The sequence below is a fragment of the Ambystoma mexicanum genome, chromosome 11 (assembly GCF_040938575.1).
Source record: "Ambystoma mexicanum isolate Mex_15411 chromosome 11, UKY_AmexF1_1, whole genome shotgun sequence".
Taxonomy (NCBI): domain Eukaryota; kingdom Metazoa; phylum Chordata; class Amphibia; order Caudata; family Ambystomatidae; genus Ambystoma; species Ambystoma mexicanum.
Window position 1 is genome coordinate 181,142,430 of NC_090934.1, and position 288,358 is coordinate 181,430,787.

General features: G+C 48.8%; 1 protein-coding gene across 1 annotated transcript; it reads right to left on the reverse strand.

The window, feature by feature from the left end:
* Positions 1 to 28,189: 28,189 nt before the first annotated feature.
* AUNIP (aurora kinase A and ninein interacting protein) lies at positions 28,190 to 195,876 on the reverse strand. Its single transcript, XM_069622747.1, has 4 exons — positions 195,746 to 195,876; positions 145,053 to 145,174; positions 86,137 to 86,290; positions 28,190 to 31,821 (listed from the first exon to the last, which is right to left on the reverse strand). The coding sequence occupies exons 2-4, from the start codon at positions 145,143 to 145,145 to the stop codon at positions 30,650 to 30,652; spliced, it is 1,419 nt and encodes a 472-aa protein (XP_069478848.1). The 5' UTR covers positions 145,146 to 145,174; positions 195,746 to 195,876; the 3' UTR covers positions 28,190 to 30,649.
* Between the last annotated feature and the right edge of the window lie 92,482 nt (positions 195,877 to 288,358).

Here is a 288,358-nt window from a genome sequence, read left to right on the forward strand (position 1 = left end):
CCCCTAAAGCATTGTGTGCATGGCTGGGGCCTTGAACGTAACAGTGTGGCCACTAAAATTAGTCATAGCTGGCACCACTCCAGCGTCCCATTTCCCTGTTAGCTGCGCGGTCATTTAATTGCACTGCAGTGTGTGGTGACGTGATGTGCTTCATAGGTTTTCGATAACGCCAGCATGTTGTATCAAGAGGACAATGCTGCGGCCAAAGGGCCTGGAAAACATACTTTATGGCATCTGGTGGTGGAAAGAAGGGACGGAAAGGGTGGGGGAGTGAGAAGTGCTTCCTCTGACATACCATTAGAAGAAGACTGGTGTGCCAGCGGTATCCGACCATAGTACGCCAATTTGCGGTTACATCAACAGGCAACAATCGTGTGGTGATTGCAGGCAGCCTTCATTATGGCAAGACAGCTCTAGCAGCGGTTTTTTTCTGTGACGAGTGGTGGCATTCTGAATTGCACAAGGGGAGTGCATTCACATGACATGAACAATTAAACAAAGCGTTTATTATGGTGTGTTGTGTGTGGCAAGTCCGTAGCCCCTTCAGTGCATGGCTGGAGCCCTTGCACGGGAAAGTATGTCCACTGGTTGAAAAGGTATGTGCACTGGTTGCACATGTCACATTGTTGCGGTGTGTGGGGTTTGGCAGCATTGCACACATTGTTAGTTGCACGTGTGTGGTGATTGTTAGAACATCCTACAGTTGTCGGTGTATGGGTGCAGATCCTGCAGTGAGCAGTCCTGCAGTCTGTCCACTGGATGCAGTGTAACATGTGTGCTTGCACCCCTGCTTTATGGTCCAGCAGTTGGGTAGAAGTGCTGGTCCTTATGTTCCCTTTGTGAATTCTGGTGCATGGCTTCATGTTCCCCTGCATGGCTGTTATGTTGTGGTGGGTGTGGGCAAGGCCTAGACTGGTGGGTGCATGGCCTTTGCCAATACCAACCTGTCGCAGTCTAAGCATAGGTCTTCACCACAGCCACCACTACATAATGCTGCAATGCAGCTGCAACCCTGCATGTCTTCAAAGGTGGGGACCTTTACACAATGGTTGTGGAGCACATTGTAGACTTAGTGAAACAGGAGAAGTGAGCTGCTATGCATACACTAGCACATGGTGTAGGTCATTGCATGTGTTGCACATTAAGGAGACACGTGTGACCATTTGCGTTTGCTAGGGTTTTCCTTTATAAGAAACTTCAAATGTAGCATTTCGAGCATGGCTGGAGCCCTTGCACCGACAAGTAAGTCCACTGGTTGCAAGTAGGTTTGCCATTGTTGCTTTGCGTGTGGTGTGGCTGCATTGCATACATTGTTGGCTTCATGGGTGTGGTGATTGTTAGAACATCTAACAGTTGTCGGTGCATGGCTCAACTTAGCCAGTGTTGCTTTTAATTTGTCAAGGTCTGATTCAATGGTGACTAATGATTTAGATAATTCTTCAATTGTTAAAAGAATCAAGTCTAGTGAACATTTGTTTAGGATATATCTCCACCTCTTCAACCAGATACATGGCTTATTTGGAAGAAACTAACATCTTTAATGATGCAAGATGGACTGAATAACTCAAATGTATCTACAGATTGACGACATATTTGGTATTTGGAGGGGCTCACATGAAGAACTGGACGCATTTTTTCAACATCTGAATCAAATGGCACCAAGGATCAGACCAACATCGAAAACAAGCAAAGAAACAATAGAATTTTTGGATGTACAAATATATAAGAAAAGAGGGAAATTGGAGACAACCATATACACAAAAGAAACAGACAGAAACAGCATATTGCATGCCAGCAGCTTGCATCCTAAAAAAAACTGTAGAAAGCATACCATTCAGTCAATATCTAAGATATAGAAGAATCATATCGGAAGAATCTGAATACATTAAGAAATCATGAGATCTGAAAGAAAAGAGGCCATCAAGCAACAAATATAACAACCAGTGCAGAAAAGGTCAGTAAAATCAGCAGAGAAGACGCTCTGAAACATAAAAATAAGAACAAAGTGGACAATTTGGTATATGTTACTACTTTTTCACAACAGAGTTCCAAAATTAAAAAAAATAATTTAAAAAAAAACTGGACAACACTGACACTGGATCCTATGATAAAGACTCTTCCCCGAACCTCCACTTTTTGCCTACAGCAAAAGCAGATCGATCAAAGACCAGTTAATTAAAGCAGACTTCTTAGCAGCAAAGACAGAGGAAAACCATAAAGGGACGATTGCCTGTCATAATTGTAACAACTGCAACAACCTAATAAAAGGCAGTACCATCACTCATCCTCAAAGGATATAAGATAAATCTTCAACATACTACTACATGTGACTCTAAAAACATAATATACGGCATAAGATGCCCATGTGGGATATATTACGTCGGGATGACAATGAGAAAAGTAAAACAAGATGGGCTGACCATAATATAAGACCAGGAGCCCTGAAGTCACCAGTAACATTTCAAACAAGAGACACAACATTGCCCAGATGAGGTTCATCATCCTGGAACAAGTGAAAAGCCCCAAGACGAGGAGGCAATTTACATAAAATGTTGCTTCAGAGGGAAACATATTGGATTGAAAAACTGGACTCCATGCAACCCAATGGCATGAATGCAGAATGGGACAGTTGTTTTTTGTGAAAACTGAACGTAAGAAAGAAAGATTGAAGTATGAAGCTAAATTCACCAGATTTGAAGTTGATTGAACATGCAGTATCAGTATTTTACAAGAACTCTACTGCAAGTAAATCCATGCTAAAATGGCCCCCGAGCATAATTTACAGTAAGTCACCTCTTCTAATCCAACAGTGACTCAGTTACCATAACAACCGAATGAACTGGCGACGCCTCATTACAGCGAAATGCTTTGCGCACACAGAAAATCACGTAGAGGGAGTGAAGAGACCAGACGATCAAATAGGGAGTAGCTGTCAGCCTTCACACGGCGGCACCGCCACGTTGACGAGAAACGAACGCGGCGTTACCACCACGTTGACGAGAAAGGAACACCACGGGAATCCAACATCAGAGATGAGCACATGCATCGCATGCGCTCATAAAATGACTTGCCCGTAAACCGAAAGAATTAGGGTTTTGACACTGGGACTCAGCGCTATTACAAAGCGACTGATCCCGGTGCAAAACCCGCACCAAAATGTAAGAAAAAAAACAGTGAAAACAATCCATTCATTGTTTTCCAAACAGATACAACAAAAAGATCCCGCGTTGCACGCTCGTGATAAACAAATCTCCATGAGAGAACCGGCTAATTGAAAGTGTGGAAAGAGTTTGGAAGAACATTTGATCTACACCAGTGAAACTGAAGGTCAGAGTTATCTTTAATTTATAGCCTGAGGAACAGTCATAACATCGAATAATTTCGAGTAAAAAATGAAACTGATTGGTTCCTTTTCTATTTAAATTTCAGAAACTGTTTCCAGAATTTGGGTATTGTCCGCACCTGATTAAGGGCAAGAATTGCCCAAAACGCGTTGTGCACTAAACAGCTTAAAGGTAATTTAAGTGAAAGAAAGAAGTCTTACATTTGGACTATGACTGAATTCATTATTATATTAGATGCAAAAAAAGAAATGTTTATTTAGGTTATTGAAAATGTACCATGTACATAGAAAACTTAATGTTTAATGCATTATGAGAAACAGAAATTCAATTATTTTCTTTTTTGAAACACGTTTATGCTTTGTCTCAGAACATTAAATAATCGAAAAAATTACTTTTGAGATTGAATTCATAATTGAAAGGCTAAATCGAAATTTGCATAGTGTTATGCTCAATAGTGTGCACGGAGATATGGTCACTCATGTGTAAAGTGGCCCTGTTTATTTTGTCTGTTTAGATTAGATACTGTAGCCCAGAATCCGTCTCTGTAAGCACCTAAACCATATGTAAAAAGTTGACAAAAACTTACTAGAAATAGTACATTAACCAAAGGAAGATTTATCACCTATCAGGTGTGCTCCTCTACACCAATATTAAAACTCTGGGATTTAGCCAATTGGGTGTCGAGGGTGTGCCTCACTGGAAGGGCCTGTACTATTCCCCCCCACATCAGTCTGTGCAGTGAGGGCAGCAGGCAGTGATGGAGAAGCGCAGAGTCCTAATAGTGGCTGCTAATTTTGCATTTGAAGGAGTGGAGGCTATGGCACGGTCTATGAGGGCAGTTTCGGCTGAATGGTTGACCTTTGCAGATGTGTGGCCTTTGTCGGTACTGTTGATGTTGTCGTACTGCATTATGGAGCTCGAAATTTGGGGTACATGTCATGTGGATGTTTGCTCCGTCGCCTAAAGAAGTTGATGAGTGCTGTGGATTGTTCCCACTACCAAGGTGGTTTTCTCAAGCATACCACCAAGAGGAGCATGGGACCATGCCGGTGTAATTTGTCCCCAGCCAGAGGTCAGAAGGTGTTTCATTAGAAGGATGTGTCAATATATGTCCACTGCTGGGATGTTCTCCACAGACTAGGACATTAATAAACTAAATTTGCACTGGTTCCATGCAAATTGAATTTTTTTGACCAACATTGGCAATGCTCTTGTTTTACACTGTGCAAGAAGTGTTGGACAATCCTGTAACAATGTAAGGAGGCAAATAATACAGACACTCAGATAAAGAGCAAAAGCAAAAACAGTTGATTGTACACAAACTTTTGGAGGGACCAATACAGACCCAATCCCATTACCGGTTTCACACTTCTTCCCCCACACCCCCTTCCTAGTACGATAACACTGAGTATTCTGCCGTAGTTTCAGGATTAATAAATTTCCATATGCAGCCCTTTTCAGGATGGTAGCCATGGAAATGGGACTGCGCCGGTAAAGTGATTGCTCAATAAGGTTTGTGGTGTGTACGGCACACCTGTGGCAGACGGTCTTTGTACAGAGAAATGCAGAAGACTATGGTGGAAGTGTGCACGCTAAAGGGCAGGCATCCTGTTTGTATGCATGCACTTGTTTGAAGTTGCTAATATACTTATTGTTGCTTTTCTGCAATACTTTTTCATAAGTTCGTAGTAAGTGTAGTGTTAACGGATTATTTTTTGTAAAGTGTACAAGGTACATGGCAGGCACCCTGTTATGAATTCTATGTGTGTATAATATCGTATGTGATATTGTACAATATGCCATGTATACTGCGCATATTCACAAGTGTTTGAAGACACGCTGAGGCAAGGGAGGACGAACAGAGGGGAGACAGACAACGAATCTACTAGTGCAGGTATCACTCAGATCGTCCAAGTGCATGGGGAGGATAAAGTGCAGTACATGGGAAGAAGAAACAATGATAATAAGCAAATAAACAACCCAATGGTGGCCGAAGATCAGAAGGTGGCTAGGTAACCAGTGCACAATCAGTTTCAGCCAGGAAGTCAGCAGTGTATAGGAGAGAAATCAGACACAAAGAGAAAGGTTTTGAGGTGCTTCTAGAACCAGCAATAGTTTAAGATTCTGGTGGCAGGGAGGCTGTTGCAGAGGGAGCCCCAGCCAAAGAAAAAGCTAACACCGACTGGTTGCTTGCTGAAGCGATTGACCCTGAGGGAGTTAGAGGCGGATGAGGGAAGAGCTTGAGCACAGAGATATTTAGGAAGTGAGAGTTGCAGGTAGTGAGGGCCCAGGGCCCAGTGCATAATGTGGAGGGTTTTGATCTTCGCAGCTACTGGGAGCCAATGTAGACATTTCAGTCCCGGAGAGATCCGATCCCTGGCCTTCAGGCCAAGTGCAAGGCGTACAGTCGTCTTCTGGACGAGCTGCAGAGGAAAGAGTACAAGAATGCAGATTTACAATGAGGCTGTTGCAATAGTCTAGCCTAGAGCGATCCACAGCTGTGGAGACACAGCTTTTCGGATGTTCCTTTAGGTTTATAACATAGTCAGTGCGGTTTTTGGTGCCATATTTTCACGATTTATGGAGATGAGTTAGTGGGGAAACAAATTCGTAGTATTGTCGGAAGGAAAGAAGATACTTCCTGTTTCGATATTACAATGGGTGATATGGGTCATTGGAAGCATATACAATTGAAGTGCCACTTGATGCTAGTGGATGGGATAAAAACCAGTAACCTTTACATCATAACGCTCACTGGCAGATACCGTGTGCACAGGCACTTATAACGGAGTTGTAAACCTACTGCAGAAAAAGTTTTCATAACTCCACTTTGTCATTATGGGTGCTCATGTGGATGAAAGTTGATGCACCTCTCTTGCATTCGGTCACTGAATTTTCCACTGAACGTGCTTTCCAATGACACGACACTTGGAGGCTTAATGTGCAACGATACAAATGAAGTGTTGAACAGCAGTGACAGTGTTAGATGCTATTGTTGTGGATCCGTGCAAAACTGTTTCAGTACCCAATGTGGTAGTGATGGACCAAAAAAAATAGTGGAAAGGAAGAAGAACTGCTCCTGCTTTACTGGGGCGCAGCCTTCGCGGTACTTGGGGAAGCGCACGTGCCACATTCTGAGCTTCTCATCGTGCTGGCCAATAGAAATGGGACTGTGGGGATTGTCCAATCAGATGCTCAGGGGGTGCGTCACAGGAAAGGGCGGCAATATTTGTTTTCATTACTCTGCGTAGCGATGGTAGCAGGCAGAGATGGAGAGATGCCCTGTTTTGATAGTCGGTTATGCCTTTGTGGAAGATCTGTTCCAGTAGGCCATTGAAAAAGGCTATCATGGCAATTACGATTTGGAGGGAGTGGACGCTTTGTCGTGCTGTGGAGTGTGCAGTTTCGGCAGTGTGCTTGTACAATGCAAAGTGGCCACTTTCACAACTGTATATGGTGCACTATGGAGCGTTGATTTTGGGTTCCATTGCTTGTTCCTGTGTGTACAGTCAACTGAAGAAGTTGATGAAAGCAGTGAAGTGCATGTTTCCCACTGCCAAGGTACTTTTCTCATGTATACCACCAAGAATAGTATGGGACTATTCCAATGATTGCTACCAGCCAGAGGTCGGAAAGGGTCTCATCAACAGAAGCATGTGACTCGAGTGCTGCTGGGATGTTTTCCTGTGAGGATGACAACATTGATTCTCGATACATACACCTTTTCAAAGCAAATGGCATGCCTTTGTCGACCAGTGGCAATCACATTTTGTTTTACAACCTACAGGCTGCACTGAAGACCATATTGTAAGAATGTGAGCTGAACTACAAAGCACAAAATACTTCGAAACACCTTTCTTTGCATTTTTCATATGGAAGCACCTTTAAAAAAAAAAAAAGGCTCTTTTCAGAGCCACCACTACTAACGAAGTCCCCTACCTGGGTAGCAATGTATTCCCCTAACACAACGTCTGCGGACATTGTGATAGTTGCAGGTTTGCACGTGTCACACATGCCCCTTTATGGTCCATACCATTGCATTCGTTTTTTGGCAATTCCATTGCTCAACTCTGAAAGGAACTTTATTGAACCTTTTTCCTTTTTCAGTTGATTTCCATTTATTTTGGTCTTGTAACACGCCACGGAAGGCAAGGTCGGGAACGTAAGGGGCAGCACCTACAGAGATAACATAGGCGACGTGCAGAGGGAAATGTTGGGTGGCCCTCACTTAAATAGGCGCCAGTCATTGTCATGCTTCCTGACAGACACTTCCCAAGCACTTCCAAGTAACTTCCGTCTGTACAGTAGCGCGTCGCAGTACATGCAGAATACAATGCCCTTTGCCAGGTAGGTCTGTAACGCAGCATATGTCTGCAAGGATGTTTTAAAGCTCTGCTGCCCTACAGGAGTGTCGCTGTTGGGTGCAGCAGATGTGGAACATAGTGCTCATGAAATTATCCTACTGCATTGTTGGAAGGACAATACCCTGCCCACTTTTCCCTCGTGCTTAGATTTCAGTTCTTGTCACATGCAGTACGGACACTTCATTGTACGGCATGAGCCGTAGCACTAGCATTCACGGAGATGAACAAGTTACTCTTACCTGGTAAAGTTCTTTCGATGGGATGGTCAGATGACGTATTCCATATCTATGACAGTAATCACAGCTGTGCCGCTTCGGAAAATATTTCGGCGTCTGCGTCCTCCCTCGATGTCGTAGATACGCGGCCCGAGGGCCTCCGTCGAGCCGACGTCACCGGATGTTATAAGTAGGACCCCCGTAGCCTCAGGTGGAGTTTTTTCCTCAGAACGTGTGGCACCAATCTTCTGCCAGAATGACTACAGAAAGCCTTGCGGAAACGTAAACTGCAATCGCATAAGAAATTCTGTAGCGGGGCAGGTAGGCAGGGAGTGATACGGAATAAGTCCTCGGACCATCCCATTGAAAGAACGTTACCAGATAAGAGTAACTTGTTCTTCGAGGGGATTGGGTCCTCCGACGTATTCCATACCTATGACTCCCAAAGCCGTACCACCGTATGGAGGAGGGAAAATAATTTTAAATGTGGAATTTTAGAATGCCCAATGAAATTGCAGAGTAAAGGACCGTCTTGCCAAAGGCCAGATCCTGCCCATGGATAGAGTCTAGGGAATAGTGTCGTACAAAAGTATGGACCAAAGCCTAAGTGGCTGCTTCACAGATGTTACAAATAGGAACACCGCTCTGCAGGGCAGTAGAGGCAGCCATACCCCTAGTAGAATGGGCCCGTAGGCCTACCGGAGAGTCCTTACTCGCCAAGCGGTAACATTCAGAAATTGCCACGATAATCCATCTAGACAAAGTCTTTTTAGTAACAGCTTGTCCCAAACGCCTTCAAGTGTATCCTATAAAGAGCTGATCGTCCACTCTTCCCAGGACATGCGTGAAATGTAGAAACTTAAAGCTCTCCTAGGATCCAACCTATGGAGCCTCTCCTCTTCCTTACCAGGATGCGTAGGAGAATAAAATGCCGGAAGAATTACCTTCTGGCATAAATGAAATTCCGACACCACTTTCAGAAGAAAGGAAGGACGAACTAAGGACAACCCTGTCCTTATGAAACACAGTGAAGGGTGGCTTAACGGAAAGTGCCTGCAACTAACTCTGAGCGGAAATGACCGCAACTAAAAATACAGTTTTAAAAGTTAACAGTCTCAAAGGACAAGAATGTAAAGGCTCAAATGGAGCACCCATTAGAACAAGGTTCAAATCCCAACCAGGCACCTGGAAAGGTGACAGCAGAAACACATCCTAGTGAGCCCTTTGAGAAATTGAGAAAAGGAATCTTGAAATAAGAACACTCCTCAGACGAGCGCTTAAATATTGGCAGCGCCGCCAGGTAACCTTTAATGGTACCCACTTGCAGGCCCTTGTGGGCTAACGAAAGCAAAAAAGATAGAACCAAAGGAATGTCACATGAAAAAGGATCCACATTCTTAACCCTTCACCAGTCGCAGAACTTTCTCCAATGGCAACGGTACAGGGACTTGGTTGCAGGCCGTCTGGCCGAAAGCAACACCTCCATCACGTCTTCAGGGAGGTCCCAATCCTTATACCTCAAGGTTTCAGAAGCAGAGCGTGAAGGTTGAGGGATCAGACCTCTGGATGGAGAACCTGCCGTGAGAGCAGATCATCTCGGTAGGGAAGACGATGTGGAGGGCAGATGGACAAGTCTAGAAGGTCTGGGTACCACGTTCTCCGGACCCATGCCGGGGCAATCAGAATCATCCGAGAACCAAACCTCCGTAACCTCCGCAGCACTTGCGGGATGACGGGGACTGGAGGAAACGGGTACAGCAGTGGGAAGGACAACTCCACCACGAACGCATCTAAGGCCCCTTTTGGAGGAAATACCCACGAGCAAAACCTTTCGTACTTCCGGTTAACACTGGAGGACGAAGATCTCCATGAGAATCTGAGCCAGCTCCCAATCGCGAGAGATCACGCTCTGCCTGCTCAGAGCGTCCGCCGTCTCGTTTTCATCTCTGGCCAGATGAACTGCTGAGATCAAAACTTCCTGCTGGATGGCCCAGAACCAGAGCTGCATCGTCTCCCTGCACAGAGGAAGTGACCCTACCCCCCAAACCCCTTTTTGTTGATGTAGTGCATGGCCACTGTGTTGTCTGTCAGAATCAGGACATTCTTCCCTCGCACAGTCGGCAGAAAAGCCTTCAGGGCAAGCCTGACGGCTCTCAGCTCCAACAGATTGATATGGAGTCTGGACTCAGATGGAGACCAACGACTGCCGACTGTCAACTTGTTGGCATGAGCTCTCCATCCGGTGCGGGACGGGCCAGTCATGATCGCTACCTCCGGCCAGGGTAGCCAAAATGGAGCCCCTTTCATCAGATTGCCTTCGACGGCCCATCACAAGAGTTCCTGGGCGACCGAGGGCGGCACCTGAGCAGGGTCCGACATCCTGCAGGAGGATTGTGACCACTGCATCTTGAGAGCCCATTGCAGAGATCTCACCCGCAACCTGGCCTCTGGCACCAGAAGAATGCAGGATGCCATGAGGCCGAGCAACCTCAAGAACTCGAACGCTGGGAGACTCTGGGCATGCTGAAACTTGTGCACCATCTGCTGAATGTGATGAGCCCTCACCTGGGGAGGAAAACACTGCCCCAGGGACGTGTCAAGCACTGCTCCGATGTACTGGAGCTGCTGAGTTGGCGTTAAGTGGGACTTCTTTAAGTTGAGGGAGAAGCCCAGCTTGTGAAGGGAGTGGCAGGTGACGGACAGATGATCCAGGACTTGCTCCGGTAATGAATCCACTTTCCTGAGATATGCTGCTACCACCACCATGAGCTTGGTGAAGACCCTCGGGCGGAAGTCAATCCGAACGTCAGGACCCGAAACTGAAAGTGAGTCGCCAAGCGCGACCCTAAGGTACTTCTTGTGCTTGGGATGGATCGGCACATGAAAGTAAGCATCCTTAAGGTCGAGCGACACCAACCAGTCCTGGAGTTGAAGGGCCTGGAGGACTTGAGAGAGTAACCATCTTGAACTTGTCCTTCCTGAGGAGCTTCTTCAAACCGCGCAAGTCCATGATGGGTCTCAATCCTCCCAGTCTTTCTTCGAAATCAAAAAATAAGGGAAATACCATCCCTTGTTCCTCTCCGCTACAGGCACCAGTTCTATGCCGCCTTTCTCCAGCAGGGATTGTATTTCCTGCACAAGGAGCGGATCCAGACTCTTCAAAGAGATTCCCTGGTGGATGGTTGTGAGGCCTCTGCCGGAAAGGAAGACAGTAGCCATGGGCTATGATCTCCAGAACCCGCACATCAGAAGTAATGGCACGCCACTCTACAAGATGCTGCGCCAGCCTCCTCCCCAACCGGTGAACCATGGGACATGGCTTCATGACTGAGCTGAAACAGCTGCGGCAGTGCCTGAGGGCAAAGCGGCAACTGCCCGAGCGGCTTTGGCACCTAGAGTACCCCGTTTTCCACCTCTGGTACTCCTACGGTGGCCCCTTTGACTTGCAGCTCCTCTCGATTTACCAAAGGATGAATAATATCGAAAGGATCCTCCCCTCGGACGAAAAGGCAGAGGTTGGCGAACTGCAGCGCTCAACGACTTTGATGCATCTTTGGAGGTCTACAACCTCGCAAGGCTCTTGTCAGCCTTGCTGCCAAAAAGTTGTTCACCATCAAAGGGCATGTTGAGGAGCCGGGCTTGCACATCCAGAGCAAACCCTGACTTCCGCAACCATGCAAACCTGCATATTACAGTGCTCGACGCCATGGAACGGCGGACAGAATCTACCATGCCCAGACCCGACAGAACAGACTCTCACATGGCATCCTTGCCATCCTGCACAATAGCAAGAAAACCATCCCGTTCCTCCCCTTCGGGAATATGTTTAGCCAGTAACGAAACAGTTCCACAGAGTGAGCGTGAAACATGACAAGGCACACACAGAGTTGGCTGCCTGTAAAGCCATACCCCCTGAAGAAAACACTTTCTTCGCCCAGCCATCAAAACGCTTGTCCCTCTCAGGAGGGATGGTAGGGTGCAACACCTGCTTTGCTGGGGCTGTAGGCGTCTGCACCACCAAACTCTCCGGAGTGGGGTGCGTGGTCAAGTAGCAGGGGTCGCTACTGGCTGGGCGGTATTTTCACGGCAAAGACTTGCTCACTGCCGGGAGACTCTCCAGAGCAGTCCAAGCTGCTGCCACCCTTCTCTGCAAGGCCATATGGAATGGCAGTTCCGGGTCAGTTGGTGGACCTTGGTCGAGGATATCCGTCAGGTCATCCTGCAGAAAATACACTGGTGGCGCAGACCACCCCAAGTATTCTGTGACCCTAGACATAAGGCCCCGGTACGAGGACTCGGCCTGGGTGCCAGGCTCAGGCCTACAGAACTTCACCGCCGGAGAGGTGTCCAGACCACTGGTGTTGTGCAACAACTGTCGCAGGTCTTCAATCTCGCTATGACTAGACAAAATCTCATCAGGTACCTCCTCAGGAACCATACCTTCCTCAGACCCTTCCTCCACCTCAAATATAATCCAGAGGCTGGAACGAGGGCACAGAAAAAGAGACCGACATTTTTAGCCTTGGCCAGAGCCTTTCTAGTGGGTTCCACCGTGCCACGGGGTACCTCTGACAAAGCAGCCTCGAAAGGCGTCGATGGAATCAGCGTCGAGCGTGGCACCGACGGCTTCGACACAGTCCTCGAGGGCAGAGCCCTGACCGTGTCCTTCGACAGCCTGGGCGCCAAAGGCGTTGACGGCTTCCTCAGAGGCAGAGACTCCAGAGAGGACCTCAGAGCCGATGTCTTCTTCGAAGACCTCACAGGCTCAGACGGTCTCGAGGGCGTAGAGGACGGGACCTGGAACGGGCATGTCTAGAGCGACCATGCTTGTCCGACTGGGACCTTGAAGGTGCCCAGTGATCACGACGACCGCTCGAGCCCAAAGGCGTGCCAGTGGTGTCTCTAGCACAGTCACAGCCGGCGTCTTTCGACAGCGAAAACGGCCGGAACAAATCCCATTCCGCAGGAGTGGAGTGCTTGTTGGGACAAGCCACCTGCCGACGGGCGGAGTCCTCGGATGAGGAAGGCAACCGATGCCGGCGCTTCCGTGAGTGTCTCGAAGAGGCAGAGGAATGGCAGGACCTTTTCCTGGACCGAGACCCCCCGGATTTACGCCGATGATGCGGAGAGTCGTCCTTTGAATCGTCAGTCGAAAGCCCAGCGGATCTCGATTTCCAGGGCTTGGCCACCTTACCTACAGAACGCTTCTTACGCTCCTGCAAGGCCTTCGATGTAAGCGACTGGCAGTCTACACAGTCATCTGTGTCGTGGTCCTCACCGAGGCAACAGAGGCAGGCGTTGTGCGAATCAGTCAACGATATCTTGGACCCACATTCCCCACACTTCTTAAAACCTGGCCGCGTGGTGGAAGAAGACAGACATCATGGAAATCTTCACAACAAACAGGTTCGAAGAAGCAAAAGAACAGAACTCAGAAGAACCGAGGTGCGCCGAGATCTCCGAAGCGAACACGTTCGCGGAAAAAAATGGAACTGAGGCTACGGGCGTCCTACTTAGAACATCCGGTGATGTCGGCTCGACAGAGGCCCTCGAGGACAGCGTATTGACGTCAGACGCAGAAAGATTTTCTGAAGCAGCACAGCTGTGGGGATTACTGTCAGATATGGAATACTTTAGAGGACCCAATCCCCTCGAAGAATACATTCTGAAATACAAGAATGCTTACGAGAAGCGCAGCTTCTTTATGTGGAGCAGGAAGACAATTATTCAGCGAGACCCATGCGGCTACAGTACTTTTCTAACCACCACAGACATTCTTTGCGCTCCGAAGAATGTGCTGTTTGCTTACTTCTCTTTACATGCACTAGTATGCGAGTGACCAAGCCGCACCAGCTTTGCCATTGCAGACTTCCTCCAAACTGTCACACCGGCAGTTAAATATTTTCTCCAACTGCACGACCAAAAGGCAGACCCTTGACACTTTCGGCCACAGTCCTCAGTGCAGAGTGTGTGTGTTTCACGGGTCATGGAAAGACAAGCAGCACATCAATCAAATTAATGCAACATTTAAATACGCCCACTGGAGGTTGCTGTTCCTTGTTTTCCAGTGGGCCTCATCATACAGCCAGGCGTGCTGCAGAGATAAATTGGTAGGTTTGCACAGCAACCCACATAGTCACCAGGACTACTTTAAATGCTGTTGCCTAGCGTATGAATCCGTAGGGCTGAGGGCATGGGCGGTTTTACATGCACACAGAGGATGCCTTGCGCATGCGCATAGCTGTACAACGGATAGATGTGCGCTCCCACATCTAATTAAAAGTCCATTAGAAGATGTGGCCATGAGGCCAGTACTGGAGTGCGACAGATACCTCCATTGTGAGTGCATATATGCCGGCCAGGTGCAGTCTTCCTAGGAAACCTCCATATTGCTTATCTGCAGTCATCTCAGACACTACTGTGCGGCGCAGATTCACCATGCAATGGTAACATAAAAAGCAACACCACTCGCACACTCAAAGGGGTGTTGCTAGGTCTGGAAAAGATCAGGGAACTAAGCTAATGTTGAGACTGGCAGGACTTGGGGCTAGCTAGCATTTTGGTTGAAGCAACTGAGCTTCTATCCGGGGCTACAACCAAAAGATGTGGGGCTATAGCCCCTTAAGCCCCCCTCTAGCAACGCATCTGCACACTCACCAACACTTAACATGTAATTTCTAAGATACACTGACGCTATTAGGAAAGGGAAGGGGTAGCACAAATGATTCACAGAGGGGATAATGTGGGCTTTCCACAAGTTTGTCATGAGAGCAGACAAGGAATCAGTGACAAAACGTTAATGGGACGTTATGGTTCAGTTGCGGTACCAAAAACCCATGATCTTTACAGAAAACACTATGCTAAAGCAACATTCCGTTTACGGTGCCCTACTAAAAACCTATGACATTCACTAACAAAAATCATTGTTAAAGGGACGTTCTGGTTAAGTTGTGCTACTAAAAACCTATCCCCACAAACTATGCTAAAGCAAGGGTCTAGTTACAGTGCCCTACTAAAAACCTATTAAATTCAGTGAAAAAACGTTGCTAAAGGGACGTTATGCTTCAGTTGCCCTAAGAACAACTTTGCAAATTCAGTGAAAAAAAACTTGTGTTCCAGGGACGTTAGTTACTTTGCACTCACAACAACCTATGCATACTATGGTTACAAGTAAAACCAAAAAAAAAAAACAGAAATTTGCCAGTTATGGTAAGCTAAGCAATCATAACTTGCGTCACCACTCTACACTGATAAGCCGAACACCCGAACACCCATGACATCAAAGATGCCATCACAAATGTAATGGATGACATCACAGAATATTCGGTAAAATTTGCCGCTTGACCATCATTATTCACCTCCACATAGAAGGTTTTATGGCCAGCAGGGAACGGCACACACACACACACACACACACAGATTGGTTCAAACACTGACCAGCAAGCAGAGACCAAGGGCCCACCTTGGGGGTTTGATCGATTTTCATGCAATTTTGGTAAAAATATAGAAAACTGGTATACAAGGATTGTTTTGGTTTAAATACTCAAAATCATTTTTGTCCAATACACCGTCATGTAGACCCAAATTGGTGATCCTAAGGACATCTTGTGCTATACGTTTGGTCGGATCACCAAGTAGGTTGCGTTAATGCGGGTCATTACCAAGCGGACACTTCACTGTGTCATATTTGTCACAATCTAAAATTACAATTCAACTCCTTCGCCCGTACTTTTGGGGACATAGTGATCAAATTTTTTCAATTCTGATAATGCTTGCTTCTGGGTGTGTGGCAAAATGATCATTATAGCGAAAAATACTATACACTTTTTACAAATAATTTAGAAGCGGTTCGGGGGAAAATAGTAACACACTATTTCTGCTTGAAGAGACAAAAGGGATTAATTCCGAAGTTGATATATTTTTATTAATTTCAGATGGCATTACCGCTTGCTTACATTTATGCAAGGTCTTTTCTTTGACAGCATAGATTTTTACCTCAGAGATGGGTGGTCTAGTCTACCTTTCCAAAATGCATCCCAGTCCCACTCCTATTAACTCACCCTCTCATTACCTCGTTTCCCCCTTAACCACCCCTTTACCAAAATTATTCCCCCCCTCCTATTGTGTACCAGTTACTCAGCCCAATCACAAACAATACCCTGTCAGACCCAACTACTCAAACACTATTCCCCTTTTTGCCGTCCTCTAAATGACTCCCACCCCCAATTAAGGGTCTGGAATGCTCAATCCATTGGAGCAAAAAAACCTGCACCCGACTACTGCCTCTCCACGCTCCCCCAAACCCCTTGGACCTCTGGCAGAGACCAGCATCAAACCCAATGACTACTACACCTGTTGCTTTAAATATGACCCAACATCTTCTCCCTCTTCTAAACAAGGCAGGACTTTGTCCAAGGATCCACTAGGCTCACCTTTCTGCCCCCTCGCACCTTGCGACCTACCTCCCAGCCCTCTTACCATCATCCTGATTTAGCAGTCACCAAGCCGACTCAATTCCCCGATTTAGGCCATTCCCATTAATTTTTATGGGGACTTGCACAGACCCAAAGTCTAACCCACCAACCTACTGAAACTAGTTTTCCCTCCAGACCTCTCTCAAGCCTCATTACACAATCTTCCCTCATTCCAAAAGGAATGCTCTACTCCTTGCTTTCCTCTTCAGTTCTCCCCCCCCAAACCTAGCCCAAAGTAGGGTCCTCCCATTGTCTTTCCTCCATAGGCTTCTATTGAATTGGCCTTCTCCGATTTCAAACATGGTCTTCGCTCCCCCTTAAATCACCATGTTTCGTACCTTCACCCTTTGCTCTGAACCCTCCCTGAATCACCACCCAAATCCACCTTACGATGGACATGCTACATTACCTTGACAATTAGTGCAGCAACACCACCACCCATTTTCTCCTTGTAAACGAGAACACTGCTCTCCTTCACTACAGCCGGCAAATCTGCTTCCTATTACACCAACTTCTACTTGATCATCCCCATAAACTCTATTCAACTTGGCAAGGTATGCTGGGCACTCATTGACTTAATCATCTCTTCTTTCCTAGCAAGTAAAAACTGGCTAATCCGGCTCATAAATGCTAATATCCATGTCACCCCCGAGACACTGTGCCCCCCCCTCCCGCCATCGACCCTCCCATCTCCCTACCTTTCCCTCTGAGGTGTCAAACACACCAAGGACTGACAATTCCTGCGCCTCTGCTGACGCATTAGCAACAGATGGTCAAGGAGGTTTCATTTTTGTTTAACATGCTCCTACCTTTCCACACTTTGCTTCTTTCCTTCCAAAACGTCATTCAAGCTGACGTTTAAATCAATCGTTAAAATGGCTTCAGCGGGCCCCAGTAATCCTGCCACCTAAAAGCCTACCTCATTATGCTTAAACGCTGTAACAAAAAGGTCTTCAGCAGAATCTCAAACTACCTAATTAGTAATTACCTCAGACCATCTGCAATCTGGTTTCTGCAGTCACTCACACATCTCCAACTTCTACATGTGCACGCCATAAACTATCCTTATCTACTAGACCGCTCAGCTGACAGTGGTTCACTCCTCGCCAGGTTTGCCAAACTTGGAATCAAGGACACCCCTCTGAACTGGGTTGCCTCCTCTCTTCCAGGGACCTTCTCCATCACATGGAGCTCTGCCATGTCTGACCCAACTCTCACTGTAGGAGTCCCACAAGGCTCCACCCTTGGCAAGGCCTCAAAACGCATGAGCACAGAAACATGTACCATCTGAGTCCGGCAACAACTAATGCTTACATAAGCCTCACAAACCAGTCTCTTCCCAGACTTTGGTTGGAATGGTACACTGGGCTAAGATACAGGAAGGCATTGTCACTTCTGTATTTGGGGGGCATACTCAGTGTGGGGTGCCATAGCCTTTAAGGCCGTGTGGGCTGGGGCTCATTTAGAGGATATTCGTAGGTCACCAGATTGGTCTTGAGCCAGCGCTCAATACCATTTACTTTAAAACCATAATCAGCTGTGGGTTTATTACAGCCTTGAAAATGCATATTATGAACCTCTGTCTGAAGTTGCAAGAAAATTAATTTTGGAAGTAGCCGATATAGTTTCCAGCGTGAGGTGCGATTTGATATGTGTCCCTACATCCAGGTGCTATCCTCTGAACCCTGCAGCATGAGAGCAAGGGACAGTTGGAGCCTGATCTCCGTGAGGTTGGAGTCGATGTGGTGCGGTACGGCGTGGAGATAGCAGCAGATAGCTGAGCTGCTCCTTTTGTCCCTCCGAGTTGGGTGTTGCACCTAGTGGCGAAGTTGATCACCCATTTCTACGGCATACTGTCTTGGTCTGACCTTGACGGTACGTGGAGGGGGCTCACAAGAGCTTGGTGCTCGGAGTCTAGAGTGGGCTCTGATGGGGACTGGGTTAATAGTACAGTGCGACAAAGTGGTCTGTGGAACGGGGTGTTGATGGACCGTGGACTGCTATTCCACAACTTTGGTGGTGTTCCATTCACCTTGCCAAGGCCGGAAAGCGCACATGGTTTACATCAGTACAGAATTCAATAACATTGGGATCGGCGGCGGGGGAGGGGTTGGGGGGAGGGACAGAGTCTGGAGACAGTGATTGGGCGAGCCATCTGGTTCCCTTCATCCGCATTAGTACCTTTACCCTAGTACGCCAACCAAACTACTGCTTTCACCCTCTTGTTCTTGGCCTTGTGGAGAGTGCGCCTGACTAAAACATCTCGGACCCACATACATACATTTGGGAGGACCAGACCTTAGCTTACGTTATGAGAACGAGGGACAAACGCCAACGAAGCGCTCACAAATGAGATGGCTCCGACAACAGCACCTAAAAATATAAACGCCACCCCATTTCTATTGACGGCCGCATCAACTTCTCAAGGCAAAATAAATACCTTCTTCCCATTCAATCTTGACACCACTGAGGCTGTCCATAGGTAGAAGCACACCCTGTCCCCATCAGGGTGTGCTATCCTAGGATAACTGATGCACCACCTATGTAAAAAGGAAAGAGGGAGAAATCTATCCCTACTAACAGTACGCAGAGCATTTGGCATCTAGATATATCCTCTAGAAACCCACACTAATAGTAACCCATGAAAGGAACAGATCATCTTGTCACATCTTTCCTATGTGGCTGGTGAAGCCCTTGTTTATTAACCCACATAGCAATATGTTTACAAAGCTTAAGTAATGTGTACCAGTGAATATCTAAAACGCCCTGCTGTATGCATGGGAAGAGCAAAACCTACAATGCTCAGGCCGCCTGTTATCAGACAGGTGTCGATTTTTTTCAAAACACGTATCCTATTCACTTTGGTGGATATCATGACAAGAAACAGGTCAACCGGTTTCGATGACTGTAGCAGTTAATGTGATCTTCAGGACCAGTTTAGTTGAGCGTGGACATTAATCCCTTTGATCCATATCTCAGGACCAGGCAGCCATCTCGTGACTTGGGGAAAGGGTGAGGAAAGGATAAAGCCTGTTCAGCTATATCTTCCAAGGGGATAGGTTTAGTAGCTACCAAACATCAAATGTTAATGCAATCTGTTGCAGACAGCAATCATTGTAGGCACTTAAAAAGGCTCCATCCGGGGATGTTAAAGACCCCTCCATGAGAAACTCCCATTCACCATGTATCAGTGTCCAACTTTGTATGCACTTAAACCTGCTAAAACAATGTGTATAAAAAGTACATCTGTTCTACTGGTGAACGATGGAAAGTAGCGATAGTTCCATCCAGTCAGTACAGCTACAGATCTACTGCAATACCATATACTGTAGTTAGCCTCCAGAGCTCAATTTTTAAGATTATGATTGTATTATTATATTAGCACCTGCAGAAGAGCTGGGCCAGCCAGAGGCTGGGAGCGCAAGCTGAATCTGTAAGTAGCCGCCTGCATTTCATGCTGGCCCACTGCGCCTCTGCCCAGTCTTCACCCCATCCTTGGAGGCAGTACTTCGGGACGAGTCTCTACTTTAGTGCCACACCTCAACCCCCCACCTCCCCATTGCCCACTTTCCTTTGCACCTTCAGGTCCTGAAAATAGTAATTTCCAAATCAGACACACATGGAATTAATTTTCAACGGAATCATGAATTGCGCAATGCCTAGTTTATTTATATCGCGCCGAAGTCTGCAGGCATCAGGGCGCACAAGGAGATGAAAGAAACCATTAAGCATGAGACAGTTTAGGGAGAAAAGTAGCCTGCTAAGGTTTTAGTGATCTTAAAAACAGATCTATCAGCATCTCAGAGGGCGGTTCAGAGTGGCGATAAATGCCACTTTCATGGGTGCACGGGCTGGAATGCTACACTGGGGTCTACATGGCTCGGGTTTAGCAGCCCTGCCCTCCTGCGAAATATGTATTTAACACTATTTGAAAAACAATCAATATATCAGTGGCCGGCAAGGGCCATTTTAGCTGAACTTCATAATGACGCTGCCTGACGCAACACTATACCCAAAGCACTTTTAGTCTCAGGCTATAACTTTTCTTTAACATTTTTGCTTTCGATTAATGAAACTTCAGAACTTCATCCACAGCAAATGATGGTTGAAGTATACAATGCATATATATATATATGGGTCACTGCCCTGTGCAACACCGACTGCACCCAACGGCACAGAGCTATGCACTGGAGTTTTCAGAGCCTTTTTATCATGTACATTTGTGTGTCCATTGATGCAGTTACCCTTCCCATTTTACTGACTCATCTCACTGATGAGTAACTTCAGCTGTACACAAACATGCTGTGTTGTTGCTCATTTTAGGTCTCTGGCACAAATATACTAGGGTGACATTAAACATACGGGTGCAAAATCCATAATCCAATACGTTGGTTTGCTAAATAAGAACATTTTAATTATAAATCTCTGCCAATCAATTTTTGAAAACGAACTTATGCCTTGAAAAGGAGGCAGTGAATAAGCAAAAGGACCAACACAGCAAGGTGCAACGAACAGGAGACATGACAAACCAAAGGTCAAACGGTTCAGGTAGTGTCACACTGAAGCAAATATCGGAGCGACAGAGCCGGTAGTTATCAATGGACCAGAGGGAGCACCACAACTACCAAAGCAAGGACCATACAGAGAGTAAGTAACAAGTTACTTACCTGTAACTGTTGTTCTCCAGCATGGGTCTGGCATGGATTCACATGCTCATGAATATTCCCCGTCGTCAGGCTGGGAATCCTCGGTAAAGAAAAAACCAGTATCAGTTTCGTTTCTTATCTGTCTTTCGTAGTAATAACCAATCACTGGTCTCTGCGTCATACTGACCACAGCCAATGACTGCCCTCTACCTAAGCACCGCCTCTGGCAGCCATCTTCAGATTTGGAAGCACGTGAAGTGGCAGTATGACCAAGTGAAGAGCCGCAGAGGGGTAGGCGGGAGGGTTCGCATGTGAATCCATGCCAGACCCATGCTGGAGAACAACAGTTACAGGTAAGTAACTTGTTCCTTCTCCAGCATGGGGTCTGGCATGGATTCACATGCTCATGAATAAATAATACATAGCAGTACACACATGCACAACCACGGGAGGTGGCAAAGGCTCAACATTAAGCATTGCATCAAACTCAACATTAAGCATCTTACCTCCTCACCAGGATCACCTCAGGCGAACAGGTTGCGCAGCACTGCTTGGCCGACCCTGGACTCCCGATCGACGCAGTAGAACTTCGTGAAGGTGTGCGTCGACCTCCACGTAGCAGCCCTGCATATGTCCAGCAGGGGCACACCAGAAAGGAACGCCGTGGTAGCTGCGATCGCTCTGGTGGAATGGGCTCTCGGACGGCCTGGCAGCGGTTTGCCAACCGATGACAGTACATGATACAGCCGGAGAGCCATCTGGAAATGTAAGCCTTCGAGAGAGCCTTCCCCTGATTGACAGGTCCAAAGTTCACAAAGAGTTGTGACGTCTTCCGAAAACACTTCGTGCGGTCCACGTAGAACTTCAGCGCTCTAGCCACATCCAGCGAGTGCAAAGTCCTCTCAGCCGGCGACGAAGGCGACGGGAAGAACACAGGCAACACCAAGGGTTCATTGAGATGGAAGTCCGACGGTACCTTGGGCATGAAGGAGGGGTGCGTCCTGAGCACTACCCTCGTGTCGTGAAAAGTCAAGTACGGGGCCTTGCAGGAAAGGGCCTGGATCTCTCTCACCCATCGTGCGGAGGTGATGGCCACAAGAAACGCTGTTTTCCACGACAAACTTCAACGGGGCCGAGTGCAGAGGCTCGAACGGAGGTCCCATGAGCTTGGTCAGCACCACGTTGAGCTCCCACGCCGGGGCCGGAGCCTTCACCGGCGGGAACGATCTGAACAGTCCCTTCATGAACTCTTTCACCAGACGATGAGACCACAAGGACGTCCGTCCCGTGGTTCTGGTGTATCGGGAGATCGCAGCAAGATGAATCTTGATGGACGCGTGTGCCAGTCCAGCTTTGGCCAGCGTCAGCAGGTACGGCAGAACTTGGGGAGCCGTAATCCGTAGAGGGTTAATCTTCTGTGCGTGGCACCAGACAGAGAACCTCTTCCATTTGTGACCGTAGCATTTAAGAGTCGAGGACGCCCTGGCCTTTGCAAGAACCTCTCTGCAGTCGGCCGGTATATCGTATCCTCCAAACTCTAGCGCTGCAGGAGTCAGGCCTGCAAGTTCAGCGATTTCGGGTTGTGGTGGAGGATGGCGCCTCCTTCCCTGGAGAGCAGATCCGCGTCCACCGGCAGCTTGATTGGCGGGGACGCTGACAAGTCCAGAAGGTCTGGGAACCATATCTGCCTCGGCCACGCAGGTGCGCCGAGGATCATCCTGCACCGTGACCTCTTGAGCTGGTTGACAAGCCGGATTAGCAGTGGCAAAGGAGGGAACGCGTAGAGGAACAGGCCCTCCCAGGGGAACGAGAAAGCATCGCCCATGCTCCTCGCCTGGGGAAGCCTGCTGGCGAACAGGTCGATCTGGGGTGTGCCCCACCGTCGGAAGAGGCGATCCACTAGATCTTGCCGTAGTTCCCACTCGTGGCACGAGCGCAGCTCCCTGCTGAGTGAGTCGGCGATGGTGTTTTTTATCCCTGCCAGATGAAACGGCACCAGAAACATCCCCTGGGCGACTGCCCAATGCCACAGGTCCTGCGCCTCCTTGGACAGTGCTGGGGACCTGGTTCCGCCCTGTTTTCTGATGTAAAACATGGTGGTGGTGTTGTCGGTGAAGATCCTCACCACCTTGTCCTTGAGGGACGGAAGGAAGGACCTGAGGGCCCAAAACACTGCATGGAGCTCCAGGACGTTGATATGTAAGGATTTCTCCGTCGGGAGCCAAAGGCCCCTTGCGTGCAGATTTTCGGTGTGCGCTCCCCACCCTTCCAAGGAGGCATCCGTGGTCACTGTCTCCTGGTGGGCTGGGGTCTGGAAGTCCATGCCCGCCGTCAGATGCGCGCGGGTGCCCCACCACCGGATCGCTCGTCGGAAACTCTCGTCGAGTGTGATCCTTTCCTCGAAGTTGCCCGTCGTTTGGATCCAGCGCGCGTCCAGGAACTCCTGCAACGGGCGCATCCGGAACCTGCACATGGGAATGAGGTAGATGCAGGAAGACATCATTCCGAGGAGGGACTTGATGGACCTCACCTTGGCCGCGTCGGCCACCAACATCCGCTGCACCTTGCCCAGGATGGTCCTGGTCCTCTCCTCCGACGGGGAGGCCCGAAGGGACACTGTGTTGAGCCTCGCTCCCAGAAACAGAGTGTCTTGCGCGGGTACCAGGTGGGATTTGGCGTAGTTCACGGAGAATCCCAGGTCCGTGAGAAGTTGGACGGTCCTTGCCGTGTGGACCACAGCGAGCTCCCTTGTCTTGGCTCGGATGAGCCAGTCGTCCAGGTAGGGGTAGACGTGGATCCCTTTGCGGCGCAGCTGAGCCGCCACCGGTGCGAGGCACTTGGTGAACACCCTGGGTGCCGACCGTAGACCGAAGGGGAGGGCTTTGAACTGGTAATGCCGCCCTTGGACCACAAACCTGAGGAATTTTCGGTGCCCCTTCAAGATGGGAATATGGAAGTAGGCATCCTCCAAATCCAACGACGACAGGAAGTCTCCTTCCTCCAGCTGACCCAGGACGTGCTGGAGGGTGACCATCCGGAACTTTTGCGCCTTGATGAACTTGTTCAGACGTCGCAGGTCCAGGATGGGGCGCCATCCCCCCGTCTTCTTCCCAAGGAAGTATCTAGAGTAGACTCCGGAGCCCCGAAGCCTCTTTGGGACGAGTTCGATGGCGCCCTTCTTGAGCATCGCCTTCACCTCCCGGAGAAGTTGAGGGACGTGAAGTTCTTTCCTGGCCACGGGGGGGACGCGCGGACACTTTCTTTGAAACTCGAGCGCGTGGCCCCGGGCCAAGGCGTCCAGCACCCAACGGTCGGTGGAGATGGACTCCCACACGCTGACGAAGCTCGCCAGCCGGCCTCCCACCGGGGTGCTTCGGTGGGGGCCCGACCCCCCGGCCGGTTCAATCCTGCTTCGACGAGGCTTTAGCGCCTTGTCCTTGGCGACGGCGGGGTCCGCCAGGCTTGCCTCGTCCTCTGTAGGCCTCCTGAGATGACGAGCGGGCCGCTTGACGGTAGGAGGAGAAACCGCCGCCGGAACCTTTGGAGGCGCCCTTGCCTCCGCTGCTCCGAAAGGGCGTCCGTCGTAGTTGCAGAACTCCAAGGGCCCGGGCCGTCTCGATGTCCGCTTTAATGGCCTGAAGGGAATCGTCCACCGTTTTCCCAAACAGGTTGTTCCCATCGAAGGGCATGTCCAGGACTCTGGTCTGAACGTCTTGACGGAAGTCCGTAGCCTTGAGCCATCCACGCCGCCTAAGGCAAACGCCGTTGCCCAACTGGCGGAACCCAGTGTCGGCGATGTCCGTCGCAACGGTAATGGCGTGGTCCGAAGCCACCTCACCTTCCTGCAGGATCTCCAGGGCCTCTGCCCTCTTGTCGTCCGGCAAGAAGTCCAGCAGGGGAGCCAGTTTGTACCAGAGCTCCCTGTCGTATCGGGCCACAATAGCCAAGGCGTTGGCAGCTTTAATCGTCGTCGCTGCAGACGAGATGACTCTGCGTCCCATAGCGTCCAATTTCTTTCCCTCGCCGTCCGGTGGGGAAGTCGATGTGGAGGCCGCACCCCCCCCCCGCTTTTTTCCTGGCCGCCGCGGAGACGACGGAGTCCGGGGTAGGCTGCGCCCGGAGGCACAGGGGGGCCGTGTCCGGGACCCGGTACTTTTTCTCGTACCGGTCTCTTCTAGCTGGCGTCGTGGACGGGTTCTTGAGGAGGGTGAGGCCCTCATCCCAAATGTCGTCCAATAGAGGGACCGCGAGGACCGTCTTCCTCTTGGCCTCGCGCCGCTGATAAAGGAAACCTTCCTTCTTCTCCTCAGGGCAGAGTTGGAAAAGCTTGGATGCCCTGGCGATCATTGAGTGGAACCATCCAATCTCGTCGGGCGGAGAAGCCCTGGTGGGAGGCGACGACGGTACATCCTCGTCGTATACCTCGTCGTCCGTACCCGTCGCTGCCGTGTCAGTCCCCGTATCATCCCCTCGGGTGGACGGGGAGGAGGGCTGGAAGGGGCGCGACGGCTGAAAAGGAGGTGGAGGGAGGATCCTTCTTTTCTTGGTAGGGGGAACACCAGAAAGTCCCGGTTCTGGGTCCCCCGACGGGAGAGGTTCCGTCGGCAACGGTAGTCTCGTCCTTATCTCAGAGCATAAGGACTGTATAGCCAACAAAATGGCCGCCGAGTTGTCTCGCGGCGCTAGCAGAGGGGAATCCGACGGGCGATCAGGGGCCCCGTCGGTACGCTCGACGATGTTGTCGTCACCTGCGTCGGGATCCATCCCGACGGGCCGGTCTTCTTCCACGCCGAGGCCGTGGCTTAAGACCTCGACCAGCTCCTCCTGCGAGGTTGAGGCCGAATCTACGACGACGCCCTGCCCCCCCCCTTTTTCTTCCCCACGGGGGATTTCACGGGGGTCCTATCGATGGGCACAAAAGAGGACTCCCTCCGAGGTGGCAGGGAGACTCTGAGCCCCGAGGTCGCCACCACTGGTGTAGCCTCCACAGGCTGAGCCAGGGCCGCCGCGACAGTTTCGATAGAGGGCTTGGCCGGATGGATTAAGGCCTTCACCACCTTAGGTGCGCTCACCGCCTTATCCTGGAGGGGGGGGGGGGGGACACTGCCTCGCTCCCCCTCCGCCTTCGAGCTCGACCGGGCCTCTCCAGGAGCTTCGCCGGGTGCTCGGCCTTCCTCTTACCCGACCCAGAGCGTTGGCTCGTGGTTGAGGGTGCGCCCTGCCTGGCGCCCGTAGAGCCCGACCGTTCGGCGCTCCCGGTGCCAGCGGACTCGCGGTGCTTGGCCTTATGTTGGACCCCCGTCGCCGGGGCGTCCTCAAAGGTCTTAGAAGACCGCTCGGATTTCTTCCTCTTCTTCTCGCCGGACGGGCTCTTCCCTTCTAGCCAGTTGGCGAGACGTTGATGGCGGTCCTTCATGGTCCGCTCAGACATGTTGCCGCAAAACGCACAGTTCTTCTCCACGTGCGTCTTGTCCTCATGTAGGCAGTAAAGACAAAAAGAGTGGTCGTCCTCCTTGAAGACGTTCTGCAGCTGGCATCCAGGGCAGACCCTGAACAGCTTTCGGGCGTCGAGCTTCCCTTCTCCTGGGCCATGGCCGGCCCTGAGAAACTTCTGGAGTCCTCCAAAAGCGTAGCTCGACGAAATCTTCACCCTTGAGGGGCGCAGACGAATCCGAAACGGGTCCCCGTTGATCGGATGGAGAGTCGGTGGAGCTTGAGGCTCTTTTGACCGAAAAAACGAAGTTTTTGAGAAAAAACGTGAAAAAAATAGCACTAACGCTCGAGAGCAATAGCACGAGGATCCCAACACATGAACGTGCGGTAAAAATCTGAAGATGGCTGCCAGAGGCGGTGCTTAGGTAGAGGGCAGTCATTGGCTGTGGTCAGTATGACGCAGAGACCAGTGATTGGTTATTACTACGAAAGACAGATCAGAAACGAAACTGATACTGGTTTTTTCTTTACCGAGGATTCCCAGCCTGACGACGGGGAATATTCATGAGCATGTGAATCCATGCCAGACCCCATGCTGGAGAATGCGCTAAATTACAACCCAACAAGAACAGCAGACACGATCTGGCCAGAGGGAGCAATCGGCAAAGAAGCAACTTACCGGAGCCCCCAACAATCAGGAGAAACGTACCAGGTGATAGAGAGACAAAGACCCAGCAAAGCCAGTGGCAGAGGGGCTGAAAAAGAAGCTACTGCTTTTATTTTCATTCAATTTCGAAACCCATCGGCTTCTTTTGGCATAAAATCGGCTTCTCTTGAAGGGTACTTCTGCTTTTCCCCCCCATGCAGATCCTCCCAACACAGATTAATGCTCACATGCATGGGTAAATCCATAAAGGGAAATCTTCCAATGATTTCCATCACATTCGTCTATCTACTTCTTGGCTTCCTCGTTTTAAGCAGGCAAAAATAAAAACGTATAAAAGTAGTGATCCTTTGGTATGCAATGGCAGTATTGGTGAGATACTACAGACCCCCACCCACTCAATTGCAACTGAAGTGTTTCTTTTATGGTTAAAGTTCATAAACACTGGCTCGATTTAGACAGAGATCCATCTCTGGACTTGCGAATGTTCAATATGTAGAGCAGAATATAAAAATTAAACTGCATTAAATTGAGACACTGGATTAGGTTAATTCATGCTTAATTAGGACACGCCAATAATTTCATAAAGAAGGCACTTATCCGAGGGATTATTTAATTCTAACCAGCAGACGCTGGCAAACTTGCTTTGTATTTTTTAATCATCCAAAAAGATACTTAAGTGTTTTAGAATATCAAATGTAGGTGCCATTCAGAAGCCGCAAGCCGGAGAGGGGTGCTAATTCAAGATCGTGCTACACGGGATGGCTGCTGTTTACAATGAAACAATTGCACTTTAATTGTTCAAACCACTGCATTTTCCGGAAAGCAGGGAAATGTTTTGTGCACAGCTTTGACTGAATTAGCACGACATCTAGTGGATTCTGTGGCGTAATCTATTGGTTGGATGAGAAATAAACCAAAGTTGGGAAAGGATTGCGAGTGTTGAGAACTATTTAAGTATGCATTGCGATGCACAAATAGGATGCACCAGTGAAGGTAGTGCGCGGCTGGAACAGGCAGAGAGGAATAAAAATACTAAATTACAGAAATGTTTGGTACAGACTTTAATGCATGGCCCTGGAAGTCAGGCGCATCCCAAAGTAACAATCTCACACCCGTGTTTGTATCAGATTATTTTGACTATGATTAAACAGCGTTCAGAGGTTATGCAAGACATGTTGGTTTTGGGTGAGGTCATTCCACATTTGAAGCCATGTTTATTCCAATCAAGGTAGCCTAATAAAAGGAACTGTTAAATCCAGTCAACACACGTTAACAAAACTGGGCAAATTAACCTTTTGAGTAACACCACCAAATCCAAAACCCCCTACAAAAATAGGTTTTGTGCGAGGGTCTTCGCACATCTGTCCCTCGCCACAGGAAATGACGCACACTGCCCTAAAAGTAAAAGAGACAACCTTTTAGAATGCACATCCATGTCCTGAAGGCCTTCAACAGGTTAACACTATAAAGATTAAGATGATGGTGCTGGAGAGAAGCAAAATTAAGTACCTCAAGTCAATTAAGTACTTTGAAATGTTACTGCACTATCACACTATACCACGTTGTGGCCTTTGACCTTAAAGTTAGGCAGCCGGGAACTTTAGCAAACGACTAAAAGCAAAATTGCTGTATACCTTGGACCCCTTTATTAAACCATTGTGCTTACTATATAAGAGTTTTAGAGACGAATATCAACAACTGCATAGAAACATAGTCAGAAGGTAAAACTATTATTGGAAAGAAAATGGCAGTTATCTTGGAGGAACAATCACGGCTAAATTGCACTCGTACCAAAATACCAAAAGGAGCTTTCAGAATTGGTCGTATACTATTTCTTTCATGTCTAGTGTGAGTTTATGAACCAGTTCTGTGGAGTGAGCTAGTGCTTTTGATTTATTGTACTTTTTGTATAAATCGACAAAAGCAATTGAGCAATTTCCGGTCCCCACCCCATTTCATAGCGCAAACTTGAATATCTCTGCACACAGGCCATATAAAGACAACAACCAATTTCTGCAGCTTGCCAAAATGAACACTAATCCCCTCGTTATCTAGCCTTTTTTGTTGTTGATTTAAGCACAATATTCACTGAAGCTAATAGCTTCACCTGCTCAACTCATGCAGACCTCCATTACACTTCGGATGAATGGAATGACAGTGGCCATCAGAATACAAAATGCATCCAACTCTTTGAATACCTGCATCTGAAACAAAATATTACGATTGTGGCACACCAACTGAAATTTCATTATATGGAGAATGGACGGCAATGCCATTATGCCATTGAGACAGCAAAGTGTTCCCTTATTCATCAAAATAATACACAATCTAATGCATACAATATGGGGAATTTCTACCTTACGAGGTTTCATGAAGTTATGGTGGTCACACTTTGGCTCCACTGTTCGGTTTCTACCCTTAGTAAATCTTGGATCTGTTATCCCCAGGATTTTAGAAGGATTTCCAATATCTTTCAGGACATTGAAAAATGCAAAAATGCTTTATTTAGGGTACAGTTGTACAGAGATAATTTCACGCAGCTGCCTAAACAGTAAGTACATTATGCCTGGAAAGAGGCTGAAATAATGAAGAAAAAAAAAAACATTTTTGGAACAAAGCCATGGCTACCCTTAGACACTCATAGGTGCTCCAGATAGGACTGAAGTGTGCCCTCTATGTTTAAGTAAAAGTTATACCAATTTACAACGTTAGTAATTTGTGCAGGGTAATTAACTTTATTACAGAGGTCTTTCTTGAACCCCAAACTTGTATGCACCCACTTATTCATGCATGTTAAACTAAGCATTTTTAAAGATGCTAGTCAGCGTTTTATTTTGAGAGGCACTTTCCCTTCGTTTTATGGTAAAAGCAGACGGTACAGTGCTCATCAAGGGCTGTATTTATATAAAATCTAAAACCAAAGATTTTGAGTTTGTGCAATACTAATTGGAGGCTTAGGATATTAAAGATGACTCAATTTGCATGTCAAACAATTGAAGGTGCAGGATTAAATGTGTCCATTCCATGAACTGTATGACATTTGCAAGTTGAACGTAGGTTTATTTCTTGCAAAAGTAAATTAAAATTAATTCTTAATAGGGGTTTGCATAGGTTCTCAGGATCTCCCTTTAGAGTGAAAATGGTGTGTTGAGTGAAGTGTGTTGCAATGCCAAGCCGGCTTTAACCATTTTAAGTGTACGATGTAAAAAGAGACATCAAGCACTGCTCAAACCGAATAGTTCTTAAAAATCACATTTTAGCAAGTGAACATTTATTTTCCGTGGCACCAATCTGTCTCCACTTGCCCCTACTGGCTCTACCTCTCGGAACACAACAGGTAAAATGCTTTAGTCTTTTGGGATGCACCCCAACAGAATAAATAACTGCCCTTTCGTCGTCACCAACATGGACCACCAAGGAGTGGAGAAACTCAAAGTGCATCTTTCATCCATTCATTAATTCTCTACACAATAGTGATACCATGTTAAACACACCCACAAATATCATCAATGCTTAATTACAGTGTTGCCTTCCGAATCCTGTGTGAAGAGCATACCAGGAAGAGGCTCCACAACCGGAGAACAGTTTCCCGAATCGGAGTACAAAGTACTGCTAAAGATAGACCTGCAGCTAGACTCTCGGTGGTCCCGTTTTACTTCCTTTATTTCATTAGTTTTGTCACCCAACGGAGTTCTTTGTACACTGGTTTTCAAGTGGTCCTTCGGAAGCCTGCTGGAAAGGTGCCTTGGTGTACCCAAATGAATGTCTACCAGGCCTGGGCCAGTATCCTTTTTCACTGGAGATATGCGTGTACCTTTGTTGGGGCTACCGACCGCCAGTCCAGAGGCCAAGTGACCAAGATGCAAAGACTTTGCATCATGCAGCTTTTGCTTATCCTGAATGCACTTTACCAGACACATGCAATTTGCTTTAGTACTCGAGATTTCAGCAGGAACCAAATTCTGGGTATTTGACAAATAGTTTTCACATGGCTCACAATATTGCAGGGTTTTTCTTTCAGGAGCTTTGGCTAAACATTTATTAGTGCAGCCTTTAGTGGTTCGATTCTCTTTCGTGATGGTAGTTGCAGAAGCACCCCCATATTGCCAACACTCTGCTCGATTCTTCTGCAGAGGATGACATGCATTGTATTCTGTCCTATGAGCAAGAACCATGTTGCCCTCAGAATCCTGTGTGAAGTCTATTTGAGTCTCAGTTTTTCCCACTTGATCTGAAGGTGAAGTACATGCATGGAGACTTGCTCTAGGGGTCTCGTGCAAAGTAAAGCCACTGAAGTCTCTTGTAGTTGGCTGGTTAAGATTATAAAAAGGTAAGGATTGCATGGTCTTAAGGTGTCCACTGCACTGCAAATTACCCTTTGACTCTCCAAGTAGAGAAGAGTCCTCTGACGGCAAACACTCAGCCTTAATGGGAGCATCACTAGTTTGTGGGGTAACAGACTTGGTGCTGGATTCAGAAACAGCATTGAGAACATTAGGGCTGGCCTCAGTGAGTGGCTCACACAGCAGATTTTCTTGTGGTTTTAAGTCTGACCAGTCATCACCCTGCTGCAGAGCTGGACAAGGCTCTGTAGCCCTGCTCTTCTTGGTAGAGGTCAACGGGTTTGCAGTTTGCTTTCTTTTGTTGAAGGCAGTTTCCGGATTATCCAGCACTTGTACTGAAAAGGAAGAGAAAAACATAAGTTAAATAAGTTATGTTGTAAGACGTGGCGTAGCAGAATGGCTGAATCCTAACACAACTGAAAGATATTGTAAAATGCTGATGTCCAACGATCCCTCACGCCCCCTCCCCCATCAAACATACAAAAGCAGAGACAACCTCCCACAAGTACTTGCCTACTCCCAAAAGCTGTATAGTAAAGAACCCAGTGAAAAGGGGGAGTGGGTGGATTGTTAAGTATGTTTAAACTAATGGGGCCTTGTAAATTCGTAAAGATCCTACAAGATCTGCAGGGCGAGTTACTTAGTTCACATACTTTACCCAAGATAAAATGCACTTGCCCCATGGGGACAGGTGACAAAATATTTACCAGTGTTTTAAAAAAAAATGGTGCGTAGAAACATAAGCAAACTTTATATTTGGTGCAATGCTGCCACTCAAAGGTCAGCAATGCAAAATGTGCCATTTACTGAAAGGTTGTTTGCAGTAAATCTCACATAAAAGTTTCAAACACCCCCATACTCGGCAGCAAGGTAGAGTACAACGCAAATGGTACTTGCTCTTCATAAATCTCCTGGCCACTGCAAGTGGGCTAGTAGTTTTTGCGAGCCCTGCTAAGGCAATGGGTGTTCAGGAGCCAAGGTGGGTAATGTGGATAAAAGGCTAACCTTACTGTGAAGAGCAAAAACGAACAGAGCTGGTGCCCAGAAATTTCACAGAAGCCTATTATAAAGGCACAATCCCATTGGAACACACTGAATCAGGCCCCCAAGTGTTCTGTAAATCTTTAACTAAGCAAAATGAAGGCAAAGATGTTGAAAGAGTGGAAGTGAAACATACCAAATGTGTTCGAGAGTGCAGCTCTAAGTGATTAATGCTGGGACTGCACACGGTCATGTACTCTCCACCCTTTCTACTCAATGGGTACTGACCAATGAGCACATACAAAAAAGGAAAGATCAACGTCCCAGTTTGGAAGCAATAGTCATATTGGCAGAAATGTGGTGCAAGCCATCAAAAATGCTCCTACCTCGTGTATAGCAGGAGTATGTCAATAGATCACAATAGCCAACCATAAGGCTTAACATCATTCTGACAACAACAAATAAGAAACATAGGAAATGCAGCATTGATGGGTTAATTAAATAGATTGGCCCGTCTGACCAAAGCGTAAGACCAAAGATATTCGCTTAGGTACCATTTTCTTGGTGACTGCTGCCTAAACTGAACTACAGAAAGTTAGCTACAGTACAAACCTAGGAAACCTGCTATCATGTTCAGCAACTTCTAGTAGCCCAACTGTCCCATCACCCGAGCTCACCGAGAGGCAGTAAAGCAACCATTCAACAGGCCTAAAGGGGCCACAACCTATTTCGTGCTGTGCCATGATAAGCCATGAACATCATTACAGTAGAATAAAGATGCATTGGCTGCCTGCTTAACCAGGAGATAAAAAGACCAAAGCTTCTAGCCATTACCCCAAGCGAGACAACGAGCCAACATTACATTCTCTTTAGACCAAGCACCTTGTTTTTTTGTTTATTTGTATAGCGCTCTTGACCCAGGGGTATATGTGCGCTTTGAGCATCTGGTTACAGGCAACAGTAGGGAACAATAGTACAACAGTAATGTGGCATTTAAAGGTTGACAAGAAGGCAGTTAGTGCATAGATAATAATAGGCAAACACAATAAGAAGCATTTGAACATTGGGTATGCATACATACATGGTTGGTTATTTGTGGAGTAACCAGGTGATGACCTTAGTTCTGAAGGGTTGGAAGGTAGGTGTGGATTTGATATCCAGTGGAATGGTTCTAGTACTCTGGCCTCCAAAGTTGTGAGGCCAGAGCTGGGAAGCTGGATCCACCAGCTCTTTTGAGGGAGTATTTGGGCACCGTCAGTTGTAGTGTGTTAGACGATCTAGTGGTTCTAGTGTTCTGTCTTAATGTAAATTTGTTAGTGAGATAGGGCGGGGCTAGGTGGTTAAGAGCTTTGTATGTAAGGCATATGGTTTTTAAGTCTATTTTTTGTTGGCTGGAGAGGCATTTGCATGCAATTCTTGTAGCAGAGATATGTTCTCTTCTGGGAAGATTTAGGGCTGCACGGAGTGCGTTATTTTGTAAGACTTGCAACTTATTGATTACTGTTTTATTGGCACCTACATAGAGGCTATTACAGTAGTCCAGTTTGGATTGAATGAGTGCTCTGGCTAAAGTGAGGCAGTTGTTGGGGGAGATCAATGGTCTGCACGCCCTAATTAATTTACCAGTGTAGGCAGTGGCTGAGGCAGTCATATTGATTTGTTTGGCTAAGTTGGTATTCATGTCTAAATAGAAACCGAGGGTTTTTACACTTTTGGCGATGGGTATGGTGCTACCGTCAATGGTAAAGCTGGTGTAACCGGGACAGAGTTTACGGATGGTATTGGGTGAGCCGACAAGCAGCAGTTCGGTCTTATCATTCAGGCAGAGGCCATGTGTGGCCATCCATGCCTGAATGATGGAGAAGACTTCATTGATCCATTTGGCGTCCACGTTGTAATTACGGATAGCATTTCAAGACTGGGAGCGTTTTTTATCAGCTGCTGCATCATTCGTGGATCGTCAGCTGCTGCATCACTTGTGGATTTGCCCTGCTTTCACACGGAAGACGTCCTTTGTAACACCCAACCTGCCTGGTCCAAAGGAAAGCAACAGAGGACTGTGACGCCCTTGACCACGCCCCCCGCCAAGCCCGCTTTGCTTGGCCCTTATTAGCCCACGTCACAGCGCACCCGCGCGCGCACTCGGCAAGTACTATAAGTACTGTTTGCGGGTCGCGAGGTCCTGGTCCAAGGTATTATCTTTTCTGCTACTTTTTATTTATTTATATATCTTTTTTCTTCATCTCCTAACTGTGTGGCCAATTGCATGACTCCCTACACATTAACCACCAGAATGCCGCCCATGCTAGAGACTCGGACAAAATTGATGGAATTTGGGCGTGCAAGTGCTACGAAAAAAACTCTTCTCCAACCACGACTCACACGCCTATTACCATGTGTGGGACGTGCTACAACTCAACGCTCACACTCAGTTTCTGATAACATGCATTTATGTCCAACTGAGGGGTTCATGTCTGAGGTAGATGGTCAGCTTGGCCTCCAGCCTCCAATAACTCAATCTGATCTTATGGGGTCCAATGCCCGAGATCAACCCTCTAGCCCCAGTTCTTCTGACCCCATGCTTATAACTGCTACTGACATGCCACCTCGAGAAACCAGCTTATATGATGCCCCCACTGATAACACAATAATAGCAGCCTGTGTTGCAGGCGATTTACAAACTACTCCAGCTCACTTTCTGGGGGACTCTATGCCCCAACCTGTTCAGTGCTCAGCTCTGGCCCAACACAAACTGAGACAAGCTTACACTCATATGACTGATTGGGGAAATAGAGGAGGAGGATATTAATTTCATGAACCTCTCCAATCGGACTGAGGAGCGCTCTGAAGAAGTTTATGTGTGCTCAAATACCGGTGATTTAATTCAGCTAGAGCGAGATATTAATGACCATTTTGGTGCAAATGGTGAGACTCCATCTCCCGTGTTGCCTCACGATAACACGGCAGTGGTTGAACTGACGGTTTCGCCTGTTACACACCCGTCTCGTCCCCCTGAACCAATGGAGGAAGCTGATTCTTACATAGCACCCACCCCGAGGCAACCACGTTTTGATCAGGTTCCCCGAGTCCCTGATTTCTTTCTCAACCCCAATCTTAGAGAGAGATGCTCTTTTCCAGAGGCTCCGGCCCTAAACAACACGTTGTCAGCAATGAATACAGCCCTGTTAGCTGTTGCAAAACTGTACGAAGGTTTGGATGCAAAAGTTTCAAAACTGTCTTAAGCAGTTACTTTCCTTGTACTCAAAAATTATACCACAAATTAATCCATCAAGTCAGACACAAGAGCTCTTGAGCTCAAAAGTCACCTATGCAGTTTGTACACAGACACACGATAATAATTTGCCTTTACAAACTGAAGAGGCCCTAATCCAACCTAAATTACCTACGATGCCGATCACAGACCTATCTCCTATTATAATCGAAGATATTAATTCTCTTGACAGTACCACTAAGATAGCGGCAGGTTCTGCCATGATACCATCAACTGGTAATACGAATGCTCCCACGCCCGTGCTTACCTCTATACCAGAGCCAAATGTTTATGCGGACGTTCCTGCACCTGCCGTAAGCTTAAAGACAAACCAACTCACCTGTCCATTAAAGCAAAAGAATATGTTTGAGGTATTTGGCATAACCTCTACCAAACCCACTACATTACGGTCTATTAAAAGAAGGAAAGTTCAATTCGACAAGCCTAAGACTCCTGCCACAAAATCAACAGTGGGCAAAAAACGAAAAAATCAGGAGGATTTATCAATTAATCAGTCGACCGTCTCTATTTCTGATCTTAGCACCACGAACCCGGAGGGGACTCCCATAGTTGTGCCGGTTGTTCCGCATAAACCATTGGACGATCTGGTACAGATGGTCGAATGTAATAGTAAGCAGCAAGACCCTCAGCTAAAATGCCCTGATAGAATTCCCCTGGTCTCATCAATGGCTGCTGTAACAGCCCCAGTGGAGTCTGTGTCCCAATCGCCTGATCTCCAGAGTGTTCCTATGTTGAGGGAGATTCAGTTGCAAGTACAGAAATCCATTGATTTATACCTGAAGTCTCTGCCAAAAAAGTCCTCCCAGTTCATAACTCAGGAGTCCCGCGACGCCATGCCCCTCATATCGGTGGATGATCAGACTAAGATTCACCCCTTACAATCTGACAACAGACTAGCTCTGCAATCCTATGGCCAACCGGAACAGAGCCTAGATGCCCACAATGCCCTGCCAAGAGAAGATAGCTTCCCGAAAAACACAGAGGATCAAATCAGAGCCTCTGTCGAAGCATACTTGAAGCGTAATGCCGGTCTCAATTCTCAGATAAATGTACTACATCAGCCTCAAGCTTCTATTTTCACCCCCATCCCCATCTCTAATCAAACTACAGTCTCTCGGCAAGAGCTACGAGATGAGATCAAAGCCTCTATTGAAGCCTATATCCACCAATTAAATGAGATGAATCCATCTAAACTGACAGAAAAAGGGTTTCCTTCGCTCAAACCCCTTATACAGGGACCAAAGGAGATTGTTCCCATTGACCAAGATAGAAGAGCCCGTTCTCCAGGCAGGCCACCAATACTGTCGAGAGATCGACCTGCGCAGACCAAACCGAAACAAGGCCCATCTTATCGCCTTGTAATAAAATGTCGAGACGCCCCATTCAAATCCTATGAGCTGAATCGGTCAAGTATCCTCAACATCTGTGCAGAAATTCCGGCCCTCTCAGCTATTTCATCCCTGGATATTGAACAGATTGAGTTTATAAACCATGCGGACCTGTCTGTTGCCCGCTTATACATTCGATCTTTATTGATAGCGGAGACCTGGTGGCAGGCCAGAATGGCATTATTTGACCTGGGGTTCATTTATCACGAGAAACAATGCCTGGTCCTACAACATTACAGGGCCACATGTCACGTATATTCACATCATCCTCTAGTGGCTCTTCGCCACAAGAAGTGACGAACCGAACAAGACAAGCATAACTATGCCATGATACGAAGATTCTAACTTTGATCTCGTGGAATACACAAGGTCACAGCCATTTGAATTCTACACCAAGCAAGGACCTAAGTGACATTGTTGCCCTCCAGGAAACATGGCTTGTTCGGCCACCGATTTGGGACTCGCATACTATCCATTTTACCCCCGCAGAAAAAGGCTCCCACGGTAGACCTAAAGGAGGGCTTATATTAGCAGTAAAAAAGACCTGTGGACTAGAGGCAACCTTGTGCAAGGTTCCTTCCGGTTCATTCCAGGTAGTAAAGCTATCTAATACTCACCATAGAATAGCAATTGTTAATATCTATTGGTGTAGTAACACACTAGCCTCCGAAGAATTTTTTCAGCAACTTGTAGAAATTTTAGATGGATTGGCCATCGAAATTGCCTTAACACATTCTTATATTAGGCGATCTTAATCTACATGTTATCTCAGAAGGGCCCTTGCCCTTACCGGAAGATGAAATTAAATGGTCATCCATCATGGCTGAGCGCAACTTCTTGAGGCTAAATGGAAATGTGAGAGGCGACTGCCCCGCCCAGCCAACCTGGCAAAGAGGTGCCCAATACGCCATAATTGACTACATTTATATTAATGCTAAAAATTTTAACTCAGTCCAGAAACTGGAAGTTCTGAACACAAATCTAAGTGATCATCATAAACTTAAACTGTCATTACAGATTGGCTATGCACAAACAACCCAATGGTCTAACACATGTAATTGGGGCTGTCGTGAATAATGGGAGAAATAGATTGACTTGGGACAAAGAAAAACTGAGAATTCTCAATTACAACCTTGAGACCATGTATCAGAGTAATCTTGTAGTTAAAGATTATACAGCTGCCATGCAGATATTTACTCGAGTTATTCCAAGCCATGGGCAGAATAGACAGCGGCACACTCACGCCCATGATTTGGAAATACGTTATAGAAAATCTGATCTAAGACGAGAAATTCGATATTTGCGGAACTTACAAAAAATAAATATGGCTGAAGAAATAAGAACGGCCAAACGAAAGTATAAAAAATGGCTCAAAGCAAAAAGAGCCAAGTTGTACGAACTGGAGGGGAAAACAATGCTCAAACAATTCGTTACAAAATCCACAGCTGGTATTTGGGCCCTACTCAATCGTACATCTGACATTTCCCAACATGTAGCCCAAATAAACTCTATTTCCTCTGAGACATGGCAGTCGTACTTTCAGAAACTTTATCTCTCTCCCTTTCCTGACATGCAACTAAATCTTTGTTTGCCAATGGCATCAAAAGAACTCACGTTTGATATTGACGACATCAAATTATGCATCTTGAAATTGAGCTCGTCCCGGGCAGTAGGCCCAGATGGGCTGCATAACGCCATGTTAAAAAAGCACATTGACGAATGGGCAGATATCCTTAATCGTATTTTCAATCATGTGTTGAATTCTGGTGTCATTCCTGAGACCTGGAAAAAATCCATCATTCTCCCGATTTACAAAAAGGGTAATCACGAGAATCCCAAATCATATAGGCCAATAGCATTACTAGATTGTCCTGGCAAATTATTTGCCAGATTACTCTTGAAACAATTTACCATATGGCTAGAGAATAGCAATTTACGAGATCCATTCCAAACTGGTTTTTTGCAAGGGATAGGCACTGGCATAAATATCACCACTTTATCAAGTCCTATCCAACGAGCCTATCAAAAAAAACAGCCTTTGTATCTTGCCTTTATCGACTTTCAAATGGCATTTGATGCAGTGCCAAGAGAGCTCCTATACAAAAAATTGATTGATGTTAACTGTCCATGGTACATTCTGAAATGGATAATCCAACTATATACCAACACTACAATTCAAGTGAAACTTACCAATGATGGCCTATTAACTCCTCCAATGTCACAGCTAGAGGCCTGAAACAGGGCTGTTTACTAGCCTCAGCCCTGTTTAATTTCTTTGTCTCCGACATTCAGCAAAACTTTAGCAAAGTAATATCTGATTCTCCTAGAATCATGGGAGTTCAGATTCAATGGCTACTCTATGCTGATATGGTCCTAATGTCACACACTCCCAAAGGCTTACGTCAACTATTAGGTGCCCTTGACGTCTATACAAAAGCAAATGGTATAACAATTAACATTGCTAAGACAAATGTCGTCCAATTTGGCACTAAGAGGCAAAGCATATCTCAGCATTACTGGCCTCTTCAAAACAGCAAGATCATTGCTACTAATGTCTATGTGTATCTAGGTATGGTCATCTCCAATCTATGTGCCCCTGATCAGTATAACAAAAAAGGGCTTCATAAACTGCAAATGTGCATCTCACAAGCTAAAGTCATTAAAGCAAAATACTGTAAATTCTCTTTTACCGATCCTCAAGTACTATAAACAAAAGGTGGGTCCAGTCATTTTATATGGTGCCGAGACACGTTGCATCATGTCATACACCTACTGGGCCACCAGGGAGGGTCGGTTTTGGAGACAAATTTTACAGTTACCAACCTCACAATCATTGCCACTTGTAAGATATGAGTTGGGGCTAATCTCACTATATGCAATCTACAAGTGGAATTTATGTGCCTTATATCGCAAATGCCTCTTAAATCAAACCACAACAGGGATTACCAATATCATATCCATCTATCTACTAAGATCTATGGACACCTTTCCGAAAGCATGGCGGCAGAAAATCTAATCTATCCTAGGAAAAGCACAGATAGATCCAGCCTTATTACTAGAGAATCCAGATAAAGCGAGATCAAAAATCTGGGAGGCTGACTGGATTTATACACGCCTAGCCTGTGCCAACTATAAAAATTTTGAGGTTTTCCCATTCGAACTTAAATGTTACAATACAGTGGCTGACTACTTGGTGAGGTCTCCTAACTCAAGTCACCGTAATGGTTTCTTGAGATTCAGGCTAAATTTATGGTTGACCAACAATGTGTTGAATCGCAGGGACAGAGTCAACAGCTATTTGCCCTGTCGATTCTGTGAACAGCATCCAGAAACGCTTCAACATCTCTGCACTGAGTGTGATAGACTAGTATCAACCCGCTGTACTCATTTTAAACCCCTATTTCTGGCCCAAGAGATCCTGACCCCAAAACACTTATGGGGGCTATTACTCCACACCAACAGAAAGGCCGTAAGATATGCTGTGGTTAATTACCTGCATCAGCTCAAAATCCCAATGTATGCAAAGCCAAAACTTCAATGTGATGTTTAAGCATATTGTATAACAATCTTGATTTTTTTTCTTCCTTTTCTGTATATACTACACTTATGTAAAATGTTGTGAATTTGTATATATATGATTTGTCACTTGCTTTTAAAGTTGAAAGGTCACGACTGATCGCGACCAAATCAACTATAAAAAAAAAAAAAAAAATTTACCGGATAGAGTGAGGAGTATCTGGGGGTCATCTGCGTAGTTCGTATAGGTGACACCCAGATTGTCCAGCTTGTCAAATAGGGGCTTTGTAAATATATTGTACAAAGTAGGTGAGACACAGGATCCTTGTGGGACACCGCAGGTAATAGGGATAGGGTCAGCCGCTGCTAGGGGTGAGAAGACCCGCATGGTCCTATTGTCCAGGAAGGATTGGATCCATGTGACCGCAGAGTGGGAGAAGTGTGCTGCCGATGACAAATGGTTGCACAGGATTTTGTGGTCGACCAGGTCAAAGGCAGCGGAGAGGTCGACGAGAAGAAGCATGGCATCCTTACCTTTATCTTTGAGTTAGTCTATCTGGCATTTGAGATCAACAAGGGCCGTTTCTGTCCCGTGTTGTGGTCGAAAGCCAGATTGGCGAGTTCCTAGTAAATGATTTGTCTCGTGGTAATCCTGGATTTGTAAATATGCCACTCTATCAAGAATTTTTAGTAAGAATGGGACGGTGGTAATGGGTCTAAAATTCGTGGGTATGTCAGGGTCGAGAGTGTTAGTAGTGGTAGGACCCAGGATTGTTTCAGATTACTGGGGACCAAGTAATATGGAGTACCCCCATTCTGAGATTAGAGTTGCATGATCTGTAGAACGAGACCATTTGTATAGTGCTCGATTAAAGGTGGTAAGCCAATCTCTATTCATGCCACGAGGGTGACTCTACAGGGCGCGAAGAAAACTAGCATAGTAGAGTACTTTTTAAGCAGGTCGAATAGCATGTTCATGTTACTCGACCCTGTGGTTCATTTTCTCTTCTAAAATATTTGCATTTACTAAATTGCCTCGTCCACATCTACCATCTAGTGGGCAGCAATGTACTAATCCCCTAATCCTAGGAAATCAATCGGTGGCAATCTGTCATTCACATGTGTTAGTGAGGGGTGCGGGGGTTTACTCAAGAGTGCTCGGAGGTGGATGTGTACTGAGATACAAGGAGTCTGCCTGGGGTCAGCCTTCTGCTTTAAGACGAGATTGCAGAGAAGCAGTTACTCAGACATGCAAGTAGTTCACACAAAATAAATCATCCTTCTGGCCTAGAAATTGTTTGGTACAGTAAGAATCTTACATTACACTAGTCAATGTCCATACTGCAATTTTCTGGATAACATTTTTTTGGCTATATGCTCCAGGCCTGCAAAGGATTAATTAGATTTTGGTAATGTGTCTGGTTATTGCATGGATAGTCAAAAACTGACTTTATTTCTGTATATTTGGGGTTTATAGGCTTGAACCCCAGAGTGTGGCATTTGTTGTAGCCCCAGATCTGGTGTTGAGGAAGAGAAGGATCAATGGGTCAGTGGAGGGCAAAGGATTGCTGCACATAGCCGCCAGCAGAAGTCTAGATGGCACCTGGCAGACCAGAGTGAGGCAGAGAGTGACACTCAGCTCTCTATGCTCCAAGTTCAATGGCTTCAGCAGCAAGCACCAACATGACCACTACAGGTTCAGAGTGGAGGTATTGCTGTGCTTCCATTGAAAATACCGTGCTATAGCTGGGCCACTAACAAACCGGCTGAACTTTCCATATCTGCAAGGAACCTGCCAATCCGACTGCAGTCTCCATTTCTCATCTGCCCTCCCTGGCCCTCTACACTTCTCTGGCCTCTCACTTCATTACTAAAACTCAGGACATCCTGTCCCCGCTCTCCTCTACACCACACCGTTCTCACTCACCCGCTCTCAGGTTCCCCCTTCCCTCCAACTCTCCTCTCTCCCATATCACCTGATGAGGTTTCTATACAAGTCTGCAATATGAAAGTCTCATCCAAACAGGTGCTCCCAGGCTCCCCCAGAACCATCAAGGACACCATTATCTCCCTTGCTCCAGCCTCGGCTGATTTCTGCAATAATTTCTTTGCCACTGGATCCTTCCCTTCAGTCCTCATGCACTCCCTTGTGCCCCCTCTCCTCAAAAATCCTTCTATCAACCCTTCTTTTCCAGCCAACTACTGCCCTAACTCCATTACCCCCTTCCTGGGCAAACTCCTGGAGAAGTAGGCTAGCTCCCAGCTTATCCACAAGAATTAATCTGTTGGTTGTCGCCACGCCCACCAATCTGGCTTCAGAGCTGCCAGAGGCATGGTAACTGCACTCCTGAACACCTACGACGACTTGCTCTCAATCGCGATTCCAACTCTGTTCTCGTCCTCCTTGATATTTCATTTCCTCTGCCTTTGATACTGTCAACTATGCCACCCTTATAAAATCTGCTCCAATAACCTTGGCATCACAGACCGGGCTCGGACTGCCTGACCTCCTTCCTCTATGAATGACCTTCCCAGATTCAACTGGGACCTTTTAACTCCTCCATCTCACTATCCACCTGTGGTGCCCCCTGGGGCTCTAGTCTCTTGCCTTTTCAACATCTACCTTGCCCCTCTAGTCAGGCGATCTGCTAAATTAGTGCATAATAAAATCACATTAAAAAAATGGAGCACAAACCGGGCAAAACGCAACGCTATTTATTACAGCTGGGTGAGCACAAATCAAACAGAACAGTGGATTAGCACAGATCAAGAGGCTGACATCTGAATGGACTATGAACAGAAGTTTTATAACAAGAAATGCAATAGTCGGAGGTCAGGAGAAACACTTAGTTGGAAGATTTGTTTTTCTGTGCTTCCCAGGGATTTGATTGGTTTGCAATCTCATCCTCAATAGTTACATTAATTAGACAAACAGTTCAATAGTTTGCCATCACCTCACCTCACCATGTTGTTAAGGATTTCAATCAGGCTATACACTCTGCTCTCGGCCTAGTGTACAGTGCAATGGAAAAACTTATTTGATATATGGATTCAATTATTTGAAAATATGTACCACTCGTATCACACCCCTTACTTAAAAATACCCTGGGTCACGCTGGACCAGAAATCAGGCTGGTTTGTAAAAGGTATTATTTACTTATTTAAGACCATAATCACAATATATATTTTAATAGATACATCACCAATGGTGTGCCAGAACACTGAATAATATCTTTAATCAACTCGGAATAAGTAAGGAGCAAAACAAATGCAGCACAGAAAATACTTTTGAATTGGTTTGCACAGATGGCACTATGGTTAGAGGTTCCCCCTGCAACACCTCCACCCACCAATCAGCAAATTTAAATAAATGTGAGGAGATGCAGGTATTCAGAAATAGTACAGATCAGTGTCTCACTTCCCTCTCCCCTCCCCCTTACACAGAAAGAGAAAAACAAAGTGGGCTTTTCAACTGTCAGAATGACTTTTAAAGTGGCTGAGCAAGAACTCTAAATGTGTGGAAAAATGCATAAATTATAAATTCCTACGGGAGCCGCTTCGAACAGTTGCACACAATCACCAGCAATGATCTAGTACAAAGAAAACATTTGACATCTTAAAGTCTAGGTCAGAAACAAATGGAAGCAATTTCACACGAATAAAAATTTCTCAAAATAGGAATATGCTGCAATCTTTTCCGTGCGCGATATTCGCGATAACGGGATAACTGTTTTGGGTTCTATAGATGTTAGGTACAAGTAGGAGTTGAAATTTCGTTTCTATCACAAAACCTGAGGGAGTAAGAGGTTTTAGCAAAGGTCTTTTTTGCGAGATAGGCACGAGAATGGAAAGACGCTTCAGTTTTAAAATCAGAAAAATACTGACTATGGACTAGAGCATCCAAGCTAAGCCACCAGATTGATTTGAGACTCAGTCCTGGTTCCTTGCTGACCACCTTGGAGCGCTAGGCTGGTCACTTGAATGAAATTTATAGATCAAAGTTGACAAAATGACTAGGAAAAGGATGCTTTTAAAGATGGATAATAAGATTTCATTACAGATTTAAATATTACTGATTATATAAGTAAGGCTAGTTCAGAGGTTAGGAGGGGACAAGATAATGCACGGGAATCAACAGTTTCTAGCTTCCTGTTAATACTCACAAAACCAAATGGATTTAAGATTTTGGACCGTCAGGATTCTGTACCATTGAATCGGATCTATCAGGGACTGACAGCTGGGCACATCGGATTGGACAGGGTCAGCAAGGCGCTCTGGTCACAGCACGGGATCTGCCCTTCTTGGTTCTGAGGATATTTCAATTCAGCAGGCAAGCATCAACAGCACACCCGGCTGCGTTATGATGCTTCCCCTAGGCTTTTGGGGTTCTGTTCTAGAATTTGATGCCTAGTTGAGAGTGGATCAGCTATGCAATAGGCCTTTGCTTTGCCAAGTTTCTAGAGTCTGCAACAAGGCAGATTTAGATTTCAGCAGCAGGGCGCTCCGCCAGCAGTCAGGAGAGCGAGTGGATCGGTCAGTCCCTATGTGCTGTCAGCTGTCTATCCTTTAAAAATGACATCACAAAGGGGTGTATGGGCCGGCTTAGCCAAGTTCGCCCCTTTGAGCTGGGATAGGGTCAACACTTCATCTCTGCCTTGCATTTGGGGTGATTGGATCAAGGCCGGCTGTCACATTAGGATTTGCTTTACAGTCCTCAGAGATCTCCCTTTATCCACTTGTCTCAAAATCGGATTTTACACTGAACACACATTTCTACATTAGTCACTTTTATACAGATTACACACAAAGATGCCATATTTTATGTAGCATCTTTTTTATCAAAATCTCACAGCAGTAGGATCTGGTATCAACTTTCTACAGAATTTTGTCCTTTTCGCCATGAAAACAAATTCAGAATTTTAAGCAACTCTCCACAAATGTGTGTTTAACATGGGAATGAGTGTATAAGGTTTCACAATTCTAGCGGAAATACAGACCCCATAAACCCACATTTGCCATTCCTGTTCAGAATAAGCTAAGTTTTCAAAGTTAGTACTACAAATTAGGTTAATTAATCTGCCATTTTCAGATTGTGCACCCTTTTTGATAATCAGTTATACCCCTTCTAAAAATGTACATTACATATCCTGTTAACACCAAATGGTCAGTATTTGTCACTCCTTGAAGCATGTGGTGGCCCCCTCCTTTGGAATATGCTTCGGTCAGCCAGGAGTTTCCTGGGCTGCAGCAGTTTTACGGCCTATCACACCTTCAATATCCTTGGTTGGAGGATGTCCATTGTTCCTTAGCTTTCTATAGACAAATGTCTGGGCTACCCAGCAATTGACACCTCCCTGCGAGTTTCTGCTGAGAGGAAGCCCCTACTTTCAGGAGAGACACCTACTTTTCCAGTTCTGGCAGCCCCAGCCAGGCTAATTAACTTTTAAATCCAGCAAAACCAATTTTGTTACATCAAACATAAGTATATTATTTTCTTAGCCTTACATCTATGGGATAAACACACAACTAAGATCTGTATTCCTTTTGGCAACAATCCTTTTTCTGTTTGCTAATCCAGAAAACTTTTGAGTTTTAGCTCACTTTTAGAGTTTCATCAGTGGCCCCTCTGACAGCTGTCAGTCAGGCTGCCCAGGGTACTGCACCCAGGTTTTGACTGATGCTGCCAGTTTACAGACAATCCAGTTTTTTGATGAATGTTTTGCTCTTCATATTAGGACTTTTTATGTTTAAAATGCTTTATTAGATACATGAATTTTAGCACCAGGCAAGATTTTAAGTGTAAAAGTTGCGTTATAGGCATTTTGGAGTTTTTAGCAACAAAGCAAATGACATTTGTAAGCACATTTTAGGGTTTCACTTGCAGTGCTGCTTCTCTGTCTGCACTCCGTTTGCTGGTCATGGGACGCACTGGCACATTTCTGCAGGGTGTGCTTTATATTCCACCGCACATGCACCATGGGTTTGTTTATTTAGTAATGCGTGCCAAACCCTTAGGTAGCCGGGGGCAAACAGTACAAGAAGTCTTATAGCTTAGTTATAAAGCATAAAGGTGCATACAGGTGGGTACAACTGGTGCATAAGTACATATATTACAGAAGCGCAACATTGACATACATATTTGTAAATACGTACTCGCCTAAAGTATAGTATGACTCAGCGGGTGCAGGGGTCAGGTGCAAACCAAGGAATAGTAGGAGTAGGGTAAATTGGGTTAAGTGTCATTGGTGCGCAACCATTTGAGTACCTTCTGTCTAAATTTAGGGTAAGGTTGTTAAGTGGTAGCTTATTCCAGCATTGCGCAGCTTTAACAGGGAAGCTGGTTCCTCCCGCTGTCGATCGTTTAAACCTGGGAATCTCCAACATAGATGTATTAGCAGATCTCATAGGGCGGGTAGCTGTTTTCCTAGTATTTTTTTCTGCTAAGTAGGGAGGTGCTAGGTTGTTCAGGCATTTGGATATTAGAGAAGCTGTTTTAAGAAGGATCCTATCCGTTATTTTCAGCCAGTTAACTTTTTTGAATTTGATGATGTGCTCTCTATAGGGGACATCCAACGCTGCTCTCAGGGCGTTATTCCGCAATCTTTGAATTTTATCTGTGATACATTTGTTGGCTCCTGATTACAGGGCATTGCAATAATCTAATCTCGACATAAGAGCATTGGCTAGGGTGATACAACTGGCAGAGAGATAAGGTCTAGAAGCTCGGATTAGTTTGCAGGTATAAGTTGTAGAGGCAGCAAGGGAGTTGACTTGCTTTTTAAGTGTGAGAGGAGTCCAAGTAGAATCCTAATGTTTTAACCACAGACATCACCTTGATAGTATGGTTATCAATGTTGAAGGATGTGTAGTTTGGGCTTAGTTTTTTCATGTTTGCTTCAGAGCCTAGGATTAGCATCTCAGTTTTATCGTCTTTCAGGCAGAGGCCATGTGATGCCATCCATGCCTGAAAGAGTGTAGATTTTGTTCACCAAAGCTGAGTCAGCCTCCAAGTTGCCCGAAAGGGGTAATAAGGATCTGGGTGTCATCTGCATAGTTCGTGTAGGTGACACCCAGTCATTCCAACTTGTCAAACAAAGACTTGGTGAAGATGTTGTACATGGTTGGGGAGACACAGGATCCCTGTGGGACACCGCAGGTTATTTTGATAGGGTCAGCGGAGGCTGAGGTGGAGAAGACTTTCCTAGTGCGGTTAGCTAACAAGGATTGGATCCAAGCTATAGCCTCTCCAGTGACGTTGCGGCAGATGTAAGGTGGTTGCATAACACTGCATGATCTACCAGGTCGAAGGCTGCTGACTAATCCAGAAGGAGTAGCAAAGCTGTTTTTCCGTTGTCCTTTAGTTCTTCAATTTGTGTCTTAAGGTCTTGCAAAACTGTTTTTGTGCCATGGAGGGGACGGAAGCCGGATTGCCGGGAGCCTAATAGGTGGTGGACTTCCAGATAGTCCTGGATTTGTATGTAGGTAGCTCTATCCAGGATTTCAAGTAAGAATGGCAGGGTGGTGATAGGTCTGTAGTTAGTGGGGATGGTAGGGTCCAGGGTTTGTTTTTTGAGTAAGGGGAGGACCCAGGATTCTTTGAGGTTGGCAGGTACCATATTTGAAGGAGAGGTTTATGAGCTTAGATATAAAAAGGGGCTAGGTCCCTAGCTGCATCCTTTATTATTTGCGCTGGGCAAGTATCGCCCTTGCAGTTTGAGGGAGAGTATTTTTTGTGTCAATTACGGAAATGGCCTTGAAACTAAATGTGTAATTATCCTAGTCTCAAGGGGTTGAGTTGATTGTAGGTCGGAAGGTGGCAGTGTAGCCTTGTTAGAAATTTTACATTGGAGAGACGAGATTTTATTTGATAGAGCGTTTTGTATTTTAGTACACCATACCTTGTCCTTAGGGGCATTGTCTACCGGTTGGATTGGGGATTCCAGTTCACAGAGGATGGAGACGAGTTCTTTGGTATTGGAGTTAGCTTTGGCAATTCCATCATTTAAGGTATTCTTTTTGGTTTTGGTCATTTCTTTTTTGTACAGTTTGGCCAGTTCAGTTAGATTGTTTTTGTTGTTTTCAGTAGGGCAGTGACACCAAATAGATTTAAGTTTCCTTTTTTGTAATCTTAAAGCTTTAAATTGGGGCGTAAACCAGGCATTCAAGTTTGCTTCCTGTCTGGTTTTGCCCAGTTTGACAGGGGCGATCGCGTCCAGTGCCTTGGTCATAGCATTATTGAAGGTATTTACTAGTATGTCAGGGTTGGCGAGGTTTCCCAGTCCAGAAATGGCTGGGAAGAGGAGAGGTATATGTTTTTCAGCAGTAACATCCTTCTTACTTCTGGTAGGGAGCGGCGGTGCCATATTGTTAGTCTTGGGGTTGAGGAGATCTAGTGTGGCGGAGAAGGTGAAGTAATGATCTGTCCATGGTTGTGGGACAATATTGTGGATATCAATATTACAGTTTATTTCAGACACCCAATCAAGGGTTCTTCCTTTGATGCAAGTTGGAGAGGACTTTTTGCGTGAGACCATGATCACATAGCAGGGCTGTTATTGATTCAGCATGCTTGTTATCTGTGTCATTGAAGCCAAGATTAAAGTCTCCCAGCAATAATGTTTGGGAGTGGTCTTGTGTTGTTGGCTAGAAGACTGGTTAAGTCGTCTTCAAAGGTGCCTAGAGGCCCAGGTGGCCTGTAAATCAAATGGATTGTTCGTGTACGGTTATTGGAAAGAGGCAGTTTAGCGGTGAGCATTTCACAGGATGAGTAGGGTGCTGACGTGGCAAGTCTGAAAGGAAGGGTCGTTTTGAAGATGATGCCTAGGCCACCACCTCTGGCATTGGGCTGGTCTACTGTGAGCATGGTACCGCTAACATAAGAGTCGGTCCTGCAGCCTCATGTAACCAAGTCTCAGTTATGGCCAATAGATCCAGGTTATCATTGTTTAGGATGTCTGCAATTTCGGTAGCATGGGCTACCACTTATCTTGCGTTAATGAGGGACCCTATTAGCGTTTGAGTACTATTGGATTTAGTTGGTGGTGAAGGTTTGGGTGAGATGTATCCTGGATTGTATGATTCTTGGTAGGAGTTCGAGCACAAGAATTGGTAGTCTGCGTTGATAAGGGCAGAGAGATCTTGGGCTGGGTGGTAGTCCGTCTGTTGGCGTTGTTAGGGTAGTTTCTTTTAGGTTCGTAGATACAGGGCAATCTAGACCCAAGTCTCAAGTTTCTATCCTTAGGGGGGTTTGTTTTAGTAACAAAGGCCACGATGGGGAGGATAGCAAGGGTGAGTAGTAGGATCCGAGTTCATTTAGTGGAGCAGGCAGGGGGCATTTTCAGGTTATGACAGGAACGCACTATTGTACTAGCATCTAAGTATTATTATAGAGGGGGGCAGAGTATACTTTCGTGCTATACCTAGGAAATGCTATGTGCTAACAGATTCAGTTTTAGTACGGAGGCCAAAAACACTCATGACTAGAATGTGCTATAGGCTAACATCTGAATACAATTAGAGAATAGCTCTATCATGCTAAACCTGGGAAAAACAATGTGCTGACATCTAGATTCAATTTTAGTACAGGAGGCCAGTTGTGCATCCCTCTTGGTGTGCTGAAGCACACGGTTTTGGTATGTTTTTGGCGCGCACAAGTGTTTTACCACCATTGTTGCCGTTTCTTTCCCCATTACTGGCAGGGTGATGCTGCATAGCACCGTGCAGTGGGTCAATACATCTCACAATGTGGAAGCATTTTATTCACAACCCTCCCACCTCCCCCCCCGGAACATCTGGTTAATTAAACATTTGTGCTGACTGACAGAACTTTAATACACTGCCATTGGTCAGCACCATTGAGAACTGGACACCCTGCAGCTGGTGGGAAAGTCGGCAGTCACACAATACCCTTTAGATAATAGCCATTGCAGACTCTGGATACTTTGAGGGCTGGCCCCCTAGTTTGGGTCCTATGACCGTAATGTGTGGATTGGTCCTCCCAGGAACGCCACTTCGTTCAGTGCAGAGTTCTCACCGCTGCCTGCCGATTGGCATCGGCAGTCATGCGACCGGCACACTGGTACAGCGCCAGTCTCCCCGCTACCGTGCAGGGCAGCTTGTTCGGCTGACTGCCCTGCAAATACATCACCCAGTTCCGGCTGTCTTAATTCCTATAGGACTAGTGAATTGAGCCTACTCGCCCTTTGCACATCCCTGACATGGTCACATGTTTAAATTGAAAAGTTCCCAGATCCAGCCCGCTCCAAAAGATTTCCCACTATGCGTATTTGTGATTGTGCCATTTTTGTCTAGCCCCTCTTTTAGCTAATCTTAGAGCAATGTGCTGGACCAGGTTTACATCCAATCTATTGCTACCCCCTACCATTACCGAGAGAAGTACTTTATACAGCGGCTGTGGCTCTGTATCTGTTTTATTCCCCCATGTAGCCACATGCACCGTGCATCCTCTTTACTCCTGCAGTTGGTAGGTGCTTCCCCCACCTGGCGCTGAATTAGCACCTTTAACATCCCCCCAGCCCAATTGATCTCTGCCTTCTCTCCTAGCTTCTCCCTCCTCTTCCACTCATTCCTGACTGTCGGGCATGGTGCACTGCTAATGATCTCTGCCTTAATGCCAGTAAGACAGATCCTACTCCAGCTCCCACCTTCTCCTACATTCTGGCCACCCTCCTTGGACCCCCCCCCTGCCCTCATGCTCCTGTGAGGCAAAATTCCTTGGCGTCATCTATGACTCCTCACATCACAGACCTTGCCAAAAGAGGCCCACTTCCAGCTGCACCTCCGCAGAGGTATTCTCCCTTTCCTCAGCTTCCTCCAGAAACTCAATGTCTCCAGAGTTCTGTGCCTCTCTAGGCTGGACTACTGCAACAGCCTCTTCCTCAACCTACCCAACTCCTCCCTTCACCCCCCTTAAACTAACCCAGAATAGGACTGCGAGACAGCCTTGGCCTCAAGTGCAGGGACTGCATCTCTCCAGCCCTAAAATCTCTCCACTGGCTCCCTGTTGCAGAGAGGGTCAAGTTACAAACCCTCTGCTTCATCCACAAGGCTTTCTGGGATCTGGGACTGTGCCACATCCAACTCGCTCTCCCTAAATACCTCCTTGCTAGAGCCCTTTGTCTTCTAGCTCCAAACTCCCTGCAGTTCAAACACTTCTCCAAGCAGGGGGAACGGGGTAGATCCCTCTCCTACAAAGGCGCCTCAGTCTGGAATGGCATCCCAGCTCCTCAGACTTTAGCCGAATCTCCTTAAATTCCAGAAGCTTCTCAAGATCAAGACCATCCTTTTCTTTTCCTCCTTCCCGCTCCCCTACCATAAGGCTTCCCCTCTGCCTCTTGACAGGCAGACTGGTTCCTTCAGATTCTTACAGGGCACCAGGCCATCCCTGACTAGGCCATCCCTGTACTTTGTCTCCTCTGAACCCCCCCCCCCACCCCCCACAACCCCTTCTGGGCTCACCTCCCACTGCACTACCTTGGCTGGGCCTGCACCCCTGAGCCTTTCCATCCCCATTTATTTATTGTTCACTTGTTAGGCGCTTATACAGGAAGCAAATACTGTTTCCAAGTGCCCACAGTGCAGTAGGGAGGGGATAGAAAAAGTTATTAAAATGTAATTAAATACAAAGGAGAAGAGACAATGGGGAGGGGAAGACAGTGTTCAGAACGTGCAAGTGCAGGTGGAGAGGGGTATGGGATAGGTGCTGTGGTGCCAATGGAGCGCAGCAGGGGAAGTGCTATGAAGAAAGTTAAGTGCAACCTCCAGTGCTGGAGGGTGAGCCGAGGCAAGTGCAGGGGATAGACAGCAGCTGGGATGAGAGATGTGGGAAGTCAGAGCCCCAAGGATGCATAAGGGTCCTGCCCACCAGTCAAGCTACTGTGCGATTAGCAGTGGAGAGACGGACGGAAGGAAGAGATGGAGAGGAAGGTTGTGAGGCTTTTCTGGAACAAAAAGGAGGTCCCTGCTCAAGACGAGGAGGGAGGCCGTTCCAAAAAGGGCACCTGCTGAGAAAAGCGACTGACCACCTGCTCGCCATTTCAAAAACCGATTAACATGCAAGGAATTGGTGCCAGAGGAATGCAGGTGTCTAGAGGGGGGGGGGGGGGGGGGGGAGTATTTGGCCAAAAAGAGTTGCAAATAAAGTGATCCCCAGCCCCAGACAGCCTTGTGGATAATGCAGAGGGACTTTAATTTAATCTGTGCTGCAATTGGGATCCAGTGATGAGTTTGTAGAGTTGCAGAAATGCAGTCGCTGGGCTTGAGGCCAAGGATAAGTCTTGCTGCCCTATTCTGGATTAGCTGGAGGGGCCGCAGAGTGGACGAAGGTAGATTAAGGAGGCTATTGCAATAGTCAAGCCTAGAGAGAACCAGAGCCATCGTCTAAGGCTCCTGTCCCGAGCCGGGAGGAACGCAAGGATGGTTCCATTCCACTTACCTGTCTGAATCCGCCCCCCCACGGTGACACCTCTTAGTGTGTTACTCCCTCACCGTCACTCATTCATTTTCGGCTACAGCTCTGTTTAATCAGATGCTGTGTCCCCGCGCCTCACAGACACTTAGGACTTAATGTGTTGACGCCCGACTACGCACTAAATGTTTCCTGCCCTCGCTCTATGCTCTACTCTATTCTGTTTTTGCCATTTCCTTAATGGTCTAGGAGCGATTTATTGCATACTTGCTGCTGCAAACAACCTCACTTCCATTCACAGACACTGTCGGTCCAATAGCAGACCTTAACCTCCCCTTCCACAGTATTACCATTTACAGCTCAGACTATTACTGGATTACCAACCTGGTTAATGTATGTATAGGGTGCTTTGTGATCGGTGCATCTGTCTCCCTGCTTAAAGGTATAAGCTATAACAACCATACAGCCTCAGTCGCACATACGCTATACACATTCTGCCGCGCCACACCAAGCCTCCCAAACCACACCTTGCTGCCTGTACATTGCTGCGCTCGAGCAGCCTCTTACCATTGTGTTTGCGCCATTGATCAAAGCGTATACTGCTGTATAATAGCATATTACCCACCTTTTCCCATTTTTTGTGCAGTCTGCTTTTCATGGTTTCATTGCCATTGCATAGAATTTATTCCTCAGAACTTTGCTGCATGTTCACAGCTCACCCGGGTATTACTACCTTCACACACATCGCTTTCTCTGCCATAGCATCTGCTGTCCACTTGCCTCTCTGTGCAGCGTTATTTTATCGTTGATGCGTTACAAAAAGTGTACGTTCACTGCCTAGACTTGCGCAGTTTACTGGCACTGCCGAGCACTCTTTACTGTACCTCATATCTCTGCCATTGTCCAGTGTATACTGCCACGGTGCTCAAACCAAGGATCCTTCACCTCATGCCTACCTACGGTCCTAGACCAGCAGCGTGCACCCTTTCTAATCTACTTCCCCACTGTTATCACAAACAGGTAGTCTGGTAAACGCTACAATATCGATTTTTACCATAGTGACACTAGCTGGCCTTTATCAAACTGTTAGCCCTGTGAATGCTATGTAAATGTCGAATCTCGTAGCACTACCCTACACGGATTGATGGATTCGCCTCCTGCCTGCAACCTGCCTGCCAGCCAGCTCGGGCTCGCCCTTCCGGTACGGTGGAGCTCCCGCTTTCTATAATGCCCCATTACTGCTTATTATAACCACGATTGGTTTAACTATCAGGCCGCCCCACCTTGCCTGACATCACAAATCTACCTCCAATCTTCAGGATCCCAGCCTCTGGCTGCCCTCCATTGGGGGCTCCCATGGCCCTCCTGCGGGCTGTGACAATCACTATGACAACTCTCCTACCTCTATTCACTGCCATAGACTCCACCAGTTTCTTCCCTCCCCTTTTGTCTAGTCCACCTACGACAACCCTGAACCTTGGAGAAGACATGAGAAGTATATGCCATAGCTCGCCTACTCTTGGGATATCACTTCCAACTCATAACATACCTTGTCCCATTGGCTCAAGAAATGCCAGGCTCTAGTATTAGCACCTATAGGGCTGCCAGCACACACCACAACACTAGCCTTTACAACAAAAGCACCCCTCATTAAAATGTACACCATTCAATAAGGCCCACCACACATCCAACACCACATCGCCGACACAAAAGCACAATCACCCTCCTACATGCCACCCCCTGCCGAAATCCCTCACACAAAAGTAGCTCTTATCAACGCCAGGTCCTTGATCGCCCACGCGCTAGACATCAGGCCTCATATCCTCCAATCACATTCACTTCCTAGCAGTCACGGAAACGTGGTTACACCCAGCTGCTGGAGACTCCCTTACATTAGCATTACCGGATACCTATACAATCATCAGATCTGACAGAATTACCAGGACAGGTGGTGGAGTACCATTCATTGCCAAGAACCGGCTTTGCCTCAGAGTAGTCCACAGCGATACATTTGCATCGAGGATTACATTCCATTAAAATTCAACTGTCAGCTGCACACATACACACTCCTCATGCACCTTGTATACAGACCTCCAGGCCCCATCTCCTTTGAGGAAGATATCGCACACCTAACCCAGAACACCAAACAAGGCTCTAAAATCATGCTATTGGGTGACCTCAACCTAGGCTTACATGACACCCAAGATACCAATGCCATAGCCTTAGAGAATACTTTCACTGAGCTTCGCTTCTCAACGCATTTCCGAACCAACGCATAATAAAAAGGTAGAACACTAGATTGGTTAGTAGACTTAAACTGAAATACCAAGATAATTTCCAACTCTCCCTGCGCTTGGTTGGACCACCAGGTCATAACCTTCGATATCGAGGAAACCGTTCACCTTACTCTGAGCGTCTCCCAAGTACTCCCTGCCCCAACTCGCTATAATCAACTGATCAACTTGGAGAATTTTCTCCCCATACTCCAGCCCATTACCAACTTCCAAAGGAACTTGGATACAGATCCGACCAGCCTGGTGGACCTCTACAACCTAAACCTACTCCAAGCCTTAGATCAAATGGCACCTCTTAAACTAAGAAAAGCCAAGCGGTCAGCACACCTAAAAAAATGGTTCTCTGCTGAACTAAAAGCACTACGCAAATCCAAAAGATGTTCCGAAGCCCTCTGGAGAAGAAAAAAAAAAGTCCAGAGCAAAGAAAAATTCACCACGGCTTCCAATGCCTACAAAGTTGCCATTCTGAAAACTAAAAACGACACATTCAATGAATGCTCAATGCCAAATCTAGTTCCAAAAGATTTGGAACCCAGCCATACCCAATTATTATAGACCCATCACTACCGTCCCATTCCTACTAAAAATCTTGGCCAGAGTCGCCTACCTCCAAATTCAGGAGTATCTGGAATCCAACCAATTGCTTGGTATACGTCAATCGGGCTTTAGACCTCAAAATGGAACAGAAACTGCCCTTGTTGACTTCAAAAGTCAGATTGATGAAATCAAAGTCAAAAGGTAAAGCCGCCATCCTTCTCCTTTTAGACCTCTCTGCGGCATTCGATTTAGTCGATCACAAAATCCTCTGCAGCCACCTATCTAGAGCTGCTCACTTCTCTACCGCCACCACATGGATACAATCCTTTCTGGCGAATATAACTATGAGGGTTTTTTCCACAATAGCAGCAGCAGACCCTATCCCCATCACATGCAGAGTCCCACAAGGCTCCTGTGGCTCCCCCACTTTGTATAACATTTACAAAGCCTCTATTCGACAAACTGGACCGTCTGGGTGTCACCTACACCAACTATGCAGACGGCACCCAGATACTCCTCACCATCTCAGGCAACTACAATGCGGACGTCCCCTGGATTAACAAAATCATCTCCATCATTCAGGCATGGATGGCTACACATGGCCTATGCCTGAATGATGAGAAGACAGAGCTTCTCATTGTCGGCTCTCCCAGTAACTTGTCAGAACTTAGCCCTATATACAACATCGATGGTTATACCATCCCCATTGTTAAAAGTGTGAAAACCCTCGGGTTTTACCTTGATGCTAACACCAACCTCTCCAAACAAATCAACATGACCGCCTCAGCTACTGCCTACACAGGCAAGCTGATTAGGGCCAGCAGACCCTTCCTATCCTCTAATAGTTGCCTCGCACTCGCCAGTGCCCTCATACAGTCCAAACTAGACTACTGCAATAGCCTGTACCTAGGCGCTAACTAATCTATAATTAACAAACTTCAGGTACTCCAAAACAATGCACTACGTACAGCACTCAATATCCTCATACAAGAGCACATCTCCACAGCCAGGAAATATGCGAATGGCTCTCCATAAAACAAAAAAATTGACTTGAAAACCATTTGCCTCACATACAAGGCCTTAAACCACCTAGCCCCACCATATCTAATACATTTACCATGAAATTTGCCAGCAGAACTACCAGATCTTCCAATACCTTATGCCCGAGTGCCTAGATTTACCTGAAAAAAAGACTGAGGCGCGAGCTTCACAGTGCTTTCCTCCCAACTCTGGAACACCTTACCACTCAACATCAAAACTATGGAGTCCTTTCAGATTTTTAGGAAACATGTTATTGGATGGCTGCTGAACAAAAAGTAGCACTTGCCGCCTCTTTCAAGTATATGAGAACTCTCCCGATGGCTTATTTTAGCTTGTAAACTGTGCAAATAGTTTTAGTATGAACATGTATATTGTGTACTGTATTGTATATATCACACTATGTAACCGCTTCCTTAAGCGCCCTTCTACCTCCGGGTCTGGAGCGCTATATAAATAAATAAAACAAGCTCTTTATCACCAGTCGCTCCTCCTGACTCATGCATCAAAGATGTCTCCTGGTGTCCCAACATCCAAAAAGCTGATCTAGATAAAATCGCCCTTTTACAAGCAAAAATAAGCTAAAACAGTGCACCAAAACTATGGAGAGACACATACCTCCCACTAGAACTTGCAGCCTATTTCAATTCACCCCTGTCACTACAACAGGTTGAAGCCAATATCGCTAGTCTAAAACCCTCAATGTGCATCAGGGACATCTGCCCAGCAACAATCCTTAAAGGAGCAAAGGAATTTGCTCCTTTCATTACCTCGCATCAATGCTCCATTCGAATCTTGCACTGTCCCAAAAGATCTCAAAGATGCCTGGGTTATGCCTCTCCTAAAAAAAGGAATCTCGGCCCTAGTATTCCAACCAATTTTAGATGGATACCGGTGCCGTTCCTTCTTAAAATACTTGACAAAGTGGCATACATTCAAATTCAAAACCATCAGTAAACAACCTTCTGGGTCTTCGGCAATCTGGATTTAGACCAAGTCATGGTACAGAGTCAGCCTTCTTGGATTTTTAGAATCCAGATGGATGAGTCGAAAGACAGTGGGAATCCTGCACCACTTCTGCTCAATCGGCAGCGTTCGATTTAGTCGACCATAATATCCTAACCAAACACCCGACTACAGCAGCCTCATTCTCCCCTAAAGCTACTGCCTGGTTTCAGTCCTTTCTTTCAGAGCTATTAGGGTCTTCGCCCCTACAGCCTCAGCAGAACCCGCTCAAATCCCACAGTCCCCCAGGGCTCCTATGTCTCCACGATCTAGGTGTATCCGACAAACTATGTAGACGATACACAGATCCTCATCACTCTCTCAGGCTCTTATGACAAAGACGCCACACTACTGAACGAGACATCTCAGAATTCAGGCATGGATGGCCAATGGCCTATGTCTCAATGACGAGAAGGCAAATATTACTTATCGGCTCCAGGTCTAGACTTCACAACCTAGACTCTCAATATGATTCATTCAACATTGATGGGAACAAAGTTTCCAACGATGTCAAAACGCTAGGGGTATATTTGGATTCTACTCTCTAACTCTAGAGACAAGTCAACGCTACAGCATCAGCTTACACCTCTAAGCTTATTAATGCGCATAGGCCCTTCTTGTCCACTAATAGCTGCATCACTCTGGCGAGAGCTCTCAGTCTCAAAACTAGACTACTGTAATACTCTATTACTTTATACGTAGGCACCAGTAAGCACAACCTGAAAAAGCTACAAGTCATATAGAACAATGCTCTCAGAACAGTGCTCAACATTCACCGCTCCAACCACATCTCACAAATTAGGCACAACACCAATTGGCTACCAATCCAAGACAGGATAACTTTCAGAACTTTCATGATCAAACACCCATGTCTCGACCTCGGCCCCTAAATACCTGGTCGACAAATTCTCCGGAAAGGAATCAAGCAGACCCACCAGATCCAACTACTCTCACTGCCGCAATATCCCAAAATTCAAACCACAAACAGGGGGTTGGTCCAGATTGCCTGTACAAGCTGCCAACACCTGGAATTCTCACCCCCAGCAGTAAGGGCAGAACCTTTGTTCTGGTCATTTAGAAACATGGTAAAAACATGGCTCTTCTTTCAGTCTAAGGATTACAAACCACTATAGCACACATCCTGCCTACCGGAGTTTCTGTGCCTAGATATGTAACACTAGGCACCTGTCACTATCGTTTCTGCAAACTATATAACTGCACTTTGCAATTACCTATATGTCGATAATATGATTACTGTACCACATGCATGTAACTTGTTTTCATAAGCAAAAAAGTGCCCAGATAACCCTGGGTTAAGTGCGCTATATAAGCAAATAAACTAAACTCTTTATCGTCTCTCAGGACCTTCTTTATGCACTGTTCTAGTTGTGCTGTCCATATGTCCTTGAGGTTTCTGTTATGTATTTTCTTTTGCTCGCTGAGGTTTTTCAGTTGGGGGTTAATGTGCACTGCGAAGGACACTTTAAAATGGTCCGACCAGATGCACAGGGTGGTCTCTTTCATGCCCGTTTACAAGTTGTGGGTAATAACCCAGTCTAGTTGGTTCCCTTTGGCTGTGGTTGGTTCTGTATTGTGCCTTCAAGGTTTATCGCAACTTTGTCCTTAGGGTTTCCCCTTCATCTATTAAAGTCTCCCAACACCAAGGTCGCTGTATTGGTACCTTTGAGATTATTTGTATGATTTCTTCATTGAAATCCATTGTTCGTGATGGGGGTCTGTAGACCACAATCAAGCTAAGGCTGTTTGTAGGGGTGTGTTTTTAAGTTAAGTACTTGCATCCCAGACATGTGGTTGTGGCTGGGAACATATGGATGGAATCCCTGGATATAACAGCAACACCTCCTCCAATCCCCGTCCGTTTTTATAGAAAATTGTGTAACCCTTCAGTATGGCATCAGCACTTGTTGGGCCAATGGGTTCTTGAAGCCATGTTTGTGTGAGATATAGGATGTCTAGGTCCTCCAAGGATGGGATCATGGATACATTGGCCATGTTTGTTCATGGATCTGGTATGGAGTACTTCGATGTTATTCCCTGTAGGAGATGGGCTCTCCTTAAGCGGCGAGACCATCTCCTTCCTTCTTTTGCATTTGTTACAGGGCTTTCCCTTTATTTTAAGGCTGTTAATAGGGGCCTGGCTTTCAGTGTGTGTTTGAGGATGATATAATTCTTGAACGTGTAGTCTTTTCTGCCATAGCATTCAGTGGGTATTGTACAGCTGCCATGCAAGACTAACTTTGCAACTCATACAGCAACCTCCCCTCGCAAGAGATAGCCATCCTTGCGTCCAAAAGCGTAAAAGGGCAATCCCCTGCTCAATGGTGGTTGCGACAGCCTCCGATGGCCTTAAACGCTGATGAGAGGACCGGTGAAGACAGGCTAGGCTCTGAAGCGCCTGATGTTTCCTTAAGAGCCCGGCCGGGACTTCTGGGAATGGTTAGTTCCTACAACTAAGCACTTAATGTGCTGATGGGTCCTTCAAAGTTAATGCAGTCTGCCCTCTAATCTAAAGAGATCTGATCCGATGGTGAAACAAAAACTTTGCTCACGATGATACAATTTTCCAACCTGCATTTCCAAAACACTGCAATTATTGAACGTTAAATGCTAGAGTGCACAGATGATATAACAGCTGCTTTAAATGTTCACAGCATGTGTACCACAATGAGTAGCCATCAATTTGACAACCTTTGCAATTCAAATAGTTGCGTTTCAAACGCCAGCTTTTCAATCAGTTGAAAAATTCAGTAACAAACTACAGCAAAGTTGCTTGCTGCAAGTTACCTTCCTGTTGCTTTGGTGGTGCCAACAACCCTCATTTAATGGGTTCAGTTAATTTCTTTTAGGTCGAGTAGATTAGTTACTCTACCTACAGGTCTAGCAGGATATTAAATCACCCGATCGCAAAGAACCACAAATGTTCCATGTCCTAACGAGGACCACTAGTAAAAACAGCCACAAGACAAACCACTAACTTGATTATTTTGTTGGTTACGGGTAGTTCTACATAACCAAGTGTCCCCTCTTAGACAAAGGTTTGAGGATTTTAATATACAGCTTAACCATCAGAAAAATACGTGCATGGGGCTAGCTCGAACCATTTAGATCAGATGGCCTGCTGATGCCCAACAACGGGGCTTTCTGTACAACCCAAATAATGTGCGCCAAGCAGTCAAGGTTCGTCCTTTTGATTGCTGGAGAGCAGTTGTATCCTCCTTAGGTACAGCTGTGAGGAAACGAAGATGTCTCCCTAACTAGTCACCGGGGATCTGTCATCCAGGTGGCCAGGACACTGCCATTGCTACTGAATCCAGTTCCTGGGGGTGTACCAGTGCAGGAGTATAACCTGGATGGGGGTCCACAGGGAGTGGAAGGTCGATGGGTGGGACATGGTATCCCCTTCTTACAACACCTTTTCCACATCCTATCACAAAGGATAGCACTCCACCGCCCCCCCCCCCCTTCCGACACAAACACTTTCCACTTTCACACACCACGAAAGACGACAAACACCAGAGCCGTTTACCCGACATGTCCAAAAGGGTCAGGCAAAGTTAGGTAATTGACCAGAACCATGCACACCTGACGGCCCTTTGCCTTCCCCAAAGGGATAAAAAGGTGGAGCACAATACAAGCAACGCAGACTGCACAACAAGAGAGCTAGCCCAGCACGGCAGTTCAAGAGGAGGAGAAGGGCAGCCACAACCGAAAGGGTGACAAGGAGACGTGTAGACTTTCCCTTTCCAACACAAGGCCCGCGCAACCCGAGTGGAATGAAACAAAACCGTGAATAGCCGACGTGTGTTGCAGCAGATGTCAATGGTACATAGGGCACTCATCTGCTGATAACCAAGCCGGGGAGGGAGACGCTTGCCACCGTTAGACGATCCTTGACTCCAGAGAAGAAAAGCCAAGCAGTTTATCACAGCCAGTGAGTCGAGAGGAAGAGCCAATAAGAAACCAAACTGTTGAACAAAAGAAGCAAAAGGCTAATTGAAGTACAAAGAACTGTTAACACGAGAGGGGAAAACCAGGTACAGAGTAGTCAGGCCCCACGTGGGTACTCACTCAGGGGAACTCTGGGTGATGATCCCATTGTTGAAACTACCCTTACAGGTTACCAGAAGGCCTTTGGAGAGGCACAATAAAGGGGTCAAAGTGGTCATACAGGGGCCTAGTAAAATCCTCTGTACATTCGAAAGTCTTTGGCCGGCACATGATTATAAAGCTAAGGAAAGTGAATCCTGCATCGTAAGAACTGTTCCAGGAATGGTGTGATTGGTAAAGGTTAGCAAGAGTGAACTGAACAGAGGGATGCCGATGAAAAGTGGGCAAAGTCTGAAGACCCAAGGAATAGTGTGTTGACAAGAGAACCCGGCAGAGGAATGTCCACAGTGATCTGTTTAAAAAGACATTAAGATTTGTGAATGTCACAGAAGAGATTGTTTTGAGAAGCCGTAGTGAACCCGACTGAGTAAGGCAGACATTGAGAAGGGTCTAAGCCCATAAGAGGGTGACGCAGCGTTGAAAAAGGCATCACCCAACCAACGTACATGCGGAAAAGAAACCTTTTGTTTATTGGGATTTTTTTTCACAATGTTTTATTGGTTTCATAATGAAGAGCAAACATTAACACGACACAGTTAAACCTTTAACATTTACAACTTATTGACAGTCAAATTAAGAGAAACAAATTAGTAATCCCCTTACCCAATTCCACATTTAAGAATTCAGACACAATTCGCTCTTTCAATTTCACAGTCTTCAAACTCAATCAATTCCCTCATAACAAAAAAATATTTTCTCACCCTCTCCATTCCCTGCTAAAGCAAAATTCCAACATTTTCATTGCTCCAATTACCAAACCTGTTTGCTCGCCCATCAACACCCATTTCAACCAGTCCAGGGGACAAAGTCAACCCACCATTCTTAAATCCCTTCAAAAAGAAGTTTCTCACTTGATTTAATGATTCACAGACCATTATCAGATGCATGTGAGATTTAACCGAATCCACCACTTTACAAAATCTGCACCACGGGTTTATCACTCCTGGCATCTTCTGCATCCACTGCACCTCCCTTGTATCTGAAATATTTAAACTACACCCGAGCAACATCTCAAATTTTTGGTGAGGGGAAACTTTTGCAAGTAACATGGGAGCACATTGAGACCTTTCCCCCATCTTCAATTTTCATGCGCCCCAATTTATCGTTCTCACAGCGCGTTATGGTGTCTATCCAATCTGAAGCCTGAAGCTTCTTAACCTTCGACGGATTACTCATTAACACACTCACCTCAATATCTCTCCCTTTCAAGATTTCCTACACTTTCAATTTCCAGCAACAGAGGTTTATCAAAGACCCCTGAGCAACTTAAGATTTCAAATGGTCGTGTTAGAGTCGCCTCCATGCATTTTCGATAGAGCCATTGTTTTCCATACCACCATGGATTCTAAGGATTGTAATTTAAGCTCTTGTCTTATCACACGTTGGCAGTCCATTTGGGAGTCTCAACACTTACGCCTAAACAAACCCTCCAACTTCTCCCACACTGAAAAGGAAAGATGGAGAAGGGCTTCCGCTACATATGTTAGGATTTGGGCCTCTTTGTTTGTAGAAGGACTATTGGGATAAGAGTGAATTTACCAAATTTTCTATGGAAGCTCTTTCCCTGATGTATCAGTATTGACAGCCTAGATCTTAAATGGTCCATTTCACTTCTGCTCCCATTTATTGTCACTCCCAGATATAATATGGAGTCGACAATTTCTATGGGGTACCCTTTTGCCTGCTGATTTCAAAACCACAATTTTAGATTTTCCAATGTTGGTTTTCATGCCATTCAGGCACAAACACATCTAAAAAGGCACTCAGCCTCCTTTGCAAACCGATCGGAGTCTGATCTAAGACTAGATTTTCAGCAAAAAAAAATCCACGGTACCTCCATACCATTAATCATTGGAGGAAAGGCCCTTACTGCACCTTGCGACTCCGCCAGGCCCGCTATATAGAGGCAGAAAAAGTGGAGCCAGGGCACACTCCTGTTTAAATCCATGGAAGGTGTAGATTTTATCAGAGTACCCCATATTAGACATTCGGATCACAGAGGTGCCTGTATACAGCACTTCCCTGGCTTCAAGCAGGTCTAACGGGCATCCCCATTTCCTCAACTTTGCCCATAGCTTCCCCCTGATGACTCCATCGAATGCCTGTTCTAGATCCATGAAAGTGAGCGTGTTTTACCAGAATCCAGCGCCCGCTCGAAGTAAATTTATAATAGAGATTAAGGGCCGCACCGACAGACCCCCTTCACAAACACAGTTTGTCTCAGATCCATACTATCATTTCAAGGCGTAAGCTTTTAAATCTGAGCATAACGGTCGCAAAGAGCTTCCCAACTGAGTCGAGAAGGGAAAAGGGACGATAATTCCTAGCCTCCGCTCAACTTCCTTTTTTAAAGATGGGAACTATGTTAGTCTCCCTCCAAGAAGCTGGAATCGGTTTGCTGTGATTTGAGAAAGCATTAAGACTAGCAATTTACCCAACTGCTCTTGGTTCTTTTTCAGTTCCTGATTTGACAGACTGTCAGGCCCTGCCGCTCGCAAGGAACTTAAATTGCCTATCATGTTTGCGTCGTGTTCATCGAAAGCAAAATTCCATTTTAAAGGCGAGGACTTAATCACTACCTCATCCTTCCATTCAGGATCTGCAAATAGGGAAGAATGGTGCTGTACCCAGTCACATTCAGACAACATGCTCCGCATTTGCTTCTCTAAACACGCCCCAGTTAATCATTTCCTAGATGTCTTTGGATTTTTTGCACAAACCGCTTTAGACTTGTTCAGCACCATTTATTCCAATAGCCCTAGAGCTCTTACACCAATTTCAAAATTTCTGCCGAACCTTTCTAATTTGTTCAAATTTGCCAATATGGGCATCTCTCCTAATAGCTCTCATCTCCTTGCTCATCCTTCACCTACTCACCAGTTCAGGGTCGTACACATGCTTTTGGGGCCAAACCCTTCCCACCCTTGACTTTACCTTTGGCGTTGAATTCCTGTGGAATTCCTAGGCATTCAATTTTATTGGGGTCCTCCTGAATGTGGGCCGTGTAGAGACATTACTTTGGTAACCTCTTGATGCTTTCATCTCAATCAATTACTGCCCCATCCCAATTAAACTTCTCCCATTTTGTTAATGGTCTACAGCCTCCCCTTTATTCCCCCCATCCCGAAATATGGATAGCCAGCAAATCATGATCAATCTTTGGGGCATGATAGAAAACCATTCCACCTTCTCGCTGAGATTTGTAGACACAAAGTAGTCTATACACTACTCCAACATGCTGCCACACAGTAGGTCCCCGGTAGTTTGGGCATTTAGCAGGAACATCTCTCTCATTGTCATATTACACATCCATTCACGCCCTTCTTCCTTCCATTGACCCTCCTTGAAGGGAATACCTGCCTTGTCCAACAATTTAATATTCAGATCACCACAAATAACTACCTTGATCTCATCCCATTCACACATCGCTTCGTCTATGATTTCCATCACTGAATGTACCATCTTTATTTCCTTGGCCATATTAAAGCGCCAATAGATATTAATTAGCAGTAGGGATGGTTCCAATACATCCACCTTTTGTTTTCGGAAGAGCACCTGAACATATAGATTAGGACATTTGACACTTTAAACATTCCATCCTGATTCGATTTTAATCAACGTCAGTAGGCCTGCAGAAGGACGACCCATTATTCCTTTCAAAGCTGGATTGAGATATGCCAGAAAGCCATCCCAATCGGGTTGCTTCATTAACCAGGTTTCCTGAAAATAACTCCAAGTCTGACACTTTTTCATTAAATAAGGGGCGAAACCCTGTAGTGTTCCAGGATCCAAGCCTCAAAGTGTCACGACTCTGTGCTTTACTAATCTAATCAGTCATAGGTTCATTTAGAGCACCCGTCAGCCATGTCCACTTGCTCTGCTCAAGACACTTTTCAATTGCTTTTGCTGGCTCTCTTTGCTGCATTTTTTCTGGGTCGGATACTGTAAAGTTCAGTGCAACTAGATCTTTCTCATCGTAGGAAGTAACCAGTTCATCTTTATTTGGCACTAACTTTTTTTCCTCTCTGCTCAATTGTTGAGTTGAGATTTTAGCAGGCTTTTTCTTTATTTCTCTAGGGATAGTCACCTCTCCAGGTTGCTTGGATTTTATCTTCATAATCACTCACCTCATAACCCAGCCGCAAAAATGTCTTTCATTGATAACACTAGATCTTTCTTGTACTCCAGGTAAGTGCAGGAGAACCCAATCCGTTTGCTTCTCTCCCACAAACTCCACAATTCTAATATCCATAGATGCCATTTTATGAGTGGGTATAATGCAGTTTAATAGCCTTAGCACATTGTCTATTTAACACAGGCATGGGTGACCTGGCCACAATCCTTTCTACATAGATTTGTACACTTTTCTACTGGGTTTTCTTGGTGCTCCCTTTATTATTATTTTTTATTGTCTTCTCTCACGATCCCTCTGCCATGCATCCTTTACTTTGACGTTCTCCTTAATAGACTTAGCGGACTTGATTGTACTCGCTTGAATACTCCCCTTCCTCTTTTCTTCAAGCGTTTAAAATACTCTAGGGGGGTTCAATAATGATACTCCACTCATGCTTCCCTCTAAGGACGAACCAACTTTTTCCGGAGTCTTTAATACTGCAAGAGTCGATTTCCCACACCCATTCTGGCCATGTTGCATTTGGAGTGGATTTCAAGTTCCATTCCCCTTGAGAGCAGCGGGGATCCGTTTCCCACTGCCATTTTGGGCATCTTCCATAAGGGGGGTGGGTGTGACCATTTCAGGGGTTTTCACCCTCCCCAGCTTTCGGTCTAATCCCACAGGAGATTTCGGAACAAGTGCAAGTTGACTCAATGGTTTCCCATTCTGAAAGACTTCCTTCCACCGATAGTCTTATTTCACCCTTTCAATTTCTTCAAGTCCGAGATCTATAATGGGGACGAGATTCCCCTCCCTCCCCGCCATCTTCCTTATCCGAACATTTCCCCCAGTTCAGTATTCATCATCGGACCTTGTATGATCAGTTCTTTCCTTGTTTTATTTCAGAGTAGGAGACTATCCATCGCAGGTGGGGAGCCAAGATGTCTTAAAAAAAAGCTCTAGACCCATTGGATTTCCTTATGGTGGGTCCTGGCATATTTTTTACTTTTTTGGTGCAACCTTTCCTTTGCCCGTCCCTTCTCCAATTTTGCTAGCATCCCCCATTGTTTGTGGTTTAAAGAGTGAGAATACATTGTTTTTCAAGGGAACCAACTCAGGAGTTTGGTTATCCTGTATTACCACCAATTCCTCCCTTTCCTTAACCCACCCACCCCCAAAAGAAGACTGATCCACTGCCTTAACAGGTTTGTTTTTTTTAGGATCCTTCAATGGTCTGAGCATCCTTAAAATGCACTCTCATCCATTTACAGTCCAGGAGCAGGGCTTCCATCATCATGCTTTTAGCCATCATCTCTCTCCGCGCTAGGTCGCATAATGGATTTTGCCAGGATGCAGACACTTCTGCTTAATCTGCCCTCCACTATATTGGCTAGAGTTTCCAGTCCAATCAGCTTTCTGCTCATATCAACCAGAAGAGCTTGGTGATCCTGGATGCTACTATGAATTGCTTCATATAGCTTCGTAAATGGTAAGAGCGAAGTTAACAATGATGCCATCACCAGTTGTTGAAAGTGAGCACCATTCCCCCGGCAACTATTCGCTTGTGATCTTCCAGTGGAACCAGTACGGTCCCGAAAAGGGGACAAAGGATGAGGAGCTGGAACCTGAATCGTTAAAAACGTTGTCCTCCTGACCCCATCATTAGTCAGAGCTTTCCCCATTTGGCCTGGGCAGAGTTTTCTCCTTTGTTATTGATCCTTCTAGAGGGGCTTGAGGGCTCTTGATGTTGTTTAAATCCTTCCACTCTATACAGATCTTCAGAGTGGGACTGCCCCAGATGAATGGACGGGCTAGTTTCTCCCGGAATTAGCTCCACCTGGGAGACAGCCAAGAATCCATTCCTTGTTTCTCCAACCTCTCCACAGTTGCATCAGCCTGCAGCAAGGATTGCTCCAAAATCTGCAGGCAATCAGTCACTCATGACACTATCGCTTCTGGCTTGCTATTTTTATTGATAAGTCCACCTGTTCCTTGGCCAAATGGGCCACCAGTCTGGCATTAACACTACAGCTCCCCTCGTTAATTACGGCAGTAGAGTCCGAAGGGAAATCAATCACGATAATCGAGACCTCCGCCTCATTGACATCCTTGCCAGGATGGCTGCTCGCCTTGCCACTCCCAGGGGGCGAACAGCTTGAGGAAGCCGTCACAGGACATTCTTCATCACCAAGCCTGCAGGACTCCCATGAGGGATGCAATTCCCGGGGGCTGTTTTCAATCACCACTCCCAAATTGAGAATCTCTTTCCTGGGGGTGAGTAGGCCCATGCTGGATTGTTTTGCAGCTCCCTCGTACTGTCTTTATTCACATTGATCAACTTCCAATTATCACAGATCCACTCCGTGTCACGACCCTCGCCCAAAACCCCCTCTGGCAAACCCATTGGCCAGGTGGAGTCAGGACTCTGGCATCCTCTTCAAAAGCCCTCATGGGGCCAGTCCTGGCACCTATGGCGCCAGGCTCATACACCATAAAAAACAATGTGCTTCGGAACTACTTTATTGTATTGTCAGCCAACATGGAGGCATCCACATAGCTCGGTTCATAAGAACCAAGCTATGCGGTCTAGTGTTTTGGGTGTGGTAGCCTAGGGACTACTTTACCTGGACTATTTTGTTGAGGCTATTTAAACCACACCCGAGCAAGACAACACGCTTCGCGTTACTTTGCAGTTTGCAACGTGACGCTCACCGTGTCCAGCTATTCCCTCGAACCTCGGAGAAGCAGAACCTGCAAGGAGACAAAGGGAACATCATTAGCAGCATCATCTTACCTGCAGTCTTCATCTTTAAACACTCGCAGCTACTGAGAACAGCTTCCTCGAATCTGCACGCCTCCCGGACAGAACGAACTGAAAGATGAGGATAGAGGCAACATTAAAGAAAGCAGTAGACACATTTACAAATTACGAACTGCTCAAAAGGCTTACCTGGCTGGTCGCCTCACGGCTGGCACCACTCCGGACATTCCACTCACGCCGAAGAACACAGCGACCTACAAGGAAGGAAAACACAGGTTAGCAAAGGCAAGACTGCGCTGCGCATAGCGCTTACTTAACGCATTATAGCGCTCTTAATGCGCCATCATTTACCAGTGGGGCTCAACCAAGCCAGTTTGCCGCGCTGAAGCTCTGCATACCCAAGGGAGAAAATATTTTAAACAAAGAAAGGCATGCAGGATAGCAACAAAACTGAAGAACAGCAATAAGACCTACCTGAACAATATCGAACGGGCCAGCGTCAGTGAAGTAACTGGACCACACTCACCCATGAAAGACAACGCACCCCTGCAAAGAAGGCAGGACGGAGAGCACGCCTAATTCTACCACAAGGCAGAACCTTCCCCGCAGACCACATCAGGGCAAAGCTGAGAAGCATACCAGCGAGTAACCCGGCTGGGTGGCGTCCCTGTGGATACCAGGTAAGCGTAACACTCCGCCCCTTTTTGCAAGTCTTTCCCAATCATGCACAGTATTTATTAGTTCCAAGACTGAGTCGGATACCCCCTCTGGATCCACTCCCCTGGGACTGCAGGGCGCCATTTTCCATGAACACTGTTTGTACCCCTCTCCTTATCTGTTGCCGAGTTCTAGCACTCTGAGGGCTCGGATCAACTGGCATTTCCACAGGGTGCTCCTCGCCTGCCGTCCACCAGCTGCACTCCAGCTAATTCCAGGCAACTCCACTTGCCTCGACTTCGCGGAGAAATGATTTTTGTAGATGGACGAGCAGAGTTTGTTGAGGGAGACAGGGACGCTGCAGCCGCACAGCATGCAACTTCCTTAAAGAAACACACCGCTCGTTGCACACCGCAGTTCCACCTTTCAGCAGATTTTGCCATCACCGGAAATGAATGAAAAAGCAGCAAGCCCACAAAGAATCACCTCCAGGCAGCTACAATTGACCTCTTATTGTTTTGGATACATCAGGTCCTCTGAGGCAAGAGACGTTTTGTAGAAAAGAGACTGGACCACCAAAGGGCCCCAATAGCTGAGAGCGGAACTGTTGGCTTGTGTTGGGAAAGCGAAAGAGTTGTGCTCTGGAATCCTACCTTGTCCTGTGCTCAAAACGTGGGGGAAGGGAGACTCCTGGCTACCACATCCTGACTTATTCATGAGAACTTTCTTGTGAACATTATCCCACACTCTATTTAGTTGTAAGAATTGCAATAGGTTTTTCTTAGTATAGGCCCTTTTTATTTGACGAGATGCCACTAGGACTGCCTTATTGTTTGATGGTCGTAGCTTGCTCACCTCTTCGATTTAGATTAGGCTTTATTCCATCCTTACAATACAGTTTAATAAACACTGTTTAACTGATCACATGTGTCTTTACTGTTGCAACCCGAGTTCCTTACACAGCCTAGCCTCGGAACTCCAATTCCGCCATGGGCCAAAATTTCTGCAACTGCCTTACTGTAGCGCAATTTCATAAAAGGGTTGAACCAATTATTGAATGGCTAGGGTCTGCTCGGGGCAAAGGGAAAGGCTGCCTACTCTCCTTTACAAGAATCTTTCTAACCTACTGCTTCCATTCAGTTAGGATTAGTGACGGCCGGTAAACACATAGGACTTCAGTTGGTCCGTGCCCTGGTTCATGTGAATGGAACACAGAGTGAAAGACTACATCCTCTAGCTGTTTAGGTAGGCGTATTGATCATCCAATGTCCTGCAACTGAGACTACCAACTTCATTCATTTCTTAATTAGGAGGCAATTAGGAGGCAAGTTTCAGTACCAGGGGAGAAGTCAGACATAGTACCGGTAATACCCACCTTTCTGACCTATCCTCCTACAAATTGAAGTAGTCTTGACAGCTGCAGATATGAATTATTCAGCAGTTCAATGCCCTAAAGCCAGCCACTGCTGAACAACCAGTCTGCTTCGTGACAAAGTAAACATGGCTTCCTCTCTCCCCCAAACAGCGCACTGAGTGGGTCTGGTTGTCTAGCCTGTTACATGGACTATACCCCATAAGATTACCTGCTCCTTTATTCACCCCCTTTCCCCCAACCAACGTTTCCCAGTATCCCACTGGACACCCATCCTTTCCAGTCCAGCCCCATGTTTCTCCCAGAAGAACAAGTTAGTTACCAACTAACGTTCTTTCGACTGGATGTTCCTCCCACGTATTCCTCATCTTATGATAAATTGTTATCTCCAGCTTTGCTGCTTCGGAAAACATTTCTCGGCAGAGGGCGCTGTGCTCGAGGTTGCGGCGTCGACTGTCCCTCGACAGGCTCCGTACTCTGTCGCCGTCACTGATGGTATAAATAGCTCGAGCCACACCCGTTGCTTCAGTTCTGTTTTTTTAATGAAACTATAGGAGGAACACTGAGGCGTGCCTCATGACTGATGCACTCTTCATGAGAGGAAAGTAAGAAAATGTAAACTGTACTGCGGGTTAGGGTGGGAGGGTCCATGAGGAATACGTGGGAGGAACATCGTAGAAAGAACGTTACAGTTGATAAGTAACTTGTTCTTCAAATGGATTGTGTCCTCCCACGTATTCATCTTATGACAGACTCCCATAGCAGTGTCATTTTGGAGGTGGTAGTACTAAATACTGTTTTCATGGACTGAGTGAAGTACCGCCTTGGCAAACAGCCCCTCATTGGAGGAAGCAGTATCTAAACAGTAATGCTTGATGAAAGTATGCATGGATTTCCAAGTTGCAGCTGAACTACCCTCTTTAGAGCCGCAGTAGAATGGACTCGAAGCCCATCTGGTGGGTCTTTTGCCGCTAATTTGTAGCATTCCAGTATAGCTAAAATGATCCAGCGGGATATGGACTGTTTCGTCACTGATAAACCCAGTTTATGATCAGTATAACCCACAAAAAGCTGGTCATCTTGGCGTAACTTTGACATCCTTGAAATATAGAAACTAAGAGCCCTCTTGGGGTCTAGTCTATGTAGTCGCTCCTCTTTGCCCAAATGAGGAGGAGGATAGAAAGTTGGTAATATTTTTTGTGACAAATGGAAGTCGAAAACCACTTTTGGTAAAAAGGAATGTTTAACTTTGAGAACTACCTTGTCCTTATAATAAATAGTGTATGGAGGTTTGCAGGAGAGCCTGAAGTTCACTAACCCTGCGGGCTGATAAGGCCGCAAGAACAGTCTTTAATGTTAGAAGTCTCAATGGATAGGAGTGTAGAGGCTCAAAAAGTATACAAGTCAGAAACTTAAGTACCAAATTTAAATCCCAAGCTGGGACATGAAAAGGTACTGGAGGGTATACATTAGTAAATCCTTTTAGGAATTGTATTAATGGAATTTTGAAGTATGAAACCTCTTCAGGTGCGCGCTTGAAAATGGACAGCACAGCAAGATACCCTTTAATTGTCCCTATGTGGAGCCCCAGATTGGCTAGATGCAATAGAAAAGAAAGCATCATTGGGGTGCCACATTGAAAAGGGTCCACATCCTTATCCTTGCACCAGTTACTTAACTTATTCCAACGACACCAGTACAGGGATTTTGTTGCTGGCCTTCTGGCCGAAAGCAAGATCTCCATTACGTCATCCAGAAGATCCCAATCCTTGTATCTCAACCTCTCGGAAACCATGCGTGAAGGTTTAGTGTCTTGACCTCTGGATGGAGGACCCGACTTTCGTCTTACAAGAGAAGATCCTCTTTGCGGAAGACTTATTGGAGGGCAGATGGACATGTCTAGAAGGTCCGGGTACCACGTCCTCTTGGCCCAATCCGGGGCAATTAGGATCATGGTTTTCCTGAACTTTCTCAACCTCCTAATTACTTGAGGAATCACAGGGACTGGAGGAAACGCATGCAGCAGTGGCAACTTCCATTCCACTACGAATGCGTCTCCCAGAGCTCCTCTGAGGAAATTCCCTTGAGCAGTACTGATCGCACTTCCGGTTGATCGCGGTGGCGAACAGATCCACTTGAGGGGTTCCCCAAAGGGTGAAGATCTCCAGAAGAACTTCCTGAGCTAGCTCCCACTCGTGGGAGATTGTGCTCTGCCTGCTCAGAGCGTCTGCCGCTGTGTTCTGCTCTCCGGCTAGGTGAATTGCCGAAAGAGAGATTCCTTCGCGTATTGCCCAGAACCAGAGCTGCATTGCCTCTCTGCACAGTGGTAGTGACAATACACCACCTCTCTTGTTGAGATAATACATGGCCCTGTGTTGTCCGTCATTATCAGAACATTTTTTCCCTGCACAGAGGGCAGAAAGGCCTTCAGCACTAGTCTGATGCCCTCAGCTCCAATAGTTGATGTGTAGTTTGGACTCCGATGGAGACCAACGACCGCTGATTGTCAGATCGTTGGTGTGTACTCCCCACGCCGTGAGTGAGGCGTCCGTCACTTATCTCCAGCCATGGTTGCCAAAAAGATTCTCCTTTGAGGATATTGTCGTTGCAAGCCCACCATAAAAGATCCTGCGCAACTGCGCTCGGGACTTGCATAAGATCTGACATTCTCTGAGAACTGGGACCACGGAGTTCTGAGTGCCCATTGAAGGGATCTCATTCTCAATCTGGCTTCCGGCACTAGGCATATGCAGGATGCCATAAGGCCGAGCAACCTCAGAAAATCGAAGGCCGGTAGATGTTGGGCATTCTGGAACTTTGTCACCATCTGCAGAATGTGGAGAGCTCTCACCTCGGGAGGCGAGGCTTTTCCCGAGGAAGTATCCAAGACTGCACCGATAAACTGGAGCTTTTGGGATGGTATCATGTGGGACTCCTTGAAATTGAGGGAGAAGCCCAATTTGTGAAGGAAGTGGCAGGTGATCGAAAGCTGTTCTAGAGCTTGTTTCGGAGAACGTGCTCTGATCAACCAGTCGTCCAGGTAGGGGTAGACGTGAATCTCCCCCCTCTCCTGAGACGCGCTGCCACTACCGCCATCAGCTTCGTGAAAACCCTCGGGGGGGGGGGGTCAACCCGAATGGCAGAACTCGAAACTGATGAGTTGGCAATCGCGAACCTCAGGTACTTTCTGTGCTTGGGATTGATTGGCACATAAAAGTAAGCATCCTGAAGGTCCAACGATACCAACCAGTCTTGGAGTTGTAGAGCCTGAAGGATCTGAGAAAGGGTCACCATCTTGAACTTGTCCTTTCTGAGGAACTTGTTCAAGTTTCTTAAGTCCAAGATGGGTCTTAATCCTCCGTCCTTTTTTGGGATGAGAACATATGGGGAGTACCATCCCCTGTTCTTCTCCGCTACAAGTACCTTTTCTATAGCACCTTTCTCTAGCAGGGTTAACATTTCCTGCAACAGGAGCAGGTCTGGAATTTTGACGGAGTTGGCTCCCGGTGGATGATTGAGGCCTTTTTTTGGAAGGGGAGACAGTAACCTTGAGCTACTGTTTCCAGTGCCCAAGCATCTGAGGTAATGCCCCGCCATTCCTTCAGATGCTGAGATCCTGCCTCCCACTGGGGTTTTGTGTAACAAGGTCTACAAGGTGATTTGGAGGCGGCTGCAGGAGCGGCTGAGGGCAAAGATGCCGCTCCGGAGGCTGGTTTTGCACCTCTTCCTGGTACTCCACGAGGGACATTTCTTTTGCCTCTTTGAATAGCCTGTCCTCTTCCTCTACCAAAATAGTATCATCGAAAAAAAACGACCCCTCCAGGAAGATGAGCCGGAATGGGGTTTCTGAGGCTGGCGCATGGAGGCAATAAAATTTAGCTGCCGCTTTTGAGGTCTGGAGTTTTTCTAGGCTTTCATCAGCCTTACTGCCAAACAGCCTCGAGCCATCAAAGGGCATGTCGAGAAGTCTGGCCTGCACGTCCCGACTTCCTCAACCACGCAAATCTGCATAGAACCGTGCTTGCAGCCATGGATCTGCTGATACTATCAACAGTATCCAGTCCAGACTGGAGACATTCCCCCATTGCCTCCTTCGCGTCTGACTATATACAGGAAGCCTCGCCTTCCAGAATATGATCAGCCGCTGCCGAAATACAGTCCCAAAGGGTATGGGTGAACCTGGCAGGGTACAGGTAACATTGGTTGATTTAAGGGCCATGCTGCCTGAAGTGAACTTTACGGGCCCAAGCATCCATTTTTTATCCTCTCTATCCGGAGGGATGGTGGGACATGCTGTTTGTTTTGATGTAGATGCTGCCTGAACAACTAGACTTTCTGGAGTCGGAGGTCTGTTTAAGTATTCAGGATCAGAACCAGCTGGTCTATATTTCCTGGGAAAATTACTGTTTGCAGCAGCAATACTTTCCAGATTTTCCCTGTTTTTTTCCACTGTCCTCTGAAGAGCCCTATGGAAAGGGAGAACTGGATCTTTTTGAGGACCTCTGACAATTGTATCTGTCATATCATCCTGTTAGAAAATGGCTGAAGCGTTACCCCAACCCATATATTCAATTACTCTAGTCATAAGACTCCTGTACCCCGAGTCTGCGTGTTCTGCAGGATCAGGTCTGGCAAATTCTAATTCTGGTGATGTGTCAATGCCACTGGCAGAATGCAAAGTATCCCTCAGGTCTCTAATTTTAGACTCTGGATCTATAAGTTCCTCTGGAACTTGCTTTGTGCCATATTGAACTCCAAAAGGAGAGATTTCCTCATCCTCTGAGGCAGATTCCTCAAATTGAGGACAGTTAAAAAAAAAAAAAAAATTCAGATCTGGTTAAAGGAGTAAATCACTCTTCCTCCACAATACTTGTCGAATGAATAGAAAAATCCTTCAGAGTTGTCGAAGGAATCCTCGAAGACTTAGACATTAGGCGTTGAAGATGCTTTTGGCATTGACGCCGATGCTGAAGCGATCGACGCCGATGGCGTCGACGAAGTCGTGGAATCCTTCGACGACTTAGATTTTTTATGTGGCACCGGAGAGGTACTCTACTCTCGAAGAGTATTTGACGTCTTGGCGTCAACTCGAGTTTTTCAAGTATCCTCGACACTGACTGGCTTATAACATAGTTTTCAACTTCCCTTCGTCTTCCAATGGAGCGACTTTAGGGGTATGGCTCTTCTGAGTTTTATTCGAGGGGGTCGGGCCGCATTCTCCAATACCTCCATCTTTTTTCGAAATTCCTCCCATTTTCTGGGGGAATCCGATTTTGTCAGACATCGAATTTCTTCGGTCGATGACTCAAAAGATGATTAAGGAGACCTGTGTCTCCTCTTCAGTTTTTTAGACGAGGAAGATGACGAGCATCTCGACCTGCTACAAGATCGAGATCTCTTGGAATGTTTACGGCGATCTGACTCCTTCGAATCGGTCAATTTTTTTTAATGCTTTTTGGACACAGCCTTAGCTTTAGAAGATTCCCTCCCCACCGACAGTTTAGTCTCACGAAGGGCCTTCTCCGTCATAGATGGACAAGAGCCACAGTCGTCGGTTCGATGACTTGAACTGAGGCACCAGATACAAACTCGGTGAGGATCCGTAATCGACATTTTCGATCCAGAATCGAAGCACTTAAACCCAGTCTTGGGTGTCGAAGGTGTAGAAGACTACAACCTTTTTCTCTCTCAAAAAAACTTGAAGCGCCTCGTTCTTTTAAACCCTACAGCTGAATAGTGATACTTTGCTTCCAGAAACCAAGCTTACACTGAAATACACAAACAAAATAAAACCTCTCAACAGTAAGCAAGGCAGGTATTGATCCATGGAGAAGGGGACTTTGGGGAAGAATAGGAGGAATGTTAACACTCGCCACTATAACCAGTACACTCAATGGTGTCAGGTAGCCAGTCTGCAATTGAGTACTGGTCTCAGGGGCACCATGGATTTGAGAAGCACCCTTGGTGTTGTCAAATTAATGTCAATGTTGGGATGCTTGACCTCACCTCCTACTGTTCTCACCACAACATGGACAAGGATATAAGAAATAATACAAATAAAGCCTCTCTTCACTAGTACAGTGCATGTTTTTGAGTAGGCCACCCGAAGAACCATCAGCAAATTGGCAACACAGACGCAAAATACAATTTTCAAAAGACACTTAAAGGGGAAGACTGGAAGTTATATAATATATTGGGCAAATCACTGTTACTCCGTTTAATCTCTGAAAGACGAATGGCTAAAATATTCACGCCGGGGTGGCATTGAATGCAATTTATTAAACCTGGTCTTGACCAACTGGGTTTGAAGACTTGAGCTTAACATTTTGGTGGTATTTTGCACTATGAAGTCATGGCCATTGCATGTTTACTACTAAAGACCAGAATACCTGCCAACATAATACATGAAGCTGCATATCCGAGAGCAGGAACACTGCTTAAGTCCATCTTTTGATGAGACCTTGTTCAGTTTCCTCTTCTCCAGTGCCAAACATTAAACCTATTGCACATTGTGTGTGGCAACTGTTACCAAGCAAGAATGTACAAGAGAAGGCAGTTCAAGCATGTGTTTATGCGTTCGGCCCTCGAACAGAATATCCGTTCTTTAGGAAATGTTGACCTTACTACAGTAATCAATAGTAGCAGGCTTGTATACAGTATACCATCAGGGTTTAGAGCCGAGTGGGTGGCTTGCAGGGCAATTCTAGGATGCAAGTCTTTTTGGGACCATAAAATTTGAACCATACAATTTGTGCCACAATGCTTCTTCCTATACACATGCAAATCCTCTGTTGATCCATCAGTTCTCATTTGTATTGGAACCACTGGTCCACAACATCCAAGGGGGCCATAGCGATTGCCCCAGCCACAGAGATTGCATGCACAAGAGTGGAGGACACCAAATAAACCCCAACTGGCGCTTTGATGATGGTTCAGACTGCATGCCTAATAAGTTCACACTCACTCCTGTAGATGACATAAGTTTGCTTCTGGTCCCCAAGGTACGGTACTTTCAAATGAATTCTTAAAGACATGGGGCAGGAAGTGTGCGAAGCCTACAAAATTAAAGCGAGGCATTACAAATGACCATTAAGTAAAATCGGGAACACACCATCAGTATTTGATGTTGATACTTTTGTGGCATCAATAGCAAAGTCCAAAATTAATTCAGTCCTCTGGCGGTCCACAGAGAGCAATGCCTCTTCCATGATTATGACCAAGGCTCTTGCACCAGCACCACTGAAAGCAAAGATACTGGAAACCCTGAGAGATCAGAGTTAAATCTGCTCTTAACAAGTTGGGATCCATGCCATTAACAGCCACTTGCCTTGCAGTAGAGGTGAAGGAGCAGCACGTAAAAGAAGGGCAGTAAAGTCTACAGACCAGCAAATAAAGAGTTCCCTTAGTTTATGTTGGAAAGGAGAAAGTGTCTTCCTGCCCCCGTAGGCGATACTGAATGAGAAATAAACACCAAGAGAGTACATCCAGGGGGCAGGGTGATGCAGAGGAAGGTGCGCCATCATCTTAGTGCATGCATTAAGAGCTTTATGGTAGATGTAGGTGCGAACGTCATCTTTACCAACAGCAGCCATCTTAGACTTTAGGCCCAAGCGTGGTGCACAGCATTGTGTTAGTATTAGATCCCTTGCATGAACGTGAACACCACGCCCACCCCAGCCAGGTCTCTGAGTCGAAGAGCTCCTTCAACGTTCCAAAAGTTATAGGTCCTCACGTCCTAGGACGAATGCACCCTGCAAAGTCATGAGAAGGGAGCAGAGCGCCTCTTGGCAGTACCATCCCATGCAACAGATGCCAAGGCCCTCCTGCCCTCAAAGATCCCCCACAAGAAAAACAGCTTGTCAATGCTTTTAGCCCGAGACCCCTGCAGGTCACAGGACCATCCAAACCGAACCACCAACCATAAAACGTTTACACCCCTCGATCGATCAAAGATCAGAAGGCAAGGCTATCGCGCCTTTACAAATGGGTCACGCGATTTGTGCTGCGAGGAGCAGGGGGCAACAAATTATAGCCAGAAACTATGGTGGAAGACCTTGAAGTTAGGGATCTGTCTGAGAGTGTGTGACACGTGTGACCTCGGCTCTCCCCACAAGCCCATCCCTGCAACTTCCAGGTTCTTGTTACAAAGATAAAATAACATTGTGTTAGTAGCCAATTAATTGTTAGGCCAACTTCACCTCTGATAACTAGCCCAGCAGCGCCCAGGTGGAAAGAGATGGCCAGATTAAGATGAACAATCCCGTATGGAGGGTATTATCCCCATATATATGGTGACAGGGGGCAAACAAAACGTTTGGGGGTTGCGGGGCTGTCCCCCGCATGTTCCATGCAATAATGTTGCCACAAAAAATGGCCATTTTTTCGACATTATTACATGGAACCGTATGGAGCAGGTCCTACATGTGTAAAAATAAACAGGGAGGGGGCGGGGGGTCCTGGGAGTCCCTCTGCCGGACATTAGTCCCAGTTATGAGCCCCTTACCCAGATTCTTTAGCTCACCATCTTTCACAGAGGAGAAACATCCAAAATATATCAGTCTTTTTCCTGGACTGGGGCAGTCCAGCACTGAAGATGCTAGGCAATTCACAGCTGAACAAGAGTACCAACAGCAACCCCAGAAACTTGTTTCGGTCTCGTTGACCTCATCAGTAGGGTGGAGCTGTGCCTCTAAGAATGGTGAGCAAGGGTCAACATCTGGATTCCCCTAATAACGAAGGGTGAGACCCAAAGTTAATTAAATTATGCAACCCCCTTCTTTTTTCCTATATGTATAGGGCTACTCCAATCTGTATTGTAGAAATGTGCTATATGTCATGAAGTCATTAATAACATTTGCGCTTATGTGCTGCGCGTGCCTACCTAACTCAGAACGTTTGGCACCAGCAGAGTTCATTGCTGATGCACTTCCATTTTGTAAGAAATAAATACTTCCTTGCAAGTGTGTCTAGAGCCTTTTTCCCCTAGGGGGCTGAATGGTTTCTGGTGTGAGCGTGCATGGGCGTACCTTTAGTTAGCACACAAACGCAGAGGGTACCCCACTGGACGATGCTCGAAAAAATAGGGATTGCACTCAGGCAAAAAGTAGCACAAAAGAGATGGTGCTTGCAGGTACTCCTAGCACCATAATAGGGGGAGAGCGCACCCTCGCGACCAAGATTGCTGCATCTCAGCTCTGCGTGCTAGCTGCAAAAGGGGGAGGAGAGACACCCTTCCCACCGCACGCACAGAGAAATACTGTGGCAAACCACAGACCGGAGAGTGCTGCGATCCAGCAGGCAAGGCCATCAGTGAGGGACGGCCGAAAAGCTCTCCAACTGTGTGGAGCATTCTCCATGAGGGCAGCATGTGTAGGGTATAATCGCAGCTCGGCCCTTCAATCCTGAAAGAGCCTGCCTCCCCGACCTACCAGTAGCTGTCGCAGCAATCTGAGGAAGCTGGGTTCCTCTGCTGTGGCTTGGGATCCAGCACTGCATCGGAACGCTGGAGGTGGGTGAGCAGGCGCCCTGCTATATCGCCCCTGGCGGGCCTGATGAAAATGCCCCGATTTCCTGGAGAAAGGAGCACCCTCGTAGCTACACAAATTAAATCTGTGCCGGAAGCTGGAGGTGGCTTGGAGACTCACCTGCTGGGAGGGGCTGGAGGCCCTGCTACTTGACCGAGCCTCTGTGGGCGGCCTGGAGCATCTGGTCGCCACCCCTGCTGGGGCTCAGGACTGCAAGACACGTTCCGCCCCCTAAGACAGGGTTCTGGACTGCTGCCTTGCTCAAGGGGAGCCAGTGGACGCTGTTGGACCAGCCTGTGGGCGACATTGGAGTCCCGGCGTCCTACTCCTGCTTAACAGGGATTGCTGCTTGGAGGCCTCAGTAGCTGTTGTGCGCCCCCTTGGCGGGGTGCGTTGAAGAACTCAAGAGACAGTCTGCAGGCCGCTTGGAGCTACTGCCACTACATAAGACTGCATGCTCTATCACTCCGCCTGCTCGGGGGGCAGAAAGGTTATCCGGAGCATAAGGGGGTCCAGCAACTGCTACAGGAGCGACCCGCAAGTGTGCTTCGATGCCTGGCTAGTAAATTAGTGGCACCTGAGGAGCTCCCCACATCTGAGATTCTGTATGGCTAAGGGCAACAAGCAGCAATTACGTTTACCATTCCGTCAGAAAGAGGGCCGGAGTGGCAGGGGCAAGGCCCCGAGACTTCGGAGAAGCCTGCTCAGGCTGACCTGAGTGGGACTGGCTTGAAGCCTGCAGAGGGCGCCCAGACCTCGGAACTCTGGCACTGGCAGACAGGAGAACCGGATTTGCATCAATCAACACTAAACTGGATGGAATGGCATACATGGTTGATTGTATGCGAGAGCAAATCGAGAAGGAAAGCGCCAGAATTTTCGAAGCAGAACACTGTCGGGGTTCTGGAGGACACCAATGGGTAGTTGACACAAGGGATCTGCACACTGCAGAGGGACGTTAAATTGATTAAAGATACAAATGAAGACCTTGAAGCGAGATCACACAGGAACATCCAGGTGGTGGGAATATCAGAATCGGGTCCTTTTTTTTAATATGGAAGTCTTCATGGATAAATTCATCCACAAGGTGCTACAGGTACCCACATCATCACAGTTTAGTGGAAAGGGCGCACCGGGTGTTAGCAGGCATCCAGACCAGGCAGGAGCCTGTGACCAATCATAGCCTGCTTGCTAAATTACAGACGGGGATGTAATCCTTTGCAGAGGTACGTGAGCTTGGATACCTTCAATATTCTATCCAGACTTCACCCAGTCAGACCAGAAGGTTTGCCTGCCTTTTGTAGATGCGACGCGGGCCCTTTGCAACCGTGGATTGCAATAAGCCATCCCTCCAGGCTGCAAGTGATTTACTATGGCAAGTCTCACTTCCTCACTGACCTTGGAGCAGTGCAGGATTTCTTGGAGACACACCCGAGGGAGTGAGGCGGATACCATGGACAAGGTGCAGCATGACGATGGTATGCCTAATGGGGTATCGCATTGGGGATGCTAGGAGTGGATTGTCCCAGAGAGTTATGCTCATTGAGTGCCCAGATGGAGTGCCACTAATATGTGCAGGTGCTGCTGCTGATAGGTCCATGACTAACTATCCCATGTAACGAGTTGGTCTAACGGCTGTGAGCCCAGGCAGATGCAAGGGCCTCCCCCTGGAGGCAATTGGAGCGAGAGGGCCCCTTGGATAGCAGAGTCAGGCACACCCGGGTTTCTTTGCCCATGTGGGTCTGCGATTGAGACATAGGGAGCAGGGTGGTATATTTCACTGCTAGTTGGGAGAGGGCAGTATGGGTGGGGAAGGGTAGGATGGGAAGTCAGGTGGGGGGGGGAAATGTGGTAAGGGGAGACTGTTGGGGGTTATATTTTGAAAATGATTCACGTCTCTTGTGGGTGAGCCCAAGTTGCAGGGGTTGGGGGGGGTGGGGAGTGGGAGTGTGAAACTGGAGTGAAGGTTTATGAAAGCCTGGAGGGATTGTTTGGTGCAATTAGCTACCTATGGCCAGCTGTAAAGTAATGAGCTGGAACGTACAGGCCCACAATCCGCAAAAAGTCTGAAAGGTGATCCACTATTGCAGAAGGCATGGGGCGAAGGTGGTGTTCTTGCAGGAGACCCACTTGGTTGGCAGGACAAACGATGGGGTTGCTAGATCCTGGGGGTCAAATAGTTTCTAGACATCTTATTCGGCATACTCTGCTGGAGTCATGAAAATACAAAAGTCACTTTGTTTTCGCATGGAGGAGACCATAGTGGACCCACTGGGGAGGTTTGTGATTGTGTCGGTTAGCTAGGGACACGTGCCATTTGACACTCGTCAATACATATGATCTCAACGTGGAAGACCCTTTTTTATCACTTCTCTGTAGATGCCATAAATACTGACGACTTTAATGTCATTTTAGACCCAATGACTAAAGGACAGATCTGCTGGCGGAGCCCACTCCGTCTCAAGCAGTGGAGAAGGTGCAGAGTTGCATGTCCGAATTGGGGTTGGTCGATGTCTGGCGGACAATCAGCCCGGCAGAGCATAGAGTACTCGTTTCACTCATCGGTCCATAACACTTCAAGTTGTCCTAGCAAGCCCACCCCTGGTGCGCATGATGACAGAGTGCTCACTCCTGCCAAGAATGCTTTCTGACCACTCACCAGTCCTATGGTCTCTAGAGAGGCAGGCAGGGAAAGAGCCTCCAGAACTTTCTGGAGGTTTAAGTTCACGGCCCTACCCGATATAGTCCATCGCTGTGAAGCGCCTAGTATCGTCGAGCTTTTTTCAAGAAAAACTGGGATTGGTCGCTACGATGGGGTCTATATGGGAGGTGTTCACTGTGGTGCATGTCCCTAGAGCTTGGGGTGCTTAAGACCATACAGAGGCAACTGACTGCAGTAGAAGCAGAAGTCAAAGTGTGGGAAACAAAGCTAGGGGAACAGGTGAGCACAGACTCCAGAGCTGGGTTGCGCGATGCACTACACCGATTCAACAACTTAGCTGAGCACGAAGTTAAATACGACAGATATCGCTGCCGTGCGTACAGCGGACGCCCGACTCGTGGTTGAGCCAGACGTCATATTGGAGGCGTTTGACATTATGAACAGGTGTATGCCTCCAAGGGCGCCCTGGGGGAGGAAGACCTAGTGGTGTTGATCGGGGAAGCATCCCTTCCGACGCTGGAACGTGAGGCCGCAGAGATACTGGCCAAACCAATTGCACAGGATGATGTTCTGGCGGCACCGAGTGCTGCCAACCGCTAAATTGGCACGTACTGACAGCATAATTTTTTATAAAGCGCTGAGCCCGGAGGTAGTCAAATATTTACTACCTGTATGGGAGGAGGCGCTGGAGTTAGGGCAACTCCCTCCCACAAGGCGGTCGGCACACTGATCCTAAAGCCTGAGAAAGATCCCAGTAGTGTGCTTAGTACCACCCAATTTCCCTACTGAATCTCGACGCAAAAATCTTTTGCCAAAATACTTGCAGACGGATTACTTCCGTATATGCCCGCCCTTATGGTTCAGTGTGTTTTCATTCCGGGGCAGTGACCTTGTTAATCCTGTGAACGCTTTTTGCCATACTGGCTCAAATTGACCCAAAGGTTCAGGCAGTGGCAGCACTGCTTGACACAGAGAAAGCATTCAACTGTCGAATGGTGCCATTTGCTTGAGGTGTTACAGCAGGTGGGCCTCCCGGAATAATACCAGACGGTGGTGCGCATGCAGTATGCGGGCGAGAACACTCGTACATGTCTGGGAGGCAAGTTATCTGCAGCCTTTGACCTAGGCCGAGGGACCAGACAGGAGGCCCACTGTCACCACCAATCTTTGCAATTGAAATTGAGCCACTGGTGGCCCGGCAGCAGAGGTTCCATTTCACGAGAACCCTGGCAATGGGTTGTGCTAGAGTTAATATCTATACGCCAACTAAGCGATTTTGTATTTTAACGAACTGCAACCGCAGGAGGTAGCAGAATTTAGTCGGTTTCCAGGGCTTTGGATAAACTGGGAGAAGCCCATTCCATTTCCACTGAAGGACTCTACTGACTAGCCCCCTGAAACTGCAGGGTTTAAGTGGGAACAGAATGCAGTGACCTATAAGTGGGAACAGAATGCAGTGACCTATCAGGGGATACGGGCGAGTCGGAATGCCCGGTACCTGTAGGAGTACAATCACCAAGTCCTAAGAAGGTGGGTGGATGCCTGGTGCAGGCTGCCCCACCATCGTTGCTGGGCCGGGGGCAGTTGCTAAAATGGTAGTGGTCCCCAAGTTGCTTTACATTTTCCAAAATGTCGTCTGGCCAGGCGGTAGCTTCTTTGCTTGGCCTGGTACCATTCTCCTTCGAACCTGGGTCTTTGGCTGTGGACTATTGAATGTTTGCCTCCGTGTGACGAAGCATTGGTTGAAGAATGGAGGGGTGAGGGAATACAATCCACGGCAGACTTCTACTCGGACGGTGCGTTTGTATCCCAGGTGCAGTTTATTGCCAAGATGTGTGAGGGGCTCCGCCGTAGGTTACAGTACTTTAGAATGTGCACTAGCTTCAAGGAGTGCTGTTTCCTGCTTTACCCCCTACGCTACCGCTGCTGCAAAATCTGCTCGTTGCCTGCTATGTCCCTATGCTACCGCTGCTGCAATATCTGCTCAAGTCCTCTTCGGCAAAGCGCCTGGTTTCCACAGTGTATTGGGTTGTCCAGCGCGATTCCCTCCTCGGAGGCCCTAAAGTGCAAGCAGAGGTGGGAAAGGGATGCAGGATCCATGTGATAAGCAGTGGGCGATGCTCTGAGCCTACTCGTAGTGGGGCATTCAACATAAACGGCAAAGGATTCAAATTAAAACCTTAAACAGGGTATATCTAGCCCAAGCCAGTCTTCAACTCGTTAACTATGCTAAGTCGGATAGATGGCTGAGGTGCACCGCTGGATCAGCCGACCTTAGCCAGATGTGGATGTGTCCCAAATTGCAGGAATTCCATGCTCGGCCAGGAAAATACCTTGTGAACTGCTATGTTGCATGTTTGGCTGGCTCCCAGGATCTCCAAAACACTGCCGGAAGCTCCCAACAACGTGCATGACAGTCGCAGGGAAATGCAATCTTCTTAGATGGACTAGCCTATCTACCCCAGTGGTGTGCTCTTGGTTGAGGCAATAACTCAAAGAAAAGCACAAGAGAAAGAATGGGTGTAGTGTGGTGTGGTTGCTGAGAGTGGGCAAAAGGCAACCATAAGATTAGGCAAATAATAAAAACAGTACATAAACAGGGACATCACCCCAACCTAGGGAGAGTCAAAACTATATACAAGTGAAAAGCTCACTTTAGGGACTGATGTGCTCAGACCGTAGCCCACCTCTACACTTTCTGGATATTCCTTATGGTATAGGAGGCAGGGGAATACCGCTAAACAGCACTATCTTGGGGCACGCAAGCAGTGAACAGGGAAATCACACAGTCCCGACCATCTACCCGACTCAAACTCAGTTACCCACTCAGATACAACATCAAGTATAATCCCAATGGGAAATCTGAAGTCTAGCAGCAGACAATGCATCGCTGGCCATAGAAGGCACAAAAACCGATGCAAAAGCAGTACACCAAATGTCTGTCTGGAACCCACCTGAAGGAGTAGTCGTGAAAAAGGAAGATATCGTCGTTTGCAGCGTGCACAGCTGGGGATCTCTTGACTGAGTAAAGCCATATTCCACTGTTGCACTGGCAGCTCGTCTTGGGAACAGGTCACGTAGCTTGAACGATGGTCTGGAGATTAATGTCTGTAAGAAAAAGACATCAAAGCCTCAAAAATACCATTTTAGAACAAACCGTACAGGTTCAATGGCTTTCAGAGATTAGTGAATGCTTGCAATCTATGATATATGAACAGGTGACCAATACAAACATTTTTTTTTTTAAAACACCCAGAACGCTTTGAATGCATAGATCTTCAGCGCAGCGAATATTTGTTAAAAATAAAATGAATCCGATTTGCTCTGTGTTGGTGTAAAATCTTTAAATCCTCTCAGGCCAAGAGAAAGTACTTCAACTAGGCCTTACTGTGTATTTTGAAAAATATGAATTTTCGCACAAATCTAAAAAAAAAAAATTTCACCTAAATATGGAATGCATAATGTAGGGAAATTACACCCAAGAACAAGATGCAAAGAAAAATGCCATATTGAAAAACGAACAATTGAACTACATCACGCCTAAAGCATTTGAACAAGATAAGTGGAGGGCACTATAATCCCTTACTGTAACAGGGCCTGCAGCGTTTCCTGAACCCCCCTCCTCTGCTTCTCTGGACAGGGGGCATGGTTTGACCCGCTGTAGTATTGCTCCTGGTTCGAGTGTTATCTTTAAAGGTGGTACCTCCTTCAACATGCCTACATCGTTTGGGTTTGTTGTCCACAAATGGGTAGGGACATACTGCAAATCACATTGACTGAATGGGAGTGGTCAACTGACAACTGGGGCCTCTGCACTTTCCTGTATTGCACCATGTCGTCACAAGGTACACAAATCTTGAGTACTATTTCTTCATCATTATTGCCATCTTCAAAAAAGTCCTCATTTGTCACTTCGCTTATAGGTACATTGGGGTCAATCCACAACAGTGCGCCATTGGCACACGTGGGGTCAGTTCCTAGCACTCCAATCCTTCAAGCGGACACAAGCAAGCCGTGCAGATCGAAGGACAAGGTTGTGCCAGCAACCACTACAGGAAGTGCTTCAGGACAGAAATGAAATCTGCCGGGCGTCTCCATTCTTTCCTGGTAATCTGGGGGACAGCTTGGACAAGTATTTGGATACCATAAACAAACATGTCTGGGTTTTCAGGGATGCACCTAACTACCATCTCACTGGCCACAGCATGTATTACCTGCATAGCTCTGAGGAAGCACATGCCAGGGGTGGCGCAGACAATCCCCCCGTCAAGCAGATCCCTACTCAGCAAGTTGACAGGTGAACTCTGAGTAGAGGAGTGGCGCTAGTACAACCTTCCCTCCAAACTGGACGTCTAAATCTTGTGCATAGAACCATTAAAAAAGACCCAGAGAATCCCTGCGTGTCGAGTCCCTTTCCTGATAGCGGGTAGTTTCCTTCACTAATGCATGACTTCTCTGTCCACCATAAAAGATGAGATACTCGTTTCCCCATCTCCGCACCCACCAGTGGTTCCTCTGCTGGATGCAAGGTCATTGATAGTACTGGACACGCAAGTGCTCTCTGTGGGCTGCCCTAGTCAGGGTAGGTGTCCGTCCCCGGGAACAAGGGGTCCACCCCCCACCACTACCGTTGCCCCCTGATATGGGGCTGCTGCTCCGTTGGGTGCAGTAGCAAATGCGTGTCTGCTTTCCGTGGCTTGTTGGTTGGGACGTGGTTGGTAGGTCTGCATGGTCTGTTGCTGGTGGGGTGGGTGCTAGGGGCCCAGGATTAGAGCGGTGTATATGCCTGATGGATTTTACAGTATTAAGGCCATTGCCCGACTGGCCCTTGTCCTGGGTGGGTGGGCATGGGGATCCATATGGTGGATTGTAATTATAATTTCCTGTCAGTCTGCAGCATTCCTAGGAGAAGTGTCTCCACCTCCCATACGACCAGCACTGCCCAGGCCTGCCACCTCTTAGTCCTTATCCACCAAATCCCCCTCTCTGCCCTCGGGACCCATCTCATCCTTGTTGCATCGCTCATTGCCACTGTGGCCTGAAGTGTTTTCCCCCCCCACTGTCCTTGTCCATTGTCTACCAATACCGCTGCCAACCTTCCTCTCCCATCTCTTCTGGGGGTGGCACTGCCGCTATTTTCACTAGTTTATTCTGAACTAGTTTTGCTTCCTCTGCCTGCCTCTTTTAAATAGTTTTCTTCTCGCGTTCCTTGAACCTCCTAAATTGGTGCACTAGGATGCTTTGAATCTCATGCCATCCCTCTGCTATCGTATCAAGTGCTTTCTGCACCTCTTTAGGCAGCCCTCTCTTTACAATAAAGTAGAACAATGATGTGGACTGATCCTAGGCGCTGCCCGCTTCTAGCCTACACATCTCTTGAACCCTTGTGTACTGTGCAGCGTCTTCATCCCCCCCCATTGTGCATTGCATTAACAATTGTAAATCAGGGGTGTCTGGGAACATCCGCCACAGTGCATCCCATACTCGCGCTCCAATCTTATTGAATGATGCCCCATCATGGGCATCGTTACTAAATGTTACTCCCGGGTACCCCGCTTTAATCCACAACGTCTCTGCCTGGTCGCCTGCTGCTACTAGCAAGCAGTTATGTCCCGTATGGCTAGGGGCACCCCTGCAGTGTTTCTCTCGATGGCATAAATCAATGTTCCCGCTTCCGCAGTGAGCTGGGGAGGGCCTTGAGGAGATTGTGCTGCATCCAAGGGACATAATGGGGTTACCCTGCGCCCTAAGGGCATTTGTAATGTAGTCCTCCCTTCCCCACCCTCGACAACGCTTCCTTTCTTCTTTGCCAATGCTATTCTACCAAACCCTTCCCTTAACCTTCCGTCCCATAGGCTTTCCCACTCGCGGTGTGGCCTTGGGTGCCTGCTCGGTCCCTCCCTCTCTCTTCTGTCTCAAAGTCGCTCCAATACTCATCCCCCTCGTCGGGACCCCCACATGCTTTCTCCCTCCCGTTCCACATGTACGGTTCACTGTCAATCCTAAACAAGTAATCCCCAGACTTCCATTCATTCCCAGGCGGCTGTGGGGGGTGTTCCTGGTGTTAACATCGGAACCCCTGCCACCAGTGTTTTGCAACCTGCCCTCAGCCCTGCTAATTCTGTACGTGTGGTGGGCAATGCCACCAAGGTCTCGTGCTTAGCTCTGTATGGGTGGACACCTCAGGTGTGCAATATACGGCAGGGGAGAGGGCGTGCTTGGTCCAGCCACCGAGTACTGTCCGGATGGATAAACGATCATGAGGATATCTCCAGGGCAACGTGCTTGCCTTGGAAGCAAGACGCCACAGAGCTCCACAGGTTTGATCCCTGGGTCCGCGCTTCGAAACCTCTGCGTATTAAGCGCGTTGTAAATAACCTATCATATCGTACCCCCAGACACATAGGTCGGGTTAGTGTATAATTCTGCTGGCCACGTGGCTAGCGGATAAATCCCCTTCATCTCCACACTCTTCCCAGTCTCCTCTATACTCATTTTCTTACTGTTGTCGGTGTCGCCCCCATTCCCATCAGGGGCCTCTGTTTCCTCAAACATTCTCCCGAGGTCCATTATTTCTCTTCTATTCTGTAATGGTCTCCCCTTATACTTTGCAGTTAAGTACGTGGACACACTCGGTCACCCATTGGTTGTGGTACCTAGATTGTGTCTCAGTACAGGGGCAGGGCTATACAAGCATGGTCTAGGGGTGTGCCCGCTCCCATGGCTATGCCCAGTCAGGATTGTGTGTCGGAAAAAGTGCTGGATTGGTTATTCCCCCCAACTTATCCCAAAAATGCAATTCGTCCAATATCACTTTAAAACATATGTACTATAATCGTGTCTGTACTATCAGTCAATACATCAAAAATGCTCATAATAAAAGCATAGATTTCACCTTTCCCCCCTCAGTCATTTGCCCCCCAAGGCATCTTCATTCACTTTCACGCACCCTATGCATGCAGACACCCCTCCTCCGTACATATAAAAATACACTAACAAAATAAGCTAAAATTAGCTAAACCTACCACTTCTTTTTCCCCAGAGCCCACTTATTATATGGAGCTCCTAAATTTCCTCTTGTAATTCTCTTCTCGCACTGGTCGAGACAGCGCAAAGTGGCGCCACCATCTCCCCACACTTGGGAGGCTCCTGTATTCCTTTCTCCTTATCCTTAAGGAATCTTAAAAAATGGAATGAATAAAAATGGGCATAAAAACTTCCACAATCACCAACTCAACCTATGCTTTCACTTACATTCACGGGTTCACCCATTTTACACTGCTCTACATCCCCATCCGAACATGGTTATTCCTTGCAGGCAATACTCCCGTGTTGACATTCTTCCGAACACCTCAGTTCACCACCCACAACAGGCCTGGGCCTCTCCCTGGAGCCGTACCCTGCTTCAACGAGCAGGCGGGAATTTGGCGAAGACGGTACCCGCAAGGGCTACTCAGGGTACATGTTTTGGGACTTGTGGGCACAGCCCTTCCAGTGAGGCTACCTGGATACCTCCACAAGTACGGAGCAATGGAATCACGTCACAATGGTCACAAAATGAAGGCAAGTTCCTTTTTACGCACACTCCAGAATAAAGACAACCCGCTAGGGAAATAGGCCAGGAGATAGCATCGCAAGGATAACAAGGTTTAATTGTACAAATATTAGCAAAGGACTCTGCTGCTCAAAAGCACTTTGACTTTTCGGTTACAAACAGGGGCTTAAGAACCCCAAACGCATCAAAATATACAGTACACATGGGTGCCACTGATTGACTGCACCCTACACATGAACCTGCTCCATAGGTGATGGCAGGCCGTAATTGGTTAGTTCATACCCATCGGTCTGGATCCACTTGAGTCAGCTGGGCTCATCCTCGCCGTTAGGAGAAATTTCATTTTAGATGTAATTTTCCCTCCAGTTGTACACCCCCAAACTTTTTGCTGCTGTTTAAACACCTTAGTCTGACTTTGCAAGGGGAGCACAGCCTTCTGCTGCACTCCCCATGGCTTTTACTCACTTTTATGAGGAAACTGACATGCCCTTAAGACAGTCAGTACTGCAAGACTGTTTCCCTTAGTCCTTTTCCAATGTTGCAACTTTTCCGCAACAAGTGCACAATGTACCTTCCAGTACAATGCACTTGGGTCTCAGTCAATTACAAAGACCCTAGATACTCTCGTAGGACTTTTTTGGAGATGTGCAGATGTGTCATGGCCAGGGCTGGTGGCAGTTTATCTTTTCATATCATTTTTTTTCAAAATTTATTTTAGAAGAACAAGATAACATTCATAACATCGCGTGGATTTACATCCAGGTCGTAAAACACATGAATCCACTAATAATTATACAATACTAGTCACAAATCAATGTAAAATCTCTATTTTACAACCAATAGCCTTTGACTTAAAAACAAGACCGGCACAACAAACACATAATAAATACAATGTCCCTAACTACTAAATACAGATAATACATGTGGTTAATAACTTAACTGTACAATTCATTGAAGTCTCCCCAAATTCATGAATAACCCCACTCTATTTTATTAACATAACTTTCTCGTAGTTTGATAAGGTTCGAACATCTAACAGCCATTCATCTACATTTGGCTTTTTCATCAACTTCCAAACTTTTGTTTTGCCGCCATTACCAAAACCGTATCAATCCAGTTTGCTCTAACTCTGGCCTTATTCTCTCTTTCTGATAACAAAATTGACGAGTAAAACGTGCGCGGAAGAGACTCACCACAATGTCCAATATATTTAAAACTTCATTCCAAAAGGCGGATACCCTAGAGCATGTCCATAGCATATGCATTAGGTGCCCCCACCACAACCCCAACAGGTATAAGCATCCAAAAGTCCTAACCTAGCCATTCTTGAAGGTGTCCAATACAGTCTACAAAGAATCCTCTGTCTAACATACCTGAGCCCCAGTTCCATTTTTGTCTGCACCCCTATACGAAGTAGGTACTCCCATTCATCCCTTGGAAGGGAATAGTTTACCTGTAACTCCATTTCTCCAGCATTGGTATCTTTCATGGATTCACATGCTTAGAATATTCCCCGTCAGGCTGGGAATCCTCGGTAAATTATATATAGACCTTTTCCATACGAAAAATGTCGACACTTGTGTCCTATCTACGTTGTTTTGGGCCGCCTGCGCCACTAGGACGTAGAGGTATAAGAAGCCCCGCCCCCGCGGCTCCCTCAGATTTCGACCCCCAAAGTAGAATGGGGGGGACATCTGGTTTGCATGCCAGGGGAGGCCGGCGGGCGCATGTGAATCCATGAAAGATACCAATGCTGGAGAAATGGAGTTACGTAAGAAACTATTCTTCTCCAGCATTGGATCTTTCATGGATTCACATGCTTAGAATAGATTGTACAGCAGTATCCCCCATAGTTGGAGGTGTGTATGCAAACCAATAACACTATAACCACAAATGCATATTCGCCATGGCTAAACTTCAAATCATAGTACATAAACCGCTAAAAAACACTTCCATGTACATTAGCCGAAGGATATACCCAGTTTATTGGGGCCACCTTATTGAAACAGGTGCCATAGGACTGCACGACCCATCTGTGTATCCTCAGCATGTTGTTTGAGGCAATAATGCCGGGTAAATATATGTGGTACCGACCAGGAAACCGCCTGACATATCTCCCAGTGGAATCCCGGACCACAATGCCGCCGACGACTAAGCAGATCTCGTTGAATGGGCTCGTGGACGTCTTTCCAGCGGTTTCCCAGCTTTTGAGTGGCAAAAAGAAATAGTAGATGACACCAAGCGGGACAGTCCTTGTTTTGAGATTGCTTTACCTTTAGCCGAAGGGCCATAGGCCACAAATAGCTGTCTTGTGTCCCTGAGATTTTGAGTGCGATGGATGTAAAATTTCAGAGCCCTTCTCACGTCCCTTCTCACGTCCAACGTATGGAGAGTCCTCTCCGCAGCAGACAAAGGTGTTGGAAAAAACGTCGGTAGCACCATAGAAGAGTGCTTATGGAACATGGTAGGGACTTTAGGAATGAAATGAGGATTAGTAGCCAACACAACTTTATTTTTGAAAAACCTCAAATATGGTGGATCAATCACTAACGCTTGCATTTCTGACAGACGTCTAGCCGAAGTAATAGCCACCAGAAAAGCCAGTTTCCATGATCGGAATTTCAATGACGACATCGGCTCAAAAGGAGCCTTCATTAGTGCTGCTAGAACCAGGTTAAGACTCCAGATCGGAGGAAACTTCTTCGTTGGAGGAAAAGTTCGGAACAATCCTTTCATGAAATGTTTAATCAACCGTCACTAAATAATGGAGTTCAATGTCTCTTCCGAGTAAATCTCGAAATGGCCGCCAGATGCACTTTTATTGATGAAAAAGAAACCTTTTTGAGCCAGGAGTAGCAAGTATGGTAGAAGCTGCTCCGGTGTGATGTGAAGTAGACGTAAACCTGGCTGATCCCTCGTACCAAGTACAGAATATCTTCCATTTGTATGTATACGAAGCGTTCGTGGACGGCGCCCTTGCAGCTTGCTAACGTACCAAACTCTGAGGAGCCAGGCTGTCAGACTGAGTCTGTCCGGGTTGTGGTGCCAAACCGCCCCTTTGTCCTGAGACAGAAGGTTCGGGATCCTCTGGAACCTCATGGGCTCCGCTGCTGAAAGATGGAGTAGATCGGAGAACCACACTGGCCTCGCCCAGTACGGGGCCACCAGGATCACCCGACATGGATATCTGAATCCATTGCAGCGTCCGACGTATGAGTGGAAACGGGGGGGGGGGGGGGGGGGTTGGGGTGGGTATGGGGGGAGGCGGATCGCATACAAAAACTTGTCCGTCCACGGGAATGAACACTTCTGCCATTGAGTCTTGCTGTGGCCACCTGCTTGCGTATTGTGAGCACTTCCTGTTCTCTCGTCGCCAAGAGATCTAGAGCCGGACGACCACACTTTTCGAAGACACGGTGTAGTTGTTGGTCGTTCAATTCCCATTCGTGTAGTCGATTCATCTCTCTGCTGAGAGAGTCTGCTTGCACATTTTTGACTCCTGGTAAGTGGAACGCCAATAGATATATCCTGTGGTGGAGGGCCCAATGCCAGATCTCCTGGGCTTCGGTCGGCAGAGTCCTGGAGCGAGTAACCCCCCCTGTTTTCTCAGGTAAAACATTGTTGTGTTGTCCATCATTATCTGTTCAACAGATGCCTTTATGTATGGCAGAAAGGACTTCAGGGCCCAACGCACTCCCCTTAACTCCAGCACGTTGATGTGAAGGCTGGACTCCTCCGATGACTACCGACCTTGAACCTGAAGGGAATCCAGATGAGCTCCCCATTCAGTCAGAGAAGCATCTGTCACCACAGTCATTTGGACCACAGGTTCCAGTAAGGGCATTCCTCTTGTTAGATTTTTGGAGTATCTCCACCACTGAAGTGCCTGCACGAGCTTGCTGTTGATGGTCAATTTGTCCGACCAACGACCTTGACTCTGTGCCCATCAATCCGTCAAGAATTCCCGAATGGGCCTCATGAAGAGAGAATTGTTGATAAGGGTATACAGGACGCCATGGTCCCCAGCAGGGACATGGACCTTCTCACCGACACTCTGGTGTGGACTTTTCATTCCGATGCCTTGTGTCGTAGTTTCAGAACTCTTTCGACGGATGGTTTACCAATCCTGACTGCGTCTGGAACGCCGCCCCCAGAAAGACCAAGGTCCTTGAGGGCGTTAAGGAGGACTTTTCGAAGTTTATTGCGAAGCCCAAGCGCTGTAGGAGGGACATGGTGGCATTCAGACTTTCCCGTGTCCTTTCTGGAGATAATCCCCTTACTAACCAATCGTCCAGATATGGGTACACATAATGACCTTCCTTCCGTAACCAGGCTGCCACTGGTGCCAAACATTTTGTGAACGTCCTGGGAGACTATTTTAGTCCGAATGGGAGGACCTTGAACTGATAGTGGGTTCGCCCGACGATGAACCACAGAAATCTTTTGCGTCGTCGATGCATCGGGATATGAAAGTACGCGTCTTGAAGGTCTAGCGATGACAAAAAATCCCCCGGTTGTATCGATCGGATAACCTCTTTCAGAGTAAGCATTTTGAACTTTAGATTCTTTAGCAGCTTGTTGAGAGCCTGTAGATCTAGAATGGGACGCCATTTTCCATTGGGTTTCTTGACCACGAAGTAACGTGAGTACACTCCCTTTCCTCTTTCTGCCACCAGGACCAGTTCTATAGCCCTTTTCTGCAGCATAAGCGTCACTTCCTGCACCAGTATCTGAAGATGGGATTGCGGCGAGAACACTGGCGGAATGTGTGGTGGCTTGTCCTTGAACTGTAGGGAGTGACCCAGACGTATCGTGTCCAAAACCCATTGGTCCGTTATGCGTTCCCACTCGTCGACGCAACGAGACACACTGCCCCCCAGGACGTCTCGAAACATGTCATTGCTGGGTTTTTGCCTGTCGATCCTTCGCCGACAATGAGTAGGAGCCTCTCCTTCTTGAGGACTGGTAATCTCTGCCTCTACGAGTAGCTTGGGCTGCTCGTCTGTAGCCTTGGGAAGAGTAGGAGGCCGACTGAAACCTCGGTCTCTAGGTGATCCAAACCGGGGGTTTCCGGAAGCACCTCTGAAAGGAACGAAAATTTCTGCCACTTTGGAAGGCTCCGAGTGACCGAGCAGTGTCAGTCTTCTTTCATGCCCTTCAAGGCTTCATCCACTTTCTCACCAAACAGTTCCCCTTCGCACGGCATGTCCAGAACCTTGTACTGCACCTCTGGTCTAAAAGTCGTGCACTTAAGCCAGGCTTGCCTCCTTAACACTACGCCGTTATTGATTTGTTTAAAACCGGCCTCCGCCAGGTCGACAGCGATATTTATGGAGTGATTGGAAGCCTCTTCCCCTTCACGTACTAGTAGCATAGCGGACTTCCTGTGTTCCTCTGGCAGATGGTCCAAGATAGGAGCCAAACGATGCCACACCACTCTATCATACCGTGCCATAATGGCCAGGGAGTTGGCTGCTTTCACTGTAGTCGCACCGGCTGACAATACCTTCTTTCCAAACGCATCTTGTCTCCTGGCATCGTTGTCCGGCGGGGTCGTGCATTTGTGTTGCAACCTCGCTTTTCTGGCCGCAGCAGCGGACACCACCAAATCCGGCAAAGGTTGAAACGTCAAGCATTTGGGGGTTGACTCCGGAGCCTTGAATTTCTTTTCTAACCATCCTTTTATCGCCGGTTCTGAGAAAGGATGACGCATGGTCCTCCCCCCTCTTGCCAGACATGGTCCAAAATGGGGATAGCAAACATCGATTTTCTTCTCTTTCCCATATGATCGAAGAGAAAGCAATCTTTCTTCATTTCTTCCGGCGTCATGCCAAATTCCGCACACACTTTTCCCATCATTGCATGGAAGGCCCCGATGTGATCCGGCAGTGATGGTTGCGCTGGTGTCATGATGCCTGCCCCTGGGAATCCAGACCAAGTCCATCAACCCACGAAGCAGGCATGTCATCTGGAGCAAGCCCAGCAACCCCTGTTAGGGGCCATCTGGGTACAGTCCTGGCGCCTGTGGTGCCAGGCTCATATGTTTACACTTACCTGATGCAGACCATGCTGCAAGGAATCCAAGCCCTTGTGAGGCTTGGAAGGGACTACTTTACCTAAGGAACTATTTTGTTACTTGGGCGTGGTTGTGGAGGAATACTACCTGGGACTACTTTGGAGGCTATTTAAACCACACCCGAAGAGCAGCACATGCTTCGCGTTATTCTGCATCCTGCAGCGTGATGCTCACCGTGCCTGCAGTCAGCATCCAGCATCCTGCCACGCCCGCTTCGAGTCCAGAGCGCCTAGAAAGGAGGAGAAAGAAGAAGAAAGGTTAGAACAAGAACATTACTGGATTTCTTACCTGATTTCGGATTCAACTCATCTTTGGACCAGAAAAAGACTTCATTTTAAACGCATCGCTTCGCCAGCAGCAGCGCCGCTCCATACTTAGCATTCCTCGCAGCACCACCACGGTCTGGCGCTGTCTCCATCACTTGGTTACCGCATTCCAGCACCTAAGGGGGAACAAGGAAAAAATGACAAGGTGAGCCAAGGGAACAAACAAGGACAATCTCTTTCCATCATATATTTACCTGATTTTACCGCCGGAGGTATTAATCACCAGAACGCCAAATCCTCTTTCGCCGCACCTGCATGAAAAGAGAAAGCAGCAAGTTTAACCTTGGAAAACTTTTACTGGACAGTGTTGGATAACACAGACTCTTACCTGATCGCTTTCAGCTGCCACAAGACGATCTTTTGGATCTAAGCTGCAACAGAAAACAAAGGAATTAGAGTGATTACTCAGACATTGTGAACTCTTAGAACTCTTCCAATATCTTCAAGCCAGTGAGGTAACTGGCCATCAACGCGCCCCTGCATTCCTCGCAGGATGGAGAGGTCATCATTCAAAACTATAAGGTGAGCTTTGTGAAAGGGAATATCGGGGTGATAAGTGGGAACACAGTGAGGTGCTAATACTCGAATCCACGGGTGGCTAATTCCCTTTCCCCGTCTTTAGGAGACTAATTCCACGGGTCAAGCAGACGAAGCTAGGTGGGCCAGTCCAGTCAGTCATCTCTGCACTGCGCATCACACTGGTGGAGACCGTGGGAGTCCAGTTCCGTCCGATACCCCTGTGGGAGCCAGGTGAGCGTAACAGCCGGGCTCTTTGGGGTTTCCATCTCCGCATCTGACTCCCATGTGGGGTCCCTTCAGGGGGATAATCAGACATCTGAAAGGGACCCTTCACGCTCCAACTCCGGCAGTTCTCCCTCCTCCGAGTGTGGGCGAGAACAAACCACCACCGAGCAAGTTGTAGGTATTCTGGTCGTCGAGCGAGGAGCCGGGCCTGGTTCGGCGACGACCAGCTTAGCCTGCGGTACCATCGGGACACCAGTGTGCAGCAACTGCATGTCCAGATGCTGTAACAGCTTCTGTAACGTGTTCAACACCTCCAGGGACACTAGAGACTGAAGATTCAGCAAGGAAGAGGCGGTTGGGATGGCACTCCCACTCGGGAGTTCCCCCGAACTGATTACACGTAACCCCAGATCAGTCGGCTGTATGATCGGACCACAGTCATCCTCCACCGACAAGATGGAAAGGGCCGCTTCTGGCTGCAACAAGGCCTCAGGCAAGATCGGGTCGAAAACTTCCGGAAGCCAACCCACCAAAGGTGCCATCGTCGACGAGATTTTCTCCACAACCGGTTTGACCCGCCGAAGTGATCGCAGGAAGAGCCGGCACAGATGGCAAAGAAGACGTTGACGATCTAACCGTCGTCCACAATGAAGTTTTTGGCACAGAGCCTTGTGGCACACCCGCCGGTTTTGAACTCGGCTTGTGGGTCGACGACACTCAACTCGAGTTAGAGCCATGGCAGTCTCCCGAGGAGGATATCAATTTCTTCTTTTTTGATGAGGAGGAAGAAGGACGTTTTCTTTGACGAAGAGTCCCTCGCAGGATGTTTATCAGAGAGGTGTTTTTCCGATGAACGTGGTTTCTTCGTCGGGGGCTCTGCCGACGCAGAGCGACGAGGGGGTACCGAAGATTTAGATCGAGGTAGTAGAGCCTACCTCCAATGCAGGGTACGCACCCGCCCCGTCATTGAGCCAAGTTACCAGGCGTCTGTTTCGGTCCTTCAGGGCCTTCTGGGAGAAGCCTTGACAGATTTCACATGCGTCGGCCGAATGATGAGGGTGAAGACAGTAAATACAGTGCATATGCCCATCACCTTCATACGCTTTAAGACCGCATGTAGCACATGGACGAAACAACGCCTTTCCAGACATTTTCGAAGGAAGTCGAAGAACTCACAACCTAGCAAAAATAGTAGATACTCGAGGTAATCCCACTACTTTGGAAGACGGTTGAAATCTGAGGGAGCCGCGGGGGCGGGGCTACTTATACCTCTACGTCCTAGTGGCACAGGCGTATGCGGCCCAAAACGACGTAGATAGGACACAAAAGTGTTGACATTTTCCTATGGAAAAGGTCTATATAATTTACCGAGGATTCCCAGCCTGACGGGGAATATTCTAAGCATGTGAATCCATGAAAGATCCAATGCTGGAGAAGTGGACTTCCGTGGGAACGGGACTAGATTTCTAGTGCTGCACATCTCACCCCACAGGGGATGGGATAAGCTCATCTACATCCCAAATCCACTCACCAATGCCCGTAAGTGCAAATTAATCATGCTGATCCGGCCAAGCAAACCTGTACATTATGCTGCGCAAGGCGCCGGCTGCACCTTTAACTGGATCAATTTTAACTGATCGGATGAGGAGACTGGACAACTGTGATACCGCTAAACAAGGTTAATATTCTAATTAAAATCGAGGTGCTTCTGGGGGATTTTTGTGATGACCCTGCTGCCAGTTTCTAGAGGCAGTGGTCTGATCCAGCATCTGGTCAAAATCTTCAGGGCTAGCACAAAAAACAGATAGAGTAGTCCATAGTTCGCATGGCCAGCATTGGGTACGCACCTTCCAATTGCCAATACAAGGGCACCATTCACACTTGCAGCAAAAGTAAGAGGGGTAAGAGGCTGCCATCGCTGATGGGGTGCCGCTAAGTAGCAGATTATTTTTCAATCATCTTCAGAAATTGCTGTCCCAGTTAAATATCCATCAGTTACTCTTGTTCCAGTCGCCACACCAGACACGTTACCAACTTCTACAGGCTGCTTGTCTGCTGAGAATACTGAGTCAACTACTTACAAGGTTATGACATTTCCCAGCTGCTATACCACTCTCTCGCAACTCCAGCCCCAACCCGCTGATAAACTACTCCAGGGTCAAGTTTCTCAATAGATGCAGCCTTTGCAGGGAAGGCTTCCTCTCCCTTGCATATTTCAGAAGGGTGCCCATGTGCAGGTATATTTGGGTATTGGGGTGGACAATAGCACAAACATTCTCTCCATGGCGAGAATCTCCCACACTTTGATCCACAAGTATGCAATTATGGGCCCCTCTGAATTTTCCAGAATCGGCACAAAGTTATTCTTGCTGCCATTAAGCGATGTGAAGTTAGTTCAGCCCTCTGGCCAGATGTGGGACAGGAGCCATCCTCTGGCGTATCACCCAGTTCCACCAGTATTGGATTGGTGGGTAGTTGGCAGCCCGGGATATCTTTGTGGGCCAGGTCTCCCTTTTAACCGCAGTTAAGCCAGCAGCAAACTGAGTACTTCAGGTACATAGTTTGATGGCCCTCTCTTTAATCAATGTACACTTAGAGCTCCAGTGGGGTCCTGCCCAGATGTGCTGCCACGACTCCCATTTAAGTATGTAGGGCAGTTGACATCTAGTGCCGGCCCTTTTCACTACACTATTGGTGATTCAATGCCCGATTTGCGCGTATCTGAAGCATGCCCTGCATTGCACCCCAACAGGTGGCATGTCCCGTCCCAAGGTGTTAAAGGAACAGCTAGTCATAGCCAGTGGTCCCTTCAAGTACTGCCAAGCTCCTTTGTTAAAGAAAGGTGGTGGAGCAGAACTTCCAGGGTTGCCATCTCAATATCTTTACATTTCAAATTCACTCATGGCCATCGGCCAGACGAACATCAGGACTATTTGAGAGGCTAAGAAACACCCATGTATTGATATGACCCCCCAATTCCCGACTCCCCTTTGACCTAGTTAAACCCTTGTTTGGAACTTTCAATGTTTTGTGGGTCCAAATTAATTTGCCAATCATTTTCTGAAGTTCACCCCATTCGTTCCCTGGAATTTGGATCAGGAGAGCGTGGAACACAAAGCAATCTCGACAATAGGGTAATTTTCACTGCTTGAACTGTGCTTAGCCAGGAGATTTCCTGGACATCCGAGTATGTTAATTGCTCCTTGGATTCCCTCCAGAGTTCAGGATTATTCGCCCTTGCTAAGGCCTCATATGTTAGGGTTCTTAATCTATTTAAAAAGGGATTGCAGCTTAAGGGCTGAGGGGGGTCTTACATATTGAGGCAAATTGAGTTATTGATGTGAAAGTCCAATAACAGCATGGAAATCAAATCTGGCAAGTATGAGAGGATTTTGAAGAAAGCAGAGCATGTTATCAGCATATAATGCCATTTTATAGGGAGAGTTATTATACGTTATTCCTTGGATCGCTGGATTTAAACAAAGAGGTTGGGCTAATGGCTCCAGTGCTAGGGTGAAAATCAGGGACGATAATGGCAGCCCTGTCTCGTGTCCCTTTCAAGACATTAAAGGCGTCCATTGGCCAATTTTTGATTTGGGAGCTTTGAAATTTGGCATGATGTAGCTCGAAAAGTTGGGTCTAAAGTAAAATGCATTAAGTAACCCTTTGAGGTATGTATCGCCAGCTCATGATATCAAATGTCTTATGTGCATTTAGTGGAAGTATCATGAAATGCTATGGTATTTGGGATCATAACGCTATTAGATCGACCACCCTCCTGATGTGATCCTGAGCCCCCTGTCCACGATGAAGCCAGTTCTACCATGGTCGATTAGCGATGGAAGGGCCCCCAGCCCCATCAATCTTGATGCAATTATTTTCCTGTAAGTTTTCGTGTCCGTTTTAAGCAGCACAATTTTTTCTATATGCGGCCCACTATTATCAGTTTTTTCCTGGTTTCTGCATCAATATAGTTGCAGATTCGACCATGGACTCCAAAAATAATCCCATTCTCAGAAAGGAATTCTATCATTTGGTGAGGGGTCACTATTTGTATGAATGTCTTGAAAAATAAATTTGAGAGCCATCTGGGCGCTTTTCCAGTGGGCAGGGATCCCAATGCCTGTTCAACTTCCAGTTCCATTATTGGAGCTTCTAGGGTTTCACAAGATTCTATATGAGGAGTACTCTGTGGATATGCATTCCGCCCTTTTCCCTGGGTATTCTGGGAGCTTGAACCCTGTGTCCCAGAAGTATTCCTACACGACTGCCAACTGGGGCTGGGATGTAGCTGTGAGTGGAGCGTTTCTGTAATTTTGCCGCTAACTATTTGTTGCCTGTCGCATAAAAGTGCCATTTTGTGTGGCTGATTGCTTTGGCTGCTTTCTTGGTTAAATGGGATTCAAGCACGAAGCCCTGTTGGGGTTTTCCGAGAGTTCTATTTGTGGGCCTGCTCCCGGCACAGTTTCCCCAAGAGGATTCGCTGGGTGTTACTTTCATGTAGGCTGCAGTTTGGATGATAGTTGCTCCTCCGAGGACCGCTTTGCCCACGTACCAGACTGTGCGCAGATCCAAGCTTCAAGTGCAATTTTCAGCAAAATATAGACTCCGTGTTTCCTTTATTTCATTTGTTACGCGCCACATGCCCATGATTTTATACCCAAATGCAGGAAGTCATTCTGGCGCCATAGCCTCCTGTTGGAGAACAAGGGGACTCCCAGTTCTAGGTGCATGGTCTGAGAGGACTCTCGGTAGGAGCTCTAGTGCTGTCATTTAGGGATCAGGGCATTGGAAACCAAGAGCATGTCTAGCCTCGAGAATCCCTTGTGAAGTGCTTAAAAAAAGAAATAGGGCGGGGGAGGGTATAATCTTGCTCCCCTGGCCCGTACAACCTCCAGGCTTCAATCGTGGAGAAGTCTTGTAAGAATGTTGTCATGGTTAGGCAGTTAAATTTCTCTAAAACCCATTCAAGAGGGGCAAGGGTGATTCATCTATTGTGGCATCTACCACACAATGCAGTTAATCTTAACTCTTTCAACAAACCACACCAATACCTGGGAGAAAGCCCATAGGAAGGCATTCTATCCCATGTTTAGGGCGTAAATGGATGCCAGGGTAATATTCTGATGTCTCAGTCTAGCCTTGATTAATAATTTCCTTCAGTGCCCCTCAGAACTTCCAAGATCTACAGAGGGACCACTTTTGCGGAGAATGGACTCCTTTTCTTTTGGTACCACTGGTTGCAAAATAAGTATTAGGGTACGTCGTATTAGCAAATCTTATTTAATCTTTTTGGAGTAGATGGGTTTCTAGGATAAATACGAATGAGGGATCCAGAGTTGTTAATCTTTGTATGATGGACCTTCGTTTGATCAGCGATTTAAGCCCCTGTACCATCAGGGGTGGCAAGTCAGATAAGGAGTCGCCATTTCCAAACCTAGCAGAGCTAATCAGTTTCCCTCCAACCAATGTACAAAAATCCCTGCACAGGCGGTTCACAGTTTAACAGAGGCACTGCCATGGCTATAAAAAAAAAATATTCAACTCTAAATGAAGTGAGCATATAATTCCCCCTCCCCCAAAATATTATAAGCCCCTCCCTATCCCCTAACCCCCCCATCCCCTCAGATTCAGATTGTGCAACAAAAATGTTTCCGCATGCGAGAGGATACTCCCATTGTCACGAGAGGGGATACTCCTATTAAGTGACATCACTTGTATGGGCGCCTAACCAGGGATTACCCCATGTACCCACATAAACGCCCTGGATTATATCGCAAAAATTCAAGCCCTACCCGTTTACAACAACTGGGAGGCGGAGATAAGCAGAAAAGAATGGAACGTGGCTAAGCAAGGGCATCAAGCTGCTGCAAGGAATGAGACCCACACCCTGCCCAGGCTTTGGGGTCCAGATCCCCTCCGCGTTCATCTTTGGTGTGTCATCCTCTTCACCAAGCTCTTCCCATCCGAAAGTCTATCCCTGGGTTTCATGGACAGTACAGTGAACCCCTCACTGTCTGACCATGCCATCGAAGTGGAGTCCTGTCCTCCCTCAAAGATCGGATACAGTGCACAACCATTAGCTCTGAAGCCTCTTCATATGAAAACACATAGCACCGATTCTGGTGTTGAAACAGCAACTTACATGGGAAGCCCTCTCTGTAATGCACTTTATGTTCCCTCAGCCAGCTGGTCACCATGTTTAGTTTTCTTCTTTTTGACAGAGTGAGCAGGGAGAAGTTTTGAAACATTAACTGCATCACACATTTGATGGAGCTAGACTATCTAGCTGCTGCTATTTTTACTTTCTGGTCTGTCTGGCACCATGTTTCTTTGATGTTGGATGGCTAAATATACTCTGTTCTTTCCAGAATCCTCTCCGATTGATCTGGGCCTTGAAGTGTTTTCCGAAAGAGGTTCTGGACAAACTCTTCCAAGCCCTGGTCCTTAATCTATCGTGGGACACAGCTCACTCTTACGTTATTTCACTGTGAGCGATTCTCAATATTGTCCCGTGTTCATCCAGACCAGTTCCAATTGTTCCATTAAGGTGACCACTTTAAGGAATTCCACCTGATCGTGAACATCGTCCAGTCTTTACTGATGCCCGTACGTGGCTGACCAATTCCAATATATACTTCAAAACCTTGTCTCCATTTGGCATTAATCTATTGGCAGGTTCACCAGGTATTGTGTTAGTTACAAGGGACTCTGTTCAGATTTCATCTGTGCTGTGTGAACGTGAGCTACCATGGTCGTTTGGTTTTCCTTCCTGGGCATTTAGCATTCTCTTAATGTCCACTAGTTTCCCTTTCGAGGTTGGTTTGGTTAAGGGAAATCGTTCTTTTACTCCCCTATTCCATTCTCCAAATACGTTCGGTCCCTCCGACATTAACAAAGGGAATGGACCCTGGCTCCTGCAGCGGCTATGCCATCGGCAATGGTTGCTTCGGGCGCCCAATGTCTTGGGTTGCCAGTGAAGGTTCTCTCCAACTCCCTCAGTTGTGACAAGGCAAGGCGATGTTACCCCCACCACCGCCGCCGCCCAACTGCTTCACTACAACCACTGATGCGTTGTTCCAGCTCCACCTTCACTCTCCAGTGTGTGTATGTGATGGGAGGTGCCCAAACTCCCAGCTTCATGAGGCTCCCCATGCCGGCCCCACCGACTCCAATTAGGCCCAAGGTGGGCACAGGCCCAGAAATCGAGCTTTGGTGCACCCCTGACCTGATCAGCAGTTCGCACCTCCAGGCTCATTGAAATCCTGCAAGTTTCGGCTCTACGCAGTCCAAGCTCAGCACAGAGAAGCAGGCGCAAATCCAATGTCAGTCTCCTCCGGGGCTGATGGTCCGCACCACATGGCCCAGAAGTGCATCCATCCAGCAGGACCCGTACCTTTCCCGACAGTGGATCAGGAAGGATCTCCTGCTCCCCAGCACTCTCACTGAGGACAGGGTTGTCGCTGTCCTCGTGCCCTCCAACTTCATTTCACTGCAGGCGATTTTGGAAGGTGTGGAGGCGAAGGATCATACGGTACCCACCACCAGCTTTAATCTCTACGGTTTAGCAAATTTCACCACACCAAGGCACCAGGTGTTCAGAGGGTGCAGGTAAGTACAGGGCACATTTTCCAAACTTTAACTACATTAAAAACGGGCCCGCAGGGTGCTTTCACCAAGAGCACGTGTCCTAATGGTCTGACTTGTGACCATGCCCCCAGTCCCTTCTGCTTTTTCATTCCCCCTCACCCCCAAAGGCAAAATGTACCATAGCTGACCTCAACATTGGTCTGGGAGATTGTACCTCCAAGCAAATAAGAGAATCTCAATAATTCTGAAATCTCTTCTCCCTGCTTGCAGCAAGTGTCCTTTGCAAAAAAAAAAAAGCTGAAAAATACATTGCAATTAACCAAATCCTCGAAGCAAATGCGACATGCTCAACCAGCTTTGTCGCTTTTGGACATGCAAAGTCCCAAAGTCCAAAAGATAAGGGAATCAGCAATCCCTCAGCCAGCATAGCACAAGACAGTTTTCTAATGCTCCGAGTGCCCAAACTCGGGAAGGGGTACAGAGAAAACAGAACCTTTGACTAATAAGATCTGTGATTGTCTGCGAAGACATATCCGACTCATTAAATCTAGCTGACCCATATACTCTGATACAACCGAAGTGAAATGTATGCTTGCAGACTAACGACTAGATGGTCTTCTTTGGCCAGACTATAAAATGCATAGCTCAGCCAGCCTACAACTTTAGTTGCATAGAAACTACAGTAATGTTTTTATTTCACAAGCAGCTTGGAGTTAAAGCACCATTACAGTCTGGTGTTATTCTCACAAATTGCCAATCTGTTTTATATTCAGATAAATCCAGCACTGCACCCACCAACGACGTTATAGACCGCCAGGGGGCTTCCCCCTAGCTCCTAAACCGCACAGTGATTCTCCATAATTTTAAAGGCCATCAAGAAAGATCTGGCTGCCTACAAACTGTAGGATTGCCTCCTGGGAAAGCTGGCCTTATGAACAAGCTCTAGGACAGACTAGCAAAATGTTGTAGGCTCTTACCAAATTATCTGCTTTCAGTAAAGATAGCCAACATCAGATTCTTTTCACAAATTAGGGTTCCCATCCTATAACATCTAGGCAGTGAAGGGGCGCCCAACCGAACGTATCTGCACCCATTGTTTTAGACATTTATAGAGCATCTTAGACCCGCGGGCAAACGGGCGCATACCAAGAGAGAAGGCCTAACGACAAAAACTAAACAATCATAAAACTAAAGAAATCCAGGATCATAAAAACATGCAGACCAGAAAGATAAAACCACTAAAAAAGAAAAAAGTAAAAACCTAAGAATAATAAAACCACCAAACAAGGCCCAAGTTAAAAAAGTTTAAGAGCCTTCTTTAACGCCGCCAATGACGGCTCTAGCTGAAAATGGGTCGGTAAGAGGTTCCAACAGTCCGACGTGATAAAGTTAAGATGGCTTTACCCACTCTAAATGTTTGGATTTTACCCGCTTCCTTCTTCGATCCCAATCCAACTTATTTATATTCTTCTGTATACTAAAATCTCACAATAGCAACGAAGGAATTAATATCACCAACAAGGATGGATGGTTTCCTTTCAGGATGGCTTAAATGAACATGAGAAAGGATACATAGTTGTTGGGGTTGACTTGAGCCCTTGGAAGGCTATTTAGCCCTAAACTGCCGAAGAGAAGAAGGCTGGGGCATTCTAGATTTCATTGCAACACCTTGTGCTCAGAAAGTAGCTGCTTTCATCTACTCCATGGGCATGAGAGGCTGTAATAAATGCCTTACACAAGGGGGGGCCAACCCAGCAGAAATGCCTCTATTCCATCACCTGGATTATATTTTACTGAATGAGACAGCCTGGCAGTTCGAACAATCACCGTTATCCGTCAGAATATAAACGGAAGTGTTTTTTTTTTTTTTTTTTTTTTTTTAAAGGAGTGTAGTACTGGATTTTTTTTTAAGCTCAATTATAATTTACCATCCAACGCTAATTATATGGTCGAAATTGGAACAGGATGTTGTGCTCCCTTATATATCAATCAGTAATCCCAATCTTGGAGGATTGCCTTGCGCAAGTGTTAGGATTAATGAAATGTATAGCAAACGGATTAACATAGTGGTTCCCCAGGTCACCAACCAAGGGGCAATTCATGGTTTGACAGAGTGCAGAGTACAAAAAAAGTTACTGCTGCTACTAAAGAATAGGGACAAAACTGCTTTAGTTGCAAATCTCCAAAAACAGTTAAAGAAAAATGTGTAAAAAAAAGCAAGAGGACATCACAGTAGGTGTCTCTTAAGGATGCATTTGCAACCAATGTTAATTTTGGGTTACAATTTCCCAATGTTTGTCTCAAGCCTTTAATGAAAAAAAGAAGAGCTTTGTGTATATACCTGCCCCCATCTCGTATTATTTTTCCAATCTCTATATGAATACTACAGTCAACGGAACACCATTGCAGGGCGCCATATTTTCTAGCAGCAACAAACTTCATATGAACGAATTCCATTTAGATTTAGCTCAATTTGCAAAACGGAGAAAGCTCCAGGAATAGATCATTTCCCGATTTAACAATTTAAATATGACCCCCCCTTTGGCCCCGTTTGGTTACCCTTTTAAGTTACTTTTAAAGTTATAAACCATACAGAATACACCATGACAATTTGGAGAACACCTGTAATATCACTCTTTCGCAAGTGTCTTATTAATTTAGACTTCCTTTAGCAGAACTTACTTCAGACTGGAAACCTTTATCGTTCTCCATATATTGTTTTCATTGCTAGTCCGAAATCGAATGCATTACCCACTTGCATTTGAAATGTCATTAATATTCTGCACTGATAAGGGAGTAACAAATTTGGTGCAATACGGAGAAACGATGGGCCATGCACTAGGTCTCTAAGGAAATGGCCCAAAATGTCGCCCTCACAAATGCAATGGCCGAAATGCCCTACTTTTTATTTTGTTTAAACACTCCCTTTACACCACATATGTGGGGGGGTGGGGGTATGGGATATAGTAATATGGGGAGGGTGCGGGGTCTCCCCGCATATTTGTGGTGTAAAGGGGGTTTAATTCAAAAGAAAAAGTCGGCATTTTCGGCCGTCGCAATTATATGTGGTTGCTGTGATCACATAGTTCCTGTCTAAGAGCGCAAACAACCCCGCTGTTTATGCAGTGTTTAACTTTTAGTAGTGTCTGGAAACTCAGCAGGCGGTTTTGAACTATTTTATCAGCATGGACTATTTAGGGCTTTAAATGTATTGTATTTTTCTAGGTTTAGTGCTGGTTTTATGGCTTGGAGTCGAAATAAATCTGCTTTCTTCAAAGGTCATCCCAGGGTATAACTACCTGAACACAGTGAACGTTTCAGCGTAGGCAAATTTGTATGCTGCTTTTGTACAAATATGGTTCCTGAAATCACCTTTGGCATCACTAATGAGCATGCCTAAATAGTTAAAGCACGCCAATTGTAGAGATACCATTGATGTAGGAGTTTTTATAATTAGCAGTTAACACCATGTTTTTTTTTATCAATGTTCATTTTTAGGCAATTCGATAAGAGATACTGAATTAGTGCTAGGACAGAGCACACGAGATCTACCAAAGACAGGTCTATCAACACAGACATCCGCCTACACCATCCATGGGGCATGCACTGGGCCTATCTTAAGGGGAAAGTTTTTTGTTTTCCCATTTTCTTCTGGCATGTCCTCAATACATACGTTAACTAGCATGGGTGACAAGTCGCATCCCTGCTGAAGGCATGTATTTGGTATTATATTGTCTGCAATAACTGTGAAACATGCAGGCAGGTTTTAACAATTGATCCCATATGTAACTGCTGCATCATTCAAAGGAACCTTAAAGGGATCCCCCGCTTTTGTAGTTTGGCCCAGATTAAATTGCAATCCATGCCATCAAACGCTGCGCTGAAATCAATGAAGGGACCATAGAGAGGGGGGTGAGTCGCCATTTTTAGATTGCTGTGTTAGATACTGTAACTGATTCATAAGGTGTGCCAGTAGCAGATCGAATTACTATCTGAAATGGGTGGATACGTTTTTTCTCAAATACCCACCCACCCACCAATATTTTGGAAAAACCTTTACTGGTGGCATCTAGCATGGCTAATAGCAAATCATTTTCTGGGTTGATACAATCTCCCCCTTTACATGCTAGTATGAACAAAGAGTTTCCAGGAGAAGCAGATGCAGCCTTGAACTGGAATTCTAATAGTCAATGTAGGATCTGTGCCAACATAACTGGTTCCTTCTATAATATATTGGCAAGGCCATCAGGGCCAGGTGCACGTGACTCTTTAATGTCCAATATACGTTCTGTTGTTTACACGTAGTTCTGGATGTTACATTAGACTATTGCTCAGGACTCTCCTTAAAGTAGTGTACCTCAATGTGAGCACACCTGATGCTCTCAGATATTGGCTCGATTTCTACTTGTGTACACTTCTCTAAATTGCTTGGCTAATTGGCAGAATTCTTTTGAGTTGTTGCTTCTTAGAACTTCAACATGATCTGCCTGCAAGGATTATGTGTAGACTATTTGTAACTTCTAAGACAATTCTTGTATCTCACTTAGACGAAGTACATATACCATGTTTAATTTAATCCTGCAAGTTTACTATAATTACTTATCACACAATGCAATTGTTGCTTATGTTTGGCAATCTTTTATTTTAAATTATTGTGCAATAGCCAACATTTGACTTTACAATCATACAAAATAATAAAAGTAAAATACTTCAAGCAATTTACAGAATTCATATCAAATCTTCATCTTAAAAAGATAAAAGGAAAAGAAAGAACAAAAAAAACCTCAAAAAGCTACATTTTTCTCCCAGAGAAATCAGATCCAGATTCCACAAAAAAAGAGAAAAGGATCCCCTATACAGAAAAGTAGTTTTAATATACAGAATCCATGAAAGACCCTCAATACCAAATTTGACCAAGATGACACTAGTTACTAAGAACTTAAACCAGAAGTAACCAAAACTAGATCACCGATTAAATTGATTGCTCTCAAAGCTCTAAAAAGTTCCATTGTCAGAGCAGATTCATGGCAGGAGGATATTCTCCCCCAGAAGGCATCAGAATCAAGCCAGGATAGCTAATGGACAAACCTGCCAAATCTTCTTGCCTCATATTCCAGGTACCCTGACAATTAGATAGTAGATGTTTAGAAGACTGGAAAACCTTGATACAACACTTATCACAATATGGGTCTATTTTTCTTTCTCTATCTCTAGAGGCCAAAATCTCTTGAGTTGGGAGTAGATTTAGATGAAGTCTAAGAGATAATCCAAAACTTAGCTCAGGCTTTTTTTAGATAGGCGGGAACCAGAGAGGGGCTTAAACGAGGCAGATCTTCATACTCTTCATACTGTCGATCATATCAATCCAGTCTCTGTTTCAACTTTTGTTTTACCCTGGATTTTGAAACACTAGGGTCGAATCACAGTCTGCTCTCTCTAAAATGTCCAGGCATCTTTGCTTGAACTTAGCCAGGAATAGGTTTTTACCATGATTCAGCTCACCTGCAATTTCCTCAAAAAGTGAGTTCTTAGGAGCATCTAATCTATACAGAATCAGCCACTTCCATTGAAGCCATGATCTGAGGGACAACAGACCCAATTCATAACTAAGACTATTGGAACACAGTCCGGCAGTCCCAAGGTACGTTTTCCACAACTTGGCTTACCAAGAACCCCACTCAAGGTGCATTGCTAAGATGTTAGTCAAGACCAAACAAAAGAATCGGGATTACTTTCCTTATATAGAATTTCACCAAGGGGAGAATAGAACATTTGCAAAACTGGGATTACATTTTTTTTCATTTGGGCTCACAATTTTACAACCTTTAACTCCAACAATCACACCAGGTTGCTTATATCGGAGATATTAAACCCATTCCCTTCATCGCCTCTGCCATAAACAAGAACAATAGGGGAGCTAGGAGACAGCCTTGACGGACCCCTCTTTACACTAATCAGATTTGTCAAAAGGCCTGATCAAACAAGCCTCACCTTCATGGAATTATTATGATGCAATTCTCTAGGTATTGACAAGAGACTAGGAGGCAAACCCCACTCATCTAATTTTTTCCATAAAAGGTTCCCATTGATTGTATCAAAAGCTTGGGAGAGGTCTAACCAAGCACCAAAGAGGGGTGGACCCCCTCCTTGGACAGACGGTGAAATCAAGACGCTCTGAACCAGCCCATTTAGAGAAGAGGATAAGCCCTTCCTGAAACCCGATTGCTATCTTGGGATGACACCCATTTTTTTTGCCCATAATTCCAATTCCCCTAAAATGAGCCCTGGGGGGGCGTGGCTTGGAGCAGCCGCGATCGGCATGACTCCGTAGAAGCTCCTAGCTGGCCCGATGCGCAAAGCGCAATACTGCTGTCCCTAGTCCCCGTTTCTCCTCCAAATCGGACCGCAACGCGGATGAAGCCCCCTGGCAGCGGCAAGGAGGGCGGCTACTTGAACGGAGCCCCGCAAACATCGTTCGGAAGCATATTGTGCCCGGCGGCCCCGCGGAGGCAAGATGGTGGCCGCGCCACTAAGCGACGAGTCCTGGAGGAATGGGGAGGGGCAGCCACCCATAACCGCTGAGCACTGCCGAGGAACTGTCAACCCAACCGGCGGAGTGGTGCCGTAACGCTACGAAGGTGTATGAGCCATCAGTCACCCGAACGAGCAGTGACGAACGGGAGCCTCGGACGCATAGTTGGCAGAAGGCTCCAGGAGACGCACAGAAACAAAGCGGTAAGGAGCTCCGGGGAGCGGGGGCGGGGGGAGACCCCAGATCCCCCGACTCACCCAGCACACATTAAAAACACCCGAACGAATGTGGGGGTGTGAGATGGAGCGCGAAGCCGCAGCGCTGCAGCTTTACACCAGCTAGTGAATCAAGCCCGCTGGGGCTCCGCACAACCTCGCAGAAAGGTGGATTTAGCAGCTGCAAACTGGACAAGGCGGCCCGCTGAAGGAAAGCCGCGGAGCAACCTCTCCCCCCCCCTGCCTCGAGCTGGCAGGACTGGTGGAAACCGGGGCTAGAAATCGGAGCCCAGCACGTTACCCAGAGGGCCAACACTACAACTCAATAACAGTGAGCTCTAGTCAAAAACTAGAAAGAAGCTACTCATCAGGCTCACAAACTCCCACCCCCCCCCACCCAGAAGCTGAGTGAACACACGAGGAGAACAGCAAGGGGGGTGAGTCGGAGTCTCTCCAGAACGTCTAGAAGCGGGGAAGCGTCAAAGCGACAGATATTGCAACGCTGATGGCTAATGCCCTGACTGAACCCCCCAAAAAAGGGGACACTCACGAGTCTCTCCCTGGTGAAAAGGAGCCCGCCAAAGAAGCATCGGAGTCCAATACATCTCAAATGGTAACTAAGACGGATCTGCAGGAACTGATGAAGGCCCGGACGAAGGAAATTCACAAAAGTACAGAAGAAGTTACCCAAAAAAGAATCTCCCTGGACAAGAGTGATTGATGTGGAGAGAAGGACGGCAGAGCTCGAGTCGGAAATCTGTGACCAGCTGTTTGAAGGAGAGACCGACAGAGAAAATCAGAGCTCTGGAGGAAAGATGCAACCTCCTAGAAATGAAACAAGAAGATGCTGAAAATCGATCACGAAGAAACCACATACGCATTAGGGGGATACCAGCCTCCATTCCAGACACAGAGCTAAGAAGCTACGTCTCCCAACTGCTGAGCTTCATCATAACCCTACCGGGGGAGTCATCCCTGGAGTTGGACCGGGTGCACAGGACGGCTCTGAGATCGGCCTCCAACTTCCCTCCAGATGTCCTAGCAAGGGTCAATTTTTACCAGATCAAAGAAGAAATCATGAAGGAAGCAAGACATATGGACCAAATAACGTTCCAGCATATCCCTATACCAAGATTTAGCAAACTCCACACTCCAGAAACGCAGAGCCATGAAAAACCACAGAGTGGGTGAGGGGGGAAAAAAAGTTGCCTACCATTGGGGATTCCCGACATCGGTCAGGTTCAACTGGGAGGGGGACTCGGAGACAAATCCGATCACAAAAAGAGGCCGACAAATTCATGGGGGTCAGTGGAACAGAAGGATCAGACTCTGAGGAACCATCCCAGCGTCAACACAACAAACCGTCTGATGGAGTGGTTGAAACCTGCAAGGCGACGCAGGCCCCGAGGGCCTCCCAGGAAAAACCCCACTCCGAGTTGACACATATAGGCACAAACCCACCATATCCCTGAAGGAGGGAGTTTTCAGGATGAAGACGCACACCGAAAAATTGCGGGATGAGCGGCTCCATGAGTCTAAATGAAGACATAAATCTTAATCTGGAGCGTCTGCTTGCAAGGGCACGGAAGGCACCACACCAAGCAAGGGGGACACATGGCTTCCGCCTCTACGGTTCACGGTTTTCTCGGCGGCCCAGTTGGCCAAGTTGGGCGCATCTGCGCCACCAGTTCCCCATGGCAGTGGAATGTTGTCCATTCTACCGGTTTGTTCTGGGGGGCGGGGGGGAGAGAGAAGGGTCTTTCAAAAGTTAAATGAACAGTCTGGGTCCGTCGGCTTCGGCCATCCAGACCGAAATCTACGATTGAATCACAACAAATCGACAACAATAAAGAACCATCATCAAAGCACTGCACCTGCTTCAGATACGGAGGATAGCGCTCAACAGACGGACAGGTGCTCCAACAAAGAAGATCAAGAAACAAGAAAACATGACTGCCACGAGTACAATAACGATTTTATCTTGGAATGTACAAGGGCTCAACTCTCAGAGGAAACGGAAATCTGTAGAACACAGACTGGGCCAATTAGCGGGAGATTGTGTTGCTTCAAGAAACACATTTACTGCTTGAAGACGAGCACAGAGTCCGATACAGCAAATATCGAAAATCATACTTTGCCTCCTCGGGCCAAAAGAAAAGGGGAGTGGCAATACTATTAAGCACAGGGTACCTCTAACAAAAGTAACCATAAAGAGAGACCCAAACGGGCGATTCCTTCTGCTCAAGGGAATGTTCGAGGAGCTCCCAATCACAATAGCCTCAATCTATGGACCCAACTCAGCTCAGGCCGCCTTCGTCGAAAATCTGATTCCTACCATTCTAGCTTTCCAAGAAGGGCACCTGATCATGGGTGGGGACTTAAACGCAATGCCAAACCCCCAGATGGATAAGACTCTTCCGCCCACCAAATCAGACTATACTCAAGCACTCTCACTAGCCAAGCTGCTAAGGGAGACGGAAACAGTAGACGCCTGGAGGCTCTTCAACGGATCCTCAAGAGACTACTCCCATTACTCAGGTGCATAAAGGCTATTCGAGAATTGACTTGATCCTGATCTCGGGGACCATTTACCCATGTCTGGAGGCGACGACAATACACACCTGCATGGTCTCGGATCACGCTCCAGTGTCGGCGAAACTAGCAATATTGGGGCAAAAGCTCCCAGCACGAAGACACTGGAAATTGAACAATGCTTTGCTACTGGACGAATGCATCAGGGTGGAAGTAGAAAACACGATAGACAATTACTTTAAAGAAAACACCACAGATTCCTCTCCCATTAATATCATCTGGGACGCGATGAAGGCAGTTGTCAGAGGCTCTCTAATCAGTGCCGGGGCGGATCGCCGAAGGGTCTCAAACATAGCGGCTGCCAAACTAGAGGAGAGGGTGAATCACCTGGAGGCGGCCCTGAAAAAATCGATACACAAGGAAGACCGAAAGAGAACTCATAAAGGCCAAGACAGCGTTCGAGATGCACTGCGCTGATCGCAACGCTAAAGCTATAGCCTTCACATAGCAGTTTTATTATATGAAAGGGAACAAAGCGAACAGAGTACTGGTGCAGAAACTGAAAAAGGTCTGAACCAGAAATAATATACTCACGATAACTGAACCGAATGGCAAGACCCTCTATACTGGTGCGGAGAAAATGTCGGAATTACTGAGGTATCACTCAGAAGACATGAGAGGGCTGCCGACAAAAATAGAGAACTTACCAGAGTATCTACGCTCCCTATCCAAGCAGAATGGAAAGCAGCTGGAGTACCTCGAAAGGCCTATATCGGAGGAAGAAATAAATCCGACGCCATCAAAGCATTGAAACCAACGGCTCCCGGACCCGATGGACTAACTGCATCGTTTTATAAGAAATACTCACGGCTCCTGGTTCCTCAGCTGGCAGGACTATTCAACTCTTTCCTGACATCTGGCAGCGTCTCCAGATCAATGGCGGAATTACTGACGATCCTGTTACACAAACCTGGGAAGGCGCCTGAGCTAGCAGCCTCTTACCGCCCAATGACGGTAAGATTTTTGCTAAAGTACTAGCAGGCAGGCTGAATACGGCCCTGCCGGGCCTAATCGACAGCGACCAGATTGGGTTTATCCCTGGAAGAGGGGCAAATGACAATATCCGCAGAATAGACATTGTTGAACATGCCCATAGGTCTGGGGTCGGAACGGCAGTGATCTCATTAGATGCTCACAAAGCATTCGATATGATAGACTGGGGGTATATACGGGCGACCCTGAAGCACTTCGGATTTGGCCCAAACTTCACCAAATGGGTCATGGCTAACTATAAAATTCCCTCAACACAACTAAGGGTTAATGGCGGGAGATCAAAAGCAATACAGATACTGAGGGGAACCAGGCAGGAATGCCCACTATCCCCATTCATTTTTGCCCTATCTATGGAGCCCTTTGCAGCTAAAATTAGGCAAAACACCAGGATCAGGGGGGTCCAAATTGGGGGCAAGGAATATAAAATTGCGTTATACGCTGACGATGTCCTAATAACAGCATCGAATCTGGCAGCGTCGCTTGACGCCCCATATGGAAAGAAATAAATGACTTCGGACTTATCGGGATTTAAAAAGTTAATCAGTTAAATCAGCCTTAGCGATTAATATCCCTAAACGGGAAAGAGAAGCCCTCCGCCCACTAATGCCTATTCCATGGGCGAAAAAGGCAATAGACTACCTAGGAGTGAGAATCACTAAGGACCCTGCCCGACTATACGCCGAAAATTTCCCACACCCAATTACGAATCTTAAGAACGATCTGAAATCATGGCCCTCTAAAGACATCTCCTGGATCGGTCGCATTTCGGCCATAAAAATTATTATTCCCAGGTGGTTATACACATGTGCTGCAGTCCCGACCCGTATCCCAGGCCTGGCACTTGTAGACATGCAAAAGAAAATGCAGGGATTTCTCGGGGGCGGGGGGGGGGGGGGACACATCAGCAAGCAAATAATGTTACGGGACAAAAATCTGGGGGGCCTGGGGGTCCCAGACATAACTAGATACACACCCTAGCAGCACAACTATCACATGCGTTCACATGGTTGCAGGAGGACGATCCTCCGAAATGGAAGCAGATTGAGGAGACATGGTGCGTGGGCAACCCCGCTGACCTTCCACATCTGCCAGAGAGAAAAGGACAAGCTAACAGGGGTCCTCTACCAGCTACAATCACGACAGCCCGATGCTGGAAAGCAGCGGCTTGAAAGTGGGGCGGCAGGGGCACACTCGGCCCTCTATCACCCATCTGGAATAATCCAGAGTTCTCGCCAGGCTGTAGCCCCAATCATTTCCAAGCTTGGAGGGAGGGTGGATTACTTAAAGCGTGCGATTTCCTGGAGGAAGGCCAGCCCATCCTGTTCGAAAAATGCAAAGAGAAATTTGGAGTAGGGGAAAGGGAAAGATTTCATTACACACAGATAAGTCACTGGCTATCTAATAGAACGGTTCACGAGAAATGCTCAAGAGAACTCACGGCTCTGGAGAGCACTCTTACGGCCCCCCATGAAAAGAAGTAGAATCTCCACACTGTACCATCTCCTGGACAGGGTGGACCCCACCAAAAAAGAAAGGTACATGACTGAATGGGAGAGGGACCTGGGAAGGGAAATAGAAGTGGAGGAATGGGCAAAAATATGGGCCAGGCTGCATAAAAGCTCACAATGCATTACAAACAGGGAGGGGGGCTACAAGCTTTGCTATAGATATCATGTGACCCCGGTCCAAATCAACAGGGCTCACCCACAGCTCTTGGACCACTGCGGGCGGGGGTTCCCCACCCCCGGATCGTTGTTTCACCTGACATGGACATGCCCAAAAGCGGAGGCATACTGGAGGGAGGTGCTTAAACACATTACGGATATCACAGGACTCACCATCCCTTGGGACCCGGGGATTGTTCTCCTGGGGGAAACAGGGGGAGGTGCATTACCGATTTCAGGCCACATACCCAGATTGTGTACGCACCTACTCCTTGCAGCAAAAATTGCCATGGCCCGCCTGTGGAAACAAAGGCGGGCCCTCTGTAGCATTATGGTGGTCCAAATGCTGGGACATCGTAGTAGCAGAAAGGGTAACCGCAATCCGGGACAATACGCTGACCAAACAGGAATATCTGGGACCCATTTATGGACTACGCAGCTAGATTCCCAGCCCTGTCTAGAAGACCACCACTCACCAGGTGGCTACAAAGCAGCCCCCTCTATTGACTGCGCCGCATGTCACAGTCACACCCAATCCTCCCAGAAGGATGGCTCACCTTGCCAAGCCCTAATAAATCATTGGACATTTGAACATTGCCACCACAAAGCAAAGCCCCTGTCCTACATATGATGGTTCTGAATAATGTAATTTACTGATCAAATGCTGTTGATGTAATGAATCTGCATAACTAATAAAATGTTGCTATGAAAATAAAAATGAGCCCTGTGAAAATTTTAGTCTGCATCTAAAAGGGAAATGCGGAGTGCGGCGAGTGTGTTTGTGTTTGTTGGTCAGAGGAGCTGCAGCGACGAGTCTCTCTACTCTGTCCATTTGCCTGGAGGCGGACCTTCCTACAAAATCACCGGACACACGCGGAGCGTCGCGGAGTGCGGCCAGTGTGTTGTTTGTGTTTGTTGGTCAGAGGAGCTGCAGCGACCAGTCTCTCTACTCTGTCCATTTGCCTGGAGGCGGACCTTCCTACAAAATCACCGGACACACGCGGAGCGTCGCGGAGTGCGGCAAGTGTGTTGTTTGTTGGTCAGAGGAGCTGCAGCGACCAGTCTCTCTACTCTGTCCATTTGCCTGGAGGCGGACCTTCCTACAAAATCATCGGACACACGCCGAGCGTCGCGGAGTGCGGCGAGTGTGTTTGTGTTTGTTGGTCAAAGGAGCTGCAGCGACCAGTCTCTCTACTCTGTCCATTTGCCTGGAGGCGGACCTTCCTACAAAATCACCGGACACACGCGGAGCGTCGCGGAGTGCGGCGAGTGTGTTTGTGTTTGTTGGTCAGAGGAGCTGCAGCGACCAGTCTCTCTACTCTGTCCATTTGCCTGGAGGCGGACCTTCCTACAAAATCACCGGACACACGCGGAGCGTCGCGGAGTGCGGCGAGTGTGTTTGTGTTGCTTGGGGAGCGGTGGGACGTGGAGAGACTGAGCTCGCAGTCTGCAATACATTGCAGGTAAGACCTAACTAAGCTCGTAAGAAACTTAGTGTGGAGTACAATTTTCTTCGTGGCTCGTGTGCATTTCCAGGTGCTATAAATTTAATCACATGCCCTAGCGCTCCTTACTAACTTCAGTGAAACTGCGGCCGCGACTGCGGGGCGTTGCCCTTTGAACGGCCTCAATTCACAACGTTGACTCATCAATCCTCCCTCTCGAGACCCTGCCGTGACTGCGGGGAAAGACCCTTTGAACAGCTGTGACTCGTGTACGTGGGGGCTGTATCTTGGAATGATCGTGCGACGACACGAGTTAAAAAAAAAAAAAATAGCTTCAAAATAAGGCATTGGTGTCATTACCATTTGATACTAAGTGCTTGAAGAGTGTGGCTGCTGGATGCAAACCGGTGGATATTTTTTGCGATCCAAAATGTCCACAAACTTGAAAACATCAAGTACGTCTCTGACTTTGAAATCCACACCTAAAAACATCACGAAAGTCAATATCTTGAAGAGAAAGGTGCGCAATCAATCCTTAGACACTGTCAATAAGAAATCCTGCGAAGGAGATATCCGCGACTTCTGCAAATCGACGAAACTTAATAAGGAGAACACCCCTGTCACTCACGATACCTCCATAACGGACACACAACTCAGAACGGCTGTGGAACAAACAACAACAGATACAGAACACATTACGGTCAATTTATCAAGTGTCCACAGTTCTCAACATAAACTTGAGAAATATAAAGTTAGCAAAACTGGGTCACTTGATGTATGTTTAAATCCAAGTCAGCTAGAAGTGTCAGTTATTCTAATTGAGGATCAGGTTCAGTCTGACAACGGAAAAGAAAAAACATCCAACTCACCTAATAACCTAGAGCTTGACAAAGTCTCTGAGGGTCTAAAAGATGAGAGACAAAAGATCACCCTATTAGTACCAAAGAACAAGGAGTCACAATATGGTGAACAAGGGTCGAGCTTGAATCCTGATTACCAGCATAACGAACAAAAAGTTATTTCAACCGAGTCGGTTGCTATCGACCTCGAAGAGAGAGAAGGGTCGAGTTTACTTCTGGATGAACTGTCAGCCATAGCTTCGTCATCTATGTTTTCGGACCAGAATAACAGTCTGTACAAATCACCAAGCTTATATGATAATTCGGAAAACACGGTACACATGTCCTTAGCTGGATTAGCAAATGAAGGGAAAGTGTCTCCCTATCTCAACAACAAAAAGTCTCCATGTGCAAGATCAATACAGGAACCGCTATCCCAATACAATATGTTGGAAATTACTCTTAATTCAATGCATATGATAATAGTCACATTAACGAAGCTCTTTGAATCTCTGGACTCCAAACTAGTAACGCAAGCCAAGCAACTGGATCAACTAGTTACATGGATGCATAATTTAACGACTAATCAAGCCATTGTGCCTAGGAGTCCAAATAAACCTATATTGACTGCTGCGTCCAAAGAAAAGGCTTTTTCCAAATTACCGGAAATTAATCATGTGATTAAAGAAGTTCTTCAAGATTCTTTACACAAATCTGTCATGATTATTGAAAATGCGATAGAACAATCGCAAGACCAGATTCAGGATGCTGTATGCATACCTGTCCAGCAAAAGGATGACGCACCCTCCATTGCGCATACGCAATCGAACAATGGTAAGTCAACTGCTGCCATAAAAGACAAGAAATCGTCAGAGATTCCTAACATAGCAATGTACAATTTATTTCAAAATACCAACTCAATGAAAGATAAAACCAAAGACTGTAGTTTAAATTGTAAAAAACCAAAAACCAGGAGCGACTGGCAATACGTTCAAGGGTCAATATTAAACACCTTATTAAACGGCTCATTCCGAAAATGAAAGTCAACTCAAGGATACCAACTAACAAGCCCGCCAAAAATTCTAAAAGCAAAAGTATTGGGTTACCATCTGAAATCTGACAATATTGTCAAAGACTATCTACCGTTGAATCAACTGATTGCCACTATAGAAGACAATGAAACGTCCAATGAAACAATGAAAAAAGATGTGCGAATCGATCCAGTGACGTTTCAACTTCCAACTCAAGATGCTCAAGCTCAATCTCTAATAACTAAACAAGCAAGCATCACCCAGGCGTTGGCCCCCTGCAACCCAATGCCGACAACACAGATGGTTGGTGGCCCATCCTTGGGTAGCTGCTCTAAACGAGATGCACTGAATAGTGTCAACCAAAGATGGAGAGAATTTTTCAATACCTGCTGATATTAAATCTCAGATTGAGAATTCGATAAAGAACTACCTTGAGCTGCAACAATCAATGAAAAGCACATTTCAGCCAAAAAACAATCGGTTAACCGTGCCAACACATATTATAAGTTCTCTTGATGTGAATTCTCAATCTTTACAACAATATCAAGATACTCAAGGAATTAATGTGAATTCTCAATCTCTACAACAAGATCAAGCCACTCAAGCAATTCGACAAGTCCGAACAACTCAGCAGTCTCAACTTGCCTTGTATCACCAAGCGGTGCAGCAGTTGCTACCAAGCACTACCCAAAATGCCAATTTAAAGCGTGATACATCAAATGAGGAAAGAAACCATCCTCATTTGCAAGAGTCTTTTACTCAACAGGAGATGACGAAAAAGTTCAATAGTCATCATCTCCAAGGCAACCGTGAAAGACAACATCTTGAAATATGTGAGAAACAGCATGCAAAAGAAGCTAATATAGACACGCAAATAGCAAAAGCAATTGAAAGTTACTTTAGCTTGAATATCAAGCAACTACTTCCATCTAATAAATCTACTACAGAAGTGGATCGAGATCTTACAGTAACCAAACAGCAAGAATTTGGAAAAAGACAGGAACCGGCTATTCAGAAAGAGAATAGTGCCAGGGGTGGTATTGGATCTAAGGCAATAAATAAACAAAAATGGAACAATCATCATAGACTGATCCTCAAATGTCGACCGGCTCCTTACCCGGACTATGTAATCAATCGATCAAGCATTCTAGCAATCTGTGAAGATATCGATGCGCTTCATGACATAACCTCAATTGATATCGCTCAAGTCGAATTTCTCAAAGATCACGATCATTCTATGGTGAGACTTTGGCTTCCTTCAAATCTGACAAGAAATGCGTTATGGCAAGCCCGAATGGAACTATTTGCCCTGGGATTTGTGTTAGCCAGAGATCCCATGTGCTTAGACGAAAGAGGGGACATAACCCTAGAATCCAAAAATAACTACATGGAACAATATGACCAGGAAAATTGTATCCATAATACCGAAATCACCAACTCAAAATCAGCTAAAATCCATCAAGCTTCGATCTATGACGAAGAAGAAAAATCATAACAAAGAAACGAACCAAGTACAATATCTTTAATTAGCTGGAATACATGTGGCCACAGCCATCTATTACGCCACAGTGCAGATGACTTAATACCTCATGACATTATATTGCTGCAAGAAACATGGCTAACCAAAAGACCTACATGGGAGGAACATACTGTTATATTAAATCCAGCTATCTCAAGGCAATCCGGAAGACCGTCCTCAGGGCTGATGATAATCACCAAGAACCATAAGAACTGGAGCCTAAGTGATTGGGCCTCCCCAAATCCTTACCTGCAATTGGTTAGATTGAATATGAGAGGTACTGTTATCGCACTACTCAACATCTATCGGAATCCGAAAGGCATTGGGGATGACAATTTCTTTTTGGAGCTAGAACTCCTTTTGAATTTGATCTCAGACGCACCTGACATCACTTCAATTATTGTAGCTGGAGATTTAAATTTGCAGCTTTTACCTAATCACAACTTGAAATACAACCTCACTTGTCTAAGATTGAAGACCCTAATGAAAACTCGGAATCTGATCATCTGCAATGGTTCAATATCTGGCGACTTAGTCCCCAAAATTACCTGGTGTAGAGGAACTGCATCCTCCATAATTGATTATGTCTTTGTGGATTCACTCACCTTCTATAATGCGTTTACTTTTCAAATTCTGCCGCAAACCAGCAGTGATCATAATGTCCTGAACTTAAAATGGAATGTCAAAATGAATGTGCCAAATGCCAACCAAAGATTTGAACATATAGTGTCAACCAATAATGCCCGTTCAAGATTGGTTTGGAATAGGAAGAACTTGGACGAATACTGCACAACAATTGAAGCAAACATACATAGTGATTACACAGCACATCTTCATCTATTCGAAGTTGTCTACAAGAATCACAAACTTGACTTTGCAAAACCCAAGCACCAAAGCGACTTGATAGTACAACAAAAAAAAAACTACTTTAAGGAAAAATAGAAAGGCAATTCTACGTTCTAACTGTGTCGATAAATATCAAAAGGTAAAATCACTCAATTGTCAGTATACTAACTGGCTGAAAGGACATCGCTGTGTCATGTACCAAAAAGATGGGGAATCCATGTTGCATAATAGTATGAACAAAAACACTGGTCAAATGTGGGCTCTGCTCAATGATGCCTTGAATTCAACACAAAAAGCAGCTCAAATAAACGGAGTAAGCGAAAATCAATGGATTAATAATTTTACCAACATGTATCAGAAAGAACTGTGTCAACCAAGTAATGTCGCTAGACAGAATTCCAACTATACTGGGCTCCGAATTGAAGAAGAGGATGTACTACTCTTATATGAAAAGGCTCTCAAATTCACGTGCACCAGGGTCGGATGGTATGAGCAACTTCATGTTCAAACAAGCTCCGACACAATGGGCCAAGGTCTTGACGTTAATCTTCAATCAAATCATCAACAATGTCACTATTCCAGCCTCATGGAAAAAGGCCATCATTATACCAATTTTCAAAAAAGGAGACCGTTCACTACCAAAGAACTATAGGCCCATCTCACTATTAGATGCCTCTGGTAAGTTATTTTCAAATTCATCTTAAGAGACTTTAACAAATGGACACTAGAGGCAGATGCTATAGATCCCTTCCAAACCGGATTTGTAGCCGATATGGGAACTTCCATTAACCTGCTCACGTTAACAGCCATCATTGAGCATCACAAAGTAATCAAACAACCACTATATTTCATCTATATAGATCTACGAGCCGCGTTTGACTCTGTCACGTGAACTTTTAGTTCAAAAACTAACTCGATCAAGATGTCCAAGTTACATTATACATCTTATAGAAGACTTGCATACAAATAACTCAATACAAATTAGTCTCACACACGAGGGAAAACTATCTCAACCAATCAAAACATTTCGTGGAGTAAGACAAGGTTGCACCCTAGCATCAGCCCTTTTTAATTTTTTTATTTCCGATGTTGGCCAGTCCTTTGAAAACATCTTCATTGATCCTCCGAAATTGAAGAACAATGCCATTCCTTTCCTGATGTATGCGGATGATTTGGTGATTATGTCTAAAACACCGAAGGGACTTCAAAAGTCATTGGATGCAATCATCAATTATACCAATAATAACCATCTAAGCATTAATCGTGAGAAAACTAAGGTGATGATCTTCAACGGCAATCGCAAATCATCTAGAACAACGTTCAATTGGAATATCGAGGGAGAAACTCTCAAAATAGTAAGCCACTACACCTATCTGGGTGCCCAAATATTCTCAAAAGATCAAGCCATGACATACAAACAACAAGATAAGGTGATCACGTTTATTCAGCAATCCAAAATAATTCTAAGAAAATACGGAAAGTTCACTCTGGCCCCGGTCTTATCATTCTACAATCAAAAAGTCTCACCAATTTTGTTATATTCATCAGAATCAAGACCGGTCATGTCTGACAAATTTTGGAATTCCTTAGAATCAAAGTACTGGCGCAGTGTTCTCCAGCTGCCATCATCAATGCCACTAGCCATCATTAGACATGAATTGGGACTCATTTCCTTACACTTTAGATATATATGGCTAATAATAGCGTTATTCCGGAAGTGCTTATTGGCATGGAAAGATACAACGGTCTTGGGAATACTGTCTAATTATATCTTTGGCTCAAAAGATAGCTTCATAAAAAAATGGAGAAACTTAGTCATTGATACGTTGGCGTTGATTGATGTTTCTCTATCTAGTTTACTTCAAAATCCAGATCACATCAAAACAAGATTTGGAATGGATTGGAATATCACCAGAGACAAATGCACCAAGTATCGTGATCATGATCCGACAACCTTCACACACAAGAAGCACTCGTATCCAGAACACTATCTAATTAAATCTCCATCTATCAAATATCGGAATGAGCAACTACGGCTAAGACTCAATTTATGGCCAACGAGACAGGTGTTGGCCCGTCGCAATCTCATCAATAAAGAGCAAGCGTTCTGTAGATTTTGTCAACAACAAGACACCACTGAAACATTGAGACATCTACTTACCGAATGTAAATTCCTTCTACATTCTCGTGTCAAATATTTTAAACATCTAACTGAACCATTTGGGGTCACTACATCTTATGGAGAACTATATACTCTGGGATATCAACAGCTGTGTCAATTGGGGAAATGGCCTTTCTAAAGGAACTGAAGCTTGAACAAATTCAAGTAGAACAATATGATCACCATAGTATTAAACAAAAAGTAGTCTCCAGAAGGTTTGACCCCTCGTTAAAAAGATATGCATATATACTTGTCATATATAATTTATGTTTGGTTTTGTTTATTCATTCTTTTTTCTTTTCTCCCTCCCTTTTTTAAAAATTTTATATTTTAATTCATCTATATTGAAAAGTTGTATATTTCAACTATATCAATAAAAAAAAAAGGGAAATTGGACGATAATTGGCAGCTAACAATTGGTCCCCCTTTTTGTAAATTGGTATCACTAGGGAGTTTTTCCATGAGTCCGGGAAGTACTTCTGATGGATATTATCAAAAAGTAGGATCCCAGCCCATAGAGAGGGGTCCTTTTTCAAGATTGAATTACACAACCCATTCGGGCCACCCGCTCTGGAAGTTGATTTCCTTATCAGAATTTCTAGATCCATAGCTGTAAAGTCCATGGACCACTTAATCAGTGTGTTCCTCTCCCCGATTATGGCATTAGGCGAGTCAAAAACTGGCAAAAAGCTCAGACCAGGCTTGTTCTTGAATAACATCCATTTTTTGATTCCTGCTTACCTCAACTCCCCCTACCATTGTCCAAAAATGTCTTGCATTTCCCCTCGAGAGAGCAGATAACATTCTCTCTCCATCTTGTTGCCATATAAGATACCTAGGAGTCCTATAACAATTTCTATAGTTGTTCCTAAGAATTCTCTAACCCTCTGTGAGTTGGAACAAATCTATACAGGAACTCTTTAGCTTTCTTCTTTGCTGCCTAAGCTCCTTCTTCCTTTTCACTATTTCAGCATTAGGAGTATGCTTGTGGACCCTATGAGGTCTCTGCAAGTTGGAATCAGCAGGAGCCGAATTAGAAAGAAATCGCCAAGATTACAGAAATTCGAAAGTTGTTGATCTGAAAATTGATTCACCCAGCCCCTCAGTTCACAATTTAGATCGCCACCCCCTATGAAACCTAACAACGTTTCCTGCTCTATTCGTTGTAAGGGCCTGCTCACAGAATAATACATCCCGGGCCCCTTCAAACAGCAAAAGTGCTCTCAGGATTTGATGGTCATCTATATTCCCATCCCCCACTTGAAAACTTGAACAAGATTCAAAAACACATTGCGAGGCAAAGAGATAATCAATGGTCGAGAAGGCAGGACCTCTACGCCATGATGGGGCGTTAGGAATGTCCCCCCTCACATTACCATTAAACATTTCAAGTACCCATTCATGCATAAAGTCTGTCCAAATCTTCCCATTTGAAGTCTTCCAGCGGGTTTTTCCTGAAATCGGGTCAGTTGTGGAGACACATTGTTAGTTAAAATCACCAGCAATAATAAAATCGGAAGGATATTGCTGCAAGCAATCTACCAAACCATTCGAGAGATCGAGCAAAAAATCTGCAAGAGAGATAACATTGGGGTTCCAGTAGACATTTACAATGAGCCAGGTATTCCCCTTGGTAATCCCTCTCCTCACTCTTACCACAAGGATGCCTTCTTTAGCATTCCATACAATCTTTGAGGTCTCAAAAATCACATTGCTACATGCCACAAGCAACACCCCCTATTGGTCTACCCCCTAATGACCCTCAAGCCAGTTGCAGAAAAATGGAGAAACCATCCAACCCAACTAAACCAGTTAACCAAGTCTCTTGAAATAATATTAGTTCAGATGATTTAGATATTCGCTATTTCCTTGGTTCCTGGGGAAAAGATGCATATCCTTTGGTGTTCCATGACAGTACATTAATTTGAGTCTTCCCGAGAGTCTCTGCTGGGGAACACCCATTTTACGGAATACCTCAGATTATCTCAGGGACCATTTCCCACATATTCGATGAATTAGAAAAAAATTCTTTATTATTGGTTTCAGTCTTTTGCTTTTGGGCGTCTAAAAATCCTCGACTCGTATTTATTAAAGTTGGGCATATCTGGGAGATCCTGAGACCTCTCTGATCCCATGCCATTGACTCACCCAAGATTAAATGAACACCCAGTCTTGATTTCAAGGTAACCTCTGCGGTATTTGTATCAGGCCCAAAGGGAACACTCGCCACATCAATGTCAGCAGTTGTAAAATATTTGAGAGCAGGAATCATCTTCATTTCCCGTAAAATTGTAGATCGGTTCAACGGGATTACATTTTGGGAGCTGGGAGATTCTCGAAATAAAGACTAAGGTCTTTTACTTTAGTGTAAACATACGAAAGACTCTGCGATCCTCTCATCTTCTTACTGGTATCATATGTGCTTCCCAGAAATTATTTCCATTCTCCCTTACTGAATTCGCTGTTCCCTGATCCAGAACAGGGATTATTTCAAGATTTTTATTCTGTGGCCCTCCGTCCTTATAGCTACCCCTCTGGATCCCCACTGAGTTTGCAGAGGAACCACTTTACTTTTTTCAGAAAAATCAGAGCAATTTTTGACGACGAATCAATAGGCTTAATTTTACGTTTTGCCAGAAGGAATATAGATGCAATTTTCTTTGGCGGCTCAATTTTATCTGTTTGGATCCCCACCGTTAATTTTTCCACAGCTCTATTTTTAAACCACCGAATCATTAGTGTCTTGGCCATATGATTTATTAGTCTTCTTAAACTTTTTCTTTGACCCCTTTTGGGGCAACTTTCCTTCTGCTTGACAAGTTTTTCAAGAATTGACTTGCTCTTGATGTCTTACGGTTCTTTGAGTAGTTGAGGTCGGTGGAACTTCAAGAGCTCTTGCTTGCCTTTTTTCTTTTCAGTTTCGTTCTTCCATTTGCTTTCTTTTTCCTAGAAACTGCACAATCGGAGTCAGCTGAGGATATATAAATCAGCTGGTCAAGGTCAGCTTGCACAAACTCATTATCCAACACTAATGCCAGCCTCAAAAACTCTTCCATAACCGATGCTGATAATCAGCAAACGGATTCTGTACTCATTTTAGAGCAGGCACCTTTTTCTTGCTTCTCAGAGCTTCTATCACTAGGATCACGTTTCTCTGAATTGATTGATATCCTAAGTAAATCTGCACAAACTTGTTACCCGATCCATTTTTAGAGATTGCTCCCCAACTTTTTTGGATCTCCTTCACAGTTACCCATTAATTGCCTATTTCAAGGCAGTATTGGTTGAATAGTTTATCTCCAATTCTTTAGTGACCAACAAGATGCCTGTATGCTGCTGAACTTCCATTTTAAGATCTTCAAAACCTTTTACTAAAGAAGTTAGGACAAAATTTAAGGCCATTATCGACATCTGAGCCAACTCCTAATATTTATTGCCTTGATCCATATTAGAAGTTGCTTTTTATAGAATTAACAGACCTGCATACAATCAGAATTTTTAGTGGACGGATGCCCCTGATCTTCACCAACTGCATTTAACTCTACGGGGCCTTTCAGCGATTCCACCACTTCACTCCAAGAGATCTTCATCTCTTAGTTCACTGAGATTGTCGATTAACGGCAGTTGAGAATCCCCATACTGTGCTCGAACTACTTCTTCAGTAGAGGATACATTTATCAAAGTATTCATAGAATGTTATGTTTTTGTTAGCTTGTTCGAAATCCCCTTTTGCATCGTCGTTGCTCTTCGTGTATAATCCAGGGTGCTTTGGAAAAGTGCCTGAATAGGATGGCTTGAAGGCGTCGACTCCGTTCCCTTAAAACTTGATTCCACTGAGGCTTTTTGGAGCCCTGATCCTGTAGGTGATTGATTATCAGCTGGATAGATGCCAGGGGGAGGAACAAAAATACCTCCACCGGTCTTATAGGGTTTGAAAAAACTTGAAACCCTCTTATCAGGACACTGAGAATTTTGAGACTACCATATTCTTGGAGTGGACGTCCCGATTAGTTTGGGGACCTGGAATTGAGATACGCAGAACATACATTGTGCCCCCCCCCCTAGTACCACCGTCCCCTTAATATGATAGCGATTCTAAGGTTCAAATTTTGGAACCTGGAACTGGTGGTAGAATACTTATCCAGTAAATGCCAAAATCCAAGCTTGTGATAAGTAGATAGGTGGCAACACACTTCTCCAATGGTAAGTAACGGCAATAGTTATAAGCCTCGGAGGAGTGGCTCAAAGGACTAAATCCCACAGTCACCACTACCTTGAGTTTGCCTAATAAACCGTCCCTCCCCAATGCTTCTTGGGGGATGGTTTGTTTAGTAGTAATACGGATAGCCCCCAAATGATTAATTCACTGGGTTCTCATACAATAGAACAGAGCCTGCATATTTTTACAGACCCTCATTCCCAATGTTCACAGACGCATTCACATTAATTGCATAGTAATAGGCAGTTTGTGATGTGCTCCATTCCATAAATTGAAAATAAACTGAGCTATCATCTCCAGAAAATGTAAATAATTACATTTAAGATTTTTAGTGCTCTAATATTATGTTTATGGCATAGAGGTTATTTCAATCTACCAATATCAAAAGTGGTATTTTCAGTCTTTCTAAAATGTAAACATAGTATTAAAATAGCATGAGCACTATAATTAATGGATATATTCAGATGTCTAAGTTCATAGGCTAGATCATCACCAAAAAAAAAAAAAAAAAACACATCAATGGTGCTAGTTTTCTTTTCGGCCTGCAGGCGACGTCTCAGTCTGTTCTGCTATTGAGCATAATAAGATTAATTACCATATAAATGGGGCATTTTATCGATGTTAGCACAGAATGCTTTAAAATATGTAAGTTATTAATCTTAATTCACTTCCCTCCCTCATCCATTTCTGTAATTAAAGACTTGGGGCCTCATTACAAGTTAGTACGTTAAAAAGAAGTGCCTATAGTTTAGACACGACAACAAAACTAGCGTTTTCACTGCATCAATCAACTCAGAATTTGATGGTGAAGTGGAGGATTCATCTTCAGCATCAACCATGGTGGACGATTTACCTCCATCCACTTTAACGTAAATATAATAAAATAAAAAAATAAAAACTTTAAAAACGGTAGAATTCCTGTTTCCACTGTCACCAAAATTCCCAAGAGTCCTATGGACTCAAAGCAGGGATTAACACCACCCATCCACCACTTGTAATCCTGTGATAAACCCACAGGACAGAGTGGTGGTAATAGTAAACTCTTATGGCGGTAATTCGGCTGATTTTAACATGGCCCATGTCATCAGTGTGTAAACCTTCTGGGGCTGGGAGGGTCATACACATTGACAACTAGGACAGTTACTAAGTTCTTATTGCTACATGTCAAATGTTTCCCAACAAAAAGACAAGGAGAAATTAGTAATTTATATTTCACATAATTTAAGCTTATTCTTAGCACTGATCAGGCCAACAGAAGGTCCATCATTGTGGTCTTTAATTGCAAGCCAGCATATCGTATGACAAAGTTTTTTTTTCCTGGATACCTCGCAATTGGTTTTTGGATGAAAGAAATTGGATTTTCCACGCAGTTATTACGTTTTGTGCTAGGTGCAAGATTTTGAATATATCTTTTTGTTTTTATAGTGTTCACGCTTAGTCCCAATTAAGGTCAGCCAACACGTGCTTCGACCCTTGGGTCTTTTTCCAAGGTTATGGTGTGTGGTTTCTTACTCCGTCCTGTAGTTTACAGCTGGGCTCTTGTTGGGCCCCGTTTTGTAATGGATGGTGGCGTTGATGCGTCCTGCTCCCGTGGCCGTAGCATATCGTATGACACCCATAAATTGTTATCTGAGAGCATAACCAAGTTTCTTGTAACATGATTGGGTCATCTCTAATGATTTCATGCCCCTCGGTCCTATATGCAGTGTGCACGCCCCCTAGTATTCCAAGATAGTAAGGCAAAATGTAGTGCTCCATCCTAGGCTCTTTGCTGCGAGTGCACTGAAAGCGCAGTAGGTAACCATGCCAAGGTATTGCAGTCATTCATTAATGATCCACTGCTTCATCAATAGCCATCTGCCCTGGATCACAAGGGACTCATTCTTTTCATTTCCTCCTCTTGAGCACGGATTTAGGGAATTTAAAATAACCATGCAGAAATCTAAGGCCATCTTCAGAAAAACGTGTGCCTGCGACAATCTCAGGTTTTCTATAGGAGAGGCAATTCCCTCCTATAGTAAAGCAGATATTGTCGCTATGTATAACAAAAAGGGAGTGCTGATGTATTTTACACTCGTTTAAATTGGTTTCCTTTCTTACATATGCAGGACTTGCTATTAATTCCCCCAAGGATAAGGCTCAGAACTTCGGAAGCTATCACCTCAGCCAAAGGTGGATTTATAGCTGTGGTGGAAATAATGGTATCGCGCCTATCTAAATTGTCTTTGAGGGTGGGATCAATTGTTTCACCATGCGACTCCTATTCCAGGTGTGTAGTAACTGGCTTAGATTTGTTTTAGGAACTTTGGCAAAGTACAATTTGTGCTTGGTTTTCTGCATTACTGATTGCTGCAGGCGAGAGGATGGCAACTAATTTTCCTTTTATTTCCTGTAATGCAAATTTATTGGAATCCATGGCATGTAAGGGGTTTTGTTTTTCCTGCTCCCCCTCCCCCCTTTAGTTGGATTTCTTCCAGATAATTTGTGATGAGTTGAAAACATTTTCCATTTCGAGATGCACATTTATCATTATAATACTCTATCAATGTTACTTGATTATAGTTACTACCATACATACTTCCATGTTTATAGCAGCATTTTCCAGTACTAAAGCTGGAATAGAATGATGTTGCGTGGTGAAATTACATGACATTCAAGTCATTCCAATACTGCACAAGGTTTTCTCTTCTCCCCCTAAAACTCCATACAGATGTTAATCGATGAGTTGAATGTAGTGTTAAGAAAGTTCAGTGTGCTTGAGGACTGAGCAGGCCATCAATTGCGTCTGAAAAACAATCAAGTTTAGGAAAGGCCATCAAGCCGTATGATATCATGTTAATGTGTTCAGTGTTAATACCATCAAGATTTGCCTCATTACTCCCCGCTGCAAACTATCAGAAGTCAAGTTGTGAGTTGCTATCAATTAACAGAAACTTATATTAGTATTACCGACATCCGTTAGCTCATGAGCTGCAGGAGAACCAATTGTGTTTTCAGAAGAGATTAAATATGAAGCAATGTTGCCTCCATTAGGAGTTGGTTGGGCCTGTGATTCTGCTTCCACCTCACCTTATAAATGACTTCACTAATGGAAGGTGTTACTACAGAAGCAGGTGGAACCATGTTGAGGGGGTGGAGGCTGTACACGCTAATCAGTTGCGTCCTCTGCAGTGTCACTGGACTGTGGTTATAGAATTGTATTGCTTAATTGTAACCTCTGATGTAAATCAATACTGGTCCCCTCCAATGAAAATGTTCTGGCAAGCAACCCACCAAACATTGAGAAAGCATACACAAGTAGTAATTACAAGCATCTGAAATATCTCCTTCAAATGTAGTACCTATGCTTGTTACAAGTTCTGAATAACAGTCAAGGGGTGGCTATTGCTCCAGAACCTGTGTGATATGAGGAACGGAGAGTAGATTAGCTTAGTCTGCTATGCGGCAGAGAAGGGTTCCCAGAATCTAGTGGACATAAAAATGGATGTTATACTTACTAGGCACTATATCTAAACATTGAATGTTACAAGAAGGGTGCAAAAAAAGAAGCAACTTGCCACTCCAATTCTAAAAATACACGCAGCACACCGTTTCTTACTCGCCACAAGTTAAAATCACTAGCCAATGGCTAGAAGCGAGTGCACATTTTTGACCCGGTTAGAAGAATTTAAGCTTGCGTCTCCTATATAAATAACAAAATGAACACTTGGTCTCACTACATTTTGGGACAGAATTTTAAAACCTACCTTAGCGGGAAGTGAACATCAATTTTAAGTTATAAAAGCTTAACTCCAATAAAGAATGAGTGCTTTGTAGTATGTACTAAGATCAGAGAACGAAGTGTTGATGGGGTTATTTAATTTTTGTAAAAAGTTAAGAAATTTAAGTAAAGGGGTAGGTAGGGCAGTGAAAAGAGATTGGATGGATAAACGGGGCCATGAGAACAGTTTAAAGTTGGAGTTAAAGATGGAGGTGAAGAATTAAATAATAGACTAGAGTAGGAAGTGGTGTGATGTACACTTGTGGAGAAGTTAGGGCCAAGTGACTTTATACCTAGCTAGTAACTTGAAACGTCTAACCCCTATGTCGTCTCATAGTGGAAGCAATGAACAAGGATGCAGGGACAGAAATGGTCAGTAGCTGCTTTGATACTGGTTGTAGCCTTAAAAAGTAGGTCGCCTATACTGCAATTGGGAGCTGCTTTAAAACCACAAATGGGTCATACCTTACGGATAAATGTGAGCATTTCATCTCACGTGGAATTAAGATTTGCAGCACAACATGCAACAATTAGTTCATAGTTCCAGGAGGTACCTCCCACAGATGCCCAGGAGATGTTTGTAATCTCCCAATCATCAAATCTTTGATTTGATGCCAGATACGTAACGAAGATGTTTTTCACTGAAAGCTGCAGTGAAAGACGGACGCCCGAGTAAACGCACTAAAAAAGGCAACTTTTCAAAACATTTAAGATTACAGGTTGAACTTGTTTTACTCCAAGATTGCATTTTACTGATTCTAAAATGCCTCTGGTGTCATTCAAATCGGCTTCCTTTTCAAAATGCTTTCCAAGCTGCAGTGTCATTGTTACAGAACGTTAATATTCAGAATAAAACCATATAGTTCAATAACCAATATACCGAATGTCTAGTAATAAATATATTATCCATTACTCATTGCGTTATATTAGAAGTGATCCCAGTTCACAGAGGGGGCCTGCATGTAATGAAAGATCAACTTTAGAGCCTGTTATTTTCAGGCCGATTCCAGTAATAAATTACAATACATATAGCATAGTGTGTTCTTTATATAGCGCTGGGGTGAAAGCACTGTACATAGAACATTAGCATATATGAAATTATTACCCAAAGTTGATGCTTCTTTAGGAACCTCAGAAGGATGAAAGGCTGGGTGGGTCCTGTCGGTATTCGAAACTGCGAACTGCAGATGATAGATCTTAGCAGCGAGCGCAACACCCACAGAGCTATCTTACAGGCATATCAGCTAACTCAAAAGCAACCACCCACTGTGTTCCAAGAGCACGATCAACAGTTGTCCATAACTACTATCCCCAAAGGCTTTTAGATGAACAGCCTAAGAGACATCAATTGTGTATAGAAGAGAAGCAATACCATGTGTCTGTAAAGCTTTGGTGTACCCTTTACAGAAAATCATAATTGGTCACATGGCAGAACATTTTAAAGCAACTAATCTCAATTGAAGCCAGAGATTTTACAGGAAAAATTAATTTTAAAATATGGGCAGTTAAAAGCAGTGATCAACAGGACTTCAGAATTGGTGAGCCCTATAGCGTTAGTTATATGTTCCGCTCCGATAATTTTGTCATGAGAAATTGTTTCTTCAGTAAAGAGGGGAGAGAAGAGCATAACCTAGACTGAACCCCTTACAACGACGCTGCTCGTTTTACAGTCTGTAAAACGGTCACCCTACCGGTCTCAAGAGATGCAGTGGGAATCGAATTACAGGAAAGGAGTGTGCAACATTTCCCCATCCACACACTACAGAAAGTGTTGGTGGCTTATTTAGCAGACGCTGTCGAAATGTCAAGACCTTCCTAGGCCTTCCATGCCCGGTTAAGTAGTTGTCTTCCTTCATGATCTGTGGAAGAGTTCACGTTCACACAAACCTTGGCCATAAAACTGCTCTGCCAAATACCGATTTGGCACGAGTTACTGTATGATCTGCTACCTGTGAAACAGATCTATCTGCAGTTCTGAATGAGCACATTCGTAATACATTTTCATGGATTCAAGGAGTGTACTTGGTACGGTTCGTTAAAAGGAGGCATTAATTGAAATCTTATCACATTTAATTTTAAAGGATTTCCTATAGAGCAAGACATTTGGAGACGGGCCTGCACGCCTCAATTTCTTTACCATCTGGATGGCTCATTTTGGTTGAACAAGCAAGGATAGAAACTCAAACTGCTTCAGACCACTTTGTAAAAAATGTGTTACTTATCAAAAGCAGTGCATTAATAAATCGAAATCTCCCTCAAACCCTCCCTATTGCTGCTCACTATAACGCTCTTCTACAGTTTCTCTAAAATGGTCTACTCTCGTGGCTGCCACTCTATTCTTCCCCTCCTTCAGTCTGACCATCGCCCATTTCATTCAACTCAGACAGTGCTCCTCTGTGTCACTAATTCTCTGTCTGCTCAACAAGCAAAGCGTTCCTCAGTTCTTTTCCTTTATTGGGCACCATTGATATGATCACTCAAACCACTCTCTCACATTAGAATTCTGTGGTTCTGTTCTGCAATGTTTCCATCCTACTTAGACCTTACCCTCGCCTGGGCTAATGAGCTGTCCCAACTTTACCTCTCAACACGTTTCACAGTTCGTGTTCCACTTCCTTTCACCCTCTACACAATCCTGCATACCTCTATTGTTGCTTATTTTGGCCGTTGTCACTTCTGCGCTTACTACTCCAAAATCGCCCAACCCTTTTACTTTGTTAACCGATCACTCCTTTCCACTGCTGGCCACCTCATTCCAAAGTTGGATGCACGCCCACTTCTTGCATTAAATGCCTCCAAAACGGAGGTGCTCTTTTTCCCCACAGCAAAAATGGTTCCTTCCACATTTCCCCTTCCTGGACCTCTGCTCACAATATTGGGGCTCTTATTCTTCATTTTCTTTCCCTCTTTAAATCTCTAATATTGCTGTCTTGTGATGCTCCTAACTCCAACAAGGCCCTCTCCTTACTTTATCATGCCAATAAACTATTTCATCTCATTCATTCCATGCTTGATTACTGCTCAGATCTTGGTTGGCCTTCCAGCCTACCAACTCATCTCTCTAGGCTCCATCTTTAACTGCTATCCGGACTCTTAGCTAGTCGATTACACCTCTTTCCGTTTCTTGGCTTTCGTTTGGTCCAGTCTTTTCTACTTTATCTGCTCATTTTTTAAATGCATTTATGGCCTTGCACCGCCATTTTTAGCTTCCCATGTCATACATCCCTTTGCGTGAACAAAAAAAAAAATCAGTTCCTCCTTACTGCCCCTGAAACCCTGTGATCATCGATGCTGCTTCCACCTAAAAGTGGAATTCCTTGCCTCTTCTTACAAGATCTTCCACTACAAATTTCTAATGCTTGTTATTTCCTTTTACTTTGCCATGTTATTGTCCAGTTTTTGTTCAGACTAAAGCAGGAGAAGAAAAAAAAAGAAATTCAACCTAGGTTTCAACAACTTAACCGTTTACTACAGACAATACCCTTTAGAAGAGACTTGGAGGATACCATTCAAAGAACAACTTCTTATGAAGCAGTGGCTTAGTTAGTGGATCCAGCACTCGAGAAGTCAACATTCAACTTGTAAGTGGAGGGACGGTTTAAGTTACTTACCTGTAGCTATTCTTCTCCGGTATGGGTCTGGCATGGATTCACATGCTCATGAATATTCCCAGTCAGGATAGGAATCCTAAGTAAAAGAAAAACAGTTTCACTTTAAAACTATTTCTCCTGTAAACCAACCCACTGTCCTCTGGGTCATACTGACCCCATCCAATGACAGTCCTCTCCATAAGCCCCTCCTCTGGCAGCCATCTTTAGATCTGGTAAGCAAGTAAAATGGCAGTATGACCAAAAAGAGCTGCAGAGGGGCCGAAGGGAGTGTTTGCATGTGAATCCATGCCAGACCCATGTTGGAGAACTATAGTTACAGGTAACTTAAACCTTCTCCAGCATGGGCTCTGGTAAGGATTCACATGCTCATAAATAACGAATACATAGCAGTATAACATTACACAACCACAGGAGTTAACAGAAGCAATTAACTCTTACCTCTGGAACAGGCTCGCCTCAAGACAACAGGTTGCGTAGCACTGAATAGCCAACTCTGATGTCCTCCCGGGAATCTGTCGACACAGTAGAACTTCATGAAGGTGTGCATGGACCCCCACGTAGCAGCCCTGCAGATGTACAGCAGGGGCACACCAGACAGAAACGCCATCATCGCAGCAATCACTCTGGTGGAGTGGGGACTCTGATGACTGCGCAGCGGTCGGTACGCCATCTGATGAGTGATGCTGCCGAAGAGCCACCTTGAAATTTAAGCCTTGGACAAGGCCTTCCCATGGTTCACAGGATTAAAGTTTACAAATAGTTGGAAAGTCTTCCGACACCGCATTGTACGCTTCACATTGAACTTCAGGGCACGAGCAACGTCCAGAGAGTGTGAGGCCCTTTCCGCTAGTGACGAAGGCTTCGGGAAAAAACACCAACGGTGCGACGAGTCAGAATTCCGACAACCTACGGCATGAAAGAGGGGTGCTACACAGCACCACCCTTGACTCGTGGAAAGTTATGTATGGTTACATGCAGCACAGGGCCTGGACCTCACCTACCCTTCTGGCAGAGGTGATTGCACAAGGAAAGACGTTATCCACAATAGGAACTTGAGGGGCCTGATGCCCCTTCAAGGGCATCCGCCATGAGCCACGCCAGAACAAGGTTGACATCCCACACCAGGTTAGGAGCCTTCACCAGCGGTAAAGATCGAAAAAATCAAAATTCCTTGATGAGTCGGTGGGACCAAAGTGAAGATCTTCCTGAAGACCTGGTGAAGACCTGGTGTCTAGCAAGAGATAGCCGCCAGATGTACCTTGATAGAGGCGTGCGTCAGTCTGGCCTTAGCCAAGGATAGCAAGTATGGAAGGATCTGCAGGGCCATGACCCTCAAAGGGGTAATCTTCCAAGACAGGCACCAAAACCCTTCCACGTGTGACTTTAGCACTTCAAAGTCGACTCGACAACGCCCTGGCCTTGGTGAGGACCTCCCTGCAGGCAACACATCCTCCAAACTCTAGGGCTGCAGAAGCCAAGTCCTCAGGTTCAGCGACCCTGGGTGGTGATGACTATCTAGTCATTGCATCGTCAACCAAACCAATTAACACCAAACCATCAAATGTTTTCCATCGAAACACCATTCCATAGAATGGCCATTTCGTTGAATAAAATTCGATGGATCCATCGAAATGTAATGTTAAGATTAGGGGTTAGATTAGGGCTAGGGCTAGCTTAAGGGTTACATAAGGGTTAGGGTTGGGGCTAGCGTTAGCTTAAGGGTTTTGTTAGGGTTGGCGCCCCCCCCCGTCCAATCAACGGATATACATAAAAATTAAGACGTTAAAAGGAGCTGGCCAGTGCCGAAATTTCAGCACTGGACAGCATGTAACATTACAAAAAAATGCACTGAAATGCTAGATTTTACATTTAAAAGTGCATTTCCATTGAAATCAGTCCATTTATATTTTCGATGGACTAGTTTAGATGGAAAGGCATTTTCCCATGTTAAAGAGTGTCGATGCTTTGCCATTTGATGCTTTGTTTTCAATACAATCACTATAAACCGTGATGACGAGTTGCGCCTCCTTCTCTGGAGAGAAGATACGGAACCACTGGCAACTCGACCAGAGGCGATGCGGACAGGCTGAGAAGGTCCAGATACCAAATCTGCCTCTGCCACACAGGGCGATGAGAATCCTCTTGCATGGACACAGTGTGTTGACGACACGTAGCAGGAGTGGAAACTGAGGAAAGCTTACAGGAACAGTCCTTCCCACAGGAAGGAGACTGTCCCCCCCAGGCTCCTCAGCTAGTGGAATCTGTTGGCAAACTTCTGGCACTTGAGTTTGCTGCCGTCGCAAACAGATCGATCTGGGTCCTGACCTATTAGACAAATAGGTGTCCACCTGATCCTGACGAAGCTCCCGCTCGTGACAGGAGTGCAGTTCCCTGCTCAGGGAGTGTGCAATGGTGTTTGACTCCCTCCAGGTGGCGAGAGACGAGGAATTTCCCCAAGTCAGACGGCCCAGCGGCACAAGTACTGCGCTTCTTTGGGTAGCGCTGGAATCGAATGCCCCCTGCTTCCCGATGTAGAACATGGTGGTGGCCTAGAAGATCCTCACCAGCTTGCCTTTCAGAGACAGTAGGAACGACTTGAGGGAACACTGCCCGTAGCTTCAGGATGTTGGTATGAAGATCCTTCTCCTCTGGCAACCACAGGCCTTTGGTGTGCGTTCCTCAGCCTTCCAGGGAGGCGTCTGTGGTGGCAGTCTCCTGGTATGGGGGTTTTGCAATCCCATGCCTTGGGCATTGTAGGAGCGGACGTCCCACCATCCTATCCCCCGACGGAACTCGTTGAGATCTTGTCCATGAAGCTTCGGGACACATGTATCCAGCGGGCGTCCAGGAATTCCTGTTGGGGGGGGTCGCATTTACAAACTGCAGAGCCGGACTAGGTAGATGCAGGACGACAGGCCCAGTAACGACTTGAAGGCCTGCACCGTGGTCATCTTAGTCGACGGCGGCCATTGCCCCTTTCCTTGAACGGCTCCTATGCTCGCCTCCAAGGGCAAAGCCAGGCAAGACACTGTATGGAGTCTGGTGCCTAGGAATAGCGTCTTCTGTGATGGCATTAAGCAGGACTTTGGATCTGGAATTCTTGTCAACTATCCATCAGTAGCCGGACGGTTGTGTGTCTCCAACGGCCAGCTCCCACGAATCAGCCAGTCGTCCAGATAAGGGTATAAGTGTATGCACTGTAGACGTAGATGGGGCACCACTGGTGCCAGGCATGCATTTCATGAACACCCTGGGAGCCGACTCCAAGCTGAAAGGTAGAGCCTTGAATTGGTAGTGCTGTCCCGGCACCACGTAGCATAGAAACCTCTGATGTTTCTTGTGAATGGGGACGTGGAAGTCGGCATCCTCCAGTTTGAACATCAAGAAGTATTTTTTTCCAGATGGCCAAGCATGGGTTGCAACGTCACCATCCTGAATTTGTGGGACTTCAGGTAGTTGCTCAGACGTCTTATGACTAGGATGCGCCTCCAGCCCAATCTTCTTTCTGACCAGAATGTATCTGGAATAGACTCGAGCCCCAGAGCCATTGGGGAACTAGCTCCATTGTTCCTTTTTCGCAGCATGGACCATCTCTTCCAGGAGCTGAGGGCTATGCTGCTCCTGACAGGTAACCGGAGGGATCCACGGACACCTGCATTCAAACGCCAGGGTGTGTCCTTGGGCAAAGGCGTCCAACACCCATCTATCGGTGGTGTTCTTTCTCCGCTGGCTGACAAACCTTGTCAGCTTGCCTTGAACCAGGGTGCACGAGTGCCCCCACCGCACCCTCCCCCATGCCAGTCGGTACAGGCTTGCTTTGCCGCCAGCGTCCTGCCCTGTGGGCGATGGTGATGCTGCCCTTGGCTACCCTAAGCCTGGGAACGGCCTCTCTAGGCTTCCTGTGTTGAGGATCTGGAAGGCAGTCGGAACAATGTGGTGAAACATTTTGAACTTTCCCATGGAGGAGCGAAAAAACGAGCCGTGCTGCTGGAGAGGGTCCAGGGAACCGGGAGTCTGTATCCATTTTGTATGACCTAGGGACTAGTCGACAATGCTCTCCAAAGGGCATGTCCAGCACCTTTGCTTGAACCTAAAAGAAATTCAGGGCTTTCATCCAACCTTGGCGACCCCATGCTGGAGAATCTGTTTGGTCGATGAACACCAGAACATTTCATTTTTCTGGGAATTGAAGCTCTTCATTCAGTGTACAATGATTGACCATAGTTGAAGTTTAAAAAAATGAAACAAACCTGTGACCCCTTTGTGCATCAAAAGGGAACATGAAACAAAGAAAACAAACAATAGGTACACGTTTTTAACATTGCCTTCTAGATCCTTGGTTCCCCCTCATAAGGGCAGGACACCGGCATGCTCTTGGAGTAGTCACACTGTTGGAACACAGCTCATAACCCGTATTGGCTCCCACCGAAGGGCGTGCTAAGTGTAACACTGGGCCTTGTTTGGGCTGAAACAAATACTACATTCTTCAGTAAGATGTTAGTTCGTCAATTGCCTCTCAAACTTCAAACCCAATTTTTTAAATCGGTTTTGAGAGAAATATTCGACATGGCAGCTCACAGACCATACACAAACTAGGTTTGACAGGTCTGGGCCCATTTACAAAATCAGTTCAGGTACCGTTGGAAGGATCACTGAAATGTAGGAGGAACTGCACTTTCTACCAACACTATTTCATTCACTCGTATGAGACTCATGTTCTCTGTCTTCCATCAATAAACGGATAGGCAAATGCAACTACAGGGAAAAGCACATACGTGAAGCTGCATTGTCCAACATCCATGATGTCTCCAGACCCCACACACCCCCAATATCGTGTTCTCACACTTCGCAACCTGGACAATTTTCTGCTCGCTAATATCAATCTACTATTGCAAAGTACTCCAAAAGAGATTGCTCTGTAATCATGTAGTGTTTGAACTAAACGCGATGTCATTTCGATAAAAACAAAGCAGAAGTCTGATCTTCTGCGATTATCATATGGTGTTTCTATGGCAAGCAACATTTTAGAAAGCATACATAAACCGGTCTGCTACTGCAGAGGAATATGGCTTTCATGCCCCGGCCGTAGGGAGGGGCAAATATCCAGTAAAGAACCGCCAGCCTGAGACATGGTAGGCCTGCGCAAAGCAAGTGCTGTTACCAGCCATGTCCACACCCCGTGACAGGGCGTAAAAGCCATTTGCACCCCAGGGTTCATCCAGGGTGAGAATGGCTCTCTTTTTTTATCATATGGTGTTTCTATGGGTTGCAACATTTTAGAATGTATACATACACAGGTGTGCTACTTACTGCAGGTGAATAATGTTTGTGTGTACTCTGGTAGACCTTTACATATTTGATTGTGAGCTCTTAAAAGCTGCCGCTAAACTAAATGAATTTCTTTTAACCAATGTAGTTGGATAAAAGCTCCAAGCAACCCTTGAAGTGGTTGGTTTCCTCGCGGATTCAGAGATTACTTTTGCAGCACTGATTTCTGGGAAACCATTGAGAGGAACAGCAGGAGTGGGTGGTGTGGCTATTGGGGGATACAAGTGCCTAGTCTGCACACAGCAAGCAGCATAAAAAAAAGGTTTTAAAAACAAATTAAGGAACAGAGGCGCTGCAAGATGCACCAAAGTAAAGCAGTATTCTGCGTGCCATCACAAAGCAAAACCCGCAGCTGTCGCACTATCTGCCATCTTTGCAACAAGCACCCAGCACTGGGTCACAGTTTTCAAAAAGATTTCACAGGGTGGCGACCTGCCTTTCACTCGAGGACATGGCCACAGCCCAGAGAAGTGACAGAGCCAGGAATGCTGACTCCAGGGAGGAGACCACAGGCACTCTTAAAGGTCCTGGATAGTTGTAGCAGGTCACACGCAATCATTCCATGACACGACAGACAGAAAAGTAACATCCACGGCCTGCAGGCCAAGCACCACCTTGGGGATTAATACACCCCTTGAGTTTTAAAACACCAGTCCACTCCCACCTCCAGGTAAAGACCCTTAAAGCCTTCGCTTGACCTACCCGAACAGCACTTGCACGTTGTAAGTTGCTGTTTGTACTGTGAATATTGAATGTCATTGCGTGTAGATTTTAAGAAAAGTTTGATTGTGTTGCATGTATGAATTATGAGGCTAGATTCAAGACTAGTATTATATACCACAGTTTGTTAATATATATTGCAAATGTCATGTCTTTCGTCAGAAAAGTGAACTAAAAAAAAGTATTTTTAGCACTCTGTGATAGCCGAGTCATCTGAAGCAATCCCCCAACGGAGACTCCTGGGGAACAGAAAAACAGGCTTTAGCGAGTGACTGCCATGGATGAATATTTATTCATTGGTTACATGTTAGGAGCTTATACAATTAGCAAACTTGTTCCAAAGCGCCCACAGGGCAACAGGGTGGGGTCAGGGGAAGGTAGACAATGAATTACAAAGATAAATAATTGAATAGTACAAACAAATCATGAGAATAACAGCAAGGGGAGATAAACCTACTATGCCTTGTGAGTGTTCAGAACGTGCAAGTGCAGAGGGGACAGAGGGGGGGGGAGGGTGATGTGGTACTCCTGGAGAAGTGCTTGGGGGAGGGCTAAATTATTATTTTTTAAATGGAAAAGGTAATTGCAACCTCCTGTGGGAAGGGTGACCCTAAGCAAGTGCAGATAATAGACAGCGGATGGGATGAGAGTTTGGGGGCAAGGGCCCGATGATACATAAGGCCCCTGCACATCAGTCATACTACTGCATGATTAGCAGGGAAGGGAGGAGGATAAGGAAGAAGTAAAGAGAAAGGTTTTGAGGTGTTTTTGGAACTTAAGGAGGTCCTGCTCAAGACGCAGAGGGAGCCTATTCCACAGAAGGGACCCCGCCGAGTAAGTGATCGACCACCAGCTCTATTTAGCAAACCACTTCACATGCAGGGAGTTGGTGCCAGAGGAACACAGGAGTCTAGAAGGGGCGTATTTGTTCAGGAAGCGTTGAAGAGTAGGGTCCATGGAGGAAGGCCAGACTGAAGGGAAGTAGTAGGGTGCAGGGGACCCAATACGGATAATCTGTTTTGTTGGCATTGAGGCAGAGGTCATTAGCAGTGCACCAGGCCTGGACAGCAGAGAGGCAGTCATGGATGAAGGAAGGTGTGAGGGCGTCAGGAGGTTTGAAGAGTTGTGTGGTGTCAGCGTAGCACTGAAGTTGGGGGGGGGGGGGGGGGGAGGAGGAAATGAGACATGCCAGCAGGAAAAGGTATATGCTAAAAAGCCAGGGTGAAGGAATGGTGCCCTGGGGGATCCCAAAGGTGGAGGAGGTAGTAGGGGAGGAGAAAGGGCCCATAATGATCTTGGAACAGTCAGTTAGGAAGGAGGTAAGCCAGTCCAGTGCCCGCTCCGACATACCAAAAGGTATCATGGAGCCTTTTTATGAGGATTGAGTGGTTCACTGTGTCAAATGCAGAAGAAAGATCGAGGACAGCAGGGGAGTTGGAATCAAGGGATGCAAGCAGTTCTTTACAGGTGTTCAGAAGAGCAGTTTCCATGCCTCTGAATGCTCGGAATCCAGACTGGTGGTCGTGTAGACCGGTTTTGTATGAGCATTGAGTTGGGGTCAGGAAGGGGGGCAACTTCAAGCAGTTTCCCCAGGAAGGGAGTGCTGGAACTGGGGGCGGTAGTTAGCTACGCAGGACGGGTCTGCACTGGGTTTTTAAGGAGGGGGCAAAAGGGTGCTTGAGGGAGGATTGAAAAGAACCTGTAGCAAAGGACTGGTTGCAGAGATCAGTAAAAGCAGATGAGATTTTGTTCTTGATGGTTCTGGAAGAGCAAGGGGCAACCTGTTTGGAAGAGATATTAAGGAAAAGGGTGACAGCGTTTGGGTTGGAAAGACAGCCAGATGGGAGTAAGGCAAATGGATGCTAACTTTGGAAATCTCATTCTACACCACTTCACACTTCTGGTGGGCCAAACATATTGGCATTCAAGTCACTAGCCCATCAGGAAACCCAAATATGTCACTGCACTATCTACATGAAGGGCAAGGTGACCGCTTGCAGGACATGTCCTTTCACAAGACGGAACGATGGGTTAGAAGTGCACGTGCTAGGAACATTCTTGCTCAAGAAGGTTACAGATTGACTGTGCAAAAAGGTCTACACACCTGCACGCCCCGCTTCTTCCCAGCTGACGTGTCGAGCCAAACACCACATGCTTCAGGCAGAGGGGAGGTCACACGGTTACCTTTGGTCTTCATCAGCACAAGCTGAACACACAAGATTCCTCCTACAACAAGAGAAAGAAAAAGGTCAACGCTGTACAGTGGGAATTGCAAGCAGCACAAGTTATATGGCGACTAGAGCATATTTTCATATTCTGGGATAAAAGTATTGTGCCTCCCCAGCCCAACCGGTGTTATAGGGGTGCTTCCAAAGCAACAACTGTAGGGGTTAAGCATAGGTCCTTCTAAAATCAGCATGTGGCAATACCTGAAGCACAGACCTCTGTGCCCCTAGCCCAGCACACACATCCAGAATTCATTGCTGGAGGGCCGGCCCCCAAGAAAACCTGAACACCAAGTGCCATACATACCCAAGGAGCAAGGAACCAGTGAATAACCCTCCCATCAAGACAACAGCACACAGGAACACCCACCTTTAAGCAACACTGTAACCCCAAGAACACATAGAAGAACCGTGCTGAAACCAAAGACATGGGTTAGGCCCTGTGCAGAGTTTCACCATTCCACATTCGTGGGACTGTCGCGAAATTAGACGTGCTGATCCAAGTCACCCATTCAGTTTAAGATTTTTTGTGCATATCATTATTAAATCAATTTTTACCAACAAACAAAAATATATGAAGACAACAGTACATTTGAACCATAACCAATTCCCAGTGTAACATTTTCAGGTATCGTCTAGGTAGATTACAAATGTATCAATTGTGTTACACACACAGCGACATTGTCTATCTAAAGAACCAAATCAATGCTTCTTACAAAAATACTGTAAAGACTAACGCAAGATCCATCTTCTTCAAACAACTCCCTAACAAAGAAACAGACTTGTGATGGTATACATGAATATTCGAAAGATACTAAATAAGGAGCTCTTTAGCAATTATTTAGTTCCACATGGCTCGATTTCCTTATACCAAAGAACAATGAAGTAAAAGCTTCCAAGCGGGAGTCTATTTTATTGGTCTGTGCCAATCAATCCAGCATTTATATGGCACAGGAGTTTCACCTTTGGCATCGGGGCGCTAAAGAATACCATGAGAGAGATTAAGGAGATAGAAGCGAACAGATAGGTCTTAGTTTCTTGGATCTTTTGCAGATCGTGGGAGAGAGCGTTACATATCTTTGGGCCTGCCACAGAGAAAGCTAGTCCGCCACAATGCTCCAGACGATAGTTAAGAACTTTAGCAAGAAAGGAGTGGCATTTTGCAATGATCTACCATGACAGTAAGGGACAAAGTTTTCCTATAGGGCTTAACAGCATCTACCTTGTTGCGCCCAATGCATAATACACAGACTTAAACTGGATCTGGAATGCCACTGACAACCAGTGTAGTTGACATCAGGCCAAAGACACTGGCCTGCCATAGGGAATTCCCTTGGGTAAACGAGCGACCATATTCTGGAGCACCTGCAGCTGGTTTAACAGATATGCAGGCTGGGCTAAGACAGCAGTGCAGTAGTCGAGACTGCCATTCACCGTGGCAGCGACGAGCTCGTCATGCAACTGAATAGGAATATATGATTGAATATTTTTCAATTGTTTCAGTTTTAGAAAACCGGTACTGCAGATAGAACAGACCAAAAATGCAGAAATCTTCACCTCCACGATTAGAATGAGAGAGAGAATGTAGAGAATGAAAGATGACAATTCAGTGTTCCATGGGTTGTAGCTTCAGGTCTGGGGACATAATCCAGATTAAATAATCGTTTTGCAGGGGGGACTTACAGGGGAATGCAGTAAGACGTGGACGAGATTCTGGGGATTGCAGAAAATGATAAGAGTTCTACAAGAGGAAATCGTCACACAGGATGGTCTGTGTTGGAACAAGGTGAGAGGGGCTCCAGCAACATGCACATAGTGCTCCCAAGGGGAAACCCCCCCCCCCTAAGGACCCACACCCTCTCGATTAACCACCCAGTGATTCGCTGTACCCCACCATTCTTGAAGGGTGCACCTTTATTGGGATAAAGGAAAAGAGTTACTAACGTTGCTGTTCTTCATGCTGCTTTCTTGCTCCTCAGGTTACCATTCCCACCTAGTACCTTGGGAATCTGTGTTCCACCCCAATGAAAGGATTCTATTCAGAAGTGGTCGGTGATGCTTTGCTTAAGGGCGGGGAGTAACAAGGCACTATGACTGCAAGGTATTTAAGCATGCAAAAAGACATCACTTGCCCAGCGACAACTAATACGATGTTCAGATGGTGGTGCAAAACACCTAGGGAATATGAGAACAGAGGGTTAAGCAAACAGTTAAAACAAAGTTGTTTAAAACTCTTGTTTTTAGGGCATTTTATTTTTCCACTACCATTTCAGTCTCCATTTATTTTTTGTGATGCAAAAATGTTGCAGCTATTATTCTTCCACATTTGTTTAAATGAAAAAAAGAGAAACATTAGTACTGGTTTGTCAGCAATGAATACCTAGAGCTGGAATCTTGCATAACCAAAAGATCTGCAGATTTGCAGCCAAAAGTAATTGATTTCCTTTTTCAACCTCTGAAGGATATTTTACACAGCCAATGACCTGCACTGCATGACTGATAAAGAGGTAGTCCAGTCACAAATAATATCGGCACAATTTGATCAGCCATATATTTTAGAGCATACATCAATCATTCTTAAAAAAAAAAATGTAAAAAAAGCAGAAGCAAAGATGAAGGTCTCAAGTTACTTCCGGAACCAGAGATGGTTCTGCTCAAGTTTGAGAAAGCAGGAAGGTTGTTCCCGCCGAAGATGGAGATCGGTCTCCAATACTCTCTGCATGACAAAGCGACTGACCCTCAAGTTGGAGGTGGATGAGCTGAGAGCGCGAGAAGGAAGATGGTTAGGAAGAGAGTTGGAGGTCCCAGAAAGCCTTGTGGACGATGCAGAGGGTCTTGAACTTGTTCCTTGATGCCACTAGGAACCAATGGAGATTTCCGAGCTGAGAGATCGGATCCCTGGGCTTGAGGCCAAGGACAAGTCTCAGTCCTGTTGTGGATAAGTTGTAGAGGGCGGAGATTATAGGCAAAAAGATTTAGAAAGGCTGTTGCACTAGTCCAGCCTAGAGAGGACCAGAGCTCTGGAGACATCAAGCTTTTGGGGGAAGTGAGGAAAGGAAGAATACCTGAGGAGGTGCAGCAGATTGACTTCTTAGAGACGCCAGAGATGTGAGGAACCATTACGCTCAGGGGAACCCTCAGCCACAATGACCAAACAAAAACCCCACAAAACTACGGACATTGCCAGCATGCTGCAACCGCAGGACAGAATAAGAGGCCAGACCCTGGGCAAGCTTTAGCCCACTCACCTTCGGCACAATGGGCAACAAAAGGGGACATAAAAGCCCTCTGGCAGATATAAAAACTGAATTCCGTAATTGTATGACAGAAATCTCGTGGAAAGCCTTGGAAACAGAACGGGGGAGATAGAACACAGGATGAGCGAAACGGAAGACCATGGATCATGCAACCCAACTAGCCGACCTACAGAAAAGATGCCAGGCCCTGGAGGAGAAAAATGAAGACATACGGCTCAAACAAGGAAAATCGAAAACAGGGCCTGCAGAACTATTACGTATTAGCGGGGTGCCGCCAACGATCACTGAACAGGCCTTACAAACTTACATGAGAAACCTTTTCCAAACTCTTCGCCCAGACTGACTGCTGCTCCTAGATAGCACCCACAGGCTGATCAGTCGCAGGAATACCCCCACGACGAGCCCGCCAAACAAGTTCTGTCCATTTCTTTGCTACAAAAAAGAAATTAGAACCGTCAGCCGTGGGGGCGTGAGGGGGAGGGAGGGAGAACTTACCATACCTAGGAGCACCAATACAGATCTTCCAGGACCTGGCAGCAGCAACAGTGCAGAGACGTAGAGCCCTCAGACCCCTGACATGGTTCCGCCAGGACCGGAAAATAAGATGCCGCTGCTTATTCCCTGCAACCTTACAATTCACCCAGGAAGGCCAGCTGTTCACAATTATATACCTGGAGGAAGCGGAAGGCATCTTGACATAAGGGCCCTCAACCACCGATGAAAACCTCGCAAACTCAGCCCTGAAAACTCAACTACACTCCGGGGCCAGAGTAACAAAATGGGGGAAAACAAACACACATGCAAAGTCATAAACAACCCACCACAAAGCTGATAACACCACATAAATGGCAAGCAATTCAAAGTATCCCTTTATGCAGACTATGCAATGCTCTCTCACACAAACGCTCCCTACCAGAGGCCCTAATGGAGCTAGACTCATTTAAACAAGCAGCAGGGTTCTCCAGTAACTACGCTGAGGGTGCATATTACTCCAAACCCCAAAATTCTCTATGCCACAAACGTTCCCCGCCTATTCAGTGACCTGGAGAAAGATCTCAGCAGATGACAGGACAATAGATCTTGCTTATGGGAAGAATCACGGCATGCAAAATGAACCTGCCACCTAGTTTTATATGCCTGTGCTCCTCCCTCACCGGTAGAGGTCCTGGCAAAATCCCTCTTACAGCTACAAAAACAGACCTTCCAATTTATATAGAAGAAAGGAAAGGCCAGAATACAACGAAGGTGATGACAGGAGCACCAAATTTCCGTAACTACACACCCCGAAATGGGCCATCAGTTAACAATCCAAATGTCCGTCCGCCAATGAACTCCCTACTTTATGTCTCAGGAGCAGCTCTTAGACACTGCCCCTCCATTCTCTTCTCAACCGAAACGTCTTTGAAAATCTGGGAGGAGGCATTGCGAAAGGTTATCCCCAGAGACCTGGCCCAAGCTCACTAGTCTTTTGAAACCCAGACTTCACCCTGTGCCGAGTAGCGGCAAATTTTAAAAACAGTCTGGGGGTGGTGGTGTGGGGGGGGGGTTTGCAGACAATTGTGCAACTATTTGAGAATGATACCCCCTTCATTTTTGAGGGATGTAAAACCGAATTTGCCTTAAGAATCAGACAAGTTCACCTAGGCTCAGATCCGCTACTGGATTACACAAACATCGATTAAAGGGTGAGCCACCAGAACACCTCACTCCATAGAACTGGCGATGCAAGAGAGCCCAACACAAGGCCTCATCACAAAACTATACAAACTACTGCAGGATGACATGCTGCGCACATACATGGCACAATGGGAAAAAGACTTGGGCCACCCTATAGAAGGCCAAACCAGGACTTCTATCTGGCTTAGAAATAGCTCAGCATCCAGATGTGTCACCAACAAAGAATGAGCTCTCAAACTACTCTACCACTGGTACTCTTACCCGCCCGCCCCCCAACGAAAGCCTATATCACTTCAAAAGGCCCTAGATCCCAAATGCTGGAGGCTCTGTGGGGCACATCTATCCATCTGTGTTCTTGTATTGTGCCACTAACCCAAAGGCCTCAGGGCCACATGTGGTATTGCCCAATTATGCGATCGTTTTGGAAAGAAGTGCTCCAAGCATAGAGGACATCATACACTGCAAGCTACCATTGGCCCTGGAGTATTTCCTGCGGGAGCCCACGAGCAGAACAGCACCCAAAGAAGGGGTGAACAACAAATTACATAACAAACCACTCCTGGCGGCGAAGATCACAATCGGCTGGAAATGGAAGAGATGCAAAGGGCTACTGCCAACGCTCTGGTGGACGAAAATCTGGGACATTCTGGCAGCCGAGAAGGTCACAGCTGCGAAAGAGGGAACGCTCCACCACTTCAGACTGTTGGGCTTCCATCCTGGAATAGAACCGTGAATTCCCAGCTCTTACCACCCAACCACGGCAGGCAAAACTGTTCCTACGCCCGTAATAGACCTACAATTTGCCCCTCATACACGCCCCCCCCAACAGGACCATAAACGGGGTGGATGACAGAAACAATGCACCCGGACAACTTGGTGAGGGGTTGAGGGTACAGGAAGCAGGCAAGGGGTTAATTATTTGTGTTTTAACACTATCATCACTGTGTCTGAAAATGATGTACCCGATCAAGAGACATAAGGGGACTCAGTTCTGCCACACTGGAGATGGAGGTGTTCCTTAATATGCACCTAAAGTACATGCCTAAAAGGTTGCATTTTGGCATAGACGGTAGGGAGGCCAGAACAAAACTGGCTGTACTTTTACACAATGAGACCGTTGGAAGAGAACAAGCAAAAACTGCAGGTATTTTCGGGATGCCTCGTTACAGCAAGGAGTTTACCAAAAGACTTAGTGGGTGGCCAAGCCAATCTTCCCGCAGATGGATTTTGAATTTGTGAAATATCTGACATTCAATGCGCTGGCCATGCAAATGCATGTAATTGATCCAGACTTTTTTTTTCTTGGCCAAGTCTATACCACAGAACATTGCAAAAGATGTTTGCCCTCCCAAACTTGTTGAAAGGTTGACTTCAACATTCAAATGATGTGGGGCTCTCTTCACAATGTTTAAGAGCCAGTTAGAAGCTTTTGCACAGTGTTTGGAAACTGTTTTCATTGTACAATAAATGGAATAGTAGGTCAATTGAAATGTAATTGTTAAATCATTTATTTGTAATTACTTTTTGTAAAGTAATGTTACTAGATAAGCCTTTAACATTTAAATTTTTCTTTGAGTATTGCATTAATTGCCACCAAAATAATGGATTTAAATTACAATAAATGTCAGTCTGATTATTTCAAGTATTTTATTTACTTATATAGCGTACCAAACCCATAGGCATCGAGGCAGGGCGCCGTTACAAAAAACCCCTCGTTCCAGCATTGCCTATAAAGCTGCTATTCTGAAAACTAAAAGTGACATTCAACAATAGAATTCTAAATGCCAAGTCCAGTACCAAAGAGCTCTTTACAATCTTTAAAGTATTGGAGTCACCCATCTCCCTACCGTATTCGTGCAATAAAGATGCCCTTTGGTGTACCAACATCCAAAAGGCCCTTTTAGATAATAAAAAAAAAAAACAAATCGCATTACTACAAGCAAAGATTGAAGTTAAAAAACGTAGCTTTGCCTCCAGTGCCACTTAAATCGAACCCCAGTCTTGTCCCCCAAATCTTGTAGCTTATTCGAATTCTCCCCAGTCACTACTAAAGAGGTAGAAGCTATAAATGCTAGCCTTAAACAGTCTAGATTCCAAGGTGACATCTGCCCGGTCACCATCATAAAAGAGGCGGCCAATGAATTTTCTCCATTTATCACATCTTTCATCAATACTTCTTTTGCCTTGTGTTCTGTACCAGAAAAGTCTCAAAGATGCCTGCGTCATACCCCTCATCAAAAAACCTAACCTCGACCCCAGCATACCAGCCAACTACCGACCGAGAACCGGTCAATTTCTCTTGAAAACATTGGAGAACGCAGCTTACATCCAAATACAAAATCTCGAAGCCAACAATCTTCTGGGCCTCCGGCAATCTGGATTTAGACCTAAATATGGCACAGACAGCGTTCCCGAACTTACAAATCCAGATGGATGAAGCTAAAGATAATGGAAATCCTGCCTTACTCCTTTTACTTGACCTCTCTCCAGCTTTTGATTTAGTTGATCATAGCATCCTAACTACCCACCTGACCACAGCAGCTTCTTTTCCCCCGAAAGCCGCTGCTTGGATCCAATCCTTCCGCTCATACATACAAGGTTCTTTTCCCCCACAGCTTCAGCAGCTCCCTCTCCAATCACATGTGGAGTCCCGCAGGGCTCTTGCGTCTCCCCAACTTTGTACAGCATCTTTACTAAGTTGCTGTTCGATCACTTAGATGACCTGGGCATCCCCTATACAAATTACGCGGTTGATACACAAATACTCACTCGGGATCGTATAACAAAAATTCCACATTCCTAGACGAAATATACCACAAAATCCAAGCCTGAATGGCCTTTGTCTGAAGAATGACAGTTCATGCAGTATGGCAAAAAGCTCTCGAGCTTGATTTAGAGTGATCAATTCTATCGTAGTTTTACTTTGCAAATGGCTAGTTTGAATGATTTGGATAGGTAGGTGAATAAGGCTTTTTCTGGAATCGAGGGGAGTGGATACGTGACCCATGTGAGGAGTCGCGTCCTGGAGGAGCTCCTGCGATCCGAAAAATGATCCTTGATGACGCTCGGAAGTCCTGAAAATGTGCATGCCCGCTTTTGAAGGCGGTGCACACGTTTGGTGAACTCTTGGGCCCGGGAGATCCATGGGGCCGGAGTTGTGATTACTGCTGTGGCCGCAAGAAAGGCGAAACAAAATAGTGGTCGGAAGGTGGGAACAAAGGATCCAGCCGGCGGCCCAAGGACGGCAGAGAAAATGCAACGGTCAGACACAACAGCCAGCTGATGCGCGTGGAGGACCTTGTATTGCAGGCACGAGTGCTAGTGAGCCAGCGTTCGCGGACATCGGGGAGCGGAGCCGAGACACAGCAGGATTGACCGCGAAGTACACTGCCCTTGGGACTCCAATGCAGCTGTCCATGAAAGGATGTGAGGCGGCGGGGGCAAACATACGCAGCGAGGAAGGACCCACTCTAGCGCTGACATAGCACAGCAGCACTGTATAAAGCCGCCAGCGGCAGTGCAGTGCACTCATACATGGACACATGAAGGGGAGAGGGGTGCCGGGTGCCCCGTGGAGTACATACTGGGATGCCCGCGGGGGAACAGCGGTGTCTCCCCAACCAGCCCTGCAGGGAAAACCACGGAGGGCCAAGCCGCCGGGGTGCTCCTGAGGGGGAGGGGCACTGGTGAGGCCGTGGTGGCATGCGAGGGGAGCGGCTGGCCATGAAAGGTTGTGAGGCGGCGCGAACACCTATATGCAGCGGGGGAGGACTCGCTCTCTAGCGCTTGCATAGCACAGCAGCGCTGAATAAAGCCGCCGGCGGCAGGGCTGCGCACTGGTAAATGGACACGTGAAGGGGAAAGGGTTGCCCAATGGAGTGCATATTGGGATGCCTGCGGGGTAACAGTGGCGTCCCCAACCAGCCCTGCAGGGGAAACCACGGAGGACCCAGCCATCGGGGTGCTCCCGAGGTGGAGAGGCAATAGTGTGGCTGTGGTGGCAGGTGAGCGGAGCACGGCACTAGCTGCCAGAATGCGCACGCCTCGATTCCGGCTCGCCACCAAGCCCATGAATATACACACATGCTCTGCTTCCAGGAGTGGTCTAGGGTGGATATTTTGTTGTGCTGCATACCTGCTGCGAGCACGGATCTCCAAGAAGGGCACAAACGATTCTGGAGGACACACATGAGAGGAGGGACTGCCACGGGGGAGGCTCGGTGGGCCCTGCCAAAGCTGCCCTATAGGGCAGTCCCAAGCAGACAAACAAGGAGCAAACTAATATTGGTGGACGGCATATAAGGGACGGTCACATAGGTGCAGTGACCGCTCCCACCGTGACGGACAGCCCCGGCGAAGATAGTGAGGGCTGCAGAGTGAGGAAGGTGACGGCAGCCAGCAGAGCCACCCTGTGCACACATGAGGCGCTGAGGGCATAACCCAGGGCACAACTTAAAGCGGGGGACCCGCCGGAGCTTTCCCTCGCAAGTAACACCTCCTGCTGAGGGCAGCCAGGGCTGCAACAACACCCAAATGGGTATACGGGCCCCGGGGGCGCAGACAGTGACCTGAGATATCGGCTGTCGTGGCACAAGCACAATAGAAAGCGACAACGCTCAAGTCCATGGGAGGACACAACCCACTCAGGGCGCAAACTAACAGGGCACAGGGACCCCCACTGCGCCCCCCCCCCGTGGGCTACTGCCGAATACGAGATGACCCTGAGGTGCTGAAGGCCACAACCAGGGTGCCCACGGAGAAACACACGACAATATCAAGATGGCCACCAAACAGGCTAAATCAAAGGGCAAATGACCCACACTGGAAGAATACGCCAGAACGCCGCTCACGGCGGAAGGAGCCAGGAGCAAGGAGATGACCCACACCACGGGTCCTGATGCCACGAGCAAAGACCAGCAAATCCTGGGGGCAATAGCAGACCTGAAACTGGAGTGGGAAACAAAACTGGAATCGGCCATGGTTGAATTGAAGGCGGCACTAGAACTTAAAGTGGGTGCGCGCAGGAAGAGGTGAACCTCCTCAGAGAAGATGTCAGAACACTAGCAGAACGCACAGGCGAATTGGAAAAGGAAGTAGCCCCGAACACAGCTGCAAGTGCGTCCCACAAAGCAGAGATCCACATCCACGAACAGCGCGTGAGCAACTTAGAAAACAGAGCGGAGGGACGGGGCCGGAGGAACAACGTCTGCATTGTGGGTCTGCAGGAAGGAGCAGAGGGACCAAACCCCATGAATACAAGGATTCGCTGTGGAACAGGCACACCCCTCACCACCCCCCCCCCCAGAGGCCAATAATAGCCAAGATCCTGAACTATCAGGACAGGGAGAAAATCCTGGAGCACTTCGGGAAAGGTAGTACAATACAGAGGGCATCTGCAAATATAACGGCATACCCACTCTGACAAAGACCATGCATGGACTATGGCTCGGTGAAAAGAAGGAAGCAGGCTACAAATACATGGATATACCCGGCAAAACTGAAGGTGTACCACAAAAATAGGGCACTGTTCTTTGACACCCCCCAGAGGACGCGTCGGAGTGGCTAGATGCACAGAGCTGTCCGCCGGAATCGGGTATCCAGAAGCAAGACGACGCAGATAAGTAGAATGAAGCCTGCGGCGCTAATGGTGCAGACAGACACGGACTTGAATACAAGATAGGGCTATGGGTGCTGTGATAGGTGCAATAAAGGCCACATGAATATGATCCTCGGGGCACAGGAACAGTGCTAGACATAGGAGCCTAAGGGAACCTTTTCTCACACCCCCGTAAATAGACTAGGACTAGGTCAGTGACCGGAGACACCCTGCTGGGAACCTGATCTCGGCATTCTGAGCGAGGACCAAATGCGGGGGAGCCTGAGATCCATGGATGGAGCTGGGCGCCAGTTGGGGACGGGCAGGGAGGAGTGAGGGACGGGAAGGGGTGTGCATGTAGTCGGGGGGGGGGGGGGGAAGGGGCGTAGGGTTAGTGGGGGAATTATTGTATTTGGGAGGGGCCACGAGCCCATATTCATGCCAAACGAGACAGGAGGGAGGAACTCAGAGGGAGGGACAGGGGACAAATCGCGCATGGAGATGGGTAGCCTTAGAATTGTCACCTGGAACGTGAGAGGCCTAAACAGTTACCTGAAGAGGAATAAGGTTATGATGTACCTGGGAAGGTTGAAAGTGGCCATAGCGCTGCTACAGGAAACCCACCTCACTAGAGAGAAACTGGAGGTGGTTAGGAAAAAGTGGAAAGGGACCACCATAGGAGCGACATACTCTGCTTACGCTAGGGGGGTGGTTACATGGGTAGCACCTCATGTGCCATTCCAGATTCTGCAGGCCACAACAGAACCAGACGAGAGGATGGTATTGATGCGGGGGTTTCTGGAAAATAGAGAAGTGAGCATTATAAATACCTATGCCCCCAACCAGGACACAGCGGCTTACTTCAGGGCCCTGTACGATAAAATTAGCCCCCATCTGGGTGGCCCGATTATACGGGGAGGGGACTTTAACTGCACGTTATACCCTAGAATGGATAGGTCAGATGTCAAGCTCACCCCCGCCTCGAAAGCGCTACAGGCCCTGTTGAGAGATTTTGGACTAGAGGGTATCTGGAGACTGCAACACCCGAAGGATAGGCATTACTCACATTATGCTGCCGCGCATGGCCTGTGCACGAGATTGGATAACATTTTTGTCACTTTGGAATTGGTAGGGGAAATGATAGGCTCAGAATACAAGGAAAGAGTACTATCGGACCACTCCCCCCTTGGTCTTCGAGTGGAGATACCAGCCTCCCAGAGCTGGAATCCCGACATGGAGGCTTAGAGCCGAATCCCTGCAGCACTCGGTATTCCGAGAGGACTTAAAGGAAGAGATTGAGTACTTTGACATTAATACAGGGAGTGTGCTGTCAGAGGGAAACTTATGGGAGGCGTTTAAAGTGGTGGTAAGAGGGGCGGCCATCTCCAAATCCAGAGGGCTCCAAGGAGGCATAGAGCGAGAGCTACAGGAGACAGAAGAAACTGGAAGAAATGATGCAGAATGAGGGCACCTCACAGGAGGACGCTGAACAGGTGAATTTATTATAACAAACTAGTAGGGAGCACTGGGAAAGTCTATGTAAATTGAATTTTAAAAAATATATTGAAAGGCAACACGCAGGGGGAGATGAACCAGGAAAGTTGCTAGCATGGCTATATAAAAACGAGACACCCAGGCCAGTTGTCAGGGAGATAAGGGGAGAGGAAGGTCAGATCTGGGACACCCAAGAGGGAGTGACCGAGGGGTTCCTTATTTTCTACAAATGCCTGTATGAGGACCCGGGGGAGGAGACGGGAGATTCAGGAAACACTCGAAGATATAGGATTACCCAAATTGAACGATGAGGAACGGGAGAACCTGGACGCCCCAATTACAATAGAGGAATTCGAGACGGTGGTTCTACACCTGGCCACATGCAAAGCCCCGGGGTCGGACGGGCTCCCTAGTGAGTTCTATAAAACTCAAGCAGGAAGTACTCCTCCGTCGTCCCCTTCGTCCCACCTCACCCCCCCACCCCCCGCTGCTGGCCATGCTCAACGAAGCGTTCGAGAAAGGAAGGCTGCCGGAGTCTGAGAGGCGGTGATCATACCGCTACTAAAAACAGGCAAGCCAAGCACAGATTGCAGGTCATATAGACCCCTATCCGTGCTGAATCAAGACAGTAAAATTCTAACTGCAGTGCTGGCAAACGGACTCAAAAGGGTAATTGGTAAACTTATACACCCCGATCAAACAGGCTATGTTCCGGGCAGGAATATAACGGACAACCACAGGAGACTGCACCACATTATAGAACAGAGAAAGATCCAGGCGAGATGGCTGTAGTCTCGCTGGATGCAATAAAAACCTTTGATTCTGTGAGGTGGCAGTGTTTGTTGACGGCCCTAAAAGAATACGGAATGGGACCAGGGTACCTGAGGTGGGTTAAGATTATATACAGCTCCCCAAAGGCCAGGGGCAAAACGGGTGAGATAATCTCAAATAAATGGCAGCTTGGCAGGGGCACTAGACAGGGCTGCCCCTGGTCGCCCATGCTTTACATTCTGGCATTAGAACCACTAGCGATCTGTCTTAGTCAACAGTACGGGGAGATAGGAATCCATACGAAGGTGGGACCGCACCTGATATTGTATGCTGATGACGCATTGCTGTACTTGCGCTTCCCAGAGGAAAACTTACAGTATGTCCTGGAAGTGATGGACCGCTATGCGACACTCAGGTATAACAGTAAATCCCAAGAAGTCAAGCATGTTCCCCCTGGGGAGGTACAAAGGGGCCCCGCATAGGAGCCTACCTGTTCTGCTGATACCCTGGCAGACCAAGAAATTTCGATACCTGGGGATTAACATAACTCACATGGCTGCGAACGAACATAAAACAACACGGAAAGGGCGGTGGAGGGAATCAGGAATAGTATGGGATTCCGGGCAAAGCTTCCCCTGGCCATGTTGGGAAGGGCAGCCTTGATCAAGATGGTGGTTCTGCCCAGGCTATTACATTTTTACGAACATCCCATACATGCTCCCCAAACATTTTTTCACGAAGCTTATGCAGGGGCTTCCTGTGGCATAATTCCAGGAACAGGGTGGCCCTTTGGAAGTTGCAGAACCCATGTGACATGGGGGGCATAAACCTACCGAATTTCAAGTTATTAGTTATACTACCTGGCGGGACTGCTCCAGTATGTGGTAAGGTTGGCTGTCTGACGATGAGACGGCCGAAGCTAGACAGTTGAGCAAGGATTCCGCCCCATTCTTTCTGAGAGAGTTGGTGTGGCTGCCTCAATCGGAGATGCAAGGTAGTGAGAGATTGCTGGAACTGGGCCGGAAAATGTGGTGCAGGGCGTGGCAACTAGCGGGGAATCCTACCCCAAGCTCCCCGCAGGTGGCGCTATGAGGCGAGGACACGCAAATGATAAAAGCGATCCATGGATACTGGGAACCAATGGGCCTGGCAACCCTCAGGGACATATGGCAAGAGGGGGACGTACTGGACTTCCAGAAGATAATGCAGGACACCAGGGTACACAGTGGACAACATATTACATACACCAGAATTATCAAGCGACTGCGAGAAAGGTGGCCCAGGGTAGGGCTAGCGGAACAACCCTATACAGTCATGGAGACTATGTACAACATCTCGGAGGGCAGGCACGAAATATCCCGAATTTACGAATCATTGATGACCAGGGTGGGCAAGCAGTTGCTCCAACTGAGACGGGACTGGGAGGAGGAGGCGGGAGAACCCTTGCTAGATGGACAATGGGAGAGGGCCCAGAGGTGGTATAAGGTGTCCCGGAATGCGAGGCTACAGCAGATCGTTATACGTCACTCACAGGACATACATGACCCCCAGTAGATTTGCCAGGTGTGGAAGGTGTGGAAGCCCAGCGATACAGAAGTGCCCAAGTTGTGGGGAGGTGGATGCCGGGATGATACACATGTTCTGGGCATGCCCGGAAGTGGGCAGATTCTGGATGGAGGTCAAACAACATCTGTCCCAGAAGAGGGTTCAGTTGGAGGTGGAGTCAGTATGGGCATGCATGCTGGGAGGCTTTGTCAGACCACGCAACCTGAAGCACATCTGTAAGATGAAAGACGTACCTTACATCTTGGAAGAACTGAGAATTGCAATGGGCTGGAAAGCAGCCCATAGACCCAGGACAGAGGTGTGGTGGGCCGACCTCCTGAAAATGGGCAGAGGCGGAGCCGGCGGCATGGTGGGAAGTAGTCACCAGGGGTGGGGGAGGAGGTGGGACCCTTGATAGAGACCCTTGATAGAGTGGAGACGACTTGTGACAACGATGGTGGGACTCCATCAGGCTGAACTTAGCCAAGATGACACGCTTGAGAACAAAGAGGGGGATGAACCCTGAGGAACGAATTCTGAGGTATTGAAGTAAGGGCTTGAATTAAGGGGGTGGGAGGGGGGAGTACTGTGATGCCAACATGTGGAAATAGTTATGTGAAGCATGTGTTGGTAAAGTTGGTGTGTTAATAAAAAGTTTTTTTTTTAAAAAAGGCTTGGTTGGAATCTGATGGATTCCTTTCTCCAGGATGTTTCGGCAGCCCACTTAGTGGAGGGTAGGGTTTTCCGGTGTTACATAAACCAAGAATTTAGAATAGCTAGGGGGGTTGCTTTCAGCTAGAGGGACAATTTCAATGGCTTGGAGGAGAGTGATTGTAGAGGCTGATCAAGTCTGTAGGGTCATGGGAAAGGGGTTCGGGAGTGGCAAGGGGCTCCAATAGAGGATAGTGGCATGGGTGATGTTACACATCTTCCTAGTTAGAGCGACTGGGTGGGATAGAGTTTGTATCAGGGTTTGTGCACAGGGATGGCAAAGCAGATAACATTATGGTCTGACCAAGGACATGGAAGGGTGTTTAGCATCTTGATATTGCTGTTGCACTCAGCCAGGCGTGCATGCTCGAGGATACATTGACTGAAGTCCAGGGTGCTTAGGGACTTTGCAGACCTCATGCACTATCCCAGGCAGAGTCATTAAAGCCAAGGTTGAAGTCACCAAGGATAGCAGTTCTAAATGAAGGTTTGGTTTCTGAAGACAGGAGGGATACTAGGTCTTCCTCAAAGCAAGGAGCAAGTTGCAGCGGTCTGTATATATGGTGTAGGTTCAGTGTAGCTGTGTGGGAGAGGGTTAGTTTAATGAATAGCAATTCCCCCGATCAGATGGCTGGGTTTCTTATTTCGTGAATTGCTAGTGTTTACTTTTCAATTAATGCTAGTCCGCCCCCTTTAGAGGTTTGTCTTTCCTGTAGATCGTATTTTAAGGGATTGCCAGTGAGTGCGGGTCCCGCCGTAGGGTGACGCCAAGTGTCTGATGGCTAGAATATCCAGGTGGTTCGATGAGATCGTGGATATCTAGTTGTGTGCTGGTAGTGATCTATTGTTAATTAGTGCTCCTTTGAGTTCTGCTGGACGGGGGAAGATGCATCAGTTGGGCATTCAGTGATTGACAGTAGGAGTATGTTGGCTGGTGTATGCGGGCTTAGACGGGGAGGTCTTAAGGCTTGGGTGGGCCATTATGTTGATGGGGTCTCGGGCTGTAGCAGTGCATAAGTGTGGGAGACTATGTTAATGCTGACATGGGGTTGGGGGCGCCTAGTACATTAGTGGCAACAGCAGGCAATACAGTGCATGAGACAGTGAACCAAATTAGCAGTGGGTAGGGTAGCCCCTAAAATAGTTATCAGGCAATACAGGGGTAACCAAATTAGCAGTGGGCAGGGTATGCGAGTATGTGACTCAAATCAAATGTAGACGAGACTGCCAAGCTTAGAATCGACAGTTACAAGGAGCAACCTTTGGCTCCTCAGGCCAACTAATGTAACACTACAAACTACCTCCTTGTTCGCTATTGGTAGCTCCTGGTGACCGGTTACTGCTGGATATCCAGGCACCGCTTGCAATTCCTGCTTATCCAACCATTCTTTTGAGCTCAGTTCATAATGAACTCAATAGTTGAAGAATCCAAGCAGAAAATTGGAGCAGCAGACATGCAAAAACTCAATGTCTCCAGAGCTCTGGCCCACTCCAGACTGGACAACTGCAACAGCCTCTTCCTCAATCTGCCCAAATCCTCCCCTCGCCCCATTCAACTAATCCAGAATAGGACAGCAAGACTTCTCCTTGGCCTCAAGCACAGGCACCGCATCCCTCAAGCCCAGAAATATCTTCACTGGCTCATGGTGGTCACGAGGATCAAGTTGAAGCCCTCTGCATCATCCACAAGGATTTCTGGGGCCAGAGACCCCACTACATCGGGCTCTTTCCCTAAATACCTCCCTCTTCTGTCATCTGGCTGCAATTCTCTGCAGATCAGATGCTATTCCAAGCAAAGCGTGTGGGCTAGATCTTTTTCCTCTGCAGGAGCATCCCTCTGTAATTTTCTCCCTGCCCCACTCATGCTTCTGCCTGATCTTAAGTTCCGGAAGATTCTCAAGACCCAATCTTTCTCATCTACATGTCCCCACACCTGCTAACACCCCCCCTTTGTCACATTAACTGGCTGCCTGGTGCCTTCTGAGCTCCACAGGGCACCATGCCCTCCTCACCCAGTATACCTCAGCACACAGTCTTCCTTCCTCCCCCTCCCCCACACCTCCAAACGTATCAAGAAACAAACGGAACATCAAGGCGAGTAATCTACTACCCCTTATGCAGCCGATCTTATTACCACAAAATACTGGAATGACCAAACTATACAATGACACTGTACTTGCAGCCATAGACAAACTAGCTCCTCTCTCCCTACGTAAAGCAAAACAACCAGCACACCTAAATGGGTGGTTCACTAGGAATGCCAAGAGAAAATCTGAATCTCATTGGAAAAAACAGCCTAACGACCTAAATAAACTAGAATTCTCCAGAGCTGCTCATGAATACAAACAAGAGGTCATCCAGACAAAACATATAGTAATTCTTTCATTATACAAAAGGCCAACACAAAAACAAAAAGGAACTCTTCTCTATCCTCAGAGAATTAGAATCTCCGGTTCCCCCAATAGAAAGCTGCAACTAGGACAGAAACTTGTGTTTGAACATCCAGAACGCCCTCCTAGACAAAAATCACACTACTTCAGTCGAAAACTGAAGCCAAAAAAAAAAACTTAGAGTACTTGCTGGACGATGCAGTGAGTTGGACTAGCACCCGAGCTAACAACAAAATGCCACAAATCGAATTTACACAGGTCACCAATTCAGAAGTCCTCCAAATTATCTCAAGCCTGAAAACCCTCAAGGTGCCAAGGCAACCCATGTCCGGCAACAGTCTCAAGGACTGTGCCCTCAACTCACCCCATTCATTACCCATCTTATCAATGCCTCGTTCAAACACAACTGCGCCCCAACTGACCTAAAAAATTCATGGGTGCTACCTCTACTAAAAAAACCTTTGCTTGACCCAAACACACCCACGAACTACCGCCCAATCACAACAGTGCCCTTTATATTGAAAATACTAGAGTGGGTAGCATACCTTCAAATACAGAACTACCTGGAAGCTAATAACCTACTCCGATTACGATAGTCTGGATTCCGTCTAAGGCACGGGCCGGAAAAATCTTAGACCTACACATCCAAATGGATGAACTAAAACCGAGGGAAATTAGCCTTCCTTCTCCTCCTCGACCTCTCAACTGCATTCGACCTCGTTGACCATAATATCTCGTGCAAACATCTAGCCCTAGCAGCACATTTCTCCCCTAACGGCACTCAATTGATAAAATTGTTTCTAACAGACCGAACAATGAGTTTCCTCCCCAAGGTTGAAGCACCACCTACCGCTGTCTCATGCGAGTTCCAAGGTGTGTGCGCATCTCTGACATTATATAAAATCATTACTAAACTTTTATTCGACTGCCTTGGCGATTTGGGCGTCACCTACACAAATTATGCAGTGGACACCCAAATCCTCATTCCTATCAGTGGAGACCTTGCCACTGGCTCCACCACTCTTAATACCATCTAACCATACAAGCATGCATGGCTCATCACAGCCTACGCCTGAACGACAAAAAGACTGAGTTACTCCTCATAAGATCACAACTCCGGCTATCCAAACTAAACGACTTAAAATCATTTAACATCGATGGTAACACCATTAAGTCTCAAATGAGGTAAAAAACGCTTGGCTTTTACCTGGACTCGTCGCTCACACTAGTAAAACAAGTAAATGCCACTGTATCAGCAACAGCATACACTTGCAAACATACCAATGCTTGCAGACCATCCCTGTCATCGACAGCTGCATTACTCTGGCTAGAGCCCTTATCCTGACCGGACTGGATTACTGCAACACCCTCTACGCCAGCACTAAGATCTAAAAAGTCCAGGTTTTGCAAAACAATGCTTTAAAAGCCGCACTTAACATCCCAAGAAATACTCACTTCTCCTTAATGGGACAGAACACCCATTGGCTATCAGTACAATAAAGGATCATGTTCAAAACACTCACCCAAACACAAATGTATTCACCGGTCGGCCCCGTCGTATCTGACAAAATCTCGAAACCCCATCGCGAAAGACCCACAGCTTACATGCACCTTCTTGCCACTCCGAGATTCAAGCTTCAGAAAGCGGGTGGCAGCAGTTTCCCCACAATTGCCAGCAAACAGTGGAACTTGGAGCCCAAGATTGCTTCTGGATTTTCCGCAAACAATTGAAAACCCATCTCTTCACACAAAGTCTGGGTAACTAATCAATTCACATAGGTCACTGTATATAATGTACTGCCACCAGTCCTGAAGGAACACCCCTATGCAACTATGTAAATGTATTACACTAAATCAACTGCATCAATAACTGTTCATGATCAACTATGTAAATAATGTATTACAATCAACTAACTGCATAAATAAGTGCTCATGAGCTTGTAACCATGCAAACAGCTAACTGGACCTGTAAGAAAGCACCCAGATGCCCTTGGGTTAGGAGCGCTATTTAAATAACAAAATAAATAAAATAAACCTGCATTTGCCCTTCTGCGCCCCTTTCACACCAGGCGTGCATGCATCAATGCAGAAATCAATAGGATTGCTGGAAAAGATGCCAGTATGCATTTCAAAACTGCACTCATTTGAGGCATGCTGGAATTTGTGATGTAAAGTTTTTTTCTTTTCATTATTATCATTGCACGTGTTGCCCTGGCTTCAACAGTCCACCCAGTCCAAATCACCCCTTTTCCCCTCCCTCTCCCTCCCTCCCCGGTCAGTCCATGCCATCTCTATATATTAAACCCACTGCTTTTGTATTAGAATTCTGTTTATTTCAGAAAAGAAGTGGCCCACTTTGGCCCAAAAAACTGCCCCACCCTATTAATTTGGCTTTTCGTGCATTGCCTACTGATGTATAGGGAAATCCGAGCCTGTCTGCACCTCGTCTAGGATCTTTGAAATAATACATGAATGTTGTGGGACCAGGCGCATTGATACCGTTCAATTGGAAGTACATATTTTCATATTTGGGATACTTGAAATATTTCATTGTTTTTTCACTGCACAGCTTGTCAGTAATATTGTATTTTTGTGGCGTGTGTTCCCAAAACAAAACTGACACGCTGTATGAAGGGTCGCATTATTTGTCCTTGAATCCACTGCACTAACAATTTGAAGGCCAAAATGTGTCGAATACCCATGAAGTGGTAAGATCCACCATTTTTAAAGCTTACGTAGGAAAGTGAATTTTCTATTACTGTCTTTCGAAGCGGTTGGTCATCCGTCACATAGGGAGAATGGAACTACAAGGCACAATGTAGGCAAAGTTTAAAATAATATTTAAGCAAGTGAGGAAGGCAAGTGTGCGGTATGCTACATGATTAACATTGTGACTGATGAATGTTCAATTTGATGCAAATAATGGACAGTTAATGTGTTAATTGTAACTTAAATTGATAGTTAACATAAGTTAAATATGTACTGTGTCTATACAATTATATACAAAAAATGAGAACCATGCAGTGTTTGCTAGCTATAAACTATTGGGAGTAGTTACCCATGTTTTCGTAGACTTAATGGCCTCTTTCCAGCATTATGTCAAAATGAAAAGTACTGGTTACGCTCCAGACTATTGCTGTTTTCTACAACAAAAAAAATGTTTTAACCTTTTGTTTCTTTTCACAAAAATGATTGAGTGTTGTGGATGTGTGCATTTATGCTCCTGGTTCTGCGCTGGATAATGTTAGATGTTGCCGATGACAGGGTACGTCTGGCTATGCTGCCCATTAATGTCATTAAATTAGGTGGAGCTTATTGGGAGCGCCTAGTGATGTTAGTGTTGTTGGCAGGTGATCTGAATTAGTGCCGCAAGGGCACTTTAACTTAGTGCGAAAGATCAACGAATAAGATAGGAACAAGATGGCGGTCTTTTTCACCTCCAGTTCCAACTATGGCCCAACCTTCTAAAGGCTTGATTCGGTTGGCGGAATGCTGGAGGCCCTACTGGAAGCGATCGTGGCTCGTAACGCAAGCGAGAACCCTGCAAACACAGTGGGGGTATCTGCCAGCGGCATCCGCCAGGCAAATCCAAGATGGCGGATGCACCTTGTCGGCCCCATTCCTGTGATTATTCACCAGCTCTCGTTGGCTCTGGGACCACGCTGAGGAGCCGCTGACCTGAAATCGTCCCTTGCCCTCCAACGGAGCCTGACAGCGCCGGCCCGTACTGCTATGCCTGAGCCGCGGCTGCAGCACTCAACGAAGCTCAGCGGGGAGCCCAGCCTGAACCCGCTCTATGCGGGCTGTCACTGCCGAAGGCAGTGCTTTCGCCCCAGCGCGCTTGGTCTGCTCCTGCTCCCGAGGTACCCAACTTATCTGCCAACCACCCCTGGGCGGAACAGGTCCCTCGGAGGACACCGGCGTCTGCCGCCTGCCTTACTGGGGCCAGTGGTCTCGTCAGCGGGGCGACTGGTCCCTCCCTGCATGCGGTCGTAGCTACGGGACCGTGCTCCTAAGAGGGCCCACAGACCACCAGCTGCACCCTGGGCGCATTGGGAAGCCTCAATGGACAGCGGTGAGCAGCGGCGCCCCAACACGGCTAATTCACCCCCTGCATGCTTGGGGTGCAGCGTGGGGAAATCTATAGCCTCCAATATTCTGTTGAGGACCAAGACTGCACTGACTTCCACTATACCTCAGCGAGGAGGGCCATCGTTCTCACGGAGCCCCTCCTCCTTTCACACAGCACATCACCCCCCCCCCCAGCTCCAAGATACGCACAGGTTTGAAGAACCTATTGATTGAGCCCCGAATAATGGGCCAGGAGCAGTGACCCTCCCCCCGCAAGGCAGGAACGATCTGAGGCCTTCACCCCTTTTCCCCTCATCCAAGTGCAGAGGAATAGCATCCGCTCCTGCTCCCCCGCCAGTACTGCAATCTTGGGGCGGCATCCACTGCTACGGCTCCCACCTCACATAAACCCTGAAGTGTCTTGCCCCCGCATGCCTCCGGGTGGTGGCCTCACCCCAATAGCCAAGGGTTGGGGTGGACCACGAGGAGCCCAACACGCTCTTGGAGAAGCGGCCACTTTCAGCCTGGAGTCCTCCAGACACAGCAGAGCTCTGCTTGGCCACAGCCCATCTCAGAGGACCCCACCACTGAAGGATGCGAACCAGAATTTTAAGGCCCTCAAGATAGGGCCTCCCTCTCCCTCCAGGGCCCAATCTACATTCTCACTGGAATCCTGGACCTTCTAAAAACATCTTGGGCAGTCCTGGCTGACAGCAACTCCTTGTAAAGCTTCCTGGGGCGCCCCTGCCCACCTCCCATCATCACTAGAACTTGATTTCCCCCCCCCCACCTTCACTTCAGGAGCTCTCAGCAAGCGGTGAGTTGAGCGGCAACCCCCTTTGCACCCCTTGAGCCACTTCCCTCGTGTGCCAACCACTACCCTACTGCAGCAAGGACCTACAATCGTTAACTGGACTGGCCACTTCCTGGTGCGCCCCTGCCCACTTCACTTCTCTGTTGCCACCAGAGTATGACTGCGTGGTCCCTTGGCTGACATCCTGGGACTTTCTACTGGTGAACTAGCATCTCACCTACAGCCCAGCAACGGTAACTTGGCACATTCTCGTGGGGGATGGTCTCCCGCCCTGGAACTATGGCTAAATCCCTGAAACTGCCCCCCCCCAAATCTGCAGATATTTCCACCATGCTCCTAGCAGCGGAGAAAGGGAAGAAAGCAGACCCTCCAAAACTCATACCTCAAAAAGAACCTGATAAAGGATCCCTCGCAACCAAAGGACCTCCAAGCTTTCATGCAGATATCAAAGCGGAGTTCAGATCTTGCATGACGGAGCTTACTGCAAAGCTTGAACAAACAGAGCAAAGGGTCAGTGACATCGAACACAGGATGGGGAATCCGAAGACCTAGCCCAAGAACATTTCAACACTCTGGTGGAAGTGCAACGCACAATCCAGAACCTAATGGACCGAAGCGAGATTCTAGAATACAAGCGGGAGGATCTGGAAAATCGCCCCCGCCGCAATAACCTGCATATTCGAGGTGCTCCCTCCTCGATCCCGGACAGGGAATTACCAGAGTACGTGAGCAACTTCTTCCAATCTCTGCTACCGAACCTGGACGAAGCCCAGCTTCTACTCGATCACACCCACGAGGAACTGACTCGGATATCGCCCCCCCCCCCCCCCAGATGTCAAGAGAGTCCATTTTTATACCACCAAAGAAGCTATCTCGGCAATAGGTCACACCCGCAATGAACTATCATTCCAGGGCTCCCCACTTCAAATATTTCAGGACCTCTCCCCCTGACCCTGCAATAACGCAGAGTCCTGCGCCCTCTTACGCTCTTCCTCCGAAACCAACAGATTTGCTACCGGTGGCTGTTTCCAACGGCATTGCAAGTCTTGCACAATGGCACCTCACGTACTATTGGCCACCTCGACGATGCAGCATCAGTCCTATGCCTGGCTCCCCGGGGGCACAGAGTCCTCCTCCCCCAACCAGAAGATTACTGAGCCGCGCACAACTTCCCCTAAGCCAGGGCGCGCCCCCTGGACAAGAGTGCAGAGAAACCGTAAACCTAAATGATGATCTGTGGTAGGTTGAAAGAATACATAACATCGGAACCCAGTTTACTCAATCCTGCTGCCGTCCCCACGCAGCCCATACCAAACTCCAAGTGGGATGTCACCGTTTTATCCTTGGAGTGAAATTCGGCCTCTTCGGCTGTTGACAGTTTGGCTGGCTGGGGGTTATACCGATAAGTTAAAATCGGTCCCCCAGGCCAAGGTTCTGGCCCCCCGTTGGATGCCAGTGTTAGAAGTGTGTTCCTCCCATTGGAGGCTATTTGAAAGTCCTCAGCCTCATGAGAACCGGAATCAGCATGCCCCTCGCAACCATGGCTGGGCCGAGCCCCTCCCAAATACCCCCCCCCCGCACTCCCCCACGGCATGGGAGCCCAGGGGGCCAGCCCCCACATCAAAAACAAAAATTCACCACCCTAAATGTCTGGGGCCTAAATTCCCCTGTGAAAAGGAAATCCCTTCTACAAAGGCTACAAGACGAGGGAACCTCAGTAGCTTTCATGCAAGAGACTCACCTGAAGCCGGCGGACCTCTCCCGCCTCCGCAGCAGATTTTCCCCCTCCAACTACTGGCCTCCAATGGCACCAAGAAGGGAGGAACCGTTATCTTTCTTGCAAAAGAACTGAAACCACAAATCCTACACCCTTATGCCAGGAAGGGTTTTACCGAGACCTAGAGGAGGCCGCCCTCCCATTCATTGAGGGGCAAGTCATCATTGGGGGAGACTTTAATGGAGCCCCCGACCCTCTCAAAGACAGATCGTTACCCCCACTCTCCCCCCCCACCCATCATCATCCAGAGAACTGAAGTTAGCAAAAGGCTTGCTTCAGCTCTTCCGAACCCTGGATGTCGTTGACACCTGGAGGGTACTATTTCCAGGGGAGGAAAACTTCACATTCTATTATGCGCACCTTTACTTTCTCGAATTGACCTGCTGCTGCCCTCAGATCCTGACCTTCACGGAAAATGTCATCATTGGCTCTCTGATCCTCTCGCCCACGCCCCAGTCTCATTGATCCTGCGAGCATGCGAACCGGACACCTCACCTCGCCGCCAATGGTCTCTATGCGACCCCATTTTAAATTACATGGCAGTAGCAGAACAAAAAACTTCTTTAAGGAAAACCTTGACGAAGATACCTCCCCAGCTAACACCTGGGATGCCATGAAGGCGGTGCTCAGAGGGTAACTGATTGCCCAAGGCCCAAGGGCCTTTCATAAGCGTAAACAGGCTGCCCGCGCCGTCCTGGAATCCGAAGTCCTTGAAGCAGAAGCCACTCACAAGTGCAAGGGTTGGTCCCCAAATCCTACAGGTAGCAAGAAAGAAGCTGGAGGCGCATTACGCCAAAGCCACAGCACATCTACTAACCAAGACTAAACAATGGTACTATGTCAACAATAACAAAGCAAATAAGCTGCTGGTAAATAAACTGGCCAAATCGAAGAAAAGAAACACTATCCTGGGCCTCTGCAACTCACAGGGCACGGTCCAATTCGTGGAATGCGAGAAGCTACGTTTGGCAGTGGCCCACCAAGCGGAGACAAGGACTGCAGTCCCGAGGGAACAAAGCAAACAACACTCCTATATATGGAAGGCAGCTCTCCCACTTCTTACTCCCACGGCGAGGGAAGGACCTGAAGTGCCCATCACAAGCGAGGAAGTTGAGGAGGCCATAAAAAGCTTGAAATCTAGAACCCTGGGCCCAGATGGGTTTTCCACCCGAATCTGCAAACTCTTCTGTCCTCAATTGGTGGCTCCTCTAACCTGGCTCCTCAACTCATTTGCGGCCATCGTAAGTATCACTCCTACCATGCAGGAGTCCATCACGATCCTCATCCTCGCGCCCGGAAAAGACCCTAAGGACAACAGCTCGTATAGGCCCATTTCATTGTTATTCCGTGAATGCCGTTATATACTCTAAGATCCAGGCCAGCCGCCTGGCACCCATTCTGCCTAGCATTATAAGCCCAAACCAGACTGGGTTCATAACCCACAGATCGACGAAAGACAACATCCGCAGAGCCCTAAACCTAATGGAGGTTGCCAATCAGGAAGCACAACAACTTGCCCTGCTGGCCCTGGACGCAACCAAAGCCTTTGACAAGATGGATTGGACCTTCCTACGCCTCGCCCTCAAGGCTTTCAGCTTTGGCCAGACATTCCAGAAGATGATCCTAGCTAATTATCAATCTCCCAGTAACCGGCCGAGAGTCAACGGCCTCCTGTCTGACCCGATCCCTCTTACATGTGGAACGAGACAAGGATGCCCTCTGTCCCCCTACTCTTCGCCTTGGCCATGGAGCCCCTGGCCCAACACATCCGCCAAAACCCCCAGATCATAGGCCCTCATGTAGGCCCGGCCCAACATAAGATTGCTCTCTACGCTAACGATGGGTTGTTGACGATTACTGATATTGAGGTTTCCATGAAGGCGGTGTATTTGGGAGAGTAGCAGGCTTCACCATCAATTTTGGGAAATCGGTGGCCCTGGGGGTGGGACTGAACCCAGGCAAAAGGGAAGCCCTAGAGAAACAGCGACCATTCCAGTGGTGTGTCAAATCTATCCCATACCTGGGGGTCCAGATCCGGGCCCATCCAGCAAAAGTGTATCAGACAAACTCCCCCTCATCCCCCGCTCTTCAAGGAGATGGAAAGACCTCAACCACTGGATATCGCAAGAAATCTCCTCTTGGGTCGCATTACGGCCTGCAAAATGAACCTCCTCCCACGATTTCTTTACGCCTGCTCCTCCCTACCCGCCCGCCTCAATCCCGCTCCCCCCCCCTGCAACGCCTTCAAAGGAAAATGATCCATTTTATTTGGAGGGGAAAGAAGCCACACATCCCCCGGAGGAGCCATGATGGGCAGCGCAAAAATGGGAGGACTAGGGGTTCCAGACCTCTGGAAATATCTACTAGCAGCACAGCTGGCCCACATCCAGGCATGGGGAATTGCTTCAGGGCGCACGAAATGGGTGGAGATCAAACAGTCTCGACTGGCTCTCCCACTCCGCTTCTCCCGTTCATCCCCACCACACTGCGCCAAACTTGGCCAAACATGCTGGCCTCCACTAAACATTCGGTGAAGGCCTGGGACTGGGCCCGCAGAAACAAAAACATCCCAGGGGACCGGAGCACCTTTTCCCCCAATCTTTCTTAACCCAGCCTTCTCCCTGGGCCTTTGCCCAATGTATTTTAGGAACTGGGTGGCGGGGGGCCTCAAGTCTCTAGGGCAGTTCTTTGAGGGGGCGCCCCTCGCACCTTTGAACAATGCAAAATAACCTTCCAGCTGGCAGAAACAGACAGGTTCACCTATGGCCAACTATGACACTGGTGCTCCCACCCTCAGACGCGAACTGCAGCGACACGAGCCCCAACCCCACTAGAGCTAACCATAAATGACCTGCCATCCCAAGGGAAGAACTACTGCAGGAGGACCCCTTCCTCACCAAGCCCTCCTATATGTCCCAATGGGAGGCGGACCTGGGTAATGCAATAGAGGACCAAACCTGGATGGACATCTGGTCGAGAACATGCACGGCCTCCCCTGCATCACCAACCGGGAATGAGCCCACAAACTGCTTCTACGCTGGTACTACCCCCCGCTCCGCCAACACCACTTCCAGCAGACATTGGACCCGCACTGTTGGCGCCTTTGTGGCCTCCCAGGATCCTATTTCCATATGTGGTGGAAATGTCCCAAGGTAAGAATTCTGGTCTCAATGCCTCGCCACAATAAAAGATATCACTCGAGTGACAATTCCACTAGCCCCTGAAAATGTCCTCTTGGGGATCCCAGTCCCAGGCGCCTACCCAAGAACAGGAAGGAAGGCAGCCCTGATAACCAAACTCTTGCTGGCGGCCACAATTACAGTGAAACACACCTGGAAATCTGCTTAAGGCCCTCTGATGACTCTCTGGTGGGTAAAACTTTGGGACATTCTGATAGCAGAAAAGGTTACAGCAGCCAAAGCGGGCTTTCTTAACCTCTGTATGAATATTTGGGCGCCGCTGATTGACTATGACCAGAACTATCTGGCCTTAACTTATAAGCCACACCTCATCGTGAGAGCCTTGCACTGAACCAGCGAACACCCATCACCTGACCCGGCCCAATGAGACGGGGAGATTAGACTCATCTTGGGATGATGGGGGAGTTATAAGGGAAATGTCAATTTATATGTATCGCGAAGGGCAGCAAGTAAATGTTAATGTATATGTTCACCTGTGTGTTGATATATAAATAAATAAAAAATAAGAATAGTAAGATATTCATGGTGCATTTGGCTGCCACTCAGGTCATGAAGATATGCACCATTTCAAGCACAGCTTGAAATACTTATCGCTTAACCAATGAAGGCCGTATGAGCCACATTAAGAAATGCGTTTAAACTTCTTAAATTAACTGGTAGTCAAAGATGCAGACTTCAGTGTGATGAGCACATTTTTACAGATGTTGGCTACTGTGGAAGCAGCAATATTTTGTAATTGTGGTTGCAAAGTGATGTAATCAGTAGCTCTTGCATTAAGTGCTACTCAATAGTCCAGCTTTGCGCCCGATAACCGTCTGCTCTGTGTAAGCAGCACAAGATAGTTATAGTAGCTCTGAATTTATTGTTAATTGAGGGGAAATGGATAATGAAGGGTTCAGAATAACAGCTAACTTTTAATTCTGCGTTTGAATTGAATAATCCAATAGCGAGACAACTGAAAGCATTTTTCTAAAAGATAAATGAGAAGCCACCAACATAAGCAGTCTTATCCTTAATAAAACAGGCCCAGTGCTCATAAATCCAGTGCTCTACGCACCAAGTGTGGACTAGACACTGGTTGGATGGAGGGTCATCAAGATGGAAGATTTGCTTATCTGAACAGTTGTGAAACTCTGTTCCCACATTAATTTAAATATCATGCAACTTTTTTTGCATAGAGTGAATATGGGAGGGAGGAAGGAGGAATACAAGCTGTTTGGGGCTGACCATATTCCACGGCTTAAGCAGCGACAGATTTCAAAAGGAGACATTGTATTGCTTAGGAAGGATGTTAGTCAGGAAATGCATTCTCTGGTGTAGTCTCTTGGAAATCGGTGAAGTAGAAGAATGATCTAGGGTGGCATAGGCCACTGACAATCCAGCATCAATAGGCTATAGGGTCCTTGATCTAGAATACAAAGAGGTGGGGGGTTCTTTAGGTCAAAAAGGGCCTTTTCCGGCACTCTACTTTGACAGAAATCAGGCAGTCATCTAGTAGCTGATTTTACAAGAGGAATTGTAACTGAACAGGAGCCGCTTTATCTTAAACAAAAGGAGTATTTACAACTGGGTGATTGCACAGTCTCTGGGGCCAGGGTTGGTTTCTTCAGTAGAGGCAGGGCTACAAATTTCAGTTGCAGGCTAGTAGCCAGACAAGTCACTCCCCACCTCAATTCTACCTAGGCACACCATTTCTTACACCCCAAGAGTTAATCTATAGTCAATGGCTAGAGGGAAGTGAACATTGAGGCCTGCGTAGGGGTCCAACTGTGAGGGATTGCCATCTGGCAAGGGTGAAGCAGCCCTGGCTTTTTTATTTTAATGAAATGTGGGTAATTCCATCTCAAACGGTGCTCTGCTAACCAGATCTCCTTTATTATGAGCTCCATGCCAAAATCATAGTGTTACAGTATGCACCTCTGTTCCAAAACCAGTTGATACTATTCAGGGCACAGTTTAATCTTAAAGCCATACCAGAGTTTAAGGTATGGTGGATCGTAATTCACATAACTATAAGAAGCCACATCTGATTTATATCATACATGTGTCAGCACTGAACACAGGCCAGCTGTGGAAGGATTGCGTGTATTCTGGTCAGACAGGCTGGCCTTGGCACTAGCAGGGCAAGAGACTGCATGGCTGTGCCCCTTATTTGATGCTTTGGAAGGTCAAGTAACACCTCTACAGGGAGACGGCCCCTCAGCAGGGGATGTTGTGGAAAACCAGCAAAGGACTGTGTTTCATACCAAAGGCCCTTTGATGCTATGGGTCAGAGGGGGGTGAGGCTAGTTTGTGTACCGTAGACAGAGTGAGCTCAGCATAGTTGGAGGAGAGTTCCATCACCTTGTTTCTCCGAGTACCCCTTCCCTTCCTGTGCCTTCCACTTCCTTTAACACAAAGGACTTTGGGTAGGTCGTCAGAAGACCACTCCTCTCAAGGACAGGCACTGGACCCCTTAAAGCAGGCTTGCGCTTGTCCAATCGCTTGTGGACTGTTATCCATGAAAGAGTGGGTCTCCCATGCCTTTAATTCATCTCTGGACTTCAACCCTTCACAAAGAAAGGAGAGGAACCCTTTCCAAATTCCTCCAGTTGGCAGGTGAAGGCACGTGATTCAAGGGCAAAACAAAAGAGTTGATGGCTGGAAGGTTTAGAATAAATCTTGACCTCTGGCATTGCTCTGGGCAACCCTCCAGACCATCGTTCTTCGCCTGCCAAGCCATTACAAAAGGGGAAAGACCATATGCAAATCAGGCTTGGTCCCAACCCCCAAAGGGGTAGTCCAGCCCAAACTGCTAGGTCACATACCTTTTGCACGAGACCACAAGCATCCCCAGACATGTTTCAGCCTCGTTGGGCGTCATCAGTGAGGAGTAGCTTGGGTCTCTAGGCCCAGCAGGCAAGGGACCCACGTCTGGGCATACCCTTCCCACTCGGGGTGACAAGCTACTCCTCACCGATGAGCCCCAACAAGGGCGAAACATGTTTGGGGATGCTTGTGGTCTCGTGCAGAAGGGATGTGGCCTAGCAGTTTGGGCTGGACTGCCCCTTTTGGGGTGGGGCCAAGCCTGATTTGCATATGGTCTTTCCCTTCTGTAATGGCTTGGCAGGCGAAGAACGGTGGTCTGGAGGGTTGCCCAGAGCATTGCCAGTGGTTAAGATTAAGTCTAAACCTTCCAGCCATCACCTCTTTGTTTTTGCTATGGCACGTGATTCAAGGCACGCTCTGCTCCCCAACCTTCCCCAAGGCACATTGGGCGTTACCTGCTGCTGAAACAAAGCCTGCCTCTGCCAGCTACCCCGGTACTGAGGACCTCACTGGAGGTGAAGAACCTCTGCAGGCGTTTGCCAGGCTCCCCTGTGCTTGGGCGAGTTTGCCCCTGGATTTGGACTCCGCAACGGAAGACGCCAAGCAGCTGGACCCCTGCATTTTGACTGTGTTCAAATGCATTCAAACCAACGGAACCTGTGGTGCTGCCTTTGGCTCATCATTGGACTGCTGTTGCATCCTTGAATCAGTTTGCCACTGCACCGTGCCAGCTAAGAGTATTGTTGCCTTGGCTTGAACTTGAAGCTTTACGCCATGAGAAATTCAAACCACCAAGTACCTCACTTCAAAATCAGACTTGGCGCTTGCTGCTCATCTGGATCACCACAACTGAAAAGGACTAGAACCACTCGCACAACGCCAAGAAGCCTAGTTAAACACAGCAACCTCTACCCCTAGTTCGGGCTCTAGGGACTGGTGATGCCCCTTTAATCCCTTTTCTCGGACAAGAACATATCCTTTTACAAACATTGTGATTATAGATTGCCTTTCACCCCCTCCCCCACCCAACCCCAGTTTCATTACCCAGAGTGCATCTTCTGACTGAATGGGGACCAGTCCATTAAGTAAGCAGTCACATTTTGTGATGGGACTGAAATATTTCACACAGTAATTAAATGAATGTAGGTGGACAAGGCTCTTGTGCACTTGTCTGAGACAAACAGCCTCAAGGTTCTCAGTTGATACGAGTTTAATTCCAAATGGATCTACAGGCAGCAAAATAGTCAATAAAATAGTCAATCCTGTGTAACGTAAAAGGTAAATATGCTGTAACCTGACAGAAGAGTTCTCATCACTGAAGCTCAAAATGATCTTATTGATTATAAAAGAGAATGTTTGTTGCATCAGGCTAAAGTAGGGGACGTGGAGCGTGAACTAGTGCATGGGTCGTGTAAGCCTTCTAGAATCTTTAACAATTCCTTTGTAGAATTAGCTGATTCATCCATTTGTTTAGCATTGAATATCCTTTTGGCTTCTGCAAGGGCATGTGTGTATTTCGGGCTAGCATGTTTTAAATGAGAATTACTTGGATTAGGAAATCGTTCTCCAGAGGTAAAAAAAACTCAAATTGCAAGCTACCAGCCAGCCCTTCACCATCCGAATGCTACACACACAATACACCATTTCTTACACGCCAAGAGTCAATTACTACTAGCCAATAGCTATGGGCAAGTGCAAACTTTGCACCCTGCCTTTTCCAATAGCAGTCCGCTTTCTAAAGCGCTTTTTTTATAACTGTAATGGAAGTTTAACAGAGTACATCTGTTTCCGATAGTTTTAGGGTGACTGCTGAAGGGGATAATGCAGCTCCTGAAGACCGGTTGAACCCTGCAACATACTTCGTAAGGATGAGCTAAAAGTTACCAGTGGAAAGCGTGGCACCTGAATTTGTTCAAGCGAGTACGGATCTGCATTGGTGGCTTTGTACAACAAATTGGCTTACCTAGCTTTTCGCCATAACCGCAGTTCTGGCTATAGACTGTCCCATTGCATTAGATAAACTTTTGATCTAATCTAAAACACTTTTAAACTTATTTGGAAGGCATTTACCTGTACATGGATATTTTTCCTTACCACCCCACACCTCCCAGAGCTGTATGCCGAAGAAATTAAATCAGAGAATGTACCAATAACTGTGGCAGTTGAACATGTTTTAATGTGCTTTTAAAAGGAAGAACAGCAACATTACAAACGTTGCCAAGTCCCTCACAGAGGGAAGAGGAGGCATAAGATAATCATTGGTGTAAGCATGGACAGTTCGAGGTAAAGGACTGGACCGCTGAGACACATAGGGAGCCACAATGTCAGTAAATCGTGGGTAATAGAGAGTACACACATTTATTAATAAGAAAGTAGGAGGGCAAACCCTGTTCCACAGTATAGGTTGAGTGAAGAGGAAGCAATATAAACTTAAGTTCAGTGTACTTCGTTAGGGACCCCCAGTGCGTACCACGTAAAAGTGGTTTAATGATGGGGAGCTGTGCTAAAAAAAGGGGAATAAGAATGTTGAATTTGAGCAGTGATCCCCAACGTGTACCTCGGGAGCAACATGTTGCTAGCTGCACCATAAATTGTTGCTCGCCAGTTGGAGGCGGCCTAGAAGGAGGTGCTGAAGCGATGAGACCTCAGTAGCAATATAGCCAGGACAGCATCCTGGACAGTGCCAGAATGTTGGCCAATAAGCCTGTTGTGGTTCCAGCTGGCTGATCTGTATATATGGAAGATTTGTTTGTTGCCACCATGCAAACAATTTTTCCGTAAACGTCCTTACTTATTATAACAGTGTCATTGTTAAAACCGTGTCCTCCTCTTATACTTTGCCAAGCTGACAAATGGAGTAAATTAATTGAACTAGGAGCATAATGGACAAATAAATGGCGCTTGTCCAACTTTTCTTTATTAAATAATGCATGCACTGCTTTTTGTAAAAGTGAGGTTTGTGTTTGGTGCCACCATGCATTATATTTAATCGGAAAAATTAAGGTTGTCACCTAAATGTATTATATAGTCTCCTAGCAAAATCATTTTCATTGTTTGATACTCTGCCAATCTGCCATGTAGATAATGGAGAGATAAGGTAAATGCATGCCACATTTTTCATAATTAATTTGCCCTATATTCAAATCCAATGAAGTTAATTAATTTAAATGAGCAAGCCAATTCATGAATCCAAGTACTTAGTTAACACTACCACACCCCTCTATGATGTGGTCATCAAACGCTCAAAGTTTTGACCAATGTTTGCCACCTCGTATTGTCTAAAATCCCTTTGGGTCGAGACAAAGGCTCTAAATCCTTCAGAAAAATATTTGTATTCCTAGCCACTTTTTCACCAATTAACAGGCTCCAGGAGCTCTAAAATGCACCATTTACCATTACATGCCAAAATAATTCTTTGGAGGTAACCTCCAAAGCCCCAGTGAAGTGATTTCTTTTATATTTACATTTTCATGGAAATAAGCGTCACATAAAGATCAAATCTAAAACACAAAAAGTACAAATTAATCTGTTAAATAATCCTCCTTAGAATCTAGGTCTATCCCACCCTCCCAATGACACTACATAAAACAGACAAACACCAACATACACCAACACAATCACATACAGTCAACACACCACCACTTCCTGAACCATTGACTCACAAATCTACAGATTAAAATCACACATACAAATCATTGAAGGATGTCCATTTCTCCAAATACTCCTTAAGCATGCTCTTTGTAAATAAAAGCTTCTCAGACAAAATCTGTAATTCACAAATCCAATAATCTACGTGTTTCTTCTCTCTGTTTTCCACGCTTTCATCATTTGCTTGATAGCTAGCATCAATGACCCTTCGGCTATTTTTCTGGGCTATAGGACATCTCCCCGATTTTGATAATAGCACAGATGAAATGGGTAAACGTGGAAAAGAGATGCCCATTACCAGGTCCAACATATCCAATACATCCATATCAAAAACTCTTGTACACTCCAACATATTTACTAAACTACAAAAAAGGTAGCAGGCACCCCTCTCTAGAAAGAACATGGCATGATAACCTGTTCTGTGGTTTTTTTCCCCCCACTTTGAGAGTCCGCAGCTTTTTGCTCACTGTTCTTTTCACAAAGCAGGAATATGCATTTGCATATCAGTCTTTGTCCCGCCCACAAAGGCAGTCCAGCACTCAACTACCTTCCTCCAACCCACAACCTCAACCAATCAGTTTATGCATGCTTACTGCTGTCCAGTATAAACGACCCAGCACCTTCTGGTGAATCAGCCTCAAATTTAAATCCAGTGAAGTGATCTTTAAAACCTACCATGTAATGACCAGTATTACTTAATATTTATTTGCATTTCTCCCTTAAGTTAGCAACATTTCATGTATCATATTTCATAAACTTCTCATAGAACAAGCACAAAATAAAAAAGCAGCTTTAACATTCAAACAAGCTATACATAAAACCCTGATCACTGCAATTATATAATTCCATGTATGTCCACACTTACGTAAAACAGACAAATTAACAGCAAATGAACAAATCTTGATCAACTCCTACTTTGCAGGCACACTTTCTGCTTCCTCCTGCACACCATCATTTATTGAGGGGTGGGTACATTTAAACGTACAATTAGCATCAGCATCCTGCATTCTGGGGATCTTATTTCACAGATTTCTCCTTGCCATCTTGTATGTGTACGCAAGTCAATATATAGCTAAAGAGGACAGCCTGTGTATATTTTGGGCTTCTGCCTCTTTCCCCATCGGACAAGCTCTTGCCTAAGAGCTATTCCGAGTTGCCTTAATGTGCCAAATTAATATCCCACCCCCTATCCAAATGGACAGTGCCTTACACCCCCCTACCACAAATATTTATCAGCACCAGGGGAGGTTGCAATTGCATGTGCACTGGAATTCATTTCTTGATTAGCAGAAAATCTGAGATATGCTTTTAAAAAATAAGTAAACAATACTAACAGGGCCAAAACCTTCAAACTGAACACCCCAATTTCACAGCATAAGGCGGTACCAGGTGTATCTGCAGGGAGGCCTGCTATTTGGCACAGGAATAGTTTTTGCAGCCCCTCCAGGACATGACAGTTTGAACCACCCTAGATTTTGCTGCCTTACAAATCATGGAACAGATCTTTGCCTTAAATACCTCCAGGCTATTGTCCAATCAGAATGCCCCAAACTTTAAATAAAAATGTAAAAAGCCCTTTAAGCCTTCATAATGCTCTTTCAACTCAAAATAACTGACCCAAGCACCGCTCTTTAAGAAGCGTAGGCTGTAATAAAAATGAGACTACCTCCAGCCCCCTCACCCCTGATCTCTACATCCATTTAAAAACTAGCTACAAGGTTTCACCCTTTTTGCGAACACCATTTTTGTTTTATCATATTTCATTTCAAACTATAGATCCAATCTAGTCCTTTGTGTTTAGCAGGCCCAGAAACCTGCTGGGGTTAAGTCTAAAATAGCTGTGTCTTGGGTATAAAGCAGCATGGTATAAAATGTACCCTTCGGAGAGGGTGGATAAACTTTCCAAAGGGAAGTACTAGAATCAACACCTGAAAGGAATAAATTGGAGCAGACTGACATCCTTTCATTTCACCTTTATTGGTCGGGAAAACCCAAATAATTCCACAATCTTGTATATTGGACAGACTCTGAGATGTCTGTGTATCAGCGCTGAATATGATCAAAACATAGGGACCCCAATAAAATGTAAATTACGCCACACTAGGTTTCTATCAAATCAAATATTTTCTCCAAAACTGAAAACCTCCAAAAGTAATCTCCCTCCCTTAGCCTTAGCAGATTTGTCGATGGATCTCAGAGTGAAACATTGGTCCACTTTACTAAGCCCTCCCCTGAAACCAGTTCAGGAGGCCTTCAAGATATTGTTAATTTGAGTCCACTCCTCCAGTGTAAGCAACAAACATTTGGAGAATATCTTAATAGCATTGTCCAGTATGGAAATGGATATATAACCGTGGGGGGCTGGTGGGCCAAGGCCTACTTGTCCAAGGAGATGGCATAGTGCCCGTCTCAACTGAATTAAACAAAAACATTTGGTGCCCTTAAAAAAAAGTGCCTTTGGAAAAGCTCCCATTGTTTCTCAACCCCAAAAATATATTTGTCTTTGGCAATTTTTATATTCCATTTTGAAAACTAAATCTGACCGGCCATGTACACACCACTCATTAAATCGTGGTTCAATTTTCTTTACAAGATTCTACATCGAACCATGGGTGGGCATCCCTTTCTATAACCTGGACCTCCTGAACTTGGGGTTGCTGTTTTGCCAATAGCTTTGTCCCAGATTTTTTCAACCAAAGACTCAAACTGATACTTTCCTTTGTGGCTTCTGAATTGTTTAACAGTTTTAAGAGAATATCTTAATTTCATGTGATTTAGTAATTCTTTCCAATGCCTCCTTGTAGAACTTTCAGCATCACCAACTGGCCCCTCTGGCTGTCGGACATCTATGCATTGCCTACCATGGCCATTGGAAAATTAACTCAAGTAGATAGTGTTCACTCTTTCTTCAAACAGAAATGCAACATTCCATAACATTACTGAAGAAACGCACAATCCACAACACAGTAATCGATGACTTTGGGACATTGTTGCTGCTATTGTATACTTAGGAGTACACCATTTGCCACTAAAGACCCCAGAAAATCCCCTGGCAGAACCCCAAAGTATACCTAAAAATCATTGTTCCATTTGTGTGACCAATTTTACCATCCAAACATTTGCACTAAATGCATTTAAAATATTTTGCTCGAGAACCTGAAACCTCTGGTAATGTTGATTTAGTCCGACTACATATTGTTTAACTTGTCTGCTCAAATGTGTCTAGAAATGTACTACTGACCACTACATTTCCTCAACCTTTCCTATAAGCAACCACTGAATGTCAAATAAAGTTAAGGTCTCAGCAAATTTCCTTTACTAGAATTGCACTTAGTCTAGTAACTATTAAGTACTGCAAATTAAACTTTTCTATAAGTAGTCAGGCATTACATTTCCAATTTGTGTTGTGAGCGCTAATATCTTCAGTCGAAAAATTGATGTTGCTCACCATTTCTTTTGACACGCACATTTTGCTAATTGTGCACAAAAGGTTGGGGATCCCTGAATTAGAGAGGAATCCTTAAGAGGAAGAACCTGCTGTGGGTCACATGGAACATGACTATGCTTGCGTCATACAGAGAAAATCTGCATAACAAGTATGCAATACAACTAGAGAATGGCTGTGTTGAATCAGCTTTTGAGGGGAGCACAAAAATCTGTGAAACAAATCTAACTCTGGGAGCAGCGGCTGGGAGGCTAGCCAGGAATGCTTAAAAATAAACTGGTCTCCAATTTGTAAAAATCAAGGGCACATTAGGGTATGTACTGACATGACTACTATTAGAGATAGATTAAGGTGGCTTGCGCACTTCAGGGAATTTATTTTTAATGTGGTGTTGGCATGGATAGCGTTAAGGTCCATTTTATCATTATGGTCCATCTGCCATTTATGCCCCGGGTATTGCGGCAAAGATCTTTTAGTGATACATTTGGGCTTAACTGAAGAATATCCAAGATGTGCGTTCTCAGTCCAGAATTTGGACAAGCAAGAACACGAGAACAACATATGCTCTAGTTTATCTACTATTTGATTTTCTCTGCATTTCCTTCAGTGTGCGTTGGTGTCAATTGCAGCCTTATGCATTCTTTCTGGCATCCAGAGTGCCCCATGCAAAACGAAAATGAGGGTTTGGGATTTGCTAGCCAATCCTGATTCTTTGCCTGTCCTTTTGTATATTTGTTGCCTTTGGTATTGGTTTTAAGTAATGGCTAAAGCTTCATCCCATTTCTTAGTGGTTTCAGAGTGGAGTGTTAAAGAATTATTTTTTTGTAAAATGTCTTGTTAAGTGTGCTGTCTGGCGCAATCTTCTGTATGCTGTTTAAGATCGCTGACTGGGCATTTTTTATGAATAAATTCTAGCTAGTTTCAAATACTTACCCAACTCAGAGGTAAAGCCCAAATTTGTCTTGGAGAACTGCCATTTGAGAGGCAAATTAGTGCCCCAAATTTGGTGTACGAAATCATTCTACCTATCCAAGTGTCCAATGTCTTTTTTATTGATCGTTAAAGTGGAATTTATTTCCAGAGTAAACATTCTAAATATTTTAACTGCTGAGGTCATACTTGGGTAGTTTTTGTGCTCGTTCTGAGCTACTCATGCCGAGTCTGCATTCCAACGGAAATGGCTGCCTCCAGTTCTAGCCACTTAATTTGACTTGTGGCGGGGGGGGGGTGGTAGTACCTTATTTGGTTTAGTATAAAGGTAGTGGTACGCCAGAGGTTTTGAAATGCAACCCCACCCTGATCGGCCTGGAGTTTATTACTGGACATTTTAGACAGTCTCCTCACTTGTTATTGAAGGCGATTGGGATCATTGCAAGAAAAGTTATCGGTAGGGTTGTGTGCAGGCAAGACAGAAGCGTCAGCGAGATGTGAATATTGGAGGTACTTTATGTGTGCGCAGAGGTTATCAGGGTTTAGGAACTCTTGTGATGCCCCCAGGATACGTGATGAGCATTCTTGCCAATTCTGTTCTGATAAACCATATTTGATATCCAGTTTCTTCAAAGCCGATCTCCTGTCCAAAAGGATTAATATTGTGTTGCCTTGGAAGATTAAAAAGGAGATTTTTTTTCTTTAGCGGGGAGGATGATCTGCGAATCTGTAAATGCACTAGATAAGCTATAAGAGGTATTGACGAAGCTTTGTTGGTGGCAAAACGTGGTTGATTCTGTGTGCGTGTTGGAATTCAAGCGGAGGGGAAAATGAAATGTTCATTATTTTTGGGAGCCATCCTGCAATAAACTTAATGGGGTCATTCTATTCGGCATTTTCATGGACCCCATACATTCTTATATCATCCCTCCTATTCTGGTATTCAAGATTAGCTACCTCTGTCTCTAGATGTAGAAGCTTAATCTACATTGGTTCAAGGCCTTATGGTCTTCGGTGGCTGATGCACGTTCTTCCGCTTCAGACAATCTAGAATTGACTGCTGTAATGTCATTTGTGAAGGTATTAAAATCGTCTTGGAGCAACAAGGAGTTCCAACAGTATCTTTTCCATACCTTTATTGATGGCAGATAGCTCCCCTAAAGGATAAAAATATCCACAAGACAGCAGACTATTAAGTTGATTAATTTAATAGGTCTATATGCAGAAAAAGCTTGTGAAAAAAGTGCTTGCAGTATTAGTAAAAGAAATTGGATATCAGCAGAGAAAGGCCTGTGATGATTCTCCTGCAAAATTAAGATGCCCCTGTTCAGCCACCGTTGATAAAATATCTACAATCAGTAGACTTTTAGCTTAGTTGATTTAATGAAATTATTATATGCAGATAAAGCATTTTAAAGTAACAGATGCTCGTAGTACTAATAAGACACACTGGAGCCCAGCAGAGAGGCCTATAATGAAGTTGCAAGCCACACACTAGCATAGAACGTAATGTTTCTTCACCTCAGAGTACAGAATCTAATGCAGAGATGAAAGCCACTCAGCAGCTTACCTCTGGCAACAGAAGCCACCGCACTGACAGACCTCAGCAAGTTCTGAAGGCGGATTCACCATTGCATATGTCCTCGTCCACAATCCGTGTTCGACACCCGAGGGAAAAATCGTTTCAAAGGCAAAGCGCAACAGAAATGAAACGCTGACAAAATGGGCACAAGTGAGTCCAAAAGCACTCCGGAGAGGACTCCGATATTAAGGGAAACAGCAATGAGGCAGTGCAGTTTAAATTCATGTACATATATGAAAGGCCATATGTTACCGCTCCGCCGGAAGAGCTCACAGATCAAGCGACCATCCTGCTTGATTGCAGGGCACTCCCCCGTGGAATCATATTAATGGTGTTCAATCTGCCCAGAACAGACAAAGGCGAATAAGGTTCAGTTTTATTCTTTATATTCTCTATTCTGGGATTTGAACACGGTTGTGTCAATGTTGGGGTAAATTAAATACCCAGGTATTTGCTGTGGTCCGATTTTCAGCACCGGCCCAAATCAAAGTCACTCTCTATGCACAATACAGAAAGTGGAAGGTGTTCACTTTGATCTTTATTTAATTTGTACCCTCATAATTTTCCATAGTTTTCTATATGTAACAATGCTTTCCTTAGTGTGACATTAGGGTTAGAGAGAAACAAGATAATCTATATAGGCAGCTAGTTTAATATGAAGGTTTAGGACTTGAATGCCCATAATGGTTACGTCATTTCTGATTAATTCCAGCATCAGTAGAGTGGGGAAAGCGGGCATCCTTTTCTGGTGCCTCCGTTTAACTGGAATAAAGGCAAATTAGTATTAACTGTTATGGTGCCTTTGTGGGAGTGGTAAAGGCATTTGATTAAGTCGATAAAGGGGTCGCCAATACCATGCCAACTTAAACAAACTTCCTCTAAGCCATCAAACGCTTTTTCAGTGTCCAAGGCCATTAAAAACCTGGGTTCTAGAATAGGGTTGGGAAGAGATTTGGGCAGCCACAAGTCTTCGCATTGGCGGGTCTATCTTTTATACAACAGACTTGGCCATTTTGTATCAGGGATGGAAGCAGTTTTTCTAGACTACAGGCAAGCATTTTAGCATATATTTTACAGTCTACGTTTATTAATGATATGGGTCTGTAGTTTTTTGGGTGAGTGGGATGTTTTTCGGTAAGAATGTTGACATCTCTGAAAGTCCCAGAAGGTATGGCTTTGTTTCTGAAGAGGTTGTACAAATTAAGTAGATTGCAAGTTAAAATAAGTATGAAGGTTTGATAAGATTCTATGTGGAAACCATCCGATCCTCGTTAGTTCCTTTTCTTCATAGGAGAGATTGCTTCAATTAATTCTGTGATTGTGATCTGAAGTCTAGGTCCTTCAGGTCTATATTTGGTTTGTTTTTGGGATATGGCCTAAAATGCATCTATGTCTACTTGGATGTTGGGATATGAAGAGCTTTCAGATGAAGTGTGTAGTTATAGTCCACGAATACCTGGGCAATATCTATATCTTTGGTACATGTTTTCCCTAATCTGTTCCTAATGGGGTCCATTTTTGTTTTCCCTTCTCTTCCTTTCAAGTAACCTGCCAGAAGTCTGTCTGCATTATTGCAGCCGCCATGATATTTTGACTTTATATTTAACAACATTACGAGTTATCCATCTGAAAGTTTTCTCTAGCCGTTTGATTTTTGTAACGTTGTCTTATAACTATTTCTCAAAAGCAACTCTGCTGATTTCGCCTCTGAAAGTAGCTTTTAAAGCGTCCCAAGTTGCTTCCATGTAAGTGATATCAGGTCCAAAAAAAAAAAAAAAATTTTAAAAGTGGTATTCGAAAACAAACACGTGTTTGCTTTCTCACATGCACACAGCACACTGCCAGGACAATGGACAAATAAAAATCAAGGTGTTGTACACAACTATGGTGTCATTGACGTCCTACTAGCAACAGCAACCATGGTAGTTACCATTTTCCAGAGCCACTAAAAACAAGGTTTGCTTACCCACCAGGCTACTATTACCGCCGGGAACTTTGGAGTTTTGGTTCCCAAGCAGACCATGTGTCAGGCTGCAGGAAATAACTAAACACTCTTTAACGCAGCGACAGCGCAGGAGCCCGCCTTTCCTCCAAACTCCAGACTTCCTAACCACCATTATAGAAAGTGATCACAACAGAAGAGAAAAGCAACTAATTATAATACCAATTATGTGGAGATGGCCGTCGGCAAATTTCTTACCGATGTCAATCCGCCTTAGAAAGTAGATATTACAAAACTAGAGAGTAAGGAAACGGGTGAACACTAAATTGACTAACCACAACATGTTTGATAAACAAAACTTTAGTTTAAATTAGAAAGGCAAAGGCCCTGGAGCAGGAAATGGGGAAATATCAAGCATGGTGTCTACACATTGTCTTTACTTTATTACCTTTATAATGCGCACAGTAAACCCATAGGTATGATGGTGCAGACAAAATACAAACATTAATACATAAACAAGTGCATAACAGGAGAAAAATTCCATGTGGGGCACACGCCCATCGCTGTGATAATAACAGACTTTCCAACAAGACAGCTGTAAAACATTCATCAGATTGCCAAATAACAGGAAATGCACAACAGAGAAATTCCAATGAAGGACAATAACAATTAAAGATTCAAATGGCACTTCGTAGCACCTTTGGGCAGGTATTTACAACGTTTAAGAAAAGTAGGTAGGTTGCTATCCCCACAACCGACTAGGATACAGTCGGTTAGGTTGCGAGCCCCAATTGCTCAGGTCAATCCTGCAAGTGATGATTAAGTCCAAGCATCTAACGACCTCTGGACCTGTTCTCTGACATAACCATGCTAAAACCTTGTTGCACAACGCTTCTTTAGATTCTTTTCCTTCGATTTTCTGAGCATTCGTTATAAAATGTATTTGATCAATTCCAAAATCATATGTTCACATCCTTTATTTTTGGCATTTGTGACTTTCAGTTGTAAGTTCAGAGAGAGTACTCTTCAATTTAGAATTCAAGGTTGTAGGCTGAGTAACCTCTGTGTGCGATTAATTACTCACATGGCGCCAAGGAAAGAATTTCCCGTGATCCATCTATGTTAGAGATAGGGACCTTTTATTTACAATCCTCGACTGCCCCAATCGGTATCAGTGAGTCCATGCTGCCCCAATCTGTTTGAGACCCTTTGTCTATGGGCTTGACAGGCAACATTCACAAAATAGGGTTGTGGCAAAACGCCTATCCTGCTAGATCCATGCTTCTGGGAGGCGATGCTCACATTAAGTGGCAGTAGGCTTGATGCCCAGTTATTCAGAGCCTCTGCCAATAGGCAGAGATCAAAAGGGTCTTTACAGGCGAGTAGTTCTTTAGCAAGGTTAGCCATATGCTCCTACCACTGGGGAGGAGCAATGGAGAGGCCTATAGGCTTCAATTGAGGTGAGATTGACATGGCTCTCCCTTTTTGAACAGGGGATTGTATGATTGAGGGCATCTCCGTCGTTGCCGCAAGTGGGACCTCTATGGGCAATAGTGGCGTCTGCTGGACCATAAGGCCAATTTATTGTAGATTGGCCGGGGGGATTTGCATCGTATGATCTTTTTTTCAAAGAAATACTGTCTAGAGCCATTATTAGGCTTGATGCTTTATGCGTGAAGGCAGGATCTTAAAATAGTACATTTTTGTAGCACGAGGTTTACTCTTACTAAGCACTTTCAATCTCCTACAATCTGAGAGCTGCGACCTCCAGGACCCGATTCCCATTAGTGATTGGGGAGAAGGCCATGGTATCTGCTGAGTCCCGCAGGGCTTGATTGGGTATAGAATTGGCCCCCAGACTGCTACTAAGCTGAAATCCTAATGCTGATGTTAGGATACAATATAAACACAAAGCAGTAAAGAAACAAAGGCAGCCCTCTCCGAGGGAGAAATGATCACCCAGCTAACAGAAGGGCAACGGACTCTTGCCACGCGCCCTGCCGTCCCCAGCGGATACCGGTCAGCACTCCTGCACGACCTCCGCGATAATACACAGAACTGCTGCTGCTGGCAATCACAGCTGCTCGTAGTGCCTATGTCAGGCGGGAGGCGAGGGCACTGCTCCACAAGGTCACAGTGCCCCCATACTTCACCACGAAGAGGCGAGCCACCACCACCAACGCAGCCAAACGCAGCACACAGCGGACAAGAGAGGATTAGAGGAAGGAACCGAATGAGACGCTGGAATCAAGCCGCACGGACTGCCGACCGCCGCTTCTGACTCCATCTCCAAAATTAGAAGGGTATGAGTCTCAGTTCTTGCGCAGGTAGTTAAGGGTACTTCAAGTCAGCTAGCAAGTAGGCTGCAGTTATCAGTTACCCTCAATTGAATCTCAATTTCCTCTGTGATGAGCTTATTCAGGATATGAGAACTAGTCTTGAGCAAAAATAATGTGTTCTGTCATTGAGTAATCTTGCATCTACCGAGGTGGAGAATGCTGTACTGTAGATTCAGCTGTCCTAAAACCCCGGTCAAAAACGTTTTTTTCCCCTCGCTGCAGTTGCCCTGGAGACGTTCCGTGAAATATAAATGTTGTGAGCCATCCATGTTATTCTTTTTCCTTGTTGCCTCAAGGACTTGCATGGTCTGGGTATATTCCAGTAAGTGCACAATCAGACCTCTGGGTCTCCGACTGGAGGCATTGGAAGTAGTATTTTTGTGTCCTCGGTGGTAGGCTTGTTGAATGTTTAGTTTGGTTCTGGGATCTAAGTCGAGTATTTTGGGTGAGAGATTGTTTAGGATCATCTTTCTGCCCTTCTGGAATTCCAGAGGCAGATATTTCATTTTTGTATGTTACGAATTTCCTTCTCCATTAATTTCATTTTGGGTGTGAGAAGTTCCAGTTTCTCAAGCATCTTGGGCTTGGAGTTCCGTTCCATTTTATTTAATTTTCCATCAATGGCATCTAATTTGGTGGTGGTCACCCCTAGAAAAGGTGTGAGACTTGATCTCCGGCAGAATTGTCTCAAGAACTGAATCACCCGATGATTCCTGAAGAGACATAGGGTCCGTTTTAGGTCTCTTAGGTTACTGTCGATTGGCTCCTTTTTGAAAGGTTGAATAACTGGTTTTACTTTATGTTGCTGGCTATGATTGTGCAGGTCAGCATGAGAAAATGAAGGCTGTGAAGACTTTTCAGTAGAGTATAAATGATAGTTGGGCAGGCCTTTATGTGCAGCATCCATTTTAGTATTCTACATGCTATTTCGTTTAAGTCCACAGAATTGTGGATTTCTGATCATCCCTTTTAAATTCTGCAGTTATTGTTTTATTTCGTATCCAGGTAGTGTTGGGTGTATTGGGAGAGTCAGATGCTGTGCGCTTTTGGCTCTACTCGCGGCTAATCTGCGTGTTGATCGATTTGCACAATCCGGTTTTCGAGGGTGTGTTGGGTTTATATTTCAATAAGCCGTCGCTTGACATATTTTCTTCCTTCATATCATGCTTGTGAGCGCGTGTGGACCAAAGCTGCAGATGCAGGTTAATGCGGATGACTGGTAAAAGCAGGAGCTACATGCTCTACTGCATATGGCAATAACTCAGACCCAGTATAAACGAGTAACCTTTTGCTGGGTCACGGAGCAAGTTTCTGAGCCCACAGGTGGCTCCTGAACAGTGGCGGTCCAGAGAAGGCAAGAACTAAGCACACTCTGCGGGCTGTTACATCTTATAATAGCACCCTCCAATCAGGAGCTCGGAACGTGGGCTGTATTCCAAGGTTGAAGTGTAGTTTTCTGCAGGGGTGCCAATGATGTTTTTATTTGAAAGTAACACAAACGTACCATCACAATGTGGCCTGACACCACACAGTGCCGGTGTCCTCAAAGTCCTTTTTCAATGTTGATGTCACTGTCAACATTGAAAACAGACTTCCAGCACATCAGCACTGTACAGCACCAAACTGTAAAGGTAAGGTTCCTGAAGACACCATTAGCCATACACGGGTGATAATGGCGATATGCCCCTCAGTGGTGTGCCGGCCCTTTTGGTAACTGCACCACAGCCCTCTTTAAGGGAGGCTTGGTGCGCTCGGAGCCTTGACTTGGGCAGCAGACCATTACCTAGAGGATCAGCCTGCCACCCTGGGGCATATGCCTCAGTATTTTTCCTCAAGTTTTTTTACCTGATGGACGTCTGATCACACAAAGTTGCCGCTTGAATTTGTCTTGAATTGATACCCAGATATGCCACCAATTTCCTTCATGCACAGCTAAAAACTCAGTGTCACGAATTAGGTCGGTCCAACCCTACACAACAGCTCCACACCTCATTCAGGCATTGTTCATTCTATTTCCCGTTTTTCTTTTTACACTGCATTTGCTTTGTTCGGTGGGATGGAGTGGATTACACCACCACAGCAGCTGACCTCAAGAGCGAGCTTCGCTTTACAGATGCCTCCCGTTCCACATCATGGTTGAATCAACATGTTCCTCACGACATCCGATGGGCAAGGTTTTCTTTGTGTTTAGTCTCCTCCGAATGAGACTACTTTTTCTCTTTATAAGCGCTGGATGATGCGGGGCCTGGCGCTCAATTAGCCAACTTCTTTGGCATCAAGCCACGCCCCATATACCACCAACTGTTTTTTTATCCAGCCACTAAACCAAGAGGACCCCCAAAGGTTAGGAGAAAATAAGCGTGATGGTACCAGGCCCATAACGTCTCATTACACTCCTATGAATCCAATGATAGGAAAGTAAGCAGGAGTTAAACACTTCAAGGTAATTCCATATACAGCACGGTCTTGTGGAACTTTAAAAATACATGTACCACCAACTGTAAATGTATAGTTTCAAGCAGCAGCAACGCATGTTGCAGAGGCATGGATTGGTTATTATGCGCCTATACACAAGTGTTTCAAGGCACAAAAAGGCAAGGAAGGGGAACAAATGGAAGAAGACAAATGATCTTACTAAGCCGCATGACATTCAGATCATGCAAGTGCGCAACGTGAAGTGCAGGGAGAAGTGCAAGCAGACTGAGGGAAGTGCGAGGGAGGCTGGGACAACAGGGTGCATCCCAACCAGGAAGTGCAAGGTATGTCAGGTGGCAGTGCATGATGGACTGGTCCGGGTGGCAAGGGAGGAGTTTGCGGGGGGGCATGGTGCCCTGTAAGACTCTGGGGGCACCAAGCAGCCAGTCAGCAGTGTAGGAGGAGCAGGTGCAAAGCTAGGTTAGCAGGCGAGAGAAAGAAGAGGAGAAAAGTAAGGTCTTGAGAATCTTCCGGAACTTTAAGGGATCCGACTCAAGACAGAGGCAGGGAGGCCATTCCAGAAGGAAGCTCCTGCAGATAAGAGATCTCTTTCCCCACCACTTCCTGCATGGAGAAGCGACTGACCTGCAGAGAATTAGAGGTAGATGAGCGTAGAGCTCTAGCAGGAAGGTATTTAGGAAGAGAGTTGAAGATAGTAAGGGGCCCGACCCCAGAAAGCCTTGTGGACTATGCAGAGGGACTTTTACTTGATCCTTGAAGCCACTGGGAGCCAGGGGTGGGGAGGAATTTCAGCACCAGAGATGCGGCCCCTGGCCTTGAGGCCAAGGATAAGTCTTGCAGCTCTGTTCTTGCTAAGTTGAAGAGGTCTGAGAGTAGAACTAAAAGTAAGACTGTTGCAGTAGTCCAGTCTAGAGAGAACCAGGGCTCTGGAGACAGTGAGCCTCTGGGGGAAGTGAGAGAAAGTAGAATACCTCTGAGGAGGTCCAGCTGGTAATGGGACTTTTTAAGAGATGTCTCAGATATGAGAAGAGAAGGAGAGAGTGGAGTCGAAGATGACCCCCAGATGTTTTGCCTCACTGGTGGGTGAGGGCGCAGGACCAAGTGAGGCCAGTCAGAGTGCAAGTGGGAAAGTGGGAGCAGGGGTCCCAATGAAGACCATCTCAGAACTGTATGTTGACGCCAGCCCTATGGGTCTGGGAGCAATCCTCATACAGGTAGCCAATACAGGAGAGTCAATGCCAATCACCTATGCCTCCCGCGCCCTGACCCCGACGGAGCAACGCTACTCCCATATCGAAAAGGAAGCAATCACAGTGCTGTGGGGTTGCCGCCACTTTCATTTATACCTGTACGGCCGCAAGTTCAAGGCCTACACAGACCATAAACCACTCCTCCCCATTTTCACAGGCTCTTCATCACACCCACCAGACAGGATGGGAAAATGGCTGCCACATCTACAGCAATATGACTTCGAGCTGGCATACCAACCAGGCAGTGGAAACCCAGCAGAATTTCTGTCCAGGCACCCAAGAGGTGCCACGCCGGGTGAGATGCACGTGGCGGAGGAAACAGAAGAACACATCTGCCAGGTGGTCCACACAATGAAGCCAAGAGCCATCAGCATTGAAGACATTGCAGATGCCACACAAGCCACCCCATGCTGTGACCTGGTGAAAGACAATCATCACTGGGGAGTGAAAATCCTTCCTACGGAACATTCACAATCGAACGGCTGAAGCCAAGAATTCCTCATCAGCCTTTTCACAGTAAGACAAGACCCATCAATCACAGAGGAAGGGCTCATCCTAAGAGGGACACGAATCATCATCCTCACAAGCATGCAGGACTAAATCGTGGCACTGGCGCATGAGGGCCACCAGGGAATGGTGAGAACCAAGACCCGGATCAGACACGTGTCTGGTTCCCACACATCGATGAAAAAGTGGAGCAGCTCATCACTACATGCCTCCCATGCCAAATAACAGGGTTCCCGCCCAATCCCGAGTCCATCCTATCAGCAGAGCGGGGATCGTCCAGATGGGATGCCATCAGCATAGACTTCTGCAAGATACTAGACTTCTGCAAGATACACAAAGGCACGTACCTACTGGTGGCTATTGACGATCATTCCAGGTACCCCGAGGTTGAAATCGTAACCTCCACGGCTGCGGAGGTGGTCATACCCGCAATGGAGAAAATGTTCGCCACTCACGGCCTTCCAAGGCGGATTCGGAGCAACAATGGTCCACAGTTCCAAGGAGAGGAATTTAAGAAGTACCTCACCGACCTCAACATCCACTACCACCATATAATGCCCAGATGGCCGCAGGCCAACGGCGACGTGGAACGATTTATGCGAACAATCAACAAAGTTCTGCGACTGTCCTGCGTCAACCAAGGCCCTGGAGAGTAGAATTATACAGATTCCTGAGGAATTACAGGGCGACACCCCACAGCACTACAGGGATACCACCAGCAGACAATGTACGAACCATAATAAACTCGTCCATCCCACACCACCCGAGCAGGGGTACGGACATGTATGACAGAGCTCGCATGGAAACAAGAAGGACGGCGACAAACACATGAGCTCCAAGAGAAACGTCAGAAAGTCCCACCACCGAGTCGGTGACCAGGTAGTGATGGTGTGAAACCCATCCAAGTCGAAGTTGGACACACAGTACGACTCCATCCCGTGGACCATAACCCAAAGGCACGGGACAATGATAACTGCCAGGAGGGGACAGAGACAAGTGACAAGAAATGTGTCTTGGTTCAAGACAGTACCGTAAGATCTAAGGACTGACGGCGAGCTGTAAGCAGAGGAAGAGGAAGGCCCGCAAAATGAAGGACATCACCATCAGGAGGACAAAGCACTCACCGACAGCAGAGGCGAAGAGCCGCAGAGCGAACCAGAGGTGGACGAGCCGAACAATGAAGGTGAGCCACCCAATGGGAGCCAGGGGATAACACCCAGGGGTGGGCGGTATACCCTAAGAACTGCACCCAGGCCCTCAGAAAGACTCAAAGACTATGTGTGGTAATAGACCAGCCAGAGAGACTACTGAACTCATCAATGTCTTTAACAGATGATCAATAATGGCATTTGTTAAAGTTTTATTGGGGACAAAGGAGGAATGTTACATCCGCCTTGCGTACCGCTACACGGAGACGCAAGGCGTTCTAAATAAAAGCCCCACCCCCACTTAGAACAAGCAGTTCTGGGGCAGGACAGCAACACCTCTGTGTCCGTGTAATTCCTGCTCCCGCTGGAGCTGCGCAGCGGGGCCTAACAGCCTGAAACCCTTATGTCCTGCTTCCCGCCGGCACACCGGCTGGGAGTAGGACACAACAATGTTAAAGGACATTGGTGCCACGCACCATCACCACCAGAGTGGTCCCCTGGCAGCTCTGAAAGAGGGAGGGAGGGCGAGCGAGTTAGTGGGGTTTCGGAGGGAGGGAGGGTGAGTTAGTGGGGGGTTCTGTGTAACAGCATCAGAGGCACTCCAAAGTCGTTCCCATTTCTCCTCTACCTCACACATGGCTCCCCATTGACCCCTGGACTTCAGGCACGGCTTCCCAGTGCACTTGAATTGGTTGGTGCACTTTTCAATGTGGACATATTTATAAAACGAAGTATCAAAAGCCAAACCTTAATAAACAGCTGTACAAACTATAGCTGGAAAGATGTGGTCATGACAAGGGCATGCATCGCAGATTTTTGCGTTGCGCGTATCAAAATGCTATTTTCCATTAATGTTGCCAAACGGGAATACGGGGTGAAAGGGCTAAAACCTCTTCGCGCGGAACAGCAGGCAAAAACAGGCCTTTCCTACACAACACCATGTTGTAAAGTTAGCCACCCTAGATTAAATTACCCAGCTCACAATATGTCAACCATACACCAGAGGCAAAAAAGGTTCACCTCCACTAACGTCAAGGGAGAGTACATTCCTCGGACAAAAACCACGAGATTCAAGTGTTGCACTCAAATGCCATTTTCCTACAGGAAGCATTTTAATGTCAGTAGTCGCTCGGTAAATACTGTGTTAGAGAGCACTGGCGACGGCCTCAAACTCTCCTGGGCTGGTCCCAGACGGCTCTCTGGAAAAACTTAAGCTGTGTTTGGCCCATTTTACCTGTCTCTTGTTTTCTGTAGCCCTTTTCACTGGGTAACTTCGTCCGTCCCTGACTGCACAAACCCCAGCGTAATGTAACTTCTCTCTCAGCAAGTTTTGGCGCCGCTCCTTCGAATCAAAATATAACAAAAGTAGTAGATACAAAAGAAGGACTTGCACCATAGCTAAAGAACCGGGACTGGGTGATAGCAGCGACTGTGCTGCGGCCATCTTGAAGAAACTTCAGTTGATGAAGTAATTCCAATTTTCCAGACTGTGTACAGGAACGTCATAATTCTATGTCAAGACCGGAGGCTCGGATTATGCTTTCTCATTTTACTTTAAACTCGAGCAGCATTGAAAACTATTACAAAGCATATACAAATAACATACATATTAAAACTACATTTCCCATCGAAATAGCCTTTTTGTGTGTAGTTCATTTTTGATATGTCCAACAAAACACGTGACATTTTCTAACCAATCCTGTCATCCATAGTCCATTCTTTTCCTTTGCAATTTTCTGTTCTTCCTCTTTCATTGCTGCTTGGGTAGCCAGTTAAGTGCTTTTTACTTCATCCTAATGTATGATGAATGATTACCTGATGAACCCATAGATAGCATAGCTCAGCTAGGCAGCACAAGCGTGTTTAAGAGTGTGGTGGAGTGTATCTGCAGTCATTAGGAAAAGTATCAATACTTTGAAAACGTTCGCAACAGAGCTGTCAGCTCCACCGAGCGCAAACGCATAGCTCTCAACTCACACGCTTTTGGCGGGTGTCACCCGCCTTGTGAAGGGCTGACTCACCCGCCAAGCCTCCTGCAAGATCATTCATTCCAATGGGCCTCTCACCCGCCTAAAACAAAATCGGGTGATTACACCCGCCTTTGCGACACAAATGGTTGAGAGCTATGGCAACGTCTCCTTTTTTCTGAAAGCGGGCACTGCGGTCACAGAAGTGATCCTGAGCGCGACTTGACCAATTAAGGTTCTGGCACTCCGTGATCCATCCTCGTCAAAATAGACCCCAAAAGGAGCACACTTGCTACAGCAGAATCAACATCCAGCAGTAAAGGGAAACTGCTTGGAGTTGCGTTTATCAATGAGATGGCGAAGTTTGCAAATACTTACGGCTCGATAGACAAGGCACAGGCATCATTAAAAAGAGTCTTTGGACATAAGGTTTTCGGAAGGGCTGGCAGAGGAAGGGGCCACTCAGCCAACCGTGTTTCCTCATACAGGCCAACTACAATACCAGGAATGACTGGAGAAATCAGGAGGAGCGCAGATCCAACCCCTTCTTTCAATCGAGACGAAAGGGTTGTGGGCAGAGGCTGGAGAAAAAATAGCAGAGGCCAACAGGCAAACACAGGTGAGACTCTTCACATCTTTACTTACTCAACCAGTTGATGCAGAGACCCCAAGGATAGGGGGGAGAACAGCACAGTTCTTAGAACGATGGAGAGATTTATCAGGAGATTCATGGGTCGAGCAAACAGTACAGGGTTTCCAGATAGAATTCTGGCAAGAACCAGTACAGGTAGAATACCAGAGGCCCATAAGGTTCAACGAACAGGACGAAAAGTTAATAAGCGAGGAGATAGTAGAACTAGAAAGGAAGGGTGCCATTGCTCCAGTGTCCGACTCCTCGAAACGGGTTTGTGAGCAATATGTTCTTGGGAAAGGGCAAAGGAAGCAGAGACCAGTGATAAACGTGAGAAGTTTGAACACATTCATATAATACAGACATTTCAAGATGGAAGGCTTTGATCTCCTGAGAGACGTGTTGCAGAAGGAAGATTGGCTAGTCAGGATAGACCTCAAAGATGCCTACTTGACGGTCCCAATAGCGAAGGAAAATCAGAGGTTCCTTCAATTCTGGTGAAGAGATTATAAGTGGGAATTCACATGCCTCCCATTTGGTCTAGCGTCAGAGCCTTGGGCTTTTACGAAGTTGATGCAGACAGTAGTGAGTCACCTCAGAGAACAAGGCATCAGACTGATAGTATGTTGTCTGATGGGTCAAGACAAGATGAGACTGGTACAACAATCAGAGATGACGATCCAACTATTGCAAAAGCTGGGTTTTGTCATAAATGGGGAGAAATCAGCTGTAGAGCCAGTACAGACAATAGAGTTCCTAGGTTTCGTAATAGAATCAGCTCAATAATAGCGAGAGAAGAGATCGCTCAGAGAGCTAGCCAGAGTAGTAGGCAGACTACCGTCATTCATTCAGGCAATCTTCCCAGGACCACTACACTACAGAGCCCTGGAATGCCTAAAAATACAGCACCTGCGAAAAGGGTTATCATACGAACCTAGAGCACCGATCTCCTCAGAGGCGAGGTGGCGGTTCAGACACATGGAGGCATGGAATGGGAGACCGATATTTGGCTCATCCACGGACCTCATCATAGAATCATATGCCAGCCACCAGCCTCTGGGCCGGGTGGGCCCGTTGCGGAGAGATGACAATAGGCGGCAGGTGGTCAGGGAAGGAACTAGAGCTCCACATCGGTTGTCTGGAGCTAATGTTAGGGTCCTTTGCAGTAAGATGCTGAACCCAAGACAGAGTGAACTGTTGCGTATTACTAAAGATGGACAACGTCTCTGCAGTACGCTACATAAACAGGTTGGGCAAGGCGAAGTCCAGGATGCTAGCGGAACAGGCAAAAGATTTCTGGCATATGTGCCTAGAGAACAAAAGTAGTATTACAGCAGAGTATCTCCCTGGTCTGCAGAACGAAGTGGCAGATTGGAATTCCAGACACCTGAGAGATGCCAGCGATTGGCAACTAGACAGGACAGTATTTATATCTCTGATGGAAATGAGGGGACCATGCAAAACATATCTGTTTGTATCCAGGCAGCTGACCTTATTCTTCAGCTGGAGGCTTGATCCAGCAGCAGAGGCAAGAGATGCATTTCTACAGGAGTAATGACCGGACAAGTAATACGCTTTTCCCCCGTTCGCAATGATTCCGAGAATGGTCGCACAAGTAAGGAGACAACAGGCGACACTAATAATAGTAACACCAGACTGGAAGAGTCAAGTATTGTCATGGTCCATAGACAGCGATGGTCTGCGTGGCATACATGGAAGCAGATTTGCATTGTTGTCTTGATATGGGCCAAATCGTCCTCGGGACCAGCCCTCGGGAGCAATAATTACCCAATTCAGCCCAAAATACAGGTTCTATTGTGCTGAGCAGTGATCTCATGCTAGTGACAAATGACACCTTCAATAAGTTTTAGTATTTATTCTAAACAGTGAATTTTATATACATTTGGGATTCAAGTTAGAGAAGATTACAAAGCACAAAACTTAGAGAAATGCAAAATATAGAGAAACATAGAACTTAGATAAACATAGAGAAACATAGAGAAACATAGAGAAACACAGTCTTACGCCCCTTCAATCAGCACTGGGAGATCCTGGCCCTCATAAAATAGCTGTAACAAGCCCCGCTCAGAGGACAGCGCTGCTGGGTGCCGGCAGAGCTCCAATTCCGGGCACTTGATCTTGCTCGAACCAAGTCCACAGGACGATCTCCCACCCGCGTCATGTGAGCATGCATATTTTATAATCTCGTGCTGCCCGTCCATGACGCACAGTTCCAGAACTTTCCCTGTGCAAAATATAGGCTGGCTCATGGAAAAAACCCAACTCTGTTAATTTCCACTGTGCTTCTTCTGAGCCCCTCCCTGGCTCCTTGGAGCCCATCTGCGCGAAAGCTCAGGAATGTCTTATCAGTGCCTTCCCAGAGAAAAGGAGATTAGCTTAGGGGCCATGCAGGGCTACCGTTAGTGAGGCAGAATATTCTAAGGGAAGCAGGGATGTATTAACCCTATTAGAGCAGGCTCTAAAAGGCATGCACTCATAGTTTAGTGTTCATAGCGCTTAAGACTGGCTATCTAAGCGCTATATAGGTGCCATAATGTTCCAAACACTCCAATATTGTCTATTAGCTACAGAGCTCGGGGCCCTCGCCCTGCCTGCATAATGTGACCTATCACTCCTACTAGGCCTGCATATTCCTTGTAGCTCACTACTGCATAATGGAAGTGCTACAACAGACTACTGTCAGCATTTTTGGCACATACTTTGAATACACTATTGGCTTTCAGCGGCTAATGCTGTCATCTAAAGCCCTGATTGGCAAGGTTGCAATTTTGTGTATCACTACAATTGTATACAAGAGTCTCCCCAAGATGGCGCTGCAAAGTATCAGCAGCGCTTAAGTCGATTCTTATCCTCTCCCGGTTCTGGCTCCGCCCCTTGTGCCTGACAGAGGAAGTTATCTGGAACTGCAGACAGAACATCGACGTGTTGCTACTTTTGCCAGCAAATGCTCCATGAGGTTGTTACCTTGATATCTAATTTCAGCTTTCCCTAGCTAGTCTGTCTAAACATACTTTCTCTACAAGGTAACCCCCCAGTCTGCGTAGAAGGACTCCAATTTGTTATCCACGGCATATGTGGCCCTCCCCAGAGAGACAATGTCCCACATTTTCCTCAGCCAATCCTGCTCCGTAGGGATTGAGGGCCCTTTCCACCTTTGCGCGATGAGGGACATAGCCGCCAACGTGAATATCACAGACGCCTTGGTGCGGCCACGCTCCTCCGCTTCCTCCCCTTGCCCACTCCTTCCCATCAAGATTTCCCGAGGGTCCCGAAGAGCTCTTCCCCCCAAAGCCTGAGCTATAGCCTGCTTAAGTCCGACCCAGAAGGGTTGCAAAATGGGACAATCCCACCAGATATGTGAGGCCGTGCCTCACTCCCCGCACCCCTCCAGCACTCCCCCGGGGTAGCAGGGTTCATTGCATGAAGTCGGGCGGGAGTATAATGCCATCCCACCATGCACTTGTACCAAACCTCCCGAACCTGGATCGCCTTTGCGATTTTGGGGATCCGTGCCCACAGCCTCTCCCAGTCTTTGGGCTCCATTCGGACCCCGGAATGCCACCCCCAGTCAGCCATGTAAGTCCAACTAACGCACGGGCTGCCTCTCTCCAACTGCTTGTATAAGTCTGAGATAAGCCCCCTAGAGCCCTCATGGGTTGTTAAGAACCTTTCAAAGTGGGTTAGATCCCTAGTCGCAGCCAACCTTATGCTCGGAGACATAACCCAATGCCTGATTTGGAAATACCGAAGCCTCTCCCTTTCTCCCAAATCGAACTCCTTTTTGCATTCCTCAAATGTTTTCACCCTATCCCCAATGAACATGTCCCTCAGGGTTCTGCATCTCCCCTCATCCCAATCCAGGAACGCCCCTCTCTCCATTCCAGGAGTGAAGTCCCGATTATGGAAAATAGGGGTAAACGGCGATGGAAAAGTCGTAGTCCCCCACCTCTCTACAGCCCGATCCCAACTATCAACTACACTTTTCGTAATATCACTCAAATAGAGATGTGGAGGTCGCAGCCGTCGTGCGCAGCCGTCGTGGGAGCCAAAGAACCTCCCCCAAATGATGCTGAGCCACCGCTCTATCCATCTCCACCCAGTGCTTTAGGTAATCCTTCGAGAACCATTCTTTGATTATCCTGAGATGTGCCGCGTCATGGTAGCGACGAAAGTCGGGGAAGGCTAGGCCCCCTCTCTCCCTAGAGGCCGTTAGTAACTGCCTGGATAGTCGCGATCTCCTCCCCCTCCAGACAAAGCCCCTGGTCAGCCAGTCCAGCCTCTTGAAGAAGCTCTCCGGGACCCTCAACGGAATGGCCTGGAAGAGGTAGAGCACCCGGGGGAGAATCACCATCCTGAGGACAGCCCCCCTGCCCAGCCAGGAGATAGGTAGGGCACCCCACCTCCGTAGATCTCTTTTAATAGCTAAAACAATCAGCTCGTAATTTGCTCCATACCAGCCAGCTAGTGAGGGGGCGATCCTAACTCCCAGGTACTGCAACCCAGAGGAGCTCCACTTGAACGGGAACACCTCCCTCACCTCCTGCGCCTCTCCCACCCCTAGAGAGAGAGATTCATCAGTTCCGACTTCTGGAAGTAAACCCGCAAACCCGAGACTTCACCAAAGGTGGTTAATAACCATATGCATGCTGGGAGGGACTCCTTCGGGTTAGTTAATGTAAGCAGCATGTCATCGGCGAAAGCCGCTACTTTATGTTGCCCCCCTCTGAATGGGATCCCCCTGATTTCCACCGTTTGACCTATCGCCAGCAGGAGAGGCTCTAGATAGATGGCATAGAGTAAAGGGGAAAGGGGGCACCCCTGCTTCGTCCCCCTCTGAAGCCTAAAAGGTCGGGACATCTCGCCATTAACCAGGATGCGTGATGTGGGATTTTTATAGTTGGCGGCAACCAGGTTAATGAAACCCTCCCCGAGCCCCATTTTCTCCATCACCTGGAATAGGAACGACCACTCCACCCGGACGAACGCCTTCTCCGCGTCGAGCGCCAAGAGGATCGCCGGAGTGGCTGTTTTACCGGACTTCTCCACTAGATGAGCCACCCTCCTGATGTTTTCAGCGGTTTGCCATCCCACTACGAATCCCGACTGATCTTGGTGGATTAGTGAGGGAAGGTGCTTCTCTAGTCGCCTTGCCAAAATCTTTGTGAAGATTTTTGCCTCTGTATTGATAAGGGCAATAAGGGACGATAAGAGGAACAGTCCTCTGGATCTTTCCCTGCCTTATGAATAAGGGTGATCTTAGCCTCCTCCAGCGACTGGGTAATTCCGCCTTCGGCGCAAAACGAATTAAATAACTGTGTCAGATGTGGGACCAAAAGGTGGGAAAATGCTTTGTAAAATGAGGCGGGATAGCCATCAGGTCCAGGGGCCTTATTCCGGGGGAGAGAGACAATAGTGCTCTCACCTCAACCTCCGTGATAGGACGGCCCAGCTCCTCACCTACTTCCCTGGATACCTGTGGGAGGGGTAAGCTCCCCAAGAACTCTTTCTGCGGGAGTAGGGCCGGTCTTTGAGAGGAGTAAAGGGCCTCATAGAACTCCACTAATCTCTCCTTTATCTCTTCAACATGGGTTAGTCGTCTACCCCCTTGATCCTTAAGGGCCGTAATTACTTTCCGTTCCCTTTGTCCCCTAAGGAGGCGGGCTAGAAGAGAACCTGCCTTATTGGCCTTAACGTAAAAGGTTTGCCTCACCCTAAGCATGGCTTCTTCCGCCTTCTATTTTCTCAAGATCCCCAGTTGGCCCTCTGCTAGCCTGTACGCCCTAAAAACCTTCCTCGTGGGGGTTTCCCGCCATTGGGCTCTAGCTGCCTCAACCTCCCGCTCAAGCTGGGTCTCCAAACCTCTCAACACTTTATTCCTCTCCGCCTTCAAGGCGATGAGGTCCCCTCTCAAAGTAGACTTGAAGGCATCCCACCTAGTACTCAGACTTGTGTCCGAGGCTGTGTTCCTCACGAAAAATTCCTCAATCTTATCGTCCAGCTCACTACATATCACGGCATCCCTCAGAAGCTCCCCCAGGAATTTCCAACCCCACACCCCTGGATTACTTCTCCCCTGCCTCAGGTTCAATTGTACCACCTTGTGATTGGCAATTCCTAGAGGACCCACCTCCACCGCCTCTACCTCTCCTATTAGACTGGCGGAGACCCAAATATAGTCAATTCGTGATTGTGTCCTATGAACATCAGAAAGGAATGTGAAGCCCTCCTCGCTCCCCCCCCGTTGTGATCGCCAGACATCGTGGATGCCAGCCCCTGCCCATCTCTCCCTCAATTGGGGAGAGGCCACCACGCCACCTCCTCTTCAAGTCTGGAGCGGTCTCTGACCCTATCCCAAGCCAGGTTAAAGTCCCCACCTGGCCCCTGGCGAAATTCTCAATGGTACTCAAGGTATCCCGTAGAAACTGGTCTTGGCCCACATTCGGTGCGTATATAGACGCAATAGTATAGCATGAGTCCATTATAGTCCCCCTTACCACAATGTACCTTTTACAGTCACCTGGCTCCCATAGAGGCGTCGATCTGAACTGGACAACTGCGGTCTCCACCAATGTGACGCTTAGGGCCGAGATGACGGACTGGACTGGCCCACCTAGCTTCGTTTGCTTGGCCCGTAGGAATGTTCTTCTGCAAATGGAGAAAGGGAATTAACCACCCGTGGAGTTGAGCGTAAATCCCCCACCCCCGCTGTTCTCCCCTCAGATCACCTTTGATGTCCCCTCTTATAGTCTCACCTGATGGTTTGAAAAGATGAGCTCTCCATCCTGAATTGAGCGCAGGGGCGCGTTGATAACCAGTTGGTTCACTGGCTCAAAGGAATTGGTGAGTTCCAGAACAATATTGACTCCGAAAAGTATGTAGTTCGTAAGAGTTCACATGTCTAACTTTCACTCTTGTCCGATTCCTTGCAGTTTGCAGCTTGACCCCAGAGAAGAGTTCCTCGTGGTAGCTGACGAAGTTCAGGTAAGGATTTGGCTTATCCTACACAGTTCAATAACATAAGGCCAGAATGTAACCTGTGGATTGCTCCCTTATTCAGGTGTGGAGAGAAAATATGAAGTTCGGGGAATAATGCCTCTGGCGGTAAAATTAGGTAAGTCTATTGTGGTGAGAAGAATTCCCCTTGTTTGTCCTTTCGTCTCACCTTGTTGTCCTTTTGTTCCCCTTAGGGGCCGGGGTACGGCGAGGATGCAATGGAGACTGCGGCGACCCGTGAAGAGGAATAGTACCTCCGGCGGTAATCAGGTAAGTCTATGGGGGTAGTTACTATTGTCTCTGTTTATTCCCTTGGCTCACCTTTACTGTTCTTGTGTTCCCCTTAGGTACCAGAGTGCAGCGGGAACGTGCAGAAGGATGTGGTGGATCGTGAGGATGCTGCGAAGGCTGGTGAGTTCGGCGCGGCACTGCAGCATGCAAGTCGGCGCGCGTAAAATGCTTCTTTCTTCCAGCTCGAAGGCGCGGTGGATCCGGAGTTCAGGTAAGGATCGAAGGTTTTTCTCTTATTCTAACCTCTTCTCCTTCTGTTCCTCCCTTTTTCTAGGTGCTGCAGACTCGAGGCGGGCGTGGCAGAAGACTGGATGCAGGCCTGCAGACATGGTGAGCGCTACGCTGCTGGATGCAGAATAACGCGAAGTGTGTGCTGCTCTTCGGGCGTGGTTTAAATAGCCTCCAAAGTAGTCCCAGGTAAGTATTTCTCCCTATCCCCACCCGAGTAAAAAATAGTCCCTAGGTAAAATAGTCCCTTCCAAGCCTCCTTTGGCTTGGAGCTCTGCAGCCTGGTCTGCATTAGGTAAACTTGCAGCATGGTCTGCATCAGGTAAGTTCTACTCTATGAGCATGGCGCCTATAGCGCCAGGACTGACTCTCCATATGGGACTGGTGCCATAGGAGCCAGGACCGCACCCAAACAGCCCCTAACAGGGGTTTTTGGGTTTGCTCAAAATAACTTGATGCCTGCTTCCGGGGTTGCTGGACCTGGTCTGGTTCCCCGGGGGTAGGCATCATGACAAGCATTGACTGCAAGGCGAAAAGAGGAGGAAGAAAACAAAATACTTCTACAAGAGCTGCTCACCCAAATGAAAATTGGGTGGCAAGCGTAAAGGAGAAAAGAGGGGGAAGATTTATCAGAGGAGTTAAACCACCCTTTCGATGATACCCCATTATCAGAATAAACCTTTGAGGAATGTAGACGATTAGCCAATGCAGTGGATGGAGCATTAGAAGAGGAACCGAAGCTGGAGGAGCATCATCAGAAACCAAAATGTATGGATCAAGCACAACAGACTTTGCCGGAGATGGACCAGCAACATTTAAAGGGGAACAGAAAAGAAAGGAAGAGAGAAACAAGGAGAAAGAGAAGAATCAGGGATGCGCACCATCAAGTGAGGGAAGAAAAGAAAACCAAGAAACAAAAACATGGAAAATATAAAAAATCAGAAACAAACCCTCTGTTTGTTCCCCTCTTCCTAAAATCTCTATTAAAATCATCAATAATGAACACAAGAGAAGAAGAAGAACACAGGAAAGACCCTCTCACAGAGAAGGAGGTTTGCAAAGAAAAGAGGACCAAGGAGGAGGGGAAAGAAAAAAATTAAGATATCCCGAAAATTAAAAATAAGCGTCATCAAGAAGCTCCTCGGGATGATATTGAGATTAAAAGTATAAGTGTTGCTCTTCAAACAGATTGCAAAGTGTGGAAAAGGGAGACCAAGAATGTACAACTTGGCGCAAAAGAAAGAAAAGAAATTGAGTCTAGTGCATCAGAGGAGAAGAAAGAAGAATACCTGTTGTCCTCCATCGACCTCACTGGAATGCAAGCATCCAGTCGCTCCAATTATTCTATTGAAAAAATGCACTGCTGCGACCATCACCAGTATAAGTCCTTGAAAATAGCACCAATCTTCTTGAAATCAATGACCTCACTACCGGGAACAAAATCGTCGATCGAGAAAATTAAACTGGGACAAGGCAAATGCACCTTGCTCGATCTAAAATCCAATGGAGGGGGCAAATCAATGGAACTGGATGAGAATGACACCTGTTTGTCAACCGTCCCTCAAGAACCAAAATACCCAGCCTGGAAAAGTAAGAGCAAAGAAGAGACCACATCTACATTTGCGATGCCAAAATTATGGCTTAGCATCTCAGAAAAAAACAGGAAGCACAAATCATTATGCAGAAGTGTAATTCTCTCCTATTTTAAGGAAATACCGAACCTCTATCTTCTGAGCTCCCAGCACATTGAATCTGTATGCATCCCAAGTAGCCCATTCACAGCTGAAGTGGGTTTGACATCGAGAGAAGCTTTAGAAGCAATAGTGGAAGCATTATCGGAACTGGAGAGACTGGGTTTCACAGTCTCATGTGCAAAGCCACAACCATCAACATCTAAAATGCCCCAGGGACCAACATGGCCTTCGAGAGTTAATAGCCAACTGGGGGAAAGCAGCAAACCAGAGGGCAATTGAGTGGAAGAGAGAAACAGTGCTGGTAATACTCAGGACAATGCTCTTGCAATGCTTCCAGAGATCCTAACACAGGTGCTGTTGAAAATGGGGGTGGGGAACCAGTCTCTTTAGAGAGAAAGGGTTGTCTATGGTGAGTTGGAACACGAGGGGGCCCAACACATTCACCGCAAGGGAAATGATAAAATATATTTTTCAGAATATAGACATCCTTCTTCTCCAAAAGACATGGTTGGTCAATCCAATTGCAGTTCAAGGATATACTTTCTACTGCCTATCTGCTTTCCAAAAAGCAAAAGGCAGACCGTCAGGAGGTCTTCTTGTGGCATTCAGAAATGCCTCAATAAAAGAATCAATAGTGATCTTTGAAAATAAAATTGGCATTCAAGCAAGTAAAGTAACCATGAAAACATCAAAACCTTATTTAGAGGTGTTCTTGGTAGACATTTATTGGAACCCCGCATGTTGTAGCCTCCAAGTCTTTCATGAAACGCTGTCTTCACTGCTGGAAAAAATGAAAATTAGTGATGGGAGTGCCCGAATAATATTAGCAGGAGACTTTAATGCCCAATGCGTAGCATTGGAAAAAGACCCTGTTAAATATGGGTCTCGAATGATCACAGACACAGGAAAAATGTGGGTGGAATTTCTAGCAGGATGGGGGCTTAAAATGGTGAATGGAAGTTTTCCAGGAGATATCCTAGCGGCCCCAACCTGGTTTCAAGGGAGATCAGCCTCGATAATAGACTGTGGGCCTCATTACACGGTAGGCGGTGAGCCATGGCGCTATTAGCGCCATGGCTCATGCCGGTAAAATACCGGCACCGCCTTGGTGGAAAGGGGATTTACTGCCCCATTCCAAGGTTGGAGGGGCGGTAAATCCCCCTTCCACCATTGCCCTTCCCCATTCCCATTTCTGCCCCATAGGGCTCTATGGGAATGGGGAAGGCATTAATTACGGCACCGCGATTTTGCGGTGCCGTAATTAGCTCCGAGGTCCCTTTGCGGGTTGGATTTTAACACCTGCAAAAAGCAGGCGTTAAATCCCCCAACCCGCAAAGGGACCTCGTAGTAAGGCGGTAAGGATTTACTGGTACCGGTATTTTACCGGTACCGGTAAATCCTTACCGCCATCGGTGTAATGAGGCCCTATATATTTATGACAACTGATCTTTTTACATTAGACATCACACTGAAGATAGAGCAAGGGGGTGGAAGTGATCACTCCAGATTGGAATAGTTCTTTTTAGACATCTCTTCGGATCAACGAGATAAGCAGGCCCAATCCTACTCGCTGAGAAAACGGCAGGTTCCGCCTGTGTAAATATAAAAAAGAAGGGGATGTTCTTAATGAAATATTGTTAGAGATCCCAGATCACATTCAGCAGGTCTTTTGTAAACCATGAGGAATTTACGACATACATTTGGCAGATCTGTTCACCGAGTATGGGAAGGAGCAGTGGAAGCAAACAAGTGCATCGACACTCATTTGATGAGGTGACCAGACGGGAGAAAAAGCCACTCAGTCAGAAATTGAGACAGCTAAAAAAGCAGGCATCAGCAGAGAGGACTATCTAAGGGCGTCTAAGAGAGCCTCACAAAGTTACACGCAGTAGTCAGTAGACAGGAGGATGTGGCGCCTCGAGCAAGATGGTGAGCGAATGTTAAAACTAGCAGGAAGCAGTGTCACCGGGGAATTCTGCTCAGTGATGCGCCGCCTAGAAGGGAACGGAGACACAGCACTATGTAATCTTGTAATCTAGTGCCAGAAAGAAGCTGGATAGAATATCTGTCAGCAAGCTTTAAGAAGCCAGTGGAATCAGAAACTCCTCCAGATTCATCTGCCCGCTGGCATCTACCTCTGGAGGTGCAGTCTATAGTAGAACTGATTACCAAATCCTCCAACTCCAAAGCAGCAGGGCCAAATGGCCTTACCTACCATGTGCTGAAAAAACAACCTCTACTTTGGGCTAAAATATTATCCTGACTATTTGGAGTGATTTTGGAAAGTCGACAATTCCCTGTATCATGGAAATCGGCGGTTATCATCCCGCTATTCAAGGGGGGGCGATCGGTTGCAACCTACAAACTACCAGCCCATCGCCCTCCTGGACATCGAGAGTAAACTCTTCATGAAGATTGTATTGGAGGAGCTACAAATCTGGGAAAAGGATAAAAAAAATCTTTCAAAACATCAAACCGGCTTCAGAGTTGGACACTCAACAGCATTAAACGGTCTAACATTAAACATCGTAAGTGAAAAGACAATGGGGGTCATTACGAGGTAGGAGGTAAGGGAAAAACGATGGCGGTAAAGGATTACCGGCATCGCTTACCACTCCGGTTCATTACGACCCGCCAATCCAATATTTACGGTGCCTCTAATAGCGGCATTGGCGCGGGCACGCGACCCTACATGCCGGCAATAGCAGCATGGCGTAAACAGGAACTCAACACAAGTCAGGCGGACATGCAAATAACGGCCTACTGAAGGCTGAAAAGTACCTTACCGGCATGGAGGAAATACCGGCATCGCGAACCACCCATAAACGGCCATGTGCAGTGTTCCCAACTGCCACAGGTGCACACAATCATCACAGGTGGAGGCAATGCAGACTGGGCCAGCACAAAAGGAGCACACCCCACCCCTGCCCACACCCAGTCACACACCAAAATGATTCCAATACTACTAGCAATACTCAAGCTGGAGGACATGATTGCAGTGGAACTCCAGCAACAACAACAACAACAGGCAGCAGAGAGGAGACGTAGGAGGAGAAGGAGGGGGAGGCAGGCCCAGCATGCACCACCAGTGAAGGCAGTTGTATCACACAGGCAGCCCCCAATCCCTCGAATCAGAGACAGTCCATTCAGCCTAACCCCTGAGCAGATCCACACCCTGTACCGTCTGGACCAGGACACCATCGCCACCATTGTGGACATGATACATAACGACATTGTCAGCCTCATAGACATCCGTACCGCCATCCCCCCTCTACTGAAGGTGGTGTCTGTGCTCCACTTCCTGGCCACAGGCACCTACCAGCACACAGTAGGGCAGATGCATGGCATATCACAACCATTATTCTCACGTGCGCTGAACCAAGTACTCGATGCCCTCCTGAAGCACACAGACGACCACAAATCCCTACCACGGACTGCCCAGGAGATCACCAACACCAAAGTTGGCTTTCATTCACTGGCAGGCTTCCCAGGTTGCATCGGTGGCATCGACTGCACCCATGTTGAATTGGTGGTCCCACATGCCATGGAGGTAGTGCACCGCAACCGTAAGTTATACCACTCCATCAATGTGCATATGGTATGTTACTCAAACAAGATCATCACATATTGTTGTGCCCGATTTCCCGGATCAACCCATGATTCAATGGTCATGCGGAACTCCACGATACCACGCTACATGGAGCGACACGCAGGGCAACGATCCTGGCTACTCAGTGAGTTGCATGTCATGCTCATGGCAGTGTGATGTGGGGAGATGATTGGGGGGAGAGATGCATACTTCACCTGGCTGAGATGGGGGGGAGAGATGCATACTTCACCTGGCTGAGATGGGGGGGGGAGATGTATACTTCACCTGGCTGACATTAGCTGAGAGGATGGACCATGCTCATACCACTAAGCAGGCCAGACTGGACCTGACACCTGACACCTAAATGCAAGACGTAAGCTGCACTACTATGTAAATGAGGCAGTGCTGCAACCATTCCATAGCCATCAACATGTACACTGCACATAATCAGACCGTGGCCCCTGCAACACAATGCAGCGGCATGCAGTTAGTATGGCCAATGCAAATGACCAAATAACATCACCATAATGGACATGTATCCATTACTGCGTACAAAGGAGTCACATTAGGCCAAAATACAGAATCTCACTCCTACACTACCACAGAGGTCCAGCATACCAGCATGGCTACATCGGGCGTGGAAAGTCAGATCATCAAGAGTCTGGCTTCAACGGTGACAGGATAAAAGCATACAATCAACTAAACATCACCTAGTTCATGGGAACAACCGGTGTGGGCAACCACAGTGCATGAGCACTCGTAAGGAATAGGACACCCCTGTGCCCATTAGATGATGCCACGCACACCTGTTGATCATATGAATTCACACATTACAGTTACTTTGAGTAGCTCTATACGTGCATGGATATGTGGATGAAAACAGGAAATAAATGCATGTTATTGTGTCATTGATAGAGGTCACATTTGGTGTAATCACTTACACATAACCATTGTTACATACATGCAGGTGATGCTGGCTATCCCTTGAAGAGGTGGCTACTTACCCCTGTCCGGAACCTGCAGAACAGACACGAAGAGGACTACAATCGTGCACATACACGTGTGGTGATCGAGCAGACATTTGGGATTTTGAAGGTACGGTTTTGCTGCCTCAGCAGGTCTGGTGGGGCACTCCTGTATGGGCATGAGAAGGTTGGCAAGATCATCATGGCATGTGTCATGCTACACAATATGTGCATCAGATGGAATATGCCTCTGCCCCCTGATGTTGAACTGCAACCACCTGACGAGGGGGATGAGGATGGAGGAGATGGGGCGGCACAAAAGGGAGGTAGCGATGCACAGGAGGGACGTGCCGTGCGCCAGACTTTGATTAACCAATGTTTCTAACACACATGGATGAGTAATGTGCCATGGAGGTGGGACTCAAGGCACTGGTAGTATAGGGGACATGGACACTGTACACTGTACACTGTTCACCAATAAAGCACACATACACAATAAGCAATGTCCGGTCATGTGAACTCTTATATCACAACAGGTGTATTGAACAAATAGAACATTGATTGTGCACAAGCCCTCCACCCCACACACCCTCTCCCCCCTCCCTCGCCACCTCCCCCTCCCCTCTGAACTTCCCCACACTCCCTCTCCCCATCCCCCTCCCCCCTCAACTTCCCCACACACCCTCTTCCCCCTCCCCTGCCCCCCTCAACTTCCGCACACACCCTCTCCCGCTCCCCCAACTTCCCCACACATGGTGTGCACTTGCATGCACCATTAGTCTGCAATAGTTCGGAATGGCAGGCTGCACCTACAACCCTTGTCCACTGCCAGAATCGTGTGGACCCCTGTCAGACCTGCACAAGTTCCGCATAGACCTACGCAGGGGGCTGGTCTGTCGAGCTGGCATTCGAGGAGGTGCCTGGTTGTTTGATCACCTGTGCGGGATGCAGGGCCTCCAAGGCTTCCACCATGCGGGTGAGGACCTGCCTCACAGCCGCCAATTTGTTGCATATGTTTGTGGAAGTTGACTCAATGGCAGCTTTGAGGGACGCTGCACATTCCCTGAATTCCTCCCTTGCCTGGCCACATTCAATGATGTGCTGGGTCACCAGCCCTGTCAGGTCCTCCTGGCGCTGTTGGATTACCGTGATTCCCTCTTGCCTGTCCCGGATACCAGTGAATGTCGAAGGTGCATGCGACATGGTTGCTGCATCATGGATGCTCCCCATGGGGCTGAAGCTCCCTGGCCATGACTCCACAGAAGACAGCTCATGGCTGCTGGCATTGTGTATGCTGGGTGGGGAGAGGTGGGTTGACTGCAGGGGGCCTGTTGCGGTAGGTGTTCCGGGTGTCAGAGTATGTGCATCATCATCCGACACAGCTGCCGTGGCTGCTGCCTCTCCGATAGTACTGCTGGCAGTGGAAACAGATCCTTCAGCCACTGACTCCTGTGTGGTGGTGGCTGGTGTGGGTGCTGTGGTGGTGGCCCTTTTGCACATTAGTGCTGTAGCTTCGTGGGTTGTGTTGGGCTTGTGAGGTAGTCCTGGTTTGACTCTTCCCCTTGATGTGGAGGGCCTGTTTGCTCCCTCCGTGCCCCTGGACTTTTTCGCTGATGTCGCGGGCTGCTCCGTGGGGTCCTGATCCTCACTGTCAGATTGTGTGCCTGTGGGGACCAAGAGAGGGTCAGCATCAGTTATGGGTCTACGTGCATCAGGCATGCATTGGGGTAGCTGCAGTTCTATGGAATGGCAGGTATTTTCCGTTGAAGTAGTGACAGACGGGGTGCTTGCCTTATGGGTGGGTCATGCAGGGATGCGTCTGGGCTGACACATGTATGGGGTGCATCATTCATGTGGATGAGAAGGTGCTGTTCACTGCCTGTAGGCAGGGTTGCGTAGATGTGTCTGGTGGCCCCTGCATTGCATCATTTCACTGTCAGTTCAGGGGACATCTTCATGGTTTGCATTACAGTGGTTTGTTTAGGACACCTACCTGCATCAGCCGATGACAGGGCTCCACGCTCCATATCCCCCACTCCCTCGATTGCTCCATTCCAATTGTGCTCGCACAAGTCTCCTCCCAACGAGTCATCTTAATGGGTGAGGCACCTCCGCCACCTGTTGCCATTCCCTGGCTACGGTTTGCTGCCATGATGTTCCGGACGCGTTGGCGCAGGTCATCCCAGCGCTTCCGGACATCTTTTACCGTGCGTGGGGTGATGCCAACCACACTCACTTTACGCGACACCTCCGCCCAGATCTCTTTCTTGCGCAACAGTGCAGGTCGACGCATATCATTGGAAAAAACAACCTCCCCATTTTCAACCAAGGTGTCTGCAAGCATGTTGAGCTCTTCTTCAGAGAAGCGCTCCTTGTGCAGACGCGCAGCTCCTTTTTTCAGTGCCTTGGGCATTCTAATATGCTGTTGGTTGATTTTGGGACAGGTGTGGTGGTGATGTGGATCCTGGTTGCAGAGGATGGCAATGGATTGTGTTTTTAAAGATGGCCGCCGTGCTTTTTTCCGTTCCTGTGCGATGACGCTATTTCCGGTTCCGCCTATTTATGGTCACCGCTATCAGCGGTGACCGCTAATGCCGGAACCATGGACGGCGGAGGTGCTATCTGCACATCTTTCGATGCCGCTAAGGGCGATTTTGGGGTCTTTAGCGTCATGGAGGTAAGGTCGTTACCGGCATGGCGCAAAGCTCGTTCCCGTGAACTCATAATAGCCCTCCAATAGCGGGCTCTTTGCTACACGGACAAGGTATTTGCTCCATGCTGGTAAGGGCAGTTACTTACCTCCAACCTCGTATTGACCCCCAATGGCCAAAGGTGAACAACAGTTATATGGAGCTTGGGTAGACTTCTCAAAGGCATTCAACCATGTTAATAGAACACGCCTATGGGCAAAAATGAAGAAATGGGGGATCCCGGAAGGTCTCTTGTCTATGCTGGTAGAATTGCATAAGGACACCACCATCAGAGTCCGGCTAGACAATGAAGGACATTTGGCAGAACCAATAAAGGTAGAAAGATGAGTATGTCAGGGCTGTCTGGGTGCTCCCCTATTCTTTTTTTTCTTTTTTATTTCTTTTATTGATTTTATGCAAACAAAACAACAAAAACCAAACAAGCAGCATAATCATAATAGTGCATTTACACATCAAGTTATCGTAAGCACTGCTCCCATTATCCCTCCCTTCCCCCGTGAGCCTATTTGTCAATCCCTTTCAATGTTTGGCACATGCGCCGGGTTTCGTTCTCTTCGGAGTCTGTTGGATCTGGTGTTACTCCAAATAATTCTGCTATTAGCGTTTTCCAAGTCAACAAGGTACCCGCCTCCCCATCATCAGCCCGGCTACTCGCTTCTTGCCATGCCACCGTTTCAGCTTCCGCCCATTTCTCCAAGTCCTTCCACCATACATCCACCTTAGGTTTGTGGCATTTCTTCCACCCCATGGCGATCCTGCGTTTCGCAAGCACATACGCCAGATTTCTCAGTTTCTCAATATGCTTGAGCTTCCGTGGCCTAGGGAACCCACCCAGTAAGCAGGCTCAGGCCGTGTCTGTGACAAGAGTAACCCCTTTATCAGCCAGTTTCTGTGCCACTTCTCCCCAGAAGCACCTGATAATCGGGCACGACCAAAACATATGTGTCATGTCAGCGTTTTCTAGGTTACATTTAGGACAAACTTGTATTCCAGCGTTTCGAACTTGGATACCCTCAAGGGGGTCATGTATGCCGTATGCGTTACATACAGCTGCATTTGTTTTAATCTGGCATTTCTAGACACTTTTTTGTGGTACCCATGGCACGCTCCCATACCCCGTCCTCCATAGGGGCCCCCACTTCCACCTCCCAGTCCAGCCTCAGATGTGTTAAATCTTTCCCCGCCTTAGCCATCACCATCTCATACAGTCTCGAGATCTCATGACCCCCTTCGGAAATATCATATATTGTTTCCAAAACTGCTTCTGGTTCGTCTATCAAAACTGTCTCTGGCCAGGTATTCTTAATCATCCGTACCAATCTAATGTATGTGACATATTGGCCCGTGTGTAGCCCCGCTTCTTCTTTGAGTTATATAAACTCCTTAATGGATCCCTCTTGCCAAACACCGCCTAGCGTTGCCAGCCCCACTGATTCCCAATAGGTCCTAACAATCGCCCTCAACTGATCATCCCCTCCTGTCAGAGCAACCAGCGCTATCTGCGGGAGGCACGGGCACGGGACTTCCATCAAACGACAAGCCCTACGCCAAATTTTCCATCCAAGCCTCAACATCGCAGGACGCCCCCTCATTTCAGTTTCGGACAGCCAAATCATTTCTTTCAGCTAAAACGGGGCGCAGTCCTGTCCAAGCACCCTATGCTCAGGGGTCACTTCATCAGAAAGCCACTTGGCCACATACTGTAACTGTCCCGCCAAGTAATAAACCTCAAAATGAGGCAGTCTGATACCTCCTTTTTCATAAAGGTTCTGCAGTTTCCAAAACACCACTCTATTTCGGGTACCGTGCCACAGGAAGTCCCTACACATGCTATTCAATTTGCTGAAAAACTTCTTGGGTATTATGTATGGGATATTACTGAAGTAGTGCAGGACACTGGGCAGAACTACCATCTTAAGCATGTATAAGAGATTTTCTTCTGGGTACTGCAAGTACAGTAACAGATCATCCGCGTACAAGGATATCAAGTGTCGTTACCCTCCTACCTCAATGCCAATCGCATCATACTGTGCCCTAAGGCATATTGCCAGAGGCTCCAGGGCCAAGATATAAAGCATCGGGGACCAGGGGCACCCTTGTCTGGTGCCTCTGCTAAGTTGCCATCTCTCGGATATCACCGCTCCAGTTCGGACCCTGGCAAGCGGCTCGCTATACAACATCTTGGCCCACCTGATATAGCCCGGCCCCATTCCATACCCTTCCAAAGCAGCCAATAGCCATGACCACTTGATCGAGTCAAAAGCTTTAACTGCATCTAGAGACACTATCGCCATCTCACCCTCGTTCTTACTACCCCATTCGACCACCCGGTGAAGCCGCCTATGATTGTGTGTTATGTTTCTGCTCGGGACATAACCCGTTTGGTCAGGATGTATGAGTCTACCAATCACTTTCTGCAATCGATTTGCTAGGACAGCCGTGAGAATCTTGCTGTCCTGATTCAGCATTGACAGGGGCCTGTAGGAGCCACATCTGTGTTCCGGTTTATTGGGCTTGGGCAGCGGTATTATAATCGCCTCTCTGAGTGACTCAGGCAACCGTCCTATCTCAAACGCTTCATTAAGCATGTCTAACATTGGGGCGAGGATTTCCTCTCTGTATACTTTATAAAATTCGCTGGGGAACCCATCTGCTCCTGGGGTCTTACAGGTAGGCAGCTGCTTCACAACCTCTTCTAACTGTAACGCTCACCTGGTTCCCTCGGAGGCGCGGGTCTTGGCTGGGCGGTGAAACCGTCTTCAATGTTAGGCATAGGGTTCGTTTGGCTCCCTGGTTTGGCCCCCTTCTCACCGAAAGCTTGACTTGGAGGGTGAGATGTCTACAAGTGGAAAAATCAGGGGATTAGTAGCTGGAAGGTTGGATGAAGTCTCTACCCCCACACTCTCTCCTCCCGTGGTACTCGGTTGCTAACTGTGCTCACCTTAAATAGGTGAATGCCGGGCTCTCCATCCTGCGTCTTGTGCAGGGGCTCTGGGTCCAGTTACTTCACTGGATTTGGGATCAGCCTCTTGATTGCAGAGGGTAAGTAGAGAGCGATGCCGCCGTTAATTGCACGAGCGTATTTTGCATATATCAAAGTCCTTAATGTCTCTTTTAACGTCCCTTTTCTGCAGGGTTCACTGAGAAGAAATGATGGCGAAAGAATGCCAAAGTTCGTGGAGGCACGTAAGTAGAATGAATGCCACAGTACTTTAATGCGCACCTTAATGTCTTTTCCTTTCAGATGGAGAATGATGAAGGTGCCGGAGATGATGCCCAGGTTTGTGCCGAAGAGTGAACAAGATGATGGAGCATATGAAGGCACGTAAGTAGAAAGTCTGTTCTAGGCCTTTAAACGCACCTTAATGTCTCTCTTTTGCCTTGCAGGTGGCGGAGTGCGGTGCGAGCTGACTTTGGAGCATACGTCGCACAGGCAAGCCTTTCAGAAACAGAACGTTACTAACCAATGTTCTTTTGTCTTTGCAGGGCTCGAAGGCGGAGAAAGAATGCGGCACATACCTTAAACACTCCGGTGGATCGGGTAAGTTGAAGCGCTGACCTTGACTTTGCTAATCTGTGTTTTTGTTGTTTTGCAGATGCTGCTGAAGACTGAAGATTGGATTCTCATCAGGTAAATCCGGAGATTTCGCGTTCACAGGAGCCGGAATGGAAGATTCCCTGGAGCTGACACGGTGAGCGTCCTGCTACTGATGCAGAATAACGCGAAGCACGTTGCACCAATCGGGTGTGGTTTAAATAGTGCACAGGAGTGCTTAGGCGTCTTCTTCCACAGCCTCGCCCAGGTAAGAAAAAGAGTTCCAGTTTCTAGAAGAGTTCCAGTTCTAGGGAGTGGTGCCAGCCCCACCCAGAGGAAACGTAGTTCCTGCCAGAAGAGGATGAAGACATCGTCTTGTCGGTAAGGAAGCAGCATGGTCTGCTGCAGGTAGGTCCACCCAAGCACTTCTGTATTTGCTATGAGCCCGGCGCTTCTTGTGCCGGGACCAGTCCCCACAATGAGCCTGGCACCACCGGTGCCAGGACAAGGCCCAAAAGGTCCCTAAAGGGACTTGCTGGCATCTGCAATGAATGTTGTGAGCCTGCTTCCAAGGGCGTTGGGCTGCTCCTGACTCCTTGGAAGCAGTGGTCATGACACTAACTCCTCCAACATGATTGGCTCATCTAACTCCTCTCTCTCTTCTCTACTTATCTTGGGCAGCCCTATGTCTTCTAACATTTCGATTATCTTGCGCTGGTCACCCATCTCATCGTCTCCGTACAGCACTTTGTAATATTCCACAAATTCTTTGTTAACCCCCTCTTGTGTGGCCACCTCATCTCCGTCCTCCCTAATAATAGTCCTGATCGGAGGCCTAGGGGTCTCGCTTTTGTATAGCCAGGCCAAAAGGCGGCCTGTCTTGTCTCCCCCCGCGTGCTGCCTCTCAACATATTGCTTATAATTGGGATTGCAGAGTCTTTCCCAATGCCCTGCACATTGTTGCTGTAGTTGGAGTATCAGCTCCGTGTCTACATCACCGCTCTTCAATGCTATTTCTAGCTCAGTTTCCACCCTCTGCAGGTCAGCCAAGACCCCACCGTGTAACCCTCTTGACTTAGCAATGGCCGCCCCCCGCATCACCACCTTAAAAGCTTCCCATATTGTGCCCGCAGAATCAACAATCCCAGTATTCTCTTCAAAGAAGTTAGTAATCTCTTCCCTTATATCTTCTTTAAAGACTGGGGCCCTCATTACGACCCTTGCGGAAAGCGACTGACCGGAGCGCCACAGCGTAAATAGCGTTTCCGCCATTGCACGAAGGAGCAAAGTGCGGCCCATTCCGACCCATCGGGCACGAGCACCACGCCACGGCGGAAGTGCAAAGTCCGCGATGGCGGAAATGACCCCAAAACGGCCCACACCGCCGCCGTACGGCGCCCTAGGTGCAATACCGCCACCCCTCTTAGCGGTCACCGCAGTGTGCGCCTACCGGAAAGTACGGTGACCGGAAATATACGGAAACGGAAGTTAAAACACGGGCCCGGAACGGGAAACATCCCGGCGTACACCTATAAAAACACTAAAACCACACAACCACTAAAATCACTACCCTGAAACACACCCCAACCCGTCAACCACCCTAGCGAAACCAAGAAAAATGGGAAAAGTAGCGAAGAAAGCGTGCGACCGCAAGCGGCAGGTCCACTTCTCCCGTGAGGAACTCATCGTGCTAACAGAGACCCTCCAGGAGAATGCTGCCGTCGTCTTCTGCACGCAAATGACCAGGACGGCACTTGCAAACAAGAAGGCCATATGGGCTCTGGTGGCACAGCGGGTAAGTGCGGTGGGGACCGCACCCCGCACCCCACAGCAATGCCGCAAGCGATGGGACGACCTGCGGATACGCGTCCGCAGCATACTCTCTGCCAACCGCAACATTGCCACAGCCACCGGGGGAGGTCCTGAATCACCCATCAAGTTGACCCCCTGGGAAGAAATCTGTGCCTCCACCATCGGAATGGAGAGCATAGAGGGAGTCGGAGGGATGGAGAAAGGAGTGCAGACATCCGAAGATTCAGGTAGGTGGCCCAGATAAAAAAATGCCAAATCCACACAGTCCATCCATGTGAAGTACCATGCGTCCACATAGTGCAACAGAAACACATGTCCAGGAGAACGTCCACACACATCGGCCTGATAGCGCACGTTAAAACCCACAATAAATACATAAATAATTAAAAACCCCTAAAACACGCACTACACGTGCAGCAGGCACACCCTAACTGCAGGCTGCCAAACAACTGCACCCTCACTCCACACACAAATGAAAGCACCTCCAAGGCCCCGACCCAAATCACCCTCAGGTACCACCCCAAAGCATGTGATACAATGCCATTCCAATTCCCACAGACCCATCAATAACCCTCGCCCTCCTTTACTCCACCACAGGGTCCGATCCAAACGACGAGCATCAGGACACCCCTACCAGCACACCTGCAAAGAGGGCCAAGACCAACGGCCAGAGACCCTCCACCTCAGCTGCACGCATCAAGACACGGCAGCAGCACAAATCAGGTGGCAGCACAGAGGAGGGAACATCAACAGGCACCCCAGCAGCCAGCATGCCCACAACACCACCACCACAGGTCCCCCCAATGGATGCCACAGAAGGCACTGCCTCTGGTGGCAGCAGCACCATAGGTGACACCCCATTGATGGCAGCATGCTCGGACACAGAAAACGGGGATGCCGAAGTCAGATCCATCCATGACCTGTCCCAATCCCCCTGTCTGTCCCATCCCGTACAACATGAGGATACCACGCAGGGGCACCCACAAGACGACGACTGGCCATCCCCCACAAGCCCTGTGGCAAGGCAACATGAGGACAACAGCCCCTCTGTGACACCCCCGCAAATGGCCATGGCCCAGCAGAGGCAACAGTCCCTCGACCAGTTGATCGAACAACAGCAGCAACTGGCCACACTCCTCAAGGACCATGCCGATGAATGTGGGGGCACTAAGGCAGACATAGAAACATCAACTGAGACACTTAGGGCAGAAATGGAGAGAGGTACAGAGACGCTAAGGGCACAAATTGAGAGAAGCACCGAGAGCCTGAGGGGGGAACTGCATGCGACGTCCAAAGACGTATGTGCCGAACTTGCCGCAGTGCGCCGTGTGCTCACTGAGCTCTCGCAAACCCTTAGGGACATGCATGGACGTGAGCAGGCAGACACATCATCCGTTGCAAGTTCCGTCCAGGGCAGCCCCCAACGTAGATCTGGAAGGAACCTGCGCTCCACAGGCAGGGGTGCCCCTGATACCCGCAGAGGGGGCATGCAATAGCGACAGCCCACTGACAATGAGCATCTTTGGACACTGGTGTTCGGGGGGGAGGTAGGAGGGTGGAGGGGGTGTGTTGGGCTCACTTGGGTGGCGGGTCGATAGGGTGTTCAACATTATATCACATATGCCATAAAAAGTGCACGATCAACCAATGAGAACTGTGGACATTGATCTTTGTGTACTAGGCCATCATAGGCGTACAGTCCATATTGTGCATGTCCCAGACACACGCAGTGCCACGAGTCCCGTGTCCATGTATCAGCCACCAGGCGTGAGTGCTAGAAGCATACATCAATGAGATGCTGACGAATGTCACGGGCCTCCGGTGCCTCGCAGACTCCATGAGGTGCTGCCACATCCCCACCCTCATCATGACCATCATCAGGTGCTTGCAGTTCTGCGTCAGGGGGCATGGGCACATTTCTACGTACGCACATGTTGTGGAGCATGACACATGCCATGACCATCTTTGCAACCTTCTCATGGCGGTACAGGAGTGCCCCGCCAGACCTGCTGAGGCAGCGGAAACGGCCCTTCAGTAGGCCGAATGCCTGTTCTATGACTACACGGGTACGTGAGTGGGCATGGTTGTAGTCCTCCTCATGCTGGTCCCGTGGGTTCCGGACTGGTGTGAGGAGCCATCTCTTCAGTGGATATCCAGCATCACCTGTATGTGGATGAGAAACGTATGATGTGGAATGCCATTGATACGTACGCACACCCCCCCCCCCCCTTCCTGCCAGGTCATTGCCAATTCACATACCCCACATCATCATGCATGTAATGAGACTCACCGAGTAGCCAGGATCTGTTCCCTGCGTGTCGCTCCATGTAGCGTGGTATTGTAGAGTTCCTCAAGACCATAGAATCATGGGTTGATCCAGGGAATCGGGCACAACAATGTGTAATGATCCTGTTGGAGTCACACACCATTTGTACATTCAGGGAATGAAATTGTTTTCGGTTGCAGTACTGGGCCTCCATGGCATGTGGGACGACCAATTCAACATGGGTGCAGTCGATGGCACCAATGCAACCCGGTATGCCGGCAAGTGCATGGAATCCCACTTTTGTGTTGGTTATTTTCTGCTCCGAGCGTGGTAGATAGATGTAGTCGTCTGCGTGCTGCAGGAGGGCATCGAGCACTTGCAATAGTGTCCGTGAGAACAGTGGCTGAGAAATGCCATGCAACTGTCCGACTGTGTGCTGGTAGGTGCCTGTGGCCAGGAAGTGGAGTACAGACACCACCTTCAGTAGGGGTGGGATGGCGGTTGGGCTATCTATCATGCTGACAAGGTCAGCCTGTGTCATGTCCACAATGGCGGCTATGGTGTCCCGGTCCAGACGGTAGAGGGTGTGGATCTGCTCATCAGTGAGGTTGAACGGATGTGCTCGGAGGCGTGGTATTGCGGGCTGCCTGCGTGGTGGTAGTGGCTGTGCTGGTGGGCCTTGCTGGCCCTGCCTTGGCCTCCTCCTCCTCCTGCGTCTCCTCCGTGCGGCTGGTTGTAGTTGGTGTTCGTCTTCTTCTTGGAGTCGGAGCACTTGCAGTGCTATCAGGTCCCCCAGGGCCAACTTCGCGAGTCCTGCCGGTAGCATTTCGGTGTGGTTGTGGGAGGAGACTGGCTGTGCAATTTATGTGTTTTCAGGCTGTATGGCCTCCACCTGTGGTGATTGATTCCACCTGTGCAAACTGCTCTCCCCTTTGGCCGAGCATGTCCCGCGCACAACGCTGCAATTCGGGGAATTGTATCTTGCTATTGCAATCATGTATTTGTACCCGATGGCCGTGTAAGATTGGTTGATATGTTCATTCTGCTGTGGTCCCATTGTTTCCCATACTATCTGTGCAGTCGCGAACAGACTTGTGAAGGGTCAGTGGAACGTAGTACTCGAGTAACGGTGGGCCCTCATGCATCACTGTACCGAGTTGCAACGACGGGCGGGGCGTCCCATTTGTGGGTGAAGGCAGTTGCCATTTTCACACACAGCCGCACTCGATGGAATAATTAGTGATTTCAAACGGCCACAGATGCCTTTTCGACGTGATGTTGCAAATGAGGAATTCGAAGGGCGGCGCTTTCGGTTTCCAGCTAGCGGCGAGGAGATGCCCACAGGTCTGACTGCAAATATAACGTTCTATTGTTCTATGTCCTTGAGACAGGGCCCATGGCGAGGGAGCAATGATTGATATGAATAGTTTGGGATGCGCAATAGCTACGTGGGCGATGAGGCCGTCCGTTCCCAAATACATGTTACTTCACAACACTGGAATTACGGGCAGGGGCACTGTGGATTTAGCAGGCTGCATAACGCACAGACTCAATGGATGTTTCTAATGTTATGTGAGTAATTATTCAGGCGTTTTGATCCCGGGATGAGGGAATGATGAATGGATGCATGGGCAGGTGATTTGATACAGAGTTTGCCATGTACAGGGCTTCTTGGGATCTATCCGCCTCCCCTACGCTATGTGATGCAGGGCTGCCATAGTGGGACCATCGTCTATCTGGCCTTGTTGAGCCCTCCCTGTCTCGAGGCGCCCTCAGACACTTGTGTCCATGCACGTTAACATTCCCATCTGATGGAATCTGTTTTGACAGACGCATGCACAGGTACACTCGTTTGTGATGGTGTTTGCACCTCGATATAGATGGTTATGAGTCGCAAGTGGTTTTGGGGTGGTGATGATCCTTTTGAGTGGGCTAGCATGCATATGGCTGTGGATTTCGTGTGATCATTGAAGTGAGTTGTTCGAATGTAGTTCTGATGGCCATTCTGTTCTTTTTCTTTTCTTTTGGTTGACAGGTATCTCCTCCCCTTTTGCCACTGCCATCTGTATGCCACTCCTGCAGATGGATTTTACTCCCGACACCTGCTGCTTCGTGTTAATCAGTGGAGCAGCATTACGATCTTATGGGACGATCGCCAATGGCCCACATGCCCTTACGCAGTACTGGTGGCTCGGAGCAACATTTCGGCCTTTCAGCTGGACTAGTGCCTCCCCATTGGGACGGCCCTGCGGTTCTGTGCGCTTCCATGTTGCCTTTTCGTACGTGAATGTGGCTCTGTGTACCATGGGGGAACAGGGCGACACACAGGTAGTGGCTGGTCATTTCTTGCGGAAGCAGCCCACAATGGTGATTAGTGTTTTGGAGTTCATGGCCTGATGGCTGTATGGGCTTGGTGACTTTGATGTGCATACAATTTCTATTCTGATTTGGCCCGTGTAGCGTTTTTCTTTGCAAGTGATGTGGCATATGCCTATTTGGGGGGCGATGTTTTGTGAGGAGATCTGCATTGGGTTCCAGCTTCGGGGTTTAGTTGCGTGGTACTGTGCTGGGCGCGTTTGCCTACCAAGCCCAGTGAGGTCAGGGATGGGGGCTGCCAATATGACTGTTTGAATGTTGTCATGCTCAGGGGCGGGGGATTGGGTTTTGTGTAACAGATGCCGGTCAGCCAGGTGGACTGGTGGAATGATGTGATTTTCGGAATATTGCTGGTCACAGGTGCCTGTGTTTGCGTGCGTTTCTTGGTGGGGGACTGTGGTCATGTCCATTGGGATGGCTTCTGTATTCGTGCCATCTGTGCCCTGCAGCTCCCATTGGCCCCTCTTGTGTTTCTTTTGTTCGTTGCCATGCATGGGTGACTTGTACATTTCAATGGTTGCATTGTGGCTTCATTGCACCTACGGGGAGTTGTACTTTGTGGGCAGGGAGCGGTGTACAGGCACTCAGTGGGGCCGTTTACGGTTGATTCGCGATGCCGTACTTCTCGCCATGGCGGAATGGTACATTACGCCATGCCTGATGGCGTTAGGTACATGTCCGCTAGGGTCGGAATTGGCGTACCCTTGCGCCATGGTGGTGTTTGCGGTTTGGCATGGCGCGCGCGCGCGTGCTTGGTGCAGTTAGCGTTGGCGTTCACTACGGTGTCGCTAATGGCTTCGTACTTTGCGGTGACGGGTCATAGTCGCACCGAGCGCTATTCGATGGCGGTATTGCATTTCCGCCATCGTTTTTCGATTTCCGCCAGGGTCGTAATGAGGGCCTGGATCTTTGAGCGCCTCCGCTCGGAGGCGCCATGTAGGGATCTTCGCCCTCGGGGGGCAATATTGCCATCCGAGGATCAGGGGCGAATGATCCGAGAGGACCCTGGCCTTATATTCGATTTGAGTGATCTCAGACATCACATCTGCTGTGGCAAAGACGTAATCGAGCCTAGTATGCAGTTGGTGCGGGGATGAATAGTGCAAATATTGCCTCTCAGTGGGTGTTTCATCCTCCACGCATCTGTGAAGCCAAAATCAGTTAACAGCATCTGCAACGCTTTCGCCGCTGGGCTAGGCTTACCCGCCCTGCCATCAGATCTGTCCACCACAGGATCCAACACACAATTAAAGTCCCCACCCCAGATCACTGCGCTCCCTATACACGTACTAAGATTGGTACACAAGGCTCTGAAATATGTTGCTGTGTTTTGGTTGGGGGCATACGTGTTTACTATGCATACCTCCCTGCTCTCCACCAGCCCTCGCAATATAGCCATCCTTCCATCAGTTTCAACTACCTCTTGTATCGATTTGAACGGGACATGCGGTGCCACCCAGATTAACACCCCCCGGGCATATGCAGAGTATGGCGAGCCCACTACGGTCCCTCTCCACTTTCTCTTAACCAGCACCAACTTCTCTCGCGTCAAGTACGTCTCCTGTAGTAGTGCAATATCTATTTTCTGCCTCTTCAGATACATCATGATTTTGTTTCTTTTCAGATAGCTGTTAAGGCCCCTGACGTTCCACGTTATTATCCTGAGGTCCCCCATAGGTCATTAATAAGCACCCTCCCGATCCTCCGCCGATTACGCCCCTTCATGCAGCGCAAGTACACCATGCTGATTCTTCCAAACAGGCTCGAAACAAAACTTAAACTGCCCATGACCACACACACACTCAACTTCCCATCCCCCCCACCTTCCTCCCACCCACCCCTCCCCCAACAATACCCTAGCACAAGCTCCTACTCAGGGCTCAGTAGGGTTAAGCCGCCCTAATGGCCGCTGAAACTAGTAATCTATTGGGGTAGGTCGTCCACGTTCTGTTGCTCCTTTCAAAAAACATTACGTATACAGTTGCCAAACCGTTACCAGTTACAGTTACACTCACTATATTCCAGTCCACATCGAGCACCTGGCTCAGATTACGTACAAAGTTCAGTTAGTTACAGTTTCTCTGTGCCATCAGGGTCTTCCTCCTTACGAAATCTTCATTCGGTATGATCCTGCCGGTCACGATCCGCTTCTTGTTCCGGGCAGCCCTGCAGGTCCAGCCATGTGACAACATCCTCAGGGGTATCAAAAAATAGCACTTTGTTCTTGTGTAGCACTTTCAATCGTGCCGGATACAACAGCATATATTTGACTGCGGCTGCCCTTAGCCTTCTTTTGACGGCGACGTAACTATACCTCTGCATTTGCACCTGTATCGTATAGTCCGGGTATGCTGTGATGTTGGTGGATGCTCTCTCTATCGTGCCGCCCTTCCGAAAATATTCGAGGATCTTTTCCCTATCCCTTTAATTCAGGATCCTCGCTATGATCGTTCTTGGCGGAGCCCCCGGCCGGGATATCCTCATTAGGGCGCGGTGCGCCCTCTCCACCGTAAATCCCTGCGAAAGATTCCCGGCTCCGATCCCTTGTAGGATCATGTTTTCGACATAGTTTGTGGGGTCTTGGCCTTCTTCCCCCTCCAGAAGGCCAACCACGCGAATGTTGTTCCTCCTCACTCTTCCTTCTGCCTCTTCCACACGATTTTCCAGGTTGGTGACCTGTTGTTTTAAGACATGAATCTCCTTCGCATTGCTCGTGCTAACATCGGTATTAATCTTCACCTCACTTTCCAGACCGCTGGTCCTTTCTGCAAGTGCTCTAACATCTTGACGCAGCATGGTGAGTTCCGTACCTACAGCATCAATCTTATTCTCTAGAGCTGTGCGCAAGTCCGCCATTGCCAAGTCCCATTTTGCGCTCAGGCCCGTTATAGCCTCCAGGATCTGGTGCTTGTCCCCTTCGGGGGCGTCTTCAGCAGGGATCAGGACCATGCTTTGCACCGATGTTGAGGGGGTCTGTTGCATTTTCGTGAAAGTCTCCATCGTAGGTTGCTTAGTCTTGGTTCTCAACCCTTTCACCGACATGGCGCTGCCCTCCACTCTTGTATGCCTCCGCCTTAATGCAGTTATTGCACTGTCCTCGGTCCGACAAAGGTCTGGCTCCCAAGTCTCCTAACTCACATTCGAGATGGCACTTCGAATTGTCTTACGAATGGGCTATGGCCTCATACTCCCCATTCAAGTTCCGTAGCCCTCGTCGCCCAAGCATCCAATGTTATCGGTCAGCTTGCCGAGGCTCCATTAGCATATGCCAGGCAGGGCGCTCTCCAGGTTTTAATTCGAACACTCCGACATATCTCCCTGTCGTACTATTCCTCCAGGCAATTTACCGCAGCCATATCCCGCAGTTCCGGGGAATCAGTGTCGTTTCTCCACGGAGGCCTCTCTTTTGTTAGCCGCCATCTTGGTGCCGAAGCGGCTGCACAGACGCGCCAACAAAAATGTGTATATTTCACGATTCCCAGGGACTATGAACTTCACCAGCGAACTTCACTTGGCGTGCGGCTTCCGACACCTGATCCCCAAAGTTCTAGGCGCTCGTTACAGTTTCAACGGGTAACTTTGGCAAAAATAGAGTCGGATCATCAGGAGCTCCTCGCGCAGCACGTCCTATTCCATGGCCAGTTGGCCACGCCCCCCGGGTGCTCCCCTATTCTTCAATGTCTACCTTGCTGACATGGGAGAGGCATTGGAAGAATCAGCACTAGCCAGCCCCAAAATTAATGGGTGTAAGATCCACTGGCTTTCTAACGCGGATGATGTAGTACTTCTAGACAAAACCCCAATAGGGTTGCAGCGCCTTTTGGATAGATTGGATACCTATGCAAAGGCCACCGATCTGGCGAACAATCCAAAGAAATCGAGGATTGTAGTCTTCAAACATCTTCTCAAGAAGATAAGCTTTCCAGACTGGAAACTTGGGGGACGGGGGACAGAGCATCCCAAGAGTAGAAGAGCTAACCTATCTGGGCTACAATGTCTATGCTGCACCAGCACAGGGTAAGGTTGAACCGGATGTGCAATTAATAATCTCACAACTTGTTCCCCAAATGAAAAAAGATCTCATTAAAATTCTGCAAGTTCTCACTCATGCCACCAATCAAATTCTATATTGCCAAAGCAGTTCCAGTAATCCTTTATGGGTTAGAAGCAAAAACATGTCTATGGAACGTAGATTGGCAAAGATTGGAGGGGCTAGTCTGGAAGAGAGTATTGTGCCTTCCGTCGAGCCTTCCAATGTCCATTCTTAGATTCAAACGCCTAAGATCACACAAAGCCCAGGCTGAATGGAAGCTAATCTCCCTCTATTGACTAATAATACTGCTCAGAAGGATACCCTGCACTTCAATATCAAAGCCCACCTTAAAGCAAAAAAATCGAAAACTCTTTCAAATTTTCAACAAAGAACCCTGTATGGCTTGGAAAAAGCAGGAACTGATTTAGAGACGCTTATATCTAATCCTTTAGGCAAAAAAGCTTCTAGAAGAAACAGACTGGATATTGACAATTGATAAAATGCAATCTCACACCCCAGAAATCTCTTCCTTAAAGCAGAAAACAAACAGGGAACTTTGGCCCAATATCTTCAAAAATTCCCAGATTGTAGGATCAGGATGAACCTCCTTAGAATAAGGCTTAATATAGCATATACAGGAGAGAGTCTCTCAATCAGGGGAAAAGGGGAAGAGGCAATCGCTTTATGCAATACCTGCAAAACACCCTCCAACTAGTCGTTGAAACACCTATTGTTGGACTGTGAAGGGGCCTGGCCCGCGAGACTCCTATTCTTTGCAAGATTCAGGGTCGGTAGGGAGGACTAATTGCTGGACATTCAAGCTCCCTAACAACAGAGGTGGTAAAAGTCCTCGAGGAATTTGACATTGTGATGAACAAGAAGATCCTAAAGGCTTCCTAGGAAAGTTGGTACCCGTAAGAAAACACACCACTGACAGTGGAACAACAATATGAAGGACTATTACCTTTTTACCAATATAAGTCATTAAATTTAACAGGCTTGCTTACTTTTTTAATGAATTTATTTGTATGCGATTCCAGAACATAATATAAACCACGAAGAGTTTATTATCTTAATTTTGTTCTTTAGGCATAGCACTGGACAGCTATGCCTAGTACATGGAAAAGGAAGTCTGGTTCTTGGAAAAACAATTCTTTCTTTTCTTTGTTTTATCATCTGGCTGTTTTAAATTGAAATTTGTACAAGAAGTTTTGTAAAAGGTTTTCACTTAACCAAATATAAATAAAAAAATAAAAAGTATGTGCCATGACACTCAAGCAGCTGGACATAAGAATGTGGCCAACGCTACGGAACTAATTCAACAACATTTTTGGTGGCCTTCTCTAAGTTCAGATGTTCGCGATTACGTTTCCTCCTGCACCACTTGTCTCCAAACCAAAATACCTTGTATTTCCCCTATAGGCAATATGGTTAGGATGCCCCTATATGATAAACCTTGGCTGATCATATCTACTCATTTTATAGTGGATCTACCCCATTCGCAGGGATGTACCATTGATTCTTTCACAAAACTTGCCCATTTTGTACCTCTACCAGGTGTTGCTTCAGCCACATGGATGGCACGGATTTTCATTGAACATGTTTTTTCTCATCATGGACTGCCTGAAACAATTATTTCCGACATGGGTTCCCAGTACACCTCCCGATATTGGAAGCATGTTTGTTCCAGTCTTAATATCAAACGAGCTCTGAGTTCCGGGTTCCACCCTCAGACAAATGGCCAGACCGAAAGACTAAACCAGACCTTAGAAGGATACCTCCGATGTTACATCTCGTCTGCCCAAGATAACTGGGCAAAACTACTCCCCTGGCCGAATTTGCCTATAACAATGCATTTCATGCCACTCTGAAGACCAGCCCCTTCTTCCGTACCTATGGGTATCATCCTACTTGTTTCCTGACTATTATTCCTTCCGCAATCTCTTTTCTGGGCATTGCTGACTTAGTAAATTGGATTCAGCTTGGCCATAAAACCATTCAAGCAGCTCTGCAGGAGTCACAGGACAGCATCAAACGCTTTGCTGACCGTCACTGAACTCTGGTCCCAGGATCAACATTGGGGACAAGGTTTGGTTGGCTTCCTGATTCCTTCCTTGGTATCTTGTTCCCTCAAAACTATCCCCCTGGTACTACAGATCTTTCACTGTGTTGGGTCAGAAGGGGGCTGCAGCTTTTCATCTGCAGCTTCCCCCCTCATTGGCCAGGATTCACCCGGTGTTTCATGTGTCACAGCTCAAATCCGATGTTCAGGATCACCTCCGACGAGGAAGGGTTATAAGGCCTCCCCCGGTATTTACAGTATCTGGACCAGAATTTGAGGTTTCAGGGATCTGTGATTCTCGCTATTTCAGAGGATCCCTCCAATATCTGGTAGAATGGAAGCAATACTCACCTGCTGAGCGGACCTGGTAGCCCACCACCACGATTCATGCCCCTAGTTTGGTCCGGCGGTTTCACCTCCTGCACCCTGGTAAACCAGGTGGCTCCCTGCTTCGGAGGGGGTATACTGTCATACTGTCATGGCCCATAGACGGCGATGGTCTGTGTGGCATAGATGTAAGCGGATTAGCGCTGTATACAAGAGTCTCCCCAAGATGGCGCTGCAAAGCACCAGCAGCGTTTCAGTCGTTTCCTAAACTCTCCCGGTTCTGGCTCCGCCCCTTGTGCCTGACAGAGGAAGTTATATGGTACTTCAGACAGAGCATCGATGAGTTGCTACTCTTTCCAGCAAACTTTCTGTGAGTTTGCTACCTTGATATCTAATTTCAGCTTTACCTAGCTAGTCTGTCTAAACCAGGGGTGCACAACTGATTTTGACAGAGGGCCGAAAGTACCTTACATGAGGGCTATAGTGGGCCGAAAAGTAAAAGTGGGCGGAGCGGTAGACGGGACATGTAAGGAGGCTTTTTCAACCCCCAATTTGTATTAAACACATGGAAAAAGATATGTTTTTGAGGGGTAACGATTTTTATTGCATTTCAAACTTACATTTTGTACTACACATTTTCCATTGCTATCATTTATTTCGATTTAGTTATTGTATATCGTATGTTTAATTAAATTATATATATTTTATTGACCCTTGATTGGACATTCCGTTATTTTGGACTGCTATAGTTTGCTGTTTGGGTTACCCAAGAGGAGTATGGCCTTCGTTGAGTCAGGTTTCCTCAAAAAAGCAAAGTATGTACATCTCCTAACTGTGCCTGTTTTAGCTTTATTATTGAGTTCACTCTTGGAGTGCAACACTATGCCCCATGGCTCCCATCCCCAACCAAACACTATGCCCCATGGTCCCCTCACCCCCAACCAAACACTATGCCCCATGGCTCCCATCCCCAACCAAACACTATGCCCCATGGCCCCCTCACCCCCAACCAAACACTATGCCCCATGGCCCCTTCACCCCCAACCAAACACTATGCCCCCTGTCCCTCACCCCCCCAAGCAAACACTATGCCCCCTGTCCCTCACCCCCAACCAAACACTATGCCCCATGGCCCCCTCACCCCCAACCAAACACTATGCCCCATGGCCCCCTCACTCCCCTAACCCCCAACCAAACACTATGCCCCATGGCCCCCTCACCCTCAACCAAACACTATGCCCCAAACACACTCAAGCATGCACCCATACAGACCTGAACCCCCCACCCCCAACTCAGCACACACACACACTCAAGCATGCACCCATACAGACCCGAACCCCCCACCTCCCCAACTCAGCACACACACAAACATGCACCCATACAGACCCAAACCCCCCACCCCCCCAAATCAGCAAACTCTCAAACAAGCACCCATACAGACCCGAACCCCCACCCCCCAACTCAGCACACACACACACTCAAGCATGCACCCATACAGACCCGAACCCCCCACCCCCCCAACTCAGCACACACACAAACATGCACCCATACAGACCCGAACCCCCACCCCCCAACTCAGCACACACAGAAACATGCACCCATACAGACCCGAACCCCCACCCCCCAACTCAGCACACACACAAACATGCACCCATACAGACCCGAACCCCCCATCCCCCCAACTCCAAACCCCCACCCCCAACTCAGCACACACACACTCAAGCATGCATCCATACAGACCCGTACCCCCCACCCCCCAACTCAGCACACACACACAAACATGCACCCATACAGACCCGAAACCCCCACCCCCCCAAATCAGCAAACTCTCAAACAAGCACCCATACAGACCCGAACCCCCACCCCCCAACTCAGCACACAAAAAACATTCAAATCAAAACATTCATACACATCCGACACCCCCGACCCCCGCATCTCAACATACACACAAAATACATTCAAATACAAACATTCACACCCCCCACATCTCAACATACACACAAAATACATTCAAATACAAACATTCATACACATCCGACACACCCCCCCACCCCCGCATCTCAACATACACACAAAATACATTCAAACACAAACATTCATACACATCCGACACACCCCCCCACCCCCGCATCTCAACATACACTCAAAATACATTCAAATACAAACATTCATACACATCCGACACCCCCCCCCACCCCCGCATCTCAACATACTCAAAATACATTCAAACACAAACATTCATACACATCCGACACACCCCCCACCCCCGCATCTCAACATACACTCAAAATACATTCAAACACAAACATTCATACACATCCAACACACACCCCCACACCCGCATCTCAACATACACTCAAAATATATTCAAACACAAACATTCATTCACATCCGACACACCCCCTCACCCCCGCATCTCAACATATACACAAAATACATTCAAACACAAACATTCATACACATCCGACACACCCCCTCACCCCCGCATCTCAACATATGCACAAAATACATTCAAACACAAACATTCATACACATCCGACACTCCCCCCCGCCCCCGCATCTCAACATACACTCAAAATACATTCAAACACAAACATTCATACACATCCGACACACCCCCTCACCTCAACATATACACAAAATACATTCAAACACAAACATTCATACACATCCGACACACCCCCCCACCCCCGCATCTCAACATACACTCAAAATACATTCAAACACAAACAGTCATACACATCCGACACACCCCCTCACCCCCGCATCTCAACATACACTCAAATACATTCAAACACAAACATTCATACACATCCGACACCCCCTCCACCCCCGCATCTCGACATACACTCAAAATACATTCAAACACAAACATTCATACACATCCGACACCCCCCCACCTCAACATACACTCAAATACATTCAAACACAAACATTCATACACATCCGACACCCCCCCACCCCAGCATCTCAACATACACTCAAAATACATTCAAATACAAACATTCATACACATCCGACACACCCCCCCCACCCCCGCATCTCAACATACACTCAAAATACATTCAAACACAAACATTCATACACATCCGACACACCCCCCCACCCCCGCATCTCAACATATACACAAAATACATTCAAACACAAACATTCATACACACAAACATAAAGCAAAACAAACCCGACACACAAACACAAACAGACCACTTACCGGAGACGTGCTGGAAGGCAGGCAGGCAGGTAAGCTGGAAGTCGCTGGAATCGCACTACGGCTGGCATGGTCCAAGGCTGAAATGCCTTCCGGCATCAAGCCTTATGGGCCACGCCAGCCGTAGTGCTGGCCCTCCATTGGTGCAGCACACACGCATTACGTGGCTCGTTGGAGCGACGTGATGCGTGTGTGTGCTGAGCCAATGAGGGCCAGTGTTTTCACCGGCCGGGAAGACAACAAAGACTTTCCATTAGGAAAGTCTTTGTGCCTCGCGGGCCGGTCAAAAGGGCATGGCGGGCCGCAACTGGCCCGCGGGCCGTATGTTGTGCACCCATGGTCTAAACATACTTTCTCTACAACCCTCTTTTTCATAGGTTCCCGCTTCCCATTCATAGATCATCCTTCCCCTGGAACGAAATCACTGCAGCATATCCCTCACCGGCACGTCCCACTTCTTGGTCGGCATTCGGATCTGCTATAGCTGACTCCCTCCTTCCACCCCTTGTGTCCTCTTTCGCAGTACGCAGGACACCGCAGCCTTCTGCAAACATACACGCCAGATCAAAGTCCCGCGCTGACCAGAGTTACACTCACCGGTAAGTTACAGTCCCTCGGAATTACATCCCTCTCTCCTGCACTTCCATTATCTCTCACTCTCTCTTTTCAATTCCCTCGCAGCCCACTCTTGACCACGGGCATACAGCTTTCATGACAGCCTTTCTCCTCCACTGGGAGGACTTAATGGTAAATACACACCACTTGCACCATATCCAATCCCCTCAGTGCAAGGACTTGCTTTCACTCTGTTGTTTTATATTTATTACAGTGCCCTCAAGATCTAGTCAGCGGTATTCACCATAAGGATCTGCCCTGCATATCCCATTGCATAGAAAGGCTCCTGATCTTCCAGGAATGCAGGAGCCCCAGGGTTTTCTCCCCCACAGGGTTTCCCTAGGAGTCCTATTGCCCTGGCTATCTTTAGTAAGGGGGAATAGGGTGACTAGGAGGATTCTCTATTTCCTCTATCTGCTGCATCGAATGCAGGTTAGTGTTGCCATTGATATTGCATGCAACTATCAGTGAAGTTTTGACAGTATCACAGGTATTGTTCCCGGACCTTCTCGAATTGTCAACTGACAAACCAATGGTATTGCCCCAGTTCAAGGAACTGATTCGGAATCCAGTGGGGGAGAGTCATCCGCTGAGCCAGGAAGGGGAGTTGTGAGTGATTGCATGGGTGATTTCCGGGCAGCCTGGCAGAAGCCAGGACTTTCGGGAGACACTGACAAATTCATTGAGGAAGCTTCGGGACCGGGGACCAGAAATGCCTACAAATTGGCGTGGACAAGGTGGAGTAGCTGGTTTGTGGAACAGCACATACATCCCACAGGAGCAGATGTAACACAGATAATGAATTTCCTAGCGGTTTTGGAAGCACACGGCAATGCATACAGAACAGTAAACACATGTAGATCAGCCATATCTTCAGGCCATCCGAAGATAGAGAATGTGGTGGTAGGAGAACACTCACTCGTATGTAGACTCCCCAGAGGAGTGAGACTCTTAAGACCACTGGTACCCAAATATTCACAGACATGGGACGTGAATACATTCCTGAATTTGTTTAATAACTGGCCAGACAATGAACACTTGACAAGGAAGGCAATCTCGGCAAAGCTCACTAGACTGCTCTGCCTTATATCTTGCAAAAGAGTGACAGATGTAAGAGCACTCGAAATAGACAGGAAATCCTTTAAACCATCAGGGATCACGGTTTAAATTAGCAAGAGAACTAAGACAGGCATCAGAACTGTTTCCTACTCAGCTTTTCCGGACCAACCTAGATTATGCCCTGTCCTATGCCTGAAAAAGTCTGAAGAAATGACAGGTGTTTTAGAGCTACTGGAGTAACTCAATTGTTCTCCAGCATGGGGTCTGGCATGGATTCACATGCTCATGAATATTCCCCGTCGTCAGGCTGGGAATCCTCGGTAAAGAAAAAACCAGTATCAGTTTCGTTTCTGATCTGTCTTTCGTAGTAATAACCAATCACTGGTCTCTGCGTCATACTGACCACAGCCAATGACTGCCCTCTACCTAAGCACCGCCTCTGGCAGCCATCTTCAGATTTTTACCGCACGTTCATGTGTTGGGATCCTCGTGCTATTGCTCTCGAGCATTAGTGCTTTTTTCGCGCTTTTTCACAAAAAAACTTCGATTCTTTCGGTCAAAAGAGCCTCAAGCTCCACCGATCCTACATCCGATCAACGGGGACCCGTGTCGGATTCATCTGTGCCCCTCAAGGGTGAAGATTTCGTCGAGCTACGCTTCGGAGGACTCCAGAAGCTTCTCAGGCCCGGTCTCGGAGATGGCCCAGGAGAAGGGAAGCTCGACGCCCGGAAAGCTGTTCAGGGTCTGCCCTGGATGCCAGCTGCAGAACGTCTTCAAGGAGGACGAACACTCTTTCTGCCTTTACTGCCTTCATGAGGACAAGACGCACGTGGAGAAGGACTGTGCGTTTTGCGGCAACATGTCGGAACGGACCATGAAGGACCGCCATCAACGTCTCGCCAACTGGCTGGAGGGTAAGAGCCCGTCTGGCGAGAAGAAGAAGAAATCCGAGCGGTCTTCTAAGACCTTTGAGGGCGCCCCGGTGACGGGGGCCCAACATAAGGCCAAGCACCGCGAGTCCGCTGGCACCGGGAGCGCCGAACGGTCGGGCTCTACGGGCGCCAGGCAGGGCGCACCCTCCCCGGCACCATCAACCACGAGCCAACGCTCTGGGTCGGGTAAGAGGAAGGCCGAGCACCCGGCGAAGCTCCTGGAGAGGCCCCGGTCGAGCTCTAAGGCAGAGGAGGAGCGTGGCAGTGCCCCCTCCCTCAAGGATAAGGCGGTGAGCGCACCTAAGGTGGTGAAGGCCTTGATCCATCCGACCAAGCCCTCTATCGAAACGGTCGCGGCGGCCCTGGCTCAGCCTGTGGTGGCTACACCAGTGGTGGCGACCTCAGGGCCCAGAATCTCCCTGCCTCCGCGGAGGGAGTCTTCCTTTGTGCCCATCGATAGGACCCCCGTGAAACCCTCCGTGGGGAAGAAGAAGGGGGGGCAGGGCGTCGTCGTAGATTCGGCCTCAACCTCGGAAGAGGAGCTGATCGAGGTCTTAAGCCACGGCCTAGGCGTGGAAGAAGGCCAGCCCGTCGGAATGGACCCCGACGCAGGTGACGACGACGACATCGTCGAGGATACCGACGGGGCCCCTGCTCGCCCGTCGGATTCCCCTCTGCCAGCGCCGCAAGACAACTCGGCGGCCATTTTGTTGGCCATACAATCCTTATGCTCCGAGATAAGGACGAGGCTACCGTTACCGACGTAGGAACCTCTCCCGTCGGGGGATCCAGAACCGGGACCTTCTGGTGTTCCCCCTACCAAGAAAAGAAGGATCCATCCACCACCTCCTTTTCAACCGTCGCGCCCCGTCCAGCCCTCCTCCCCGTCCACCCGAGGGGATGATACGGGGACTGACACGGCAGCGACGGGTACGGACGACGAGGCATACGACGAGGATTTTCCGTCGTCGCCTCCCACCAGGGCTTCTCCGCCCGACGAGATCGGATCTTTCCACTCCATGATCTCCAGGGCTTCCGAGCTTTTCCAACTCTGCCCTGAGGAGAAGAAAAAGGAAGGCTTCCTTTATCAGCGGCGCGAGGCCAAGAGGAAGACGGTCCTCGCAGTGCCTCTGTTGGACGACATTTGGGATGAGGGCCTTTCCCTCCTCAAGAACCCTTCCACGACGCCAGCTAGAAGAGACCGGTACGAGAAAAAGTACCGGGTCCCGGACACGGCCCCCCTATGCCTCCGGGCGCAGCCTACCCCGGACTCCGTCGTCTCCGCGGCAGCCAGGAAGAAAGCGAGGGGGGGTGCGGCCTCCACATCAACTTCCCCGCCGGACGGCGAGGGAAAGAAATTGGATGCTATGGGACGTAGAGTCATCTCGTCGGCAGCGACGACGATTAAAGCGGCCAACGCCTTGGCTATCGTGGCCCGCTACGACAGGGAGCTCTGGTACAAGATAGCTCCCCTGCTGGATTTTCTGCCGGACGACAAGAGGGCGGAGGCCCTTGAGATCCTGCAGGAAGGTGAGGTGGCGTCGGACCACGCCATCACCGTGGCGACGGACATCGCCGACACTGGGTTCCGCCAGCTGGGCAACGGCGTTTGCCTTCGACGTCGTGGATGGCTCAAAGCTACAGACTTTCGGCAGGACGTCCAGACCACAGTCCTGGACATGCCCTTCGACGGGAACAACCTGTTTGGGAAGACAGTGGACGATTCCCTTCAGGCCATCAAGGCGGATACTGAGACGGCCAGGGCCCTTGGAGTCCTGCAGCAACGACGAACGCCCTTTCGGAGCGGCGGAGGCAAGGGCGCCTCCAAAGGTTCCGGCGGCGGTTTCGCTTCCTACCGTCAAGCGGCCCGCTCGTCGTCGCAAGAGGCCTACAGAGGACGAGGCAAGTCTAGCGGACCCCGCCGTCGTCGCCAAGGAGGTCAAGGCGGCAAGGCCGCGTCCAAGCAGGATTGAACCGGCCGTGGGGTCGGGCCCCCACCGAAGCACCCCGGTGGGAGGCCGGCTGGCGGGCTTCGTCAGCGTGTGGGAGTCCATCTCCACCGACCGTTGGGTGCTGGACGCCCTGGCCCGGGGCCACGCGCTCGAGTTTCAAAGAAGGTGCCCGCGCGTCCCCCCCGTGGCCAGGAAAGAACTTCACGTCCCTCAACTTCTCCTGGAGGTAAAGGCGATGCTCAGAAAGGGCGCCATCGAACTCGTCCCAAAGAGGCTTCGGGGCTCCGGAGTCTACTCGCGATACTTCCTCGTGAAGAAGAAGACGGGAGGATGGCGCCCCATCCTAGACCTGCGACGTCTGAACAAGTTCATCAAGGCGCAGAAGTTCCGGATGGTCACCCTCCAGCACGTCCTGGGTCAGCTGGAGGAAGGAGACTTCCTATCGTCGTTGGATTTGGAGGATGCCTACTTCCACATTCCCATCCTAAAGGGGCACCGAAAATTCCTCAGATTCGTGGTCCAAGGGCGTCATTACCAGTTCAAAGCCCTTCCCTTCGGACTACGGTCGGCACCCAGGGTATTCACCAAGTGCCTCGCACCGGTGGCGGCGCAGCTGCGCCGCGAGGGGATTCACGTCTACCCCTACCTGGACGACTGGCTCATCCGCGCCAAGACGAGGGAGCTCGCCGTGGTCCACACGGCAAGGACCGTCCAACTCCTCACGGACCTGGGATTCTCCGTGAACTACGCCAAATCCCACCTGGTGCCCGCGCAAGTCGCACTGTTTCTGGGAGCGAGGCTCGACACAGTGTCCCTTCTGGCCTCCCCGTCGGAGGAGAGGACCAGGACCATCTTGGGCAAGGTGCAACGGATGTTGGTGGCCGACGCGGCCATGGTGAGGTCCATCAAGTCCCTCCTCGGGATGATGTCTTCCTGCATCTACCTCGTTCCCATGTGCAGGCTCCGGATGCGCCCGTTGCAAGAATTCCTGGATGCGCGCTGGATCCAGACGACGGGCAGCTTCGAGGAAAGGATCAAGCTCGACGAGAGTTTCCGACGAGCGATACGGTGGTGGGGCACCCGCGCGCATCTGACGGCGGGCATGGACTTCCAGACCCCAGCCCACCAGGAGACTGTGACCACGGATGCCTCCCTGGAAGGGTGGGGAGCGCACACCGAAAATCTGCACGCAAGGGGACTCTGGCTCCCGACGGAGAAGTCCCTGCATATCAACGTCCTGGAGCTCCGTGCAGTGTTTTGGGCCCTCAGGTCCTTCCTTCCGTCCCTCAAGGGCAAGGTGGTGAGGATCTTCACCGACAACACCACCACCATGTTTTACATCAGGAAACAGGGCGGAACCAGGTCCCCAGCGCTGTCCAAGGAGGCGCAGGACCTGTGGCATTGGGCCGTCGCCCAAGGGATTTTTCTGGTGCCGTTTCATCTGGCAGGGATAAAAAACACCATCGCCGACTCACTCAGCAGGGAGCTGCGCTCGTGCCACGAGTGGGAACTACGGCAGGATCTGGTGGATCGCCTCTTCCGACGGTGGGGCACACCCCAGATCGACCTGTTCGCGACGGCGACGAACACCAAGTGCCGGAGGTTCGCCAGCAGGTTTCCCCAGACGAGGAGCATGGGCGATGCTTTCTCGTTCCCCTGGGAGGGCCTGTTCCTCTACGCGTTCCCTCCCTTGCCTCTGCTAATCCGGCTCGTCAACCAGCTCAAGAGGTCACGGTGCAGGATGATCCTCGTCGCACCTGCGTGGCCGAGGCAGATATGGTTCCCGGACCTTCTGGACTTGTCAGCGTCCCCGCCGATCAAGCTGCCGGCGGACGCGGATCTACTCTCCAGGGAAGGAGGCGCCATCCTCCACCACGACCCGAAGTCGCTGAACTTGCAGGCCTGGCTCCTGCAGCGCTAGAGTTTGGAGGATACGACATACCGGCCGATTGCAGAGAGGTTCTTGCAAAGGCCAGGGCGTCCCCGACTCTTAAATGCTACGGACACAAATGGAAGAGGTTCTCTGTCTGGTGCCACGCACAGAAGATTAACCCTCTACCGATTACGGCTCCCCAAGTACTGCCGTACCTGCTGACGCTGGCCAAAGCTGGTCTGGCACACGCGTCCATCAAGATTCATCTTGCTGCGATCTCCCGATACACCAGAACCACGGGGCGGACGTCCTTGTGGTCTCATCGTCTGGTGAAAGAGTTCATGAAGGGACTGTTCAGATCGTTCCCGCCGGTGAAGGCCCCGGCCCCGGCGTGGGAGCTCAACGTGGTGCTGACCAAGCTCATGGGACCTCCGTTCGAGCCTCTGCACTCGGCCCCGTTGAAGTTTCTATCGTGGAAAACAGCTTTTCTTGTGGCCATCACCTCCGCACGACGAGTGGGAGAGATCCAGGCCCTTTCCTGCAAGGCCCCGTACTTGACTTTCCACGACACGAGGGTAGTGCTCAGGACGCACCCCTCCTTCATGCCCAAGGTGCCGTCGGACTTCCATCTCAACGAACCCTTGGTGTTGCCTGTGTTCTTCCCGTCGCCTTCGTCGCCGGCTGAGAGGACTTTGCACTCGCTGGATGTGGCTAGAGCGCTGAAGTTCTACGTAGACCGCACGAAGTGTTTTCGGAAGACGTCACAACTCTTTGTGAACTTTGGACCTGTCAATCAGGGGAAGGCTCTCTCGAAGGCTTCCATTTCCAGATGGCTCTCCGGCTGTATCATGTACTGTCATCGGTTGGCAAACCGACCGCTGCCTGGCCGTCCGAGAGCCCACTCCACCAGAGCGATCGCAGCTACCACGGCGTTCCTATCTGGTGTGCCCCTGCTGGACATATGCAGGGCTGCTACGTGGAGGTCGACGCACACCTTCACGAAATTCTACTGCGTCAACCGGGATTCCAGGGAGGAGTCCAGGGTCGGCCAAGCAGTGCTGCGCAACCTGTTCGCCTGAGGTGAGCCTGGTGAGGAGGTAAGATGCTTAATGTTGAGTTTATGTGATGCTTAATGTTGAGCCTTTGCCACCTCCCGTGGTTGTGCATGTGTGTACTGCTATGTATTCTTTATTCATGAGCATGTGAATCCATGCCAGACCCCATGCTGGAGAAGGAACAAGTTACTTACCTGTAACTGTTGTTCTCCAGCATGGGTCTGGCATGGATTCACATGCGAACCCTCCCGCCTACCCCTCTGCGGCTCTTCACTTGGTCATACTGCCACTTCACGTGCTTCCAAATCTGAAGATGGCTGCCAGAGGCGGTGCTTAGGTAGAGGGCAGTCATTGGCTGTGGTCAGTATGACGCAGAGACCAGTGATTGGTTATTACTACGAAAGACAGATCAGAAACGAAACTGATACTGGTTTTTTCTTTACCGAGGATTCCCAGCCTGACGACGGGGAATATTCATGAGCATGTGAATCCATGCCAGACCCATGCTGGAGAACAACAGTTACAGGTAAGTAACTTGTTCCTTCATCTCACTAAGGAAACCATTCAGGGTCGTAGCAGGTGCAAAGCTAGCAAGAACGGTTAGATGGTGTATGACTCAGGCAGGCATTGACATTGGAACATACGGCGCATTCCATTAGTGGACCTATGGTGTCTAAAGCAAATAATTCTAATCTTACTAAAGGCTAAATACCCCCTTTGGATACTCCCTTTCTCACACGGTCACAGGTAAACCACAAATATTTATATACAAAGGAGAAAGTGACAAGAACTACATTTTACACTTTTTCAGGTTCGCTGATCTATACCAATAGCCTGGTGCACAACCTCCCTGTACCTATAGTCCTGAAAAAATAGACCAAGTACATACATTTTATACACAATACTAGAATTTTTTATTTGGTTTACAAAAGATTAAAACACTCATAAAAATGTTCTACATGAACATGACTCAAAATAAAACACATGGTAGATATAAAATGAACCTAATCACTAACATCACATACATTTAACCACACTTAACAATTGGAAAATGCACAGATGACTTTGACACCTCGTACACTCTCTGGGAGTTATAGCTCAAACACAAACAAATCCTGACATGTTTCAGTTCTTCTTAGCTACAACTGCATGAACTTTCTTCAGGGGAAAACACGATTGTCTTTATTACCACCATGCAATCCAGGGCCACATAAAAGATTCCAAATTTAAATAGAAGATAAACCTGGAATAACAAAAGGAAGAACGGGTCCGTCACTATACACCACCATCAACTACCTTACATAATCAACACAAGCTCAAACCATAGCTATACAATCCTGTCCATATACCCCTGGATGTAATGTACTGGATTAGGTCCACAGGTTACCATCAACCCTGCCTAAATATTCTCAAAAAACTACATACCCCTGAATGTGATATTCGTAGTGCTGGTGTCACAATACACGCAAAATAGCTGTAGACTTCATGTATCAAGTCTCTTTTTCAATTTCTTCTAAAGGTCCCAAAAAGAATTTCACGTTAAGTGGAGCTCTCTATGGTGATGGCATATGATCCGCTATAAATGTGATATCTTATTGATAGACAACTTTCTATGTTGCTCTGTGTTTGTTTGCAGTTCGTTTTGGGACCTTTATTTTCTATCCCTTTGCCTGGGTTCTGGGACCGCACTACCTCCAACGTTCTCTCCCTAAACATCCTCCTTCTCAGGCTCTCTGCTCATCCACCTCCAATTCTCTGAGGGTCAGATGCTTTTCCAAGCAGAGAATGGGGGCAGATCTCTTTCCTCACTGGGGCCTTCCTCTGGAACAGACTCCCTGCCGCTCTCAAACTTGAGCAGAACCACCTCCGATTCCGGAAGCAACTCAAGACCTTCCTTTTCACTTCCGCTTTCTCTCTTCCTCTACCCTGCTAATGTGCCTCATAGCTCTACACACGGGTCACCTGGCCATCCCTGAACTCTGGCCCAGGCTCCTGCATGTCAAGTTGCCCTTGCACTGCTCTGGGCTTCCTCAGCAGTTTAGGGCCTGTAGCTGTAACCCTAGAGTCCCTTCTCTTTGCATTTAAGAACCACCTGTGGCAGCACTTATTGAGTCACCTGTACTTCTCCTCACCGCCCATCCCCCCACCCCATGGCACTTCTCCCCTTGTCTCTTCTCCCCTTGCCTCTTCCCCGGACTTGCACACACTGAATGGCACAAAGCCTAGTAAGATCGCTGTTCGTCCTCCTTCTGTTTCCTCCTCCCTGTCTAGTCACGCCTAGAAACATATGTGTACAGGCGCGTTTATAAATGACTTCTCATGTCATATCACTCCCTAGCCTCTAATTATGAAGACCTTTTAACTAAAATTTTGAATCAGGTGGCACCTCTTAAACTTAAGAGCATTAGAGAAAAGGCGAATAAACACAAATGGTATATACACCGGCTCTCACTCTTCTTAAACAAGAGAAGAGGAAAGCTGAACATGCATGGATAAAACACAGGTACAGGAAAATATAGAAAATCCTGGAAAAAAGCTATTCTGCAGAAGTCCGTTTGGCAAAGAGAAATTTCCTTGATACTCAAATTATAAACTCTAAGAATAACACCATGAAATTATTTGAGAGCCTTAGGACTCTGGAAAACCTCAAAGCTCAGATAAATTACTCCTACGAATGAAGACTCTGAGGCATTACAGAAGGCTTTTGCCGAAACAGTTCTTAAGGCATGCTCAAACATTGCTGATAATCTAACTTGCAGTATCAAACCTGCCACTCCTACCGTTTTAAGCTGAGCCCCGCACAGTCTTAAGGCACTCATTACTTTTAAAGCTACATCAGTAGACTTTCTACTAAAGGTCCTTGAAGAGATGCGTCCCAGCACTTGTCAGACATATGTCATTCCATCCAAAATTGTTCTGGAACATCCAGAACTGTTTGCTCAATTTTTAGCTCGATTGACTAATGCTTCTTTTTCAGATAACAACGTACCTGATCTTATAAATAAAAAAAGTGACAGTAACTCCTCTAATTAAAAAACCTATCCTAGATCCTAAAATCCACTCCAATTTTAGGCCTATAATGAATGTTCCTTTTTTACTGAAAATAATTGATAAAATTGCTACCATACAATTTCAGGAACATTTAGAAAACTCAGACATCTTACATTCCAGATAGTCTGGTTTTAGGTTGTTAAACAGGACAGAAAGCGTGTTGCTTAGCTTGCAAACTGGAATGCTGAATGTTGTGCACAAAGGTAAAACAGGGCTGCTGATGCTTTTAGATCTTTCAGCAGCTTTTGACCTTGTAGACCACGAGAAATTGATTGCAAGGTTGATAGAAATGGGTACATGTTCTACAGACACTATTGACTGGTTCAAGGCATTTCTTAGTAATACGACACCTAAAATTGTTCGGGGAAATGCACTCTCTAAATCAGAGGGCATTACATGTTAAGTACCCCCAGAGGGCTGTTTGTCTCCAACCCTTTTTAATAGATGTTTTCTCCCTTTATGTGATCTTTTAGACTCCCTGGGTTTATATTTTAGCAATTACACAGATGATACTCAGCTCATCTTTGAGTTGAGTGGTCACTATGGTAAAGATGCTATGAATATCTCCTCTATGTACGAGTTGATACGAATCTGGATGGCAAGAAATGGCTTATGCCTTAACGGTGCTAAGACGGAGCTCCTGGTGTTTGGTTCATCTCAAGCATGGGAAAAACTGGGGGCCCAATACTCTGGTTTCAGCATAGATTGACATTTTATAAAAACAGTGACTAATGTCAAAACCCTCAGCGTAACTCTGGAGGTCTCACTGGGTGCGGAATCGTAGATTGCGAGTGTAGTCAATAATTCTCAGTATTATTTGAGACTACTATGTTTAGTTCAACCTTCTGATACAAACTTAATTGCACTAGTTAGAGCCCTGATCATGCTGGGGCTGGATTATTGTAAGGCCTTGTTATGTGGAGTCAGTAAGGCTTGTATAAAGAAGCTACGTATCTTACATAATGAGGCTGTCAGATATGATCCTATCTCAGTATATAGGAGGGAGCTGCATTGGCTCCCGGTCGAGGCTAAAATACATTTTAAAGTTAAATTCAGTACGCACAAATGTTTGTTTGGACATGCACCAATTTATCTGAAAGAACGCATGGCTGTCCAGCATTCTGTAAGTGTCACTAGATCTAAGGACTTGATGCTATTGTGCCCAAGAAGCAAACGCACAAAGGGGAATGGTAGCTCTTTTCCAGTGCAAGCAGCCTTGGCCTGGAATAAGCTTCTGAAAAACCTTTGCCTTAGTGAGAATCTATCAGTGTTTTGGAAAAAAGGAAAGACATTACTGTTTTACTAGAGAGCATCCTTCCTAATTGGGTTTTTTCATCTGTCTCTCAACCGCGCCCTGATGCTTGCAGGCTTTCGGCACGTAAAACATATATATATATACACACATTCATGTACATCCTGTTTTGATTATCTTGGCATTAGATTTTCAGACAAAGGGCCTCATTACACGGTAGGCGGTAGAGGATTACTGGCATCGGTAAGGGCACCGGTGTCGGTAATCCCCTACCGCCCTACTACGAGTTCCCTTTGCGGGTCCTCCCTTAACACCTGGTTTTTCCAGGTGTTAAGGACAGGACCCGCAAAGGGACTTTAGAGCTAATAACGGTACCGCAATTTGCGGTACCGTTATTAGCGCCTTCCCCATTCCCATTGAACCCTATGGGGGCTCAAATGGGAATGGGGAAGGTCCCTGGTGAATGGCGAATTACCGGTCCCGCCAACCTTGGAATGGACCGGTAATTGCTCCATTCACCAGGGCGGCGTCGGTAAGGTTTTCGAGGCAGCCATGGCACTATCAACGCCATGGTTACCTCTTACCGTGTAATGAGGCCCAAAGCCTTGGAAAGCTCAGCTTGAATATGTTATGGGGAGAACAGAACAATACAACATGGGCATATTTCAATTTTTTTACATCTTTTGGGCAACAAGCAGTAGCACCAGCACTAAATATTCATGATGCAAAATCTCCTGGGATTGCCTAATATGCTGCTGGGGTTTGGGCAGTTAGTAACTTGGGAGTTATTATGTTGGTAAACAAATCATACCCCTATTTCTTTCAAGTTACAACATGTCCCTGCCCGGCTATGGTTCTCCATCCGGGCCATATGATGAATCCAGTGAGATCCTCACTGAGACCCTGGTAGAGGCCCCCTCTCACGTGGCCAGGGAAAGGCAGCCGCTACCTGTTCCTGACCCTGGGGGTGGTAATATGCAGCAGGATTAAAAGGGAAGGGTCTCATATCAGGCGGAGTTGGTGACCTCCTTAACTCATGATTCCCCTTATGTTCCTAAAGTCTTGATAGCTTGTGTAAAAAAAAGGATGTTTTTTGCTATAAAAACCACTATAGACTTCAGAACCCATAATGATTGGGGTACAGGGACGAGGAAGAGGAGCTCAGAGTTAATGAAGACTAAAAGTACCATGAAGCTTAATGAGCAGTCTAGTTGTTGTAGTATGAAGCACGTGAGCGGGACATTTAAATGCCAGAATGAGTATCAGGCGGAGGCAGAAGGAGATGGAGAAGTAGTAGAAGACGCTAATGGAGTGGCAGAGGCAGCAGCAGGACTGAATGCGGGAGACACTGTGGTGACAGAGGATGCACAAGCTGAGGCCGATGTGGGAAAATTTGCATGGCTGTGCAGACTTTAAATAGAAGCAATTACTGTTCAAACCTCTTAACCGAAGATGCTTGTATGGCAAATCTTGGAAAAGCATTACCACTGATGCAATTGTAGTTGTAGGAGTTTTTATCCTGGCAGGCGAGTACACCAGAAAAGGGAACAGTAGTAGCTAGTCCTGGCAGGCGAGTGTACCAGGAAAGAAGAAGCTGATTTGAAGTACAGTGGTTGTGGTAAAAAGGTGTGCTGGAAGGAATTTGGTAATTCTATCACCTTTCTTGATTAACTGTTCCATTGATAAAAATACTTGCTATTGTCACAAGTTTCTCCCCTTCTCACCTGTCTTTCCTTTCTTGTGACACTCTTGGAGGTATGTTCTTTCTTCCTTACTGTCCGGGACTTGTACAAGCCTGGATGTGGGTCTTTGGAGTCCAGCGTGAAGTTGCAGCCTTCCGACGGAAGAGTGCCGCTTCCGACCGAGGAACCATGATGCCGAGGAAAGGACCCAAAGGAACGGGTAAATTCCAGGAATAGTCCATGAATTTGAGTAAGGGCAGGGTGAATTGGATACCAGAAAGGGAGGAGGAAAGAGGAATAACTGGGAGAGCGAAGCGAACTTCGGAATGCACGTCTAGCTACACCAAGCAGTAGCATTGAGACGCGCGTAGCCGTGGCCTTTTTCTAGGAAGTAGAACGTAGTAAGAGAGGAATGGCGTGGCGCGCTTTGGAAGTGTCGGCCATGTTGGTAGGACCGCGGAGTAGACACCGCGGCGCATCATGGACCACGACGTCCAAAAGGGGCGAGCACGGTGGTTCATGACAGCATGCCTCCTCCTAAGCCCGGCTCCTCTGGGTTTGCCTGGGTGGATCCAATGATATCTTCTTAACAGGCGAGTGGCATTCATGTTTGACACCGGTTCCCAGGTACGCTCACTGGGAGGGTACCCCTTCCATTCAATCAGGTACTGGAGTTGGCCGCATCTGTATCTGGAATCACATATCCTGGAGACCTCGAACTCAAGTTGTTTGTTGACGAGTACTGGAGGGGACCTAGGAGCAGTTCGGGTGGAATGTATAAACAGTTTCAACAAAGAAGTGTGGAAGACTGGATGAATCCTTTTCCAGGAATCTGGAAGCTGGAGTCGGTAGGCTACTGGATTGACGATTTCCTTTATAGAAAAGGGTCCATAATACTTAGGAGCCAATTTGTTTGGCCGTAGATGCCGTGGAAGAAGCTTTGAGGACAGCCAGACCTTATCTCCAACTGTATAAGGAGGACTTGGTCTCCTTTTGGTGTCTGCGTAACGTTTGACATCCTTCCTGGCCTTTTCCAATCGTTCCTTAGCGTCTTTGTGGATATTGATTAAGGTTTCAATCCAGGAGTTGACCGTAGGGACTGGAGTTGGATGAGGTAGTATAGATGGTAGAACTGAAGGATGAAACCCCTGACTACAGTAGAAGGGACTGGTCTTGATGGCTGAGTGGTCCGAGTTGTTGTAAGCAAACTCGGCCACAGGAATCAGAAGCGACCAATCATCCTGGACTTTGGTAGAAAAACAACAAAGATACTGCTCTAAAGTCTGATGGACTCGTTCTGCAGCTGCGTTGGTTTGTGGGTGATAACCGGATGATAATGCACACTGAATTCCCAATATTTGACGTAGGTGTTTCCAAAATTGGGATATGTATTGAGGCCCTCTGTCTGAGATGATTTTGGAAGGCAGTACATGAAGTCTGAATATGTGTTCCAGGAAGATTCCAGCAAGTTCCGACAAAGATGGTAGCTTGAGCAGAGGTGTAAAATGAGCCATGTGAGTGAACAGATCAATTGTAACCATTATGGTTGTGTATCCTCTGGATGGAGGTAACTCTACGATGAAGTCTGTGACAATGATTTCGCAAGGCCGTGCTGGCATCGCTGGTTGGTGTAAGAGACCTGCTGGTCTTCTGTTATCATGTTTATTCTGGTTACAGACTGCACAGGACTGAACGTAGGTTCTTACATCATCTTTCATCCGTGGCCACCAGAATTGTCTCTGAATATGATGAAGGGTGTAAGTGATGCCTCGATGTCCGGAATGGAAAGTGTCATGACAAAGATGGATAATCTTGGTTCTCATGTTGTCTGTGGGCACAGCCAGCTTGTTCTCTTTGAAGAGGTAACCATCCTTTGTGTCCAAAGACCATTGGTTCTTCCCAATGTAATCCTTCCACAACTCAGAGGATGGGATTGCAGCTCGGAACTTTTCCAGCAGGGAGTCAGCTTGGGCCACGAACACTGTATTCGGAAACATCTTGGGAAAGGAGCGTGCTTTGAGAGGCTCATAGTCAGGACGTCTGGACAGGGCGTCAGCAATGACATTATGTGAAAGCCTAACGGGCCTGTCGGCTGTTTCTGCACTCCAGGGCCTGTAGGATTTGCAAATTCCGATGGTCCGTACAAACTTGTACTGGTTGTTTGTCTCCCAGACGGAGATGATGCCAGTCAGTGAAGGCTTGTTGGATGGCTAGCAACTCCTTTTCCAGGACGGAATAGTGAGTTTCACTGGGAGTTAGAGTACGCGATAGATAGGCAATGGGATGTTCCTTCTTGTCGTCAAGTTCCTTTTTCAAGACTGCTCCGATGGCGTAATCCGATGCATCAGTCTCAACTAGGAAGGGTCGGTCTGTATCTGGTTGGGCTAGGATGGGAGCCCGAGTGAATTCCGATTTTAATCGTTGAAACACCGACTCCTGAGCTGAGGTCCACTGAAATGGAGTGTCTTTCTTCAGAAGTGTTACAATAGGGTGTACAATGTCAGAAAATGTGGGTATGAATTTCCTGTAAAAGTTAGCAAGCCCCAGGAAGGATTGGATGTGTTTCACAGTAGTAGGAACAGGCCAAGACAGGATGGAATCGACCTTGGAAGTATCCATTCCGCTGCCCTTGGAGCTAAGAACAAACCCAAGGTAGTGAACAATTGATACATGGAATAGGCATTTTTCAGGTTTGGCTAGGAGCTTATGTTCACGTAAACGCTGTAGAACCGCCTTCACATGTTCTTCATGTTTTCCAGGATCCTTGGAGTAAATCAATATGTCGTCTAGGTACACTATGATGAAAAGGAACAACATACAGAAAAAACCCGATCCATGAAACGCTGAAACAAGGCGGGAGCATTAGCAAGACCAAAGGGCATTACCAGGTACTCAAAGTGACCAAAGGGAGTTCTGAATGCTGTTTTCCACTCATCGCCTTCTTTTATACGAATGAGATGGTAGGCGCCCCTGAGATCAAGCTTAGTGAAGATGACAGCTCCCCTCACAGCCTCCAAGATATCTGAGATAATGGGGAGTGGGTAGCGATCCTTGAGAGTGCACTGGTTGAGGCCACGGTGATCCAGACAGGGTCTAAGTTCTTGGAGTCTTTTTTTGGAATGAAGAAGAGAGAAGCACCAGCTGGGGACTTGGATGGTCGAATCATTCCATTTGTTAGATTAGTGTCCAAATATTCTCGGAGGGCCCTCTTTTCCGGTTCAGACAAAATGAACATTCTTCCAAAAGGAATTACCGCTGAAGGCTCAGTATCAATAGCACAGTCCTCAGGTCTGTGAGGTGGGAGTGATTGAACAATGGCAGTTGAAAATACATCTGAGTATGATTGATAAGTTCGGGGAATCTGGATGATGTTGGAGACAGTTACTGAGGATTGCTGAGATCCCTGGAAATCTTCTGAAGGATATGACAAAGTGGTAAGGGATAAACATTGAGACATACAAAGTTCTGAATCGAGACACAAGGACCTTGCTGCCCAATTGATGTAGGGATTGTGCTTTTGTAACCACGGCATACCCAAAACCAAAGGATAGTGAGCCGATTTCATAATGTCAAATTTGAGGATTTCCTGATGATTATTCATTGACAACAGTAGATCCTTTGTTTGATGGGTTATGGGTCTAGAAGACAAGGGTCTGCCATCAATGGCTTCGACCGGTTGAATCATTTCTTTAGGTTCCCGGGGTATTTGATGTTCAACGACCCAATCATGGTCTATGAAGATGCCCATGGCGCCACAGTCCACTAAAGGCAGGATGGGGTAGGATTCATTTTTGGAAAAGGATAGGGTAGTCTGTAGGACCACAAGAGTATTCTGTCCAGGAGATCTCAAGGAGGGAATATATGAGGAGCAAATGTCTTTCTCCCGAAGCTGTGCTCCGCCTAGGATCGGGAGCGCCGAGGTGGCGCTAAAGGATATTCCCTCACAAGATTTTTGTCTGAGGTGCAATACATACATAGCCCGGTGTTGATTCTGCGTATTCTTTCGTGGGGGGAAAAAGGTCCTCGGAAGGCTCCTAATTGCATAGGCTCATGTTCAGAGGCTTGAGTGTTCGTTGCTTCTTTAGGACCAGGATAGTTCGTGACTGACTTAGGAGATGTCGATCTTAATTTCTTCTTCTTGGCCTTCCTTTCCTGGATCCTGAAATCGATCTGTAGGGAGAGATCCAGGAGGGCTTGAAAGTAGCTGGGGCGAGCTACTCTGGCTAGTTCATCCTTTATCTCTTTGTTTAAACCTCTTCGAAAGAGGGTAAAGCTAGCTTCTGGGGACCAATCAGCCTCTTTGACTAGCTGCTTCAAGCGTGTGACATATGTGAGCATGTCCTGGTTCCCTTGTTGGAATTCGAGTAGTCGTTCCATTGCACTGTATACAAGCTCAGGACGATCAAACATGGCTTTAAGAGCTTCTACAAACCCATCGTAGTCATCCAGGAGGGCATCGTCAGCATTGACTAAAGGGGTCGCCCAGGATAAGGCATTGCCCGTGAGATGAGATATCATGAAGCCGACCTTAGCTCGTGGAGTGGAAAAATAGTATGGTTTGAAAGTGAAGTGTACCAAACAGGAATCTAGGAAGGCCCATAGAGTTTTAGATGATCCATCGAATTTGTCAACTACTGCGCCTAACAGGACGCTTTCCTTTGCAGCAGAATCCCTGGACAAAACCAGCTGCTTTAATGCAGCATTCTCTGCCTTTAGATTCTGAACTTCAGTGGTTAATTCTTGCATGCCTCGCATAAGGTCCTGTACAGCGGCTTCCATTTCTGTCTTTGTTTCAGGTTTTAGGTGTCTCAATCTATCACAAGTTTCTCCCCTTCTCACCTGTCTTTCCTTTCTTGTGACACTCTTGGAGGTAGGTTCTTTCTTCCTTACTGTCCGGGACTTGTACAAGCCTGGACGCGGGTCTTCGGAGTCCAGCGTGAAGTTGCAGCCTTCCGACGGAAGAGTACCACTTCCGAGCGAGGAACCAGGATGCAGACAAAAGGACCCGAAGGAACGAGTAAATTCCAGGAATAGTCCACGAATTTGAGTCAGGGCAGGGTGAATTGGATACCAGGAAGGGAGGAGGAAAAAGGAATAACTGGGAGAGCAAAGCGAACTTCGGAACGCACATCTAGCTACACCAAGCAGTAGCGTTGAGACGCGCAGCGCCGCATAGGCGTGGCCTTTTTCTAGGAAGCTGAACGTAGTAAGAGAGAAATGGCGTGGCGCGCTTCGGAAGCGTCGGCCATGTTGGTAGGACCACGGAGTAGACACCGCGGTGCATCATGGACCACGAAATCCAAAAGGGGCGAGCACGGTGGTTCATGACAGCTATGCTATCCTGACATAAGTGCTTCCATTGAGGAAGTTGTGTGATGTACTCAGAAATACTTGGCATGAAAGAGAACAATTACCTTGGTTTATGAACTTGTGTTTCGAGGGAAAGACATTTACTTTACCAATCAAGAGACTGTGGAAGATAAGAGTTGTTTTGATTTGTGAAGAAGAAAAAGTAGCTTCACATAAGAGATGCGCTGCTAATATAAAGATTTAGATGAGAGCAATACAATAGTGTATAAGCTATGTTACAAACACAGAAACTGGAGGACAAGGTATTTTATTCGGAAAAATATATGTATATATATTATGTCCTTGTAGGATATATTGAAACTAGTCTGCCAACATGTGTTTCGACCCACACCGGGTCTTTCTCAAGGCAAGACTGTACATAAAACAAACACAAAGCAAAAAGGCATTGAACATAACATAACAGAACATTTTTCAGAAATTAGTCAAACCAATTCAAAAAAAGAAACAAAAGTTCAGTATTTGGGTATTGGTTGAAGAAAGGGGAACAGGGGTAAGGGTCCAGACAGAGATGGAGAGACACATACAGAATTAAACCCATAACGGGCACAAATATCGAGTACATTACCATAATGGAGGAGAAATATATTTCATGAGGCCCGAAACAGGTCATCAGAAAGCAAAAAGATCAAAAAAGGGAATATACCTCATTAGCAATTCGCAAGCAATTTACAGTTCACACAATGTTACATAAATATGGCCATGTCCTTTGTAAGAGAGCGTAATTCCTCTGAAAAGCCAAAGATAACCACCCAAATGATGAAAGGGAACCCTTGCGTCTGGTAACAATATTCCATACCATAACTGGTAAAACAAAAATTCTGTATATATTTAAGTTGCATAGACCGGCATTTCCTGATAGGCAAATGAACTATCCCTCGTAAGAAAACATAATGTCCAAACAACACTTCCTGTCCAAAAAGATAGAGAAACAGCATGCAATGTGAATACAAACCAAAGAGATAAGCCTAAATAGACCAAGGACAAAAGTGGTGAAACACAGACAAGAGACCTAAACTGTCGTATTCACCTGTGACATGCCGGAAAAATCAAGGTAAGAATCCAGGTAAAGATTACTGTGCATATTATGTTCCCGGCAAATAAACGAGACTTTCAAAAAGACTTAAGTTGGTTCTCTATATACGCGAGTGCGTGATTGTTCCTAAAAGACAAAGGCAAAGGTGGAAAGCAAATTAGGAGATGGCATAATTCTCCATCCCTATAGATTAATTGCATTAATAAGGCATTAAACACGCCAATTTGATATCGCTGGACTCTATTCTTACTGATTGTAGTACGATGAACACTTCAATTAGACCAGAGGTGCAGTTTATTAATAAATATGCAGAGGACAGTGGTAATATGTATTAACTGTTAAATGACCATTGGCACTTGCTACATTTGGATTCGGATCTTCATTCTTATATCTCCAAACGGCCTAACCTGGTGTTCACTAGAAATAAGACCCACAAAAATCAACTATGCCCCCCAGGCAGACATTCCTTGTATAATTGTGTTGTGTGTATTAGTGTCAGCGTCAGATACATTTTGGACACAAGGCCATTTTTCTTTAGTTTTAGTTTGCCAGGAAGAGCCATCCTTGTTAGGTTAGGGAAAGGTAGGCTTTTATCTCACCGGTTTTTATTTGATAAAATGGCAGCTTTTGAGAAAACTATTCCTTTGTGTACGTCTTGCATTTATGACCCCTCACAGCCAGCAATGTGATGCATTTGAATGAACACATTTAGAATGATATTTTAAGTATGGATATATCAAAGGATATACCATGGCTTTGATTGGTTAAAGGACGTTGTCAGATGTAGGGTTTGTGCAACTGTTTTAGAAACTTCAGCTGATTAATAAGGAGTCAAAATGCATGCTAAATAAGACATTGGGCCTCATTACGAGGTTGGAGGTAGCCATGCCCTTTTTAACAGCATGGCTACCCCCAAACTTGGGTCCGGCTCCGGGTGCTGTGAAAGGGGAATTATCAGGCCTTTCCGACCTCGGCGGGCACCGTAATTCCCCTTTCGCGGGACCCGCAGCCGGTACGTCCCCATTGGGAATGGGGAGGATGGTAGCAGCGGTACCGTTCATAACGGTACCGTTGCTACCATCCAGGTCTGGTCGCGTGTGCCGCTCTGCACGCCTGGTCTGACCAGGCGTGCAGAGCGGCACCCGCCACCAGGACTTGTAATGTGGCAGTACAGTGATAGCACTGCCGGCGCCGTTATCACTGTATCACCACTGTTATAATGAGGCCCATTGAAAGTAAAGCAAAATCTTATTTTTGTGTCCTCAGAAGATCAAAAGTCGTCAGCCATAGCCTCTTTAACATTTCAATATAATCCATAACCGAATAGTGTGAAATATCTAACTCTGGTATCAAACATGTATGCCAGAAAGCTGATCACTTAACTACGATTGCATCAGCTGTCTTTGGCTTTAAATGCCCAAGCATGGAAGAACACAAAATAAATTGTTTGTACATGTAATAACTTAGTTGTAGAATCTAATATGCATATGCTATTTTTTGCCCTTTCGAGGAAATGCCTCAAAAATGTTTTATAATCCCCCTTTTTAAAACCACTGAATTTTAGACAATGGGCCTCATTACGACCCAGGCGGTAATCTTCCGTCATTACCGCCATGGCGTAATGAGCGTTTACGCCGTGGGCCGATGGCGTAAAGAGCGCCACATTACGACCCATCGCGCACGAGCATTACGCCATGGCGGTAATGCAATTAACGCCATGGCGGAAAAGGCCCCTACCGGCATCGTAAAGCGAGCAAGGTGCACTTCCGCCACCGTAAGTAGCGGCCACCGTAATTAGCGGCCACCGTAATTTGCGGTGACCTTAAAAAGCAGGACCGGAAATAGCGTCATCGCGCCGGAACGGGAAACAGCACGTCGGCCATCTTTAAAAACACAATCCATTGCCATCCTACCGAACAACACCAGATCCAACCCTGACACCTGTCCCAACCAATCACCCACCCATCCAACTACCCAAAAATGCCTAAAGCTGTTAAGAAGGCATGTGACCGCCAGCGCCAGGAAAGATTCAGCCGGGAGGAACTCTGCATGCTTGCGGAGACCCTGCAAGACAACGCAGCTGTCGTTTTCTCCCCTGAAATGACCAGGACAGCGATAGGGAAAAAGAAGGCCATCTGGGCCCTGGTGGCCGAGCGCGTCAGCGCGATGGGGACCGTACCCCGCACCTCACAGCAGTGCAGGAAGCGCTGGGACGACCTCCGCATATGGGTCAGAGCGGTCATCTCTGCGAACCGCAACCTTGCAATGGGTACCGGTGGAGGGTCGGAATCCACACTAAAACTCCAACCGTGGGAGGAGATTTGTGCAACCACGATTGGCATGGAAGCCATTGAAGGCGTCGGAGGGATGGAAAGGGGAGTTCCGACATCAGGCGATGAAGGTAGGTGCCTCAAACAAGACATGCCATAGGCCCTGCAGTCCATTCATGTGTAGCACAAGGTTGCCCTAGAGTGTAAATGCAACACATTTCCACACTGCCCATAGCCACATGCGAGCACCACCCTGTATACACTGCTGGCACTCGCATACCTGCATCCACATTCCACACTAAAAGGAGACAACCTGCATGGCCCTGCCTGAAATCTGCCTCATCTACTGACCAGAATAATGTCTATCATTGTCATTCCAAAGTCCGCAGACCCATCAATAACGCCCTCCCTCCTTTGCTCCACCACAGGCACAGATTCACACCCCGAGGACCAGGACACCCCTGCGACGAAGAGAGCCAAGAAGGCCAATTATACCGTCCCCGCACCCTCGACCTCAGCTGCAGTGAGGCAGACCCCACAACAAGCAGGACCCACTGCAAGCATACCGGACGTCCCACCGGCAAGCACCCCTGTAGTCAGCAGGCCAGCAGCAGCTGCTCCACCTCTACCAAAATTGCCTGCCACAGAAGGCACCGGGTCAGCGGCCAGCAGCAACATGGGTGAGACAGCTGCAATAGCTGCATGTTCAGACTCAGACATTGAGGAGCACGAAGTCAGAGGCCCCACTGACCTACTACATTCCCCCTGTTTGTCAGACGCCAGCCCCCATGAGGATCACACACAGGGGCACACAGAGGTAGAGGAGTGGCCTTCTACCCCATGCCCAGTCCTCAGTCCACAGGAGGGGAGCAGCCCCCCCATCACACCACCAGCACTGGCCATGGGCCAGCAGGGGCAGCAGTCCCTCGAGGACATCACAGAACGGCAGCAACAACTGTCCACGATGCTGGCTGAGCATGCCGCGGAATGTGTGGGGGCTAGGGCAACCATTGAAAAGGCCAGGGAGACCCTAAGGGCCGAAGTTGCGCAGAGCACTGCCACCCTGAGGGATGCCATGCAGGCCATGTCCAGGGACATCTGTGCTGAACTTGCCGGCTTGCGTCGTGCGCTCACTGAGCTCACCCACACCCTACAGGACGTGCATGCACGGGGGCAGGCAGGGACATCCTCCACTGCCAGTTCTGCACAGAGCAGCCCCGTCCGACGTTCCGGACGTAACCTGCGCTCCACAGCCAGGGGTGCCCCCGGGGCCGGAAGAGGGGGCTTGTAACAGCCTGTGCCCACTGTCACAGGCATCTGTTGACACCTACATGGGGTGTGTTGGGGTGTGCAGGGGGGAGGGGGGAGGGGGTGTGTTGGGGTGTGCAGGGGGAGGGGGGAGTGTGTGTGTTGGGGTGTGCAAGGGGGAGGGGGGAGGGGGTCTGTCACGACTTTTCATAGTTTAAATACACTTTTTTCTTTCCCAAAATGAAATGTGTGGACATTTTCATTGCGTATGTGTGCTTTATTGCTGTACAGTCCACAGTGTGCATGTCCCAGAGACACACAGTGCCCCAAGTGCAGTCTCCATGTGATTCACACCAGCCGTGTGTGCTAGAAGCAGTGGTCGATGATACTTTGGCGCATTGAACGCCCCTCCTGTGCGTCGCCTCCTCCATGGGGTGCCGCCCCATCTGCACCCTCCTCATCCTCATCGTCAGGTGGTTGCAGTTCTGCGTCAGGGGGCAGGGGCACATTCCGTCTGACGCACATATTGTGTAGCATGACACATGCCATGACGATCTTTGCCACCTTCTCATGGTGGTACAGGAGTGCCCCACCAGACCTGCTGAGGCTTCGGAACCGTGCCTTCAATAGGCCGAATGTCTGCTCTATGACCACACGAGTACGTGTATGTGCACGGTTGAAGTCCTCCTCGTGCTGGTTCTGCGGGTTACGGACTGGTGTAAGGAGCCACCTCTTCAGGGGATAGCCTGCATCACCTGTATGTAGGCGAGAATGTATGTGTCAGTCATGTCGTCTGATCAAGAACATGATGTGCCAACATGGCTTGCATCCAACTGTTACTTTGGCTCACTTCTACATGCACTAATTGATTCACACAATGCAACCAGTATATGCTCATGGCTCCCATGGCCTGTTTTGCATGCCATCACCCAATGTATGCAGAGGGGTTGAGTGCATTGTGAGTGCCCATCCTCTGTCTCCGTTCTCTGTGTTACTCACAGCCAGGTGGAGTATGCATCATTCCCCCCCCCTTTCAGCCAGGTGGAGTATGCATCATCCCCCCCCCCCTTTCAGCCAGGTGGAGTATGCATCGGTACGTCATTCACCTGCCCACTTCCATGACATTGGACTCACCGAGTAGCCAGGATCTTGGGCCTGCATGTCGCTCCATGTAGCGTGGTATTGTGGAGTTCCTCAGGACCATAGAATCATGGGTTGATCCGGGGAATCGGGCACAACAATGTGTGATGATCTTATTGGAGTCACAGACTATTTGCACATTGATTGAGTGGAACTGTTTCCGGTTGCGGTACGGTACCTCCATGGCACGTGGAACCACCAATTCCACATGGGTGCAGTCGATGGCACCAATGCAACCGGGTATGCCGGCTAGTGCATGGAAACCCACTTTGGTGTTTGCAATGTTCTGGGCAGTCCGTGGTAATGAGATGTGGTCGTCTGTGTGCTTGAGGAGGGCATCGAGCACTTGGATGAGTGTTGGTGAGAATAATGGTTGTGAAATGCCATGCAAGTGCCCCACTGTGTGCTGGTAGGTGCCTGTGGCCAGGAAGTGGAGTACAGACACTACCTTCAGTAGGGGGGGGGGTGGCGGTTGGAGTTTCTATCATGCTGACGATGTCGTTGTGTATCATGTCTACGATGGCGGTGATGGTGTCCCGGTCCAAACGGTTCAGGGTGTGGATCAGCTCAGCAGTGAGGTTGAATGGATTGGCTCTGATGCGTGGGATTGGGGGCTGCCTGCGTGGTGGCACTGGCTGTGCTGGTGGGGCTTGCTGGGCCTGCCTTGCCCTCCTTCTCCTCCTGTGTCTCCTCTGTGCTGCCTGTTGTTGTTGTTGCTGTTGTAGCACATGCATTGCTATCAGGTCCTCCAGCCCCAACATTGCTAGTCGTATTGGTATCATTGTGGAGTGTGACTGGGTGTGGGAAGGGGTTGGGTGTGCTCTTTTTGTACTTCCTGAGTCTGTATTGCCTTCACCTGTGCTGTTTCTGTGCACCTGTGGCAGCTGCATTCACTTTACATGGCCCTTTACGGTTGGTTCGCGATGGCGTAATTAGTACCATGGCGGTAAGGTACTTAACGGGCTGGGTGATGGCGTTAGGTGCATGTCCGCTTGGGTCGGCATTTGCGTACCTTTCCGCCATGGCGCTAAGTACGGTGTGGCCGGTCGCGTGCGCGCACCCTTAGCGCAGTTAGCGGCAGCGTTAACTACGATGCCGCTAATGGCATCATAGTTAACGGTCACAGGTCATGATCGGACCTGGCGGAAAACGATGGCGGTAACCATTTACCGCCATCGTTTTTCACTTAGCGCCAGGGTCGTAATGAGGCCCAATGTCGTGTTCCCTACTTTTAACTTATGCAGGCTCAGGAACTACGGGTATGTGCAATGTTGGGAAGATTTTTGATACGTTCATGCTACTTAGGAAATCCATTGTATATTGCATATTTTTAAATGTGACCTTTTTAAGTTTCTGACAATATTATGATTTTTGATTTGTGCTGTTTTTTAACTGTAACATTCGAAATAAACTGCTATTGATTGATACCTGATAGTAAGAGTGTCACTTTCTGTAACGGATGTTGGCTGCTTAATGTACCTTTATGGTAGAACAAATTCTTCCTGGTATATAGCCTCGCAGAGCCCAAAGGACTTAATGGGCCAGGCGTCTGACTTTGCACCCGCTGCTGTCCTGCTCTCCCTTTAGTACCAAGGAACTCTATTCTGTATTGGTCATTGCCCCTAGAGCGCACTATTGTGTGCTTGTTGCTGCGATCACCCTCTCCCCTCTACTCACAGACGCTGCGTTGTCTGTCCCACAGTAGCAGGTTTTTTCAACTTCCCCCATTTCCGTATTGCCATTGGCCGAGCACAGACTGTGTTAATATAGGTATAGTGTGCATTAATGTCCTCACGGTTCATTGTCTTTTTTCTGTTTCACTGTCTAAGGTGCATAATCTATGTCTACACAGCCCTTAGTCAACCTTAATCGCACATTACCGCTCTAGCATCGTTTTACTATTATGTTCGTGCCATTGTACAACACGTATACTACCATATACCCGTGCTCCTCGGTTCCCCTTCCCTCCCTCCGCCTCCATGCCCACCCCCGTCCTGTGATTGGCTGTGGGCAGCCAGGCTTGGATGGTGTTCGCCTGCGCTCCCTGCACGCCTGATGTTTCCATCTCGGCGTTGCAGGTGAGCGCAGCACTCCTCAGACCCGGCACCGGGCCCCATCTTAGTGTTTGCCCCCAGGTCCCTGCCCCTTCCCCCAATCATCCCGTGCTCCTCGGTTCCCCTTCCCTCCCTCCGCCTCCCTGTCCACCCCCGTCCCGTGATTGGCTGTGGGCAGCCAGGCTTGGGTTGAATTAGCCTGCGCTCCCTACATGCCTAATGTTTCCATCTCGGCGTTGCTGGTGAGCGTGCCACTCCTGAGACCCGACACTGCCCCTGTCCCCAAGCATCCCGTGCTCCTCGGTTCCCCTTCCCTCCCTCCGCCTCCCTGCCAACCTTGGCTGTGGGCTGCCAGACTTGGATGGAGTTCGCCTGCTCTCCCTGCACGCCTGATGTTTCCACCTTGGCGTTGCAGGTGAGCGCGGCACTCCTGAGAGGCCCCTGCCACCAATCATCCCGTGCTCCTCGGGTTCCCCTTCCCTCCCTCCACCTCCCTGCCCACCCCTGTCCCGTGATTGGCTGTGTGCAGCCAGGCTTGGATGGAGTTCGCCTGTGCTCCCTGCACGCCTGATGTTTCCATCTCGGCGTTGCAGGAGAGCGCGGCACTCCCGAGACCGGCACCAGGCCCCATCTTAGTGTTTGCCCCCAGGCCCCTGCCCCTGTCCCCAATAATCCCATTCTCCTCAGTTCCCTTTACTCCCTCCGCCTCCCTGCCCACCCCCGTCCCGTGATTGGCTGTGGGCAGCCAGGCTTGGATGGAGTTCACCTGCGCTCCCTGCACGCCTGATGTTTCCTGCACGCCTGATGTTTCCATCTCTGCGTAGCAGGTGAGCGCGGCACTCCCGAGACCAGCACCAGGCCCCATCTTGGTGTTTTTCCCCAGGCCCCTGCCCCTGTCCCTAATCATCCCGTGCTCCGCGGTTCCCTTACCTCCCTCCGCCCGCCTCCCTGCCCACCCCCGTCCCGTGATTGGCTGTGGGCAGCCAGGCTTAGATGGAGTTCGCCTGCACTCCCTGCACGCCTGATGTTTCCATCTCGGTGTTGCAGGAGAGATCGGCACTCCCGAGACCGGCACCAGGCCCCATCTTAGTGTTTGACCACAGGCCCCTGCCCCTGTCCCCAATAATCACGTGCTCCTCAGTTCCCTTTACTCCCTCCGCCTCCCTGCCCACCCCATCCCGTGATTGGCTGTGGGCAGCGAGGCTTGGATGGAGTTCGCCTGCGCTCCCTGCACGCCTGATGTTTCCTGCATGCCTGACGTTTACATCTCAGCGTTGCAGGAGAGCGCAGCACTCCAAGGACCGGTACCAGGCACCATATTAGTGTTTGCCCGAGGCCCCTGCCCCTGTCCCCAAGCATCCCGTGCTCCTCGGTTCCCCTTCCCTCCCTCCGCCTCCCTGCCAACCCCTGTACCTTGATTGGCTGTTGGCAGCCAGGCTTGGATGGAGTTCGCCTGCGCTCCCTGCACGCCTGATGTTTCCATCTCGGCATTGCAGGTGAGCGCGGCACTCCCGAGACCGGCACCAGGCCCCATCTTAGTGTTTGCCCCCAGGCCCCTGCCCCTGTCCCCAATAATCCCATGCTCCTCAGTTCCCTTTACTCCCTCCGCCTCCCTGCCCACCCCCGTCCCGTGATTGCTGTGGGCAGCCAGGCTTGGATGGAGTTTACCTGCGCTCCCTGCACGCCTGATGTTTCCTGCACGCCTGCTGTTTCCATCGCTGCGTGGCAGGTGAGCGCGGCACTCCCGAGACCAGCACCAGGCCCCATCTTGGTGTTTTTCCCCAGGCCCCTGCCCCTGTCCCTAATCATCCCGTGCTCCGCGGTTCCCTTACCTCCCTCCGCCCGCCTCCCTGCCCACCCCCGTCCCGTGATTGGCTGTGGGCAGCCAGGCTTAGATGGAGTTCGCCTGCGCTCCCTGCACGCCTGATGTTTCCATCTCGGTGTTGCAGGAGAGATCGGCACTCCCGAGACCGGCACCAGGCCCCATCTTAGTGTTTGACCCCAGGCCCCTGCCCCTGTCCCCAATAATCCCGTGCTCCTCAGTTCCCTTTACTCCCTCCGCCTCCCTGCCCACCCCATCCCGTGATTGGCTGTGGGCAGCCAGGCTTGGATGGAGTTCGCCTGCGCTCCCTGCACGCCTGATGTTTCCTGCATGCCTGACGTTTACATCTCAGCGTTGCAGGAGAGCGCAGCACTCCAAAGACCGGTACCAGGCACCATTTTAGTGTTTGCCCCAGGCCCCTGCCCCTGTCCCCAAGCATCCCGTGCTCCTCGGTTCCCCTTCCCTCCCTCCGCCTCCCTGCCAACCCCCGTACCGTGATTGGCTGTGGGCAGCCAGGCTTGGATGGAGTTCGCCTGCGCTCCCTGCACGCCTGATGTTTCCATCTCGGCATTGCAGGTGAGCGCCGCACACCCGAGACCGGCACCAGGCCCCATCTCAGTGTATGCCCCCATGCCCCTGCCCGTGTCCCCAATCATCCCATGCTCCTCGTTTACCTTCCCTCCCCCCCCTCCACCACCCTGCCAACCCCCGTCCCGTGATTGGCTGTGGGCAGCCAGGCTTGGATGGAGTTCGCCTGCTCTCCATGCACGCCTGATGTTTCCATCTCTGCGTTGCAGGTGAGCGCGGCACTCCCGAGACCGGCACCAGGCCCCATCTTAGTGTTTGCCACCAGGCCCCTGCCCCTGTCCCTAATCATCCCGTGCTCCTCATTTCCCTTACCTCCCTCCGCCCACCTCCCTGCCCACCCCAGTCAGTGATTGGCTGTGGGCAGCCAGGCTTGGATGGAGTTCGCCTGCGCTCCCTGCACGCTTGATGTTTCCTGCACGCCTGATGTTTCCATCTCCGCGTTGCAGGTGAGCGCGACACTCCCGAGACCGGCACCAGGCCCTATATTGGTGTTTTCCTCCAGGCCCCTGTCCCCAATCATCCCGTGCTCCTTGGTTCCCTTCCCTCCCTCCGCCCGCCTCCCTGCCCACCCCCGTCCCGTGATTGGCTGTGGGCAGCCAGGCTTGGATGGAGTTCGCCTGCGCTCCCTGCACACCTGATGTTTCCATCTCGGTGTTGCAGGAGAGCGCGGCACTCCCGAGACGGCCACCAGGCCCGATCTTAGTGTTTGCCCCCAGGTCCCTGCCCCTGCCCCCAATCATCCCGTGCTCCTCGGTTCCCCTTCCCTCCCTCCGCCTCCCTGTCCACCCCCGTCCCGTGATTGGCTGTGGGCAGCCAGGCTTGGATTGAGTTCGCCTGCGCTCCCTACACGCCTGATGTTTCCATCTCGGCGTTGCTGGTGAGCGTGCCACTCCTGAGACCAGGCACTGCCCCTGTCCCCAAGCATCCCGTGCTCCTCTGTTCCCCTTCCCTCCCTCCGCCTCCCTGCCAACCCCCGTCCTGTGATTGGCAGTGGGCAGCCAGGCTTGGATGGAGTTCGCCTGCGCTCCCTGCACGCCTGATGTTTCCTGCACGCCTGATGTTTCCATCTCGGCATTGCAGGTGAGTGGGGAACTCTCGAGACCGGCACCAGGCCCCATCTTGGTGTTTGCCCCCAGACCGCTGTCCCCAATCATCCCGTGCTCCTCGTTTCCCTTCCCTCCCTCCGCTCACCTCCCTGCCCACCCCCGTCCCGAGATTGGCTGTGGGCAGCCAGGCTTGGATGGAGTTCACCTGCGCTCCCTGCACGCCTGATGTTTCCTGCACACCTGACGTTTCCATCTCGGCGTTGCAGGAGAGCGCGGCACTCCCGAGACCGGCACCAGGCCCCATCTTAGTGTATGCCCCCAGGCCCCTGCCCCTGTCCCCAATCATCCCGTGCGCCTCGGTTCCCCTTCCCTGCATCCGCCTCCATGCCCACCACTGTCCCGTGATTGGCTGTGGGCAGCCAGGCTTGGATGGAGTTCGCCTGCGCTCCCTGCATGCCTGATGTTTCCATCTCGGCGTTGCAGGTGAGCGCGGCACTCCTGAGACCCGGCACCAGGACCCATCTTAGTGTTTACCCCCAGGTCCCTGCCCCTGCAACTGTCCCCAATCCTCCCGTGCTCCTCGGTTCCCCTTCCCTCCCTCCGCCTCCCTGTCCAACCCCGTCCCGTGATTGGGTGTGGGCAGCCAGGCTTGGATGGAGTTCGCCTGTGCTCCTTGCACGCCTGATGTTTCCATCTCGGTGTTGCAGGTGTGCGCGGCACTCCTGAGACCCGGCACCAGGCCCCATTTTAGTGTTTGCCCCAGGCCCCTGCCCCTGTCCCCAAGCATCCTGTGCTCCTCGGTTCCCTTTCCCTCCCTCCGCCTCCCTGCCAACCCCCGTCCCGTGATTGGCTGTAGGCAGCCAGGCTTGGATGGAGTTCGCCTGCGCTCCCTGCACGCCTGATGTTTCCATCTCGGCATTGCAGGTCAGCGCAGCACACCCGAGACCGGCACAAGGCCCCATCTTAGTGTTTGCCCCCAGGCCCCTGCCCCTGTCCCTAATCATCCCGTGCTCCGCGGTTCCCTTACCTCCCTCCGCCCGCCTCCCTGCCCACCCCGTCCGTGATTGGCTGTGGGCAGCCAGGCTTGGATGGAGTTCGCCTGCGCTCCCTGCACGCCTGATGTTTCCTGCACGCCTGATGTTTCCATCTCTGCGTAGCAGGTGAGCGCGGCACTCCCGAGACCAGCACCAGGCCCCCTCTTGGTGTTTTTCCCTAGGCCCCTGCCCCTGTCCCTAATCATCCCGTGCTCCGCGGTTCCCTTACCTCCCTCCGCCCGCCTCCCTGCCCACCCCCGTCCCGTGATTGGCTGTGGGCAGCCAGGCTTGGATGGAGTTCGCCTGCGCTCCCTGCATGCCTGATGTTTCCATCTCGGTGTTGCAGGAGAGCGCGGCACTCCCGAGACCGGCACCAGGCCCCATCTTAGTGTTTGACCCCAGGCCCCTGCCCCTGTGCCCAAGCATCCCGTGCTCCTCGGTTCCCCTTCCCTCCCTCCGCCTCCTTGCCAACCCCCGTACCGTGATTGGCTGTGGGCAGCCAGGCTTGGATGGAGTTCGCCTGCGCTCCTTGCACGCCTGATGTTTCCATCTCGGTGTTGCAGGTGAGCGCAGCACTCCTGAGACCCGGCACCAGGCCCCATTTTAGTGTTTGCCCCAGGCCCCTGCCCCTGTGCCCAAGCATCCCGTGCTCCTCGGTTCCCCTTCCCTCCCTCCGCCTCCTTGCCAACCCCCGTACCGTGATTGGCTGTGGGCAGCCAGGCTTGGATGGAGTTCGCCTGCGCTCCCTGCACGCCTGATGTTTCCATCTCGGCATTGCAGGTGAGCGCGGCACACGCGAGACCGGCACCAGGCCCCATCTCAGTGTATGCCCCCATGCCCCTGCCCCTGTCCCCAATCATCCCATGCTCCTCGGTTCCCCTTCCCTCCCTCCGCATCCCTGCCAACCCCCGTACCGTGATTGGCTGTGGGCAGCCAGGCTTGGATGGAGTTCGCCTGCGCTCCCTGCACGCTTGATGTTTCCTGCACGCCTGATGTTTCCATCTCTGTGTTGAAGGTTAGCGCGACACTCCCGAGACCGGCACCAGGCCCCAGCCCCTGTCCCTAATCATCCCGTGCTCCTCATTTCCTTTACCTCCCTCCGCCCACCTCCCTGCCCACCCCAGTCCGTGATTGGCTGTGGGCAGCCAGGCTTGGATGGAGTTCGCCTGCGCTCCCTGCACGCCGGATGTTTCCTGCACGCCTGACGTTTCCATCTCGGCGTTGCAGGGGAGCGCAGCACTCCCGAAACCGGCACCAGGCCCCATCTTAGTGTTTGCCCCCAGGCCCCTGCCCCTGCCCCTGTCCCTGTCCCCAATGATCCCGTGCTCCTCGGTTCCCCTTCCCTCCCTCCGTCTCCATGCCCACCCCGTCCCGTGATTGACTGTGGGCAGCCAGGCATGAATGGAGCACGCCTGCGCTCCCTGCATGCCTGATGTTTCCATCTCGGCGTTGCAGGTGAGTGCGGCACTCCTGAGACCCGGCACCAGGCCCCATCTTAGTGTTTGCCCCCAGGCCTCTGTCCCTGTCCCCAATAATCCTGTGCTCCTGGGTTCCCCTTCCCTCCCTCCGCCTCCATGCCCACCACCGTCCCGTGATTGGCTGTGAGCAGCCAGGCTTGGATGGAGTTCGCCTGCACTCCCTGCATGCCTGATGTTTCCATCTCGGCGTTGCAGGTGAGCGCGGCACTCCTGAGACCCGGCACCAGCACCCACCTTAGTGTTTGCCCCCAGGTCCCTGCCCCTGCAACTGTCCCCAATCATCCCGTGCTCCTCGGTTCCCCTTCCCTCCCTCCCTCCGCCTCCCTGTCCACCCCCGTCCCGTGATTGGGTGTGGGCAGCCAGGCTTGGATGGAGTTCGCCTGCGCTCCTTGCACGCCTGATGTTTCCATCTCGGTGTTTCAGGTGAGCGCGGCACTCCTGAGACCCGGCACCAGGCCCCATTTTAGTGTTTGCCCCAGGCCCCTGCCCCCAAGCATCCCGTGCTCCTCGGTTCCCCTTCCCTCCCTCCGCCTCCCTGCCAACCCCCGTACCATGATTGGCTGTGGGCAGCCAGGCTTGGATGGAGTTCGCCTGCGCTCCCTGCACGCCTGAGGTTTCCATCTCGGCATTGCAGGTGAGCGCGGCACACCCGAGACCAGCACCAGGCCCCATCTCAGTGTATGCCCCCATGCCCCTGCCCCTGTCCCCAATCATCCCGTGCTCCTCGGTTACCTTCCCTCCCCCCTTCACCTCCCTGCCAACCCCCGTCCCGTGATTGGCTGTGGGCAGCCAGGCATGGATGGAGTTCACCTGCGCTCCCTGCACGCCTGATGTTTCCATCTCTGCGTTGCAGGTGAGCGCGGCACTCCCTAGACCGGTACCATGCCCCATCTTAGTGTTTGCCACCAGGCCCCTGCCCCTTTCCCTAATCATCCCGTGCTCCTCAGTTCCCTTACCTCCCTCCGCCCACCTACATGCCCACCACCGTCCGTGATTGGCTGTGGGCAGCCAGGCTTGGATGCAGTTCGCCTGCGCTCCCTGCACGCTTGATGTTTCCTGCATGCCTGATGTTACATCTCTGCGTTGCAGGTGAGCGCGACACGCCCGAGACCGGCACCAGGCCCCATCTTGGTGTTTTCCCCCAGGCCCCTGTCCCCAATCATCCCGTGCTCCTCGGTTCCCTGCCCTCCCTCCGCCCGCCTCCCTGCCCACCCCCGTCCTGTGATTGGCTGTGGGCAGCCAGGCTTGGATGGAGTTCGCCTGCGCTCCCTGCACGCCTGATGTTTCCATCTCGGTGTTGCAGGAGAGCGCGGCACTCCCGAGACCGGCACCAGGCCCGATCTTAGTGTTTGACCCCAGGCCCCTGTCCCTGTCCCCAATAATCCCGTGCTCCTCAGTTCCATTTACTCGCTCCGCCTTAACTGCCCACCCCCATCCCGTGATTGGCTGTGGGCAGCCAGGCTTGGATGGAGTTCACCTGCGCTCCTTGCACGCCTGATGTTTCCATCTCGGTGTTGCAGGTGAGCGCGGCACTCCTGAGACCCGGCACCAGGCCCCATTTTAGTGTTTGCCCCAGGCCTCTGCCCCTGTCCCCAAGCATCCCGTGCTCCTCGGTTCCCCTTCCCTCCCTCCGCCTCCCTGCCAACCCCCGTTCCATGATTGGCTGTGGGCAGCCAGGCTTGGATGGAGTTCGCCTGCGCTCCCTGCATGCCTGATGTTTCCATCTCGGCATTGCAGGTGAGCGCGGCACACCCGAGACCGGCACCAGGCCCCATCTCAGTGTATGCCCCCATTCCCCTGCCCCTGTCCCCAATCATCCCGTGCTCCTCGGTGACCTTCCCTCCCCCCCTTCACCTCCCTGCCAACCCCCATCCCGTGATTGGCTGTGGGCAGCCAGGCTTGGATGGAGTTCGCCTGCGCTCCCTGCACGCCTGATGTTTCCTGCACGCCTGACGTTTCCATCTCGGCGTTGCAGGAGAGTGCAGCACTCCCGAGAACGGCACCAGGCCCCATCTTAGTGTTTGCCCCCAGGCCCCTACCCCTGTCCCTGTCCCCAATCATCCCGTGCTCCTCGGTTCCCCTTCCCTCCCTCCGCCTCCATGCCCTACCCGTCCCGTGATTCGCTGTGGGCAGCCAGGCTTGGATGGAGTTCGCCTGCGCTCCCTGCATACCTGATGTTTCCATCTCGGCGTTGCAAGTGTGTGCGGCACTCCTGAGACCCGGCACCAGGCCCCATCTTAGTGTTTGCACCCAGGTCCCTGCCCCTGCAACTGTCCCCAATCATCACGTGCTCCTCGGTTCCCCTACCCTCCCTCCACCTCCCTGTCCACCCCCGTCCCGTGATTGGGTGTGGGCAGACAGGCTTGGATGTGGTTCGCCTGCGCTCCTTGCACGCCTGATGTTTCCATCTCGGTGTTGCAGGTGAGCGCGGCACACCTGAGACCCGGCACCAGGCCCCATCTTAGTGTTTGCCCCCAGGCCCCTGCTCCTGTCCCCAAGCATCCCGTGCTCCTCCGTTCCCCTTCCCTCCCTCCGCCTCCCTGCCAACCCCCGTCCCGTGATTGGCTGTGGGTAGCCAGGCTTGGATGGAGTTCACCTGCTCTCCCTGCACGCCTGATGTTTCCACCTCGGCATTGCAGGTGAGCGCAGCACACCCGAGACCAGCACCAGGCCCCATCTTAGTGTATGCCCCCTGGCCCCAATCATATCGTGCTCCTCGGGTTCCCCTTCCCTCCCTCCACCTCCCTGCCAACACCCGTCCCGTGATTGGCTGTGGGAAGCCAGGCTTGGATGGAGTTCACCTGCACTCCCTGCACGCCTGATGTTTCCATCTCTGCGTTGCAGGTGAGCGCGGCACTCCCTAGACCGGTACCAGGCCCCATCTTAGTGTTTGCCACCAGGCCCCTGCCCCTGTCCCTAATCATCCCGTGCTCCTCAGTTCCCTTACCTCCCTCCGCCCACCTACATGCCCACCACCGTCCGTGATTGGCTGTGGGCAGCCAGGCTTGAATGGAGTTCGCCTGCGCTCCCTGCACGCTTGATGTTTCCTGCATGCCTGATGTTTACATCTCTGCGTTGCAGGTGAGCGCGACACGCCCGAGACCGGCACCAGGCCCCATCTTGGTGTTTTCCCCCAGGCCCCTGTCCCTAATCATCCCGTGCTCCTTGGTTCCCTGCCCTCCCTCCGCCCGCCTCCCTGCCCACCCCCGTCCTGTGATTGGCTGTGGGCAGCCAGGCTTGGATGGAGTTCGCCTGCGCTCCCTGCACGCCTGATGTTTCCATCTCGGTGTTGCAGGAGAGCGCGGCACTCCCGACACCGGCACCAGGCCCGATCTTAGTGTTTGACCCCAGGCCCCTGTCCCTGTCCCCAATAATCCCGTGCTCCTCAGTTCCATTTACTCGCTCCGCCTTAACTGCCCACCCCCATCCCGTGATTGGCTGTGGGCAGCCAGGCTTGGATGGAGTTCGCCTGCGCTCCTTGCACGCCTGATGTTTCCATCTCGGTGTTGCAGGTGAGCGCGGCACTCCTGAGACCCAGCACCAGGCCCCATTTTAGTGTTTGCCCCAGGCCTCTGCCCCTGTCCCCAAGCATCCCGCGCTCCTCGGTTCCCCTTCCCTCCCTCCGCCTCCCTGCCAACCCCCGTACCATGATTGGCTGTGGGCAGCCAGGCTTGGATGGAGTTCGCCTGCGCTCCCTGCATGCCTGATGTTTCCATCTCGGCATTGCAGGTGAGCGCGGCACACCCGAGACCGGCACCAGGCCCCATCTCAGTGTATGCCCCCATTCCCCTGCCCCTGTCCCCAATCATCCCGTGCTCCTCGGTTACCTTCCCTCCCCCCCTTCACCTCCCTGCCAACCCCCATCCCGTGATTGGCTGTGGGCAGCCAGGCTTGGATGGAGTTCGCCTGCGCTCCCTGCACGCCTGATGTTTCCTGCACGCCTGATGTTTCCATCTCGGCGTTGCAGGAGAGTGCAGCACTCCGGAGAACGGCACCAGGCCCCATCTTAGTGTTTGCCCCCAGGCCCCTACCCCTGTCCCTGTCCCCAATCATCCCGTGCTCCTCGGTTCCCCTTCCCTCCCTCCGCCTCCATGCCCACCCCGTCCCGTGATTCGCTGTGGGCAGCCAGGCTTGGATGGAGTTCGCCTGCGCCCCCTGCATACCTGATGTTTCCATCTCGGCGTTGCAGGTGTGTGCGGCACTCCTGAGACCCGGCACCAGGCCCCATCTTAGTGTTTGCACCCAGGTCCCTGCCTCTGCAACTGTCCCCAATCATCCCGTGCTCCTCGGTTCCCCTACCCTCCCTCCACCTCCCTGTCCACCCCCGTCCCGTGATTGGGTGTGGGCAGACAGGCTTGGATGTGGTTCGCCTGCGCTCCTTGCATGCCTGATGTTTCCATCTCGGTGTTGCAGGTGAGCGCGGCACACCTGAGACCCGGCACCAGGCCCCATCTTAGTGGTTGCCCCCAGGCCCCTGCTCCTGTCCCCAAGCATCCCGTGCTCCTCCGTTCCCCTTCCCTCCCTCCGCCTCCCTGCCAACCCCCGTCCCGTGATTGGCTGTGGGCAGCCAGGCTTGGATGGAGTTCGCCTGCTCTCCCTGCACGCCTGATGTTTCCACCTCGGCATTGCAGGTGAGCGCGGCACACCCGAGACCAGCACCAGGCCCCATTTTAGGGTATGCCCCCTGGCCCCAATCATCCGGTGCTCCTCGGGTTCCCCTTCCCTCCCTCCACCTCCCTGCCCACACCCGTCCCGTGATTGGCTGTGGGAAGCCAGGCTTGGATGGAGTTCACCTGCACTCCCTGCACGCCTGATGTTTCCTGCACGCCTGATGTTTCCATCTCAGCATTGCAGGTGAGCGGGGCACTCTCGAGACCGGCACCAGGCCCCATCTTGGTGTTTCCCCCCAGCCCCTGTCCCCAATCATCCCGTGCTCCTCGGTTCCCTTCCCTCCCTCCGCCCACCTCCCTGCCCACCCCCGTCCGTGATTGGCTGTGGGCAGCCAGGCTTGGATGGAGTTCGCCTGCGCTCCTTGCACACCTGATGTTTCCATCTTGGCGTTGCAGGTGAGCGCGGCACTCCTGAGACCCAGCACCAGGCCCCATCTTAGTGTTTGCCCCCAGGCCCCTGCCCCCAATCATCCCGTGCTCCTCGGGTTCCCCTTCCCTCCCTCCACCTCCCTGCCCACCCCTGTCCCGTGACAGGCTGTGGGCAGCCAGGCTTGGATGGAGTTCGCCTGTGCTCCCTGCACGCCTGATGTTTCCATCTCGGCGTTGCAGGAGAGCGCGGCACTCCCGAGACCACCACTAGGCCCCATCTTAGTGTTTGCCCCCAGGCCCCTGCCCCTGTCCCCAATAATCCTGTGCTCCTCAGTTCCCTTTACTCCCTCCGCCTCCCTGCCCACCCCCGTCCCGTGATTGGCTGTGGGCAGCCAGGCTTGGATGGAGTTCACCTGCACTCCCTGCACGCCTGATGTTTCCTGCACGCCTGACGTTTCCATCTCGGCGTTGCAGGAGAGCGCGGCACTCCCGAGACCGGCACCAGGCCCTATTTTAGTGTTTTCCCCCAGGCCCCTGCCCCTGTCCCTGTCCCCAATCATCCCGTGCTCCTCAGTTCCCCTTCCCTCCCTCCGCCTCCATGCCCACCCCCGTCCTGTGATTGGCTGTGGGCAGCCAGGCTTGGATGGAGTTCGCCTGCGCTCCCTGCATGCCTGATGTTTCCATCTTGGCGTTGCAGTTGAGCGCGGCACCCCTGAGACCCGGCACCAGGACCTATCTTAGTGTTTGCCCCCAGGTCCCTGCCCCTGCAACGGTCCCTAATCCCGTGCTCCTCGGTTCCCCTTCCCTCCCTCCGCCTCCCTGTCCATCCCCGTCCCGTGATTGGGTGTGGGCAGCCAGGCTTGGATGGAGTTTGCCTGCGCTCCTTGCACGCCTGATGTTTCCATCTCGGTGTTGCAGGTGAACGCGGCACTCCTGAGATCCGGCACCAGGCCCCATCTTAGTGTTTGCCCAGGCCCCTGCCCCTGTCCCCAAGCATCCCGTGCTCCTCGGTTCCCCTTCCCTCCCTCTGCCTCCCTGCCAACCCCCGTCCCGTGATTGGCTGTGGGCAGCCAGGCTTGGTTGGAGTTCGCCTGAGCTCCCTGCACACCTGATTTTTCCATCTCGGCATTGCAGGTGAGCGCGGCACACCCGAGACCGGCACCAGGCCCCATCTCAGTGTATGCCCCCATGCCCCTGCCCCTGTACCCAATCATCCCGTGCTCCTCGGTTACCTTCCCTCCCTCCCTCCCTCCACCTCCTTGCCAACCCCCGTCCCGTGATTGGCTGTGGGCAGCCAGGCTTGGATGGAGTTCACCTGCGCTCCCTGCACGCCTGATGTTTCCATCTCGGCGTTGCAGGTGAGCGCGGCACTCCCGAGACCGGCACCAGGCCCCAGCTTAGTGTTTGCCCCCAGGCCCTTGCCCCTGTCCCTAATCATCCCGTGCTCCTCAGTTCCCTTACCTCCCTCCGCCCGCCTCCCTGCCGACCCCTGTCCCCTGATTGGCTGTGGGCAGCCAGGCTTGGATGGAGTTCGCCTGCGCTTCCTGCATGCCTGATGTTTCCATCTCGGCGTTGCAGGAGAGCGCGGCACTCCCGAGACCGGCACCAGGCCCCATCTTAGTGTTTGACCCCAGGCCCCTGCCCCTGTCCCCAATAATCCCGTGCTCTTCAGTTCCCTTTACTCCCTCCGCCTCCCTGCCCACCCCCGTCCCGTGATTGTCTGTGGGCAGCCAGGCTTGGATGGAGTTCGCCTGTGCTTCCTGCATGCCTGATGTTTCCTGCACGCCTGACGTTGCCATCTCGGCGTTGCAGGAGAGCGCAGCACTCCCGAGACCGGCACCAGGCCCCATCTTAGTGTTTGCCCCGAGGCCCCTGCCCCTGTCCCCAATCATCCTGTGCTCCTCTGTTCCCCTTCCCTCCCTCCGCCTCCATGCCCACCCTCGTCCCGTGATTGGCTGTGGGCAGCCAGGCTTGGATGGAGATCGCCTGCGCTCCCTGCATGCCTGATGTTTGCATCTCAGCGTTCCAGGTGTGTGCGGCACTTCTGAGACCCGGCACCAGGCCACATCTTAGTGTTTGCCCCCAGGTCCCTGCCCCTGCAACTGTCCCCAATCATCCCGTGCTCCTCGGTTCCCCTACCCTCCCTCCACCTCCCTGTCCACCCCCGTCCCATGATTGGGTGTGGGCAGCCAGGCTTGGATGGGGTTCGCCTGCGCTCCTTGAATGCCTGATGTTTCCATCTCGGTGTTGCAGGTGAGCGCGGCACTCCTGAGACCCGGCACCAGGCCCCATCTTAGTGTTTGTCCCCAGGCACCTGCCCCTGTCCCCAAGCATCCCGTGCGCCTCGGTTCCCCTTCCCTCCCTCCGCCTCCCTGCCAACCCCCGTCCCGTGATTGGCTGTGGGCAGCCAGGCTTGGATGAAGTTCGCCTACGCTCCCTGCACGCCTGATGTTTCCATCTCGGTATTGCAGGTGAGCGCGGCACACCCAAGACCGGCACCAGGCCACTTCTTGGTGTATGCCCCAAGGCCCCTGCCCCCAATCATCCTGTGCTCCTCGGGTTCCCCTTCCCTCCCTCCACCTCCCTGCCCACCCCATCCCGTGATTGGCTGTGGGCAGCCAGGCTTGGATGGAGTTCGCTAGCGCTCCCTGCACGCCTGATGTTTCCATGTCGGCATTGCAGGTGAGCGCGGCACTCCCGAGACCGGCACCAGGCCCCATTTTAGTGTTTGCTCCCATGCCCCTGCCCCTGTCCCCAATCATCCTGTGCTCCTCGGTTCCCTTCCCTCCCTCCCTCCACCTCCCTGCCAACCCCCGTCCCATGATTGGCTGTGGGCTGCCAGGCTTGGATGGAGTTCGCCTGCGCTCCCTGCACGCCTGCTGTTTCCATCTCAGCGTTGCAGGTGAGCGCGGCACTCCCGAGACCAGCACCAGGCCCCATCTTAATGTTTGCCCCCAGGCCCCTGCCCCTGTCCCTAATCATCCCGTGCTCCTCGGTTCCCTTACCTCCCTCCGCCCGCCTCCCTCCCACCCCCGTCCGTGATTGTCTGTGGGGAGCCAGGCTTGGATGGAGTTCGCCTGCGCTCCCTGCATTCCTGATGTTTCCATATTGGCGTTGCAGGTGAGCCCGGCACTCCTAAAACACGGCACCAGGCCCCATCTTAGTGTTTGCCCCCATGCCCCTGCTCCCAATCATCCCGTGCTCCTCGGGTTCCTCTTCCTTCCCTCCACCTCCCTGCCCACCCCCGTCCCGTGATTGGCTGTGGGCTGCCAGGCTTGGATGGAGTCCGCCTGCACTCCCTGCATGCCTGATGTTTCCATCTCGGCGTTGCAGGAGAACGCTGTACTTCCGAGACCGGCACCAGGCCCCATTTTAGTGATTGCCCCCAGGACTCTGCCCCTGTCCCCAATCATCCTGTGCTCCTCAGTTCCCTTTACTCCCTCCGCCTCCCTGCCCACCCCAGACCCGTGATTGGCTGTGGGCAGCCAGGCTTGGATGGAGTTCTCCTGCGCTCCTTGCATGCCTGATGTTTCCATCTCGGTGTTGCAGGTGAGCGCGGCACTCCTGAGACCCGGCACCAGGCCCCATCTTAGTGTTTGCCCCGAGGCACCTGCCCCTGTCCCCAAGCATCCCGTGCGCCTCGGTTCCCCTTCCCTCCCTCCGCCTCCCTGCCAACCCCCGTCCCGTGATTGGCTGTGGGCAGCCAGGCTTGGATGAAGTTCGCCTGCGCTCCCTGCACGCCTGATGTTTCCATCTCGGTATTGCAGGTGAGCGCGGCACACCCAAGACCGGCACCAGGCCCCTTCTTGGTGTATGCCCCAAGGCCCCTGCCCCCAATCATCCCGTGCTCCTCGGGTTCCCCTTCCCTCCCTCCACCTCCCTGCCCACCCCATCCCGTGATTGGCTGTGGGCAGCCAGGCTTGGATGGAGTTCGCCTGCGCTCCCTGCACGCCTGATGTTTCCATCTCGGCATTGCAGGTGAGCGCGGCACTCCCGAGACCGGCACCAGGCCCCATTTTAGTGTTTGCTCCCATGCCCCTGCCCCTGTCCCCAATCATCCTGTGCTCCTCGGTTCCCTTCCCTCCCTCCCTCCACCTCCCTGCCAACCCCCGTCCCATGATTGGCTGTGGGCTGCCAGGCTTGGATGGAGTTCGCCTGCGCTCCCTGCACGCCTGCTGTTTCCATCTCAGCGTTGCAGGTGAGCGCGGCACTCCCGAGACCGGCACCAGGCCCCATCTTAATGTTTGCCCCCAGGCCCCTGCCCCTGTCCCTAATCATCCCGTGCTCCTCGGTTCCCTTACCTCCCTCCGCCCGCCTCCCTCCCACCCCCGTCCGTGATTGTCTGTGGGGAGCCAGGCTTGGATGGAGTTCGCCTGCGCTCCCTGCATTCCTGATGTTTCCATATTGGCGTTGTGGGTGAGCCCGGCACTCCTAAAACACGGCACCAGGCCCCATCTTAGTGTTTGCCCCCATGCCCCTGCTCCCAATCATCCCGTGCTCCTCGGGTTCCTCTTCCTTCCCTCCACCTCCCTGCCCACCCCCGTCCCGTGATTGGCTGTGGGCTGCCAGGCTTGGATGGAGTCCGCCTGCACTCCCTGCATGCCTGATGTTTCCATCTCGGCGTTGCAGGAGAACGCTGTACTTCCGAGACCGGCACCAGGCCCCATTTTAGTGATTGCCCCCAGGACTCTGCCCCTGTCCCCAATCATCCTGTGCTCCTCAGTTCCCTTTACTCCCTCCGCCTCCCTGCCCACCCCAGACCCGTGATTGGCTGTGGGCAGCCAGGCTTGGATGGAGTTCTCCTGCGCTCCCTGCATGCCTGATGTTTCCTGCACGCCTGACGTTTCCATCTTGGCGTTGCAGGAGAGCGCAGCACTCCCGAGACTGGCCCCAGGCCCCATCTTAGTGTTTACCCCCAGGTCTCTGCCCCTGTCTCTGTCCCCAATCATCCCGTGCTCCTCGGTTCCCCTTCCCTCCCTCCGCCTCCATGCCCACCCCCGTCAGGTGATTGGCTGTGGGCAGCCAGGCTTGGATGGAGTTCGCCTGCGCTCCCTGCATGCCTGATGTTTCCATCTCAGCGTTGAAGGTGAGCGCGGCACTCCTGAGACCCGGCACCAGGCCCCATCTTAGTGTTTGCCCCCAGGTCCTTGCCCCTGCAACTGTCCCCAATCATCCCGTGCTCCTCGGTTCCCCTTCCCTCCCTCCGCCTCCCTGTCAACCCCCGTCTGATGATTGGGTGTGGGCAGCCAGGCTTGGATGGGGTTCACCTGCGCTCCTTGCACGCCTGATGTTTCCATCTCTGTGTTGCAGGTGAGCACGGCACTCCTGAGACCCGGCACCAGGCCCCATCTTAGTGTTTGCCCCCAGGTCCCTGCCCCTGCAACTGTCCCCAATCATCCCGTGCTCCTCGGTTCCCCTACCCTCCCTCCACCTCCCTATCCACCCCCGTCCCGTGATTGGGTGTGGGCAGACAGGCTTGGATGTGGTTCGCCTGCGCTCCTTGCACGCCTGATGTTTCCATCTCGGTGTTGCAGGTGAGCGCGGCACACCTGAGACCCGGCACCAGGCCCCATCTTAGAGTTTGCCCCCAGGCCCCTGCCTCTTTCCCCAAGCATCCCGTGCTCCTCCGTTCCCCTTCCCTCCCTCCGCCTCCCTGCCAAACCCCGTCCCGTGATTGGCTGTGGGCAGCCAGGCTTGGATGGAGTTCGCCTGGCTCCCTGCACGCCTGATGTTTCCACCTCGGCATTGCAGGTGAGCGCGGCACACCCGAGGCCAGCACCAGACCCCATCTTAGTGTATGCCCCCTGCCCCCAATCATCCCGTGCTCCTCGGGTTCCCCTTCCCTCCCTCCAGCTCCCTGCCCACACCCGTCCCGTGATTGGCTGTGGGAAGCCAGGCATGGATGGAGTTCACCTGCACTCCCTGCACGCCTGATGTTTCCTGCACGCCTGATGTTTCCATCTCAGCATTGCAGGTGAGCGGGGCACTCTCGAGACCGGCACCAGGCCCCTTTTTGGTGTTTCCCCCCAGCCCCTGTCCCCAATCATCCCGTGCTCCTCGGTTCCCTTCCCTCCCTCCGCCCACCTCCCTGCCCACCCCCGTCCCGTGATTGGCTGTGGGCAGCCAGGCTTGGATGGAGTTCACCTGCGCTCCCTGCACGCCTGATGTTCCATCTCGGCGTTGCAGGTGAGCGCGGCACTCCCGAGACCGGCACCAGGCCCCAGCTTAGTGTTTGCCCCCAGGCCCCTGCCCCTGTCCCTAATCATCCCGTTTTCCTCAGTTCCCTTACCTCCCTCCGCCCGCCTCCCTGCCCACCCCTGTCCCCTGATTGGCTGTGGGCAGCCAGGCTTGGATGGAGTTCGCCTGCGCTCCCTGCATGCCTGATGTTTCCATCTCGGCGTTGCAGGAGAGCGCGGCACTCCCGAGACCGGCACCAGGCCCCATCTTAGTGTTTGACCCCAGGCCCCTGCCCCTGTCCCCAATAATCCCATGCTCTTCAGGTCCCTTTACTCCCTCCGCCTCCCTGCCCACCCCCGTCCCATGATTGTCTGTGGGCAGCCAGGCTTGGATGGAGTTCGCCTGCGCTCCCTGCATGCCTGATGTTTCCTGCACGCCTGACGTTTCCATCTCGGCGTTGCAGGAGAGCGCAGCACTCCCGAGACCGGCACCAGGCCCCATCTTAGTGTTTGCCCCGAGGCCCCTGCCCCTGTCCCCAATCATCCTGTTCTCCTCGGTTCCCCTTCCCTCCCTCCGCCTCCATGCCCACCCTCGTCCCGTGATTGGCTGTGGGCAGCCAGGCTTGGATGGAGTTCGCCTGCGCTCCCTGCATGCCTGATGTTTCCATCTCGGCGTTGCAGGTGTGTGCGGCACTTCTGAGACCCGGCACCAGGCCACATCTTAGTGTTTGCCCCCAGGTCCCTGCCCCTGCAACTGTCCCCAATCATCCTGTGCTCCTCGGTTCCCCTACCCTCCCTCCACCTCCCTGTCCACCCCCGTCCGATGATTGGGTGTGGGCAGCCAGCCTTGGATGGGGTTCACCTGCGCTCCTTGCACGCCTGATGTTTTCATCTCTGTGTTGCAGGTGAGCACGGCACTCCTGAAACCCGGCACCAGGCCCCATCTTAGTGTTTGCCCCCAGGTCCCTGCCCCTGCAACTGTCCCCAATCATCCCGTGCTCCTCGGTTCCCCTACCCTCCCTCCACCTCCCTGTCCACCCCCGTCCCGTGATTGGGTGTGGGCAGACAGGCTTGGATGTGGTTCGCCTGCGCTCCTTGCACGCCTGATGTTTCCATCTCGGTGTTGCAGGTGAGCGCGGCACACCTGAGACCCGGCACCAGGCCCCATCTTAGAGTTTGCCCCCAGGCCCCTGCCCCTGTCCCCAAGCATCCCGTGCTCCTCCGTTCCCCTTCCCTCCCTCCGCCTCCCTGCCAAACTCCGTCCCGTGATTGGCTGTGGGCAGCCAGGCTTGGATGGAGTTCGCCTGCGCTCCCTGCACACCTGATGCTTCCACCTCGGCATTGCAGGTGAGCGCGGCACACCCGAGACAAGCACCAGGCCCCATCTTAGTGTATGCCCCATGCCCCCAATCATCCCGTGCTCCTCGGGTTCCCCTTCCCTCCCTCCACCTCCCTGCCCACACCCGTCCCGTGATTGGCTGTGGGAAGCCAGGCTTGGATGGAGTTCACCTGCACTCCCTGCACGCCTGATGTTTCCTGCACGCCTGATGTTTCCATCTCAGCATTGCAGGTGAGCGGGGCACTCTCGAGACCGGCACCAGGCCCCTTCTTGGTGTTTCCCCCCAGCCCCTGTCCCCAATCATCCCGTGCTCCTCGGGTCCCTTCCCTCCCTCTGCCCGCCTCCCTGCCCACCCCTGTCCCCTGATTGGCTGTGGGCAGCCAGGCTTGGATGGAGTTCGCCTGCGCTCCCTGCATGCCTGATGTTTCCATCTCGGCGTTGCAGGAGAGCGCGGCACTCCCGAGACCGGCACCAGGCCCCATCTTAGTGTTTGACCCCAGGCCCCTGCCCCTGTCCCCATTAATCCCGTGCTCTTCAGTTCCCTTTACTCCCTCCGCCTCCCTGCCCACCCCCGTCCCGTGATTGTCTGTGGGCAGCCAGGCTTGGATGGAGTTCGCCTGCGCTCCCTGCATGCCTGATGTTTCCTGCACGCCTGACGTTTCCATCTCGGCGTTGCAGGAGAGCGCAGCACTCCCGAGACCGGCACCAGGCCCCATCTTAGTGTTTGCCCCGAGGCCCCTGCCCATGTCCCCAATCATCCTGTTCTCCTCGGTTCCCCTTCCCTCACTCCGCCTCCATGCCCACCCTCGTCCCGTGATTGGCTGTGGCCAGCCAGGCTTGGATGGAGTTCGCCTGCGCTCCCTGCATGCCTGATGTTTCCATCTCGGCGTTGCAGGTGTGTGCGGCACTTCTGAGACCCGGCACCAGGCCACATCTTAGTGTTTGCCCCCAGGTCCCTGCCCCTGCAACTGTCCCCAATCATCCCGTGCTCCTCGGTTCCCCTACCCTCCCTCCACCTCCCTGTCCACCCCCGTCCCGTGATTGGGTGTGGGCAGCCATGCTTGGATGGGGTTCGCCTGCGCTCCTTGCATGCCTGATGTTTCCATCTCAGTGTTGCAGGTGAGCGCGGCACTCCTGAGACCCGGCACCAGGCCCCATCTTAGTGTTTGCCCCCAGGCCCCTGCCCCTGTCCCCAAGCATCCCGTGCGCCTCGGTTACCCTTCCCTCCCTCCGCCTCCCTGCCAACCCCCGTCCCGTGATTGGCTGTGGGCAGCCAGGCTTGGATGGAGTTCGCCTGCGCTCCCTGCACGCCTGATGTTTCCATCTCGGTATTGCAGGTGAGCGCGGCACACCCAAGACCGGCACCAGGCCCCTTCTTGGTGTATGCCCCAAGGCCCCTGCCCCCAATCATCCCGTGCTCCTCGGGTTCCCCTTCCCTCCCTCCACCTCCCTGCCCACCCCATCCCGTGATTGGCTGTGGGCAGCCAGGCTTGGATGGAGTTCGCCTGCGCTCCCTGCACGCCTGCTGTTTCCATCTCAGCGTTGCAGGTGAGCGCGGCACTCCCGAGACCGGCACCAGGCCCCATCTTAATGTTTGCCCCCAGGCCCCTGCCTCTGTCCCTAATCATCCCGTGCCCCTCGGTTCCCTTACCTCCCTCCCTCCACCTCCCTGCCAACCCCCGTCCCGTGATTGGCTGTGGGCTGCCAGGCTTGGATGGAGTTCGCCTGAGCTCCCTGCACGCCTGCTGTTTCCATCTCAGCGTTGCAGGTGAGAGCGGCACTCCCGAGACCGGCACCAGGCCCCATCTTAGTGTTTGCCCCGAGGCCCCTGCCCCTGTCCCCAATCATCCTGTTCTCCTCGGTTCCCCTTCCCTCCCTCCGCCTCCATGCCCACCCTCGTCCCGTGATTGGCTGTGGGCAGCCAGGCTTGGATGGAGTTCGCCTGCGCTCCCTGCATGCCTGATGTTTCCATCTCGGCGTTGCAGGTGTGTGCGGCACTTCTGAGACCCGGCACCAGGCCACATCTTAGTGTTTGCCCCCATGCCCCTGCTCCCAATCATCCCGTGCTCCTCGGGTTCCTCTTCCTTCCCTCCACCTCGCTGCCCACCCCCGTCCCGTGATTGGCTGTGGGCTGCCAGGCTTGGATGGAGTCCGCCTGCGCTCCCTGCATGCCTGATGTTTCCATCTCGGCGTTGCAGGAGAGCGCGGCACTCCCGAGACCGGCACCAGGCCCCATCTTAGTGATTGCCCCCAGGACTCTGCCCCTGTCCCCAATCATCCTGTGCTCCTCAGTTCCCTTTACTCCCTCCGCCTCCCTGCCCACCCCAGACCCGTGATTGGCTGTGGGCAGCCAGGCTTGGATGGAGTTCGCCTACGCTCCCTGCACACCTGATGTTTCCTGCACGCCTGACGTTTCCATCTCGGCGTTGCAGGAGAGCGCAGCACTCCCGAGACTGGCCCCAGGCCCCATCTTAGTGTTTACCCCCAGGCCTCTGCCCCTGTCTCTGCCCCCAATCATCCCGTGCTCCTCGGTTCCCCTTCCTTCCCTCCGCCTCCATGCCCACCCCCGTTCGGTGATTGACTGTGGGCAGCCAGGCTTGGATGGAGTTCGCCTGCGCTCGCTGCATGCCTGATGTTTCCATCTCGGCGTTGAAGGTGAGCGCGGCACTCCTGAGACCCGGCACCAGGCCCCATCTTAGTGTTTGCCCCCAGGTCCCTGCCCCTGCAACTGTCCCCAATCATCCCGTGCTCCTCGGTTCCTCTTCCCTCCCTCCGCCTCCCTGTCAACCCCCGTCCCATGATTGGGTGTGGGCAGCCAGGCTTGGATGGGGTTCGCCTGCGCTCCTTGCACGCCTGATGTTTCCATCTCTGTGTTGCAGGTGAGCACGGCACTCCTGAGACCCGGCATCAGGCCCCATCTTAGTGTTTGCCCACAGGCCCCTGCCCCTGTCCCCAAGCATCCCGTGCTCCTCGGTTCCCCTTCACTCCCTCTGCCACCCTGCCAACCCCCGTCCCGTGATTGGCTGTGGGCAGCCAGGCTTGGATGGAGTTCGCCTGCGCTCCATCCACGCCTGATGTTTCCATCTCGGCATTGCAGGTGAGCGCGGCACACCAGAGACCGGCACCAGGCCCCATTTTAGTGTATGCCCCCATGGCCCTGCCCCTGTCCCCAATCATCCGGTGCTCCTCAGATCCCTTCCCTCCCTCCCTCCACTTCCCTGCCAACCCCTTTCCCGTGATTGGCTGTGGGCAGCCAGGCTTGGATGGAGTTCACCTGCGCTCCCTGCACTCCTGATGTTTCCATATCGGCGTTCCAGGTGAGCGCAGCACTCCTGAGACTCGGCACCAGGCCCCATCTTAGTGTTTGTCCCCTGGCCCCTGCCCCCAATCATCCCATGCTCCTCGGGTTCCCTTTCCCTCCCTCCACCTCCCTGCCCACCCCCATCCCGTGATTGGCTGTGGGCTGCCAGGCTTGGATGGAGTTCGCCTGCGCTCCCTGCACGCCTGATGTTTCCATCTCGGCGTTGCAGGAGAGCGCGGCACTCCCAAGACCGGCAACAGGCCCCATCTTAGTGTATGCCCCAGGACCCAGCCCCTGTCCCCAATCATCCCGTGCTCCTCAGTTCCCTTTACTCCCTTCGCCTCCCTGCCCACCCCAGTCCTGTGATTGGCTGTAGGCAGCCAGGCTTAGATGGAGTACGACTGCGCTCCCTGCACGCCTGATGTTTCCATCTCGGCGTTGCAGGTGAGCGCGGCACTCCTGAGACCCGGCACCAGGCCCCATCTTAGTGTTTGCCCCCAGACCCCTGCCCCCAATCATCCCCTGCTCCTCGGTTCCCTCCCTCCCTCCCTCCACCTCCCTGCCAACCCCCGTCCCGTGATTGGCTGTGGGCAGCCAGGCGTGGATGGACTTTGCCTGCACTCCCTGCACGCCTGATGTTTCCGTCTCGGCGTTGCAGGTGAGCGCGGCACTCCCGAGACCGGCACCAGGCCCCATCTTAGTGTTTGCCCCCAGGCCCCTGCCCCTGTCCCCAATCATCCCGTGCTCCTCGGTTCCCTTACCTCCCTCCGCCCGCCTCCCTGCCCACCCCCGACCTGTGATTGGCTGTGGGCAGCCAGGCTTGGGTGGAGTTTGCCTGCGCTCGCTGCACGCCTGATGTTTCCATCTTGGCATTGCAGGTGAGAATGGCACACCCGAGACCGGCACCAGGCCCCATCTTAGTGTACGCCCTCATACCCCTGCCCCTGTCCCTAATCATCCCGTGCTCCTCGGTTCCCTTCCCTCCCTCCACCTCCCTGCCAACCCCCGTCCCGTGATTGGCTGTGGGCAGCCAGGCTTGGATGGAGTTCGCCTGCGCTCCCTGCATGCCTGATGTTTCTATCTCGGTGTTGCAGGTGAGCGTGGCACTCCTGAGACCCGGCACCAGGCCCCATCTTAGTGTTTGCCCTCAGGCCCCTGCCCCTGCCCCAGCCCCAATCATCCCATGCTCCTCGGTTCGCCTTCCCTCCCTCCGCCTCCCTGTCCACCCCCGTCCCGTGATTGGCTGTGGGCAGCCAGGCTTGGATGAAGTTCGCCTGCGCTCCTTGCACACCTGATGTTTCCATCTCAGCATTGCAGGTGAGCGCGGCACTCCTGAGATCCGGCACCAGGCCCAATCTTTGTGTTTGCCCTCAGGCCCCTGCCCCTATCCCCAAGCATTCTGTGCTCCTCAGTTCCCCTTCCCTCCCTCTGCCTCCCTGCCAATCCCCGTTTTGTGATTGGCTATGGGCAGCCAGGCTTGGATGGAGTTCGCCTGCGCTCCCTGCACGCCTGATGTTTCCATCTCGGCATTGCAGGTGAACGCGGCACTCCCGAGACTGGCACCAGGCCTCATCTTAGTGTTTGCCCCATGCCCCTGCCCCTGTCCCCAGTCATCCCGTGCTCCTCGGTTCCCTTCCCTCCCTCTGCCCGCTTCCCTGCCCACCCCCATCCCGTGATTAGCTCTGGGCAGCCAGGCTTGGATGGAGTTCGCCTGCGCTCCCTGCACACCTGATGTTTCCATCTTGGCATTGCAGGTGAGCGCGGCACTCCTGAGACCGGCACCAGGCACCATCTTAGTGTTTGCCCCCAGGCCCCTGCCCCCAATCATCCCGTGCTCCTCGGGTTCCCCTTCCCTCCCTCCACCTCCCTGCCCACCCCCGTCCCGTGATGGGCTGTGGGCAGCCAGGCTTGGATGGAGTTCGCCTGCGCTCCCTGCACGCCTGATGTTTCCATCTCGGCGTTGCAGGAGAGCGCGACACTCCCGAGACCGGCACCAGGCACCATCTTAGTGTTTGCCCCCAGGACCCTGCCCCTGCCCGCAATCATCCCGGCTCCTCAGTTCCCTTTATTCCCTCCGCCTCCCTGCCCAACCCCCTTACCTGATTGGCTGTGGGCAGCCAGGCTTGGATGGAGTTCGCCTGCGCTCCCTGCACGCCTGATGTTTCCATCTCGGCGTTGCAGGAGAGCGCGACACTCCCGAGACCGGCACCAGGCACCATCTTAGTGTTTGCCCCCAGGACCCTGCCCCTGTCCCCAATCATCCCGTGCTCCTCAGTTCCCTTTACTCCCTCCGCCTCCCTGTCCACCACCATCACTTGATTGGCTGTGGGCAGCCAGGCTTGGATGGAGTTCGCTTGCGCTCCCTGCACGCCTGATGTTTTATCTTGGCGTTGCAGGTGAGCGCGGCATTCCGGAGACCCAGCACCAGGCCCATCTTAGTGTTAGCCCCCAGGCTCCTACCCCCAATCATCCCATGCTCCTCGGGTTCCCTTCCCTCCCTCCACCTCCCTCTTCCCACCCCTGTCCTGTGATTGGCTGTGGGCAGCCATGCTTGGATGGAGTTCTACTGCGCTCCCTGCACGCCTGATGTTTCCATCTTGGCGTTGCAGGTGAGCGCAGCACTCCTGAGACCCAGCACCAGGCCCCATCTTAGTGTTTGCCCCCTGCCCCTGTCCCCAAGCATCCCGTGCTCCTCAGTTCCCCTTCCCTCCCTCCGCCTCCATGCCCACCCCTGTCCCGTGATTGGCTGTGTACAGCCAGCCTTGGATGGAGTTCGCCTGCGCTCCCTGCACGCCTGATGTTTCCATCTCGGCGTTGCAGGTGAACGCGGCACTCCCGAGACTGGCACCAGGCCTCATCTTAGTGTTTGCCCCATGCCCCTGCCCCTGTCCCCAGTCATCCCGTGCTCCTCGGTTCCCTTCCCTCCCTCTGCCCGCTTCCCTGCCCACCCCCATCCTGTGATTAGCTCTGGGCAGCCAGGCTTGGATGGAGTTCGCCTGCGCTCCCTGCACACCTGATGTTTCCATCTTGGCATTGCAGGTGAGCGCTGCACTCCTGAGACCCGGCACCAGGCCCCATCTTAGTGATTTCCCCCAGGCCCCTGCCCCCAATCATCCCGTGCTCCTCGGGTTCCCCTTCCCTCCCTCCACCTCCCTGCCCACCCCCGTTCCGTGATGGGCTGTGGGCAGCCAGGCTTGGATGGAGTTCGCCTGCGCTCCCTGCATGCCTGATGTTTCCATCTCGGCGTTGCAGGAGAGCGCGACACTCCCGAGACCGGCACCAGGCCCCATCTTAGTGTTTGCCCCCAGGATCCTGCCCCTGCCCGCAATCATCCCGTGCTCCTCAGTTCCCTTTATTCCCTCCGCCTCCCTGCCCAACCCCCTTACCTGATTGGCTGTGGGCAGCCAGGCTTGGATGGAGTTCGCCTGCGCTCCCTGCACGCCTGATGTTTCCATCACGGCGTTGCAGGTGAGCACGGCACACCCGAGACCGGCACCAGGCCCCATCTTAGTGTATGCCCCCATATCCCTGCCCCTGTCCCCAATCATCCCGTGCTCCTCGGTTCCCTTCCCTCCCTCCACCTCCCTGCCAACCCCCGTCCCGTGATTGGCTGTGGGCAGCCAGGCTCGGATGGAGTTCGCCTGCGCTCCCTGCACGCCTGATGTTTCCATCTCGGTGTTGCAGGTGAGGGCGGCACTCCCGAGACCGGCACCAGGCCCCATCTTAGTGTTTGCCCCCATGCCCCTGTCCCTAATCATCCCGTGCTCCTCGGTTCCCTTACCTCCCGCCGCCCGCCTCCCTGCCCACCCCCGTCCCGTGATTGGCTGTGGGCAGCCAGGCTTGGATGGAGTTCGCCTGCGCTCCCTGCACGCCTGATGTTTCCATATTGGCGTTGCAGGTGAGCGCGCACTCCTGAGACCCGGCATCAAGCCCCATCTTAGTGTTTGCCCCCAGGCCCTTGCCCCCAATCATCCCGTGCTCCTCGGGTTCCCCTTCCCTCCCTCCACCTCCCTGCCCACCCCTGTCCCATGATTTGCTGTGGGCTGCCAGGCTTGGATGGAGTCCGCCTGTGCTCCCTGCACGCCTGATGTTTCCATCTTGGCGCTGCAGGTGAGCGCATGTCACGCCCCCATCCACATCCACAAGCCCTCCTGTTGCACCCCGTAATTCCATCAATACACGGCAGAGACATAGAGCACAGCAAGTCTCCACACGCACCATTACACATCCTCACCTTCAGGTTTGCCGACAAGGGGCTGGCCGAACTCAGCGGCGCTGGTTTATGCCTCGCTCTCCATTTCTGCTTTGGCGGTTGCCGTGGAGATGCGCCACGGGCATTCCGCGTCTCCGCTGCCGCCGCTTGGACGCTCTTCATCCACGCGTCCAATGGCGTGTGCGCAATTCACGTGTGTGAGCAACGTGATCACTGGAGCGAAGGTTCAAAAGTTACGCGCGAACTCCCATCCGCGCTTCACAGCTGATCTTGGTTGGACTACGGACTACGGACTTGACGCTGCTTCTTGATCTTGGATTTTGCCCTTGGATTCCGACCCGCTTCCCCTTTTGTACCTCGCCTGGACCTGCTTCTTTCTGGCTTTGACCTCGGCTACTCCCACGGACTGCTTCTTGGATTTCCCTTGTTTGGTACCTTGTCTTGAACCGCTTCCCCTGGACACGACCTCGGCTTCCCTCCTGGACTGCAATTGGATTGCCCCTTGGTTTAGACTCTGCTCTCTGGATCACGTGCCATATTGTTTGGCTCACAGTACCAGGTTCCGTATCAGGTGGTGATTCCATCCTTCAAGTGCATTGCCAGGCTGCTACTTTGTCGTCAACCCTGCCGGTTCCCTCAGACAAACACCCCACATCAACATTGGTTTCCAAACAACCACTCAGGGTAAGCTCCCTTGTAGATAAACATTATGGATTGTGTACAGGGTGTATTTGTTATCTAACCCGCGTGTTTGCCTTACAGTGGTCGGGGGGACATCTTCCGGCATTCCTGGTTCCGGCTGACGACATTCAACACCTGTGGCCTAAAGGGCTGCGCGAGCAGTATATTGATTGTTTGCTCCAGTGGAACTTGGGAACAGAGGTATCATCGCCTACACGACCATCAAGTCTTGACAGCGCAGCATTCCTGAGACCCAGCACCAGGCCCCATCTTAGTGTTTTCCACCAGGCCCCTGCCCCTGTCCACAATCATCCCGTGCTCCTCAGTCCCTTTACTCCCTCCGCCTCCCTGCCCACCCCCGTCACGTGATTGGCTGTGGGCAGCCAGGCTTGGAAGGAGTTCGCCTGCGCTCCCTGCACGCCTGATGTTTCCATCACGGCGTTGCAGGAGAGCGCGGCACTCCCGAGACCGGCACCAGGCCCCATTTTAGTGGTTGCCCCCAGGACCCTGCCCCTGTCCCCAATCATCCCGTGCTCCTCAGTTCCCTTTACTCCCTCCACCTCCCTGCCCACCCCGTCACGTGATTGGCTGTGGGCAGCCAGGCTTGGATGGAGTTCGCTTGCGCTCCCTGCACGCCTGATGTTTTATCTTGGCGTTGCAGGTGAGCGCGGCATTCCGGAGACCCAGCACCAGGCCCCATCTTAGTGTTTGCCCCCAGGCTCCTGCCCCCAATCATCCCATGCTCCTCGGGTTCCCTTCCCTCCCTCCACCTCCCTCTGCCCACCCCCGTCCTGTGATTGGCTGTGGGCAGCCATGCTTGGATGGAGTTCGCCTGCGCTCCCTGGACACCTGATGTTTCCATCTTCGTTTTGCAGGTGAGCGCGGCACTCCCGAGACCGGCACCAGGCCTCATCTTAGTGTTTGCCCCCATGCCCTTGCCCCTGTCCCCAGTCATCCCGTGCTCCTCGGTTCCCTTCCCTCCGTCTGGCCGCCTCCCTGCCCACCCCATCCCGTGATTGGCTGTGGGTAGCCAGGCTTGGATGGAGTTCGCCTGCGCTCCCTGCAAACCTGATGTTTCCATCTTGGCATTGCAGGTGAGCGCGGCACTCCTGAGACCCGGCACCAGGCCCCATCTTAGTGTTTGCCCCCAGGCCCCTGCCCCCAATCGTCCCGTGCTCCTCGGGTTCCCCTTTCCTCCCTCCACCTCCCTGCCCACCCCCGTCCCGTGATGGGCTGTGGGCAGCCAGGCTTGGATGGAGTTCGCCTGCGCTCCCTGCACGCCTGATGTTTCCATCTCGGCGTTGCAGGAGAGCGCGACACTCCCGAGACCGGCACCAGGCCCCATCTTAGTGTTTGCCCCCAGGACCCTGCCCCTGTCCGCAATCATCCCGTGCTCCTCAGTTCCCTTTATTCCCTCCGCCTCTTTGCCCACCCCCGTCCCGTGATTGGCTGTGGGCAGCCAGGCTTGGATGGAGTTCGCCTGCCCTCCCTGCATGCCTGATGTTTCCTGTACGCCTGATGTTTCCATCTCGGCGTTGCAGGTGAGCGCGGCACTCCCGAGACCGGCACCAGGCCCCATTTTAGTGGTTGCCCCCAGGACCCTGCCCCTGTCCCCAATCATCCCGTGCTCCTCAGTTCCCTTTACTCCCTCCACCTCCCTGCCCACCCCGTCACGTGATTGGTTGTGGGCAGCCAGGCTTGGATGGAGTTCGCTTGCGCTCCCTGCACGCCTGATGTTTTATCTTGGTGTTGCAGGTGAGCGCGGCATTCCGGAGACCCAGCACCAGGCCCCATCTTAGTGTTTGCCCCCAGGCTCCTGCCCCCAATCATCCCAT

Excerpts from the sequence above, each read along its gene's own strand:
- AUNIP (XM_069622747.1), bottom strand. The coding sequence starts at position 145,145 with ATGAAGACCAAAGGTAACCGTGTGACCTCCCCTCTGCCTGAAGCATGT. Across the intron at positions 86,291-145,052 it reads GGAAGAAGCGGGGCGTGCAG|ACATTAATCTCCAGACCATC; the intron begins GTGTGTAGACCT and ends TTTTTCTTACAG. Across the intron at positions 31,822-86,136 it reads TTTCACGACTACTCCTTCAG|TACAAGTGCTGGATAATCCG; the intron begins GTGGGTTCCAGA and ends CTTCCTTTTCAG.